Genomic DNA, 284,100 nt, shown 5'->3' on the forward strand with positions numbered 1-284,100 from the left:
ACGCTCCAATGCAGGTTTTCAGTGGCAGCAGTAAAAACGAATGGAATTTTGTAGGTCTGTGTTTTAGGAGTTCCGTCTTAGCGAACACTGGCCTGTTAATCCTTAAAGCAGTAAGATTGCAGCTACAAGTGGGTGGTGCGTTCAGCAGAGCGCATCACTCCAGAACTTCCTGACCTGCAGACCATCTAATACAAGCGGTGGCAGACCAAGGCAAGGAGGATTGTGAAGGACCCCACCCATCCCAACAATAGGCTCTTCTCTCTGTTGAGGTCAGGGAAGCGCTTACGCTCCCTGAAGACCATCACAGAGAGACTGAAGAGGAGCTTCTTCCCGCAGGCCATTTGGGCCCTGAATCAGGGCAACTGATGAACTGTGGGGACAATTCTGTGTACTCTGCGTATGATGTCCACAATAATATCATTAAAAAAACCCATATAAACTAATTTGTAAAAATGGGAAATTGTACATTGTGTATATATACATATTATACATTCCCTCTTCAGCCATCATTACACATTTATCTATTCATCAAACCACATCCATTTCTGTATCTCTCCTCAGCTTGGACAGAGCAGTTACAAAGGCAATTCACTGCCAGTTATACCATGTATGATTATGTAGGTGATAAACTTTGTACAAGTGCTGAAAAAGCTGATAAGCATCACTTGTCTGCTTACAGAGATGCCTTACACACTGCTTAATCAACCTATTTGTCCACCCTAATGATCAACACAATGCCTTTTCTTAACAGTTACCAAGCTATTTAAACCCCATGACAGTACTAGCTGCTTCTGCTGCTGTCTGTGAATTCCTTGACCCTAAAATTGAAAAAAATCAGCAGTTCTCTGGAGCCCTCTGCTCTAATAACTCTTCCTTTTCCTCTCTGGCTTTCCGTTCACCATACAGTAACTTATTTTCTTCTTCTCTTTCTACTTTTCATACTTTGATTTTTCTTTCATTGCTGATGTTCTAATAAAATCTAAAACTACAATCTGCTCACTTGATCTTCTCCATACATCTGTCACTAAAGCCTGTCCATGATCTGGTCCCTCATCTCACATCTCTTATTAATCAATCACTGCTTATAGGACAGGTTCTCACTATCTACAAAATTGCTGCAGTCACTTCTTTACTCATAAAACCTGGTTTGGACCCTTCAGCTCTGGATCACTTCTTTAATCTTTAATCTTCCTTTCCTGGATAAAATTCTTGAACAAACTGTTGCCAGTCAGCTTCAAAGCTATTTGGAATCCCACAATCTGTTTGATGCATTCCAGTCCAGTTTCCATCTGGTCGACAGCACTGAAACTGCCTTAGTAAGCATCACTAATGATCTCCTCATGTCTGTGGATTCCGATGCTCAGTATTCGTTTGCTGCTGGATCAGCGCAGCCTTTCACATGGTAAGCCATTCCATCCTTCCGTCTAGGCTGCGTGAGCTGGACATTGATGGCTCCACCCTGGACTGGTTCACATCACATCTAACTGATAGAAAACAGTGTGTTACCCTCTCTGGCTATACTTCTTCCACTTCTCCTGTTACTCAAGGGGGTCCTCAAGGATCAGTTCTTGAGCCCCTCCTACTAATTGTGTACATGCTTCCTTTAGGACATATTTCAAAGTTCAGAGTTTATTTGTCACGTACATAGTCATACTTGATATAACTGCTTTTTGTAACTGCTCTGTCTGAGCTGAGGGGAGATACAGGGAAATGGATGTGGTTTGATGAATAAATAAATATGTTATGATGGATGAAGAGGGAATGTATAATATGCATATATACAATGTACAATTTCCAGATGTTTTATAATTTACAATTTTTACTTTTTTTTTTTTTTATTATGATGTTAATGTGGACATCATACACATTTTGCATCACTTTAACCTTGATGTCCACTGCTATTCAGATGACATCCAGATTTATTTTAGCACTAAATCCACTAAAAATCCACCTCTAGATCAGTTAGAAACTTGTCTATCAGAAATCAGGAAATGGCTGAAATGCAATTTTCTCATGTTAAATAGTGATAAGACTGAACTCATGCTACTTGCTCTAAATCAGTTCTCAAAAAAGCTGGTTCTCTTTCTCTCTCCCTTGATGATACGGTTGCACCTCCTTCCCCACTGGTTCGAAATCTGGGTGTCATCCCCAATTCCACTCTTTCATTCAGTATCCACATCAGCTCTGTAGTTAAAATGTCTGTTTTCCATTTGTGTAACATTGTCAGGATTAGGCCATCCCCCTCTCAGTCTGCTGCAGAAACTCTCATTCACACCTTCATCTCTAGCCGCCTGGACTCTTGCAGCTCTCTTCTGTTCCACATTAGCTCCTCTGTTCACAGACTTCAGATGGTTCAGAGCTCTGCTGCCTGCCTTCTCACCTGTACACACCCAGACTCGTTCTCACCGTCACATTACACCCATTCTCCAACATCTTCACTGGCTTCCTGTAAAATACTGTATTCACTTTACAATACTTCTACTCATCTACAAAGCTCTAAATGGCCTCGCTCCTTCACACCTGTCTGATCTCTCCTTCCTTACAAGGCTACTCGCACTCTCAGAGCTTCCTCAGCTGGGTTGCTTACTAGTCCTTCCTCCAGACTGCATGGCTGTGGTGATCGTGCTTTTTCTAGATGTGCTCTGGTCCAACAGTCTGCAACTCTCTCTCTATTCAAATCTAACCTTAAAATATATCTTTTCCCCATAATATTTCTCAAACCTAAACTCCTCTCTCTTCAGATCTTGTCCATGTTCTGTAAATGCTATTTGTACACCTTCTGTATACTGTATATGTCCTGTATGTCTATCAATACCTTTTCTTTTGTAGTGACTATGGTAAGCATCTTTAGGTTCTTGAAAAGAACCCTATACATACAATGTATGTTCTCTCCAGGCTTGTTCCACAGGACTCACTTTTAGGCCTGCTTCTCTTTGTATACTCGTTCTCTTGGTGATGTAATATCTTCTCATGGTTTTTCCTACTACTGCTATGCCGATGACAATTATTTCTTTCTTTTCCACCCTCTGACACCCTCTGCGTGTCAGAGGGTGGAAAAACTGAAGACTGAAGACCCATCTATTCGAGGAATATTTAAATGGCAACTGACCCTGCTCCTATATTGACTGACTAAATTAATACTTATTGTAGGGTATTGTTTATTACACTGATGTTGTTAACAAACTCTAGTACTTATTGTTTAAGAGAGACCTTATATATTTTGTACTTCTAGGCAATAGCAATGATCCCTGTATTTCTACAGTATTCTAGATCATTGCTATATTGGACTCTAACCTACTGTGCTGGCTAGGATGCATTCTATGATTCAATGACAAAGCACTTTTGTAAGTTGCTCTGGATAAGAGTGTTTACTAAATGCCATAAATGTAAATGTCATAATAATAATAATAAAAATCTTAAAGATCATGGGACACTGTGTGTTACTAGCTTCAAGCACATGTATATGCTTTATGTAGTCATATTTTCTGAGTGGTCTCCATGATGACAGACATACAGAACCCGAGAGAGAGAAAAGCTGGCATATCTAGGTGTCTCTTTTAGTGATGAAATCACCATAATAATCAGCATTCCCCATCTGACATGCTGTATCATACAGGCCTAGTAGTGGGTTTTTACCCACTGACAGACAGAGAATCTTAATGAATCATGCCTCATCTACGAATGAAGACCAACAGAACAGACCTCTGAAATTAGGCTTGTTTGGTCGATGTTTTACACATGCCTCAAGATGTTTGACTAGTTTTAAGTATTTTTAAGCTTTGAATAGTAGGCTAGGCCAGGACACAGCGTTCTAAAGTTCCTTTACTCGCTCGCTGATAAACTCGGGAGGGTGACGTCATACGAATTCACCAATCGTCGCTCGGTCCGAAGAAACTCCTTCACCGGATTGTGCTGAACCTCTCGCGTCCCTTTCAGCACGGTGTGACGGTTCTTAATAACAGCACAGAACACGACGCCGTCACTGGAACCTATATTTCAAACAGAAGTGATTTTTTTTTTTTTTTTTGAGTTCGTAAAGTCTTGGAAGCCAGTGTCGTTCAAGTTATTTTCATTTGGGTTTTTTGTTTGTTTATTTGTTTGTTTTTAAGTGAAAATTAAGGTGTTCAATTAATCAAAGACGACCTATTTTGATTAAAAGCAGAATACTTTGGAGATAACCTATAGCCTACAATTCAAATTATTCTACGAATTACTGTGGGAGTCACATTCCATCCGCTCCCGGTGCAGAGCAGCAATGGATCTCTCTGGTTTTAGCACGCTGAACTTTTCGTCGGAGGGAAATCGTTCTTACCAGTACACTCTGTACGAAACGCCCGTTTATAAGGAGTATAAACCGCTTCCGCATGACCTCATCCAGCTTCCCACAGCGTTATTATACTTAGTATTAGCGGCTATCGTGGTGGTAGGGGTTGCTTACGCAATCGTGGGGCATTTGATTAAAGACCTTATTCATGACATCTTAGGTAACGTTTCAGTAATTATTTTGTGTAATAATTTATAAGGATTGTTGCAGTGTTATAAACAAAGCACTGTAATTTGTATAGATATCTATCAAAATTCTACATTCAACTTAACATTTATTATAATGTCAAATTCTGGAATTTGCTGACAAGACCTGTTCAAGCATGTGTTGAAGTGCAGTTTTTACACTATTTGTATTTTTAGCCTGTGCATGTTTTGTGTTGTGTGCAAATGTTTTATGCTGCGTGTGTTGTTTTACTGTGTCTTACACTGTCTAAACACTTCTGTGTCATGTATGTGTTGTTTTAGCTTACACCTATAACATATTTTTTTCCCCTGACGTTATCCAGACCTTTCAGAGAAACAAAACTTATTTCTTGCTCTCTCTATTTACAGACTGTACTCTGGGACCATGTGATGAGGACCTGAAGGAGACCAGTGAGATGGGCAGGTTGAGCCCCACCCACATTCCGGTGGCCCTCAGCCTCTCTCACCCAAATGCCTTCCATGTGTGGGACCAGGGTGATGTGGTGATCCTTGCAGGAGAGGCCTCAGGCCAGCCCACTGCTGGCTGGCATACCTTACACCCCACACTTCTTTCCTTCCTCCTGTCACAACAGCCAGCCACCCCACATCCAGTTACCCCACACTCACATCCAGTCACCCCACAGGCAGCCTCCCTACATCCAGTCACCCCACACCTACAGTCAGTCACCCCACAGGCAGCCTCCCCACATCCAGTCACCCCACACCCACAGTCAGTCACCCCACACCCACAGTCAGTCACCCCACAGGCAGCCTCCCCACATCCAGTCACCCCACACCCACAGTCAGTCACCCCACAGTCAGTCACCCCACAGGCAGCCTCCTCACATCCAGTCACCCCACACCCACAGTCAGTCACCCCACAGGCAGCCTCCTCACATCCAGTCACCCCACACCCACAGTCAGTCACCCTGCATCCAGCCTCCCCACTGCCAGTTGCCCCACAGTCACTTGCCCAGATCCAGCTCTCCCACAGCAAGCCCCCAGTCACAAGCCCCACAGAAAGCCTTCTTCTACCCCTGGCTGCCCCTCCCCACAGCCTGGCTCTACCTTTAATTGGCCCATACCCATGACCTGCTTTTACCTTTAACTGCCCCTATCTCTGGCCTAGTTCTACCCTAACTGATCCCTACAGAGTGGTTTAACTCAGCAAGCACTAATTGCATGGTGCTTGAGATAAAAAGCCTGTAAATTGATTGTATTTCTCTTTCTATTCATATGAGGTAATTACAGTTTTATTGCTCACATGACCGTGTTAAAAAAACAGGGTTGTGCTGTATATCGTGAACAGGGCTTAAAATAATACCTGTACAACACAGTGCCATTCTGTGGAGACCATAACAAACCAAACCATCATGTGGATACCATAAAAATGGCGAATCAAACAGCGCTGCTCAATATTCAAGATAAACACTAACATGAACAGGTCCAACTGGCGGACAAACAGAAAAGCGCCTCACTGTAAAACACTGCAAACAATTACAATTTGTTCACTAAATTTACAATAACATACTGATTTCTGAAATTTTTGCTTGAACACTTTTGTTTTAGTTATAATACTACTACTAATACTACTATAATACTATAGTGCATAGTAATTACTGTGTTTTATTTTACATTTTTATTGTTATCACTACTGTGTTACAATGTAAAAAGTAACATACAATGAGGTACTTATAAATTGCTGCCAGTTAATTTCTTACAGTGTGAGGAACTGATTAAATTGTCCTGGTTCATCCCTAGATAGACAATGTTTAATGAATATTTCCTGCAGAAACGATTTTTTATTGTGACCAGCAAAGCCACTCCCATCTCTGTAGTTTATACTGACATTTTTTATACCATGTAAATAATTAATTAACATTACAGGTCTTCTCAAATTTCTTTTCGGACATATGTCCAGAATGATAATAATAATAATAATAATAATAATAATAATAATAATAATAATAATAATTTAAATAATAGATGTGTGGGGAAAAACACACTTATTCAGCTAAAAAGTTCCATTACAGCTAACATTAAAACAGTAATCTTAACTATTTTAATGTTTTTAGTACTTTTTGCTAATTTATACGATTATACTATTACTTATGCTTGCACAGTTCTACCTCATGTGTAAACATATATTTGCACAATAAAGAAAAACAAGATTTGATGTACTTACTCACTGCTGCAGTTGCTTGTCCTCTGGCATTGCCATTCCCACGGTGAAGCCTCGCCATGTGCTCTTTTGTTTTGGTTTCTTGTCTAGCCAGATTCTATGCTTGATGTCTGATCTATTGAATTCTATGTTACAGTGTTCACTGTCTTCATGGGCTTGGAAGCCCTGCCTGCACAGTGGATAGTGGAAAATACAGTGATATGAAATTTAGCTCAAATCACCCACCCCTATTAAAAAACCTGGAAATGATCTGGGAATGATGCATCTGTATATCTGTTTGTAGGTCTACTTGGATGCACTTTCAGACGTCACTGAAATGGATCGTGAGGTGAAGTTATGTCTTCCTCTTCACTTTTAATACGATTGATGAAGGAAGTGACATCTGATGGTGGCGAGTCAGGATGCCAGATTGTTTCATTCCATGCTTTGGCGATTCTGCAGGGCTTGCTAAACTGGGGTTAGTGGCCAGCCAGGTCAAGCAATGTTTCTGAGAGTGGTTTTACAGGCAGCATGGGGACACAGTGGGGGGAAAAAACAATGCCTGAACTGCATTTGTACTAGATGATCTGATCAGCACCTAAAGCCAACAGGCATTTAAATTTTACATTTTGAATAAAGATGGAATAAATGGTGTGATTATTATGCATACATATTTAAGGTTTCCAGATGCAGATTTGCACATTATCAGATGTTCTTAAAGTAGCTCAGAATAAGTGAGGTTTGAGTTAAAACTTTATTGACAAGTTGGTGAACTAATGAGAACCTTTCTCCTTTATTCATTTTGCCTTGTACATGACTCCTCCAGCCCCCCAGACTCATGCCTATTGACTAGGAGAATAGAAGTCACCAGGTCTCTGTGCTATGGACAAGATGACAGAGAATTGCATGTCATCTACTTTTTAAAGAAGCTGAATTTAATTACCGGTCAAGGAAATGTCCGCATTTGTGACTTCCTAAATGAAATAACATACATTATTTGATTAAATAAAGACAAAGAATTTATACTGCATATAAATATTTAGAGGAGAGTCCAGTAAAGGACTGAATTAGCCAGGATGCCAGGTGAGGATAAATTAAGGTAATTATGATAATTAAGGGATCTTAAGGGATCTATTACTGTAGGGTGGATTTACAGAGGTTACTGTGAAGGGGCCACACATATAACAACTATAACATACACACAGGAAATTTATTCTACCTCACACCCCTCATATACAGCTAATTGCTGATGGGACCATGTATGAAACAATTGTGATCTGTGTCATTAAACTGTATGCTGTTTAAGCTCTGGTAAAGATGGATAATGGATAATGCACAGGACAAATTTGTCCTACATGATACAAGACAGTGTGCTCTGAACAGTTGCTCTGATTGGGTTTATTTAGATCGGATGCCCTCTCATTGGTGGTGTCCTGATAGGCTTTGCCTTGCACGTGGTCTTCCACCAATATCAACAAGCAGTAGATGGAGATGCTCCTTCTATGCTTAGTGGTTCATTTACATAGATTATCTCAGGGGAATAATGTCTGGGCATTGTAGTTCCTCTGTTAAACAGGGGCCTATACTTTTTCCATACATATTTTAAATTTGAGTCTATATGTAGGAAAAATATCAAGTCATGAATTTTAGAACATATGTTCAGGTGGTGATAATTTTGCATAGGTTTTCAAATGAAATTTATATTTTCACATTAAACAATTATTTCTTTGGATTGTAAAACTATAGAGGAGTCTGTATTCCAAACACCATCTCATTCTCAGGACACTGAGAGGCTGTAGCACATATCTAAAAAAAAAATAAATAGAAAAATAAATCCTAAAATATTAATTTTGGATCAACATTGTAATAGTTTAGGGTAAATATTGCAAAAAGGTAAATTGCAGTAAATCCAAAAATAAAGATTTCCATCATCAAAATTCTCTACCATGAATTTGTCCGTCAAGTAGTTCATGATGTTAGGCTTTCTGAAAAAATTCATATCACAAGCAAAGGTATTTATAAGCTTTCTTTGTGGAGTGGAGAGAATGTCTCTTCAGTGTAAGGAATCCAATGGACCCTGACAGAAAAATGATGACTGGGAATTCACTGGTAACTTGGCCATATTGTCCCACAGACTACAGAACATGCAAGACAAGACCATCGCCTTGAAGTAGACATGGTAAAAGTTAGGCTTACAATAAAGAGCCAGAAAACCAAATTAAGTATTGACAAAAAACAAGATGATATAACTATAGAAGGGGACCTAGAGATGAACCTGGGTAGTGTGGTCAATGAAAAAGGAAGAGCAGATGAAGACATCCAGAGAAGAATTAAGCACTTACTAAAACCTGCATGGAAATCCACATACATACTTACCAAGACCAAGATAAAACTATTTTACTCCAATTTAAAATTTGTCTTGTTGTATGGATCAGAAACATGGAGACTGTTACAGGCACTAACCCCAATCCCAAATCCTAGGAAGAAAGTGACAACAGCTATACACCAAGTAAAAAAATGAAGGAATTAGACAAGTCCTATAGTGGAATTCCAAAAGGAAAATGTGCCAAGGTCAACCTAAACAGACATGGATATGCTGTACTGTGGAGAATTCCAGCAGAACAGGAAAGAGCTGGGAAGAACTGAAGATGGCCGGAGACTATAAAGGGTGGCATGATTCCACCAAGGGACAGAAAGGAAAAATGCCTAAGCACTTAAAATAGGTCAAGTTAAAAATAAGCGTAGCCCGTGTTAAGACACTTAATCAGCTCTTCACCTGATCCAGTCACACTGACATTAGCCAAACTGCCGGGCAAGACCACAGGAGAAGCCAAGGTGGGGCTATTAATTGCTACCAGACAGCCTGCTCACAGATCTAAAAACTGGCATTTATTCTTAGCAGTCTGCTGTGGGATTAAATAGGTTCCAAGGCATCTTCCAGAAGTCAATAACACTCCAACCACAAACCCACTTTTGTTCAAATGAGACACAGGGAAGAAAAACACTGAAGTAATATTGACTCTTACACAAGTTTAAAGGCATCCATTCTATTACCAGAGCATGAACTGTAGAACCACCCCAAGCAGGAGCCCCCTTAGTCTCAACAGCTGCTGAAGGATTCAACCTATACTGGATGCACCTAGGGGAGCTCAACAGCCACCCTATTCTTATGGAGTGATATGCAACTGTCTGTTCTGAAAGAAAAGATACATACCCAACCCAAAACGTAAAATAAACAAACCACCTCCCCCTAAAAATAAACCTGAACATACAAGAAACTTTTGCTCAATTTGCTCAAATGATTGCTAGATCATTGAAACTGCAAAACAGCAGAGAGCTACTACAGTAAGAGTATTACTGCCATCTAAGGTTAGAAGCCAACGCCATTTTCAAGCTGAACCCAACATATCCATCTTAAAACCAAGGCTGGTCTGAGGTTAATTATCTAGTTAAACATGCATAACCTTTCTACACTAATTAGTATCCATTCCTCAGAACCAAAATACTGAAAGAAAACCATCCATCAATTTACATTGAAAGATCATTTAATCACATTTAAAACATTGGCTTAGAACAAATATAAACTATACGGCTACAAACAATTCAAAGCTGGTTTTAAAATTCTGTACTGTAAAATCACATAAAATCACTTGGGATTGTGCTCACTACAGCTAGATGGCAGCACTAGTCTTGAAAAAGAAAAAAAAAACAAAAAAACAAAAAAACAAAAAAAAATCCCTATTCCCATTCCAGAAAACTAGAGATCCCTCTTGGAGAGCACAGTCTGGTAGAGGGAGGTCCCCCTCGCCTGGAGAAACGTGATGACCAGCTTCTTCTTAGTGACCTCCATGTGCACAAAGCCTCCCAGCGTGGAAGCCTCACCCGTGAAGAACTTCAGGGAGCTTTTAGGAACATCATGGCGATGCTTCACATTTGGATCCATGAAGTTCCCCGCACCACTCACGATGTAGCCAATATCGGACTCCTTAAAGTACTGAACAGGACAGTAGAATTACAACCAATGCATAAGTAAAGAGATACAGAACAAACCACAAACCCAACAGATGAGCTGAAATGCTAACCTGCAAGTTGTGGTCATGGCCACACAAGTAAGCTGTAGCTTCATACTTCACCAGCAGAGGACGCAGTTTCTTGACCAAACAGCTTGTGGGGCCATGCTTAGAGATGGACCAGATGGGGTAGTGTCCCGCCACCAGCAGGAAGTCTGCCTTGGAACTGGCCAAGCGCTGCTGCAGCCACAGCAGCTGCCGATTGGCCTGTGCATTACTTGTGGGACCTTGAGGCTTCTGGTCCTGAAAGTCGTCTGTGTTCCCACACAGCAGTACTGTGTCCAACATCAAGATAGTCAGAGTGCTGTCTGTTTTTGGGATGCGGAAGTTCAGCTCGTAATAGAAGTACGGGAAGTTCCTGCGAATGAGTGCACAGATGAGTGGCAGTACTCCAGCAGTAAGTGCTACTCTCAAGCCTACAGATGATTGACAGCACTGATGGATCACCATGACAACATATGGCCAGCACTAGCATTAACATTTATCCATGTCGAGGGGCAGGAACTCACCATCGCTGGGACAGCTTGCTGTAATGGATCTGGGCAAGCACATTCCCTGCATGGTCGTGGTTGCCCGCAATAACAAACCAGGGAATATTGAGAGATCTCGCAGTGTAGACATTCTCAAACGTTTCCTACAGGAACAAGAAAAAAAAAACCTAAACAAAACCCTGACTATATGCAGATCAGCATGACACAGCAGGCAAGCAGGCAACGCCCCCCCCCCCCCCAACTTGCATTCACTGAACAGATTACATCAACTGATTGTAATCAAGGTGCTGCATTTGGCCTTAAGGTATGAGTGAAATTGACAGCTAGGTGCACTGAACAGACCTGAAAGCGAGGGTCATCCACACTCCGCACTCCTTTGAAGTAAAAATTATCACCAAGGGCTAAAACAAAGTCGGCTCCCAGCTGGTCTGCAGTCCTGCCCATCTCCTGGGCTGTTGCCCACTCTATTTTGGTGGTGAATGGCGCGGTCGGCAAGCCGCCCCAGTCACCAACAACAAGGAACCGGATGGATGATTGATTACCTGGAAACAACACACATTGCAAACCGGTATGTAGGAACGTGTCACAGTGCAGCAAGACCACAGGTTCAAAGACAGAGCAAGAGCATTACTGGCCATTTAACATTGTAAAATAAACAAGTGAATTATTGGCAAGTCCATAACCACAGAGAGGAAAGTGTTTAGTTCAGGTAAAAACACTGAGTTTGTTTACTTACTTCCTTTCGTTTCCAGGTCAACAAAAGAAGGAGAATAGCAGAGGACAGCAGGGAGAATGATGAAGACAAAGAGGAGATGGGAAGCCATCTGCAGAGAGACCAGACAAAACTCAGACACAAAGCATTGAACAAACTGCTATAAGAGACATTATTACTTTAGAAAAGACATGAACTAAAAGGCAAAAAATGCTATGTTAAGAACTGCCTTTACTACGTCTAGATATTAAGAACAAAGTACTTGGGTTATTCCAGTGTCTTACTATTAAATCCCTGGTAGTCCTCTCTCTACTTCTTACAACCTCCTTTTTCACTGGCCCTCTTTTAAATCAGTCCCTGGGAACATCTACCAGCTGACCCCTGAACTCGGCTGAATCCACTTATTCAGCTCATTATCACACACTCGTCAGCAGGAAGACATTACCATCTGTGCCTCTTTTCTCTACTCATCTGGAACCAGATTTCAAACTACTGACCACTCCAGAGAATGGAGTGATGTTTTAGTAAAATTGCATGTCAGCATCCTGCAATCAGATGCTACAGTTAAGCCTGGAGGTTCCAGGTTACAAGAAATGGGATCAAAACAGGATTCTTTCACACAAACCTGAGGTCTGATTGGCAGTGGCAACTAAAATTGTAAGGCTTCCTGAGAGAGTCCCTTATCTTCTTCCTCATGTGACATTTATATAGGGCCCTCTCACAAGGGTCCAGTATGTGTGTGCGTGTGTCCTGAGCATGTCACTACTGACTCACAGTTCCATGTGACAGATGTGATAGCATCCCACAGCAGCACACCAGCAAGGACACCACCCTGATACAACTGCCTTTACGCCTGTGCTACTGAAACACAGGAGTACGTGTGTCTGAGGAACTAAGGGTCTCCGATAGCCCTGAGCACAGACCCTTGCTTGTGATTGTGTAAGACCAGTGATTCTGAGTCATGTGACCCAGCACTGCAAAACTAAAAAACAAACAAAACGTTCTATTTTGTAACAGCAACATAATTAGTGCAAACACAGAAAAAGCCCTCACTCTCCCGTCCACATACCCCAGATAAAGAAATGACAACATTTTGACCACTGTGTGTAAGCTAGACAAGGAACATGTACAACAAGGTTCTGCATTTAGCAGACCTATATTTTACAGAGCTTGACTCACTCAGCTATTATGGGAACAAGAGAGACTTACCGGTTGTAGATGCCTAATTTCCCATTTATTTCCATCGGTTTGTCTGGATTGAGCATAAAAAGAGTAACTTGACTATTGGCTTTTTGCAGCCAGAAGTGTTACTCTGGGGCTCTTACTAAGGTGTTTGTGAAGTAGCTGAAATTACCATCACTAAAAGTGAGAAGCTACAGTTCAAGATCGCACTTATTGTACAATTCCGGACTGTAGCTCCAGACAGTGTGAAATTACAACTATGACAACATCCATAATATATTTCAGTTTTATCTTTTTTAAAAAAACAACTGGTTTACAGTGCTTTACATGTTAAAAATAAAATACATAATAAAAATCAAGTGAAAAGGAGAAATAAAATAAATAAAAGAACAATAAGAAAGTGAATATAAGTGACTTACAATAAAATCTAAAAGGTTTTCAACAGATTTGAATTATCATGCATGGAACCTTAATAACCAAGACGTCAGGCAGGAGCATAGCTAATAACCATATCATTAAGGCAGAAGAGGGTATAACCCTTGAGTTTTTTTAATGACTAATAAAAGGTTACTTAATATTAAATTAAACTCTGACAGATGAGCAGCCACTGGATGATTCTGAAGGTCGGTATAATGTGATCGTTCGTGCTTGCATGAGTGAAGATTTTAGCTGCTGCATTTCATTAAGAATTCTTGTAAGCCCAAGAAGAGTGTTGCATGAGTCTTAAATAAGTGTAATAGCAGCACGCACAAGTTTCTCACAGTTACAAAGGAGAGAATGTCATGGACTTTAAAAATATAACGGAAGTGACATGCTGTTTCTTTTTAGACCTCTCTGATATGGTATTTGAAACTGAGGTCTGTGTTAAAGTCTTACATTTTAGATATACTTTAGGTCTTCACAGACACGGGGTCAGAGCAAACAACTGTATCCTTTCTCAGCTTCAGTTCCAATAACAAGAACTTTTGTCATATTTTATATAAAATGCAGGAAGGACATCCACTAGTTGACATCATCTGTGCAGTCCAGCAAGGATCCTATAGACTTATCATAGAGGCTTCAAGTGGCATATAGGTGTATAGGCATTAGGTGCTAATGTTACTGTTACTGAGCCTTAACCTGTCTCAGTTGCCATGGCTACTCCCACCACCCCCTGATGTCCTCTGCTGTAGCCCACCACACCTCCACCCCAGCCAACTGCTTCTCCGTTGCCCTTGACGTTTGTTCTCTTGTGGGATGGGTTTTGGACATGTGCACACCATTGGGACAAGACGGACAGCTTACGCAAATCGCGATTAAATCTGCGATCACCGAAATCTTGGAGAAGTGCTCTCTAAGTGCTATGCTAGACACGAGGGTAATGCTGTGCACATCCCTGCACGATGGAAGAGTGGTCAAAATATGTGCAGGATTATTTCAAAAGCGTCCTTTTATAGCATTAATTCTGTTAGAAATCAAAGCAGGCATATTGGCATAGAAGAATTCAGTAGGGATGAAAGGGTGGGGTTAATGAATCTACAGTGAAAAAAAATGTGGGTTATCTTTGTGATCTAAAATTTCAGTTTCCTGGTAAGCTTCTTTTCTGCATCAGCTGTTTTAGCTGTTTTTATAAATAGTAGAGTGAAGTGTTTTTGGGCAGACTGCTTTGAGCTTTAAACAGGGACTATGCCTCCATGGGTCTGAAACGCTCTTGGCGTTTCACGAGGCGACACTGCTAACACGTTAAGTAAGTCTAATGTCAAAGTTCTGAAAAGAAAGATTACAGAGAAAGGAGAGGGCCTTGAAAGTCACTGCAGTCAGCAGATAAGATAGTGCCTTGCAAAAGTCTTCTTATCCGTCTGTTTTGATACAGGTTGCAACATGAAAACTCTTTGAGACCATGGTCTCTAAATTGCGTGAGATGACCAGGTGTCAGACCAAGGTTGTGCAGAGGGACTGAGAGATCATCAGCACAGAAAACCTTTAGTCAAGGGATTTGTGGGCAAGCAAATGTGAATGTTAAAATCTTGTGTAATTAAGACAGTTAAGATCCTAGAGAGCAGCAGCCCAAAGTAATCAAGTAATCAAGAAAATGTGATGTCTGGGTGATAAATCTGCTTGTCTAACTTTGAAACACACACTCAAAGTGATCATTCTCTCTGCAGCAGAATGAATGAACGAATGATTTTACTTTGGTTAATAAAACAGAATATGATGATAATTTTGTGTGGTATATTGTGGCATATATGGTAGGATTTCATTGGTATGAAATGATCGTTTCTTGCTCGGCCTTAGTGACGGCCAAAATTAGAAGACAGTTTAGGGGCAGACAAAAGTCCTTGCATTTTGATTGAAGATTATGGAAAAATAACCAATTCTACTAAATAACATTATACTGAAACTGTATACTGTATAAACAGGATCATGAACTAATGGTAAAAAATGTATCCATTTTTGATTTCATATTTCCCTTAATAGACATCTTTAATAAATGGCTGTTTTGGATAGTTTGTGATCAATGTTTACTCTGTGAAGCTACTTTTTGTGCATAATGTGTCCCTACACATTTTACTCTTAATGGGGGGCACCCAAAAATGCTTGTGCCCCAGTGGCCTCGGGGCCCTGACCTGCCCCTGTACTGAGGTCTGTGCTCACTCCCCAGTGGCCTCGGGGCCCTGACCTGCCCCTGTACTGAGGTCTGTGCTCACGCCCCAGTGGCCTCGGGGCCCTGACCTACCCCTGTACTGAGGTCTGTGCTCACGCCCCAGTGGCCTCGGGGCCATGACCCATCCCTGTACTGAGGTCTGTGCTCTGCTGCTGAAGGGGCCAGGTGCTCTCATTAGATTTCTGGGAATTACTTTATACCTTCTATAGATACATACAGAAATAGGATTTCAATGGCTGTCTGGATGCTTTCTTGTCTACTTTAGTGAGCGACAGTTACTCCTTCAGGGTTGAATTAGCAAAAATGGCACTTTGCTTTAAAAATAGAAAACATTTTATTTATATGGTGAGTGACATGACAACTTCAGCCACAGGTCAGTGTTCATTTACTATGCTCTCTATTACTAGCACAGTTTCAGGGCTACAGCCATGGAACTAAAGAATGGAAAAAAAAAACAAAAACAAAAAAACAACACACTCAAAGGAAATAATCCACTTTACAACAGGATCCACAAACTCCCCATGGGTCAACAGGTCAGCAGCTACTTAGACAAGAAATGTTTTTCGGTTCACATTCATTATACTGGCCATCCAGGGAGAAGAAAATGAGAAGGTTGGTCAAAATATTCCTATTTGAAAAAGAGAAGTCCTGAGAGACTTCCTGTCTGGAAAGAAGAGTTTCCAGGGTCACAATGAATCATTTGGATTAAAATAAGAGTCTTATAAAGGCCATGCTAATGGAACTCTGACTGTAATGAAAAGAACACAGGAGACATAAGTGAAGACAACCTAACCCTAAAGATCAGTGTGAAGGGGTAGCTCATAACTGAGCACGTGCTCACTCTGAAAGAGACATCAGTCCTTGGTACTGGGGAAGTTCCAGATGGCACCAGAGAAAGATGTGGAGGCAGGAATCTCCCTGGGCCAGAGCTGTCAGACAAGGCATGTGCTCAGAGTCTATCTGTAACCAAAGCTTACGTTGCTGGTTCCGCTACTATAGCCCCCAAGGTTGGGGTAGGCACTCTGGTGGTACCCATAATTCTGTGGGGTTGGTGGACCAAATGTTGACTGGCTACCATATGCTGTAGAAAGAAGACAAGAACAAAGAGACACAGAAGCTGTGAGAACTGAGGCTCCATTAACCATCATTGGTTCAATCTGGCAAGTGTTTCTGTGTTAGGAGTTCTCACTGTCTCACCTCCGTAACTGTAGTCCTGCCCTCCTATTGTCTGGTTCGGGTAGCCATACCCGTAGTCTGGCCCTACCAGTGGGGAGTTCTGTGTTTGGGTCTGGTTCTGATTCTGGCCACTCTTCTTGAACTGCGAGTAAGCTTGGCTGTACTGGTTGTAGTAGCCAGTAGCTGGTGGAGGCACAGCTTGGTATGTGGCTTTGTTTGTGTCTGCAGAGGCTGACTGACCCTCTGGGGATTCTATAGTTTTAGGCTGGCTGGAGTAGTATGTGGAACTGCCCACACTTGTAGCACTGCTCACAGTTGGAGGGCTCTCTGGCACATCAGCTGCACCTACAGATGGGCACGCACGCACACACACACCATTTTCTTTTTACTATTTTTACTGTCACAGCTGGGGCTGAAACTCAGAAAATGTATCATTATTGAAAACATAACGTTTACAAGGGAGACATGCGTAGTGCACTGCTGTTTAACATGAGATGCCACCAACACTATCAAGTAGTTCTAACGCACAACTTGCCTGTATAAGAGGAACAAACACTGTTGAATCCTCGGCCCCTCCCACGGGTCCTGCCCCGCCCCCTGCTGGATATAGAGTTGAATGGCACACCACCCATAGTTCCGAAGCCCTGTAAACAGAAGCAGACACACGCGCATCCTTCAGTAAACACTACCTGAATGCACACACTCCAAACAGCAGCTTTCCTACACTCTAGCTCTGAGCCAATCACACAGCAGTGCTCCAGCCCTGAGCCAATCACACTGTGAGATGTGCTTTTCAGTGCTTCGTATCTGAACCAGATGCAGTAGTGTGCGGCGTGTAGTGCTAGGAATTACTGTCAGAGGAAATCTCTTCTTCTTCACGCTGTCGGAGCTGGAGTCATAGGGGAAGAGCTTCTCCAGGGCGGCCAGTGCCGCATTGGCCTTTGCTAGTTTCTTATTGGAGCCAGAACCCTGGAATTTCTGCCCATCCACCTCCACCTGAGAGAAAACCCAAGACACACACACGTATGAAGGTTTAGATGCTAGCTGAACTAAATTTCTCTAATCCTTAAACTAAATCCAAACAAAACCGTAGGAAATTCCAAAAATACCAAGTCTGAAATTAAAAGGCATCACTGCCAGTAAGCCATTTTTACTTTATTCAGTGATGCCACTCTCAGAGGAAGCAGACAGTGGCCCTGGATACAGTGAACAAAAGGTCTGAGAGGCTGGGACCACCAGCTCGAGTGAAACTCGCACCTCTATGGTGAAGGTCTTGTCATTGAATCGCCCTTTAACAGATACGACCTCATACTTCAGACTACGCCTCTTCTCATTGAGCTCCATGACTGGGTTCTTCCCATGTTTGGTAAGGATGGGGCCTCCCTGCAGAGTGGCCTTGACAAACACACACACACGCACACGCACACACACACACACACACACACACACACACACACACACACACAGAGTAATTGCACTCAGAATGCGGAGTGGGAACTGAGTTTGTGTACATGCATGTGTGTATGAGTATGTGCATGTGTGAGGATATAAGAACGTGTACCTCTGAACTGTCCTCTCCTGTCGTAGTTGCTCCGTCACTCCCACTACTGCTGGTTGCCATGGCAGTGCCCTCCTGACTCTGGCTCTGACTGGCCGTTTTGCTCTCTGAACCTGTGGCCACGCCCAGAGCCTGTAGGGCCTACGTACGACCAACACATACCCTCAGCACATGTTAACTGTTACCAACCAACTCGCACCACGGAGATGCAGAAGTGTTTCAAAGGTTTACCTGCTGGAATGTTGCGCAACTCTCATGGTTAAGAGTGTCGTTAACTGAATTTTGCCCAGATTGTGTGCGTAGATATTATGTAGGGTCATTTGCTCACCTTCTGGGCCACAAAGAGTTTGGCACTGCGCTTGGAGGGACCCGATGCCTCGTATGTGGTCCCATCCACCTCTATGGCCATGGTGAAATGGGGCGTGTGGTCGGGGCCCGTCTGAGACACCAGCCGGTAGAGGAGACCAGGACGGAGCTGGTGCAGCTTCATTAGAGCATTAGCAGGCTCGGTACGACCCTCTACAGCAGAAACACCACCAACACAGCCAACTTAGCCACAACCAACACACACAAAAACATCTCACCATAGAATTATCCACCACCAACCACTCTACTAACATACAATACATAGCTTTGTACACTTAGCTACAATCAACACACAATACACAGAATACAAAAAAACCCCTCAAAACTAAACAACTAACACCTATAAACAGGGTGACCATGCGTTCTTTTTCTGGACGTGTCCTCTTTTGGGGCTCTAAAAAATGTGTCAGGCCCGAGTCCATCAGAACTACCAGTGTTTAGTGAAGTAGAGGTGTACTGAATGTTTAACTGATTTTCATTTTTTATTTCATGGAGAAAATTTTTTTTTAATATTATATATATAAAATGTATTTATTTTGTAAGGAACAGATGAATGGAGAGTACTAAGATTATCTGGCAATTGTTATTTGTCTGGTAGTGTTAAGTAAGTTTAATAAATAAAAGTCGTTATGTAAACATGTATGTACATGTGTGCTTCCTGAAAACCACAATATGGTCACCCTACCTATAAATGTCTTGCCATAAGAAAGAGACAGAATGGATGATCACTGGACACCAAACCACAGGTCCATACAGCATTCTGCCAAGATGTCTTCACGTTTCTTTTCACCCCTAAAAGGATTTTGGGCTGGGGCTGAATTAGCTAATCAGAAAACTAATCAAATCTCGTGTGTGTGTCTGCAGCTCATCCAGCAGGTTCAACTGTTAAGGTTGCATGTTTTTAGAGCAAGGGACTTTGTAGAAAGGGTTAGAGTATGGGACTGAGGAAAGGGGGAGGAGTCCTTTTTTGAGGGAGTATTAATTTCCAAGAACTTTAAAACTAAAATTGTAAATTTCAGTAGCTATAAAAAAAAATAAAAAATTAAAAAACAAAAATTAAAAAAAGCATCTTGCAGAGAGGTTTACTAAACAAGGCACAGCAATTCTGCATTCAGTTCTGTTGAGAGTAAATACAGCATCGTGAATGTGGAGGAGACTCACACATCCCCTAGGTAAATGCAACTTTGGACCCCTGACCCCAAATGTGATGTTGACCCTAACTGTCATGTTAACCCCAGAGCGGGAGGAAGCTGGAACAGGGGATCCCTGCCTTTCCGTGGGAACTTGGCCTTTCTTTTGCTGGCATCTCCCTCTGCGTGGGCCTCCAGGGTCCTCTTCGGAGTATAAGGAGATGGGATTTGAGCTGTAGCAGGAGAAAGCAGACAAAGCCTTATTCAAACGGAAAGTTAGACTACTGACAAGAATGAAACACAGAGAGGGCGCCATAGACGGAGGTGTGGAGGCTTACGGGGGTACTGAAGGTCACTGTACATGCGGGCAGCTCGGGGCGACAGGCGATCCATTCCCAGCACTTTGTGCATCTGTCCAAACGCCGCCAGCCTCAAGGCAAACTGACAGATAGATAGCAAGCCACAATCTGCATAGTTTCACCAGTTTAGAACAATCAGCTTTTTGCTATACTGGGGCAGACCTCCTTCTGTAGCTGGATTGACGATTAATACCGCTCTGTACCTTTCATACTCCACACTGTAGCATTCATTGCAAAACCTGTGTATTTATTTTTTTTTTTTTTGTAAATACCATCATATTCACACTGGAGTAACACTTGAGTATGGCTATACTCTTACCGCACATTACTGGAGAACCTCTGCTGCTTGTTGAGATTTACCACTTTACTAAACATCTTTAGCACTGCCATCCTTTAATCAGTCAGCCTGTCAGCAGCAGTGGGTAAGTAGCTCCTCTCCCTGACCTACCGGTTTACACCATGCATCACGAATCATCAAAAAGACAATCTCCATACCTGTGCGACAAACCATGTAAACACTGTACCTGTGCACTCTGGGTAATGTCCTCCCTTTGCTGCTGGGTAAGATGGCAGCTAGCGTCCACAGTCTCCCGCTCACACGGGTCTACAATACCAGGACCATCTACACACAGACACAGACACAGACACAGACACACAGACAGACAGACAGACACACAGACAGACAGACAGACAGACACACAGACAGACAGACAGACACACAGACAGACAGACACACACACACACACACACACACACACACAGAAGCATCAGAGGAGCATCCCCACTGTGATATAAGGGAAAGATCCAGTCAGTAGAGCTCTGTGCTGATCTATAGGGACTCCCAGTAAATGAATAAATAATGTAATGAAAAAAATAAAACACACACACAACATAAGCCCTCCAATGCTATTTGGGTATAAATATTTAATTTGTGCTATATGAGCCTTTGGTTAGAGCTAAATTCAATGGAGCCACCCACCCCTGCATGAATCAGCACCCACCCTCCAGCAGAATTCCTGATGCAAGACATTCCAGAACTCTCCGCAGGGCTTCTCCTGCTCCCATTGGTCGGTCACTGGTTGCTATGGCTCTCTCACACAGCAGCTCCAGAACCTGTGGGCCGACAGCAGAACAAGGGCGAAAGTCTATCCAATGCTTCAAGATAGCATAAAAACCAAGATTACTTCAGTCTGGTTGCAGATTATCCACAGAGTGTAGGTTGCTGCTAGCATAATGTACTGGTAGGTGTGGAGCACACTCACCCATCCCTTCAGAGGACTCCAGGCAGGCACACGTGAGCACAGGTCTCTCAGGATCCGGATGACGATCACGCACGACTGCAGACCATTAGCTTTAGCCTGTTGCCAGACAAACATCGATCCCACTAAAACACCACCACACTGCACTTCAACTCAATCTCTTCCAGAAACTTCGAAACAACTGTGCCACTGACAAGACTACAGTAATGGCTTCTGACCAACACGAAGTCAATACACTGATGCCCACCAGGGAAAGATACATAACAGCGGTATTCGAGGTAAACGTTCACAATCGACACGCATTTCAATTAAAGTATTTGTGAACGTTTCAACATTCAAATACTCGCAGACCCTAAGGAGACATTTTGCACCAATCAGGTTAGGGTATGTATCTTGCCCAGGTTCCCACAGAAACGGCAGGAAGGCTCAGCTTAAGCTAGAGGTCGACAGATAAAAACGAGGTGCAAACCTGGAACCACTTGGTGTGGCGGAGAGACGCCAGAGACGCCAGGCATTTGAGCCTGTCCAGGGCCTCCGCGGGCGCGCTGCCCCCGAGCGCTTCTACCAGCGAGTGGGATAAGAAGACAAGGCACAGTTTGACCAAGGGGCACTCTGTCCTCGGGCCAGGGGGTGGAGACAGCACACCCAAGGTGAGGTGGGGAAGAGGGGGTGGGGCCTGGGTGCCGAGGTGCACCCTCACCGAGCACTTCCTACACACACTGTTTAAAAAACAGCTCTTCAGCAGGAACATAAGTCCCTGTTTGCTCCCCCCCCCTTCTGTTGTTTTGGAAAAGATCGACAAGGCTGAATTATTTTGGTGATAAGCTAAAGGCTATACTGTATAAGGCCATATATACAGCATGCATTACGGAGACCACACCCCATTTCCTCCCTCTGAGCTCAGCTGCTCCTCCCCCTGTCAGACCGAGAGCTTCCGGTTGGTCAAAAGTCCAGCGTCCCTAAAAACTGACAGACTAGAAATCTTGGCTGAGAGGGAGCACAATTTTGAAATGACAGGCAACAGCAGCAATAGGTGGATCAGTTCACATTTTCGCTAACAGGGTACGTGCTGCAGCAAAACTGGCCTGATCTAACTGCAAGTTCAACACCAGGCCAATGAAAGGCCACAGGGAAGAACGCATTCACTACAGCTGTACAGCAAACCAGCTGGGTAGACACTCAACGCTTACTATAAAGAGTTAAAAGTTAAACATTCATTTTAATTTAACTGAAGGCTTCACTTTAAATTAACGACTACCATTAGGAAGAAAAAAAAACAAAAAACTAAATAAACAGAACAAATTGACTTCCAAGATTGAAAGGCTTCCTTTTTGCTGCAAAACAAACCCTTCGTAGAGTATACGTACGTACGGCTCTTTCCACTTTTATATTCAATACTGAAACGATGAACAACAGCGCAGAGTCATTAAAACAACCGAGTAAGACGCCCTTCCGCCAGCTTCGTAATGAAAACTGTCTGAGTGTGTGGGCTGTGCGCGTTCGAGCGGGGAACTGGGGACCACGCGGCAAGTGGGTACCTCCGTCAGCCTCTCTCTCTGTATGCTCGCGCACCACGGGAGAAGTCAGGTGCACCCGCAGGGTCAGGACGGGCTCCTTCACGCTCCACACCGTTATGGCCGCATCCGCCGCCAGTGCAGTCACCACATACTCGTCCTCTGCCTGCGTCTGCTTAAGCAACAGCAAGAGTTCAGGTCATGACCCTGCTGCACGTCCTGGTGACTGTGTGTGGGTGAGGTCCAAGCTTTGTTGCAGCATAATTCATCAATTGGCTCAATAACTGAACGGAATTGGTTGTGGATCTAATGAGTCAATAAATTAATGGTTTTATATAAATAAAACACTTACTGAGATGAGTGGTGTATTTGTGAACATCAGTAAGGTAGATGTGTGACAGTAGGGTGTGTGTGTGTGTGGGGGGGCTGCATATGTATATGACCTTTAGGACTTCACTGAGTTTGTCAGAGATGAGCTGCAGCAAGATGGAGGTGGGCATGTCACTACAGAGCAGCACCAACTCCAGGTCCAAGTCCTGTTTGAGTAGCAGACCCTTCGCCACGAGCCCCACCCTCAAAACACCTCGCAGTTTACCCAATGACTCTGCACTGTAAACACAAAAACAAACAAACCAAACATCAACACCAGCTACTTCCTCCAAACACTCCAGAGTTTAAGCACACAACAGAGCACTAGTACAAACCTAACCTTGATCCTGCTGTTCTACACTTCCATTGGTTATATATAATATATAATGGAGCATAGTACGGACTGTTTGTAAGATGGGCCAGCCAAGCAGGGTGTATTCTCTCAAGGTTCTTCCCTTTTTCTGCCCAGGGAGTTTCCCCTTACCACTGTCATTTTCATTAATAATCATTACATACATTTGTAAAGCTGCTTTGCGACATAAAAAAACAACTGTTTTTACTGTGGTGCATAGTCTGTCCATTGTTGGAAGTATGGTGGTGGTAGGTGACCGTGTTATCTTAATAAAAACTTATGATCACTCCTACAGTATGCTCTCAGATGTGAGGTCTGATGTTAATGTTGGAGAACTGATGTAATAAGCTTGTTTTATGTTTTATTCAAATGTAAATGTTTAAAAGTGCATCACTATCTTGCAATGCCACAGACCCACTACATACTCTGTACATATGGCATTTTGTGTCACAACAGCTGACACCTCAGTCTTGACCAATAGAAACATACTGCATACAATTAACTGTTTAAGTGGTAGAATTTGTTCAAACACTTTATTCGTAGCTGCAAACTTCTACCCGATTTTAAGTCCCTCTCACATCTTACCTTTCAGTGTCCCCATTGGCCGTTTCCTGTTCATTCATCCAATCGGCCACAGTCTTCAGGCCCTGTTCCACCTGCGACACCATGTTCTGCACGGCCTGCAGCTCCTCCGGCGTCGGATACACAGACGCGTGTTTGGCCTTCACATGCCGGTCCTCGCTGACAAATGTGCGCTGTGGGGGGAGTTTCACAGCCTGCCGAGGAAACGTGCCGCAGCTTTAATGCTCGTTCACCAGTGCCTTCACTCATCAGCACTTTGACTCATGCCCAGGTTTCTCACTCTCACACACACACACACACACACACACGTGCCTGCACTGTCACATGACAATACTGCACACGCACCTACAGTGCACACACAACCATCTTAAATTGATTCTATAAAATGATTGCGTGGTGTCTTCAGAGCACTTCAGAGCCCAGTGTAACCCAGCAATGGCACGTGCTGCATACACACAGTGCTCAGGCAAAGGCCAGTCAGAGTTCCACGAGACCCAGGACTGATATTTACAAATAAAGTGAGAGATCATGTCATCATGTCAGAGATGGGCCAGTCTAGAAAGTTCCACACCATTCAAATTCAGAAAACAAACAAACAAACAAGACTCCCTTTGTATTTACTTTGTATTGGACAATATATTAGGTTAAGCAGACTTTGGAAGCTTATACTGGTCTGTTCTTTTTAGATATTATCCAACACATTTCTCTTTTAACTGTACATTCCTGCCTCAAACCTCATATCCAGGATGCCTAAAGGAAAGGCATCTTCCCCAGCTACAGTTAGGCTCCAATGTTTTTTTCTTAAATTTCCAAATCATGTGTCAAAAACATGGTTGCTGACGGAGGAGACGGAGACTATTAGGATGTGTTAGGTGTTGAGGTGGCGAGTCCTCACCCCAGCGGGTAACCAGGGTATGAGACACTCGGGTGGAGGAACTATGAACTCACCGCTTCAGGATGGGCAAACTCCGCCTCCCTCTTCTTCCACTCGGCCAAGTATGCGTGGTAGTGACGCAGGTCTTCCTCGTAGCACAGGCAGTCATACCAGTATCGCAGTTCTTCATACCTGAGATGGAGCAGGGCTTCAGTGCATCATCCACACCAAAGACACAGCTATTACTTAGCAACATCACCCAACAGTCAGCAAACTCCAGGACCACCACAAGCAGGTGAAGGGAATGATGTTGGTAAGAAATCTGAAAAGGTTTGCTGTGGTTTGATGTATGACTAAACTTAGTCAACTCCTTAGTTTGACTGCAGAACATGAACTATATTTATTGCATTAAGAAGATATCAGCTTTATTTAAGAGGTTCTCAAATAAGTGTCAATATTCTTAACAGTATATTGAGTGATGCAGCATAGGTGTAGGAGGTTGGCCTACAAACAAGTTATTAAACACTTTATGTCATACTTTTGTGCGGTTTCAAACAGTTATAACAACCATCGGCGGACTACCAAGGATGATTTGAATAGAACTTTGGAAGCTCATGTAGACAACTAAACACCCAACGACTAAATAAGAATCATAGAAAATCAGTGGCCATAGGTGACCGAAGCAGACCCTCTGGTTTAGGCTTTGTGGGCTTATAGATTGCTGCTGAGCAATAATGTGTAACCTTTACCTTTGAAGAACTATGAATATCTATATCATGACTAAACCATTTATTCTAAAATATGCTTCAAAGCAAGCCTAAACAGTACAGAAAGGTACTGAAGTGACATGGTAATGATCAGTTTAATTCACAGTGACAGGAACTGGCGTGCGGTGCCGACAGGGCATGCGGTGCAGCCATGCACATCTGCGCTCAGAGAGGTCACAGCACAGGGGTCGTGCACCGTGAACATCATGGCCCATAGCAGTTCATGTACTTCAGAACCACCACTTTGATACCTGTCTCACTACAAAGTCAGTACATTAAACACAATAAGAGTTAGCATAAGAGACATGCTCACGACAAGAGCAGCAAGGCCACTCATATTTGGAAAGTCTTTCTCCTTTCTGAAGATGTACATTGCACTTGTGTAGAGGACATTCCACAGATCAGAATGGCTGATCCCGTACATGGAAACTGCAAGAATGGATCCAGGTTTTACAGCATGTGCTTAAAGCAGGAGACTCTCTGATAACTGTGTGTGTAGCAAAAAAAATGCAAGCGGGCTGTAACAGACCATTTTATTTGCTGGAGTAGGTTTGTTATTAGCGCTGCACAAACCTGTCGTAGTCGTGGGGATGTAGGCTGTGACCCTCCTGGATGAGGCTGTCCCAATAAAGCAGCTCCTCGTACGCCTGGTGTTCGTCCCAAACAGGGTGCGCCTCGCTCTGCATAGCTATGTCCCCACTCCCCTCAAAAGCTTCTCTTACTAACTTGCCTGAAAATACACCAGCAGTAGCCCTCACAAAATGCACGGTTAGACGCAGCAATCACGTTAGCAAGCTCGCTACAACCTTGGCTATTTAACCAGCAATACAAATATTAAACTTCATCGTGGTGCTGATTAATTAGACACACATTTAGCCAGCCAGCTCTTCAGTCCTTACGTCCCACACGTATTCCAGCACAACTGTTTTGTAAAGTCTCAACTTGGACAGGATGCCTCGGAGACTCCTCACTGCCATCCCTGGCTAACCTAACCTAGCTCACTCCTTCATGGCCATTTAGCTCGCCAGCTAGCGAGTCACTGTTTGTGTAAAGTGCAAGCAGCCAGATAGCTATACAACCGATTTCAGTGTAAACACACATCGTAAAGCTAATCTTCAAATCCCAAAGCAATCTGCCCGTTGCGAGTGGACTAGCTAGCTGGTTATCTTTACTGAGCAGGCTAGAGGAACCGGCTGGGACTCGGGCAGAGAGCGAGGGGACTAAGCTAGCTAACCTAGGCTAGCTAATGTGTGAACAATATAGTCGGTTGAGTCAGTCATATCCTCCCGTGAGAGCTAGTTTACATAGCTTTGTTTTATAACGCACTGTTTTCCTCATGATGTAATAAGCAAACAAAGACGTCCGTAAGAACTCACCACCCAGTAAGGAGGAATAATCTGTTTGAGGTAGTGCCGTTTTCTTCCGGCGGTTTCTGGGCCCTACAGGAACAGTCCACCGGAAATGTCAAACGCACCGCATGTCAGGGAGTTAAATGGCCAATAAAGCCGATAAAGCAAGTAAAGACTCGGCATTGGCATAGGAACAGTGCATATACATTTTTCGGAGGCATTTTGAAAATCCATTTTAAGACTGGAAATTTAGGTAGAAACTCACTAAACTCTTAAGATGCTGCAGAGCAGACTACACTATACACCCGAATCACCCCGTTACTTCTTTACTAGTTGATGAGTTATAAGACTCCACTCACATCACTGCGAGATACAGGTGACGACCTTAGCAAACTGGTCTTACATTTCAACTTTGCATCCAGAATCCGAAATCAGTCTCAAAGCTTACAGTAAATCGAACTATACTATAAATTCCAAAAGTGATTTTTAAAACCTTGCTTTGTATGTGACCTTGGGTATCAGAAAAGTGCTATATAAATAAACGTTATAATGGTGATGACAGTAGAATTTTACTTGTTGTGTGTCAGTGAGGACGCTGACTAGAAATACCGCTGACTTAGTTTAATTACCGTTAAGAAACCAGATGAGTGTAGCCGACCTTTAGAGGATCTTTTTGTTTCTGAGACCGGACAGACTGCTGCACGCTGATAGATTTAATCATAGAACATTTACAGTAGCTCATAGCAGACAAACTGGACAATCAAATGATTTATGATGATGACACTCGGTGTTAAGGAATCGTCTTGTCTTGATTTCACGTGGTAGGCTTAATTCAAAGCAAAATAGACACACAAGAATGGAAAGAAAAAAAAAACTTCCGCAGATTATCTGGTTTATTATTTCCTGGGAAAATAACCATTTACAATAACAAATTAAAATGCTGTCAAAGCTCTGGAGAAATAACAAGGGTAATAAATAGATTTGATTTTTTGCCTGCAATGCCTAATCAGTGATTCCTTTAACATATTTTCAAAGGTTCACTTGAATAAATAATGAACTATATAGTATACATAATAAACACTTGGGGAAAATATGGTCTTCTTTTGCAAGACACATGCCAAGATAGCCTATAGCTTCATTATTAGTGGTTGTATATACAAGGATGTAAAACATTCGATATAATTTAACCCAGTAACATAATAATTGCACTGCATAGTGAAGCCTTGGTCTGTGTTGTAATACACATCAAACACCACTCCTCTCTTTACTATCGTATCTCCATTACCACTACAATTTAGGCAAACACTTTCACTTTTAAGCACACACACACACACACACACACACACACACACACACACACACACACACACACACACTCACACACACACACACACACCACACACATCACACACACACACACACACACACACACACACACACACACACACACACACACACACACACACACACACACACACACACACACACACACACACACACACACACACACACACACACACACACACACACACACACACACACAAAACATGGCCCTTATTCATCAGATTTGTAAGATAAGTGCGCACGAATTTAATCTTTGGTGTATTTGTAAGATCAAACTTATGTTTGGTTGGTGTGTGTGTAAATGTGAGAGGAACCAACTTAGAATTGTATTAGATAATTTAATTGTTATTAATATTATTGCTGATACCAGTTGTGCACTGGTACTTGATTTTAAGCACCTATTTCATCAGTTGCTCTCAAATTCATTTCAACGTTGTGCATTTTCTGAATCGGACCTGGAGGTCTACATCATTCAGTGTAGGCAACATCAATGAATAATGACGATTATTTCTAAGAGGGTTTTCTTTTAAAAAAAAAATCATAATATATTTGGACTTTTTTTTCTTTTAATAGTCCTTTTCCTTTCATTTTCCTTCTCTTTAGTTTTATTTGGTATTTTAAGAAGCATTTTTGCTTTAAATGTCAAAAGGTTTCAAGTATAATTATTAGCATGGAGAGAACCTGCTCCTGGTATGGGGTTAAATGGCGCTCACTGCGAGTGATGAGCTCCCACTGCTGTCTCAGAGGTACTGTTCTCCAATGTGCTGCATGTGCATATAGCTTAGAGGAAGCAATAGCAGTATGTCCTCCATAAACTCCCTCAGTCTGGGCACAACCCCTAGCACTAATTACGCTCTTCACAATAAGAGTATCATTTACTTCAGAAGACACTTGTATAAGATAGCAAACCTTGCCATGCATAAGCTACATTGCTGCCAATTATCTGAATTCTAATACGGTTGTTCTGTAACCTAGCTAACACTCTGCTTAAAGTCTCAGCCATTTATAACATTAATACCTTCATCTGTTAAAAGAGCTATTGTCACTTTAGATTTTTTTCAGATTTATAAGTAATCATGGCTGGGATGCTAGAGAGCATGTCTCCCTGTGATTATACTACCATTGCCAGAAGCTAGAACTCTTTTGCGTCACCCCCTGTGCTCACACCGTGTTAATGGAGGTGCGCACAGAGCTTTGCTCCCACAGCCGCATGCTGTTGCTAGTAGGGTTCGCCTGGCGCTTGGTGATGAGGTAGATCTTGCGGAGGACAGCGCGGCGGAGCAGAATGTAAACCCACGGGTCGAGGATCTGGTTCCACGAGGCCAAGCGGACGCCTGTGACCATCAGGGTCCTGTATTTGTCCAGGCTGCCTCCAATAGAACCCTTATACGAGTGTATTACAGACATGAGTCCAAAGATCTAAGGATGACATAAATGGAGGTGAGTGTTTTTCCTGGAACTATGATTGCTGCAGTACAACTGCAACTAAACTGCACTTGCAAATAACACTCACAAATACTTAACTGTCAGAAAAACAGTGGCCTACAAACATGAGAAACTTCTGAATGCTTGCAACACGCAGACTCACCAGCAGAGGGCTCCAACAGATACAGGATGTGACCATGATGCCCACAAGCTGCACTACCATCTCAATGTCGTGAGACCTGGCAGACTGACGTCTGCAAGACTGCTTGCGCATCCTTCCTAGGAGCAGCGTGAGCCCACTGATGGTGTTACAGAGCAGCGCCACGACCAGCGAGAGAAACCCCAGCCCCGAGAAGAGCAGCACAAAAGCCACATCCGCTGCACCTGTGCCCTCCAGCACGTGGATGAAGCACCAGGTGCCAGGGTACTGATAGCTGTAAGATCCTAGCTGGAAGCAGGGCAGCAGGGCCACACACAGTGCTGCCAGCCAGATGAGGGAGAGTGAGAGTTTAGTCCGTGTGGTGCTGACCAGGGAGGTGTGGAGCAATGGGTTTGTCACGCCCAGACACCTCTCCGCTGCCATAGCACATCCGAGGAAGAGTGGGCAGAGGCCGAAGAACACCATGCTGCCACCCAGGAACTGGCACAGTGCATCAGCCCTGGCATAGTGCGTAGCGGGCACGCCTCCTGACAGGTACAGTTTGAGGACAATTGCGCCAGGGATGACATGACCCAGGAAGTCTGTAAGAACCAGGGAGCTGGCGAAGAGCAGGAAGGTGGCCTTGGAACGGCGTCGTAGGTGAGCGTACGATGTGACCAGGATCAGCAGGGCTACTGTGTTGGACAGAATGCCCAGGGTCATCGAGAACATTGCAGCTATTGGCCCACTCAGAGGCAGTCTACCCAAAGTACCATTGATACTGGCAGCTAGAGTCACCTGCCCCTGGCTAAGATTGGAGAATGGGCCATTTGACACAGCAGCAGTAGTATTGCTGTGGTGTAAGGCTAACTCCATGATGCCTGGAGATGCGGGTTTCCCATGTCTGAGCAAGGAGGCTGTGGAGAGGCACAGCACAATGAAAGATAAACTCAGAGCTTGAACATGTAAATAGGAATCATATATAGGTGATAGGTGTTGTAAACATAACTCCCTCAGTTCCTAAAATGACAAAGCCACCACCTCAACCATCATTGCCTACAGATGTTTATAAAAAAAATGTTTTATAACATATTACTTACAAGGATAAAATTAAAATTTCGTTGTATGCTTAACCTCTAACTTATATACTACAAGACTACTGAACACAGCATTTGTATGTAAATCAAACACAAAAAAATCTAGAACATCTTATCTTGACAGTCACATTTAATTGCTTGTCTTACTTGATCTCAGCTCATGAGAACAGATGACCAATAAATTACGTTATAATGAGCTCAGGGATTGCGAGACACTTTCAGCAGTAGTTTTATTGTAAACGGGATTAGTTCCCTTATGCATTTTTCCACGAAGCTGGCATTTGCGAGTTAATCTGCAAGAACATATCAATAATGTAATGCGTCTCTAGTGCGCAGCGCGGATGGGTGAGGTTTCTGGGCAAGTCCTGACGGCCACAGAACCATTTACACACATTCCGCAAGGTTCATTCACCTGGTTTTAACCCCTGTTTTTGTTTTGTTTTCGTTATTGGTATTAATTCATACGTCGACCAAGCACATTTACTTTAATCTGATAAGAATTTATGGATATTTATAATTACGAAAGATTAACCTGGTATACAGCCAAACAAGAAAACATAAACAGGCGGCAACAACGCTTCTCTACTGGTCTGGTAGGTCATACATGCCACGGCCTCCACAATTTTCAGTGCTTGTCTTTTGTAAAGACAGGAAATGTCTTTTGTAAAAACGGGAAAAATTTCAGCATTGAATAAAGTTTTTAGCACTATAGATTACACACTGTAGAAATTTAATAACATAGACAAAAATTAGCCTAGGTATATAAAAATGTTTAGCCTTATAATTTTTGTATTCGTTCAAAATATAACAAAGTCTGGCATTCTGTGTTATTGAAATGTTCCAAGACAATAACTAAGAGTACAGGCCTATCAAAATTACCATGTTGTAGTCACTGTTATTCCTGAATTGCAAAGCAGGAAAAATATAAATAATCCTCTGAGTCTTCACAGAAGTCCATAATAAGACACGATGGAAAATCCAGTTAAATTTGTGATAATCCGGACCATCTTTTTCAAATTATAACGATAAAACTAAAATGACCCAAATGTATGCTGAAGTTTTACAAACTGAAATCTGGAGACGTTTCTACAGTGCACTACTCTTGCAGACGCAACCAGTCTGCTGCCGTGCCACTGCACCGTGCTGCCTGCAGTATTACTCCTCCTACAATGGTAGAGCGAGTGAGTTAAACTAGCTTCTACTCATTAATAAGTTTAACAGCAGACTTTATGAATTGCCCAGATATCTCGTTTGAGAACTTTGGTAAAAAACGGTTGAGCTTTATCGAAGAATCAGGAACCTGCCGCATTCTCCAAGGACTCCCTGCAGAACCAAAAGCGAAGTGTAGGTGGAGTCGGACTACATCCAACTCCTCCCATTTCGTGTTTTCATTGGTCTAAAAACATCGTGTTTCTATAGATCTGAAATTCGCAAGAGTCGCTCGTTTTGTTTAGTTAAGTTTAATGAATTTATTTATTTTTTGATAACGTCATCACCACTCAAAATTAAAAATTGTAGTGAAGTACACAAGGTTTCCAGACAGGTGTGCTTCACCCCCCCCCCCAAAAAAACCATTTCTGAACTGGTTCCTCCTACTACGAATTCAGAAGAACTTTGTTTGCACAGCTGATGAATGACCTCTGCCCAAAATGTCCTGTTTCTCTAGAAACCTTGTGTACAATTTTGAATTTCTCTCTCCATATATAAATAGAGTTTCAAAATTATAGTGAAGTTTAGTTTCCAGAGAAACAGGATGTTACAGAAGTCCTTCATCAGACCTACTTGTTTGTCATATAACATGGTGGACTTTTTTTCAAAGCTAAGGCCACTTAAGGGTATGTCAAGAAAACATAAAATCTTCAAAAACCAATGATTATTTAAAAGCGGTAACAATAAAACAGTTCTTCTTTCTTCACTCCTAGTCGTATGTGGTTGAACACATGATGTAATTGGTTAGGACATCACACGTCAGGTGTGCAGAACGGACAGTAGCTAACCGACCTAACGTGTCGGTAACGACGTAGTACAGCCTTCAGTTGGAGGAATCTGTCCCATCTTCAAAACCCGTCTATTTGCATCTATGAATAAGAAAATATATAGTTAACATTACATTTTGGTCATCTCATTGTTTATGTTAGTTGGCTAGCGAGAGAATTCGAAACCTATATGGCTAGCTAACTAACACAGCTAACTAACAGTCCTCTTCAAACATAATAGTAACCACACATCTAGTTAGCCTAACTAGGTTAGGCTACTAGCGTTTACTAGTGTTAACTGGCTTCAAGTAAAGTTACCATCCAAAACTACAGTTTGCGTATGCATTTCTTAGAGAGAAAACCATATACATTTCTACGATACAACATTAATTAACCACTTACATCGCAACAACTTGCTTGTTTACTTTTTGCGGCAGTAATAACCTGAAAATAGACGTTTGGTGGGAGGAGTCTGTTTTGGTTAAACCCAATGAAAACACGATGGGGGAGGAGTTAGATTAGATCCAGCTCCACCTAACTTCTGGTTCTATAGCCCGGAACATATTGCTGCATTTGCTAGCTTGCGTATCTCGTAATTAGAGGAGAATTATTCATTATAAATTAATTCAGTTAATGGATATTATTTTGTAGTGTTCTGCATAAGTCACAATTAGTCAAATTTAAGTAAAAATGTATTTAAGTAAAATTTAATTAAACTAATTAGCCAGAGACATGCAACCTTTGGTTAGATTTGGACAAAAATGTGCAAAAACACTGAATACACAGCCCCAACCCAAAAATCCTTTAAGTGATTAAATTCACCCGATTATGAACATTAAAAGCAGGTTCTTGTGTTGTGTAAATCTTGCCAATTTGGCAACTTTGTAGATAGCCGCCCACCCGCTGTCTGGACGAAACTTAGCACATAAGCGCTGCAAACATCTCAGCAGAGACAGAGGACTCAGTGTACGTCAAAAAGACGCACAGGTGCCATAAGGCATTACCATGTGACAAGCGATTCAGTGGTAAAATATAACAAAAGTGCAATCAAAAAACTGCTTCTCTCATGGAAACTACCCAAAAATAATGCTGCAGGTTACTGAATTTAACTGGTTTTGGAATTAATCTAACAATGGAAAATCATCTGAGAAAACATTGAGGCTTTAGTATGGACAGTAGGAGCAGACAAAAAAATCTTGTGTCTTAATTAAGCGATCCTATAATGCATATGCAAAATGGTGGTGGTGCTAATAATACACCACATGCTCCACTCATACATGGCTGCACTGAGGCTGAGGTGCATTTGGTTCAGTTAAAGGCTCAGGCAGATGGACCTACGTGTTCTGAAAGCACATTTTCATTATACATTTACTGTTTTTTTCAGTAGGCTTTTGAAAAGGCCTTCAATTGCCCTGCATTTTATTATGTTCCAGTGCATGAAAAATGGATGAAGCAAGCATGGATTATTTGAGATGTTTTTCCACTTCCCACACCTTTAAAGTAATACAAGGAAACATCTGGTTGTGATGAAATCCAATCAGAAAGTTCCAGATTTAGGCCTTCACTGCAGTAGGACCAGAATGGGCACCAATAGAAGGCAAAGAGAAGGCAATACAGTTTAAGTGTTTACATCTCGCAGACCAACCAGGTCGTTTCCTCAAAACAGACAGCCGAAGCATTGCTTCCATGGATATGATTCCCATTTCCCTAACGCTTCTGTAGGTTGCCTTTCGGATAGAGGAGTCATATTTCAACCGTATTACTGAGCTCAAGCAGGGTCGCTATTGCTACCTCCCAGCCAGCCATTGACTTGCTCAGTGTATTTTGGGGGTGTGTGGGTGGATCTTTCTGTTTTACGGCTGTGGTCTCCAGCCATTGTGTGCGTGAGTTGAGTGCTTGGCTGCAAGGGCGATTTTCCTCTGTCCGTCATCCTGTTTCATTGGATAATCTGTGCTCGTCAGTGTGGCCATCTGGCCCCTGCTGCACCGAGATCGCCAAGAGCATGTCTGAGGACTGCATTCATTCAGGCCTCCACACTCGACCGCAAGGAAACTCTCGCCAGGCCGCCTTTGAAAAGGCCGCAGTGGAGGCGGTCGGGAACCAAGAGCTGGCACGCTCCTCGTTTCGCCGTCTGCTTCCTGTGCTTCTGCTCTGCAGATTATTGAAGGCAGCTGGAGGAAGGTACTGTGAGCATGTTTTGGGTTTTTAAGAACATCTCATTATTAAAACTGCCTGTGGATCCGTGCAATGGTTTATAGGCCACCATACAATACCAGGTGAAGTTTGAGAATGCCTGTTTCAAGTGACATTACTGGGGCTGAAAAGCAGAGAGGGAGATGGTTCTTCATTATTCAGTGAACTACAACAACTCATGTGTGAGTGGAACGTTTGCAGTGAGAGATATCACACCACTCTAACATAGGTTGGGGGGTAGGAGACGTTTCTGTCCGGGATGAGGAGGTACTGCTGCCTGCTGATGAAGAGGTCATTCTGCATTTTTTTCTTAGAAAAGAGGAGTAAATCTGGCACAGGTCTCCTGATTTACTGCCACACAACTGATACATCACTCACTGTATGCTAAGCAGATCTCAGATGTGCAGCTGTTTTCTCCTAGCTTTGAGAATTCAACAGGTATTTATTCTGGAATGAACCTGAATATTCTGCTTAAGGAATTACAGTTTGTCATCACTATGCATTTGTGTGCAAATGATTTAAGTTAGAATATGTGAGTCCAAGTGTTGGTTAACTCTGTAATTGACTCTGCACAAGTACACATGAGACTATATGAGAAATAGTACTCTCTGAATATATGTGAGACATTGGAACAGGCAGATATGTGTTGAAGATATGTATGAATTTCCACAGATCTCACATTGAGCCAGAAACAGCATCTGTTTCATCAAGGAAGTTGTTCATATCCATAATATTCACTTTATTGGCAGCTGGAATAGAAAGGGAGATTCCTGGAAGGGAGTCTTACATGCAGTTTCGTGACTGTAACAGTTTCGTGCCTTCAGGAAGGAAAAGGCTAACACTGGTGTGAGCACTGCTGGTTTTTGTGGGACAGGTTAAAGAGCGGATGCCTGATTGAGCGTTACTGTACTGAGTAGTCATTCCTCTCACCACAAGAGGCTTCTGAATGGAATATCCAAGTAAGTTTGAGTATTCAAGCATCCATCTTGGATCATATGGTAATTTAATTGAATAGGTAATCTGATTTTAAAATATAGTAGTGGAACCTTTGGAGGTGAAAGAAAATGAACATTTGAGCCTCTTAACAATAAGGCTGGAGCTTAAACAAGAAAACTGCCAACAGGCTAGAAAAGGAGATGTTTTATAAGAAGGCCATATATGGTGGTGGAGCAGGGAAAGTTCCAAGGCTGGTGGATGGCTGGGAGGAACAGTATGGGAACAGACGATATCAGTGTGGATGATCAAATGTGAGACCTACAAACAAGGCTTTCATAAATGCAGGAAAAGGTGAGGCAGTTCTGAAGAGAAGCATGATGTGTGTAGTGTGTAAAAACACATGAGGGTTCTGTTCACTAACACTTTATGTCACACATTGAGTGTCATGGGCGCAGTGAAAATCATGTGGCTGGGAGCTGTGAATGGAGCACCACAGTGATGAAACCAGACACTGTCTGAAGAGGACCGGAGTCTTTATGCAATCGTTATCTCAGCTGTCTGGATTTACTAGGTTCAACACAGAATGTGGGGGGTCGGAGTAATTAATAAAAGCCATAAGATAAATCAATTTAGTAAAATTGACAGATGTTGGTAAAATAGGAGAAAAATGACATACTTGAAAACCTACAGAAATGACCTACATGGAAGCATTATATCAGAAATATAAAGAGCAGAAACAATTATTGGTATCAGGGGAAAGAAAGAGAAAGAAGAGAAATCAAACATACTGTGGCTCTTTGTATTTGTCCTTGTAGGCTTTGGTCAGAACTGATCTTCAGGAAACGCAGTCCAGCAGCAACTGTCGGGTTGGTCTCTTGCTTCCCTTCACTGAAACTTGCCTTGCTTGTATCCCTGTGAGATAAACAAAATGTTTTATTAACAGAAATTCTATAAAAATCAGATTTCCCTTGTATTCTCTTAAAAGCAAATTGACCTTATTACACCCAATGTGAGTTGGTGATGAGGAGCCTGGAGGTGTCTTTCCCCACACGCACATCCATCCATAAGAGCCAAACAGATAGAGGGCTTCCAATGATTCAGCTTTTAAAATGTGTTAGAATAACACACTTAATGAATGATGGACTGGTGACATGAAAATTTATTCCACGCATATCTCATGACAGCTTTCCAAATGCAGCTTCACTATATAAACATAGGATTTCTTTAATATTGGTTGAGTGTTCTGATGTCAAAACGAATCATGGTTTCTGTGCAACTTTCTCACCTTTTCTTCACACATGTTCCTTCCCAAAAACCTGTCTAAGTTTTAGCTGTTTCTTGCTCCCCAGACATCTCAGTTAGCAGCAGTAATGCAGGCAACTCTGAGTCAGACCTGGAAATGTCAAAAAGCCTTGGGGATAAGTAAGGAGCCAATTCAGCAAGCTATCCAGCACAGCGAAGGGTGGGGGGTCCTGTTATTTGGAACTTGTTTAAACTGATCATTAACCAATTTAATTTTACTGGTCATTAACTGATGTTAGGAATCATTTTTGAACTGCAAGACAAGCAAGGTAAAGTGGGGAGGGCATTATTTTTATACTGATCGTTGCTGGGGTGCTGTGGGAGCACTGCGTGGCAGGGCGTTCCCGTGCTGCTCAGGAGCACTGGAAACAGAAGGTCAGGCTGGAATTAAAGCAGTGCTTTACCAGAGCAGAGTGATGGCTTGAGCAAGCAATCACACAATCAAACCTTTTTAATCAACTGTTTTCTCTCGACCAATGTAAACACATTGCAATCAGTTTACTCTGTCATGGGTAATTCATTTCCCACACAGTGAGCACCTCCTCATGTCATTGCCCTGTCTATGTGGAGTCTTGGTACAGTCAGAGCTTTCTCTGGGATATCCTGGAGGAGGTTGACTTACCCCTCAACTCCATGAGCTCACTCCTAACATAAACTCTCTACACTTTAGCCCTCACTAACTAAAATACCCCATATTCACTCCTAAAATACATTGTCTATGACTGCATTAGGATTATTAGGGTATTTAATGATATCTTTTACCAAAAGCCCATTTTTCATATTTCAAGAACCAAATGTACTGTTTCATGTTGTCTGAAGGTTCCCACGACTGAATGTGGAATTGCATTCATTGAAAAAAAGAGGTTGGCTTCCACAGACACGTTAATCATTACCTCCCGCGCCAGATGGTGTGAGACGCATCTCCATCCTGAAAAGAGCTGTGACACGCAAAATATGTTATGGATATTTGTTCTGGCCCAACTCTGGCTCATCGTCATACGCAGGATTCTGGGAACCAGTTGGTCCAGACTAACCGGGCCAGTCAGGCCAATGTCAGTTTGGACTGGTACTGTGGTGGGTACTGACTTAACATATAAGATATGTTTGTTATACACCAGCACCGGCTGTTTTTAAATCAAAGTTAAGATCATTCCTATCTGAGGTTTTTGGCTCAGGTTAGAGATTGTTTTTCAGTTCCTCTGGAATTGCACCTCAATTTTAGCATTGTATTCTTTTTACTTTTAATAATTGTGTTATTATTATTATTATTATTATTATTATTATTATTATTAAGTAGTAGTAGTAGTAATAGTAGTAGTATTTCATTTTCTTTATTTCTTAATTCTTTATATATTCCTTATCTTCTGCATTTTTATCTTCTTTTAATTTCTTTTAATCATTTAATTACTTTAAACTGTTTAATATAAAAATATTTATATTATTATGTAACGCTTTTCTATATTTCTTGGCAAAGGCCTTCAAAGGTGATGGATCTCAGGTTGTAATAAGCGTTATCTGATTTAATGTGAAGCTCTTTGAATTGTCATTGTGTATGAAAGATATTAAATAAATAAACTTGCCTTACTTTGCCTTATATTTCTGATTTACAGAAAGATTTTTACAACCAATCTACCACCTCAACTTTCAGCCAGTGTTTCAAACGTTTTATATGCATGTTCTTATTTCAGTTATTCCAGTATAAGAGTAACATGATTGACAGGAAGTGGATTCCTGTGTGTTAATATTGCATCAATGTGAACATGAGAGAAACATATGCTCTTGACTTTCATTTGCAAACATGTTTTTTTTTTTTTTACCAAATCCAGATGTACAAAGGTTCCAGTAAAAGCTGCAGAACAGGATATCTATAATCAGCACCATTTCTTGCTTATTTCCCTTTCCTTTTCTAAAATGTGTCCTGAAAGAGACACTGGGGAGCAAAGCAGTGAGGGTATAGTGATAAAGCCATGGGTTGAATCCCTGTGACCTTCTCCCATCTGGCTGGATATGAGCAGAGAGCAGCTGGACGCTTGGTGAAAAAGAGCGCTCTCTCACAACAACAAGCGCAAAAGTGCGTTCTGGTTCTCCGACACCTGCCGCCATGCATACATACACACTCATATATATATATATATATATATATATATATATATATATATATATATATATATATATATATTACAACATTGCAGTCTTATTTCATAAGTAATATTATTTTGACTTGTTCTTTATATTGCATAACATATACACTACTGTTGAAGATTTGAGTGAAATGAGAAAAACTGAAATTTCTTGCTATGATTTAGCTCATGTACATTTCTGCAGATATTTGAAAATGAAAAAATACAAAATATAAAAGCAATGTTCAAGAAACCTCCATTGAGGGTTAAAGGTCTTGCTCAAGTGCTGAACAGTGGCAGTGCTTGAACCAGGAACAATCCAATTACAAACCAAGTACCTTAACCAGTGAGCTACCACTGCCCATGTTTAGAAATATGCAGATTTTGATAAGAAATGCTAGTAAATAATCACCTACACGAAATATTCTGTAGCAACCCCTGCACACTGCCTGGCTTTGGCTCTTCTGGCCAGGATTATTCATTAGGGTTGTCTTCTCATTTCTTTCTGAGCTCCCACAGAGTTCCCTTTTGCAACTGTCAGGTTCAGGTTTTTCAGGGGGTGTTTGAGAAAACACCCAACTTGCAGCAGTGCTGATGGACTGGCACCACTCTGAAACATACGACAGTAGCCCTCCTGTCTGAGCTTGGCTTTCTAAAATATACACTGTCCAACATATAGGCTTGGAACCACATTTTAGCGCTGGTGTCCAGGGGCTACTTGCTGCTTCCTGGCAACTCTCTCTCCCCTGCTTCGCCTGGGACGGTCAGTGTGCCAGCTGAAGGGAGCCCGGCTTTGCTGTGGCTACCAGAAGTGTGAGAACATTACAATGTCATTAGCGTTGCTTCATCCAAAGTTTACTAGACATTTAAATTAGTTTGTTTCTTTCAGACTGCAGATCTGTGCCTGATGGAATCTAGGCTGAGCTGTATCTGCATTCTTCAATGACAGTCCAAAGAAGGTGAACACGATGGTGTTCTGTTTTCTCTCACTCCATCTTTAATAAATCCCTGTTATACAAGGGGAGTGATCTGTACAGGGAAGGTGGGAGTGTGAGGGAGGGGCCTGTATGGGGAAGGTGGAAGTGTGGGGTAGTGGTCTGTACAGGGAAGGGGCGTGTGGGGGGAGTGGTCTGCACAAAGTGTAACTCCCTCTTGCCCAGCATTATGGGATGATGGAGCTGGTGGTCTACAGTGATGGTCACTGACTTGTGAGTTCCACAGAAGCGGATTCATAAATGACCTCATCAGTGTATGTTGAGTTTACAATACTGGAATTCTGTGGGGGGAAACCAACTCACAATTTACAGTTTGTGAGATTAAACCAACTCACATCTGGTGATGGTAACTCTGGTGCCTTTCATCTTCTCCCTGCTATAAACACTACAGTCATTCGTTTACATCTCTGGTGGTTTAGCAACCACAATGTTCCTCAAAACTCTGTGCAGGCTTGGTTATTCACATTAATAATGGTCAGAAATACACTGCTAAGACATTCGATGGGATTTAAGAAGAATGAGGATGAGAGAACAACACAGAGGTCTACACTATTTAAAACTCAAGTCTTTGTTGTCCTTGTTTAACCTCACAGTGATATCCCTGGTCTTTGTCAAGCTGCGTTTTCACCATAAGGAATGTTCTTAATGCTTTCCAGGGCTATAGGTGATACATTTCAGTAACTTGCTACACAAGTGAAACCACTGCAGCCAATTGGAACACTGTAAGGACGTATTCCAACACACATGGCAAATAATCAAAAAACAAATCTTTATGATATGTTATGACATGTTGTATTGAAGCAGTTCAAGAAACCTGAAAGTTTCAGAAGCCTTGGATTTCATGAACGAGCCACCCATTTTTCATAATAGCTGTTTCAAATATAAAGCATAATATCATAAAGCACATTTATCCCCAACCCTCAAGTAGGGGCTTCAGTTCAGGCCTGCTGAGGGGATACTTTTACCACTCTACAAAAATATCTTCTGCAGAAATAATTAAAGTTGTGCAGAAATAGCTTATGATGATGCTATCTCTCCAGAAGCCAAAACACTGAGGACTTGGATGGGAATATTATATTATCGTAGTGATATCATAGTCATAGATAGGAATATCGCATTATCATGAGATCACACTGAACAGGATAGGTATTCTGTGTCAGATATTTCAGTATCCTTCAGTCCCCACTTTAGGGTGGAGTTCATTAATTTTGTGCTGGATAGAGGGTATTATGTTTTATATAAATAAATATATTCACATAAAAACCTGATCTGTACCTTGGGCCCTTCGAGCTTCAAGTATGGTCTGGTTTGACCCACCATTCTTCAGTATTCATGGAAGACAAGCATCAAGCTTTATCTCCAGTCTATCACTCTGCTGATGGAATGAACTACCACTGGCTGTTCAAACAGCCGAGTCCCTCGCTGTCTTCAAATGCCAAAATAAAACAGTAAAACATACATGAAGCAGACATAAACAAACATAAAAGACTAAAAATGAAAATTTAGAAAAAAATTAAAATAGAAGAAAAACAGGGTGGTGGATAACAATGAAACAATAAAATGAATAAAATATTATTAAACTAGAACATGAGAATGAAAAGAAATATATATCAAAATAATTAGTATAAACAAAAACACATGTACTAAGAAAAACTTAAAAAAAAAATACTACTTCATTCTTGGTATGTTTGATAATACAGCACTTGACTTAAAGCACTTAAAACCAGTGTCGGATTAAACCCTGTGGAGGCCCCTAGGCAGTTGATATATCGAGGTCCAGTTGCAAATGAACTCCTAATACTTAAGTTGACTGGCAGTGGTAGTTTGGCCAGTAAATCCAGTAAACAATGTGTGTAGTCTAGCTGTGAAAGAACAACGTCAGCAAGAGTTTTATTAAACAAAGATTTTCCTAAAATACACATGTAAAAATAAATATTTTAGGAATGCTGTAGTTTTTTGACCTGTGGAATTTAGTGATTTGGAGTTTATGTAGTTAATGTTTTACTATACAATGAAGGACAAAAATAAATCAACAATGTAAAAAAAAATATTTTGAAAGCCATTTTATTAATAGTTATGAATTATACTTTAACAGCATAGGCCAGCAGGCTATATTATGCATTATCTATCTTAAGCAGCTTTTGGGGAAAATCAAAGGCTGACGTGAGCTCGCAGACAGGCAGGTGTGAGAAGGTGTAGAATGTCAACGTGCTTTAGAGGTTAACACTCTACAAGTTAAGAAGGTTGTGAAAGTCCATCACCAATTTCAATTCTAATCTCTAAAAGGAAGTAGTCGTTGAACCCTAACAATACATCCTATAGTACACTATTTAACAATAGAAATTAAGATGGTCTTTCACTAGGCTTCTCATCTCATGCAAGGACTGTGTCAGCTCTGTCACACCTGTGTGTTCCAGTGTCTCCACTCCATAATACCACTCTCACTAGACTTAAGCACAGGCATTCAGTACTTGGCCTGTTTGCACGGTGTCATAACATGGAAACTGCAGAGCTTCACAGTAATGTTGTCACTCAGCCCTAAAGGAAAACTTAAAGTTGATGAAAGGATTAAAGCAAAGTGATAACTGGGTGGAGATCAACACATTCAATCAAATCTTTAGGGTGTATGGAGCTCCACTTACAGCCTAGTCTGACAGGAAAATTTAGTCATCACTTGATCCTGCAGCTGACAGAACATCACAGGGTCAATGAGGTCTCAAGAGTTGGCTCCAGTGGATGGAAGGAATGGGCAGAGCATTCCATCAATATCAAATGGCAGATTCACCCAGATATAGCACAAATGTCATCAGCAGGAATCAAGAACGGTACACAGTCCCCAAGCACCAGAGACAAACAATACAAGCACATAAAAATAAGAAAATCAAATGAACTTAAAATAAGTAAATAAAAATGTCTCATTAGTTGACATCATTAAAAGACAGTATTCTTTGCTTACACTTTATTTGCTGGAAAAATATCGTGTGATTCTGGGGTTTGTAGTGTTAACAGAAACCTCTGACACTCTAGGTAGCTGACAACTGTAAAACACCAAAAAAACAAACAAACAAAAAAACCCCACACCCTTCAACATATAATAAACTACCTTGTTTTCTGCTTATCTTTTCTGTAAAGTGTTTTTCCAAGTGGAAAGAACTCAACCTTATTTAGTTTTGCTTAAAGATTTAACTAAAATATGCAGTTGTGGAAGGTACATATGCAGGATCACCATGGGCAACTGCTTTTATGACTGAACCAAGAAAAATATTTCTATTCCTGTAATAAAACTGAAATATAAGACAAAAAACAGCTGTGTAAAAAAGTCATTTTTTTCAGCACCTAAACAGGTAATGGAGAAATTGGCTTTAAGATTCCAAGTAGCCAAATAAAGTAAAATACACAGCACTCATACTAAATCATCCAGGACTGGTGAAGCCATTGCATAAAGAGAAAGGCTCTCAAAAATGAGCTTTTTATTGTATGGAGGTAATGAGACATTTGGCAAGATTTTTACATTCCTGTGGATTCACAAAAACGTGCAAAACATGATGAAAAATGATTCATTTTTATTCCATACTTTGATGCTGGATATGGTGCAAATTCAATCCACTCAAATTCATAGTCATGTTAGTGCTTGAGCACACGCACACGCGCGCACACACAGACACACACAGACACACACAGACACACACCAAAGTCGCACCTGGTATTTAACGTCTGGTACCCAAACTCTAAAACAGCATGAAAACATGAACACAGTTAAAATATATATATCAAAACTATAGACAACTTAGAAAAAAAATATAAAAGCACCATTTTCAAACAATAAAATACATTCCAAACATCTAAGCAAGAGTGAGGAGGAGGAGCTTTGAGTAAAAGGGGGTGGGGTTACTCAACTGTTCAGTACTCCAGTAGCGTCTTTATATAAGGTAGTTTGCCTAAAACGATTCAAGCACTTAGGTGTTAAACAGCTGGAGTATGCCTGGCCCTATACAGCCTGTGGGCCAATCAACTGCGGTGTGTCCGAGAGGACGAGGGAAGGGATAGATGCGCTCTGGGAGGTGGGGGTGGGGACATGGGCAGAGTCCTGTTTGAGGTTGAGAATGTGTTGCCGAAGGTGTATGAGCCAATCTTCCTGCACAGACAGTGGCCCTCTGAACACTTCTTCACAGAATCTTAAACACAACACACAGAGACAGAGAGAGACTGGACTCAATATACCATCACTGTCCTCAAAAAATAAAATCAGAAGTTATAATCTCACAGTGTATGCCAAATAACTGCTCGTAAAATCAGATGTGACAGAGCAGTTTAATCTCAGGACTCCACAGGTGGAAATGCACATACCAAAGATGAAAAAGGAGATGCACATATAGTAACCACCTGAATGCACCGAGCGCAATCAGAACAGTGAGGGCATGCAAGTTTCCAGCTCACCTGCATTTAAGGGAGTACACTTTCCCCACAAGTTTGACCAGACTGCTCTCAGGAGGGCGGGGCATGAGAGAGGGGGCATTCCCAGCACGTGGGGGCTTCAGAGGCCCAGCCTCCCCAACTCTGCTCTCAATGTGAGAAAGGTGTTTAGAAGGACGTCTCTCACAGCCTGCTCCACACACACACACACACACAGTAATGAAATTCAAACATTTGGTGGAGCTGAAGGTGTTAAGCACTGACACTTATGGCCTTCCGCTGTTAGATACCTCTAGGTAGGCGGGTGGGAACGTTTGAAACGTGTGAGGCAGGACGCTGGCCTGAAGCTTTCCTGTGGGAGGAGGAAAAAGATGGCTGACTTGCTCCTGCTTTGACCTCTCGACCTGCTGCTCTGGAGATCAGCGAAAGGCTCGGGGATAGGCGGCTCACGCTGGGCCGACTCGACTCAGGATCAGAGGCAGGGTATGGGGAAGAAGCAGCCCGCTGTGTGCATGTCAGAGATCAGAGCCATCAGAGACACAGTCAAAGATCTCAGTTCTACACTGAACCGAGAGGTAAGAACATGGACTGCAAGGCTTGCCAGTCCAAACATACGCTCAAGCACACTGGACAGAAAGGAAGCTTTGTGTCTCAAGCACTGGGCTAAAGTTTCAAATTTTTTACCACAGAAACGCCTACTCACATTCGCTCCGTAAAGGTGTGGAGAACATTTTTATATCCGTGCGTGTGTGCGTGTGTATTGTGAGAGTGCTGTGCATCTTGCCTTCTTGACATGGGGCAGATCCCCCTGCATATAGCGTTTATGGAGCTCAGCCACCTTTGCTGGCTCCTGCTGCATCCACATGGATAGGGTCTCTATGGGTGAGCCATTGGTGCGCCAGTCTACCCCCTGCTGGCGGAGATGTGCACGTGCATGGCTTGCCAGCGCCTTCCGATTCTCAAAATCGAAACCGCACAGCTCACATGTAGCCTCACACACTGGTAGAGACATACATTTACACAGAAGTAACCATTAACAGAGCCAACAGAACCCTTCAGAACTGTTTTCATAATGTCTAATTTCGGCACAGTAGAGCAAGAGTCCAATGCAATTTGTTGCTTAAACAACCCTGATTCACCTCATCAGTTAATCACCAGGCCCAGTGTGTTTAAGCATTTAAATAAAGCATTTAAATCACCATAAACTGCAGGACAAATGACCCTCTATGCTGAAGGTTTAAACCGGTCCTACCTGCAGACATGCCATCAGAGGAGTCCGTTTTTTCTCTGACGGAGAAATCAATGGGTGACGGGGTAAATGTGCGGGGTGAAGAGCCTGGTTTTCTCCATGAGCCACCCATCCCTGCTGAGCCCTCAGGCTTGACCTCTGACCCCTGATATGTGCCTTCCCTAAGCATGAGCTCGTACAGGGTGTCAATGGGTGAGGCATTGGGCGACCACTTAACACCCAGCTGGCGTAAGTGGGCACGGGCGTGACAGGATAGAGCTTTGCGGCTATCGAATGTCTCGCTGCAGTAATCGCAGCGCACCATCTGTGTCGCTTCCACCTCAGGCTTCGGCGCTGAGAGAGAACACACGTTTCATACAATTAGATTAGGGTTAAGTTTAGCCAACACATGTCTCAAGCAGCATAGAAATTGTATCAGTATCAAATGCATGTAAGTTTATAATTATCCTGCTGATAAAATATTGACATTTTCAGCGTTAATGGCCTGAAAGGTTGACATGACTTAAAGTCCAATTCTCTGATCAGGACCAACAGCTGGTGAAAGAACCAACAGCTACAGAAGACAGAATGACTTGCCTGTCGTAATCTGGCTGGTGTTGGGCCCTGGCCATGTCTGAAATGGGGACGGGGTGCTCCTTGGTCTGGGACACTCTGTGGTGGACAGCACCACTTCCACAGGCTCCTCCTTTGGTTTAGGCACCACTGTCCGTGAACCCTTCCTGGCTTTAGGCACTCTGGGAGAGGTGGAGACTGGGAACGAAGATGGATTCAGGTGAGCAGGGGACAAAGGGGGCAAAGCTGTAGTGGGTGTTGGGGGTGGCACCGTGGATGGCGGAGGCATGGTATGTGAGATATTTAGCTTGGGTAAGCTATTAGAGCCACGGCGAGCCATGAGTTCTCGGAGGGCTGCCATGGGAGACCCTTGGGCAGTCCACTCAGTGACCCCAAGCTGGCGCAGGTGGGAGCGGGCATGGCTTGCAAGACTCTGGCTCTTCTTAAACTTCTCATGACAAAACTCACAGCTTACAACCTTCAACGAGTCACCTGACCGCAACAGGAGGAAAATATAAAAATAGCTATGAAAACCCAGAAATAGGCCAATTAAGTGGTCTATGCAAATAGATCAAGAAACATATCAGACAAACACTGTTTCGGCTTGAATGCCTCGCATGACCAACTAACTCCTATTAATAATGGATCTGCATAATAATATGGACCGTTACCATGGTGGTGAAAGTGCACTTTGATGCAATTCCCTATTTCCAGTGTTGTCAATTCCTTCTCTCAAAGCTTCCATAAATATATGCCCAGTTTCCCACCAAGTATTTCTTTATAAATCCCAGTTTCTGCTTGAGAGTACACCATTTAGAAATGAGGCACCTAGTATTCTCTCATATTAACCCATCAAAACAATAGAATCACACAAGCCTTTCATATCCCCTAATGATTCAAGTGCCTTAGATTAGATGATCCAGTGTTAGGTTTAAATTAGAGATACAGCAAGCAAACTGTAACAGGTCTTCATCAGCAATGCTTGATGACGCTTCCAATAAACACCACAGTCAAACTGCACTCACCTCGTCCCTGTGCTTTCAGCCCCCCTAATGGCGGCGATGATGATGATGATGATGATGATGACATCTTCACTTTTTTAGAAGGTGGGGGGGTTTCTGGGTCAGCAGGCAGCACGTCAAGTTTGCTAGACGTGGCTGTGGAGGGGGTGGATATGGGGGAGTATCTCCCACAGCCATGCGCCTCATGCAGCTCTGGAGTGCTTGCCTTGCCCTGCAGATCCCCTTTCTGAAGCAGTTCGTGGAGCATTTCGATAGGAGCACCTTTAGAGTCCATCTCCACACCAAACTGCCGCAGGTGTGCTCTAGCATGGCTCGACAGGCCCTTGCGCGTCTCATACCAGGCTCCGCACAACTCACACACGTGAACATCATCTCTCGATGAGGCGTCCATCATTGCTGCTGCCATGAAAAACAAATTAGCATGATGAAACACTGCCTACATACACAGATACACATCACATTTTAACTGTATTTACAAATGGCTCTCTTAAATCATATATAGTACATAATAAATAACATAACAGCAGCATAAAAATGCTTATTCTACTCACTCAGGTTGAGAGGAGCATCTGTTTCCTGTGGAGCCCAAAGGGGTTTGGATGACGGTAGAGAAAGTGATGCTGTCGGACTTCCACTGAGTGATGGCGGGGCAGAAGACACAGAGAGTGGTGAGCAGGACTCTGGAACCTTCTGCAGCTTAGCAGGGACTTTAAGAGGCTTAACATCTGCCAGCAAAGATGAAGAGATACCCGAGGCTGACAATGGTCTCACAGCCACAGGGACTGGAGACTTACTGTATTTTTTTTTCACAAGATTTGATATTTTGATCTTCAGTTTTGTGCCAGAGTCCTTTTTGGGACTGTAGGTTTTGGGTTTGGGGGATCTGGCAACCATAGTGCAGAAAGGGAGCCTGCCATCCCGCTTTTGGATCAGACGGTAGAGGAGGTCTATGGGAGCACCACTGCTTTCGGACACGGCCACTCCCAGCTGCCGGAGGTGTGAGCGGGCGTGGCTGGAGAGCCCTCGCTTCGTCTCAAAACAAGCACCACACACCCCGCATGCATGCACACCTGATGCTGGACCACACAGAGCACAAAGTTAGTATCATATTGCCATTTAATAAAAATGATATGGATCCACAGTTGTGTAATACAATTTTAATATATGAATATGAAATATGAAGTTAGTCATATAATCAGAATGTGAAATTCCACATAAACAACCATAATGCTAATCAAAATAACAGATCTTAGTCTTAAAGGAGCTGCTTTACAGTGCCCAATGAATACAAAAATAATGAACACATTAACATTTCTTGATGAATCCAAAGAGGCCAATGTGTTCTCTAATCATTTTAATATACATCTAACAGAAAAAAACGTCTGTTCCATTGAAACACATGTTTATGTGTACTAGAGGCTACACTAATAAAGTCTATAGTTAAAGACCCTCATCACCATATATATATGCTTGCATACAGCAGTTCCCGCACTCACCATCCGAGTCCTCCGTGACTGGCGAGCGTCCCGCCGTGCTGAGGGAAAAGCTTGCGGCGCTTTTCCGGGCTGTTTCTGAAGCCGCTCTCTCCATGGTCACTTAAATACCGTAGGAAGAGAGAATTAACACATGTGAGTTTCAGAGGGTTACGGTGAGTACCTGATGAACTGAAGACACCCATTTCCACTTGGATTATTTTGTATTTTAATATTTATTACCAGACTTGCTCGCCTGTAGTAAAAGGCAAAGAGAACGGCCTCTAACAAACCTGAGTATTTCATTCATCTCATCCATACAAGTGGTTCCATTTAGCTACATGACGTAATCCAGAGAAAGGCAGTAAAATGTTCAGCGCGCGCGCACACACGCACGCACCGTCACGCTTCAACACATCGCGCTGTCTGTAGTGGCTAGTGCTTGCAATAGCTAATTTAGCTAGCTGGCTAATCTAGCTAGCAGGACGGGTTTGTGCTCTTCCCGGCTTTAACACCCGTCACCACTTGGAGAAAGAGGCTGTATTAAGCTAATTGGTATTTAGAAATCTTAACAAATACTCGACTTGTCACACTGATGCAATGTGATGGACAGCTAGCCTGTTTGTGTTCGCGCGACAGGCGTTAGCTAGCGTAGCTAACTTCCTAGCTAATATAGCTATGCAAGTAACTGAATTAGAAGATGTACCTTATTCACCAAGTCAGAGACTGCGTTGCCATGTGTTTCGCAGCTAATTAGCCTTGAGAAATTTAACAGTTCCCATACAGGTTATGAGCTTTGTTACAATCTACGTCAACAGTAGGTTCCTCTATTGTTTGTAGGAACCTTGGAGGCTCCTCCTCACGGTCGAAATCCGATAACGAGACAAAAGCAATCGATCGCCGCGCTGCACAGATCAGCTAAGGATTAAAACGTCGAGGGGGGTTTAGCCGCGCCGTGGCGCGCGCCTTGCACCCTGAAACAAAAGCAGCAACCAGTTGTGTGGTGTTATGCTGCACTGCTATATCAATATGCAAGACATAAGAATATGCAAAACGGGATTTTATTGAGTATTCGGTCTCCTCGAGTGTCAGGCATATTTAAATATTTTGAATCAAAATGAATTGTGTATGTATTAATGTTTGACTACCAGTGACATTTAACTACGCTAGCAAGTATTGCAACATCTTGGATAGTCAAACTTCTGTTACAGTGTAATGTTTCTCATAAGCCTTTTATTTTATTGAGGAATGTAACTGCAATTATTTTTCCAGTACTTTTAATTTTTTTATTTTGATAATAGCCAGGCTTATATAAAGTACTGTTGCGTAATTTTAAGCCTCATTGAACTAAATGTACATGACAAATGCAGTGTTATGGCTCAGTTGCAGTAACCAGTAGCGATCCATCGAATTGCAAAGTGAGGCGACTGTACAAAGGTATCAGGCAAAGGCCGCCTTGAACGTGAGGGTGTTGTGCGCCTTAGGCTGTCAGTGGTTATAGGAGGCTTATACTAAAGGACGGGAAATGAGAGTACAAACTACATATTCAGCAGAACCTATTTGACCATGTGGGTTGTGATTAGGCTAGGAGGTGCCTAGAGGTAGTCTAAAATGCTCCCAAATTGTACTGGTTTCAGTTAAATATTCAGCATTTGCAGTGGATTCAGAAAGTATTCAGACGTCTTTACTTGGTGCACACTATGTTTTTTGAAATTTGAATTGACAATTGCCAGTTTTACCTTTTTTCAAATCTACACTTAGCCTAATTACCCATAATGCTGAAATTATGTTTTAGAGAATTATAATTAAAAATCAAAAACTGAAATTTCTTATTAACAAAAGTATTCTTACTGTGATGACGAAGACTGCCACTCGGGAAGGTAAATGTGTGTTATGGCTGCTGTACCAGAGATCTGGCTGTTTGGTCTGGTGACCACAGCACAGATTTGCTTCCTGGAAAACCTGTTGTTGTTTTTTTTTGTGATCACTTTTAAAATTTGTTTTATTCTTACATTCTTACAAAATCTAATACAAACAAAGATAAACAAGTGCAGACCACACAAACGCCACGCTCACACTTTCCCCTTGTGGGCTTCTAGTAAATCCGTAGGAGCTGATGCAGTCACATCCCACATCAGTACTGTAGCTGATCTGCCTTTAACGTTACAGCACTGGGCTCAAAGGAAAGAATGTCATAACAGAATAACATTGTGCCAATAGTCATATATCTGGACTGAATTAATGATGTCTGGTTTTTTTAGCAGCGATAAGACCAGCAAATATTAGTTGTTGGAAGACTTGGATTTGAGACTGGGTGTGATTGCCACCCTCAGACTTCGTCACAAATGTGAAAGAACTGGGATGGTATTGTAAGGCCATTGGGAGAGTGTCTATAGTTAAAGAACCCCGCCATACAACCCCCCCCCCCCCCCAGCCCGAAAGCTCTGTGTGAACCCCTGGAGGGAGATGTGTGATGTAATCATGAGAGGTGTGAAGTAAAAGAAGAAGAAAAAGAGCAGTGTAGGAGACTGTCACCCCACCCGAAGGAGAGAGTCAGTGGTGGTTTTAGTCAGTTTCACCTATAGGGTGGCAAAGGGGTGCTATGAGGACTCAATGGAGAGAAGAACACTGATGGACAGACAGACAGGAGCAGTGGGGCCCAAATACATTTTACAAATCCAGCTGGACCTCATGGTACATTAGTTCATTGTTTTAACAAATGTCAGTACAACACTATGGCATTCATGTTCAGATATTGGTTGGTATATATTGGTGGGTTGGTGGTTTCAAGTTTCAAGTTTGGTTTATTTGTCACATACATAGTCATACACAGTATAACTCGCAGTGAAATGGTTGAGAGTGCTCTGTCCAAACTGAGGAAAAAGAAAACAGGTGCATAGAGAAATATATATTCTATATATGTACAAAAATATATTAACAATGTATGTACAATATATGTATATTATGATTATATACACAATGTACAATGTATATGGTTGTGTGTATATGTACACAATGTACAGAATGTACAGATCCACTTTGTAAAATGGCATATTTACAGTTGATTCATGTGCAGCCAGTGAATTTGTATGAATTAGCTCAGCAGCTAAGGTATTAGACTAGTACTCAGGACTTGGCTCAGGCCCCACCACTGCCAAGTGGTGCGCCGACACAAGTGACTGAAGGACTTTGAGGTAGATCAGGTTTTGTCACTGTACCATTTGGTAAAGCAACTCAGCAGCATATTCTCTCGGTGACGTTTGTCAGTTGGAAATACAACCTCAGCTCTTCATAATGTGACAGGACAAGGTTGACAAGCTCACTGATGATAAGCCACCTAGTGTCTGCCACTTCCTGTATTTTCAGAGGATTTTCACCTACATTTGTGGTCTTGTACAATTTTGCATATTTCTGAAGCCTCTGGGTGGCATTTGAAAACCAGCTGTAGGTCTGGGAAACCATATACTCCACATTTCTGGGCGAAACATGCACAGTCTTTGATGCACAGAATGCTGAAGGGAATGCTATACACACTTGATGTAGACAATATAGGGATTACATTCCTGAAATGTCTGTTGCACTGAGTCCACACATTATATTGTCCACACATGTATTATAACCATTGGTCGCAAGATCAATGCAATTCAGTATGTTCAGATTGTTGTCATCTAGGAACTTGAACATAGTGTTTGCTATGATAAGTGAATCACCGGCTAAAAGTGCTTGCTGTAGAATCTGCTGAAAAACACTTTTTTTTTTTTTTTTTGCTTGTGACATTTGTGCTCTCATCGACAGTTAGAGAGTATGGTCCACTCCTGACATCTATCAGAAGATTTTCATGTGCTACGGGCCCCATCACTGAAATAATCAGCACTGTGCATTTGGTTCAATGTAATCTCATCTCTTTCTTGAAAATTTGTTCCATTACACATCTGAAATAATCAACAGTTAAAATGCCTGAATGGCAAGGAACATGAACAGCCATCTTCACTGGAATACTCATTCTAGGAGCTGAACTGCTTGTGTCAGATAAAGTACTAGTGTTTGAGAAAGGAGCAGTATTCCTTTGTGTTTTTCTGTAGCAGCACGGGCAACCAGCTCACATTTTCTCATTTGCAGTACTTGCAAAATACCCTTTTCTCACCATTGGGAACATATTTTATCCAGTCCATCAACCCCTTTTCTCTCTTTTAGTCCTTGAAATACTGTCTACCATATTTCCCCATTTACCTATTATAATAGTGGTTTGCGATAGGCTGCCAGCTAACTTTCTCTTCATCTTCTGTGTGTGTATCTCTCTTTTGCAATCCTTGTCTCCTTCAATCTCACATTCTCCTTTCTTTTTTGTCATGCTTGCATTATGTTGTCCTTTTAAAAATTATTGGAATTCATCTTCTCTAGTGTCGACTTGCACACATTCACCTGCTTTCCAAAGTTAGAATCGTCAGTCAGGACGTGGACATCTATAATGACATGATATCCAATGCACCACCCTCTTTCTCTCTTCTCTCTCTCTCTCTCTCTCTCTCTCTCTCTCTCTCTCAGCTGTGCACCAATTAAAAAAAAAAGCCCTTAATTAAAAAAAGCCCAATTTGGCAGGGAAACCACAAACCTGGCAACTTGGTTGTAGTATGACTTTGTAATTAGACACACCCATTGAAAACCTAAATGTGATTAGTTGATTGTACTGTTACTTCATAATTGTTTTTGGTTAAACAGGGGGCCTCAATTCAGAACTTGAAACCTTAGCAATGGAAAAGCAAGTTTGACTGCATCCACCTAGATACTGAACAAAGAAAGGTTCTGATTGGGTAATTTGTTTTGCTGTTTCAAACATTTAACCCCTTTGTGCCAAGCCAAAGCATAACAATTAGGTTACAAATGAACTATTAGCTACAACAGTTGCAGAGATTATACAATTATATGAAATGAAAATGTACTATAAATTATAACTTTATATATATATATATATATATATATATATATATATATATATATATATATATATATATATATATATATATATATATATATATATATGTGTGTGTGTGTGTGTGTTTTTGTGTGTGTGTGTGTATATATATAATTTTTAATTATGAAAAGGCTAGCTAGCATCTTTTTTCATACCTGACAGTGGGCTCGCCAGCCTCTTTTTTAATCATACACACAAAAAAGCTGGCTAGCTATACAGTATGCAAGCCACTTTTAATCAGTGAGCTACTTTTTAGCATACATGAATGGACTAGATAAACTACAGACTAGCTAGGTTCTTTTTTTAATCATAGATTTCCTGACGTCCATTTTAACATACAGGGCTGCAAACACACAGGGCTGCAAAGTGACTTCTAAAGTTCTGAGTAAAGATGTTTAGCCCATTACAGAAAAATATGAACGTTCACTACCAATATTTTTTTTATTGTCAGCAAATAGGGTGGCAGCTGGAATGGTACGGCCTGTTTCTTTGTGGCAGTTGCTAGCCCTTGCCACCTCACAGAACTGCCCATGGAGAAGATAGTGTGATGTGAGACTCAGATTTGTGTTTTGGGTGCTGTGTCAGGGAGCTGCCTGTTTAGTCTGGTGAACAGGGCACATGCTTTCCACTTGGAAGACCTGGGTTTGAGAGCAGATGTGGTTGCTGCCCTTAGCCTTTGTCATGTACTCTTTATTCAATATTCTGTAAAAGCCCTTTTGATAGCAATTACAACTGATCATGGAAACACTTAAAGCTTTATACATGATATAAATGAACAGACACATGCTTGTTTAAATAGCATTTATTACTTGATTGTTAATTAATTGATAACTTGGAAAGTTCATTAAAGGGAGAAAGGAGTAGCCTTTGCTAAGTTTTTATAGTTGAATTTCCTATGCAAAAAAAGAAGTGACATCACATCACTTCCTGTTTAGCTGTATGTAAGGCCTACTTTTAGTAGAAAGATTCTTAAAAAGAGCTGGATGGAGTATGGTTTGAGTTTGAACATGCTCAAATTGTGACCGATTAGATGAGTATTTTGTGAACTACTATATATTTGTAAATATTCTGTTTCCTTTTAATTTTTTTTTTCAATGAACACATTTTGCAGTGTTAGGAAAAGATGGATACGTGTGTAAGATGTAACGCATCTCCGTATGTCCAGGTTCACTGCCGGGATTTTCCCTGTCTGAATCCCCACACCCCTTCTTGGCGAGGTTTCATGCCAGCCCCTCCGTATATTTAATGGACCCTCCCAGGAGGGAGAAATGGAGCAGAATTGTTTAGGGTTTGGACAGATTACTCTTGTGAGCTTTTGAGTTATATTGTGGCTTTGATACTTGTATGACCTTGTTTTCCCCATTTGGACTTTGAATTTTAGCTTCATCCCTCTTGCTTAGATTGCTGTTATATATTATAAAGATAGTGTAAATATTGTTTTGTGTGTGGTACTTTGGTGTTGGATACTGGTGGTAAGAAGTGGCTGCCATTTTTGTTGGGTGTGGATTTTTGCCTCTGTTTGTGTGTTGGGTAGTGAGGGTAGTCTTTTGTATGTTTATTTTGTAAGGACTGTGTGTATTTCTTTCATTATTGTGGGTCATCAGTATGTTTATTTGTTTGTAATAATAACCTTTTGTATTTTACACCGATATACCAAAGAAAGAGAGTATTTGTGCTTCTGTTTGTTTTATTACCAAGTACTTGTTCCATTATCCATTCTGTTAGCCATTTATCATTCCTCTTCCTTGTTACGGCCTCCAAGCCTAGATGGAGGTTCATAACCGCAGTCTAACCTGAAGCAAATCCACACGTCTTTTCTGCTGGACCATCACGCCTTGTCACAACTTAGTTGAGATCCACAGACAGGTCCTTGAATTTCATGGATTGCTTTTTGTCTTGACAACGCAATGTAAATTGTGGGCCCAGGTGTTTCCCTTTCCAGACTATGTCAAATCAATTCAAATTGCAACAGGTGGACTCCTACTGAGTTCTGCCTCATCTCGAAGTAAACAGGATACACCTGACTACAACTTGGAGGGCCAGAAAAGCGTGTACATTCATGAATAGGAGCTTTCCAAATTTAAACCCATATCACTGTGTGCAGCAATTGAGTCAGAATACTTTCTGACTAGCACATTTACTAGGACTGTGACAGAGGCAGAGCTTTCTCACGTGGATTATAGATAAGGTTCCCTGGCCTGACACTTAATTACTCTTGTAAATAATATTTACTTGCAATTGTTTCCATTTATTTTGTATGCGTTACTCTCTCCAGTGCCACCCAAAGGGTGGATGAGTTCCCTTCTAAGTCTGATCCACCGAAGATTTGTTCCTTCAATCAAGGGAGCTTTCCCTGTCACTCATTAGGCGTCTACATCTGGTTCTTATACAGCTACATTGAGACCATCCCTATTGTTAAAATACTACATAAATAAACATGAATTTAGTTGAAGTAAATAATACATAGCCAGTTACTATCCAACATGTTTAATCTCTCAGTCAATTCTGTTGGCAATATAGCCTAATTTAGCAATACTAAAAATACACAACCAATAGGCTTTCATTAGTTAAATTTATTTTAGTTATTTCAGGTCAAATTTGTTAAATGTTTTATTTGTGAGTGTACTTGTACACATGTCCTTGTCATACTGGAATGGTAAATTTAACTTTAGGAAAGATGCATACTTGTGTTCAGAGCTCCTTTGAATGAACTGTGTAGTAATTCTGTGTAATCGGTGTAATTTTGCGACCAGAATTTCAATATTGTGTGAAAAACACAGGCATGCTCATATATATATATATATTTGCATTGACTAAACTAAAAATATGAGTAATAAAGCTGTTTTTTTCGGTACTTTTGCATCATGCAGAACTGGACGCGGTGTTTCATCCTGCCGTGTTAGGTGCTGATGTATGATGATTTCAAGCTTTCATTAGTGGACTTGTTTAGCCTTTGCATGGTTTCCAACAAGCCAGCAAATTGCTCTTCCTGAAACACATGAAATGGTGCCTTACAGATTAATGCAGAATATCGCACCCGTTTGACATGGTTTGTTTGAAATGGGCAATAACAGAGGCAGCTACCGTCACTTACCAAGACATTCATCCGTTCCGCTGCAACCAAGGCAACACTTAGTTTCCTCTCATCTTCCTCTCGCTCCTCTTCTATGACCCCCAGTCTGTAACAGACATAAAAGATCAGCATTTTGCTCCCCAGCCAAAGTAAAATAGTAACTGACATCTAACTCATGTTTTAGTCATGTCCTAGTATTCTTTACCTGAAGGCTGCACTGACAAGCTGTTCCTCACGCATCGCTAGAACGCCCCGGAGTTCCTGTATCTCTGCCTGCAGCTGAGCGTTTTGTTCCTGGCTCTGGATAATGAAGTCCTCCAGCCGTTTTGCCATTTCCAGCTCACGCTCAGCCACCTGCTCCACTCCCAGGCGTAGCTCAGACAACTCCTGTGCATGCTGTGGAAAGAAAAAACAAACCTCTGTCAAACCGCTGTTTCATAACAGCATCTTCAGTTTCTTCTATTAAGTGAAAATATATCTATAAAAAAAAAAGAAAGAAACAAGTATTAAAATGCTATTAAATACTCATAAAATGGTGATGGTATAGTAACCATTCAAAAAAAGCCATGCCACAAACCTCTTTTTTTGGAGACATTAGTAAAAAAGAAACAAAGCCATTCCAAGGCATTGGCAATTTAGACAGTGTAGTGTAAACTCCAAGGTATAGTGGTGCATTTGCTGATGTAGAGAAGAGGATGTAAGTGAATGCACCTTGTCCAGAAGGCTCGTCTCCTCGTATTCTGTTTTTATCTGATAAGGCTCTTTGTTGATTACTTTAATCCAAGGAACAGGAGCAGGTGGGGCTTTAAAATGTATGCTCTATGTCAACACACATAAGAAATATTGATCGTTACATCACTACACAGGTGCTCGAACCAAAACTATAGAGCCGCATGTTTCATGAGCCTTGGTTAAGGATGATGAGAAACAAAGGCTTACTGGCTGTGGTGGTGATATAGCCATGGGGGTCATTGTGGACAGGTCTTCAGTACTTTTCTGTTTCTTCAGAGACAGGTGATGACGCCGTTCTGATCCAGGAACGCTTTGTGTCCTCTTGACTTGCTTCCTCTGCCTGTCTTTGCCGTGGTTGACTTTTGAATCTGTAGGTAGGTGCTGCAAAGACTTGTTCAGGGGACTGTACTTGCCCAGATCTCGTGGAGGCACATAAGAGGGCTTGGATTCTCCTGCTCTGAAACTTGGGTGCAGATAAATTTTGCAGATAAATGGTGAGAAGAGTTGGCTGTAATCATTTAACTAACCATACTACTGTACTCATACTATGTTCTTGTAACAGAGTGTTGAATTATTTATTAGAAATTAACCAAGGCCAATTCAATGACTAAGACATGAATAGTGTTGATTTTTATATGGCTGTGTAGCAATAAAACCACTTCCTCACTTGCTACAATTGATCCTTGGAGCATCTGGACCGAGATGATCTGTAATTTGATTCAAGATAGATGGAAGGGGCTGCAGGCTGTTTATTGTTTCCTTTGAAAAACAGCAAGGCAACTCTATTAAACATGTAGATTTATGCATCTTTAATGGTAACATAATTTGTAGATTTTTAAAAAGAATTTCAATCCTAGTTAACTGAGGGCTATAATCCAGTAAGTTTTAGAGTCCAGTGACAGGACAGAATCCAGAACAACAACCTTAGCGATTGAGTTTTTAAATGGATTTGTTACACTGCCCACCTGATTCATAGGGGAGATAATATCCACTTGCAGGCTATGGAGGACTGCAAGGCGTAAAGGCAGGTCCACATAGCCATCAAACCGCGCCATGTCCAACTCACTCTCGGGGTTTGACACACGCTGCAGGAAGCCTCTCATAGGCTCCCAGTGCTGCTCCAGGAAGTCATTCATGAAGAGCATGTACTCCTCTTTCTCCCCAAACCTACAACAAAGTCAAATGAGAAGCTGAGATAGATAGATAGATAGATAGATAGATAGATAGATAGATAGATAGATAGATAGATAGATAGATAGATAGATAGATAGATAGATAGATAGATAGATAGATTGATTGATCCCTTGAGAACTTTGTATATCATAAAATAATTTAGCATAATTGACTGAAAGTAAAATTCATAATATCATTTAAGAATGTTTGATCTAATGCAAATATGCAGAAATTGACATGTTGAATTTTACACTATCTAGCAGGGACACTTGCATGCAAATGTTTTGTGCAATTCTCCAATTGCAGATTTACTTACAAGGTGAAGTTGGCAAGGTTCTGTATGACCTTTGCTGTAAGAGTGAGTGTACGCAGAGTGTTTGGTTCAGGGTAAGGCTGGGTAAGTCCGAACAATGAGGGACTGAGTATGGCTGGGCAGAGGAAACGGAGAAAGAGAGATGCTGAAATGAGGCGATGTCCAATTTCTGGTCGTCTACGTTCCTCACAGTCTGACACCCAGCTGGAGAAAATTTCGTTCAGCTCCACGGGGAATGAGCTACAAGCACCAGGAGGCACAATGAATCACAGCAAGTCTGTCTCAAATCGTTAAAACTGGGTTGAGTCATTGCCAAGTTACTAGTATAAAGAGAAAATAGTTATATCTACAAAATGCTCTGTATCACAGAAATTGATTGTTGTTAGTGTTCCCCTTCAGTGTCATTTAAGTGTTTCATTTTCAACAAAATGTTCTCTCCACCAACCTGTGCATCTCAGCGATCTGCTGCACTACTTCAGCACATGTCTCTTTTAGATGATTCTGATTGACAGGGAGGTCTGAGGTGGAGCATTTCCGAGGGTCTACTTCACAGCTTTCTGATGAAGCATACAGTCGAGCAATAAACTTCCCTGTTCATCAGAAAACAAAACAAATGTGAGCCAAGAAAATGTTAAAGAGATGTTCTGACTTGAAAAATAGATTTTGAAAACCCAATTATCACAAGATGTAATGGTCTAAACTTATAGTAGATTCTGATATAAAACCTTCATACCAAGAGTATCAATGAGATACTTCTGCCCAACCAGCTTCATGTATTCATCAATAGCCTTTGTGGCTAGAGTGTTCTCTCTGAAAATCAGGGCCTCGTTCTCCCCCAAGCGCTGGACTTCAGCACTGCCTAGGTCAATCAAGAACTCCTGTATATGCAAAAAATATTGACACCCTTGGCAGGTGCAAGGTACACACTTTCTTTCTCTGCACTGTATGATCACATGTAGCAGATGTCAAAGGTACTTACTTTTGCCTTCCCTATGCTTTGAAGCACATGTACAAGGGCTCCTGCCAGTTCCTCTTTGTCCTTGACATTAAGAAGGGGTTCCAGACTGCTGCACATGCGGCCGTAGCCCACAGTTACGTATTCCGCAAACTCCTTGTACTTCTCGATTGGCAGCACTTTCAAGTTCTGGAATCGGGCCTTTACGCGAAGTGAAGCCTGTGGTCCCAGCTGGTCCTTTGCACTTCCAGTGCCAGGAGGTTTGTAGGGAATGATGGGGTACCATTTCTCCTGAAAAGCCCGTCCTTTTATATCTGATAAATTCAGAGCCACACTGCCCAGTGGATGTAGGATAGACTCATCCTTCGAATGGCGCTTCTTCTTGGGATCATCATCACGGAAGAGGTGCAAAGTGACCTGTGTGACGTGGGGGAGGTTGTCGAGCTCAAATAGCTCTCCCCAAAAGAGGTGGCAGCCTCCTGCAGTTCCACTTCCTCCAAGACCCCCACCTATCGCTCCAGCTCCTCCATCACCTGCCAGGTTTGCTGAGTGGGATGACTTACCCACGGCACGGCTAGTAGTGCGAGCAAATAGCGTGCCGTCAAGGTACAATTCACAGTAGTAGCGCCTCTTTGGAAGAAGGTCTTTGGCTTCATTTACCCACAGACTAAGGGAGTTCTCTGTACGCTCACAGTTGTCCTATGTAGGAAACATTCAAAATTATTGAGTGTTTTACTTAATAAGAGAACATGCAGAGAATGTCTGATGCTTGACATGTTGCTACAATTCACAGCTCATTTGCTACCTTATTCGGTTGGGCAGCACGCCTCAAGTTCTCGATCCATCTGTCTCTCTCTGCAGCTGATTTGCACCCAAAACAGTGGTTGCTCTCTGAGTTTATCACCTCAAAGCAGTACTTCTCCCCAAGAATGGAGCTGTGTACTGGCCTGATGACAGTAGTGCGGTCTGCACTTACATCCAGGCTTTCTGCAGCACTTACAGGAATGGACAGGGATTCTCTTGAGCCAAACATGCTAAAACAGAGATATAGATGACAATCTAATCAGTGAACACCAATGAATCATTGAAGTGCTGCCCCAAAATTATTTGATTGATTGTCATGGCATAGGTGCTGCAGGCTATATACTGTACCCTGGAGCTGCTGATAGTCCAACAGTATGTAGCTGCGTGCTGCTCAATTTTTTCTGAGCGCCACTCTGTAAACGGCGCTTGATCATTGCCTAGTGAGAGAAGAGAAAAGAACACAGTGAGAGAGTGAAACTTGCTAATGTATGAAAGGAATTGGCTGATCTCATGCAACTCATAGGCAGATTATAGCTGGATGGGATGCAGTGAACTGTGGAAGTGCATCAATAGGAACTCACCCTTACTCCTCCATCTTGGCCTTTTGACTTAGGAGCATTGCCAGGGGCCACATGGTCTGGACTGCACTCTGGAGAATATGGAGCAGCTCAGGATTACTTTGGAAATATGAATCCTTGGAGTATTACAGTCCTGTGCATGTTCTGATGTATTTCTAAGGTGATGCAGGGGTGACTAGCATGTCATAACTATAAAACATTTATTTTAACCATTACAGGAAGCATAGTCATTTCCCTTTTGCTTTCTCGCACAGCCATTTTAAAATGAAAATACACTGATCTTGGATATCTGAATGAAATCTACAAGATATAAAACTAATTATTATGTCTTCTGGTTTTACAGATCTCTAATTTGTTAAATCTTTACAAAGCTATACTTAGTAGGAATCATACATATTTATGGTAAAAAACAAGCACAAAACAGGATGTGGTTTCAGGTTGGAGCACTTCAAAATTACAGTTCTCTAGTTCTCAGTTCAGTAGTTACATTGAAGTTTAGTGAATGTTTAGTAAATTTGTTACTGTAGACCACTGCAACCCCGGGCTTAATTATACTCAAATATCGTGGACTCCATTTTATAAACCAAATATCACCATAAAGATTCCTTTCACCCCTAAATCGGTCAGCTCACAGTGATCTTTTGCTTACCAAAAGTCCCCCCGCATATAATCCATCGCCTGAAAACCATGTCCATCTTCCTAATCAGTCTTTTGTTCTTAATATCTAGGACCAACTCTTAAATGCAGTTATATGACCTTCTTCTTTTACATCAGAATAATCCACATACTTGTATGGAGATCAGAAAGCATTTGTCTAAGGGGTTGAAATGCAGTGGTGATGCTATCTCCCAAATTTACAGGAAGCAATTTCACAGCCATACACATGCCTAATCACATCAGCTATTTCCTCTGTAGCAAACTTTTGAACACAAGCCCACCTTAAATTTTATTTTATTTATCATGGCTGTGAAGCTCAGGGCTCTAAACTGGCCAAAGGCGGATAAATAAGATAATATGCCCCTTTGCCTCCAGGGTTTACTGTAAAATCCAATAATGCTTTTGGGACTTCCTTTCAAAGATAAAGGATCACATATGTAAATATGTATGGAGGCAGAAAAACCATACGTGATGTGTAGGGGGTTGTAAGCAAAGCAGGAGTACTAACCCAAATTGATGTGACTCTGATATGGCTCCGCTAAGGCACTGAGATTCTGGAGACTGAGACTGGAGAGGCAGCTACTTGTCCGGTTCCTTGTGCGCAACATAGGCTGAAGGAAAGATCAAGTGCTGATAAACCAAACCTTCTACACAGAACCTGACCTCAGTCAGCTAGAACATATACAGGAAAAAAAGCTAGGGATAGTCAACCTGATATACTACATTGTTCTTTAGAGGTAATAGTGAGATATTCGGTTTGTCCAGGACTTAATCATTAGAAGCAGTTCAGCTTGGTTTTATTGGGGTGAATTTAGTGGGGTGAATGCATTATAAAATAAACAATCTACCTCCCCCTCCCGGGGAATGAGGATCTGTCCATCCTGCAGAATACAGTTGTTGACATCCCATACTGGAATGTCCTGAGGGGGGGCCCAGCACAGCTGCAGTGCCTCTGGGACCACAGGCTCTGGACTGAGGGCTTCTGGTAAGATAACAATAATAAAAAAATCATAGCTAAAGAAGCACTTTCTAAGTTAAATTTAAATATCCAATTAATTTTCTTGTTAATGTTCTTGAACTGAAAACAATTGCTAGAACATCAAAGGAATGTGTTTTGCTCTTTTTTTGGTAATATATTATAGCTTTATATATAATAGATTTAAGTAATATATTTTACACAGATATATACTATATATAAGTTGAAACATCATGCAGTGAGGTTGGTTCTGAGTGTACCAAAGAAGTTGAAATTTTAGCCTGTCTCTCTGGCTGCCTATAGCTTTCATTACTGGCTGTTACAGATCTGAGCTCTCCTCTTTCTTGGCTATACATGTTTGATTATACAGTAGGACCTCTAACCTAAGCCCTCATTGAAAAATGATCTAACTCTAATTGTTTAAAAGTGTTCCATTGAGCAATTCATCAACCTTATAGCTTCTGAATTGTGTACCTTTTAATCCTTTAAATTGTGGCAGTAGTAAAACAGGTCTCACCATGTTCTATAATGGGCGTGCTGTTCCTGGTCTGCAGACGTGGTCTCTTCAGTTTCTGCGAGACTTGGTGCAGGTATTTTCTGATTTTTCCTTTCTGAGGTGCTTCGGTGGTGGCGGCAGAGCCTGATGCCTCAGAGGTTCCAGCAGCCGAGGACGAGGGGGACAGTACAGAGGAGAGCAGCGACCCTGGCGGCTCTGACAGGGCCCTGCGGAAAGGGTTCTTTCTTGTTGGCCTGTCTGCTTTTGTTGAGTTTTCTCCTCCACGAGGTGCTGTTGATGATTTGTCTCCTGTATCTTCACTCAAAGCTTTCCGCCAGCTCTGCATTTTACTCCATTTATTTGCAGCTCCTTTCTCTAGCCTATCAAACGTACCCTGTCCCACCGCCTCGGACTTTGCACCGATATGCCATTGGTAGGTGTTCAGTGGATTTTCATCTTCTGATCGCTCAGCTTCTTTCTCGGTAGGGCAGTTTGTCTCAACAGACTGCACCATTTCTTCCTCTTTATGCTGTGGTGATGATATGGAATCTGACTCTTCTTTTGTGCCCATTTTTGTTTTAGGTCTGTTTACTTCACAAACAATTCTTAAAATGTTTTGGTGTTCTAGTGAAATGCCAAATCTGGGTGAATCCTGCAGCTCTTTTTAACGTACTGACGCATAAATCGTGGTCTACTGTCTTCTCTCCCTCCTTCCAGACATCAATTCAGCAAAACCACTTGCTCATGCTGTGCTTGCCTTGCAGCAGCTACTTCCTGTTGGACAGTCACAGCTATCGAATATCTATCCTTTGCTGCTACAAAAGTTCTTCAGCAGAGTTTTTGTCTCTTTTGAGTCTCCGCGGTGGTTGATGTTGTGCCTCTGACTGTTTTCACTGGTTCACTATGTGAATGTTTGCCTCGTCTCTCACCCATGAGCTGCGGAGCAGAACCCCGAAGAGCTGAACCCAGTAATCCGCATGAGAGATGATGATCCACCAGATTCGTGTGCCGTCTCTTTTGTGTTTGGGGTTTCAGAGTGCTGTTTGCCACACAGGAAGTCTCTCAGGTTGAGCGAGGAAGCCAGGTTGAGATATACATTGTATGTGTAAAAACTGAAAAGCAGTGAGTTTCAGGGCCGGGCTTTTTTCTTCTTTTTTTTCTTGAGAGTGAATTAGAGTCTGTGCTGGGTATCAATTCTACAGATACACTGGCAAATCTAATATTGGTCTGTAATGTGTAATTGCTCTAATAGATACACCCATTCTGATACTCTGTTGCATCACCCTTTCCTATTTGACCAAAGAGCACGCGCAATTTAGGAAAGCACAAAACAACTAACCATCAGACAATTCATGAGTACACAGACCTGACTGAAACTAGCTGCCTGTAGGTACTGCTGTACAATAGCTAAAAAAGTGATCTCTCAGTGATGAATGTAGCTTTTAAATAGTGGAGATATTAATTTGACTTTATAATCCACATTTCTGTAAATTCAGAGCTGGTAGAAAGGAAAGTGTGTATGTGTGTCTGTATTTATTCCTTGTTCATGGTACTTTTAGCGTGTGTAGTGAGCTTGTGTTGTGAGTAACTGAAACTTATTGTAGTTTACTTATTGTAGGGTATTGTTTGTTATTGCACTTATCGTTGTCTCTGCTGGAGCTTATATCTATTTTACACTTCTAGGCATCAGTATTGATCCCTGTATTTCTACAGTATCAATCCCTGCATTTCTACAGTATTCTAGATCATTGGTATGTTGGACTCTAACCTACTGTACTGTACTAGGATGTATTCTATAAGGAAATGACAAATCACTTTTGTAAGTCACTCTGGATAAGAGCTTCTGCCAAATGCTGTAAATGTAAATGTAACTGTAGTGAACATTAATATTTATGTATTTAGTGAACATTAATATCTGTGCATTTATTGCTGGTTCATGGTATTTTTAGCTTGTGTAGTGAACATTAATATTTTATATGAAATAGTTGGTATGGATTAGGTATTCTCCAACTTTTTTTCTGATTCATTTATTGGCAGTTGGCTAATATTTCCTGTCACAGTAGCATTACTTCCTGCTGAGTTGACTTTCATACGTTTCATTCGTGCTACAAAAACCACTTCCTGTGCTGATGTGCTTCAGACTCAAGTTAATGTTATAAACAGTATAGAGGGACATTACAGAAGAGTAAAGAATGCTTTTACTATAATCTAGGACAACAGCCCAAGGTGGCCATCGCTGTGTAGAAAACAACTAAATGAAAATGACACGTTAAACCGATGTGATGCCCAGCAGGTGATATAAGCTGATATATATGCCATTTGAACAAGAAAGTATCTGTGTCTGATAGTATCAAGAAAGGAAAGTGTGTGTGTCTGTGTATTTATTGCAGGTTCATGGTACTGGGATAAGAGCACTCCAACAGAAAGAAATCAGAAGTAGAGGAAGGAGCGCCCTCTTGTGTTGAGATCGATGAAGTATTCAACAAAGATCAAACTAGCAAAACTGCAGGTTCTGCAAATAGTCTTCAGAGGTGTCCTCACTAAAATCGCTGCTTACTGAACTAAGCTGCATAAAGATCTGACCTCACTTTGATACAGACACCCCTCCATATAATGATGTAAAGTTTTTGTAAAGTGTTCAGGAGTCTCAGACTAATTTAATTTAATTTGTTGCCACAAAATCTAATTTTACAATCAATTCTAATTTGATCAATAAATGTGATTTAGATTTGAAAGCAAGACTTTGCAACTCATATACTGACAAAAGCAATCATTCTGTATGTTTATAATGAACAAACAAATCAAACACCATCTTAAAACCCATTAGAGACAATTTTTATTTCACACTTTATTTTAATGTGCAAGTGGTTTCACAAATTCATAGAGTGAAATATAATTTCCAATAAACATTGATTACATTTTGGTGACAAGTGGAGTGGGGTTAGAACAATAGGATCATATCATCGAATACTATCTAGTTCCTTTTACGGGTTAGGAAGGGCCAATAGCTCTATTAACTGATGTAGACATTGAACATTTAACAGTCCATGTCTCCCCCAAAGATCTGTCCAGCTCTGTCTTAATAAGATAACTCATTGGGGCCAAATACACATAGAATATTTCTATTTAAAATGTATAAATATTTTGTGTTTGAGAATAAGATCCCTATACTACTTCTTTTTTGGTTCTCTGAAGTTACAGTAGAATGCAGTCTTCTTATATAAAATACTCTACTGCATAGACTGAAAGTGATCATAAAGTGCTATAAAATTTGTTTCAAAATACCTGATCTTTATTGCTGTTTTTGCTATAGCTCGTCCAAAGCCCTGTTAGAAAGAGGAAAAAAGCATAGAAAATGCTGCATTTAGCCTGGAATTTCCTGTTTTGTTTTGGGAAGTTGCACTCCATCAGAGACTGGAAGTCATCTCCCTGCGCAGGGAGCAAAAATGCCTAGTCCTTGCATCTCCATACTTACAAACTCTTGGTATAACTATCCAGAGAGGCTTTTTAGGAGCAGACAGACTCTCGTGTTATTACTAACATGTTTACATGCTAGTGTTACACCTGTGTGCTGTATCACAACAATGTGGTGCAGGACACTACACATATCATGCAGTGCAGAACTTGGAGATGGAGAAGGAAGACATTCAAAAGAGTTTAAAATTAAAATATAGATGATCTGTTACATATTGCAAAGCAAATTTTAACATAAATGTGCACAGCTTGGCCCAGAAAAATTTTACTGGCATTACTTTAAGCATTATCTCTTCAGTAACCTTAACAAACCTTAACGAGCCATCTTCAAAAAGCTATATTCTCTGTCCTTGGTAAGAGATCAGACAAAAATAATACTGGCAACAACAATATAGCCCAATACTGCAAGGCCAAGGGCTAGCAAAAATTGAGATTGTGTCAATTAAAGAAATTACCACTCATGAGAAGCCTGATTGAACAGCAGTGCTTGATTGTACAACATTTTTTAATTGTGGTTATTTTTCAAGCAGATGAAGTTATGTTTGTGAATGAGGGTGTGGCTGGGCAGGGTGCCATCTCTACTCTCCTGCTTTGGTTCCGTTGTAGTCGCCCTGCATGTCTGCGTCATCCTCAGCAGCATCAGAGCTGTCAATCACCCCTCGACGGCCCGCCCCCGAGCGTCTCGTTGAGCTGCTGAAGGATGGCTCGTTACCTCGTCTGCAACAGCACAGCCACAGCAAAGCAACATCAGAGGAACGCCATGGAAACCTCACACTGCTTTTATATTCATGGTAACCTGGGTCTGAAACCTGCAAGACGTTTTGCCTCATAGGTTTTGGACGTATTTATTTGCCTCATAGGTTTCAGGGGAGAAACTAAAAAGGACAATAATAATAATAATAATAATAATAATAATAATAATAAGTGTAAACAGAAAAGAAAGAGTGACTGAGTCAAACAAAGCCCTTCAGGAAAACTACTTGTTATGCAAGAATGTTGAATGTGTTAAATATTTTACAAACCTAGCAAAGTGTGATGTCTGGTTTCCTTTATTTTAAACTTGAATGGGCAATTAAAGCAATGTTCAGCCTGTAATATGTAATACATGTAGAATACTAGTACTATTTACATTAAGTGCCTAAAATTTGAACCCACCAATCCTGTCATTAGCTTCCATAATAAGTACCATACCATGATGCTTTTGGTCTGTAGGGGTTTGCTTGATGAATGTGGTAAAAGAAATGCAAAGAAACTGCTGTGACTGTATTCCTAAAAGAGTCCTGTTTTCACTTGCCTCTGTGCATGTCTACATACTTTGAATTGCATGAAAACAAGTGTGTTTCCCACCAGAATACAGCCACAGGTGTGTCTTTTAGAGAAGAACATTACACTAAAGGTCAAGAGATTATGGAAGCATTATTGTCTCATTTGAGTCCTGTAAATACAGGCTAAATGAGATGGTTCTGTCAGCCACATATTAGGCAGAGAGGGAAATATGGTCTCAGTCTCATCTAAACCTGCATCACAGCTGCTCGAAGAAAACTGGGTGTGAATGTGTAGAAACCACCATCATGTAAATGTGTGACAGTATATACATGTGTGACTGTATACATGTGAATTCTGTCTGCAGGTGTGTGAGTGTGTGCAGATTCTCAGTTGTGCCTTGGTTTTCCACATAAAAGCATGACGGTATCCTACTCATGAAATAAACCATATTTCACTCAGAAAAAGAAAATTAATAGGCAGCCAGAATAAGGTATTGTGTGTGAAATAAGAAGTATAAAAAGTATTTGTAGCTGCTTCTAAGTACACAGGTACCTGCATGGTCACTGTGTGGGCTCGGGGTTGCCTCTGTAATACAGACACACAGTCTTTGTCTTCCAGTTTAACAGGGCAGTATAAGACCTGAGCTCAACTCACACTACCTCATTAATCTGTTCAAGTTCCACTTAATCCATGCCTGAGTCAATGACTCTTTTTAAACAGATCAACAACAGGCGAACTATTGTCAGAACGTTTGGGTTCATTGATTACAAGGTGTCCGAAACAAATGCTCTGGAATAATCAATGCAGTCGCATGCATTCCCCAGACCAGAATAAACATTACAACATAAATAATTAAAGCTGAAATATGAGCACTGCTAGCTGTGTCTGTGTCAATCTGCCACTTTGTGAGCCATACCTGAGTTTGTTCTTGAGGGCGCTGACCTCACGGCTCATGGCGTCGTTGGCCTCTGTGGCCTCGTCCAGCTCTCTCTGCAGCTTCCTGCGGGCGGCTGTGATGCGCTGAGACTCCTCCTCACTCTCCTCCAGCTGCCTCTTCAGCTGCTTCACACGAGCGTTTGCCTTGTCCGCCTGCGCGCGCGCACACACACACACACACACACACACACACACACACACACACACACACACACACACTTTTCACAGATGTGCTAATAAACATAGTTTTATCAGTCTGTGTGAATGTGAGTGTTGTGTGTGTGGGGCAGGGGGGTTGGAGGTCTGACCTAGGCCTATGATTCATATGCACATTACTGAGCTAACTGGACTGGACTGTTGATTTGACATGATCATGAGAGATTTGGTGCTAACACAAACCTATGCAGAAGCAGGCTTGCTCAGCTCAAACAAGATCAGATCACATATTTAAATGTCTCTTGTAATGGAAGTCTGTCTCACTCATGGCTGCTCCACTCTTTCAGGAGCAACCCAGTGAAATAATGAAATAAATGCAATAATGCAGTCTGTATGTAATGAGATTGCCAAGAGTCTTTTGCCCCCATAGTTAACCTCTTAAAGGAATAGCTGTTTCAGTTAGGATGGAATAGTGTTTGCTTAGAGTCTGTTTAGACCACACACACACACACACACACAATACTCAGCATTCTCCCATGACACTGCAGAAAATGCAATTCTTCATAACTTTGTTTACACAACAGGGATATGATACATTTCATAGTCTACACAGTGCTGTGTGCTGAGCAATCAGAAATGTGAACTTGGCTCTCGGAAAAAGGATATATTAATCTTTCCTGGCCACATTAGGGTAAGCTATATAGAGCGCTTTTGCTCCATCACAGGAAAATTGATCCTTTTACATGAATTTGATATAATACATTTGAACACTGCCAATAATTATTGACTTTTTTTCACCAAGGATTGCCTAATGTCATAGGAGTGTTGAACTGCACACAAATAACCATGAAGGCCCCGTCTGTTAATAAGAAGAGGTTTCATAGCGCAGCTACCATTAAAAGGAACAAAGTCTACAAGGAAACATGTCCTTGTAAGCTACTGTTTGTAGCAGTAGTAGTTGTAATTGCTTTTGCTAGATGGTTATTGTGGTGGTTATCGAAACTTAAAACTCTTTTTAGAACCTTCCTGGAAGCAGCTCTTGTTCTGCCGGTGATAAGGATTGAGCTGTTTCTCCAACCATTCTCCGACGCTAACTAGTCATTGACATATATTGACTTTCACATCAACGCATGAATGTGCAAATTTCCCAGACGACTCAAGCCAGTCACTCTGGTCTCCAGGAGGGAGTGTTGTGAATGCTGTGAGTGCGAGCGATAGGCAGACCTGGTCTTTGTACTGCTCTGCTTGTTTCCTCTCATCTTCCACCTGAATCATCATGTCCTTCAGCTTCTTCTCCTTCTGCCGCACCGTTTTAGCCACTGCCTGCTTGTCCCTAAATTCCCAACCATCACGTGTTACTATCAAACCAGTGTGGCTCAAGCAAGTCTAGTAGCTTAGGTTGGTTCTATAAAAACTTTCTCATGGTCCATGAGATGTAATGTCTTCAAACTCAAGTACCAACAATTACTTTATTATTCCAAGTCTCCTGCTCCCTACCTGTTTTCCTGGTCAAGCTGCTCTTCCAGTTGAGACACTTTCGCTTCCAGGGCGGCAATAGAGGACTTAAACTTGGATTTAACCTGGTTCTCCATCTCTTGCAGTTTGGCCTTCAGATCTTTGTTCTGCCTCTCCAGCTGCTGACGGGCACTCTCGTTCTTCTGAGAGGTGGTGCGTTCTGTCTGTAGCTCATTTGTTAGTTGATCCACCTTTAGAATGGAGAAGGAAGAAAAAGTCAAGAGGAAAATCCCTTTGCTGTCACTGGTCAAATGACATCCTAAATATCTCAGCTGGTCGGATGGAGGGAGCGGGGCAGCGTGCACAGAGCATGCCCTGGATGAGGTCCTGTAGTATGAATATGAGACTGTTGTGGTGGGCGATGGCGGACCACCTGCTGCGAGCTCTTCCGCAGCTTGTCATTGAGCATCTCCATGTTGCCCTGCTCCTCTTCCAGCTCCTCCTCCAGCTGGGAGATCTTTGCCTCCAGACGGCGCTTCTCATCACTCAGCGCAGACCTGCACCATTTCATAACAGTGCGCTTTAGCCAGCTAACCATCTGCATCACAGATACAGATTGTATATCCATATTTTAACATTTAATATTATGTAAGTTTGTTTAATGTGTTTAATAGTATGTTTCCATATCTAGCGGCTACATTATTAAACTATCTGTACTAAACTATTTCAAAAGTCACAAGATTGACATAAATACCCAATGCACAACACAGGATAAGATGTTAATATAAATGTTTCTAACCTTCAAATGGAAACAATAATAGCACCAAACCAATAGCAACAACAGTACCCAGGATTAGATGTTTTTTTGTTCCAACCACTTATCTTTGCTAATTTGCTATTTAGCTCAATTTATTAATTTGTGAAAACAAATGGGTGACACAAATTTATGAACTTTTACAGCTCTGCACGCAGAATGTACATATACACATTTTGCATACTAAAATGTATCTGCATGTGAAATTGGAGCTTTTTCTCAGCTGTAAAGCTATCAACTATATATTAGCCTGCTCCCATAAACTGCAATGCGACAGTGTATGAACAAGCACATACAATCAGATCAGAGCTCAGATTCAAAATGGTTCATATTTCACTTTGGAAACACTTGTTCAATCAAAGTTAACAATTAACTAGCATCTATCTGTTTTCTAACAAGGGTGGTTTGTAAAAAGAAAATTCGTTTTTGTTTTGGCCAATCATTGGCCATTGATGCCCTCTGTTTTATTGATACTGACTTTCCAGATGCGTTGCTGGCAAGCTCATCGGCCAACTCGTCCCGCTCGGTCTCAGCCTGCTTCTTGGCTCTCTCTGCTGCAGCCAAATCCTGCAAGCCAACAGTTTCAGTAAATGCTGAAAAGAACAACGTTGTACTTCATTAACAGTAAACAGACCTCAAGCGCTAGGTCCTATAGACTTTTAGCTTCCCTTTCCATGGGAATTAGATGTGTTGACAAAGAGGTTACGTTAGCTGTTCAATGAGCTACCAGGGATAACAAATCATGAGGTTCGGTTTGAGTAACACTGACATAATGAGATTGACAGGCTTGCTATCTGATCTGCTGCTTTCCAGGAAATAAGTTAGGTGTGGAGTCATTGCACATGTAGATGTATTGATGTTTGTAATAGTGGTCCACCTCCTGTAGCTGCATGAGCTCGGCCTCCAGGTTCTTGGCCTTCTTCTCACTCTCCTTTGCGGTGGACAGCACATCCTCCCTGGCAGCACGTGCATCGTCCAGCTCCCTCTGGAAGTCCTTCATCTGGGCCTGCCAAGTCAAAGATGCCAACAGAAGGGCTGATTGGACAGCAGGGAACCGAGCTGTGCGTTTGCAGGCTGGTTTGTGGACGTGCAGTGCAGCAGAAGCCTGCAGTGGGCACCTGGAGCTTGCGGAGCTGTTTGATGGCTTCGTCCCTGCCCTTGTTAGCTGTGTCAATCTGACCCTCGAGGTCCTTCATGTCTCCTTCCATCTTCTTCTTGGATGCTGACAGTGCAGCTCTCTGCTTGCGCTCATCCTCCAGCTCTGTCTCCAGCTCACGCACCTGTTGAGAAATGGTTTTCATCCTCCATATAAGGGCGCATAGAACACATCCTCTTGGCTTTGGTCATATGTGCCCCTACAATATAGGTGTCATAACTAGTTGCTTTGAGTGCACGCACACACCTGCTTGACCAGCTGCTTCCTCTTCTCCTCTCCCTGCTCGTCTCGGCCCTGCAGGTCACGCTCAAACTGGGCTTTGAGGGCCTGCATGTTCACCTCCAGACGCAGCTTGGCATCCTCTGCTGCCTGCAGCTCGTCCTCCAGCTCCTCCAGCTGGGTCTTCATCTCCTCCACCTGTGCCTCCAGACCACGCTTTGACTTCTCCAGCTCATGCACCTGTAACAGAAAGGTTTGAAATAGAAAAATATAGACACAAAACTCACTCTTTCATTTCATCTGTCTTTAGAAGACCTGGATGAGGTCTGGAACACGGGTTGGAGGTGACACCTGCAGGATCACCGATCATTTTGTGAGTGTTCTGAGTATACATTTAAAATCTGGAAATCAGTTAACTGAAAGTCAAACTCACATTCTTGCCCACATCATCCTTGGAGCTGACTAGGTCCTCCATCTCTGCGCGCAAAGCTTTGTTTGCTCTCTCAAGCTCCTCGCGAGCATCCTGCGCTTCGTCCAGTGCTCGTGCCAGAGACAAAGCCTTTGTTTCCTTCTCTCGAGCCTCTGCCTCTGCACGGTCCCGCTCCTCTGCATACTTACAGGAGATGCTCTTCTCCTCCGCCAGCATCTGAAGGGAGAAAACACAGACAACTTAGCAGACAACTGACTGTGCAAATATAGGTAATGACTCAGAGGGCAAACAACTGTTATGACTCAAGAGGCCATAGGTTGGATCCCAGCAGATGGTTGCTGTTGTAGAAACCTTCAAAATATAATTTTATTGGTTAATGGTTGCTCTGGCCAAAGCTAAGTGCCCAAATAAGCAGCAGTTTTATGCATTCAACAAAACTTCAACATAAAACATTCAAAAGTAACAAAAACAAAGAACTGTCCTAATTTATCAAAAATTAATTAATTAATTGAATTAGAAGTAAACCTGATCAAATTTCTTCTGCTTCTTCTCCAGGTTGGATACAAGCTGTCGCTGGTTGTCCAGGTCCATCAGAATATCCTCCAGCTCCTGCTGCAGCCTGTTCTTGGTCTTCTCCAGCTTCTCGTAGGCGACTGCTTTCTCCTCAAACTGAGTGTTGGATGCCTCCAGGTCTCTCTGCAGACGCTTCTTACCCTCTTCCAGCAACTCCACATTCCCGGACATCTCCTCCAGCTTCTTCTTAAAGTCGGACAGCTGCAAATGTAGCAAACAGTAAGATAAACAGTCAAAGGAGTGGCTATGGGTCCTGCAGTAGTGGAGGCCAAGATAGTAATCTGATTAACAGGTATAATACCTGGATATTGAGAGTGGAGACGTGTCGCTCTACGTTCCTCTTGGCCTCCGTCTCCTCTTCCAACTGCTCCTGCAGGCTGTTGCGTTCATCCTCCATCTGACGCAGCTTGGTGGAGAACTGTAACTTCTGCCTCGTCTCCTCTGCCAAGAGCTCCTACAAACACAGGAGCGCTCACAGGTCAGCATCCAGCCTCCAATACAGGAGCTCACTTTTTACAATCTGGCCTCCAGTAGAGAGGGTCAGAAGTGGCAATGCTAGTTTACACCAGTAGCACATCCATCACCATAGTCATTTTTAGTGGTCTGTGAAAGTCACTGACTATTAATGTCTCTGACCATTAACTGAAAAATAGTAATGTAGTACTATTAAAGTGAGGAATTAAAAAATATCATTCATTAGTGGTAATGAAGCAAAGACAACAGATTTGTAATTGATTTAGAAAGTGTGGTTTCTCAATCCAAAGAGGAAATTAGAAATTTTGGCATAATATTAGATTTAACCTTTTACACTTTTAAATTTCATATTGATGGTGTCACTAAAACAACTTTTTAGTTTAGTTTAGGTAGTTTAGTTTCTCAGACTACAGGATGCTAAGAGGCTAATTCATGCTTTACTTTTTCTCTCGATTAGACTGCTGCTATGAATTATTCACTGGATTAACAAAATGCACAGTTTACAGATAGACAGACTACAATTTGATCAGAATGCTGCAGCCAGAGTAATAACATATACAAAAAGGAAAGAAAATATAACACCTGTTTTAGCTTCATTATACTGGTTGCCTGTCTAATTATAACTGATTTTCACTGTTTTTCAAACCTAATAATGGACAAGCACCAATATACATTTTCGAGTGCCTTACAGAAAACATTAAAAATTGTGCTTTGAGATCATCAAATAAAATATAACTGGATAAAAGTCAAAAAGACACTCTTTTCCAATTCATATTTGTCACTTACTTTTAAAAAGCAGTTCTATTTAGATATGCGTTCTGTTAGGTGATGTTATTATTCTTATTATTCTTGTATTTTTTATTATTCCTGTACATTCTTATTATTCCTGTATTATACTGCTTTCACGGGCTTCATGTTTTATTTAATTTTACTGTGAAGTGCTGCATTTCTATGTATGAAAGGTGCTGTACAAATAGATTCAGGTGGTATTGAAGTGAGTGTCTTGTCACCTGAGTGTCTTGGAACTGAGATGTCAGGCTGGCCACATCCTTATTCAGCTTGATGTTCTTCCCTTCTGCTTCGTTCAGGAGGCTGGTGACGCTCTCTAATTCGACCTGCACGAGGACCCGATGTTATTTCTAAAGCTCTTCTTACTATGCATCTCCCTTACTATATAACAAGCAGTGTCGCCCAGAGAGGCGTTTTTATGGCAAAAGACAATGCAGTTCTGTTGTCGGCCACTCACTGTAATTTTGGATACGCGGTCTCCCAGCTCGGCTTTCTGTTTCTCACTGTCATTGAAGCGAGCCTGCAGGTCTGTCAGCTGTCCCTCCACCTTCTTGCGCTTGTGCTCCACATCCTGCTTGGCCTGAGAGAGTGAGCGGATCTCCACTGTCAGCTCTGATGTCTCCTTTTCCAGAGCCTGCTTGGCCTTCTCCAGGTTGGACCTCACCTAGCAATCACAGGAAACGCATCTGCAAGCGTCAGGACACGGGTGTGCAAAGTCATACTGGTGGCTTCTTGACAGTGGAGTTATTTCGTACCCTCAACATCTTGCATTGTAAGGGTGAGAGGGTTGATGCAGTTAAATAGAAGGTCCATTTATGGCAGAATATGGCAGCATGTTGGTTCTTTTAGCAAAAAGGAAAATGACTAATGTTCATGTATTTCTGAAATTATATTTCAGCATCAGTGCATGCAGTTTTTGACTGATGACCATACTGATTAATCTTACTGCTTTGTATGACTCACTGTTTTGGAAGTTGCACATAGGTGTGTGTGTGAGTGCCACTAACCCTTTTGGCTTGCTCCAGCTGCTCTGTGAGCTCCTCCACGGCCTGTGTGTGTTTCTGTCTCATCTCTTGCACCTGAGCCTCATGGCTGCGACTCTCCTCGTCCATGGCCTTCTTCAGCAGGGTCACTTCCTGCTCCCTCTTTGCCCTGCCGGATCAGGGCATGGGGTTTGCTGGTGCAGTGCTATTTTTTAATGCATTTTGGCTTAAAAATGTGTTTGCACTACCACCTTCTATGACTTCTGTTCGTAACGTTATTTCCGCCACGCTCAAGCGTGCCTGAGCCATGGCTTTATGACTTAGTTCCATAACAGTCGAACCTGTATGTCTGAGTAGTGTGGTGGTGGACCTGCACTAACCGTAGCTCCTGCTGCGCTGCTGTGCTGTCTAGTGTGTCCTCCAACTCAGATTTCAGGGCTTCTAGCTCCTCCCCCAAGTCTCTCTTGGTCTTTTCTGCCTTATTCCGGGCAGCACGCTCTGAATCCAGGTCCTCCTGCAGGTCTGAGATCAGGCCCTCCAGCTCCCGAATCTTCTTCAGGGCATTATTCTTCTGAGCTGTCTCATCCTCCAACCTGGGGAGGAAACAGAAAAGCTCTCACATGTCACCTCACAGATGACTGTCACAGATGTCACTTTTAGGGGAGGTTCATCATGTTCAAGGGATGTACGCTCAATAAATAAGATTTGATAGCACCACTGACGAAGAGAAATACTCTAAGCTGACATGGTTCTCAGCAGCTCATCGTTTTCGAGCACGAGGAGCCATTACCGTCCGAGCGCAGCCTGAAGCTCCTCCTCCTTCTTGGCAAGCTGGGCCTTCAGCTCGGCGATCTGAGCCTGCAGGTCCGCAATCTGCTCCTGCAGGTCATTGGACTCAGCCTCCAGCTTCCTTTTGGCTTTGTCCAGCTCCTGTCGGGTCTTTTCCTCTTTCTTTAAGCGCACTGGAGGTCACAGGGAAACATCATTATAGGACAGTCAGTTAGGGTTCCTATCTACGATGTGGCTTGTTTTGTAAAATATTTTTAACTGATTAAACGTGAAAATGGATGCTAAGTACCCAGTGATGTACAATTTAAAAAGAGGGTATGCCCACCCCCTTAAATGGGACCTTAAATTATTGTTTGGATTCCAAAAATACAATTAAAATTACAGTTAACAAAGCAAAAGTGGCATGTATGCTGCAGGCCAGTTGCTATCCAGGTATACATCTCAAAGTTTGTCTTACCGAAACTAGATGGAATTGGCCAAGCTTAATAAATTGCTGTGAGATTTCATTTGACGGGTAGCATTGAAAAAAGCTTTTCATTTGGGTACGCCACCGCGTCCATCTCTTAGTTTCCATTCTAAGGTAGCTGGCTGAGGTAGTTTGTACATTAAATCAGGCAAATGTTTGTGGTAGACAATGAATATTTTTAAAGCTTAAGACATTAAACCTGTTGTTTAGTATCAACACAAACATAAAATTTAAGTTCATGGACATTTTCGATCTTAGCTTACATTATCCTCTGGGATCTTATGGCAATTACTTAATTTACACAAAAATGCCAAATACCTAATTTGTACAACAATATAAGGTGCAAGGGGCAGGACATTACCCAAACACCTCTTCCAAGGTCACACAACTGCCAATAGGTTGTAACGCTGCAGGCACTGGTCTGCAAGGCCCTCCCTTTCAAAGCAATCACTTCAGTACAGGATATTCATACAGGCCCTGATGGTACGCACCCTCCAGTTCAGATATCATGGATTCATGTTTGTTCTTAAGTTTGGTCAGGTTTTTAGATTTCTCCTCCTCTTCAGCCAAATTGGCACTGAAATCAGCCACTCTCTCCTCCAACAGCTTCCTCTCCTGCACACACGTCAGCATGGCAGCCAGTTAACAGACCTTCACCAGCTATCAGTGGATGCAGCATTACTGCTTCTGCTAAAGTATCACATGACCATCAGATACACGTTTATGTGTGAAGGCAGTTTGGCACCTTCAACAGTTTATTGTTCTGGTCTTCCATCACTAGAACGTCATCCTCCAGCTTCTTAATCTTGCCATCACATGTGACCTTCTCTAGCTGCAGCTTCTGACGAGCATCCTCCTCTTCCTCCAGATGCTCCTCTAGATCCTGGACAGAATGAAGAGAACATTGACCACCTTGTATGGGTGTTCATTCTTGCCCAGTGTTGTTCTTGAAGAGAAAATTTCATTAAAGCCACAGACCAAATGGTAAGATGTCTTTTGGTATACATCTGCTGATCAGTTTCTAGTCACAGCACTACTGCTTACCAAATATTATTTAGGACCACCCTCGACACAGCGTGTATACTGTTTATCAGGAAGAGCAGTATTGCTTGTCAGTAACAGTGATAGACTTGTATTGGTGCATGGTCAGAGTATGCATGAAATGCTAGAGGATGGTGTACATAAACTGTGCACGCCAAAGTATGTGCTATTGCTCCTGGCTGTACATCTGCAAAACATGTCTACCAAGTATTTTTAGGTCAGTGATATTCAAATCTGGGCTTTAAATTGAAATCTGGTCCTGGATTTTGTGATCCCTTGTAGTTGCTTAAATGATTAAATGGTGACATGTAACTGGTGGGTCACTTTGTCATCACACCTGACTTGTAGATAAAGGGAGAATGGATAGCCTGTAGGTCCTGGACCTTGAGGACTGTGGTATGAATACTACTGGTTTAGGAGTTTCTAATAATGTGGCCAGTGAGTGTATGTATTTGTATCTGGAGTTAGCATGTACTTGCATTCCAGTATACAATACCGTCTGCTCAGTGGAACACACCTGCATCTGTTGCTGCATTTTCTTCTTTTCCACCTGCAAGGAGGCACTCCGGTCCTCCTCCTCCTCCAGCCGTGCTTCCATCTCGTGCAAGATCTCCTCCAGCTCCTGCTTCTTGGCCGCCAGACGCGCCCTCATCTCCTCCGCCTCCGCGTACAGCTCCGTCTCCGCCTGCAGCTGCTCTGCCAGGGCATTCCTCTCATCCACCAGCTAAAGGAACACCGCTACATTTACCACAGCATTCAGCTCAGCTTTGCATGACATAAATACCCCCCTCAACTGCAGCTCCATAAGAGCGCTGTCAGTGCAAGTGACGTCGAGCTGAAACGCATCGGTCTGTGTGTGTCACTCAAAGGGTGTTAAGGGTGTTCCTGAAAGCAGCACCTGTGTGTGTTTCAGCATGATATCTTTGAGCTCTGTCTCATATTTCTGCGAAGCCTCTTTCGCTTTCTGGAGTTCCTCCTCCTTTAGGCTCATCTCCTCTTCCTGGCGGGTCACCTGGAGCAGGGGCTTAACCTGCAACAGGTAAGCACACACAGTTTAGCCACGCTCATACACCGCATAAAATACAGCAGGTAAATACACATAGCCAGACGCAGGCCTATTGAATGTTGCTCACCTTGGTGAAGAGCCTCCACCACTGCCAGTTCCTGAGCTTGAGGTAGGCAGCACAGTTCCTCTGGATCACCCTCATAGCCGTCAGCTGCTGCTGGCGTTTGGCAAATGCCCTGCAGGAAGTCAAAATACACAAATATGCTTAGGTGGGTAACGGACTTTGAATTATTATGTTAACCACATTTTACAGGTACCATATGTGAGAATCATTCTCACTTTCTGGCAAGGAATCCTCTGGCTTGGGCCTGGAAGGCGATTATAATAACAGTGATCTTCAGGTCACGTTCCTCTTCCAGCTGAGCTAGAACTCCCGTCCGGAAAAAGATCTTACTCTGACCAATTCGGTACAGGTTAGGGTCCAGGTCCAGGTGCTTAATCTACAAGGTGGAGATTTAGATAGGAAACAAGATGCATTACAGGATGCAGTTTTGTGGGAGCATATACCTCAGTAACTACTGTAATCAGTACTCTAGTCATTACCGCAATAAATACTATAGTCAGTATTGCAATCAGTACCATTATCAGTACTACACTCAGCACTGCAGTCAGTATTGTAGTCAGTACTATAGACATTAGAGTAGTCAGAACAATAGACAGTATAGTAGTAGACATTGTAGTCAGAATTATTTTGAGAATTGTAATTAGTGCTGTAATTCACAGTAGTGTAGTTACCATTAAAATGCAGGCTTGCTTGCCATCCATGAAGCCCTTTGGAATCGCATTGGCTGCCAGTATCTCATATCTGGAAGGCAATTTACAGGAAGAGCACGATGCAACATATAGCTGACATACAGGTAGCAGGTAGCAACATCCAAACCCATAAGACTTCATATGTACAGACCTGTTCAAACGCCAGGAACTACCCATTCATTCATTTAATTTTCTGTCAAAATTGGCATTAAGTGCAAGTTCTTCATGATTCTGGAGATACTGCTTACACAATAATCTAACTGCATAAGGAAAATAAAATTCAATTAATTCATTTTTTCTATTAATTTATTATTTTTTCAAAGGACAGGAGAAAGGGTGATCGCTGACTTTTGTGCAGTACTGCATAATACTATATTTTTGACTGGATATTTGCAAAATATTGGTTTTGGTTTGCACTTAAGGTACTAACCGCTGACGGAACTCCTGGAAGACGATCCTGTTTGGGAATCCCTGCCTGCAGATCCTGATACCTTCCAGTACACCGTTGCACCTGAGCTGTTCCAGAACCAGGTGGGCATCCATCTTCCCTGCCTACAGGTTATACCCACATACACTGAGATTGGCGTAGAAGCAGAAGTTCATATATATCACACACATATATAACATATTTAAAATCTTCTTAAAACAAAAAAGACCTTTTCCACTTATTTATCTAGTCATTGTGATCATAGGGCTGCTATGACGTTTTAGGATGGTTAATTCAGTTTTATGGCAGATGAGTCACTTTCACCCCACACTGCCAGACTGTCAGACACACACCCTTTTTTCATGATTCGGGATAATGCAGCGCACGAAGTTTGGCTGTGTGTTGTGTAGCGTGGTCATCAGCTTGGCCAGGGACTCTTTGTACAGCTGTCCAACAGTACGGAACATCCCCTTTTTCGTCTTGGAGGAGCTTGGCATGGAGCTGTCTGACATCTTGGCGATTGTCTCCAACCCAACAACACGATCCACTATGAGTAGATTTTGAAGCGGATGTAATTTCACGGCAAGCATGTCACTCGTGCCATGTCTTCATTCATGAAGCTCTGAGCTCCTGCCACTTACCATCCTTCCACAGATCCTGCACAAAAGTACTAGATGAGTTGTTCAGCAGTGCTGTGACGTTGTCATTAAGCGGGTCCATGTTCTTGGTTAGCCAGGCTACAGCATTGTAATCCACCTGGTTCACAAGCAAAACAAGCTGGTCATATCAGCACTGCCAAAGAAGTACCTTGATAGTTCACCAAGAACAGGGCTTGCAAGCTGAGTTAAAATTATATTCATAAATACATTCTTACTGTAATCGGCAACCTTTGGAAACTTACCCTCCCAGCATAATGACACACAGAAAATTCAGTTTTGTCCTTCAGCTGTTTTGGTTTGGCAAATTTCATATGATTGACGTGAGTGTTACATAGTTTCTCTACAAAGGAAATGTCTGTGGCCTTGGGGAACCAGCATTCTTCATCCAGCAGGGCCAAGATACCCGGTGGGTTGGTCTGTGTGTGCATGAGTCAAAACAAATGACAGTCAAGTGAAGCCACCTCAAACTGATATAAAATACACAAAGAGAATAACACTTACCGGCCTTTCAATCAGCTCAATGCAGGGCTGCAGGTCTAGGCCGAAGTCAATAAAGTTCCACTCGATGCCCTCGCGCTGGTACTCCTCCTGTTCCAGAATGAACATGGTGTGGTTGAAGAGCTGCTGGAGCTTCTCATTGGTGTAGTTGATGCACAGCTGCTCAAAGGAGTTGTCCTGCAGAAGAATTAGAAACACTTCAGTTGTTGCTCTTTTAAGGAATAACTGTAAAAATACTACTAATATGGAAGCTTTCAAACCTCAAAGATTTCAAAACCAGCAATGTCCAAAATGCCCAGGAAGGAGGCGCCTTGACGTTTTGTTTTGTCCAGGGCTTTGTTGACCCGACCCAGGATCCAACGGAACAAGCGCTCATACGTGGCCTTTGCCAGTGCCTCTATTGCAAAATCAGCCTGGGAAAATGGATCATGTTTAATGTTTCAGAAATATTTCAATGATTCAAATCTAATACACATGTATTTGGAAACTACATCTTAATGGCATCTGGACAGTTTTAGCATGTTACCTGTTCTTTGGTCTGGGCCTTCTGTACGACCTCACGGCCCACTTTGATACGAGGAGTCAGAATAGCTCTGGTGAAGTCTGTCACGTTGATGCCTGAGAGATGGCACACTTTCTGGGCAGCTAAGAGTAACCAAATGAGAGTTCACTTTCAGAACTAATTTTCATTTGGGGGACTTAAAAGACCAATATATAATCAGACATTCCTGCATGAGGCTTCACCTGTGTTGTCTGGCATGGTGGCTTGCTCCTGGTTCCTCTCCTTCTTGAACTCAATGTTTCCAAGCTGCAGCACAGTTGACACAACCTTGAGGATGCCTGAAGAAGAAGTCCAAAATGATGACAATCAGTTCAAATCCTCTTTCATTCAAAGCAATATTCGGTTTTTAGTATGTAACATAAGAGCATGTTCCTTATTCACACAGCAGCACCCAAGTGAGCATGAGTTTATATTGCCCTCCCTCCACTGCAGTATGTTCTGTAGTTTCTTTGCAATAAATCAAGAAATGCAGAATTTTGTGTTCACAAACATGCACAGTTTCTGCATGTTCTTACCTACTCTCTCCTCCTCATTCAAACCCATAATCATCATGGCTTCCATGGTTTCATCATACATCTCATCGTCCTGTGTGCCTGTGATCTGCACATGACCCTCTACGAGGAAGCGGTACTTGTTGAAGTTCTCCAACAACAGCTCCTCTGTTGGGTAAAGGGGTGGACAGTGTGAATGACCAAAAACAGCCTGAATCACTGATGTGAGCACTGAATGGAAATACTACATTCAATAAAACATTCTCTGGCTCTGCTTTTTATTGTTATGGCCTTATTTCCTAAATGTATTGTACTATTTACATCTATATCTATCTATAGTAGCTATTTGGCTAGTATGGTATAACTAAAAACAAGGACAAAAATGACAGAAATTTCCACTGAGTGCTACGTAGGGACACCAGCCAATTGCAGACAATAACTCATCTGTGTGTGCTTAATAATTACAGAGCTTGTACAGACTTGTTTGTATAGTGTTTGTACAGTGTTCAGTAATGTGTCATTAAGCTGATAAAATAATAAACAATGCATTTCCCCTACCCCGTAGTTTCTCCTTTGCTCCCGCCACCATGTAATAGAAGATGTGGAAGGTTCTTTCTGTTTTTGCCTGTCTGATACAGCGTGACTTTTCTAGTAGGTCTGAGAGAGGAGCAGCATTAAGGAAACACTTGATAATAACTCACTGAAGCCAGCAGCTGATTATCAAGCCCTCTATGAGTTCAGTTAGGCGTCCCAGAGGGAGACAGAGAAATGAGCTGTACAAGGCAGGAGGTTTCCAGCATTGGGGAACTCTGGTAATACTCTGCTGGGGTTCTGGCATAGGCATAGAACTATTAAGGACTAGGGCTGGGATTCAGGTGATGTACCCTTAGGGTTAGCGTTAGGAGTTGAAAATATTTAGGTCTGATGCTAAGGAAGCAATGTCACATTCAAAACAACTCTCAGTGAGTAAAGATACAGGTTTCGATGTTGGCTCCAACAATGTAGCCCGTCACATCAAAGTTTATGCGGATAAATTTGCCCTGTGAGAAACAGAGGATTGAAATAATTAACATTCTGTATTCATTTAGGATTTGTGTAAGGTGCAATGTGAGCACTTTTAAACCTTAAACTCACGAAACGTGATGAGTTGTCATTCTTTATAGTCTTCGCATTACCGAAAGCCTCCAGAATGGGGTTGGCTTGCAGCAGCTGCTTCTCTAGCTCCCCCTACAGGCCAGGCCAGACATCATAAATTGCAGTAACACAGATTATCATTTTTCATATGACCTTAGACCCCTATAACCCTAGAAGGTAAGGAATCACTAATATAACAGCAAAGAGGAGATGGAGACGTGCAGGAAACCACAGAGAACAGACATAAAGGAAACTGACTGTCATATAAACTCAGTGGCTAACTGCTCAAACTTAAAAGGGTTTAATATCCAAACATTTGAATTATTATGACACTAGGATATAAAGGTAGAATTGTAAATCTCGTATGTTTATGGCTCTTAACAGGTCTTTCCTGACGTTAGCCTGAAATAGTGAGACACTCTGTAATCCTTGAGATCAAAAGGAGATTAGAGGGAGGTGTAACTGAGCAATTGAATCTTCTGGTCATCCCAGGATTTGTGTAAAATTAACTGAAAGTTATCTGAATCTAACCTCTTTAATTCCATTACAAAACTCTAACTGGACACTCAGAACTGCAGATTTCGCATACATCAGGGCTTCTGATAAACATGCACATCATGGAACTCTTTATGTATTTTAATAAGATAGCTTTCTGTGTAGGTAGTTCTGAGACATTACTTGAACAGTGCTAGACACAGATACGCAGTACTCAACTAGACCTAAACCCAGCGAGAAACTGGGAAAAGGTGGAAAAGGAAAGATATGTACCAGAGACAGATGAGTGTTGGAAGCTGCAGACGCTGACGTACACACACACACACACACACGCAGAGAGAGACAGAATTAAAGGAGAGCCCTGTAATCTCCTGGGGAAGCAAAACGGGGGGGGGGGGGATGAAAGAGAAAGCGAGGAACAAGGACAGGACAGAAATGGTGCAAAAAAAGTTCAGAAAAAGCACTTTGCAGGTTTTGATTGGGAAAAGGATTCAAATATCTTTTGATGTTATCTCCCAGTTCTTCTGTAGCACAGACTACATCATGGCGGGAGGCTGGTCAGCGGATACATGAACCCCTCTGAACTGGTGGGGTATGGGATTTCTCTCTGACTCACTGACATGTACATATCCTTATTTGGGAAAGGCCCAGCAGGAAGGCCAACAAGCTCAACATTCTCAGAGGGTTTGGAACCCTGAACATTAGATATGTTTACTGTTGTGAAAGTGTTATCAGAAGTGGTGCTCAAGTCCAAACTGTGCATAAGGTGTAACACTATTACTACTGCCTTTACAAACCACTACACACACCCTCTATGAAGCTCATAGAAATATCCAGGCAAAACATATTCAGAATCAGATATAACACAAAGATTACAAGGCTTTATCATGAGACATGTTTCAGGTGTATCTGGTTTCATAGTTATTCTGTGCTCAGTTAATCTCTAACCTATCTGGACATGTTGCACATTAAGCGCACGCTTGTAAAAAGTGTTATAATGCATTATGAATTCCTAGTACATAAACATATGAGTTTAACAGAGGGTGTTAACCTGTGGTTGAGTAGGTGAATACAGAAAGATGAGACAGGAAATGAGATCATAAAATCAAAAGGAAATACATTAGCATGCTCACACATTGTGCTCTATGACAGAGTGATGGACTTTTTCAGTGCCAGTCTCCAGCCTCTGGCAAAGAAAGAGTTAACTCAATCTCAGATGGGGGAGTATAATCTCCTACTATGAATTTCCATTTGAGTCTTCTCATTTAGAACATTTTACAGATGATTTTAAAGCATTTATAGTGAGCTCTACTGCATCACCACACACTCTGCTCTTTCTGTGAGTGCCCCTCCATGTAAGACTTTCTCACACTATTTTCACTCTCTGTGAGTTTGGCATGCAGGTCTTGGACCGAATATAACACACATACACACACGCATACACACACGCCCACTGGCCCACTCTCACGCAAACCCACACATAAAGGAACTCCGGGCATTCACTTCTACTCACATAGGCCAACTGTGGTCCTGAATGTTGCTAGTTGGGGGAAAGTGTAGTTAGATCAACCGTTAAACTAAATGTTTTTTGGTTTTTTTTATTGAAGGGATAATTAAATCAGACAAAAAATAACAATGAAGAATGAAGGAGTGCTCTAGTTACCATGACATCATACTAATATTATCTTTCATTCACCATATAAACACTGACTGATTGGACTTTAACAAACCTGTGATTAGTTAGTTTTTTTCCAGACAGATGTGAAACAAACAAAACATTTGTATTACTGTATTATGTCAGAATGTTTAACTCAGGACTTCTATAGTCTTATTACAACTGTGATTTCACACCCCTCTCAATATTATTCTGATATGAGTGTTGTGACTATAATATCAACCCATCAATCTAATAAATGTAGTGTAAAAATAAATTGCAGCTTAACCTAAATATTACAGTATTAACCAATAAAATACAACACTAACCCTTTGACCTGCTGTGGAACCACAGGATCCCATGGAAAAATGACATTTTAATTGACAATAAAAGTGACAATTTAATTGACCCTAAACTTGAATGCATCACACAGGGCTGTACTATGTCCCTTCAGGGTGCCTTGTGATTGGCTGGTGATTCCACCGTGTGGTTGTTCAATACAGAGCAGGACGTGGATACCTACAGCACTCATGTCCTTCTTGCCTTTGTGAGATGAGGCCACAACCGCCAGATACTGGATGACCTTCTTAGTGTTCTCTGTCTTTCCAGCCCCAGACTCACCCCTGAAAACCAGGGCACAAACACATTATAAAATACTGCCCTCACTGGCTAGTTCTGAAGGGGGAAGGAATAACATGAGCGATTTTGGTTAGCATTTTGGATTTAAAAATCACAGGAACACAAAGAAAAATAAATCTCCATGGTACACTCTCCCCACGTCTGGAGAGCTGATTTATCTTATGTATCAGATTTATCCAGTGTATCTAAGTAAACAAATAATCAGTTCCAAATAACAGAGCTGGAGGAGTGTCAGTGTGCAGGGGGATCCTGAAAGGATCTTCTGAAGAGTGCCTGCTGCTCTCTGAGGAACAGCACTGTCTCAGGCTGAATTAGCCTTTGGTCTGTGATATGAGAAAAAGATGACTGATGAGCCCTCTAGCTTTCTCTCTCTTCTCTCTGGATATACACCCACACAGACACTCACACACACATACAGACACATGCACACATACACACGCATAATTCCATATAAGGCAGAATTAGTATGGGATCCTTCACAACTTTGCAGCAGTCTAGGGCCCAGATGCCTGACAGGGTAGAATAGAGATGACCAACTCTTTTCCTTTCAACCTTTCACCCACAAGCTGAAGAGCTCTTTTACAATACTCCTAATATAAGTTTATATAAACCATGTGAATCATTTTGTAGGATTACAGTGATTAGTTTGTCAATTCATAATAACTAACACTGTAAGTAAAACAGTGCTCGTGTATAACTAATGCTACAGTGTGTTATGGACTCATTGTGTTATTAGACCACGATGCAAATGTTCCTGTGTGTCAGTGAATCAGGACTCGGGTGTTGTGTGCATTAGATACACATAGAACAATATGTGTGTCAGCATTACAAGGCCTGAGTGCATGAACACCACCTGGCATCAGTGCTGTTGTGTGTATCAGTGCTGCAGGACACAAGCATTTGTGTTTTTCAAGGCACGAGTGTTCTAGTGTGAATCAGTGCTATGAGCAAGGTTTGTGAGACCTGAGAAGGCGGAGCTACACCACACACGTTCTTCTCAGTAAACTATTTGATTGACACAAAAATGGACAAGGACAAAAATGAATCCCTAATATCCATCATAGGCAACACTTAAGATTATTTAAAATAGAAGTATTACTAGTATTTTTGACAGCACTATTATACAGCAGGAAGTTTACAGGAGTCCCTCCAAACTATCCAAATCAGAATCCTGTGTAAAACATTCCAGAAAACCGACTGATGAAATCAGAGGATTCCAAGCAGTAGGATGGGAGGTTTCCATTTCCTTTACCACTAAACACACAGGCCAGAGAAGATGATGATTCAAATTAAATTACATTACTCAAATTAAATCATGTCATTAGGCAGACTGTCAGTAAAATTATTTGTTAATTCCTCCAAATATAATATAGGCATTTAATGGGAAAAAAAAGCCATATTATCTCTGAGGGTCAAAAAAGACACTCAGTGTCTAGTGAACATAGGCATTAATGACTTAGGACAAAATAAACAAATAAACATTGCAAATAAATGCTAATCACAGGCTAATCTGTATTTCTCATCAGGACATATGGCAGATATCCTGTGAATAGGCTGGCTGGAGGAAGCCTGAGGAGACCCCACCGCTTGGTTCCCACTGCTGAGGGACAATAATAAACCCAAACAGAAGTAACATTTCCTGGGGTCACTCAGCCCTCTGCATGAAAGCACGCAGAAACATGCCCTAACTCGCTGGCTCTTTTTTATCCCCTGCAAGCATAAACAGAATTTAGCCTCAGAAAAAAATAGATGGTAAAATCCAAACTTCAAATTTGTTGTCAATTTAAATGCATAAAGGCACTTTATTAGCTCTATAAAAAAATACAGTAGGGGTCTGGCACTCAGAATAGATGTATATTTGATCTAAACTTGTTACTACGCTTGATCAGTTTAAGCAGTCATCTTCTTGCTTCCTGTGGTCAGGAAAGGAAACACTAGCAGTTATAACCTATGAAATGCATTTCCCTGGAGTATCTGCTACAGGTTAACTTACATATCATGCTTTCTTAAAGAGTAAATTGTGTATGCAGATGAGTATTCACTCACGTGCAGAGAATAGATTGGTCCTCACGATCTGCAGAAAAAGAACAAAAAAGTTATTAAATCAGGTTGTAATTCTTCTAATCAATTCAGCCATTTTAATGAGGAAAATGACTAATAAGCAGAATGGTCTGAGAAAGTCTGAACTGCAAGAAAAGTACAGCATGGTGGAGGCCTGCCACTGATGTTAACAGGAAAATGGAGTCTTCTGGCTGCTTGCCAAGCACAGCCTTGCAAGGCAAGACAAACCTAGTTTGTAGAGACAAAATCCCCCATCCATAACCAAATGACATTCCAAATGCCATTGTTCAAACTTAACCAAAAAATAACCCATCTTTAATCTAGAATTCAATAGCATGTTACATCTTCTGTGAGACAACATAATCTCCATGGATTTCGCAAAAAGGAACAATGAGTTTGCCAATGGCACAATCATACATTCTTCCAAAATTAGGGTTACAAAATCCTTTGAGGCCATCTTGTTTCTATTTAAGCTTATTTTGAAAATCCATTCTTATTGTCTCATGCCTGCAAGGATAAGAATAGAGCAAAAACAGGCCATTATTGAATCATTTATCAACTGAGTTATTTTCATTTTAAGTCAAATGAAACATAAGGTTTTTCAAAAGCAACCATGGCAGAGTTGGAGCCATAGAGACTAATGTCCCATATATCAAGTAATAGTGTCATCCCCTCTCCTGTAGCCAACTCAAGAGCTGCTGGTTGAGAATCTTCAAAAATAAATATGACAGAACTGTACAGAGGGCCAGTCCCTCAGTTTTTGCTGTTCCAGGAAATGAATATTCAAAATGTGGGAAGTTGGATGTAGGTCTTCAGCTATAATCCTGGAAGGTTTTGAGAATTTACTAGTGCATTCAGGCTGATGTGTTAAAGTCCTTTTCAATTTTTATATTCTTGTTGAACATATTTAAAATGATTATACAACTAACAAAATAAAACTAGCTCATGTCCTTTCCTGCCATTCACTGGCTTTGGTTTGGAAGCTCTTCTCTGCAGGACCCTTCTCCGCTTTACGGGACCCGGCTTGGTTGTAAAAGTGTAGCTCAGTATGGCTGTGACTGGAGCTGGGCAAGCATCCACGCACAATATGCAGCTGCTCGCGTCTTACTTCCTAATTAAGGCACAGGCCAGTGCCCCCAGAACTCAGAAAACCTAAATCCAAACATACAGCAGTAAGACTGCAGCTCACTGACGGGACCTCACTACAGCCAACCTAAACACACAGCAATGGAAATGAACTGACAAAACAGGGGGCTTATGAATCTATACAGACACTTTCCGTATTACCGACTGATTCACTAAGCAGGAGTATTAAGAACATACAAAAGGAGATTCAGTAGTGGCAAGGCATACAATGAAGGAATAAAATGTGCCTTAAAAATCACCTTTCATTGTTAACAGCTTTGTTTAACCCACAACTTCAGCCTTCATCCATCAGCATCTCTGCATCAGTAATCCTTTGCAAACACCAGGACACACTGCTGTTCAGTACACTCACACAGACCGAGGACACACTACAGTTCAGTACATACACTCACACAGACCCAGGACTCACTACAGTTCAGTACATACACTCACACACACCCAGGACACACTACAGTTCAGTACATACACTCACACACACCCAGGACACACTACAGTTCAGTACATACACTCACACAGACCCAGGACACACTACAGTTCAGTACACTCACACAGACCCAGGACTCACTACAGTTCAGTACATACACTCACACAGACCCAGGACATACTACAGTTCAGTACACTCACACAGACCCAGGACTCACTACAGTTCAGTACATACACTCACACAGACCCAGGACATACTACAGTTCAGTACACTCACACAGACCCAGGACTCACTACAGTTCAGTACATACACTCACACACACCCAGGACACACTACAGTTCAGTACATACACTCACACAGACCCAGGACACACTACAGTTCAGTACACTCACACAGACCCAGGACTCACTACAGTTCAGTACATACACTCACATAGACCCAGGACATACTACAGTTCAGTACACTCACACAGACCCAGGACTCACTACAGTTCAGTACATACACTCACACAGACCCAGGACACACTACAGTTCAGTACACTCACACAGACCCAGGACTCACTACAGTTCAGTACATACACTCACACACACCCAGGACACACTACAGTTCAGTACATACACTCACACAGACCCAGGACATACTACAGTTCAGTACACTCACACAGACCCAGGACTCACTACAGTTCAGTACATACACTCACACAGACCCAGGACACACTGCAGTTCAGTACATACACTCACACACACCCAGGACATACTACAGTTCAGTACATACACTCACACAGACCCAGGACACACTGCAGCTCAGTACACTCACACAGTCTCGGCCATGATCTCCAGATGGTTTTATTTTATAACAAGTGATGTCTCCTGCCCAGGCAAGCGCACCAGCTCTGCTACACTTCAAAGGCGAGCCAATGTAAGCTCCTTAGCAGGAACGGGATTCTTGTTCACAGCAGAGGGGTGTGAGGCCACCAGTACCACTGGACTTTCAGTGGCCATATTGCCACATTGTTTTCTTACAACTGACTGCAGGGGAATGTAAGCAGCTAGCGTCTTCTAACGGGCGTATACATGGGCTGCACGTTGTGTAATTTGCTATTAAGCAAGACCAAATGGTGACTGTGCATTTCATACTTGTGCAATATCGCTACCTGATCCAAATCGGCACTAATCAACAGAATGATGACAAAGTGATCCCTTCTGAAGTTAAAACAATCAATTGACACTGTTCTGTGCAAGCATATTGCATCCTGATCAAAGGTGTGCAAAATGTTTGCATTTAAGCCATGTCAAACAGCACAGCAGCGCTATCCTCTATCTATGGAGTGCAATCTACCTGATATATCACCTGTGTCTATTTGACAGAACATGTCTACTGCAGCTGTGCCCCCATCTAATGCAGGTAGCATTTGCACCAACACTGTCAATAGATTTATCATTCATAAATAAGCCAATAGCTCTCCAGGTGTGATAACATGGTAATGTACTGAAAATAAGTTAATCATACTCAATTTTAGCTTAAGTGTTTACCTCCCAGCCCCTTTTTATATAATAGTAATATCAGCATTCCCCACTATGGTCAGCATGTTTAATTTCAGGATTTGAGAATATCTTGGCAAATTGTGGACATCTACAGTATATTGTTTGTAAGCCTTTCCAGTGTTAGTTTTGCACTATCAATTATTGCTACACTGAAATACAAACTTATACCTTATAAATACTTTTTTTTTTTTATTCATATACAAACTTAAGCTCAATTTAATCTTTTTGGAGAATAAGATAGGAGGTTTTATTTCAAGATTTTCTGGCACCCCTACAGAAAAACATCCTCCCAAAAATTAAGCTACTACTGCTATTTTAGCAGTGGGTGGGTTTTTATTTGCATCGTACAGCCACTGTTTGCCTAATTTTCTGCAAGCAAGAATGTTTGGTTGACAAGCAAACCACTTGTCTACTTTGGGGATTGCTGGTTAGCCCATGTGCACTTTCTCCTCTTATATTGTCTTCTGAAGCCCATTCAGTCTCACAAGTGGGTTCATAGAATCTTATTTGACTTGTTCAACTAGGGAGCAGTGTGGCTGTAGTTTAAATGTTTTTCTATATGATGAACTACATGGAGCTTTGTCTTGTATTCTTCCTCACAATTATGTCTCAGTATCTTTCTCACTTGTATTGCATGCTCTTTCATTTTCATTTAAAGTCATCTTCCTTGTCAAGTATCTACCAAGACCTTATTAAAGAAATAACAGGAGGTGATCCACTCATTTCTTACAGGGTCACAGTAAATCACCAAATATAATAATTATGACTTTTAAGTTAATGTATTATACCTGGGGAAGTTTGAACGTGAAAGTAAATGTTTCTGCAATATTTTCTAAAATATATTATTTGGAATAAAGCTTTTGAATTTCTGAAATATGTATTTTGTATTTAGAAGGTAGTCAAGATTTTGTGGATCAAATTCTTATTTTTCTCATTTTTATTCTCTGGCAAAAAAAGATTAGGATGTGCTCCATAGAGCTAAGTATAACAGTTTCCCCCTTGAGAGAATATGGCACAATGAATCATCAAATGTTTGTCTGAATCTTGCTCAGTCACTTCCTGCACTAAGCCAGAAGTGAATGACTTTACCATTTGAGCTTAAACTTTGAGAGTTACCACAACTACTTTACTTGCTGTAAAGGCACTTTGTATGCATTACTTTATATAGAGCATGGTAATATATAAATGTGAACTTGTCTAAACTAGAATTCAAGTGCACTCTGTTTACAACTGAAGCATTTAACGCTAACCCTATAGCTATGGGAATTTAGTTTATAGCACTAATGGAGAACTGAAGCATAACCACTTCATTGCTAACCATTAACTTCATCTACTGCTCGTTATCTGTGATTAATTGGAGCATGATTCAGTGGGTGACTTACCTTACTGTTCTGGAAGCCATAAAGGAAAATCCATAGCATACAAGTACAACTCAACCAAAATACTCTCAGCATTACTGTAATAACTTGGGCTGTTCACAAGATTGTTATTCACAAAAGATGTTAAATAGTCTGGTAGCTGCTATCTTCCTCTGTGTCTCAGACACAGCCACAGACACCTTCTATGTTTACCAGCAATTCTCAAAGCAGTCACAGGGCACTTCAATAAGACACTAATCACTTTTAAAAAGCTTTTCCTATTAATGAGAAACAGACACTTGACATGCTTGACATTCAGGTTCTAAAGACTAAGATTCTTGAGACTTTCAGTGAACCAAGAACTTCTATTTCTAACGAAGTTAAGATGCCACACCATTTGTGGAAGCTTCTTGAGTTGTTGCTTCTTTAGCATATACAGTGATGTAAAAAAGTGTTCGCCCCCTTCCTGATATCTTTTTTTTTTGCATGTTTGTCACACTTAAATATTTCAGATCATGAAACAAATGTAAATAATAGACAAAGATAACACAAGTATACACAAAATGCAGTTTTTAAATGAAGGTTTTTATTATTAAGGGAAAAAAATCCAAACCTACATGGCCCTGTGTGAAAAAGTGATTGCCCCCCCATTAAAACATAAATTAACTGTGGTTTATCACATCTTTGGAAAGCTGAGTTCAATTTCTCTAGACACACCCAGGCCTGATTACTGCCACACCTGTTGTCAATCAAGAAATCACTTAAATAGGACCTGCCTGACAACGTGTAATAGACAAAAAGATCCTCAAAAGCTAGACAGCATGCTGTGAGCCAAAGAAATTCAGGAACAAATGAGATACAAAGTATTTGAGATCTATCAGTCTGGAAAGGTTATAAAGCCATTTCTAAAGCTTTAGGACTCCAGGAAACCACAGTGAGAGCCATTATCCACAAATGGTGAAAACATGGAACAGTGGTGAACCTTCTCGGGAGTGGCCGACTGACCAAAATTAGCCCAAGAGCACAGTAACGACTCATCCAAGCTGTCACAAAAAACAACATCCAAAGAGCTGCAGGCCTCACTTGCCTCAGTTAAGGTCAGTGCTCATGACTCCACCATAAGAAAGAGACTGGGCAAAAATGGCCTGCATGGCAGAGTTCCAAGACCAAAACCACTGCTGAGCAAAAAGAACATAAAGGCTCGTCTCAGTTTTGCCAGAAACATCTTGATGATCCCCAAGACTTTTGGGAAAATACTCTGTGGACTGACGAGACAAAAGTAGAACATTTTGGAAGGTGTATGTCCCATTACATCTGGTGTAAAAGTAACGCAGCATTTCAGAAAAGGAACATCATACCAACAGTAAAATATGGTGGTGGTAGTGTGATGATCTGGGGCTGTTTTGCTACTTCAGGACCTGGAAGACTTGCTCTGGTAAATGGAACCATGAATTCTACTGTCTATCAAAAAATTCTGAAGGAGAATGTCTGGCCATCTGTTCGTGACCTCAAGCTGAAGCGCACTTGGGTTTTGCAGCAGGACAATGATCCAAAACACACCAGCAAGTCCACCTCTGAACGGCTTAAGAAATACAAAATGAAGACTTTGGAGTGGCCTAGTCAAAGTCCTGACCTGAATCCGATTGAGATGCTGTGGCATGACCGTAAAAAAGCAGTTCATGCTCGAAAACCCTCCAATGTGGCCGAATTACAACAACTCTGCAAAGATGAGTGGGCTCAAATTCCTCCACAGTGCTCTAAAAGATTCATTGCCAGTTATCGCAAATGCTTGAATGCAGTTGTTGTTGTTGTTGTTGTTGTTGTTGTTGTTGTTGTTGTTGTTTAGGGGGCAATCACTTTTTCACACAGGGCCATGTAGATTTTGATTTTTTTTCCCCTTAATAATAAAAACCTTAATTTAAAAACTGCATTTTGTGTTTACTTGTCTTCTTTGTCTAATATTTTAATTTGTTTGATGATCTGAAACATCTAAGTATGGCAAGCATGCAAAAAAGATAAGATATCTGGAAGGAGGCAAACACTTTTTCACACAACTGCACATGTAACACGTTAACCACTGCATGATGTGCTAGAACAACAGCAAGAAACCCAAACTAAGCAACTCCACTTCAGAAATTCATACACTTCAGCAGTAGCTTTAAGGAAACCCTACACAAATGCGTTTTTTTCCCAGGCCCAGTCTTGGGTCCCACATGTAGGCAAGGTAGATGGCACACAGGAAGGTGAGCTACTTACATCATGACAGGAAAAGCTTGTGTTAGCTCCTCATGTCTTTTAACATGATTAAACAGATGTCTTCAGTTAGTTTGTTTGATATGAGAGGTTGAGCTATGCCATCTTTGCCACGCTCTGAGAGCAGTGTCAATTCTAGATTGTCACAGATGGCAGAGAAATTGAACTTGAGTCCCAGTATTCGATTTCAACAGCTTGGGCCACACAGGGGCCTTACCTTGCATCATGTTCCTGTAGGCATTGTCTGTGATGGAGTAGATGTGTGGTGGAACCTCATGTCGCTTTTTGCCTTTGTACATATCAATGATCTTCTCTGAGTAGATGGGCAACATTTTGTAGGGGTTCACCACCACGCAGAACAGGCCAGAATAAGTCTAAACAAAGGAAATGTTGAAAGATTAGCACAAACTGAATGCATTTCTACTACTGCTTATTAGAATGATACTATTTTATGAGTTACTATTACCCTTTAGGAGAACTAAGGTACTGTGCTAAACTATGTGATAATGACATAACACACACTACTGGAATCAAACATTACGGGATGAATATTCAATGATTTATCCATCTTAATTTACTTTTATATGGAATAGGCATGGCACACCTTATATTGATTTTTTATGGGGTTTCCAGTATACTGTTTGCCTATACACTTGTTGAGGATGCCCAATTTTCTTCCTAAAGCCATTTACATTTAGGTTTGCATTTGTATTATGTATCGGTTTGAGGAATGTAATTATTTGACAACATGTAATGTAGAAATTGAAATGTTTAGCCTGCCATGACAGGTTTTGACACATTTTTTAAATGCTGACTGTAGGCAAGCCACACATTGCCACTTAAACCATGTGGCTCTAGAGTTGTGTAGATATGTTCACAGATCCACAGTACTCATTATGGTGTTAAAAAAACAACAACATTCAAATGCAGCCATGGTAAAAATAATACTATCAGAAAGTGAAAATTCCTACTAAGGCCTCCCAATATTCAAACTAATGATAAAGAACACAATGTGACCCTCTTCTAGGTCTGGTACTTTCTGATATTTGGGCACTTCTGTGGGTTTTACCTCACTTATATTATGGCTATTTGTTAGTGTTTAATAAGTGGAGGCTCTGTTTTGTTTACTCATAATGGAATTATATGAAAACAGTAAAGATATTGTCATTTTAGTTAACTGTTATGGCTATGTTTTCATTGTTTAGTTACATCTTATTCCATTAGAGGTTTCCAAATATTAGAAATTAGCAAACACCTCCGACTCTAGCATAAAAAATTATTTTCTGTGGTCATAATCATAATCAGTGGTACTTATAAAAATTTATTTCTAAACATAATATTTAAAAATTCTGGAAATGAAAATATTCAAGACCAATGCACTAGCACATTTAATTCAAACCCAAACCATATGTGTCATATGGATTACAAATGACACTCTGATGTCAAATGTTATTTGAAAAACATTGACCCTTAAATTTAATTTATTTAAATATTATTCTGGCTACGTTCTTGGAGTGCTGTGGAGGCTAGATGTTTATACAAATGGAAGATATTGCCCTAACAAGAACACAGTTGGACTTTAACTGTGAATCATTTAAAAAGGTCACCTGTTTTGTAAAAAAGAAAACGTTTACAAAAACCTTAATTACACTATCCTTGGTCATACTGTGAGTGCAAAGGACATTAGAGGAAAAAGTTATAGGCATGCACAAGATAGGAAAATGCTTCAAAATAATATACAAGTATATCTGATATCCCAGTGAGCACAGCTGAATCACCCAGGCACTGCCTAGACAAGGCACAGGGCAAGAATAGGATATATAATTGGCCTGTATGGGAAGGTCATTAGAATGAAGCAGTTGCTGAAGAAAAAAGGCATCAATGCAGATCTGGAGTTTGCCAGAAAGCTTCACAGTGACCTGGCTAAAATGTGGGATAAGGTTTTTTGGTCGGATGAGACAAATATTACCACAAAATGATTTTGGCCAAAATTCTAAACACTGTGTGTATCTACATTCTAAACACTTCCCAATCCTTAACAAGCACCATTCCAACACTGAAGCATGGGTGTGGCCATTTCATATTGTGTGGACGCTCTTCCTCAGTGGGGACAAGGCATCTTGGTAAAATGATGTAAAACACAGGGACATACTGCAAGACAACCTGCTTCAGTCTGCTGAAGAACCAAAGGTTGGGAGGAACATTATCTTTTGTAGCACAATAATTCCAAACAACACCATGTCAACACAGGAGTAGTTACACAACAAATGTTCTACAATAGTCAAGCCAAAGTCCAGATCTCAATCAAACTGAGAATCTGTGGTACCATTTGAACGTTCAGGTCCAAGAGGATCAACACACAAACCTTAAATTGTAGGAAATAGGTAAAAATCACTCCCAGTGCGCAAAGCTAGGCAGAAACTTACCTCAGTGGACTTAAAGCTGTTATCACAGCAAATGGAGGTTCTACCAAGTACTAGTCTGAAAGGGTTGAAAACTTATGTTGAGCATTTTAAAATATTTGTTGACAAATAACGGACAGCTCATTCACTTTAAAAGTATACTGGTTTGCAATAAAAATGGACTGGAACTCTGTAAGTGTCATTTGTAATCCAGATGAATCTGATGGCTTTTGTGGGAGTTGCATAATTTTCTAGGACACTGTATATATACAGAATATCAAAATTTCAGACTGGATTGTTAGTAACCTATCTAACTTTCCTGATGGTCTCTCATATGCTATGTAAGGTTTTATTTAAGGTGGTTAAGGTTTTTGTTTTGTTTATAGCTTATTTGTGCAGTTTTATTAGATTTTTTATTTTGCACAAGAACATCCTACTTTGTAATCTTTTTAAAAAATAAAATTTGTTTTTTATTTGTATATGGGTGTATATGATTGTACAAATAATAATACATTGAAAAATAAAATTTAATTTTAACCTTAGAATCAAAACTATTAAATCTGACAATAAGCATTGTGCACTGCCCTGAAGGGGGTAATGAGACTACCGGGCACATTTGACACCTAATGTTCTTAATATGTGGGGTCTACATCTAGAATTTTAAAGGGGAATTTCATTATTTACAAATTTTGCTGAAAGATAATTCAAAAACACTGCACATTTAGTCAATGAAATAGGCAGGGTAATGGTTTGGTTCACTTACCTGTTATAATTTTTAAAAAATGACCAATGTACGTTTCACTTGTTCAGTCTGTGTAACAAAAGGATATGGAGCTAAAAACTGTGGTTACTCACGTAGATGAGGCCGGAGAAGTATCTCTCCCTCAGGTTGTGCAGTACCGAGGCTTCGTTCAGGCAGGTGAGCTCAGCCATGTCCTCCACCTTGCTGAACTTGGGAGGGTTCATCTTCTGGATGTCGTCCTTGTTGACTGTAATCTTCTTCCCATTATCAACCAGCTCCACCAGCACCTCGTCCCCTTTCTCCTCCTTCATGCTGGCCGCCTCAAAGCCGTGCTTCTCCGATGGAACCCACACCAGCTTCTTTGCGGCCCAGTCTGCCTGTGCCACAGGGCTGTTGAAGAAGTCTTTGTCTGCAAAGAGGAACTTCTCATCCTCGTTAAGGGTCTTGTTAGCCATCTTGCTGTTAGTCTTGGACAGCTGAAAAGGACAGAAAAGCAGGTGAATTAAATGAACCCAAACACGTTCTGTGCTTAGAAACTTCCATTAAAATACTATAATGGCATGTCCTAAGCTATGATTTTTAACTAAGGCTGATACCTTAGGATAGTAGCTGACAATGTTTGTAATGTTAAATGTAATAATGAAATGTTAACTGTTTCAGTAAAACTCAGCAGGTGGGGAGTAAAGGGATGATTTATGAGGCATCTTTACATCACACAGAGAGTTGTCCCACTAGGTATCCTTACCTATCAAAATAGCAAATATCTTTCACAAAGATTACTTGCACATGAATAATTCTTCTGGGGAAATGTTCAACGCATACAACAAGATCCCATTTCCACTTCTGCAAAGTTATATACTTAATTGCATAAAATTAAGCGTATTACGCATTAGCTTATGGGAACGTGAGACATCAGTAGTCAGTGTGTTCAAAGGCTAATGAAGCTTATACACAGCAAAAGTCCACTGATGCTATCAACTACTGCCCACTACATATTCCCACAGGTCTTGGCAGAGGCCCAGTTTTAGACCTGAAACAGTGGCTGGGAAACAAGAGCTAAATGTCTGCAGTTTGGCTAAACACTTGCTAGACTCTCAGATAGAGCACAGTAGGTGTCCATACTGACAAACATACAACTACACTGTAACTACCACAGCAATGCGTTATGATTTATCTCTTTCCTTTTGGCTTTTGCAGCTGATCTGTAGTCTCATGTCATGATGCCCATATATGGCAGATTCTCTGGAGTAGACTGGATAGCTAAACAGCAGAGCAAGTGCAGTCCCAAACAAAGACCTTATAGGGAATAGTATGCCTCCAGCAAGACTGGCAGTTTACTCCAAAATGATAACATAGTGCAGGGCTAGAAGGGTGGGGGACAGACGCTCTAGCACTCCTAACCAGCTGATAGGGGATCTACACATAATGTACCACTGCGACAGTTACTGCATGTGTTCTAGTGTAATTACATGTATAATTACATGTGATTCTTATATGTACTTTGCATTAAAATGTTAGATAATAAAATTGCATTATCATTAAGGGGTTTCTAACAGCAAATTCAGTATATTCAAATTACGTTAATGAGATGATGGCAGGTTTTCACTGATCCTAATGATAAAAAAACATTACCCCAGATATAGCAGACAGTGGGAGCAGATGCATAGCACCTACTGAACTGTGAATTACTGCAGTCTGCTGTGAATAGCTAAGGTTTTAAGAGCTACAAACTGTGTTGGTAATGGTGGCAATGGTGCTGTTTGCTCCAGTTAGTTGAGCTGGTGCTGGATGTATTTAGCTGAGCTCATTTCATTTCATTTATGGCATTTAGCTGAGCTGGTCCTGAAATTTTAAATGCTGCTGTTTGCTGTTATTAGCTGAATTAACTGTCTTGGCACTGGTAGTAGTTAGCTGCTGTTGTAGTTAGCTGAGCTGGAACTGTCTGTACTTGGTGCCAGTTGGTGCTGATGATGGTAGATAAATGAGTTGATACTGTCTGTAGTTAGCTGCAGTTTGAAATAGTTAGCTAAGATGCAACTTGCTTATGTTATCTCAGATGGAGTTAACTTTGTTCTATCTTCTTGCTTCCTGAAAAGGTGTCTGAGTGGAACCACAAACACTGATAGTTTGCTTACACATTGTAGAAAATGACAAGACCATCCATCTTAACAAGAAATTCTAAAAATGTCTCCACTTGACAAATTAATCTGTATAAGTAGATTGTCACCTTGATCCTCAAGCACATGCAACACCGAAGACAGCAAATGAATGACACCCAAAGACCTTCCAGCGATTCTGGTACTGGTTCTAATTAAAACTATGGAAAATAAAACTGAAAGAATTAGCCTATTGGATGCTGTGGGGCAGGACAAACTAATCCAGCCTTCAGAGACACTGAGAGGTTTCTGTATTCCCAGGGGCAGAGGGGCAGATTCCCCATTAATCCAAATGGAGATGGAAAAATTTTATTCCAACATCAACATTTTACTCCATTTTATTGTCTTTTGTCAACTATTTACTCATGATGAAACTGATAGCTTGACCCATCTCCATGAATTATGTTTCATTATGGCCTTTCAAGGCTGAAATGAATGAATGAGGCTCCATGGCCTGTGTGCAAATGGGCTGCGCTCCCTGAGATCAGGTGACCTTTGCACTCATGGGGATGGAGTCATATGACCTTTTGTCCTGTGAATCATTTCATCCCTCTTTTTCTCTCATCTTTTCATTCCTTTACTCTTTTTTCATGTCCTCAAAGCAAACTATTTACTCCACATTTCCTTTAACTGCCATTTCATCAGGAATAAAATGCAACCTATTCTCTTACACTTAATTTTATACAACTGTATTTGTGATTTCTCACTATGGATACTGAAGACCAACAATAAACACATTCCCAAAGTAGAAATGTTCTGCTCTTTCTGATTTCCAAATTGCCTGAGTTTTTGTTTTGTTTCCTTTCCATAATTCATTTACCAAATCTAAATCTCCAGACTGTGGACCTGTAAATTCTGGTCTCTCGGTCTTAGGACTTACGTTAAGGTGATGAGAACTTAACGGTTGATGTCGACATGCCGAATCTGTGAGTGTAATGTACTATAGAATAAGTTATACTATCATAGACAGTGGACCAGTTACACTTACAATTCAACCTATCTTCCCATATGTAACGTGCTAATTAAATTAAAAAAAATTTAAATCTATGATCAAAATCATTACTCTTTTGTTTATTTCAGAAAGCACATGTTTGGGTAATTCCACAAGCAAATTCTGCTGAAGGCCGCATATGGTGTATACCACCCCTCTTAAAGCTTAGATGGCCAGCAGAATTAGACAGCCTGCCGGCCATGTGGACATTCTTGAGAATGTGCCCATTAAATCCCTGGATATGTAAGCCCGGAGAAGACCAGAGATTTAGATTAGGAATTAGTTTCCCTTAACTTTAATTTACTTCCCTATTTAATTAGGCATTATTAATTATATTACTATGACTATTAATTTACTGCTAAAAGAGCAGGTGTGGTAACCTATTTTGTAAAGGGTTGTGGTGGCTACAGGTTTTTGTACCAAACAAGCAGAATCACACCTCTGGGACTAATACTTATTTATTAGTTGGTCTCCCTTATCACACAACTATATCAGCTGTGCAAAACTATCAGCACTGCTGGGATGGAAAGAAAACCTTGACTGCAGCTGCACTGGCTAGTTGTAGAACAGGACCCCACCACCTACCTACACAGACCACTGGTGTTGTCTACATTTATATTTATACTTAGGGCATTTAGCAAACACTTTTGTCCAGAGTGACTTAAAAAATGTGCATTGTCATCTACCCAGAGAATGCATCCTAACCACTACAAACAGTTTAGAGTCCATATACCATTGAACTAAGATACTGCTAGATACAAGATAGATAGTAGATAGAACTAAGATACTGCTAGATACAAGATAGATACTGGATAGAACTAAGACACTGCTAGATACAAGATAGATAGTAGATAGAACTAAGATACTGTTAGATAACAAGATAGATAGTAGATAGAACTAAGACACTGCAGAAATCTAGAAAGAAAGGATTACAAAATAAAGATAAGTGCAATGACAAGTGCTGATACCTGGGAAGACGAAACATAGTAGTGAAGCTCAGGATATTTCAAGACAATTCAAGATATTTCAATAAATGCAGGATTATTGGTAATTTAAATACTGTCCATTGAAATGAAATACTTCCATTTTGTCTTCACAGCAAAGAATCACAAATACACAAAACATAATGAAGGTGAGGTAATGCACAACTAAATAACCCAATAACCCAGTGCTTCTTCAGCGCATGTGCCTTTGGCTCCTAACAAAAATTAAAGAAATTGTAAAACTATATCTGATCTGATATGGGTGAGAGATTAACAGGAATTCCATAATCTAACAGTTGACTTGCAGAAAATCTCAAATTACTAAAGTAAGAAAGGCTAGTGTCAACAAACTAAGGGCAGAACACAAACATTCCCTGCTGTGTAATGCACTTATCCAAATATGTTGGAAAAGCCTATGAGAGAATTAAACAGTGAAGTTTTGGAGGTTTTTTTTTTATAGTTTAGTTCTGCTTTATTGCACCACATCATTATTTTAAAGTAAAAGGTAATGCAAAAGTCGCAATGATCAGATCATTGATCAGAACATTCATTACTGTAGCTCTAGAATAAGTCCAGATCACCACGACCCAAGATTCTCTGGTTTAAGTGTACAGTTTCTTCTGTGTGCTGTATCTTCTCGGAGTCAAGGCAACAAATTAATCTGTCACGGGTGAGGAAGCAGAATCTGCGTTTGTGATGTTTACCGCATCGTTCAATGGTAAAGCATTTGATGACCATATTTGGAGAACAGGAAACTCTTTGGTTAAACTCATTTCTTCTATCTCACAATGAAAACTGCTTCCTACACCATTTCCTATGACACTTCACTTGGTTTAAGTTTGTAAAGACTTATAAACTACACTTTTATTGTCCTTGGTCAGTTTTGTACTTTCGTAGTCTAGTTAATCACACTATGACAGACACACACCAAGAAGGTTTTGTCTCTTATAAACTTAAGTTTAAAAAATATAGCAATACTTTGTTTTACTTTTCACTAGCTTCTTCTCTTCGCAAATGTACATATTCCTAGCATATTTGATAATACATTTTATTCTGCAAATACAAAATCATTTTTATATAGCATTAGGGCGTTCCAACTTTCTAAATATATGCAGTTTCGTACTCGACTCGAACGGGAAACAATAATGGGTACTTGACATGTTTAAATATCAATGCAAATAGCTATAATTTTCTCGCACTATGTGCACAATACTACAAATGGAAGTGTACACAAATAGTGATGAAGTTACAGGTTTTGACAGGTGCTAAATCCACGAAAGCAGCGAACACATACTCACCGGTTTAATGGGAGATTGGCACCTAGGGGTTGGGTTTGGAAAGTTAGGATTTGGAGAGTCCTGCGACGGCGAGGTACTCCAAAGTCGAACAGTCCAAATTGCATGAAATGTGTATCAGAACATCATTTAAACCACGCTGCGGATAAAGGCGGCGGAGCGGCATCAGCCTTCTGTCTCATTGGCCGTTTCGTTTGAACGTAAGCCATGACGTGCACGAGGGGAACGTGTGGCATACGTCTACACATTTCGCTGGCTGCAGAGTTTTGTAAATATCTCATCTTGCTCAACATGCTTACGAATAAACCTATGACTTTAGCATATTTTACGGTATAAATGTTTTAAGCTTGTGTTACGGTGCAGGACGAAACAATAGGTAGACTATATGTAAGAGACGTTAACGTGTTCAACATACGGCAAAATTATTTCTGCATTATTGGTATTGTAATACTCTAATAGTTGCGTAATATACAGGCATGCAACTGGTGTGTTACTGGTTACAGGCGTTACTGGTGTGTGTGTGTGTGTATGTATGTATGTATGTATGTATGTATGTATATATATATATATATATATATATATATATATATATATATATATATATATGTATATATACCTAGTCCTTTATGATGATACTATATATATATATATATATATATATATATATATGATACTATATATATATATGTATATATACCTAGTCCTTTATGATGATACTATATATATATATATATATGTATATATATATATATGTATATATATATATATATATATATATATATATATATATATATATATATATATATATATATATATATATATATATAGTATCATCATAAAGGACTAGGTACCATGGTACAAAGTGCACTTAGAAGTGCGCGTACTGCAGCTCTTCTAGTTGTTATAATAAATATATGTGCGTCACCTGTAGATCTGTCAACATTTAACATTCATATTTATTGGATTCTAGGATTAATTCTAAATATTCGTATAGATTTATTGGATAGTCATTGAATTATAATTTAAATTATGAGACTGTTTTAAAGCTTTAATAAATAAGACTATGGAAGCCTATTTGATGACACTGTCTATTTCCCAAAATGGCAAAAAACTCTGCTTGATAAACTGGGAATCCCATATGAAGAGGGAGAGAGTGAGAGGGAGATTCCCTACATTACATACTGTACGTCTGGGTAAAGTTGCTGAAAGCCTTTTTGGGTACCCTATCATTACACGCATCACATTCCACCCCCTCCCCCCACTTTTCCCATCACTTTTGGAACTTCCTATAAAAGGACAACCTCCTATTATGCCCAATAAATCATGCTTGTGATGTCTGATGTTTCCATGAGCCTGGCTTTGGAGCCTGGGTCCCTCAGAGCTGACAAGATATAGGAAAGCCTGCATCTTTTTTGTGTGGTCAACATCAGGCACCGATATTTGAAGAAAACTAGCAAGTGTGAGGACCTTTTAGTTGGATGACGAGGAGAGTAGAGGGGGACAGAGAGAGAGATCTTGGGTGAGCATGCCTTAGAGCAAGTGCACTAGATACAGAATAAAAGAAAGAATGACAAAGACAGAGACATACAGCTGCAAGTTCTCCACTGTGCCATATAAGGCTAGTGGGGTCTGCCTGGAATCTCAGCTGCATTCTGTGTTTAACAGGGAAGACCAAGTGACTAAATATGGTGCAACAGCAATGGCATTGTTACAGCGAACAGCACAACGTCTACTGTTTACTAACCTGGTAAAGCCTCACATACAGCTGCTGGGCAAAATGTCACACCAATTAAGGGATTTGTACTGGTGCACCTGATGTGCTGAGCTGGAGCTGAGAGTGAATGGTTGGTAGTCCAGGCAGTTTTGTAGGGTTGTAAGGAAATCACAATGTCCACTATTTAGAAAAAGCAAAGCAATTATCGAATTGTTCAGCATGAACTTATAGCAACTGAAACTTTAATCACAAATTCCAAATAGTTTTTCCTATCACAAACATCACTGTCTTATCAATTTATAAATAAACCATAAGTTGTTGTTTTATAGATTTTTGTAAACCACAAACTACCAACCTTTCAATTTGAGAAAGTGCATTACATGTTATGCATGTGGTCATCTGTAACAGTGCTGTATTCTTAAGACTCAGATAGGTAACCTGTTTTTCAGGAGTAAGAGAGAATGTACTGGTCAGTGGAAGGTGTGAAGGAACAGTCTGTCCCACAGCACAAACACACACAGCCCTCCCTTTTGCCTTTACAAATATGAGGCTTCATAAGCTTTTGCCCACTTTTATCTTCTGGGCAAAGCTGCAAAGATGCTCCAGCACTAAGACTCTAAAGCAGCCCTGATTCACATGAGAAAGCCCTCAGGAGAATGCTTAACCAAGTCTGATTACAAAATGACTGCTCACTAACAAGCATCATTTCCTGTTTACTCCACCCATCCAAACCTGGAGAAACCAGTAAATAGAAGTACCATAATATAATATACTGGAAATTGCTCTTTATTCTTTAAAAATGTCTGGATGGCCAGACACATCTGTTACCTTTGGACTATAGCTGTTGTTTTCAGGAACACAAAAAGATTAAATAAATCAATAAAAGTGTAATTGATCTGGACCCTGTTTCCCAAAATCATCAGTGTAAGATCATCTTATGAGAGTGTTCAGTGTAATCTTGCTTTGCTATTTCAATGGTCTTTGTGTTAAAATGCTTTTAGGAAACCTTTCCGTAATATTCTATGGATCTGTTGTATGTCACAGATCTGTTCGACTTCAAAAACTCCATTTTGGAGGATGGAATGAACACACAGCTGCTCATCTCCCCTTTGGAGCTCTTGCAGCACACCATGTAAAAAACACTTTTAATCTTTCTTTCTATGGAGTTCAAGGAAACTACAAGTTTTTGGCAACAGAGGACTTTAACACTGTATGTGACCTGTAGAGCTGGCAAGTCAAAGCGATTCAGAATACTGACAGTAATGTCCCAACTATTGAGACCATATTGCTTCATTGTGGCTAGCAGTATGCAATAGTTCAGTGTCACTTTTACAGGTTAAATGTGATTATGTTAAAAAGATTTTTATGGAAAGCTTCTTTCAGAAACTCCAAGACTTCAATTGCTGGCAGCTGTTCTCTTATAAGAAAACTATTCTCCAAAATAAGAGAAAGGTAATGTTTAAAGATAACTTTAATATACAAAATGATGACATTTAAATAGCTGAGTTCAAATTAAAATTTGGCAAATACAGAAATATTTTAATATGTCACAAGTGCAATCTAACATTCCAGTAAGTTAAATATTTGAGATGGATTGAGATGGATCTGCATAAATCATTAAGCCAGTCAACCTGCTAGCTACTGCCACCATGTGGTCATGCACATGCCTTATTATTATGCAGTCATTTTGCATTTGAATGTCTATATATTAAGCATTAAAACAATAAAATAGTTCAAAACTTTATATTTTAATGTGCAAGTAAAAAAAGAAACAGGATTATTCATACCCTGCTGAGCAGGTGAACATAGCCATGACTACAAAGATCTCTAGACTTACCAACTACTGATGATGGATAAAGTGTGGGCAGGACACTGGCTAATTACACAAGTGTCTCCAATGAGACTCCTGAACAAAATGTAAAACTGCTTTTTACCATCAATCAGTGAACCTAATACACAGTAAAATTACAAAAAGAGACAGTAAAACACCAAATGTTCTTTGGCCACTTTAACATGCAAACCACAATTATTTTTCTTGTGCTTTGAGTGCTGGTAGTGCATCCTTCTCCTTAGTGAGGGTTCTTCAAATACCTGCAAAATATTTTTGTTTGTTTGTTTTATTTATCGGTAATATGTTTTCATGATCATGAGTCAAATGAATAGAACCACAAAGTATAACATCAACATAGGTGGTATACATTCAAAACACACAATTTTCCATTGGAATGTTTACGCTTGTCCTTGTGCCAGTATAAGCCCAGAATGTGGAAAAGCAGAATGCTGTTCCTTCTCTTACTATCAGTCAGTGGGGGAGTGGTTTGGAGGAGTCTGGACTGAGAGGTGTGGAAGCAGTCCTGAGGTACAGTTTTCTCTCATCACCACTGCTCAGGAAATGGGAAACCAGGCCATAGAGTAGAGGACTGCCAAACATTATACAACAAAGATATCAGATCTTGTGAAACTGCACCTACAGCCTGAACATTTATGCGAGACATGTATAAATGTACAAGCATAGCTACTGTACCTCATTTCACTAGCAGAAAGATTCTGTATTGTAATAGAAAGGAGAATGACATTTTTAAAAAATGCTTACACTGTCCTAGAAGTAGGGTCTTCTACAACATTCAGTTGACTTGCTAAAAACTGCCGGTCCAGGGGAACTTCTGGTTGGCCTGATTCTGAGACATGTTTAACAAATAGGTTCTTCAGTGGGGCAGTTTTGTATTGGCATCAAGAGTTTAACGAACATGAATGTACTGTATTTATAGAACGCCTCTCAATGAAACGTACAAACATTTTAACATCTGCTAGTAAGCTCACCGGCAGTCAAAACCGACAGTGTGTATCGGTACTTATTGAACTCCAGATACTCGCGTATCAGCTCATTTATTAGCAGATTCTCGTGAGACAGCGGAGGACGCGGTTCGCTTTGGTCGTCTAACGCGGTGAAAACTTCGGCTCGAAGCCGAGCTCTCAGCGCTCCGAGAGCTCCGCGCCGCTCTAGCGCCTCCTTCAGTGCTTTTTGTAGGAGAGAAACAATCACAAACGTTAAAATACAGCGGCCGTGACTGAGACGAAATGTCACCGCAAAGTCCAAGTACCCTAGCCTTCAAATCATTTTCCTGGCAAATAGTTGGCTAACCTAAGTTAACTATCTTAGCTAGCGCATCTCTCAGATAACGTTTGCTAACAATATCAAGCTAGCTTGATAACAATATGCTAAGCTAGCTATCTACCTACATCAGATTTCAAATATATTAAGTAACCTGGTTTAACGACTGAGTTAAACCAAGTTACTTGTTATAAGGAGATGTCTAGTATGAAGTTACACTTATAAAGCGCCTTTCGCATAACCCAAGGACACATTACAATAACGCTTGTGTTAGCTAACCAGCAACTTACCACACTTCAACTCCGCCACGGTTGCCATCGAAACTAACAGCTAACAGCTAATAGCTAGCGCCTGTCAACGGTCTTCTGAAGGCGTTTACCGCAAAGGTCCCTGTCCGACAAGCCTTTCGCCCCGGAAGAAGATTTCTCACTGACGGCTGCTTTACTCCACAACAACTCCAGTGCTTAAAGATCTGACAAACCGAGACGGCTTGCCACAAGCCACTATGGCTGGAACAGCTTTAAAAAGATTAATGGCTGAATACAAACGTAAGTAGCGAAGATCGTTCCTCAGGTAATACGTATTGATGCTTTAGAACATGTCACAATTATGTTTTCTCAGCCAGGTAAATTAGCTAACTACCTAGCTAATACGTAATTGCTAGCTAGCTAGTTTATTTGTTGTAAGGGAAATGAAAAGTTATTTATTGTTAGTGCTACCATTATGCATTGGTGTTGCCCTATTGGTAGAAATCCTGTTGGTCTCAAAATATTAGGTTAGTTAGGTAACTAGTTAGCTAGCTATTTTAAACTTATAAACGTTAGTTATACTGTAGCTGTCTGAGTTAAAGCTCCGAACGATGTTAGCCATCGGCGTTTAGTTTGGGTTATATCCTTTAAGTTATTCGGAAAACAGTTGATTGTGTTACCAAAGTTTAACTTCTCTCTGAAGACTTACCAACTAATGACATGGTTTACTGAGTGTAACCCTAACCTGAGTTGTTAGTGAGTGTTACTGATGATGTGTGTTGCCCACTGCTTGTAGTGTTTACGAATGATTTATTTGTACCTGTTTTTATGTAGAGCTGACTCTGAATCCTCCAGAGGGCATTGTTGCGGGTGAGCTGTGCTGAACCGCTATACACCACACTAGTAAATGTTTTAATTGCTGTGAACTAAAAATAATAAAAAAGGACGTATACTACAACTCGGCTTTTTTTTTCTCATAGGTCCAGTGAATGAAGAAAATTTTTTTGAATGGGAAGCCTTGATCATGTAAGTACTCTTGATTTACATTTATGCCATTTAGCTGATGCTTTTATCCAAAGTGACTTACAATTATGACAAGTGAGGGTCTTGCTCAGGGGCCCCAACAGTGGCAACTTGGCAGTAGTGGGGCTTGAACCAGCAACCTTCTTATTACAAATCAAGCACTGTAACCACTGAGCTACCACTGCCCCACTTTTGATGCTTATATAAGGGATGGAGCTTCTGCGCCATGCTGTCAGTACTCATGCCCGTAATACCCTGCAATCCAAAGATGAATTATTGTGGACACAGCTTTTAAATTCTGAATTATAGATGGGTTTCAGTGGTGGTTCAGTCATGATAGGAAAGCATTACAAAAGCTCAGTAACACTGTTCATTTAGTTTGTGAGGAAAGCATATGGATGAGCTTGTGGGTTGAATGTGAACCTGTGTCTTAAATGCTTCCTGCTGTCCTGCAAGATGGGGCATGAATATGTCCTGCAAGACAGTATAATTGGTTATTTGGTTAATTTGGCTTTTCTCTACTTTCATTATGATTCACAAGAAGTGTGTATTTTATGTTTTGTCAAATGTATTAGTAAGATTTAGGATTTATGGCTGTTCTGCTAGTCCATTTTTTTTTTATCATAGCAGCTGGTGCAATCCTCATACAAATCATCTTATCATGTGATGAATAAGTTGGAATTTGTTAGATGTTACATCCATGACTACTAGCTCTTGTTGTATTTCATGTGTACATGGAACTACTCACTGTCTGTGCTGTGGGAAAGATAACAGGTTTAATTTAGCAGCTGATTTGAGATAAAAAAGCAGTGCCCTGTGGTAAACCAAAGCCATACTTGGACAGTTAGATATTTGTTGAAGTGTTGTTCAGTGCCAAGCCTAACAGGGAAGGACATGGCCCATTAATAGCAGCTGATGGACAGATCTCTGGGAATAAAAACACTAATAATTTGCTTGTTAAATGAGTATTTGAGATGCATATTGTGTGTTTCTGTGCCTTTGATCTAATAAAATCCATTACACAAATTATTCCAGGCTTTAGGATTGTAGAGTAAGGTGTCTGTTTTCCTTTCTCCTTGATTTATTCACTATTACCCCTAAACTGTTTATATCAGGATTTTATGTGCCTTCTCAAGTCTCAGCAGTGGCATTGCATAGTATGGTTGCTGCTGTGAATGCCTGATTAAAAATGTAAAATGATTGGTGCATCCTTCACCATTGCACAAATCAAAATGCAGATTATAGTTTTCAGGGGGCATGTGAACAATGTTAGAAGGTCAGAAAAACACAGCCAAGTAATTTAGTTGCTTATTCAGGTCTTATTCATTGTTTTGAGCTGTTGCTGTTGATTTCCATTAGCTCCCCATTCAGGAGCAGAGGGCTCACTCAAGCATTATTATATAGGAGTCTGTCTCTTTTCTCAGGGGGCCAGAAGACACATGTTTTGAAGGTGGAGTTTTCCCTGCCATTCTGAGTTTTCCCTCAGACTACCCCCTCAGTCCCCCCAAGATGAAGTTCACCTGTGACATGTTCCACCCCAATAGTGAGCTGCTTTCACCTGTATGCATTTTCTTGTCTGTGTCACCTCTCTCTCTCTCAACTTTAGTAAATTAGCATAAGCAACATCCTTGCTATAGACCACATGGAAAGCATAGATTACAACAGGGTAAATTAGATTGTAGTTTGGTAGCTACTGGCAAAAGGGTCCAAGAAGCAATAAGACTTATCCCTCCTGTGTGGGGTTGCTACATTGGATCATATTGAAACCTTGTGCATTCTGTATTACACTGGGGAAAAATATAGTAACTGCGTTTTAAAGGGATATCAATCATGAGAGAAGCCTCGATACCAGGCTGGGGCCTGTAAGAGGCTGGTGGTGTTCTCAACTCTGCCTACTGGACATTCAGAACTATGTCGCTAAGGAACTGTGGCTATTTTACAGAAAATGCATCGGCTAGGCAGTAGATAAAAGGCAGTGGGCTTATCAGGCAAGATGGAGAGATGGCATCAACACAGCTGATCTAATGTACCTCTAATCATGTATGCCTTTGTATGTGACATTCACACAGCCTCTGCCCACACATACACACCTATGTGTGTCCATGTGTTTCTAAGTGTACGTGTGTTTTTGTTTGAGTCAGATTGTGTATAAGGGCACACACTCTTACTCTCAGAGTGTCCACCCAGCTCAGTGTGTCTGAGCTCACCTTCTGGCCTCTCTGCATGTAGTCTAGCATGAGGACTCAAGCATGTGTGTCTGTGTGTAGTGTAGTGTATATGCAAGCTTACTCTTTGTTCTCTGTCTGCAGTTTACCCAGACGGGCGTGTATGCATCTCGATTCTGCATGCCCCAGGTGATGACCCCATGGGGTATGAGAGCAGTGCTGAGAGGTGGAGCCCTGTACAAAGTGTGGAGAAGATACTGCTGTCTGTGGTCAGCATGCTTGCAGGTCCCATAGCTACACACACACACACACACACACACACACACACACACACACACTCACAAACCCTTACACTGGATGTACATACAGAAATACATTTAATCATCATTTAAGGTTCTCTGTGTAGCTTTTGATCATTGGTTAGTTTGATTAGTTCAGTAAAATGGATCTTGCCTCCTGTAATCATGGGAAGTATGTGTTAGAGTACTTAAAGTAATTGGTAGGATTTGTAAAGGGACATAGTTCTGCATGTCCATTGTAAGGGTTTGTAAAGATTTTAAAGTCTTAATGCTCTATAATAAAAATAACTTTTATGTTTTCAAGGCATAAAATGGTGCTTCATTTTGTATAAACTACTGGGAAGTTCATGATAGTTCCATCCCACACAGGTATACAAACAAAATATTTCATAATTACCTAAATTATGTTACCTATGTAATTACCTATGTGTCTGTCCAAACTGCGAACCAACAAAATCAGTCCGAGTTGACTGCAGGTTGGCATTAGCTGGTCTGTTGTGAACCTAGCACTGGACTGAATATTGGCAGATGACAATGCACCACTGTGCCTTATTGCTGATTCAAATTGATTCTTTTTGATCATTGCACCTAACCATCAAATAATCGATAAAGTTACTTTTGAACTATCTAGCTAGCTATCACACTCTCTGCTAATGATGAATTTATGATGATGCACAGGTTGTGCAACTCTTGCTTAGTGGACAGGTGATTTTGGCATCTTTAGAAAGCTAGGTGGCATCTTTGCAATTATATCAAATCAAACATTTTTTTTTTAAAAACTTGATTTGATTATGCTGTGAGGCCTGACACTTCATTGAACTGATCATGCTGTGTTATGACGAGCATCTCTCTCTTGTGCATACACACTCATTCAATTTTTATATTTCAGCAAGATGCAAGGTTTTGACTTCAAGCCATATGAACCTGAATGTTTATATACCTCATACTGTAGAACGTATAAAAGTTGGAAATTTGTAAAAATGTTGGTTTAGTTTTAGATGAGCAGTGTGAGTCATATAGAGACCTCAGATTAAATCGGCTTGCTATGGCCTTGTGTACCTCTCTTGGGCTCTCTTTCCAACATATTGTTTTATACACAAATCCTCTGATAGTCACTCATCACTATGATGTAATTCTGCAGTGCAAAAGCATTTAACTCAATAAAATATTTACAAAGCATTTTTAAGGCACATTTAATTATGAGTGTACCAAATTTCTGTAACTTGCACTGCAATGGCAGCTGAAGTCACTGCTGCCCTCCAGCTGTTCTAAGATGCCACTCTGTGCATCTTCACACATGGGCAATGTCTGAGTGATTTTGAGTAACGGTTGTGCTGTTTTTCCTCTCAGAGCCAAATGATGAGAGTGGAGCCAATGTGGATGCCTCCAAGATGTGGCGGGAGGACAGGGAGCAGTTCTACCGGCTCGCCAAGCAGATCGTCCGCAAATCCCTCAGCCTCTGATCATCTCTCACACACACACACACACACACACACACACACACACACACACACACACACACACACACACACCCACACCCACGGCCAGGTAGATTCAACCATGGACCATGGAAACTATCGCTTTCACATCACCCCCTTTCACTGCCCCACCTGCCCTGTCGTCTACCCCAAAGGATGTGCAAAGAACAGCTACCTAGATCTCCCACCACCACATCTAAACTCCTTTCCCTTCTGCTATCACACTGAGCACTTTATCTGAACCTGTTTTCTGTCCTCTACAGCTGAATCGAAGGATGCATGGCTGTTGAAGAGAGAGACTTCCTCATAAATCAGCTGATTTCCTGCAAAACATTCACTGCACTGGGTCTTAAGACAGTGTTTGAGCTTCTATCTGAATATAATTAAAGGATCTGAGTAGAATTAAAGGAACGGTCCTTTCGTCATTTCCATGGCGGTATAAAACCATGGATATTATTCAGTCAGATATGTTTGTTAATGTTTGATAATATCAAATCTATTCTTTTGAGAAGACAACATGAATAGTGTGACAATTTATCCATGGGTTTATTAATGATTAGTTTGACTGGATTTTAAGTGATTGTTGAATAGATACTCTGGAGTGTAGATATATGCAAATAAAAAATGAACTGCAATTCATATATTTCCTCTGCTGAATGGTGTACGAGTTCACTGATGTGTGGTAAGTTTTGTATGTAAACTAATAAGTGTGAATGGCTTTCTTACTGACTCCACCATTCTTCCCATCTCTGTCTGTCTGTCTCGCGCTCTCCCTCACACACACAAACACATGGCCAGCTAGATCCAACAACGGACCATAGCATTTCCCTTCCACTCATGGAAATTGATACTTTCCCTATTATGTTCAGCTTTTTTTCTGCTTTCCTTACATATACAGGAGGACAAACACCAAGGGCATATCTGAACGTGTTCACTGCTGTGCTGTCTGCCCTACACACCCCCTGTCTATATGTCTGATGAAGTTGCTTACCGCAGGAACATTTATCTCTGATTGTGCCAAGTTTCTTTTCCTGGCCCTGTAATGGCAGCTGAGCTCAGTGCTGTCCCCTAGCTACACTTGAAGCCTCTGCAGAGCAGAGAGAGAGAGAGATCTCTCCTGAGTTCACTGAACCTGTAATGAAACAGCAGTGCAAATGAAGGATCCTCACAGCCTCAGGGACAACAGACCTGCAAAGTTCAAATAACTGCCTGCTGTTCCCATTCTCTCCCTGTCTGGGAATGGCTGTGGTTAAGGGGGTGTATAATGTGGCTGTGTTTCATCTATTTGGTTCAGTTTGGCTCCTTTGTCCTTTGACTGATATGGGTGTGATATGGTGTAGCTGTTGATGGAGTTTTGTTCCACATACACTAACATGTCCTGTCATACCTGAAACTGCAGGAAAGCAAGGTGAGGTTATATAACACCTTTGATACACTAAGGTTATTAAAATGCTTTATGAATGAGAAAACAAAGATAAAATAAGTTTAAAAGGATGTAAGTTAAATGATTAAAACATGATTAAAACAATATGTTTAACAAGAAAAAATAAAAATTAAAATGGAAATAATGTGTAATAAAGTGCCATTGCAGGATAAAAATGCAGTCGAGCTAAAAAAAAAAATGGTGTTTTAAAATAATGCATTTAGTTCAGATTTAAGTACCTCTTGTAATGTTTTTCATCAGGTTTCATCTAAAATCAGCATAGTAGCTAAATGCTTCTCTGCTTTACCTTGGGCAGGACTAAATGTGAGACCTGCTGATCTGAGAATTCTGTTCGGCCTACACTGCTGCTACATATCAGATAAATAAACTGTCCCTACATCACTGAGCAATTTGTAGACTTGTAATACTAGTTCAAAGTCAATTCTATCACATCTTGGTAGGTAGTATAAGGATTTAAGAATGGGGGTAATATGTTTCCTTCTTTTGCTCCTAGTGAGAATTCTGCCAGTTGCTTTGTGAATCAGCTGAAATTGTTTAAATGTCTTTTTGGTAAGTCCAGTTACAGAAATCAGTCTTGCTACAAAAAAGGCATAGAGGAGTTTCTCTAGGCTGCTGTGTAAAAGCTGGACATACATGCCTTACACCATTGACTGCTGATAAGAGAAGCCTAGCAGCTCTGGCTCAGTCATGTTGAGTAGGTAATAATAGTTGGTGCTCAGTCCTTTGTGCCAGTGGAGGGAAGATTGTCAGATGCACTTGGTTTTATAACGCTGCTCCTTTTCTTCCAGCTTTGAAGTGGAAAAAGCTTACAGCTGCTGAGTTGTTAGGTGATGTCATTGCACTTCGTAGTCGCCAGTTTGTTTGTGTAGTGTAAAGGCCAATGGGCTCATGGATGGAAATCTGCTCATCACAGGGTGTGGGTTATGTGTTCTGACTTTAGTTGCCCCTCTGAGAGCTGAAACTACATTACATATTCGACAAACTGGGTTTCTGTAAACAGATCATAAAACACTGAAACCTTTAATATTTATGAGTCTGAGGTTATTAGTCAGGAGTGGTTATTAGTGGATAGTGTAGATGTGCACAGACACAGTAAGCAGGTTGAGCAAGAAGGGTTTGCCCAGCCAGTAGATTTTAGAACTAAAATAGAAGGTTTTAGAACTACTGATTTGATTTTGGTTTATAGTTTGTATGTACAGTGGATTTCTTGAGAAAGCTAGCTTGTGTGGGTGCCCAGTTCTGCACATCAACACTGGGAGCTCATTGGGAAGAGTTTCAAACCTGCACCCAGGGGGCAAAACAGAGGGATGGTTACAGGGGTGAGGTGAGTTCTAAGGAAATCTCAGCAAATTCTCTCTCTCTCTTTATTGCCTCCCTGTCCTCCCTCCACCTCTCTCAAGCCCCTCCTCTTCTAACAAGGGCCGGTGGGTTTAATTTGATCGTCTGTATAAGTGCTGAGCTTTTCCTCTGGCAGTTTAGTTGTAGCTCAGGCATGTGTGAGAGTTTGAACAGGTGATAAGCTCACCTTTACCCCAAAACCCGTGAGCAACTGACACAACCAGTCAACACTGAAGAGGATTCTTCTGGTGATTCTTCTAGAGCTGCACTGGGCAGGTATAATATTCTAGAGTTTAAGCTGGCTTTGTGTGTTTGGAGAAGGGATTAGATTATTTCTCTCCAGTGCTGGGCTATGAGGGCTGATCCTTCTGGCCAACCCAGAGCAGAGCAGAATCTAGAGCAGCACAACACCTGGCAGAGAATCTGGACATCTACCAGTCAAACGGGGAAACGAAGGGTCATGTGATGGTGATGTTGTTGGTGTGGCTGATTCTACTGTTTGTGCTGCCCCTGACAAGAGGCTCGACAATGGCACCATGGCGACCTTGTACAGGTAAGCTAACAGTTCTTACTATTAGTTCATAACTGAATGTAGAGTTTACTGAGATCTTCTCCCTAATACAGATTCTGATACTTCTTCACACAAACCTCAGCAGCACCATATTAATTTTTGAGTTTCCTAACATATTGAGGCCTCTTTAATCACTTTAGAGAAATAAATGAATAAAATTAATTATCAATGAATAAATCACATCCTCTGTTAGAGGGAGAAAGAGAGAGGAGAAATTTTGATTGATACATGAGTGGAGAGACTATTGGGTGATTGCCTGAAACAAAGAAAGAATCCTCAGGTTCAAATTCCCCTTGTTACCATAAAAAGGGTAAAAGAAAAAGTCATGCTGTGTTTGCAAATCAGTGCATTATAAGAATACCTTAGCCATGACAAAACACTTCAGTGACATCGACAAATCAAGGATGCTTGCTTCTAGGGATTCACACACACACACACAAAGAAAGACTGAAGAGAAGCACTTTGCTTGCACAGCTGATGAACTGCCGAAATGTCGTGTACTGTAGTTTTGACAACCTCTATATTTTTAATAGTAGATTCCATGGAGTTACTTGCGGTTTGCAGTGTACTGTTAAAAACGTAGAGGTCATCAAATCTGCAGTAGAGGACATTTCAGCAGTTCATTTCAAATATGTATGTTCAAATATATGTTTTTCAAATATATATGTTCACATAAATATATATATGTGAATCTGTGTTAGTATGCTAGAGATGTGCAAAGAGCCCAGTATTTGTGTTTGTATCTGTATTTGTTGAGACAGTAAAATTACTGTACTTGTATTTGAATAAAAGTGGAAGGGACGAGGGTGTTTTGTTTTGTCAAAGCTTTGGTCATTTTTGAAATTTTGTCAAATTTACACATAATTACACATATAAACATTACATACATGGGAGCAAATTAGATACAAGAAATATTATATACAAGAATCTCTGTGCTGCTTAATTTCTGTGGGGATAGGCTTTGTTAAATTAGACCTATTATCAGTGTGTTATTAAGGTAGGTGTGGGTAGCTTTCAAATTAATATGCTCTGCTGAATGAATAACAAATCGCAAGAACATTATCTAGACTATCAAGATATATAGGTTGGTGTTATAAGTATGGTTTAGCTAAGGTTATTTCTAACTATTTCTAGCTATAAATAAAGAAAAAGCATGAGACTCACATGCACGAGAATACATCTTAATACAACTTGCATTAATTTCCAAATTTGGCTTTGAAAGGTTTTGTATTATTATTGATAGCATCACCTACATCAGTGGTGTTCTGTGAAACATTAGATTACTTATTAATGCAAAATAAATATACTAGTTTCCATCATGGCCAGGGTAAGGTTTCAAACAGTTGGCTTTACCAGACACTGTACCGGGTCACATTTTACAGAACTTTCTTATAGATAACAACATAAAGATAATGGCATTACCTTTTCTTACTGAATGGTATCCTGCCTGTCAGTTTGCACAAAGCGACCTGTTGCAGTGATGCCAACCTGTGTAAATTACAATTCCTGTCAGTGGAAGCGCTAATAATGCAAGGGGCTGTGCTTGTGCACTCCTTCACACACACACTACACTGACCTGCCAAACGTCATGGGACGAGAACTAGTATGGGGTAGGCCCCCGTCTCGCCTGGTGAAGTGCAGCAACTCTATGTGGCATCAATTCCACAAGTGGATGGAAAATGTCTGGAGGGATATTTAGCCATGCCGTCTGGATAACCACCCACAGGGATATGCGCATGGCACCTCGTGCGTTGAATGTGAATGTGAGTTCTGCCAGAGTTGCTTGTCTGTTCGGACAATTCTTGCCAGACCCTGCTGGACATGATTGTGAACTGAGGAATGTTAAATGCTCACACAACTTTGAAAATGGAATATCCCCTCTGTCTGGCACCCACTATCATGCCTTGTTTCAAACTCTCACAATATAAACAGGTGTGGGCGTTCCTAAGGCAGCCCCTAAGGTAACTCCACATAATCAATTTAAATACTGCTATTCCATGACCTTTGGCATGTAAGTGTAAATAACAAGTCTAAACTGAATTAAGTAATTAAGGAGAAGTTGCCAGTCGCTGATTTTTTAAATCCAGTTGTATTTAGCTTCAAATTTAATTTTTTAGCTCTAAAAATCGATCTTCAGTGACCAACAATCATGTTTTGGTTTTAATTACATTTCCGATTTTAGGATATTAAAGTGTTAGTGTTAGTGTTAGTCTTCAATAAACGCAGGTACCTTAACTAGTAGACAAAGGAGCTGTCTGCAAAAAAGAGAGTGAGCTGATAGGCTATGCAAATGTATAAATCCTTGTCAAGAGTAGCTGCAGTTCTAACAATCATCACTTCTACAATGCAACAATATATGCAAAATTACAGAGCTAACAGGCAAATGCCAGCCTAATCTGATCTCGGGTAAACAAGCTCCACTGCATCTGTGTCTTCTGAAACAGTTACACAACAACTTTGCTTGAACACCAGCTGTTTGAAAATATTTGAAAATATTCAAATTTGGCTCCATCACTATTATATAAATACATTATATTACGTATTCATTCATTCTCATCTTCTCATCTCTCTCTCTCTCTATCTCTCTCTCTCACTAAGATCTTCTTCCTCTGGATCTGTTGTCTCAAGTGCTGTTGCATGGAAGAGCTGCCCTGGAAGGTGTGCATGTATTTCAGGATGGGGATGTGCGGGGTGTGCGCTTCTCTAGTCCCTCGCCTGCCCTGAGTTTCCCTGCCTCTGAGCTCTTCATTAATTGCTCCACCTTCCCTGCTGAGTTCTCCATCGTGGCCACGCTCAAGCTTCCACACACTCTGCAGGTACCGACATACTTCGCACAACACCCAGCAAGTACCCACACACAGCACAGTCCAGTGTGAGTGTGACATAACTGCCAGCATCCTGCACGTACTCCCACACTAACCACACAAGGCTCCCAGCAGGTATCAGCTCTCTTATCCCAGACTTTTCTGTGCCTGGGTTACTTTGTGGTTATGATGCTTGGCCTCCATGTTTCAGTCTGAGGTGCACAGTCTGAGTGCGGTAAGTGAAGGGTACTTCTCTGTTTTTGTTCCAGATGAGTGAGTATGTGTTCTCTGTGTTGCGGGAGGAGGGGCATCTACTGCTGGCTCTGCGGGTCTCTGCAGAACGACTGCAATTGCTGGTCGGAGCGCCGGATGCCCGCCAGCAGCTGACCTTCAGAGGAGTTCAGATAGCCGATGGGCGCTGGCACAGCCTGGTGCTCGCTGTGTCTGGTCGTTATGCCGTCCTCACGCTGGACTGTGGAATCCCACTCGAGTTGTATGTGCATAAGCTCAAAACAGTGTTAGATAAGTGGGTTTGAATTTGGGTGTCATTATTAATTCAGTACAAAAATGTGATTAATCCGAGCTGAAACTTCTCAGAATAATAAATCTAGTAATTGTGGTTTTGTTTTCAATTGGATGTGTATGGACCATTATTGGATAGCTTTATGATGGTTGGAATGAGTTTTCAAGAGATTATTCAACTGACTTTATTAGTAGAAAGTGTGTTAAATAGTTAATAGCTTTTATTTGTTGTGCTTTCAGAGAACAAAAGATGCCATTTCCTACTAATCTGAGTACCAAGAGCTCCTGGGTTCATGTGGGGAGTCGCAAGAGATGGAAGGGCCTCTTTTCTGTCAGTCCACCGTCTGTAACTCATTATAAAACTGCTCATTTTCCCTTCACATGCATTGCTCTCTCGTTCTCTTTCATGCAAAAGTTTAATAGCACTGACACTACTCCCTCTCTTTTCAGGGTCTTTTGCGGCAGCTGTCCTTGTTGCCTGGGTCCGATGCCACCTTGCGTGTTTGTCCCGCTGCCAAGCCCTCACTGGCTGAACTTGCGGTCCCTCCAGTTTTATTGGACTTCCCCATCAAACATGTAGACCACCTCAGCCCATATGGTAATCAGTTCTCTTACTGGGCTGCTGTCAGGCTGCAGAATCTCAGTACCTTCAGAACATGGGCTGTTTTAATGAGACTTAAAAGACAGGTTAATTTGTTCTGCTTCAGTATGGTGTTACTCTTATTTGTTGATTATGACTGAAGGTATCCTTCTGATGCTTAAGCTAATTTTTAACATCGGTTTGCATGATCATATGAATGCCTTGCCACTTAAATCATTCCTATAGTCACTGAAAAAAATGCTGACATTTTGATTGAAGATGGTTTTCCATATAGTCCCAAAGCAAACAGCTGACTTGGCTTTCTTGTAGAGAATCACCACAGACTTTGGGGTTTGTGCAGGGGCTAATGAAGGAAAGGGTGGTGTACATTTACTCTGGCAACTGTTACGTTTTGCTGTTAATGATTTATTTTTCTCTATGTTGTTTCAAAATGATCTCATGTTAACAATCATCCAAAACTCACAAGTAGTTATACTTTAATGCATTCCCATTGTGTCACACTCCAGCAGGGAAGACTTGTGACCCCACAGTTCAGGTCTCTGGGTAATATGTCCATCTGTCTGAATAGATGGAGCCTTTAACTGTGTTTGATGAGTTTGCTCTCCACCCGGCTGGTAGAGGCACAGGTGCGGGTGATGCTGGGCCCCACGAAAGTCTGTTCACAGATGGAGCAGGGGCAGCTGTGGTTGGATACACTGAAGAAAGGCCTATTCCTCTGTGATGGGACTCACTGGCTTCCTGTGCTACAGGGTCAGTGTCCTGCATGGACCATTAACATCAGTATTATAATAACATCATTATAATATCAATATCATGTTCATGGTGGTGACTGTAGCACAAAGGTCGGAGAACTTGACTTGTCACCACAGGTCCAGCTGTCATCACTGTACACTTGAGCAAGTCACCTAACCCCAAACTACCTCTTTAGGGTTAACACCCTAAAGGTACATCTAAATAAAACTATTAACATTACACTTTTATCAATATGTAATGGTATATCTCAGATATGTGTCTCTTTTCCAGAGAAGGAGAGGCTGGACTATGTGGATGACTACCAGGACTTGCATACCAGCTCTGAGACATTGGACATTGAGCTGTTCCAGATCCCTGGTGCCGGTTTGTTCGCTGCTATGGCCCATCGGGCTGCCACACCTGGCTCATCCCTGTACCGCTGGAACAATGGGTCATTCCAGCTGTACCAGAATATCAGCATGCTCAGAGCTCACAGCTGGAGACACGTCACCATCGGGCGACAGGTGAGTTGACATGAGGTAGTGAAAGGAAAAGGAATTGTTTGATGAAACCGTCCTCACTGCACATGTGTATGAGTCTGATAAATCACTGTTTGTTTTTTCTTATCTTCACCATAATTGAGCCATAGCAGATTAACTAGGTGGTTTCAATTACATCATAGTAGATAACTAAGATCCATGTAAGTAGTGATGGGAAAGGGTGAATAGTTTTTACCACTTTTAAAATGAGATTTGACTTGTTTTGATTTGTTTGAAGAAACAAGACTCATTTTTCAGCCTCCATACTGGTCAAAACTGCTGCATGATATGCAAATCATGTATAGATAAGCCTGTATTTGTTTATTAGTCTCTGCGTTTTATCTGTGTTAGGTGTTTCTAGCTGTGTCCAATGCCATGCATCCTGCTGAAGGGCAACGAGAGCAGTCGGTGATTTACAAGTGGAGTGTAAGAAAGAGGAAATTTGTCCACTATCAGACTCTCCACACACACAGTGCACGTGACTGGGAGGCCTTTCATATCAGCAATGATACTTTCCTTGCTGTGGCTAATCACAGAACAGGTACCATCTCATTCCAATGATCAATGACCAATCATGTTTCATGGGGAAACAGCAAGGCCATGTCTGATAACCTAACTTTCTGAACTTTGTGCTTCATCTCACACAGAGGCTGGCAATCACAACATTGAGAGTGTTATCTACAAATGGAACCCTAGCACCAGCATTTTTGAGGTGAACCAGACGCTCCCCACATCAGGGGCATATGACTGGGAGTTCTTCACTGTGGGCACCTACCATTTCCTTGCCGTGGCCAATGCATTTGACGGATCCTCCACCTACATTGACTCCTCTATCTATGTCTGGTTCGAAGGGGCCTTCCAGGATTTCCAGACCATCAGGGTGAGATGTGGATGATGCTCAAGCATTTGCTATTTTCATATTTACTGCTGCAGACTTCACAGCTGCTGAAGGACAAATATGACATGGTAGGGTAGATATACTGTATCATTGCTACAGTGGTATGCAAATGTTTGGGCACTACTGGTCAAAATGTATGATACTATGAATATTTAAGTGAGTGGAAGATGAACTGATCTTCAAACAATTTTAGAGTGAAAAAGTAAAAGGAGCACCATGCAAATGTTGCACCACAAGAGATTTGAGCTCTTAGATAACAAAGGTCAGATAACGGAGACCTTTTACAAAGGTCTTAGAACTTAATTAGATTGTTAGGGCTATAACTGCTTCACAGTTGCTACGAGGAAAGGGCAGATGGTGCAAAACTGAAAGCTTTATAAATACTCTTGTCCCAACCATCAGCAGCCGTGTGCTCCTCTAAGCAACTGCCTTACAATCTGAACATTAAAAAAATTGATGCCCATCAAGCAGGAGAAGCCTATAAGAAGAATAGCAATTCAGGCAGCCATTTTATCTTTTTGAAATGTAATTAAGGAATGCCTGTTAACTGGGAAGGTGGAAGTCAAATTGAGGTCTGTAACACCAAGAAAAAAATTTATGGAAAATTGAATTAAAACCTACTTTTGATTGCAAAAGACCTTCAGGAAAAGTTAGCAGACTCTGGAGTGGTGGAGCACTGTTGTAATGTTATCATGCTTTGGGTTTTTTGCAGCCAGTAGCACAGGGAACACTTTTACTCTTAGAGGGGAGAATGGATTCAATTAAACACCAGCAAAGTCTGCAACTATATCACTTCATTAGGGGGAGGGGAGACAGGGTGGGGTAGGGTGGGGGGAGGGCCCGAAGAAGGTGGCTTTTACAACAGGATAATGATCCTAAACACACCACAAAATCAGTGGACTATTTCAAGAGTCACAAACTGAAGCTTTTTTGCCATTCCCCCCACCTAAAAATAATTGAAAATCTGTGGATAGACATTAAAAGAGCACTTTATGCAAGATGGCCCAGGAATCTCACAGAATTAAGGCCTAACCTGTAATACTGAAATAAAGTAATCTTTCTTAATATATTATAGAAATATTTAACCTTTTATGACTTTTGGAAATCGTTTACTATGCATAGTAACAAATCCTGATCAACGGAAATTAATAACAAATTCTGGAGGCCCAATCATTTGTGTGCCACTATATAGATGATCTAGTTGATAACACTGGAAGTGTAGTGCTATGTGTGGTAAATAGAGGAGGCAGGAGTTGGAATACGGTTAATGAGGAAAGCTGTTACACGTGAGTAAAAGAGAAGTAAAAGATGACTGCAAGCCATATGAAGGTATTCTCCACTCTTGTTGCTGGAGGGGGGGGGGGGGGCTGTGGTCAGGTGTTGGTGGGAATTCCCCAGTTGCACAGGTGTCCTTTGCTGCCCAGGAAGAGAGGAGGAGAGCTCCTTTAACACTGAACATTTAGATAAGGCTGCTGAATCCATATAGCCTGTAATTATGAGCAGAAGATCTAAGCAACTCATAAAATCAAAGTAATCCATCATTCTGATGTGGGTGTGAGCAGCTTAATCTCAAAAGAACCAGGACCCCCCCCCCACACACACACACCACTACCACAAGATGGGTTTTATGTTGCTAAGTGTCCTTAACCCACACGCTGCAGTTTAACAGAGAGGTGAGTGGCTGTGATGGGTTTTAGATTTAGCAGTGTCAGTGGTTGTCAAATGTTTGTATATTATAAGGTTTAGGAATATTTACCCTAGCGATTTTGATTTAATTTCACTTCATGATATAGATTTTTAGAGTTTGACTCATACTATACAGGTAAAATGATGATAAATTGAAAAACATTTTCTTTTTAGTCATCACCTGAATCTACTGCATCACTAAGAAATGGAATCATCCTTTAAAATTGACATAAATGATACTGAACATTCAACAACATTTCTCCAAAATACACCAATTTGACTTCTTTAGAAGATCAGATTAAGGATGATTGAACTTAATGGGTTAATGGGTGAGGCTCTGTACAGAAGGGTTTGAGATTGTGAAGCACCAGTGTTTTTAACTCTTCACTGGGAGTCATTACCCAAAATGACCAGTCAACATGTATATGTTTATGAACACACACACACACACACACACACACACACACACACACACATATATAATATATATTCCTCAGATATAGAACACACAGGCAGACTGTGACTGTGAGAGCTATAATCTCAGAGCCTCCCTGCCATTGGTTAAGAAGGAGGCAGAAGACACAACAATGTCATGAAGGATGTACCAGTCAGAATCCAGGCACTTTACTTTTCAGTGAAACTCTCAGAAAACTCAAGAGTACTGGAAGCAATGATATTTCTCTCATTTTGTCCAGACATGTGGTGCAACAGACTGGGAGATGTTTCAGATTGGAAACAGAGTTTTTTTGGCAGTTGCAAATGGTCACATGCTGTATAACCATGGACAGAGTCTCTATGCCATAAACTCCACCATCTATGAGCTTGACATGAGCACCAAGATGTTCCTCAAGTTCCAGGATATCATCACATACAGGTGAGCTGCGATGCAGTGTTGGGGTTAAGAGAGATCTGTTCTGAATTCTAACATACTTCGTGAATGTGTTTGTGTCTTAGTGCAGTTGACTGGGAGTTCTTCACTCTCGGAGATGAGCACTTCCTGGTGGTAGCCAACTCATATGACGGGTCATCCTACTCTTTGAATAGTGTCATATACAGGTGAAAGTAATGTTGAAAATTTAACAAAAGTGACCTATTAATCAGAAATGTTTAAATTACATGACTGTAGTCAGTAACATATCTGAACATAAACTACCATTTCCAACATTATGTCAACAAGCATGTGCATAACTACATTACGCTACTCTTTGATTTTACGAGGGGAGACCTAATGGTTGGTTATGTCTGCCCTGATTGAGTGTGTGCATCCGCCAGGTGGCAGGGCTACGAGGGCTTCGTTCCTGCGCACTGGCTGCCCACTATCGGCTGCAGTGACTGGGAGTTTTTCACTTGTGCTGAGGGATCATACCTCATGTACTCCAGTGCTAAAACGTCCCTGTCCAAAGTATTCAAACTGCGGACTCACTGAGGGAGATCAGCCCATGTGGGTAATGCAGCAAAGGACCAAGACAAGGGACGATGGAAGACACCCCGAGGGTGCCACTTGCTGAGAGCACACTGCTTGTGCTTAAAGTTGGTCGCACCCCTGACATACCAGCAGTGTGACTACAGTAGGGTCCAAGCTTTGTCATTCACAGCAGGTTCCTAATTGAGCCACAACACACATTTAGTGATTTTCGTGAAACACCTTTCTGAGAGCTGTGCCCTGTATTATGTAGTAACTATCTGCTGCTGTATGATCTCTACTGTTATGTATTTACTGAGAAGGGAATGTTTTTTTTGTTCCACAAACTGCACGCGCGCACACACACACACACACACACACACACACACACACACACACACACACGGATGTGTAAACAGTTATACTGTGCAGTACTATGCAAAAGTATTAGGCATGATTTAATCATCTCCTTTTTCTAACATAAATGTCATGTTTCTCTGGAAACCTTGCACCTTGTACTTCACTGCAATTTTTATACCTCTCTTTATATATATATATATATATATATATATATATATATATATATATATATATATATATATATATATATATATATATATATATATATGAAAGGATCATGAAGTATTTTAAGACCCACCCTGTGACAGAAGCTTGGTGTATTTGGTCAGTAAGAACTGTAGATGGTTGCTAAGAACTGTGACATGACAGCAGGCTAAACACCCAGTACAAGATCTTTTGATAACAACCATAAAAGATCTTTTTGAGTGCGCGTACTTGTCTCGGCATTGTAAACTTGACAATTCTTTGTGACAGAATGTAATTTTTCGTAAAGGGGACGTATTCCTCTACTGTATCTTACGTGCAAACCAGCACGGGATTTAATATCGCGAACTTTGCGATGTCTGTGGTAACGTGGAAGTGCGCTACCGTAAAACTACAAGTACCAAAATGCATTGCTTCTTTCAGCAGGACAAAAACATGGCTGCGCTCTGAAGCGCAATGATTTCCTACTTAGATTTAGTTTTTTATCATTTATTGACACCGACAGCTGATAATTATGTTTTTGTCGATCGCTGCTGTTAATACGGTGGTGGTGTAGTACACTGACTCCAAAAGAGCTGTTGACAACATTAATATACAGTGCTTTCAAATCAATCGCTTAACATGAAAGCACGGCAAACACTTTTCCGATTTCAGTCTTTCCTTATTGTAAGGACGGTCAGTGATCTGTAGTTTATTCAGTGGTCTGGCATTACATTAACTTGAGCCGAGCAACTTTGTTCAACTAGTTTCCCGCTAACCATGTTTAGCCCAGTAAAATCAGCTTATTTGAGGGTGAGTCCAACTACTGTTAATCGTGAGCTCGGTAAGACCAAGATGAGATAGCAAGAGGCAAACCTTTATCCTGAAAACGAAAGCGATCACCAAAGAACCTGGCTGTACCAAAAAGGCACACTGTTGAGCAGCACCTTCGCCATGTTTGGAGATCTGTTCGAAGAGGACGGAGACAGATTTTCGTCCCACACTATCGGAGGTAACTCTGTTAAAGGTAAAGACACTGAGCCTCCGCCACCAAGAGCAAATGTCAAGCTCAGCGGAATCAAAAACCAAGGCGGCACATGCTACCTCAACTCCTTGCTGCAGACCCTGCTGTTCACGCCAGAGTTCAGAGGTGAAGGTCTCACTAACACCCAGCCTGCTTTCTCACTTCCACTTTATGCTGTTTTAACCAGCACAACTGTCTGTTCACAGAGGAGCTGTTTAACCTGGGACCAGAAGAACTGGGGAATCTGATGGACAAGGACAAGCCAGAGGCTAAGGTGTGTGAGAGGGGGCATTATTTGTCATGGAGGGAGGGCTTGGTGTGTTTGGATAAGTTACTGTGAAGTTTTTTGTTGGGTATGAGTGTAATGACGTGCCCGTTTGGGCTCAGTGGTTATAAAATGTTCACAGTCCCCTCTATGCATTTCCATATCATATTCCATATTTCTGTATTTTGTTGGCATGAAATAATGACAGTCAATTGAGATTTTTGAAACTCAAATGAAGAAAAAAAAATCTAAATCAGTTACAAATAAACAAAAAAAATATTTATTTTAAATAAATATCACTAGTGTGCTTTGACATAATTAACATTGATGTAATCAGGTATTTTCTTTAAAACACAATAACTGGGTTGGCCCACCTGTGTGAGATTGAGGTGATGAATGTTGTTTCAGAGAATGTACATCTGCTCTAGGGGAGAAAAATCCCAGTCAGGCCATGTATATAAAGTTTTGATTATACTTAAAAGTACAATTAGGTCTGTCATTAAAATGTGGATGAAATGGGGCACAACTGCGAATCTTTTCAAACCAGATGGTCCTCCACAACTGCCCATATGAAGAGCAGTAGGGAGAGTCCACCAAGAAGCCCATGACTGCTCGAAAGATCCAACAGTCCTGCATGACACTCATGGAAGAAATTGGGATTGAAACAATGATAGCATGTATGCATCGTAAATTTCGCTTATACAGAACACTTTGTTGAAAAACCTCGCATCAGATTTTTGGGGGGAATTTGCTCAAAGGCTTGCGAGAGAAACATTCTGTGTTCTGATAAATTAGTTTGAGCATAACAACTAAATATTTTTCCTTTAGAATGGCCAGAGTTGAGCATAATGTTAGTCAATGGTTACAATTGCATCGGCAGTAATTCAGTGAAACGCTGGTTTAAAAAGAAAACTTTTGTCTTTGAATTTGTTTGAGTAATGTTTTGCCATACGTAACATCGGGTGGGCTGTTTCTGATATGGCAGCATCAGATCATCTACTGGCAGCATTGGTTCTGCTACTGGCAGAATTGGTTCATGTACAGCCAGGTCTAGTCCAATATGGGCAATGTCCTATGTTGGCATCATCTCTGCAGTAGCATGTAAATAAAACAGAAAGATTGTGGTTAGATCTGTTTAGATGAACACCACATGAACAGTCCGTATGCAGCAGATGTGCCAGTGATTAGCATTTAATTAATGGAGCAGCATAATTAAATCGAGGGCCAGAGGGCGACCAGAGTCCTGAGGGCTCTCTGGGACATTGCATTCCACCCACATCACCGTGGCAAACTTGAATGAACACATGAAGTGGCTGCAAGACAGCATCTACATCTTGGATTACTCCAGGTTCTGCACCTTACAGATGTACATACACAGAAGGCTAACTAAAATGCTTGAGTAAATCAAATGAGCTAACCTAGCTAACAGCTAGGGTTATTTATTCATTCATCTATTTATTTATTTATTTAATTTTATTTTTTTTAACCACAGTTTTGGTTATTACTTAAAAGCCATTAAGATTTAGTAGAATATTACATAAATTGCTTCTTGCAGCTATATATATATAATATAATATAATATAATCCCATGCTTACAAATAATAGTGCCTAACAGCAGCGCATATATATATATATATATATATATATATATATATATATATATATATATATATATATATATATATATATATATATATATATATATATATATATTAGAATAATATGGGACCCAGTACTAACCCTTGTGGGATTACATATTTTAATTTTGACAGGCCAGAGCATTCATTATGTAAAAGGACAAACAGGACAAATTCATGACAATCTGTCATATGAGATTTTTGCTAGGAGAGTGCTTGTCCTCTAATAGCAAAGAGTGTTTCCAGCCTCTCCATTAAAATGTTGTGGTCAGCGGTGTTGAAAAGTAAGCACCAAGATCTAAAACCTATAATTGGAGCTCATAAGGATTAAGACTAGGTTTTTTCTTAATTGGTGCTTTAATGACTAAATTTTAATGATTTGGTCATATAACCCTGGCCCAGAGGAGAGTTAATTCTAGCAAGCATAGGCTCTATAGCAATAGGCAGTAATTCTGTTAGTAACCCAGGTGGAACTGAATCAAGTCTACAAATTGCAAGAATTTTTCAAAGAAATTAGCTTCTCAAGATTAATCAGGAAAATTCTAAATTGCAGATTAACAGGGTCTGAGGAAGCGCATTAGATTTTTTCCTGATATTTCTGCAAATTCACGTGCCGAAATTGCAAGTCTACTAAAATCAGAGCTCTTTGAACAGGTTATTCAGCCGGTGTTTCACTGAGTGGGCGCAAACCTGTTGGACGTACGAACAGCGTGTCAGTGCTGGAACTGGGGGCTCACTATCTATGCCTGCGCCATTCGTGGCTGCTAGACATGCTGTTACACGCTGCTCTCTCTGCCTTTCTAGTGCCCGAATACACTCTTCTCTGTCAAGCTATTGATTAACCTACACATCTCTCTGATGCATTTATCACCAATAGCGTAGGAAGAGTAGCTAAACAAGCAGCGAGCGATTCGGAAGCCATAGTGAGATTAATATACTAGTAGGATACTTAGCTTCAGTTTGTTGCCAGAAGAAATGTATGTGCGTGTCTAAATATTATGGTTTGCATGTGTGTGAATTAGTATGCTATTGTGGGGGCATCAGCAGGTGCGGGTTATTCCATTGGAGCTGCAGAGGCTATTTGCTCGGCTACTGCTTTTGGAGGAACAGACAGCTTCGACCACTGCGCTGACTGACAGCTTTGGCTGGACCAATCATGAGGTACTGTCCTCTTACACGCAAATTGCTGCATGTCACATGCACATACTACATTGGGGATTTATTTTCTGTGGAGAAATTATGCTCCTCTTCTAGAATAAAACACCTTTTTTCTAGAAGCACTATTATCATTTCTTTAATAATTCCTCTAAAACTTCCTTTTGCCTAATGGTAGTGTGTGCATGTACTTCTAAGCTACAAAGCTCAACTTGTCCCCTTCATTCTCGCTCTTCTCCTTTTTTCTCTTTCTCTCTCTACTTTTTTTCCTCTCTTTCCTGTTTCTTCACTTGTTCCCACTCTTTGCCTCTCATTTTGTCTCTCTATCACTCTGTAGGAGATGAGTCAGCAGGATGTGCAGGAGTTGAACAGAATCTTGTTTAGTGCTCTAGAAAGTTCTCTTGAGGGCACATCTGGCAGCAGTCTGATACAACGACTTTACCATGGAACACTTGTCAACCACATCATCTGCAAGGAGTGTAACAATGTCAGCGAGAGGCAGGTGTGTATGGTTTGTGTGTGTTTTTGCCTGAGTGAGTGTGTAAGTCTTGTATATCTGAACCTCTTGTATCTGTTCTATCAGGAGGATTTCTTGGACCTGACTGTGTGTGTGCGTGGAGTCAGCGGCCTAGAAGAGGTTCTGTGGCACATGTTTGTGGAGGAGGAGTTGTTTGAAGGGAATAATCTATACTGGTGCAGCCACTGTGATGGACTAGTTCATGCTGCCAAGGTCAGGCACTGACAGATTACAGCATATGTTACAGCACAATTACTACAGTACTGCCTTATCGTTAGCTATTTATAACAAAATAGGGATTTAATATTGAGATTTGTCCTGTTTGTGCAGAGGTCAACTAATTTAAGTTAAAAGTTTTAATAAACTTATTTGTGTGCATGTGTGCAGTCTACTAAGTTGAGGAAGCTTCCCCCGTTCCTCACTGTGTCTCTGCTGCGGTTCAGTTATGACTTTGGGAAATGTGAGCGTTTCAAAGAAATGAGCAGATACACCTTTCCTCTCACCATCAACCTGCGGCCCTTCTGCGAACAGGTACATCCACCCAGCCATGCCTCCAATCTCTCCACCCACCCAGCCATGCCTCCAATCTCTCCACCCACCCAGCCATGCCTCCAATCTCTCCACCCACCCAGCCATGCCTCCAATCTCTCTACCCACCCAGCCATGCCTCCAATCTCTCCACCCACCCAGCCATGCCTCCAATCTCTCCACCCACCCAGCCATGCCTCCAATCTCTCCACCCACCCAGCCATGCCTCCAATCTCTCCACCCACCCAGCCATGCCTCCAATCTCTCCACCCACCCAGCCATGCCTCCAATCTCTCCACCCACCCAGCCATGCCTCCAATCTCTCCACCCACCCAGCCATGCCTCCAATCTCTCCACCCACCCAGCCATGCCTCCAATCTCTCCACCCACCCAGCCATGCCTCCAATCTCTCCACCCACCCAGCCATGCCTCCAATCTCTCCACCCACCCAGCCATGCCTCCAATCTCTCCACCCACCCAGCCATGCCTCCAATCTCTCCACCCACCCAGCCATGCCTCCAATCTCTCCACCCACCCAGCCATGCCTCCAATCTCTCCACCCACCCAGCCATGCCTCCAATCTCTCCACCCACCCAGCCATGCCTCCACTGTTGTGCTCTTGTAATGAAGATGTATAACAGTGCCTCCCAGTGTATGTCATAAATTCTGGGTTGTGGAGTGTTAAAGGTGTTAGGCGTGTGTGTGCATGTAAAATTTGTCTGTGTGTATGTTTTGTTTTTGTGCAAATGCTGTTGTATTTATGTGTGACTATAACTTCTGTTGATGGAGAGGGGTGTGTGTAAATTTTGTTGTATTGCAGTCAGAACTTCCAGACTCTGAGTTTTCGTACGAGCTTTTCTCTGTCATCATACACAAGGGCAGCTGTTACGGAGGACATTACCACGTCTACATCAAAGACATTGACCAGCTGGGCCACTGGGAGGCACCGGTGAGTGCGTGTTGGTGTATGTGTGTACAAAAACACACAGTGGTTTTTCATTGCTAGAGTTGCAAAATGCATAATTATCCATGATCATTTTCATTTCTTTGTGTGTCTGTGTGTGTGTGTGTGTGTGTGTGTGTGTGTGTGTGTATGCATGTACCTGTGTGTGTGTGTGTGTGTGTGTGTGTGTGGGGGGGGGGGGGTGTGCATGTCCTGTGGGTGTTTTAGGAGGATGACGTTAAGGAGAAGCATAAAGCTCAGAAAAAGCTTCCAAAAGTGCAGGAGTGTGAAGATACTCTGGACTGGGAGGATCCGCTGGCTGTTGTGACCACTGTTTTGGCTCAGGTAGTCCTGTTCATACTCCTGTGTGTTCTCTCTCTCACTCTCTCTCTCACTCACACACACACACACACACACACACACACACACACACACACACACACACACACAAACACAGAGCAATAATTAGTGACTGACATATAAACTTGCTAACCTCATCTACACAGGCACCCAGTTCTCTCTCTATCTCGGCCAGAACTCCATAAAAGCAAATAATAAAGGCTGGTTTCTCTTTCTCTCTCTCTCTCTGTCCTTCTCAGGAAGCTTCTGGAAGTGTGTTAGTGGACCAGCTTGGTCAGAAAATAATGGACAAAATTGGCTCCTCATGGAATAAGAAGTTCAGGAAGCAGTATGGACCAATTAGCAAGGTGGGCCATCCTCTGTAATGTTTTTGGCTCAGCTACAGCAGGGAGTGTTGGCGGATGTAGGGGGTCCCTTGGACGTCTGTAATTCCATGCATGTGGTAGTGTGACGGTGGCTGAGAGATGGTTGTATATTCTTTCCAATCACACCTTTTCCCCTCTTGTCTGGGTGACCCAGTTCCTGCAGAGCCACACTGATGTGTTTATGTTGGTCTCAAATGGATCCTGTGTGGCTCTGAAAGCCACAACCACTTCAGAACCGGTCGCTCCGTCCCTGCACAGTAACAGACTGGAGCACGCTGAAGCAGAACTACAGGGCTCGGCAGAACTGGACGCGGAGCCTGCAAGTGGCAGTTGCTGGTTCGATCTGAATGACTCTGCTGTGACGCCCATCAGAGAGCAAGCCATCAGCAAGCAGTTTGAGGGGCGAGAGAGTGCCTACATGCTGTTCTACAGGAAGAGCACACTGCAGAGACCACCACAGGGTGCGGGTGGGGAGAAATGGGGGTGTGGGAGGAGTACAGGCAGGTGCAGATGGAGATGTGGGTGAAGCAGAATCACAGATCAGACGAGGAGGCACAGAGAGATGTCACTGTAGCAAAGGCAGGGTGTAGGAGGTGAGGAGAGGGATGTGGGTGTAGCAGAGGCAGGGTGTTGGGTGGAGTGGAGATGTGGGTGTAATGGAGACAGGGTGTGTGGGATGGAGTGGGGATGTAGGTGTAACAGACAAGGACCTGCTAGTCTCATTCTTCACCCTTGTGATTACATACCTTTCATATTACTTTCAAAGTAGTTATGGAATAATATTCCTCAAACCCGATGAGGCATCTATTTAAGAGGTTAACTCGGTGAAATAGCAAATTCAGCAATGTTCTCCTTATAATATAACGCTAGTATATTATTTTATTGACAAATGTAATGATGTGTTGTGCTGTGTTTTATAAATGTAATGTTGCATGTTGTGTTGCACAGCAAAAGGAAACCCTGCTTACAAAGTGCCACTTCACCTACTGGAGATGATACAAGAGGAGAATGCTACACTGCAGCAGAGAAGGTGTGCATACATGCACTCAGGGTGCGATGGCTGTGCTGTGTTCTGCCGGGGTGGGTGCGATGGCTGTGCTGTGTTCTGCCGGGGTGGGTGCGATGGCTGTGCTGTGTTCTGCCGGGGTGGGTGCGATGGCTGTGCTGTGTTCTGCCGGGGTGGGTGCGATGGCTGTGCTGTGTTCTGCCGGGGTGGGTGTGATGGCTGTGCTTTGTTCTGCAGGGCTGACTTTGATGCCAGCAGTAACCGTATTGAGGTTCGACTCCATTTGGCTCCTCATTACCATGTGCAGAATGGAGCGCTGCAGCCCAGCAGTACCAACACCCGTGCTGTCGTCAGCATGATGTTTGACCGCAGGAAAACTGTGGGAGACCTGCGACTGGCTGTCTACCAGGTGGCAACACCTGTGTGACATTGTTATTGTAGCTGTATTTATGTTAGCAAGGTTTTAGTCCCATCTGTTATTTATTTTATTGCCTTTTGTGTGTTTAGATGCAGACTACATGGGAGGGTGACATGGCACTGACTTTAGCAAAGAACCTGCCCGCGGGATTACACCTGTATGACACACTTGATGGTAGGACACACACACATGTGTGACAATGGCATTGGAAAACCATTAGAACCCTTTGAAGATAAGGGTGTGTGCATATGTGTGTCTCGTTACAGATGATGAGAAATCTCTGTACAGTGCTGGACTGTGTAATGGCTCAGACCTGTTTGTGTGGAATGGGAAAGAGGTACCAGTCAGTACTGCTGAACACTACACAGCACCCAGCACTAATACTGCCAAACTTACTGACCAGAACACCCCAACATCCAGTATTGCCCAACACCCCATACTAACAATACTAACAGTACCTAGAATTAAATACTGCCCAACACTACGTCACTCCATCACTGCACAACTATTCAACAGCAACACACATCCAGCATCACTTAGCCATGCAATACTACGTGTGTGTGTGTGTGTGTGTGTGTGTGTGTGTGTGTGTGTGTGTGTTAGGTGAATGGGGTGCAGGTGCAGACGGGAGCTGAGTGGGAGCCGGTATTGCTGACCATTCTGCGGCCGGGTGAGGATGAGCTGGATTCTGGCAGTGCGCCTGGAGTTGGGGCTACCCGCACAGACGGATCAGGAATTGTGCGCTTCACACAGGGTTTCGCCAGCGGGATCACTCTGGGAGGGGTTCGGGAGGTACTGGGGCCACAAGAAGCCCTGGTGTGCCAGGAGGCAAAAGGAGCTCAGCCAGGTGGGGGTGGGGCAAGCGGGTGGAGGCTGTGTCCCCCTGAGGCCATGCGGCAGACGCTAAGAGAACTCACACTCCGGGATGGAGACTCGCTGCTACTGCTACCATCCACACAGCTCACCAACAGGTCAGACACAGGGGTCAAACTCAGTGTCAAGGGGAATCTGCATTAGACTGTGGTGAATTTTATAGCAACAGAAAAAAATCACGGCATAGTTCATTGGTAGTTGAGCTAGGCACAAATTAAAAACAAAGATTGAGGAGATTTGCACTGAATCTGTGGCCAACAATGGCTTATGTGCATGGCCAAGTGTTGTAAATTTTTGTAAGTATTATAAGTAGCTATATAACCCAGAGATGGAGGGTGGAGCCAGGCTCTCCTAAAGCTGTGTCTTTGAAGGATGTTAATATAGGCTGTTTGGGGAGTTGCAGCGCAAATTGAGGAGTTAGGGTTTAGGGAGATTGAGAGTTGGGGGTGTTTTAAACCTTTACCATTTCCTCACAGTATGTTCAGTCTGAGTGGGGACATGGTTACCGTGATGACTCCCTTGGACTGTCGCTGGCTTCAAGTGGAGTATTGGTCTCAAACAGCATCGGAAGAAGAGGAGGGTGGGAGGCAAGAATGCAAGAAGAGGAAGATCCCTGCCTCTGGAGACACGGTGAGACAGGCGAACACGTTTGACAAGACATCTTCGAACAGGGCGTAGCCTGTGGTTGCTATGTGTGAGGTGGAGTTGATCCTAAATTGTTCATTCCAAGTCTTATGTCACATAACTTATAGGTGGGTGTGGTAGGTGGATGACTGTAGAGGGTGGTGTACATTTAGGAAACATTTCTAGCGTGAGCTGAACAAAACCCTATTGAGCTACCTTGGTGATTTTGAATGTATCATGACAACTTGTGCTGGTTCTTGTAGCTTCCAAACAATTCTCACACAATTTGGTCTTTTTACAAACACTCCTAGAACGGTGTAGCTAATAAACTGTCAATTTTGTTTGTGTGTAGCGGTTGGGGGAGGTGAAACAGCGAGCACTGGAGGAGCTGCAGTTACAGGAGTGCTTCAGAGGTGAGCCCTAATCTCCTAAACCCCTGTAAACTTGAATCTTTTAACCCCAAATTTGTAATTCCTAACTCCAAAGCCATTATCATAAAGCCATGCCCACTAACCTCTACCTCTTAATGCATCCCATAACCCTACCCACCTCTACTCCATCATCCATATTTAACTCCCTGATGACATCATTCTCAATTCTTACAAGTCTTAATTCTATACGAACCCTGTACCATTTAGCCTCATGCCTACATCTGTTTAATCCTTAACCCTTAAAATCTGTAATCCAGATCCCTAAAAGTTGAACCTGGTAGTCTTCAGTTCCTGATATCGAATCCACAATATTTTCCTAGATTTTTTAAAATCACTGATAAGTAATTTATATTGTAGGAGATCAATATTGAAATCACCGTCAGAACTGGGTTCTACAAATCTACCTGGGAGGCAAGGGTGACGACACAATAGCCAATCAGTTACGTTAACCATGCAGTTAACTACCAATAATGATCAAATCTTAGACAAGAAAATGATTTTGAGGTCTAGATATGATGATTTCTGTTCTAACTGAAAATTCTGACCTGGAATTTCTAAACATGAATCCCTACTCCTTGAATTTTGAATCAACACATCATCTTTTCTGCCTTTATTCTGCCTAGGAGGTTTCTCCTTGCCACTATCATCTCTGGCTTGCTTTATTATGGACTTGGACCCATACTTTTATAAAGCTGCTTTGTAACAACTTGTGCTGTAAAAAGCTCTATATAAATAAACAATTTGACAATACCATGCTATAGATTCAGTTCTCTCTCTCTCTCTCTCTCTCTCTCTCTCTCTCTCTCTCTCTCTCTCTCTCTCTCCTACCACCCCCCCACCCCCACCCAACACACACTCAGATGAGCCATGCTGTCTAAGGCAGATGGATCGAACAGGAAAACTTTTACCTCCAGGTACTGACATAATGCCTGTAATTACTCTTATGCCACTAACTGCTAATTAAATTGGTCTAAGTTTGTGTGTTTTTGTGCACATTCTGCAGTCTGTGATCACCTAAGTGTGCGTGATGCAGGCATTCGGTTGATGACATCATTGTGTCTGTGTCATGGGTGTGCTCCAAAAGCATCCCAGGTAAAAGTGGATTGTATGGTTATTTTTGTTTCATTTCTGTGACTCTTGAACCACTGTGCCACTGATGTTCTTTCCTGCAGCTTTTCCTGTACTTTAGAGTGGGTGTCGTGCCCTCTGCTGGTCAGGATCGAGAGATCATTGTGGAGGAGAGACTCTCAGTGAAAGAAGTAAGTGCACTGAAAAGTTGCCTGGGCAGTAGGCTGGGTGATGAGAGAATTCATATCACGGTATATTCGAGATGATGCAGGTATGACACAATATACCTAAATATACCTAATATACCTAAAAGGAATTATTATTATTATTATTATTGATATTGCTGTTATTGATATTACTGTTTTATATACCCTTCAAATGTAATAAATCATAATATATCTTAACTTATAAAGACAACACACGAGAGTGAGTAGATTGCAGTAGAAAACCTTTTTTGTTTTTTTTATTGTGCAAATGTATGCTTACAAATGAGTTAGTTAGGGTTTAGTGCCGGCATGAAACATAATGAAATTTGAATTCATCAAATGTTTTACAGAAGTTCAAATACTTGGGAAAATTTAAAATAATTGAATACAAAAAAGTGTTTTTCCCTCAGAATAAATTATTATTCTCATGGGATTAGTTTTTCAGACATATGTCCTTAAAGTAATTTTATAAGACCTCTGTAATGTTTATGACTGATTCACCGTTGGAATAACACAGATGGGGTGGATACTTAATTTACATATTGCCATCCATTGCCATCCAGTATTATGCAGTCCATGCATAATACTACAAAACATTAATTAAACATGATCTATCTAGGGCTCTTCTGAACCAGGAGATATAAATTCCTCACTCACTTGTCTGTAATCCTACACGTCTTCAGTGCAAAATGTTGATATTTAATAAAACTTCTTGTAGTAACAATAACTTGGGCTTGAACATTAGCAGACTACATACATGTACTAGAATTGACCTAAAGCTAGCAAAAATCGGCCATCTGAGAAGGCCTTGGGCAAGTAAATGATAAAGAATATAATATAAGTAATGTGTGCTCCAGCACTTCCAAGCATGATAAAAAGCACAAAAAGGATATGATGGAATGTTTGCTGACATGGCAGTTCACACAGGATTAAAATAACCCAGGGTTATTTCTAGCTGTTTTTTTAGAAGGTAAAAAAAAACCGCACAGGAATATTTAAGTTCGTAGGAATGTGCCATCCGTAGTAATGAGACGTGGCGTATTTGCACGGTACTAAACTTACTGAGGTACGCGGGTAATAAATACATTACCCCACCTCCCCATGTTAAATTAATCCCATCTGAACAGGGCTGGAAACTGTAATTATTTTAGCACTGTGCCAAACATTTTAGGATGAGCACAGATGCTTCCTCATACTCACATATACGCGTGCTACGGACTACTAGTGTCTTTAGTTAACAGTGGGTCGGAAACCAAACATTCCATATGACCAAGGACCGTCCCATTTTGAAACCAGTTCTTTGTTGAGGTCAGCCTCATCATGTCTACCTTTCCCTCCTATTTTTGTGTGTTTTCAAAAATGTTTTGCAATTGACTTAGCAATGGTGGCCAAGTTTCTAGTGTGCTAATACTTGGGTGTGTTTTGTCCAGCGGGGGGTTTAAACAGAAGCAGAGTAACACTGCCTGCACCATCACATTTCACCATAGACTTTAAACATCGTCACGCCGAATATATTGTAACACAAATAAGACAACATCTGGGGAGGTCAGATGACAGCCAGGTGTTTTTCAGTTCAAAACCCAAGTTAACTGTGTTGAATAGAGTTTCTAAAGATTTGCAAAATTTGCTGTAGTTACACAGACTTTTGAAGCTGCTGAACACTGACTCAGAGGGATTCATGAATTGTGGAAGTGGTCTTTTTTGTATCAAAGCAATACAAAAGTATAGACAGTTTAGTTCAGTCTACTGGTAAAGTGAATGTGTTAAATATTTTGAAAATGTGACATGGTATTGAAACAAGTGTGAAGACGACTAAAAAAACTAAAATAAGTATAGCGTGTGTGCATGTGTGTGAAACCGTACCTCCCCTACACTCGTCTGCGCCCAGCTAGCACACTTGTCTCAGTCGTCTGCTTTATCACATCGAGCTCAGTCAGTGGAGGTGAACAAATGGAGGAAGTAATGGCTAAAAAGGAGACGAAAGCAGTACATGCTTTGGTCCAGCGGTCAGAGCACACGCGGCTCACCTCCGAGGCCTGGCTTCCAGACTAGGTGTGCATGCTGATCTTCACTACAAATGCTGTCAGAAGTATCTCATGAAGCTGAAGGTGTGATGGAAACCCTCAGTTCACTGAAGGAGAGGGTGGTGCAGCATCACGCAAATAAAATGAGTGCTCTGGCCGGAGAGCGCGCTCTTTTTTCTGATGCCCATAGCGCGCGTTTATCGTCTGCAAGACCTGGGTGTGACACAGCCTTTAGCCTTAACTACAGATACCTAGTTAGCCAGCTTATCGGGTAACATTAGCCTAATATATAAGGCAGCTGCTAACATTTTAGATAATGGTTACTACTACTGCTACATTGTACACTGTTCTTTATGCACCCCTCTATCAAAATAGCATGATGTTATTAATGTAAATAAAACTAGCTAATAGTACAAAAGAAATTGGATGCATTGAACAGGAAATATGGCAGAGCCTAGTTGAACTAAATGATAAACGAGGGGTTGTTTATTTACATAAGCGGTCGTCAACCTTCCGTGTCTCCCATGCTGATCGTTTTGGCCATGATGACTGCTGCAGCCATTGTATTTCAGATAGCACAGCTGTGTCCGTCTGTATCAGTGCTTATCAGCTAGCTAGGTAAGTAGCATCGGCTCCTATAGCTAACACTATCCTAATTGATGACTTGGACGCTAACCTATTGTACTGGCCAGGATGCATTCTATGAGTAGGTGATAAAGCACTTTTGTATGTCGCTCTGGATTTGAAGTAAAAAATGTAAAAAGTTGTAAATATATAAATGTAAGACTTGCGCGTCTTGGAGTGTGTTTCGAAAACAAGAACTGAGGAGGGGGCGTTGAAAAATTCAAACGTGTGATGTCCTACATCGACAGATTGTAGATTTGAGATGAAAGCTTCGTCGGAAGAAAAATAGCAGATTGCTAGAAAAAGGAGGAAAATGTACTTGAGCTTCTTTTTGTGGTAGACCCCTTATTTCGAGACTTTACAAACAGGAGATCTGTCTCATTTCCTATTTTGTACTTTATTTCTATTTAATAAGGAAAAACGCAAGTGTGTATGACCAGCCCGTCCCTTGAAAACACCCCCCAAGTACATTTTCAGTTGGAGTTTCTATTTTATAAGGAATTCAAGGCTGCAAGGACATGAGCAGGTTTTTTTTAATGTAGTCCAAGTCTAACATTTATGCGGGTAGATCTTTAAATTGTTCAGATTTAAAAACGTGAAATTATTATTCTTATTCTAAGAAAGTTTGGGGTCCACTGAATTAGATGATACCTTGCCATTTCTGTCCCTTAATGGCATACACATACGCATACCTTATAAAAGAGTTAAGTGTGTGTGTGTGTGTGTGTGTGTGTGTGTGTGTGTGTGTGTGTGTGTTGTTCCCCCTGGTCTACAACATGGTTACAGCCTTGGTTCGGTTTCTTTGTGTTTCAGTGTCTCACAAAGATGCTGCAATTGGCTGACCTGGATGGTAATGTCTGAAGCTTATTTAATTATATTATAGCTCCAACATTCAGCTGACTAGGACTTACACACACGCATATGAGTGTTTTGTTTTTTTTGTGTGTGTGCGCGCGTGCATGCAGGAATGTGCTGGCACTTGCGGAGGATGGACTGGTGTGAGGAGGTTGGGGAGCCCCTGATGGATGAGGTACAGTAAGAGCTGGTCATCATGTGGTCAACATTTTAACACAATCATCCTCTAGAGCACTGCTGTGGTTAATGTGCCTTTACCATTAGCATTTGTGTTCTACCGCTGGTTTGCCATTGGATGTGTATGTGTGCACGTGTGTGTATGTGTTAGTGGGTGGCGGGGGGGGTACTGAGACTGTGAGTTTGAGAAACTGTTTTCTACTAGAATGCGTCTTTGCTGGATGTGAAGCTCTGCTCTGGGGACACTTTGGTCATTGCTGAGGGACAGCTCCCCCCAAAGGTAATAACTTCCTCACAGTTTCGTTGCGTGACTAAAAAGTTAGTGTTTTTGAAAATGTTCTGTTGAACTTCACTTTAATTTGACCTCCCCTTCAGGGCTTTCTGAAGCTGTCTGTGAGGTGGTTGGTGGATCGGAGTAGTGACTGTGTGTCCAGTTTTCCAGATCTTAGTCACAAAATAGGTCAGAAACACTGAGCACTGAAGGCGGAGAGGTCATGAGTACTGGTGTTACACTACGTTTATAACATTTTGTGTGTGTCTTTATGTTCAGAGTGGGCAGAAATGGAGATGACATCTGTTGGCTATGTGGAAATCTCGCAAGAGGCATCACTGCATGACCTCAGGTGTCAGGTACCTTTCTCACGACCTGCCACTGTGTATGCTACACACCATTATGCAAAACACTGTATTCTGAACTACACAAGATGTAATGTTTCACACATTGCACATGACACCTAAGGTTGGTCTATTGCACTATATACTATACATGTATAAAGCCTTACGGAGGTTTAAGTCACCCACGACACACAGTGTAGACTAAGCCAAACAGTGCATTATGGGAGAACCCGGAGTGTATTATGAATGTGCTTGGGTGTGGGTGGTTAGGTGCTGACACTGCCTGCGCTGGTGGGTCTGTGTATGCCCACTCCTGAGTTCCTGCGTTTGTGGGTAATGGAAGGGCAAACACCCAGCAGAATCCTCAGAGGAAACCAGCAGACACTCAGGTAGAGAGATCACGTGCGTGCGTGCGTGCGTGCGCGCACACACACACACACACACACACACACACACACAGACATACTTAACTAGAGAGATCATCTCGCATGCTCACACATTTGGGTAGAGAGATCAACCACATACACTTGGGTAGAGTGGTCTCATATGCCCATTCTACATCTTTTTCTCAGGAAGCTAAAGTTGGGGATGGGGTCTGAGGTGTGTGTGCAGAAGCTGCTCTGTGAGGAGGATCTTGGGTGAGTCAGTGTACATCTCAAATCAGTGCAGGGCAGGGGATTCACTATGGTGTGGAACCAGGGTGGTACGGCAGTCCTGCTCCTGAACATAGAAGCTTCTTGATAGTCTGTAACCTGGCTGAAAATGGTCCAACTGCCTGTCAGCTGGAAATATATTCTTCCTGTTTAACTTTTTCTAGCAATGCTATATCTGTTTGCTTTTGTCTGTACTCTCCTCAGACTGAAGGAGGTGTTACTAAGATTGAAAATGGGTGTGCCAGGTGAGAGGGCGTATTACTCTGCCCAGGAGTTTGTGTGGGATGCAGGACGAGATCCATCCCCTAAGGGGTTGTACAACAGCCTGGCCTCCCTCTACAGCACCTCACCTGACAATCTTCTGCTTGCCAAACACCTGCCTGACAAACACACCTGGATGGCCATTCACAATTGGGTGAGGCGAGTGCAAGAAAAGAGTTTGTACGCGTTTTTTTTTTGTTTGTTTTGTTTAGCGGCTCTCTTGAAGGCAAATTGGAATCTTCTAAAATTTGGTGGTGCTCATAAACTAAAAGTCTGGTCACTAATTGGAGTCCAGCTTGATATTGGGTTGTCCCCTGCAGTCAGAAATACTGTAGGGCTGAGTGAACTTTTGTTTTATGGTTAGATCAGCTCTAGATTGAAAGTCCCTGCTTTGCTGGTCTTCTCGCTCCACCAGACTCAGCATGTCTCTAAAAAGAAGAAAAAGAAGAAAGTGGAGAGTCTTCAGGGAACTCCGTACTGTCTCAGAGATGGAGATATTATCGGAGTAAAGGTGAATTGATTTGCTTCAGTTTTATTTCTTTTCATCTGTTAAGGAATGAACCGTTGTAGTGTGGTGGTAGCCTTCTCCAGCACACCTGTCGTGTGTGTGTTTGTGTGGGTGTGTGTGCACGCGTGTGCGCATGTAGAATCTGCTGGTTGACAGTAATCGAGAGTTCAGTACACTGAAGGATGAGCAGGAGCAGCAGAGACTCAGGGAGCAAACAGACATCCACAAGAAAGGGTGAGACCACCTTTTTCTCTACTCACTCCACACACCCATATACACAAACATATTTACTCCTCCCACATCACACTCTCAATGCAGACCATCAATGATGCCTCAAATGTCTGACCATGCTGATCTTCTCTGCCAGACACATACTGTACAAATCAATTCAAATACAGTAGCTCTGAAAGGCAGTACCGAAAACAAAGTGGTAAATTATGTATTTATTTGTGTTGACCACTAGAGGGCAGACTGCCAGTGGAGAGATCACACAGGAGGCGAGGCCTGAGGGAAAAGCCAGAGCAAATAAAAACAGGAAGCCAGAAGTGGCCTTGTCAATCAATGTGGCTGTGTTCAGATAACCCTGACTCATAAAGAAAAGCCACACCCCCTAAGCACCTCACAGCCAACCAGTGCTCAAATACTGAAGTCTGTGCAAATCCATGTCTCACATACCTGTCCTGCCAGTAAAGCAAGAGTTTCAAGGGTTTGCTGCCTCACTATGGAACACTCAAGCAACACAGGCTCATGGGAAATACTGTGGGTATACTGAACAAGTAATGCTTTTATGTTGGAATTAGGACCTTTCAGGAAATGAGAATTTCCCAAGATTCTCTGCTGCGGTTTATGGGGGAAAAAACCTTTTCCTACTAGGAACAGGAATCAGTTTATTCTGCCATCCTTTTGTTGTTGTTGTCCTTTCTGAGTTAGCAGTTTTTGTTAGCACTGTATTTTCTAACACTAACTGCAAGTGTTTGGTTTCCTTTTCAACATCTCATCTTTTCTCACACCTGTTCCTGGCTCAGATTAAGTTCTTTGAATGGCCATGTGTAGTTTAATGCCTTAACACCGGAACCCTCGTCACCCAGACCCCCTCATCCTAGTCCACCAGAGTAGATGAGTATTTATAAGTGAGTGTTTCCCTATAATCCTTCAAGAGAGAAGTTTCCCTGTAAACCGAGGGATTGTTCATTTATAATGTTATTGAGTCTAAAATCATGAGATTTGTATTTGTTTTCGTAGATAAGATTATATGTTTGAGGAACAAGCGTTTGTGTTGATTTTTAATAGAATTTGGATTAATCTCACTCTAATTTGTTTGAGCTCCCAGGGAAGTAGTAATATTGCAGTTATAGAGTAAATACGTGTGTGTGTGTGTGTGTGTGTGTGTGTGTGTGTGTGTGTATATACACATAATTATGTATAATTACATAATTATTTAACTTTTTATTTTTTTTGCCCTTCTGTGTTTTTAAAGCAGCAGAGTAAAAGAGTGAAACTGATCTGTTTCGATAAAACACGAGTTTAGTTTTGTTTTAAACATCCTCCGTTAAGTTTTTTGGGGGGCTGTTAAAGTTTAAATTAAAATGTATAATAAAATTTACTGAATCAGACTGTCTGAGCTATTTTCAAAATGTCATTATTTGTTCAAAATCCAAGGACACATTTACTAAGTCCACGGTCCTGCAGGGGAATTGTGATGTCTGAGTGACAACTGGGTATTCTGAGGGCCTATGAACCACTGCAGAAATAGTCTGGTAATCCAAACAAAAAGGAGTTCTGGCAAAACAAGACTATTCCATTTCTCCCCAAAAAGGGAAGTAGTAAATTATTTTTGTTGAGAGCTAGGGGGCATCATTTTGGGGGTGTGGCTTTCCCGTCATTACATCATTTAGGTGGTGTAACTTGCAGCTTGCTGCAGAGACTGGAGCAGCTAAAACTTCATCTTTTTTGGAATGATTACATTCTATGTGGAAATAGAATTATTCTTTCCACTTGCTTGCACTATGACCAGATGTTTATTCCACAACTCTGTTATTGTTAATGTTTTTTGTAACCAACAATGTTGTGCAATAACTGAAAAAGGATCTGAATGCTTTGGTCATGCTGTACAATTGTGGCCAAAAGTTTTGAGACTAACACACATTTTGGTTTTCACAAAGTTTCCTTCAGTTTTTATGGTGGCAATTTGCATTAACTCTAGATTGTGAAGTCATTCCTTGCCATGAAAATGAAGGTAATCACAAAAATTACTGCATTTCAGCCCTGCCACAAAATAGCCTGCTGAGATCATTTGAGTGATGATCTTGTTAGCTCAGGAGAAAGTGTTAATGAGGACTAGGCAGCTGATTTAATTCAAGCATTTATCGAATCATCAAAAACCTCAAGGAGAGAGGTTCAGTTGCAGTGAAGAAGGCTTCAGGGCGCCCAAGAAAATCAAGTAAGCGCCAGGACCATCTCCTAAAGAGGATGCAGCTATAGGATCGGCTCACCACCAGTGCAGAGCTTGCTCAGGAATGGCAGAAGGCAGCTGTGAGTGCATCTTCACGCACAGTGAGACGAAGGAGGATCACTTGGTGTCAAGACGGGCAGCAAAGAACCAAGGTGAGCACTACCATGAGTCCTGTGTCATGCCAACCTGAGACCATTCGTGTGTGGGGTTGCTTCTCATTCAAGGCAGTGAGTTTGCTCAAAATTTTGTCCAAGAATACTTCCATGAATAAGGAATGGCATCAAAACAACCAAGTGGCTTGGGGAACAAAACATTTAAATTTTGGGTCCATGGCTTCTTAGAAACTCCTTAGATCTCAATCCCATTGAGAACCTGTGGTCAATCTTCAAAAGGAGGGCAGACAAACAAAAACACAGGCACTGATTAGGCAAGAATGGGTTGACATTAGCCAAGATTTTGCCCTTAATCTGATATTCAGCATGCCAAGGTGGATTGCAGGAGATTTAAAAAAGATGGTTCACTGTAAATATTAAATCTTTGCTTAAACTGGATGTATTTGTCAATAAAAATTTCACTATAGTTCACTATACCATATAAACATCTGACAAAATGATCTTTAAAAAAAACCTGAGGCAGTAAACTTTGTGAAAACCAAGATTTGTCAGTCTCAACTTTTGGCCATGATGGTACACACCTGCGTTTGTAATGAAATTAATGTTTTCCAAGAGGAGTTTGTAGAAACAGAACTTTGCTGTCCCTTGCAGTTTAGAATAGCAAAGCAAACGTGTATTAGCTTTAACACTGGAAATGGCTGTGTCTGTCTAGTTGATACTAGAATGGGGTGTGGTCATTGTAAAGCTGGTGAAGTTTGATGAAGGGTGATGCGCAGAAGGCATTTATTTGGGTAGGGTGACGAATTAATTTTCTTCACTACAGCTATATAAAATTATTTCAAAATCATTCTCATACTGAAAACTTAATCAAAAAATGGTTCGATCTTATTTTCTCTTACTAATATTTCATCACTGAAGCCATAACAGGGCGAAAGACCAGGTCCTAATGATCCCCACTCTGACACATTTGCTTTTCCCCTCTCTGTGAGTGAGAGTGAGAGAGAAATAGCAGTTCATCCTTTCCGTCCTGTTCTTAGTTCAGCTTTATTGCAGCAATTTAATAGTCAGAGCTACTTGACTGAATTTCCTCTGTTATTCTTTGAGATTGAAACAATTTTAATACAAATAACGTACTAAACACTGCTTAAAACTGACTGTTTAGTGTCGTTGTGTGAATGTTATTTGCTATTTATGATTCAAAACAGTAGCTGGATTCTGAGTGTTCCAGTCTGAAAGTAGACTATAGACGTAACGCCTCTCATCACTCACCCTGTTCCTTAATATGGGATGTTTATAGGAAAAGGCCCAAACAGCGTAAAGCCATTTCCAGGCGTTTGTGTAGAAGGAACGCGATGGTATAATAAGACTGTTAGAATTGCTAAAATCCAACGTACATATTTGTGAAAAGGAACAACTAGAACTTAAGGCTCTTTTTTCGGATTTGTAAAAATGAGAAATAAATAGATCCTTGGATCCTTTATATAGATTTTAAAATGAATAAATTGTTTATATAAAATATAGTTAAAAAAAAAATCCTACAAGACATACTGGCTTTGATGCAGAAATCTGGTCAAAGAACTAAATATTGCTACCCTGTATAGAGCACCGGCGGTAGATTTTTTGCAACTGCAAAAAAGAGTAGACGGCTTGTGAAAGTGAAAGCGCAGATCAGTTCTTTTTGCGCCTGTGGGTGTAATCGAAGCAACTGTGTTACGTTTTCAGTGCGTGTGAGGATTTTTGTTATTCACAGCTTGTGACAGTGACCCGAACATCGCCGACATGAACAGAGACGTTCTTCTAGAAGCTCTCTCCGCTCTCACGGGCGCTACTGTGAAGCCTCACACCGGATCTGAAGGAATCGACATCGCTGAGCTTACGGTGTACAACTTCGTGTCGTGCGCTCTAGTTCCTCTGATATTATGCAAAGATGAGCCGACCAGCGACGAGACGAATTCAGATACACCGAAGGAGCTACTCGTGAATATGGAGAATTTTGTTGACCCAAGGTACGATTATGATTTCAGGAGCTTATCCGACGAGTCTCCGTGTATGCGCGGTGATGAGCCGTACACACGGCCTTGCGGTTGGTACCGCTTTGCTCTGAAAGTCCTGAATAAATATCCAGATGGCAACGCTTGGCTCGGGCCTCTCGGATGGAGGAATCACTCTGCTGCTGGCGAGTGGCCGGTATCCTACCACGGGACCGGCAGGGCAGGGATCAGCAAGTCAGACCCCCGCCAAGCTCAGGAATTTGGACTCTATTCCACTCCAGACATAAAAACGGCAGAGAACGACGGCGAGATCTACAAGGAGTTCACATCAAAGAACGGAAAGACCTACAGAGTCATAATGCAGAACAGAATCAACCCAGACGAGAGAATTAAGAAAACTGACCAGATTTGGCTCATCAAAGTCCCTCTTGACGTGTACGTCTTAGACGAAGAGACAAGGATAAAAGAGACGCGAAAAATCGTGGATCGCTCAATCCGTCCTTATGGAATTCTCCTTAAAGAAATGTAGAAAGTATTTATTCTTAAAGAAATGTATTTTTCTGAACTGGGGATAGTCGTATGAAGCATACAACCATGTCATATAACGTTTCCTGGATTTGGTCTCTACAAAGTGGTGTACCATTGAACGTAGTTATAGCGAAATAAACTATAAATCATCAGGAGTGGACATCATATTTTAAAAGTAATATGTCAATAAAGGAACGTACGCATTGAGTGTCGTAAACAAACAGAAAAATGATTCCTTCTTGGATGCAGAACTGAAAGCCAAAGTTCCTTTCACATCGATTAGAGTATGGACTCGGACAGTTATTGCTTATTATATGTTAATTAATATTTTACATAGCTATGAATAGAGGAGTCACTCCAAGGCTGGCCACTGCCCTGTTGTGGAGGGGCAGAGGAAGTGATCAAAGAAGCACAGTTACCGCTAGCCACATACGGTAGAGGGTACATGATAAAATTCGTTGTTTTGATCTGATTTTGAAAATATTTAGTTGTCTGTGATTCAGTGGAATTAAAAATGGGAATGTAAGTAAGTTAAAATGTTGAATATAAACCTAAAATAACCTCAGTCTATTTTACATCACTTATCATATTAGAAAAACATTGTATCATTTAAAGGTAAGAGCATTTGGCTTGGCAGGTGTAGCCTATACAAAAACAAACACTATATATTTTTCTGGTGTTCAGACTCAGTAGACATGAAAGGGATGAACAGGGAAGTTAGAGACCCTCTCTGCTTTCACAGGGGCCACTGTGATTCGTCACTCCACGTGTTTGTTCCTTTCATATTTGCCTAATGTAATTTATTATTATTTGGCTAGACTGCAAGGTCAGTGTTGTGTATCTATTAGAGTGTCTATTTTCCAAGTGCACCTAATCATTCCAATTGTTCTTCCTGATTGGTGGGTCCTGCCAATTGGCTGCTTAACACATCCTATGCTTCCTCTAGAAAGATGCACCAAATCCTCTGCCCCACAGACTGCTACTTCTTGCTTCTATGTGATTTTGCTTGTTAATTCTAATTTCTGACCCCTCTGCCTGTTTTGAATTCGTGTTTTGCCTGCCCATTTTGGGTTGTATTACTCGATTGTTGTCACGAGCAATGAACGTGCAGAAAAAAGGAAGATAACAGTGTCTCCAACTCGAGTATTTAATGAAATGAACGAAAACGAAACTGAAAATAAAAGTGCACTTACAAGACCTAAAAGAGCCAACGTAACTGATCGACACATGATCACAACAGTTTTAAACAGGACGCAACTGTTGAAAACACACAGGTGGTGCGGTTAATAAAGTACAGCACGCACCACCTCAAGTTCAAGAGATTTTATCGTCATTTCAGCTATATACAAGTACACAACAAAAACGAGACAATGTTCCTCCAGGACCATGGTGCAACATAACCTGAATGGCAGTGGCACAGAACATGACAAATTATGACAAAATCATGCTGAATTTGCTTGATTCTCAGGTTCCTGATTCAGGGTTTGATGAACTGTATGAGAAGCAAAGTATGATTATGATTTTAAACACACGAATGGACTTTTCTGCATTCATGCGAGCTCATGTGCCATACCTTGGAATTAGTACTGTTTTGTTGCTCTTTCATGTTTATAATGGGGCAAATGGGTGATAGTACAACAAAAGGGCCAAGCTTAGGCTTTCCCACAGAAGCACTACACATCCCCAATTTGTGTGTCCAACAGGTTTGCCCCACTCAGCAAAGCACCTGCTGAGAAGCCTGTTGAAAGAGCTCTGGTTATAGGGGACTCTCTTTTGCTGCACATGAAATGAGCTAGGCCTACGCCCCGCTGCACCTCACCCCCTAGTGGGCCAGCTGGCAGGACCAAATTGGCATACTCAAATAAATTACTTGACAGCATTGAATATTCTTAAAGTACAGTACATTTATCAACATAACATTTCTTAGGACTAATACAAATGCCTGCTTACAGATTTTCAGCTATCTACATGCATCTGTTCGCCAGAAATCCCACACTGAATACCTCATGGTTTTTTTGGTAAATTTCCACAACAATCATGCCTGTCCTTTTAAATGGCCTTTTATAGCATGCTTCTGGTATAGTATAACTTCAGATTTTGTCATAGAAAATTCAATTACCATCAAAGCAACTGTGTGACATGTTTAAAAAGTATACAGAAAGTTAGGTAAGTTCTTTATTTGCTTGCTTACTTCTTTGCACGAAAACACACGTTCCTTTCCTTCATAACCTAACACAAAGTAACTTACTGTGATGTTTTAGTGAAAAGAAACATGCAAACTTGATGTATAGTGACTGATGTCTTTGTATGCATTTGGAGAGGTTTTTGGACACTGTGGAGATGTCTAGGACACCGAGTGTAGCTACTTAGTCATTTCATGTATATGCTCAAAAGCGTTAAAGACCTTGGTGAATCAGGAAATGTAGAATATGAAAATGAAAAATCTCCAGCAACAATAAACACGTTATACACCCCAAAAATCAAAGGTTTTTTTTTTTTTTTTTTTTTTTTTTTTAATAAATACATTTTCTTCTGTGTGAGATGAGCTCTAATGGAACCTAAATGATGTGGAAAAAATAAGCCTGGATGTGAATCGATGCCTTGTCCCAAGTGCCTACTTAAATTTGAATCCTGAATGATCATTGTGCTATGTGTACAATTTTAGATAACTAGTGTTAAAGTGAACAAGTACAAATCATTCAAAAAATAGCTTAAAACTGGAGCTGCATGGACAGGGGACACAACTAGCAGTAATTAGCTATATACCTGGGGCAGGGCACTGGACATTCCAGGTAATCCTAAAGTCTAAGGCAAGCATAGGTTCTCTAAGATAATTATTCATGTAGGAGCTAACGATATACGCCTTTGCCAGTCAGAGATTATTAAAAATAATATTGAAGAGGTGTGTCAGTTAACAAAGGTGATGTCCAGTGCTGTAGTTGCTCTGGTTCCATCCCAATGCAGCATGGCGCTATAATGTACAGCCAGTTATCTTCACTGAACTGCTGGATGTCTAAGTGGTGCTCACAGAACAACGTGGAGTTTATAGATAATTGGAACACATTTGAGGACAAGCCTGGCCTTTTAGGGTGGGATGGTATCCATCCTACCAGGGAGGGAGCTGCTCTCCTTTCCTGTAACATAAGATGATGTAGTCTCATGACAGGCCTAGTTAATCTATGACAATTCAGAGTGGAGGCCAAGCAGCAGACAAAGACGCTAAACTAACCATTTGCTTGCTGCTCCGTGACGTCGCCTGAGGTTCATCATATTGACACTCTGTCTGTTCCCTGAGCTAAGCAGAAATACAGAAAACAAATAAATGCATCTTAACCTAATTGTATTAAAGTAACTGATTCACAGAATACTGCCTGTACCTTTCATCTAAAACTGGGTTTACTAAATGTTAGATACCTAACTGCTAAAGAGCTCATAAGTGAAATCTTAACAGACCATAGATTTAATGCATTGTCTAACAGAAACCTGGATCAAGCCAATTGATTATATAGGTTTAAACAAAGCTTGTCCTTCTGGCTGCAGCTATGTAGACTGCCTTTGTGTAACTGGGTGTGGAGGCTGAATTGCAGTTATTTATACTGACACATTAGGCATAAATCAGAAATCTAGATATGATTGAGTACTTTGAAATTATTTTTACTAACATAAATGATATAGCCAGCAATAAGAAGGCCACCCAGCCTCTTCCACTTATTAGCATCTACAGGCCACCAGGACCCTATTCAGAATTTATTAACAAAGATTTGCAGATTTCCTCTCTAATCTAGTCACTCTAGTAGAAAGAGCCATTATTGTTGGTGATTTCAATATTAACTTTGATAGTACCTTTATTTCTATATTAGAATCAATTGGTTTCACCCAGTGTATAAGAGAACCCACACAATCTGGTGGACATATGCTTGACTTAGTACTGACATATGGTGTAGACACAGAATGTAGTTATACTATCCCAGTCGGATGCCATCTCAGACCATTCCCTAATTTCATTTGACCTACATACAGTATGGGCCACAATACAGTAATCTCTCCTTGTTATCATACCAGACGCATGGTCATGTCAGCCACTGCATCTAGATTTATTGAGACTCTTCCCGAATTATCATTTGTGACTAGGATACCCTCAATTCCCACAGAATGCTTAGACTCAGTATTCCACTGCACACTCAATAATGTTGCTCCACATAAGAATAATAAAAAAAAAGCATAGGGACAAAAAAAAAAAAAAAAATTTGTACCTTGGTATAGTGATCACAGTCGCAATTTAAATCAAAAACACATGAAAAATAGAACATAAATGACACTACACTAACCTTTTAGTCTTCCAGCTTGCATGGAAGGAAATCCTTCTCAAATATAGAAAGGCACTTATTACCTCGAACATCTCATCTATCGACCCTAATAGAAAATAATAAAAATGCTATAACTAAGAAAAAAAAAAATTCTATTTAGTACAATTGCATATCTAACTAGGAATAAAACTGACACCAATGCTCACATTACTTCACACAGTAGTAATGAGTTCATGAACTTCTTTAATGAAAAAATTAGAGCACATTAGAGATAACATTCAGAGTTATCATGACATCAGGCAGCAACATAGAGATCAGAACCACCAAGCAAAAAATAACTCTAGAATCCTTTACACCCATCCAAGAACTTGCATCTCACACTCAAAATCCTCCATTTTCTTACTAAATTTAATAAACTCCTCCTTGAACATTGGCCATGTTCCCAAATCATTCAAATTAGCAGTAATTAGATCACTTATCAAAAAAAAGAAATCTAACCTCAACCCAATTACAGGCCCATGTCAAACCTTCCATTTATTTCGAGATGGACTTAAATGTTGTTGGGATTAGGGGAAATTTTCCTGGTTTAAATCTTATCTAGCTGGTTGCTACCAGTTTAACATAAATGGAGACTTCTCAGCATACAAGGTTAGCTATAGTGTCCCAAAAGGATCTGCTCCAAGGTCCTTGCCTTTTCTTTCTATTTGCTACCTCTAGGTGACTTTATATGTATTCACTGTGCTAGTTTCCACTGCTACATTGATGATATTCAGATATGTCTCAGCCAAACCAGAGGACATCAGCATAGGATTACTGAGGACTGGATTATAGTAGTCCAATCTTGAAGTGATAAATGACTAGCTTTTCTGCATTGTGTGAGGAGAGTATATTCCTAATCTTTGCTCTCTAGTTATTCAGTGAACCTAAATGGTCTCCCAGTCAATTTTTCTCTAACAGTTAAAGGTTTTGGAGTGATTATGGATCCCAGTCTCTTGTTTAAAGCTCATCTAAATAATACTTCTAGGACTGCCTTTCTCCACCTCAGGAACATTTCAAAGATTAGGAACATACTCTCCTCACAGAAAAGCTAGTCCATGCATTTATCACTTCAAGATTGGACTACTGTAATTCTTTACTATCTGGCTGTACCATTAAGTGCCTCAACAAGCTCTAACTTATCCAAGCTACTTTACATTGGCTCCCAGTAAAATTTCCTATTGATTCTAAAATACTTCTAATTGCCTACAAAACATTGACTCATCTTGCCCCACAAAACATTGAATTGTCTTGCACCACAGTACCTCAGAACAAGTGCATTATGATCCACAATATCTGCTTAGATCAAAAGGTGCAGCTCTTTACTAGTACCAAGAATAAGAAAAGCTACCACAGGGGGCAAAGCCTTTTCCTGTAAAGCTCCTACACTATGGAATAACTGTCCTGTAAATGTTTGCGACTCAGACCCAGTCTCAATATTTAAGGCTAGGCTGAAAACTGTAGTCAGGCATTTTTATGAACTACTTCCCATCTTGGGTAATGGTGTGGATCTTGGGGTCCATGGAGAGTTCTGGTAAACTGGGAGGTTTAATGCCCTCACCTCTCTTGTCACTCAGGTTTCTTGACAGAGTGGCAGCGTGCTGATGTTCCAGAGTGCCCTCATGCCTGTGGTTCCTTCTGGCTCTTTCCTTTTAGCTGTACCGCTATATCTAGATCTGCCAGAGTCCATCATTACACATAGTTCCCCAATTCACACACCCTCGTACCTGGACATGCCTAATGATCTAGTCTCTCCTTCTGCTGAGGTTCACCTACTGCTGATGTCATTATGCTACCGAGCCTCAACCTGTCTCAGCTGCCATGGCTCCTCCCACCACCCCTGCTATCCCCTCCTGTAGCACACCACACCTCTACCCTAGCCAACTACTTTCCTGTTGCTCGTGATGGATACCATCGGGACCAGACTAGGACTTGTAGAAAACTTGACTAGATATTAATTGCTTATTTCTTCTAATCGCGTTAGCTTTTTTTTTTTTTGTTCTGACAAACAGCCAAACTAGAATCATTCAAGACTGCAGAGCCAGATGTTAATTAAAAGGGAGAACTAGCCTACAGTAGTTTACAAAAACTATACAACTAACATCTCCATGGGTCAATCCCAATTTACCCATACAACAAATTACCTCACCCTAAAACAGACATTCCTGGAATTATACTATAGTAAAAGCAAAAATTAATTAAAAAAAAAAAGAAAAGAAAAAAAAGCCAAACACCCAGTCTACAAAGACTTCTGTTGCACAAGAACAAAATGTGCTGAAGTTAACAGTATTGGAACAGGCCTTAAGATGGTGTCGGGTTTCCTCTGATGGCGAGGTGAAATGCCATGGCTGCTCCCACCACACCTCCAGCCCAGATAACTACTCCTCTGTTGCCCTTAATGGACGTTCTCTTGCAGGATGGGTCTCAAACGTGCACACCCTCTGGACAAGACTCTAGAAAACCAGACTAGGCATTAATTGCCAATCCCCCCCGTTCTTAAAAAACAAAAAAACCCTTGTTACCATTCTCAGCCCCCCCCTGTCCTGGCACCTCTCAAGGTTTCTTTCTCATGCTCTAGGGAACTTTTCCTTGTCCCCGTCACCCTTGGCTTGGACAGTTGAAAAGCATCTTAGTGACATCTGTTGTAAAAAGCACTATACAAATACATTTGACTTTATTTGATTGTAAGTAATAACATTTTATATAATGAAACCACTTCCTTGGTTAAAGTGACTCAAAAGTAACAAATCTTCCCTATAGACACTTTAAGCAAAATGTAATACAAAAATAATTATTTAATACATTATAGTTATAAAGGAATCTGGGACTCAAGTCAGAAAATCAAACAAAAATGTCATGTTTACCAAATTAATTCATTTTCCTTTCAACTCACTGCACAAAGAGGTATTAAGGAGAGTTGTGAATGGTAAGTGTTCCTTTTAAGAAGTGGATGATTTCACAGTTAAAGCCACCTTTTTTAAAAAATAATATTTAACTCAAACTGTATGAACACCTATAAAAGATCATCTGTGAAGCAGTGGTTTGCAGATTAGAGGGGATAGAAGGGCATTATGAAGGAGGGAAAAAAAGGTTGGGGATAAAAAAAAAAAGAAAAAGACTTTTTAAATTGGACAGTGCTAATTCAGTTTGTATATTTTTCCACATTCAGGGGTGAAGATGTAAAAGAAATTATGGGCAGGTAAATCTGATCAGATATTGCATTTTAAAAAGCAATATCAGTGCAATGCTGAGTCAAACATAGAAGGGGGGGGCAGTTTAGCTTAGTTTTCACTTGCTCTTTAACATTGACTGAATTCAATACAATAAAATTATGCACACATCTGATGTAACCTTATGACTGCTTTTGGCAATAGATGGAGTGATGCCAAATCATCTCTTTAAGGCTCGACGAGGGTCCCGCCCATTACATATTTTGGAGCAGTTTGATCCAGAAGAAAGGTTGTCATGGATATGGTTCAATCTATGGGCTCCTGCAGCAACGGATTCACAAAAGAGGGGCAAGGAGCCACTTGAGGAAAGGGAAGTGGGAGATCCACTGGCTGAGAGTGAGAGTGAGAGAGAGAGATCCCAAACCAAGTCACTTTACTTAGAAGCATATACAAATGTATTTGACATCTATGCATTTTTCAATCTGGCATGATATTGCATCAAGTTCTTGATTTTATATTTGCCATGTGTAATGCAACTGGCCCAAATTTATTTATTTATTTATTTTAAATTCCACCCACATCCAATAAGAGTCACAATTCTGAAACTGTATACCAATCATTTCTGTTTTGCATTTCCTAACAATCTCATTCATATATATAATAAAATATATATAAAATTCTCACTATTACCTAATGAATGTAACCCACATGCTTTTAGATCCTGAATAAAAGTTTCACTCCCGCCCCCCCTGACCTGCAGGTCCTGGTGGAGTTTTCTGAATGGCAGCTGTGTTACTCTGAACATCTGCTTTGACCTGTTGAGATCCAAACCACTGAACACTCACTCAGTTCTTTTCCAATGGATGTGTACATGAATTTAAAATTTTACACACTTTGTAAATAAAATATTGCACTCGCATACAGTCTCACCACCATATGTAAAAAGAGCTCACAGGTTTATTCCCTTGGTTGTTCTGACTGATCTGGGCCAGCACCTCTGGGTTGGGTTCACTGAAGTTTGGAACTTCCGAAAAAACCATGCAAAACCTTCAGAGCAGAGGAACAGATGCATTACAGGCATAAAACACCAGTGAGTTACTGTACACACCATTACAACTCAGTGCTGGTGTCAATATAACTTAACCCTTACTCTCCAACTTTATGGAGCTCCCCCGTCCTCCCAATGTAGAGTGTGAGGCAACCTTTGAAAAGTGATGCATATCTGGAGGTCAAAAAGGTTAGCATCAGTAAATAAGAGACTTTAGCATTCAAACTGCTCCCCATGTGAACAGTGTAACAGCAGTGTTGTAAATGTGTATTTTCTGGGGATAAGGGGCAGGTATGTGCATCTGTTCATACCCACGTGAAAGCCGGATGATGTCTCCAGGCTGTAGGAGACCTCCCACTTCATCCCACACACACAGGGTAATGCTACCTGTCCTGTCAGCCACCATACAGGAGCGCACCTCGTGGCCATCCTTGGTCTTAGTCACACGACCTCATTCACAATTAATCATGAGCAGGTTTATTTGGATCAGGTAAAGGTTCATAGCTTTATGCAGTTCAGTGGTTAAACATTCCAGGTATAAACCAGTTTCAGCTGAATAGCATTAATGCTTAATGTACATGCTGAAGTTACATTTATGGACATGATATCGGAGGTTCTCTGATTGCAACATGGTACTTGCTTACAGGGTTAGCTCACAAATGATAATTTTATAAGTAATACAGATGATTGGCCAGTAGGGGGGTCTCCGGGAAGCGCAAGAGGCTGAATTTGATCAGTAATTGTTCAAAACTCACCATAAATAGTGCGAAATACTTGCAAGACAGCACAAAGCATTTGGCATTTTTTTCGCCTTGCATCCGCCTTTAAAAATGTCCCGTATGTATTAAAGTGAAATTCACTTCTAAAACTAATCAGTGAGAGGGATATGCGCGTTTATAAATGGTAACTTACAGCCACATTCACGCCGTAACACTAAACCACCACCACCATTTGAGCACATTAGTACTTCTGTAAAATGGGGATTGGGGCTATAGGCCTACAAGTCAAATCTCCTGACAAAAAACACTGACCGAAAATCTGGATTTCCATGACCTATAATGGAAAACAAAACAGACCACCTCCGTTTTAAATGGGCACAGAACGAAAAAGTAATAATTAAAAAAATTGCAACCAATTTAAAAGCTCATAATTTCCATGATATTCAATGATTACCCACCTCCCAAAATATCAAATCCCATGACTTCCCATATCTGAAAATTTTAAAGATTTCCTGACCAGTGGGAATCTCGGCACCATTTCAATACCGGTTTTTGCTAGTTTCTCCTTTTTAATCGACTAACATCTGCCTCTGCAGATTCTAGTTTAGCTGTTTGTTAGAGAGAGAGAGAGGAAAAAAAAGAATTAACTCAAGTAGAAGAAAGTTGATTTCATTCAAAATTTTGTCTACGTACCTATTTCCAACACGATGAAAACGACATTAACATTCTTTAATCCATGTTTAAGATCTTTTAACAAACATACATTTTCGATGGAAGCATATGCCATTGTAAGACGAACGTGATATTTTAGCGTTCTGTCTAATAAAACGTTTAACGGAAGTTAATTTATTGGTAATTAAAGTTAATTAATTGTTTACAGGCTTTGGGCATTTATCACGAATTATGTGAAGTTAGCCACCGCTGTTATCAAGAAAGTGCGGTAACTTTACGGTGAAATGAGACTTAAATGGTGGTTAACGCACTTGGCCATAAAACAAACCAATAAATACCCGCAACATATTTATGCATTGCCTTGTTTGACACGGTAAGCATTGCCGCTGAAAATTAAATAACTGGCTTAGGCAGACTGTGAGATTTTCTGGTTGGCCGAGAGAAAGAAAACGACACACCGTCACGAACAGGATTCGAACCTGTGCGGGGAAACCCCATTGGATTTCGAGTCCAACGCCTTAACCTCTCGGCCACCGTGACTACTGTACCGCCCTCATAACACGACACATACACTGAATATTTCACTGAATATTCGTTCTTTGCCGTTACGCCGATTCTGTATGTATAGTGTCAAATAATGAGTTTACGGTTGTTACTGATCGTGAGATTGTATACATAAAGAAAGATAATTAAAAGGCGCCAGGGGGCGACAAATGTACGCTAAAAGTTGCGTTAAGTTCCCCGCTCACAGGCCGCGCAGTGAGGCACTCCGTCTCCAGACCTGCTGAACACTTGGCCAAGCACACTACACCAAGTCATGCAAAACCCGTCGTGTTTCAAAGAGAGATGTGTAATGGATAGAAACTAAAGCTGATGTAAGTGATCTATTTTCAGAACTAAACTGATAGAGATCGTTTATGTACTCGCTCGGAAGGGAAAGAGTTCTTCTTGGTGCTTGTGTTGAGCTTTGTAATCAGCGGGTAACTTTTCAACACTGATGGATAGAGGGTCGAGTACTTCGTAGCTGGGTTCAGAGGAAATTAGCAACAACTTTAAAATGGATTGCGCCAACTTTAACTAACGAGTCCTATTGAAATGAACTGAGTAATATCACCTCAGTGTAATAGAATCTCATAATTACAGACTGAGGCTTGCATATCCCTGGCTTGTGCTATATAAAGCTGTTGCTGCGTATATTTTTCAGGTAAAATGTTCTAAGATTGACAAAGGTATGGTTCTTGTCTTAGCTGTGATGTAGGATTGCAGTCTTGAGTGAAAACGAGCACTAGTGTTTTTACTTTTTGCCTAAAGGAACCAGTGTTTTGCAGTTTTTAGCCAGTTTGGGGTGTTGAATGTTTGAGGAGGAAGATGAAACCCGCATGGGTTAATGTCCTTCAGGAGCAACTAGACCCTCCCAAACAAAGGAAGGAAAAACTGAGCATGCGCAGTTTGACCACCCTGCCTCTGCGTGAGATTGTGAAATGCAGTCATCACAACAAAAATAAGTGAACCAAATCCGCCCTGCTCTGACTGAATTAGGTATTAAGCATATTTCATGATAATGGGGAAAAAACCCATAATATTACCTGAAGATTTGTAAGCTGCAGAGTGAAGCCTACTACAGAAAACAAAAGGAAAAGATGCGTTAGTCGTGGTAAAAAGGGTTTGGGATGTCCGAACTTTGGTGTGCATGGATTCCTAGTTATTGCAAGTTATACTACTTCAAAAGTGTTTTCTACAGAGGAAAAATTCACACCCATGAGGTTCAGAATCTTTTATTGGCATTCTGATAATATTCTAGAAATATGTAATTCAGTAACAGTATAGAAAATGTAAATGAAATTAATTAAAAGCTCCACAAAATATGGTTACAAGTTGTCTTCTATGATCAGTTTCTTTGGCAACAGTGATCTTTTTTTTTTGTAAGTATACTTTAAGTGTGAAAATAGCGATCTTTCTAATATATTACTGAGTCAGTGATGCGGTTATCTTCTTGATGGTTATACAACTGCAGTTCATATATTCTAAGCATAAGCAAGACATTTTAAAGTCAGGAAGCTATCTATAACCCCCTCCTCCCTATTCACACGTGAAGCAGACACCTGGCCTCAGCACAAGTCAATTACACTTTTTACTGTTTTTAAGGGACACTTTTAGTTTAGTTTTTTATTTTGAATTAAAATTTTTCATGATACTGTAGTCTTGCATAACTGCCTGATTATCCTTTGCTTATTGTGCATTTTTAGACATTAGTGGGGATATTTTTTACTTCAACTTTTGTTTAATTATTTTTAAAAAATGAGCAGTGAGCTTTGTTATGTATCTGATATGGTTCAGCCCTTAATGCTGATGGAAATGCCAACCTGTATTCACCAGTCAGATCCATCCCCTGTATCTGGCTTCTTTCTGCACTTTACCATAACCTGTCCTTTTTTGTACAATCTCCTATGTCCCCTAATGGTTCTACACCAGCCCTGCATCCAAAAGCCTTGCCTGCCAGCAGCACACTGGCACTAAAATGCTATCAGTGAGAGGCAGACTTCCAGAATGGAGTCCAGCATTGCTATCTGACCCAGAGGAGGTTCGGTGCTCCGAGATGACTGCATTCTTACTGCGCTCTTACTCCTAAATACAACATTCTAACATTCGATTAGTGGGGATTTTTAAGAACTGAAAAAAATAGATAAAGAAGTTAAGATAATGGATTTTGATCATAGTCATTAAACACAAAATCGACATTGAGAGTAAACCATGATTAAAAAGAAATCATGGCATAGCAGACTGATGACGTAGCAATGTGTAAGTCTAGAAAACAGGATGAAGTCCGGCTTGTTTTAACACTGCACAGAGCAGGGCACTCAAAGGTTGTCACATATTTCTCTGTCTAATCTCTTATAGAATAACCATAAGAAATTCTCAGGGTTTCAAGCAGTGAGAGTCAAATCCAGATATGTGCCTTTAGCTTGCTAGATACAAGGCTGTGGGGCTGCGCTGAAGGCCAGGGTGTCTGGGTGCTGAGGGAGGGCAGGGGCGTGGCAGCAGGTGGCGGGGCCAGGTCAGCCCTGGAAGGAGCAGAGTAACAGAACCTTAAGACAGTTGCTCTACAGCAACATTCTTAGCTTGAACTACAGCAGCCCCCTCTCCCTCCTTCTCCTGCTCTTCGTCCTCTGTATCCCCTCCGCGGAAGGCTCCATGGGACATCTTGATATGGGAGGCATCCTGGGGGAGTGTTGCAGATAGAGCGTATTCCACGCTCACTTCCTCTGTGATGGACAGCTCCGCCTCGGCAGGGTAATTCAGAGCTATCTCCTCTTTCTCCATGGCCTCCACAGCTGCTTTGGCCTCCCCCTGACCTGGTGCCAGCTGTGAATGGACCTCTGTGAAGGACACATCCTGCTCTGGGCTATCGATGGGTGCCAGCTCGATGGCGGCCATGGCACTGGATGAGCTCTCGGCTTCCGCATGCACATTTGTCTCGGCCTCGCCGTGCCGAATTTTCTTGATATTGAAGGTGAGGGGAGACACCTTGAAGGAAGAGCTCTTACCACTTGGATTCTTCTGGTGGGTGGGGGCTAGACTCTTCTTGATCTTCTCACGCTGCTCTGGTGACACAATCTTGGTGCTAATCTTGTTCATCTTTTTCTCTATATTCTGCCGGGAAAATGCTTTCTTCAGACTGTCCACCTTCCTCAGGCTGGAACGCTTGATTTTCTCAGCACGAGATTTCTCCACATGCTCTCCTGCCAGCTCCATCATTCCCAAAGACTCCTCTTCTTCCTCCTCTGGCCCAAACTCCTCATCAGAGGAGAGTTGAATGGTTTGGAGCCCCTCTTCCTCATGCGACCGGTTGGCATCCAGGGCCAGTGATTCGGTCTCGCCTTCTTGAGGCAGCGGTGTCGGCTCCTTCACAAACACACTGGAGGGGATCTCATTCTCCTCCTAAAACACAAAACACACACACAACGCACATGTCACTCTAATGGTACTGTGAGAAAAATGGTCACATTTGTGCTTTCCTTTTTTGTTTAATCATCCCGACACTTCACATGTGAATTGATTAGATTGCATACCAGCTGAAGACAATGTTGCTTATGTTCATTTGTTGCTGTTTTAGCTGCTATACGAAATGCATGTGCAGTCCTTTGCAAATAGCTTCCTGCTCCGTGGCTGTTTGAATTTGGTTGCCTGGACAACCTGTCTGCCGGGGAAAAGTTGGGGAGGATTCCAAATGGAAACTATGTGCAGCCTATTACTTTAAATTTTACAGTACAGTTGAAAAGTCCTTAAAAAGGATCAGCAATGAGTGTAGGGGTTTCCTGCTTGTCTCAATCTGTAGCAGGACAATGGCAGTAGGGATTACTCTATGTGTAGTTGTTTCTACTATAATAGATTATTTGTTTACATATATATCTGTGATTACTATACTAATAATATTCTAAATGGATAATGTTGTTTATGAATCTTCTATGCAGTAATTACTTTTTAGTTCCCAGAGTTTGTTAAATTTATGGTGCACTGCTGAAGATCCACTTATCTTTGTGTTTAGATGTGGCATTGACAAACCAGCCTAAGAGCCCACAAAATGTACAGGATCACAAAAATGTAAGGGATCACAGTCTCACACACACACTCCCAGCCCTGCTGTCTCTTTGTCGCGTGTGCGTACACACACGTGCACACACACACACACACACACACACACACACACACACACACACACACACACACACACACACACGCATGCACACTCACGCATGCACAAACACACACGCACACACACACACCCCTACCCCTCTTTGTTCCTTCTGGAAACAATCACAAAGGCAGAAGAATAAAGAGAGAAAGGAAGGAAGCCAAATGAAAGCCAAGCAGCTCAGCTCAGACTTTCCAAGGTGGGAAGCCATTTGGGGCATAGGACAGGAAGGGTTAGGACTGTTGGCTGTTTGCGGATGCTTTTGGGAAGAGACCTGCACCAGACCCCCATTCCCCACATGTTTACGGGAGTGTTCCAAAGAATTTAAGGAATTCCAGGGCTGGTGGTGGGCTAGTGTTAAAACTCACACGAGAGTCAGAATTTTTGTTCTTAGCGATAAGACACAGAATTCCAATACAGAAGTCACTCTGTTGAGAGAAGTGAGAAGATAAAACTTCTCAGACACACACATATATGCTTCTATGATTGCTTTAGTAAAAGTCTGTTACATAGCCATGCCTTCTTCTAATAGGTCCTATCACAAAATGAACACACAGAACCACACCCAGAGCTAACATTATGTCAGAGAGAATACAGATCTGCAACTGCCAGAATGAGTTTAAACTTATACTGTGTGTGTTTGTGTGTGTGTGTGTGTGTGTGTGTGTGTGTGAGAGAGAGAGAGAGAGAGAGAGAGAGAGAGAGAGAGAAGGAGAAGGAGAATCTAGTTCTGAGCTGTATTTTTAAGGGAAAGCTGAACATTTCAGAATGGACAAGAGAAGAATTTAGATTATCTTAAAAGGACACATATTTTCCTTTTATTTTTCTGGCTTCTTTGGAAGAATGCAAATATATAAATGTTAGCTATTAAAAAGGACAAAGCCTGTTTTGCATTTTGTAGGTTAACACTGTGTTTGACTATGTAATTTTCATAACCCTATAAAATGTCATTTTCTGGGAATAAATTTTATTAATTTTGCTAATGAGAATTGCATTCGTTAGCCACCTCAGTGGGGGAATTTGAAAAGGTTGGCATTGTGCAGTAGTGGAGAGCTTTGCATCATATGCAAATTGAAATGGTAACCATGTGGGAGTGTTGATTCAAGAGGGCCTAGATGTTTGCTTGATTTCATGTCATGTTGACCAGTAAATCCAAATAGCTTGCAGAATCTCTGTAACATATGAAATATAATGATCACACCCATGACATTTTCTCACCTGGCAGATAAAATGACATGTCACACGAGGACTTACAAGGTTTAGTTTACTATGTCTTCTGTAAGTCACTAGCTGGGCAAATTGCTTCCTTCAACAACTGTTAACAGCTTTGGGGGCATGTCAACAATTTAACAGTCCAGAATAAGGGTGTGCAAGCCTGTTCTGGGTCCTGTTAAAATTCTTATGAAAACAGGCTTACTGTTGTAGATTTTGTAGTTCTTTCTTTGCATTCCTGCAAATGATACATTATATTTATGACAGTTAACACTGTTATCCAGAACAACTTGCATATCTATAAGTATGGTGGTACCTGCGTTCCCAAATCAACAACCTGGGCGTTAGTGGCACCGTGCTCTAACTGCTCTACCAGGTGAATGACAGGAGCACATAATTAACATCTCCTGAATGTTCATACTTGTTTTTAGCATGTGGCTTGTCTTTGAGCATGACATGACATGAAATCTTACCACAGCAAATTCAACAATGTGATTTGCTACAGTCCTGCCATAATTCACTTCTTATTTGCATAAAATCAAGAAACCAATTTTTAAAAATCTCTCATAATATGCTGGCGCCACACCTATTCACACAACCCTATTGTGGATATAAAAGCCTACATGCCCCTGTTAAAATGGCAAGTTTTTGTGTTGTAAAAAAATTAAACAAAGATATGTCAGACCTTTTCTACCTTTGTGAAATTGCAACCTATAAATTAATCTTTTTAAAGAAAAAAAGGCCAATAACCTGGTTGCACAAATGTGCGCATTCCTGGGATTTATTGCCTGAGCATGTGAGACAGGAATTGGCCCTAAACTATTTAGTGATTTATAGATGAATATTAGTACACACTGGGTGCAAATGTGTGGGTTTAACAATCAGGGTGATGCATTCTGTTGTTTTGGTCCTAGTATGAACTCTGGCAGCTGGGCTTTGAATCAGCTGAACTTGTTTGACTGTCTCTTTAGGAAGACCACTAGAAGACCATTACGGTAAGTGATCTTACTAGAAATACATGCATGCATGCATTTTCCAAGATCTTGCTTTGACAAATAATCAGTAGTTGTTAATATGGCATTGCACTGGTTCATATAGACTGAATGGCTTAGCACCCATCAACCTACCACTAGAAACCTTCAGAAAAATTCAGCCCCTTCATGATGATTGAATACCTGTGAAGTTTGGAACTGTACTGATCTGTGCAGGTATACTGATCTGCTTTAACTACTGCCAGAACGTCCAAAAGAATAACTTAGAGGCCATCACTGGCGTTAAAATGTCACAACTTTGTATATTTTTGGCTTGATGCTCTCTTAGTGACTCATAAGTCATGACCTTCTAAGTAACCATTAAACCATATACTAGTTGATGACGTTGATCAACTGGTAATGATAACATGAAAAAATTTTGAAACAGGAAGACAGAGTGGTACTTTCTAATGGTCACAATCCTGAGTTAAAAGCATTTTATTTACAACTGTTATCTATTTGCAGGGATTAAATATTTCTGTCAACAATAGTTGTAATCAATTCCAATCTAAGCTTGGTCTATTACACTATAACTACCAACCTAGGAGGGTGAGACGTAATGGAACTTCCGAGACATATGACGCATGAATGAAGGAGAGTATTTACTTACAAGTTATGTACGTGTGATTTAACAGAGGCTTCCAAGTAGAGACACAAGGCTATCCTTTGCACCCAGAGAACAGAACCAATTTTGCTGTCTTGAACTCTGAGCCACAGATAGCTGTGGCACTAGTGGGATACAACTAGCAAGCTCCTGCTGATAAGGAAATACCAACTGTGTCCTTCCAAAGATGTAACACATTTTTCTTACATTTGGAGATAAATGTTCTTCTCACATTCCTGCTTCTCCCCTTACTAAAAATGTTCAGTTGAAGGTTTATGTTTCTACAATGCGAAAAACAGAAAAAAAACGCATTCATATCCTTTTATTGCCAAAACCCCAGGCTGCTTGTTTTTTTACATGTATTTAGACACTACCATTTACTTGTGTGGTGTTTTTTGGGTGATGATTGAATGATGTGCTCATATATGTGAGTCTGGGAATCTTGCCTGAGTCCTTCAGCTCTTACCAACAGTAGTCCGTATGGGGTGGAGAGCATGAGCCATCCTACCCAGCCTGCAAGGCAGGAAACTCTAGCTGCTTACACTGACTGCCAGGTTCATAACACACAACAAAGGGAAGAAACAAAACGGAATGCTTACAACAGAGGAATTTCAGCTGTCCTGTCTGCAGTAATATAGTGCTGTGAGTGAGCGGTGTGTCCTGGCTAAATGTTCTGATGTGTTTTATCTGTTTAACAGTTCTTCTACCCCTCCAGAGTTTGAGTTCATCAGAGTATGAAACTGTGGATTGAGTAATGCTTATTAATATGATCTGTATCTGTATAACAATACCTTGATTTTTCCACCTAGTATTAATGTGCTTTCTAATGTTATGCATAGCGATTGGATCCCACATAACTTTTTTGCAAGGTTCTTCATGGAGCCTTTATTAAATATAATTATTTAGCCAGTTGTGCCATGTCCCTTTTTCCAGGCAGTTGCTATTAAGTCTTTAAGAATTTATTTAAGAAACTCCATCTTGATGCTTTTTCCAATTACTGTCATATATAAAACATACATTTTTTTGTCTAAGAAGTTAAGAAGTTCTTACCAAATAGCTTTGCTCTTATTTAAGTAGGAGCTCAAAATACTTGTACTTAATATAAAATGTATATTCAAAATATATTTAATACTGGCTAAACGGGTCAATAACCTACTGCTTGTCTTGCATAGAAGATACGTTTCCCTTTTGTTCTGTTGGATTTGAGTACAGCATTTGACACAATTTACTATTATGTTTTAATGGAGAAGCTTAAAAACACTAGTCTACATTAGTTTGTACATTGTTTAGATCTTACTTGATAGACCACTACTAATTTTTAGGTGTAGTACAAGGTTCTGCTTTAGCTCTCTTATTCTTTCATGGTGTACAACCACTTGGACATGTAATTCACATAGGTTCATGCTTTTATTCTCAGACTACTGCAATGAGTTGCTAGCTGGTTACCCAGCAGCCTCTTTATTGAATTTTTCTAATTGCATTAATCTTTCTCATCTAGGCACATACTGTATATATAAAATTTGTTTCCTATGAATGTCATTACACAGTACAGAAAAAGACTCATTTTATTTTGCCAGAATTTCTTTCCTGTTTAACATGGATAGTCTTTTCTGGAGTAAAGCATTAGTGGTCAGAGAGCTGGTGATCCTCACACCCACATCTCTTTTCTTATACTTTTAAATTTTAGTGCTGTGTTCAACAACATTGACCACAACGTCTTAATAGATGGGCTGGAAACACCCATTGACATTAGAGGTCAAGCACTATCTTTGTTCAAATCTTGTCTGACAGATCATTATCAATTTGTCCTTGTACTTAATGAATGCCCTGGTCTCACAAAAGTAAAATATGGTGTCCCACAAGGGTCAGTACTGGGGCTCATATTGTCCTCATTATATATATGCTACTTTTAGGCACAATTATTTGTAAGCATGGTATTAGCTTCCACTGCTACATGGACGATACCCAATTGGATATATATTTTCTAATCCTGATGAGGTCCATACTGTTACCAAATTTAAGGACTGTATAAAGGAAATTAAAAAAAAAACTGGATGGCAACTAACTTTCTCCTTCTAAATTGTGAGAAGATCGATATGTTATTTCTGCAGGGTTTCTTGTACTCCCTAAAATTAGTAAGACTTCATCCAGGGGCAGAGCCTTCCCCTATAAAACCTAAATCATTTTGTTTTATTCGTATGCTATTGCATAGACAATACCAACAGTAAACTTGTCATGCTCATTGGTGACAAAATTGGTGACAAAACTCTAGCTGCTTACACTGACTGCCAGGTTCATAACACACAACAAAGGGAAGAAACAAAACAGAATGCTTACAACAGAGGAATTTCAGCTGTCCTGTCTGCAGTAATATAGTGCTGTGAGTGAGCGGTGTGTCCTGGCTAAATGTTCTGATGTGTTTTATCTGTTTAACAGTTCTTCTACCCCTCTATTGCATAGACAATACCAACAGAAAACTTGTCATGCTCATTGGTGACAAAATATCACGAAAATGTTGCGGTTTCGCCAGCCGACACGGCCACACCCCCAATCGACGTGCCCATGCCGCCACCGACCCTAGCCCCACCAGACTAATGGAGGCTCCACATCTACACTGGAGTGTCTACTCAGACTAAAAATATGATAAATATGGACTTGCCCATTAGGGATATAGACTCATATATTTGTAAAGCATGTTTTGTGACAACTTGTGCTGTACAATGCGCTATATAAATAAACGTGACCTCAACCTTACCCTAAGTCTGAAAAAAAAAAAAATCCAAATGTCCAATAGAAGAATTAACTCTTTCGAATTATTTTCTAAGGGCATATATAAAGTTGAGCTGTTGCACAAAAACACTGATTGAAGTGTTTGAACACATGGATCAATAGACCAATTTGGAGAGTATGTCACAGTTATGTCACTGGCAGATGTGAACACATCATGGTGGCAGAAAAACTGCATAAACGGGTGCAGTGGAATGGACAAGAAACACAGAATAACAAGAAGAAATATCTTGTAGAATAGGAATAATCTTAATTTTTATATACCCTCATCGAAGACAGAATGCAGACCTTTATGGTTGCAAACTATTAAATAGACCATTTTACAATATTAGCCCTACATTATGCCTTCCAGCATAAAATAATATTTAGACTTATAACTAGAAACATATTTTTCATACACCTAGATAGTATCAACAGTACGTCTAGTGATTTACATTGTTCTAACATCAGCAAAAATTAAACAATGAAACAATGAAAAAATGTTAGTAATAACTCAGTCATGCAAGTGCAGGTCACTATCAGTATATAGTCTGATTTGTTTAAGCAATACTATAGGCAGTATGTCAGTCTAAGCAGCACATCAGTCCATGATACACAAAAACCATCTGACAAATCTCTGTATTCAAGGTCCTAGATATGATCACAAAGTACAAAACTCTATGTGTGAGGTCTACTCTATGTCTTGAGTTTTCTTATGTATAGATGCTGGGTTTTACCACAAGGTGTACAAAGATATACAACTACTAATTTTGACAATTTAGTTTGACCCTTTGACCTGATAGTGAGCATGGGTCAATTAACCTCATTCTGTTGCTAAGGGTTAGCTTATTAGTGTACAACAACGGTCACCAACCTCATACAGCTCATACGATTGATGTAAGAGATCTGGGAGTAATCCACATGGCTCAAGAAACTGGACCTTTGAAGTTAATTTCAGCTGAGACAGTAGGTTTTGCTTTCTCCCTCCCTTTCACTCACTCACTCACTCACTCACTCACTCACACACACACCTAAACCTTTATGAGGACTGTCTTAATGAATCCTCCTGGACACTAATTAAAACTCATAATCTTTGTGAAACATACACTATACAACTGAAGTGGAATTCTAAGAGAAAATCCACTAGTTCTTTCAGCAGGAAGCTGTTTGATAACTCCTCCTGCCCTCCTCCCCACCCTTCCCGTCCCACTAAGGGTATTCCATAAACAAACTGCCATGTGTAGATTGTAAAGACAAACATTCTTTGGGAGATAAATGAATTGGTGGAATATTTGATTCTATTTGAATTGCATCACCCATTAGCTACAGCAAGCACACATACTTCTATTTAGGGTGTTTTTAATGCCCTATATTTCTAGGTGCTATGACTTGCTACACCCAAACCTCCAGACATACAGAAAAACCAACTACAAAGTTGATCTTAGTTGAGGGAGAAAGGACTCACAAAGGAAGGACTGAATCTGAAAATAAAACACCAGAAACACCAAAAACTATGCAACAATGTTAGCTCCTCCCTAGCTCCTGTGTGTGTGTGTGTGTGTATGTGTGGTATATTTTTTTCATTTTGTTTTGCAAAATATTTGCATCATTTACATGAAATAATTAGCATATAATTTGGTTTGTGTAGCAATCACCTGCAGGGATTCCTTTCAAATGTAAAGGTAAACTGTAGAACACAAACATACACATACTCAAAGTACACCACAAAATAGTTTGTGCTTTACAATGGTTCTGTTGAGGCTCTTGCTGTGTGTGCATGTATGTGTGTGTTTCCAGGTTGCTGCATTGTTTCACATTTTACATAGTGCTCTGGTATGTGACTGAATGCTATTGAATGGGGTCGGACAGCATGAAGGGAGAGTGAATGGCTGGGGTGTAAAGGGCCCATAACCATGCAACCCAAAATAGCTCCAGTAAACCCAGCACAGCTCCACTGAACATAGCAGTTACATTAAACCCTAGCCAGCCTGGCTGAGTCCTTGTACTAAACGAATAATAATAACAAAAAGAACAGCAAGCCCTTGCATTTCAGAGTACAATAACAGTAAAAACATGACAGCCTTAGGTAACCATAGGTTTGGAAAAGAGGCCTGCTACAACTTTTGCAGCAAGCTATACTAATTTTTGCAAGTGGTAATAAAGTGCCCCACCTCTGTTTCATCCTGACCCATCACGCTCTAGCCTCATATTCGTTTTACTTTAGGTAACCAGCAGTTTTAGGCCGTAAAATGCTGCATTTCACTTTCTCTAAGTTCATGCAGTAATTTACGGATCATTTATTATATGTTTATTCTTACACAAACACTTGATGGGGTGTTAGATTGCTTGTGGATGACAGAAAGCAGCCCCCCCTTCTGTCTGCACAGGCACAGATAGCCTTATTAGGTCGGGAGCAAGTAAAAATACACTATCATATGCTTTTAGTTCTGCATGACTGGGGGAAAAAGTGAAGCATGTTGGGCTCCTAGATAATGAGCTCTGTGTTATGAAAACCCAATCTGTATGGGAACTTGTGTTGGTTTAAAATTTCATCATGATGGGGTATTGCAAAAAGAATGTTCTAAAGCTCGCAAAAGTGGGTGTGGATTCTCCTGTACTAGTTTCCAAGGAGAAATGCAGGGTTGTTGCAGCTGTGTGCAAGGGCTCTGCTGGGTTTAGTGGACCTTGATGTGGGGATTCTATGCTGCCCCAAACAGAAAATCTAAAGTATTTGAGGATAAATATCTGTATGATAATATCTGAAGGGACTCCAACTCAGCTGTGTGTGTGTATGTGTGTGGCTGCATAGTGTCAGAGCAAAAGCTCTGGAGTGTGCCAATCCTGAGAGACTAAAACACTCACAGGGAGACAAAAGGAAATATCAAGGACCCAGCGCAGTAAAAAGTGAAGGAAGCATTAGTTCGAGAGGAGAGGAGAAGAGGAGTCTGTATGTGGGGGGGCAGGGTGGTGTGTGTGTGTTTTAGGAATTTGCTCCGTGTCCCACCCATCGTTAGTGGAAATTATGAGGAACAGACTATACACATTTACACGTATAGTCATACACTCTCTCCCTCATATACACTCACAGAAACTCACACTGACACACTCTCAGACACTTCTATACATTTACATGATTACACACACAAACACAAACAAAAAAACTAACACAGACCCACTCATAGACACTTATATGCATTTACGTACTCGCACACACACACACACACACACACACACACACACACACACAAGCGTGTGCATGTATATAACAGAAAACAAACACTACTGAATGCTAAAACAGCACACTCAAGCACAGATGTGCCACACCCAGATCCATATTCACACGCTAGCACCCTGAGATTTTAAGTTATTATAAATCTATGAGAGTGAAAAAACAACAACAAATAGCAGCATTGTATTATTTAGTATACACAAATACTAAATGTTTTAGTACTATAGGACAAAATGTACACCTTGGCAGCACTAATTCTGAACAACATCCCAGCAAGCAGGTTACCTTAGCAATGAGCACAAAGGTCATGGTCATATTTAAAAATGGAAGTACTGTTAGGCTACTCTCATCTTTTAGTCAGTGTTTGCAGACAAGTATAGTCGTTTCTTGCTCTTCACTCTTTGTGGAGTCAGTGAGTAAGCAGTAACATTACAGCTATCTCTACACAACACACTGTATCCCTAAAACAAGAGGAAACAGTGCAGTAGTAGAGCTGTTAAGATCTGGATTGTACTTGGCTGGATCTTTAGACACACCCTGTATTCAGAGCACTTGCTTTTCATGTGTTGCTCTGAGCTGCTTTTCAGTAGTTTGAGCCTGTTACTGCCCAACCAATACTTAATTCTCCCCTTTTCTCCTCTGACCTATGACCTAACACTGATCTGTTCCATAACTGTTACATGATAAGTCTAATGTGTGTTCTGCCACAACCCCACCCTAAACCAGTGCATATGAACACAGCCACACTGCAAATACTAAAGCACAGTGCTTAGCACACACACAGTGAGCCTCACCCTTCCCTAGATCTCACTCTTACAATAGGTTAATATAAGGAACCTAAGCTAAACTAGTTTAAGGAAGTTAACATACCCCCCCCCCCACCCACACACACACCCCATGAACACCTTGCCCCATCGCTCACCTGGAAGATAAGGACTTTGAAGTTGTTTCTGCGGAGTAGGTGGGCATGGTTGACCTCAAGTCTCTTCACCTGGCTGGCCTGCTTGTCCATCTTGTCTTTGACCTCCTTCATGTGAACGCTGACCTTGCGGCTTTTCTCCAGGAGCTTGCTGACCGTGTTGGCCGTGCCGCTGTGGCTTTTGGACAGCTTGGTGACGTCGTTCTGGATGCCCCGCACGGCACTCTCCATTTCAGTCTGCCGCTGCTCCATTTTGTGTTGGTTCTCCTGCACCGTGTCTAACATGTTCACCAGCTTGTCCAGAAGCGTGAGCACCGTGATGGCGTTGACCTGGCTAGCGGGAGAGACCCCGTCCTTGGGAAGCACGCCAGCGGTGTCCTCCACAGATCCAAAGGCCGGAAGAAGGGTGGCCGCGGCTGCTGTTCCCAGCTGCGTGAGGCTGTGTGTTGGCGAGGAGTGTGTGGGACTGGGCACTAGCAGCTCCTGACTCTCATGTCCCATACTGCTCCTCTCCGCCTGCACTGCGTCTTCTCCCATTCTCGCTCCTCTCTGGTCTCACTGCCTACAAGTCGCCCACTTTCCCGTGCCCCTGCACGTGTGCTCGGTACGCGGCTGGCTCCAATGGAGTCTGGTTCACGGCTCAGTACGTGTGTGCGAGTGCGTGCACCGTGTGGTATGTCGCTCAGAGTTGCCTCAGCTTGTTTGCTGCTGGTTGGGAAAGTTTTCTTCTTCTAGGATCAGCAACCCCACCCCCTTTCCCTTTATACAGCCGGCCTCCCTCTGACTCCCCCTCCTTTAACTCCTCGTTTTCTCCATGGAAGAGTAGAGCAGATTTACATGGTTTTTCATCCCCACCCGGGAGGGGCAGAGCTTGGTTACTATGGAAGCTTGTTCACCCAGTTCTGAGAGAGGTATGTGTTTGCCTGTACTACGTGAGGCAGTAAGACAGAGTATGACTGCGTTTGTAGTGAAATGTGAGCAGCACTGTCAACTAATACAAACTCTCTCTCCTTTAATATCTCTTTCTGTTGATTGTATTTGCTTTGGCTGTAGACCTTCATCCCATTTAAGAGAGAGTGATTAAAAGAGAAGGAGAGAGAGTAACAGAGGGAGGGAGAGAGAGAGCGAGAGAGAGAGAGCATGAGTGAGTGAGCTCCATGTTTGAACAATGAGCTCATATTTGCCAGTGGGGACTGTGGTATTTTTGTTGCTCATGAGAGCTTTGTAGCTTTTTGTTTGTAAATGTGTTTTGAGTATGTATCTGTTTACATATTGTTTGGCTCTGTGTGTATGTTTATACAGCTCCTGCATAGAAACCTTTCTGTGGTGTAGTAGCATTATAGATACAACACAATGACTCTGCAAACCTAGTAAACAATGTGCTAACACATGAGATTTGTATAAATAGTATCACATGGGAAACTTGCCTAAATGAAAAGTATGAGAAACAATGCATTAACAGAAAGAACACGTGAATTTGTGATTAATGAATGAAATCATGAATGAATATCAGAACTGAATGCAAACTACCATAAAATGTAATCAAGTCACAACTTTAAAAAAAGAAAGAAAAAAGTGATATTTGTAGAGTGTGCTTGAGTTTGAGAAAGGCGCTGTATAAATGCAACCAATAATAATAATAATAATTATAGTAATAATATACTAACTAAATTGTATTACACTATATGATGCTCTGAATGTGCCAAAACAAAACACCGTACACTTCGCTGCATGTCAGTCAGTGCAGTATTCGTGACACAGTTAAAGGCAATCACTGTCCATTAATGGGACGCTACCAAATTTGAGACGTGGTCCATCATAGGGGGTTGTACAGATGACTACAGACTCCTAATCGAGTCCAGATTACCGAAACCTCTGTTCATACATTCTAACTTTAATTGCAGTGATGTGACCGTTAGAATGTTAGTCCTTCTCCGTCATCACAAATGGTGTCAGAAGTGGGATGGGAACCAATTGGGAGCGTGGAACCCACCCCCTGCCATTAGGGGAAAGATATAAAGCCCAGTGTGGGAACCCTAGTGAGGGACAGGGGCGTGACACCGGACGATGGAGGGCTGGAGCATGAAGGACCTACGGAAGGGGTGAAGCCCAGGTGTATGCTCCCCGAAAGGGGAAGGCAGTGTGGTGACAGAGACTGTCAGCCCGCCAGAAGGAGAGAGAATGACATGATGGGGATCATCACTTCAGGCAGATAGCCTTCGCCACGTCTGTATTTTAGAGAATAGACCCTTCTCTATTTTGCCTTATAGAATAGTCAGAGAAACATCAACGAAAGGCTGGTTGGAAGATTTGTTGTGCGAGGTTCTTAATGGCCTCGAAGAAATGTAAGGCACATCTTCTAATGTTGCTAACCCTGCTTTAGCTGGCCTAGCCCATCATGGAGTTAGCGTCTCGCTGCCAGCCAGCTTTTCTTTGACAACCATGTTATTGTATAAACGTTTAGCAGGCATTGTATGTATGCCATCAATATCACACACAAATGTTACAGGTCATAGTAATCTTTTAAGTGCCGTTAATGCCATTAACAGAAACTGTCATTTTAAAAACGGTAACTAAAAGACAAACAATACTGAACCAAAAATAAATATGGCAGAAGCTCTGAAACTTACAGATGCACTTTAAATAGGCCTGTTGAGATTAACTGCAATTATGACTCACAGCAAGTCACAGAACATCGAGATAATCTGTTCACTGCTGTCATGTAGAAGGTGTAGAATTCTGGGTCAAAGTATTGTTGAGCAGGATATGGCTCTTCAAGGAACAAAAACAGAAAGCAAACATATCCCCCAACCTCTCCATCTCCCCCTGTGCCTTAATAGCACTAATTTCCTCCATGCTGTATTGTTCTGTATAGCTCCATGATGTCATGATCCCTTTTCTTTCCACAGCAGCATTGCACCTGTGGAAACATGAATTTCTGGGAACGGACAGCAGACCATCTCTGTTCCCTTTGACCTACAGCCTCTGACCTCTCCTGTGCTACTGTACACACACCAAGACTGACTACACTTTACACGAGCTGGCCAACACTGGACAATGACAGGCATGTTCTAGGCAGCTGATGGTGCTCTCACTAACAGTTCCTACCGCATATATCACAGAATAAATAACATTAACCAAGTAGTTCAAAAACAGTCTCATTGTTATAGGCTGTTCAAAACCTAAAAAATAACATTTGATAAACGTCTTATTTGTAACGCTGAGCGGTAAGGAGGCGGACGCATGTGCGGAGAAGAGCGAGATTTATTAAGGGCGGAGTCGTGGTCGTAAGGGTAGTCTAGGGTCAAAGAGCCAACACGGAGTGTACGAGGATACATGATAAACTAACAACGGCTAGGATAACTAAGGCTAGGAAACACAAACCAAAAGCAAGGCGAACAGGGGAAGCAGGCTAGAACAAAGACACTAGGAAGAACTCGGAGAAACATACATGCAAACATTCAGGCAGATGCTGGTTTACAGGTTGTCAGACATACATTCCGTACATCCACAAAGAACAGCAAACACACAGGGAGTCAAACAGGGTTTCGATACATGAACTTAACAAGGTGAAACAAGGGATGGAGAAAACGAAACTACGGCATGGAACTAAAATACACAGGACAGGGAAAACATGGAAGCTGGGAGGGATTAACCATGACCTTATTCTTCCCGTTACTCCCAACACTTTTAAAAAAAGAATTCAATTTGTTGTTGACACTATCAGTGAATATGTAGTCTATTATTAGCAGTGTATTATCAAGCTCATTTCCATATTTAATGTAAATGTACTAAGAAATATTTTATATAAAGCCTCGGGAATCTTAGGGATAGACTGTACTGCGAATCAATAATTGCCCGTCTGTGCAGTTTTTACTATTAGCAGTACCATCTGCACAATCACACTTTCATTCTCTGGCTCAAGTCCGTTTTTACTGACACATGAATGTGCTCTGATTCTCTCGTTAGTGTTGCCTTAATTCACACACTCGCTCACTCATTATTTATGGAATGCATTTGCTAATTTAGATGAAGACTGCCATCATGTGGTCACACATTCCAATAGCATAATTTGAAACGTTGTAATTTATAGGTAAAGGACAAACATAATAAAAATCAAACAAAAAAGCTACAAAATTGCTCCCTTATCCAAAATGCTGATTATTAGCTACGAGCAGTTTTGCATCCAAGTCACTGGAACTACTATATTACAGTAACAATTATAAAAATTATGTAGTAGCTATAACAGAATTTTAACCCACTGGTTAACATTCATAAGATGGATTAAACACATATGAAAATATTTAAACTTCCCCTGCTGTAGTTCAAGTGATTAAAAGCACGGTGTGTATATCTATTGTTAATGTGGCAGCTAATGTCTTGTTTTACCCCTGTACCCGGTTAGGCTCTTTGATTTGTGTGCATGTGGTAAGTTTGCCAGCAGCAATTGTGGAAGTTAAGACCATGGCAGTTGCTGACCCTTCCCTAACAGCAGTGCATTCTATGCAGGAGAAAATTAAGGTTGCATATGTAAATGCCTTTTCAGACCAAGAGCAGGATTAGGTAAGAACCCAGCAATGAGGGATAAGATAGGAGTTATATGATCATTTCATTGTTTACCCACTTCCTCCCCAAACCCACATGGTGGTTGTCAACACTTTAAACAGGTGCATGCAGATACTATAAAGAAAAAAAACCAAACAGATTTTGAGTGATTTTTTAAAGTAATTTTTGACCAAATCTACATTTTGATTAGTACTTATACTAGTGCAGTTAAATCATGCGCCATATTAGATTACGTTGTAGTTTCTCTGACAAAAGTTTATTTGTTTTTCCCCCAATAATGTTCGAACCACCATGCTAATAGTGAGTGCATTGCAGCTAGTGAGTTATGGCTGATGGGTTTGGGGTAGGTTGTAACACATCCCTTTGCATGAAACCAGGAACAATTTCTTGATTTTGATTATTTTACAGAATGCCTAGGCAATGGAAGTGAAAGACTGGCAGAGGTGTGCCTGTCAGTGTTCATACAAAAGCATCTGTTGAGGTCACAAAGAAGGGCAAGTCAGGTGTGAAGGCACATGAGATCTGCCATGTAACATTGAGCAAATACTATGTCACCACAAGCGCTGAGATACCAGGGGTCCAATGATCTTCCCAGTGTAAAACATCAGGAGCAAGAATGTTATCCGTGAGGTGCAAGAGGAAGTGTTGGCTGACTGTATGACTCGGGCAGCATGCCTGCTTTATGGACTGACTCCATGTAGGACAGGTTAGCCACTGGAGGCAGAGTAGAACTGAATACTAGTATGGGGGGCTGCTTAAAGTGACATCAGTGACTACTTGCGCACACATATGAAATATTTTCACATAAATAAATTACTACTTACATTTGCATAGGATAACTTACACTTGCATATACATGCACTGGCACATTCATTCGCTGGTGCATAAACAGAGTTTCACTATGCTTGTGTGAATGTTTGTGGCTGGAAGTAATTTCATTGTAACAGGAAGGCAGATATATAACATGCTTATCAATATAAGGTGGAGAGGTCACTAAAAAAAGAAAAAAAACATTGTTATGTCAACATATAATTCTGACAGATTGAAGATCAATGACACTAAGGAAAGAATATTATTGCAGTTCCATTCTTGTGATGTTTCCAAACTAATCAGATGCTTGTGGAGATAAAATATGGTTTTATTTATGGTGAGGTAATCTAGAATCATGGTCGTACTACAAGTGAGGGTCAAAACCATAACGGCAAACAGATCAGGCAGACAAGTCCAAAATGGCAAAAGGCAAAGATAAAGCTAGGAAAGAAAAACAATAACAGCAAGAGGAAACAACTCAGTGTGCACACTAGGATAATGGCAGTATTTTACAAAGGGAAAAAGTCAAACAGACACTTATTAAGAGACAGATAATAATAGGATATATGTGTAGTTAAGAATCTGGTGAACAGGATAGTATGAGGCCATGCTTGGAATTCTGGGAGTTGTAGTTGAATTTGTGATCTCCAGGAGTGGGAGAGACGGGCTGTGTGACACCAGCCTCTTATACATTGTATATTTCTGTCTATGTGAAATAAACTTGAATCCTGAAATCTGGTCATATACGTTCTGAAGGTAATTATTATTGGTCCTGAAAGTATGTATATAAATTTGGTTAAAAATAGGTATGTATACACCCCCCAGTCCTCTTTTTGAAAACCAGAATATGGTCATACATATTCATGCATACCCTCATACATAGTGCTAAATGGTCAGTAGTTAAGTGAGGAATATTAGTTTGATTTTATAGTGGTGAATTAAAAAGCAGAGCATTCCTAAAGGATATCTGTATACAAAATGGATGATGGAATCTGATGGAATCGCCATATCTGTAGCTAGATCTGTAGAGTGTAGGCAACTTGTATTCTTGAAATACAGTGCCAGGTAAAATACCTTGAACATAATCTGGTATTATCCAGTACTCTAAAGATTTGAGGTATGAGGCCAATAACTATGGTATGTTAGGTATAGGGAACATAGGTATTGGTAGCACATAATCTAATGTACACCTCCTGGCTGTGTTGCTGCTAGCTGTGAATGGGACACTCCGTCACGAATGGCCACCCTTCTGGTGTCACTGTTTCTTTACTTTCCCTGTCGTGTCTGTTTTCCTTTACTTCCTTGTTCCGTTCCTTGGTTTTGTTTTCTCCACCCCGCCTGTTCCTCTATTCCACTGCTTGTTTTAGTTTTTGCTGTTCCCATGTTCACCTGTATCTGTTTAGTGCCTGATTGTCTTGCTTATTTAAGCTCTGTGTTTTGTGCCATAGGTTGTTGGTTATTTTGTTTAAGTTACGTTTGTTCTGTTGTGGGACAGTTGTCGCCATTGCGTTTCTGTTTGCTCAGTTTGTGTATTATTTTACCCTCAGTGTTTGCCCCTTGCCTCAGATTTAAGCCTCCGTGTTTGTTTCCCTCGCTTAATAAACCACCTCCTGCATTTGCATTGTGTCTCTCGCCTTGTTCCTTACATCGTTATACATGGCGGGACACAGTGTATTGAAACAGCTTTAAAATAAAAGGTCAACACCAACCTATTCTAATACCTTGCCACCCAAAGAAAGTGCCAGTTATATAAAGAAACTAAATCTGATTGGACTCCCTCGGTGTCCCATTTTCTGTCCAAAATAAGTGTTTAAAATGACCCCACAGATTGGCAATTGTAGTGATTTTAACACTTTAATAAATTTGTCAATCAGAACTGATAAGAATAATTGGGGCACTACCCTGATTAGCAAGGAATATTAATTAATTTTAATTGCTTTATTGATAATGATGATTAATTCAGTCTCAAATCATGAAAGTCAGAAGCTCGACAATGTGATTATTTCTCGTCTACCAAAAATTAGAATACAACTCTTGAATGGCAAGCTTAACTAAGGGTATGTTTATTGAATAAACAAAGATATGAAAACATTCATAAGACCATTGATTATGAGCAAGAGCTGAGGTTGCAATAAAGAGTTCTTTGTTGCCCCTAGTTCCAAGACAGAGTAGCAGTAAGAAAAAAGAAAAGTTAACACACGATGAAGTCAGTGCTGACTTCAGGTTCCTGTTGGCTTAAATAACAAAAGAGGGAAATAAGGATCAGGTGCATTGGGTTAGTAAGTGGGTGACAGAGCATAGCAGGTGTGTGGTGCAGGAATGGGCATGTCTCTCCTGCTGGATGATTGGCCTGCTGTGACAGAACACCCCCTCCTCCCGAAGACCCCACCAACCTCCTAGAGCACGACCGACCCGGCCGACAGTGAGCGGGCTTTAGCGGATGTCCCCTGTGAAAGGAGTTGATGGGGTCGGGGTCCAGTGATGCTCCTCCGGGCCGTACCCCTCCCAGCCAACGAGGCATGGCAGCTGTGCCCCTTACTCGGTAAGCCGGTTCCCCCTCCAGTGATGGAGATGGAGCCTTTAAGTGAGTTCCCGCCTCCGCGAGGAGATCAGGGGTAGAGCTGAGGTTGATGACCTAGCACACATTCAAAATGAGTTAATATAGTTCCGGCACGATGAAGAGAGTTTTGTGCATACACCGCCCGAGAGATGTGCACTGCACGTCTCGGGATGCTGCCTGCGGTACAGGAGTAGGAATTTACCCAGCTCCTGATGGACTCGCTCCACCTGTCCATTAGCCTGAGGGTGGTAGCCAGACGTCAGGCTAAAGGTAATGTTTAGCTTACCTAGCAACTTGTGCCACAATTGCCATGTAAACTGGGTTCCTCGGTCCAAAACAATGCCCTCCGGCAGCTCAAAATGCCTGAAAACGTGGCGGAAGAGCAGTTCCACTGTCTCCCAAGAGGTAGGTAGACCCCTCAAAGGAACGAATCTAACCATCTAACCAGCGATCTGTTATCACAAGTATAACAGTGTTCCCCTAGGAGACCGGTAAGTCCATCACGAAATCTACAGATATGTGGACCCATGGGCGTAGTTGAGTAGGCAGGGGAAGCAGCATACTTCACTATGTTCTTCTGCATGGCGGGCCACCAGTAGCACGTGCTCAACAGTAGTGCCGTGCATGCGGATCCGGGGTGTCCAGTCCCCACCGAGGCATGTGCCCATGTAATTAGGGCTCTGTGGTGTTTGGGCAGTACAGTTGATTAGGAGCGCAGTGAGTATGTGAGTTGACAGCCTCTATGCACTCTAAATCCCATCTTATCGAGGCCAAAAAGCATGAGGGGGAGAGGACTGGCTCCCGATCGGTAGGCTGCACCTCGGTGTTGTATTACCGAGAGAACTCATTCCCCCTCATGTTCTTATCTCCCGGTCTGTAGGTAACATAAAGGTTAAACCTGGAGAAGAAGAGTGACCACCAAGCCTGCCTGGAGTTCAGTCTCTTGATGGTTTGTAGATATTAGAAGTTTTTATGGTCAATACAATAAATTACAATAAAGAGGTGTCGTGCTTCTTCCAGCCAGTGTCTCCATTCCTTGAACGCTAGTTTCATAGCCAGAAGCTCGTGATCTCCAACCCCGTGACCCCCAGTTAAAATAATTAAATAGTGTAGCCATACAAATTATTTGGTAAACAGTAACAAACAGCAGCTGTAGTTTTTAAATTACTTACATGTCATAAATTATCTTTACCATTTTTGCATCTGCTAAACTAAAGTGGAAACTATTCAATATACAGGAATATCTATAAACATCTATAGGTCATTTACAAACAACACACTTTCAAGTAAACTTATCATTCAAGTTTTCTGTTAAGAAATGTATATAATGTATAAAACATGTTGCAGCCCCTTATCTATGGTTGCAAAAAATCTCAATATATAGACATTTACAAAGGTAGGCAAACTTTACCATTACAAGTATTAAGTACTAGCTGGAACACATTTTTTATTTACCTACCTCCATAAAATGACAGCGATAATAAGACTATCTAAAGGATTTAACAAAAATACCAAAAAGATGAGAAAGGAGTGACAATATTTTATTTTGTATAGTACAAGGAACAGAAGTTAGTTACTGTTTAAATCATCACTATTTGCTGTACATTTCAAAAGAGCATGAACATCACCTTGAATTTCACTAAAGTAACACTAATGTACAACCCTGAATTACATGACAATTCACTTTTGTATGAATGACTATTCAAATGTTATAAATAAATTTAAAATGTAATTACATTTTAACTTTATTTGAACATGTCTCACTTAAACACTAAAATATACGCATTAAAAAACAATTAATGTCTTCAGACTAATGTGCTTGTTAATAAATATGAATAGTATGACTTCTTATTCATGGAGTTTTCCAAGATCTTGAATTACTCATCCGAGAGGGCCATTATGGTTTTGGGGGTTTTTTTTTGTGTGTTTTTTTTGCTAGCCATTCATACCATTCTATTACTGTCCAGTGATCCTTTAACAACTCCTGTCTGGTTACCTCTAAGCCTCCAAACAGTTTCCTTGTATGTTCTCCTCTCTATATGTTGGGTGTGAGCCCCTGTATGAGCATCCATGTATGATACACTGTGGTTCACTGTGTAATGTCTGTAGCCAAGATGAGGCAGAGCCTGCCGGTAGGCACGCCACTCCTCACTGAGCATTGTGGATCCCCTCCTTTACATGCTGAATGATAAATGGCACTGGTTCCTTTCTGGACCTTCTCCGAACAGCACTTACACCCGGCATCCAAAAGGCCCATTTCCTGCTCCTCCATGACCCAGCCATCCGCCCTCTTCCATACCGTGTAACATAAAAAGTAAAGCATTATTACATTAATTAAGAACTATTAACAAGATGAAAGAATTAAAGGTATGAAGAATGAAGACTTATGAAGTCCATTACACATTATTAAGACTATAGAAAAATTCTACACCCACATAAAAGATAAACCTGCATTTCTTTTATGCCTGAAGTTTCTCTCATCTATGACAGTGAATTGTCTGCATCCTCCAATATGCTGTCCTTTTCTTCTTCTGAGTTTTTCTGTTGTCACCACACGAGCCTCTCTCACTTTCTCAGACATTTTTGACAGAGTAGCAGAACTCCCAGCTATTTCATCTGCTGTCATGTCAATTTGCCATAAACGCAGACCTTGAGAAAACCTGAAGGGGGATAATAATAGTGCTAAATTGATTAAATAATTGTATTTGACACTTCCTTACTAAGACATTGAATGTACCCATTAAAATTGTAAAGTTAATTTGTTAATTAATTTAATTTGGTCATGTGAACTGTTCTTGTTATGTTGCTTCTTTTAATCAAACTATTTATTTGATTGTTACACATGGATTTTTGAGGTTGCACCATTAAAATATTTTCACAATGCAGAAAGTGTCTAGATGTGCTGAACAAAAATCTGTTTGATTACAGTTCAAATGGCCACTCAGTCCACACTTGTATAAAGTAAGACATATAAGCCTGCGTGTGTTAGCTGCTCTCATCTGTACACAAATGTCATCTATCTAAAGAGAGACACTTTAGAACACTAAACACGGAGTTGTCTGACTGATCTCCTCATCTGCCTCCCCCTGTGCACAGCACATTGACACCTCCTGTATGAAAACAATGACATGTACCAGGATAGCGATCTGTACAGAGAGTCTAACAGTCTAGACCCAACGTTACATGTTCTGCTTATTTAAAACACTGTTAAATTACTAATCGATGTTAGAATGTGCCAAAATCACAGCGAAAAAGGCTTGCAATTAATCTCTGCATTCTTTAAGGGACAAAGTTATTTGATAAGGTCTACGTTAGCTAGATAGTTTAATTTAGGCTAAAGTTACAGTAGAGCATCTAAGTAAACTCGTTAGCCTACCATTCATAGCAGTCCCAGCAGTTGCTGCTGTGTAGTTTCATTTTGTGGTGATAAAGATCACATTTCATCTTTCTTTGTAGTACTTTCTTTTTACAGCCACTTTATTCATTTTAAATGTATTCTTTTTTTTTATTTCTTGCCCTCCATCAGCTTCCTCAATTTCTTCCGCATTTTGGCACAATTAAAACTGGCTGTGTCCCCAGTATTTGTAACTAAGAACTAACATACAGAGGTAAGGAAAAACAAATGGTTAAGACAGACACACGGGCTAACAAACGCAGGCTTCGGAAAACAGACGGGCTTTCTAGCACATTCAAACATCCAAACACACAGGCACAATGAACTGCCAGGCAGGCAATCAGACAGGGTTTAATACATGAACTTAACAAGGTAGAAATGAGACACAGACACAGAGCCTGAATGGGCACAGAAACGGGCACAGGGACAGACAACACAACAGGAGCAAAAACAAAACCAGGCAACGGAGAAGGCAAAAACAGACACAGGAGGTGCGTGGGCAACAGGAGACACAGGCCATGGCGGGACAGGCAGGGAACATGAGGCCTGTGAATCAGGAGGCAGGTCTGCGGACTTGGAGGAGACCGGCAGTGGCAGCCTCTTGGGGCACAGGAGAGCTTCGAGGAGCAACCACTGGCACAAACCAGGCACGAGGCTCAGGGACTTGTGGAGTGGCTTCTTCACTCGAGGAGATCTTAGGCACTAGGGCACCTTCCTGTGCTGGGCTAGTGGGCCTCACAAGCTTCTGAGGAAGAGGCATGGGCTGTTCATGGCCCATGCCTCTTAGTGCCACTTCTTTGTCAGCCTCAATCTGAAGCACCTGCACTCCTGTTTCTTAATTTCTAGCTCCAGATCTTTCAACTTTCAACTTAACCGCTAGTACGGGATCCGCCACAGGGGACTGAGCCGCTATGGAATCCATGTGCAACCTGACCGCCAAGTCATCTCCTGCCCCCACCATCGGCATGCGCGGAGTTGGGCTTACAACAACCCCAGAAGGACTTCCCCTTGCAGGCAGGATTCCGTCTCTATCGAGGCAAGCCTCCAACACCAACTTAATTTCCCTTTTCAGAATGAGCAGAATGAGGCACCACCACATTGAAAAAGTCTGCAGTCATTAACAGGTCCATCTTATGACAATTGTCAAACTGCTCAGGTGTTGGGCAAGTTCAAAGTCAGCCATGATGTATAAACACCACACCACACACACACACACACACACAACATGGCCACCCCACCCACACCCACACTTACAAGAAAAAAAAAGACCAACCAAACAACCAGTGAGAGGAAGAAAGCAAGACACCAGCAACTACATACACACACAAAAAGAAAAACACAAAACCTGAAGGATGAGCCCCACTCGGTTGTGAGACCGTAACAAGGAAACTGAATGATAAATAAAGTGGATAATGTAACTGTTAAAGAATAATAAAAAAATTAACAGAAGTACAAACGGTAGTCTCTTTTTTGGTGTTTTAGTGTATAATACAAAGGTTATTATTTACAAACAAATAAACACACTGGTGCAATTGCTTCAGGAGTGACCCAGGCCAAAACAATAAAAAAGACCCACACTAATAAAAGAAAATACAAAATAATACTAAATAACCCTAACAAACACAGTGACAGAGGCAAAAATCCACACCCAACATAAATGGCAGCCACTACCTATCACCAGTATCCAACACCAAATTACCATACAAAAAAAACAATATTTACACTATCAATACAATATACACAACAGCTACCTAAGCAGGAGGGATGAAGCTATAATTCGAGGTCCAAATGGGGAAAACAAGGTCATACACACAAATTATATAAATACAAACACAAGCCAAAACCAATCTCTGGAACAGCCACCAACAAACTGCCTCGCTGGTGAGGGGCCTTTATATAGCAGGACCAGTGGGCTGGTACAGCTGGAGAGGAATGGAGTGGAGTCAAGGTCAGAGACAGTGGGGAAACTGGCACCGGACCTTGAATCTGAAATACACCTAGGAAAAAGAAACACACAGACAGAACACTCATTATGTATAAATAATTGTATAAAGCAAGTAGTTAGCAGGCAGCATTTGCTCTTTTGGGTGTTCAAGAATTTGTATAAAGTATGAAGAGTAAAAGAATATATATAACAGACCACTCCATTTTTTCTTAAATCAGCATCTCCACATGTACAGCAGCCTTTCCATTCAAGTGTTTGTTGAATTCCTTCACAGACACACCTCATTTTGCTTAATGAGTTGCTGAATAGGTGATCACCTGAACAAAATCCTATCTTCTCTGATGAGTGCAATTTTCAGCTTTGTCCAACAATTGGTCATGTAATGGTTAGACAGAGACCTAGAGGTCTACAAGCCAGAGTGCCTCGCACTCACTGTGAAATTTGGTGAAGGATCGATGATGATCTGGGGGTGTTTCAGCAAGGCTGGAATTGGGCAGATTTGTCTTTGTGAAGGACACAATAATCAAGCCACTTACAAAACTGTGCTGGAAGAAAACTTGCTTCCTTCTGCTCTGACAATGTTCCCCAACTCTGATGATTGTTTTTTCAACAGGATAGTGCTCCATGTCACACAGCCAGGTCAATCAAAGTGTGTATGAGGGACCACCAGATCAAGACCCTATCATGGCCAACCCAATCTCGAGACCTGAAAACCTCTGGAATGTTATCAAGTGGAAGATGGATGGTCACAAGCCATTAAACAAAGTCAAGCTCCTGGAATTTCTGTGCCAGGAGTAGCATAAAGTTACCCAACAACAATGTGAAGGACTGGTGGAAAGCATGCCAAGATGCCTCAAAGCTGTGATTAAAAATCAGGGTTATTCCACCAAGTATTGATTATCTGACTCATCCTAAATTGAAATATTAGCATTGTGATGTTTATAAATGAATATGAGCTTGTTTTCTTTGCATTATTTGTGGTCTGAAATTTCTGTAACTGTTTTTGTTATTTTGACCATTAGTCATTTAATAAAAAACATGCTCTAAAATACAATATTTTTTATCTGGAATTTGAAAGAAATGTTCCCAGTAGTTTATAGAATAAAACAGAACTGCTCTGCCTGGTCAAACACATACCCATCAATTGTAAAACTAGAGAAACTGATAATTTTGTAGTGGTCTCTTTTTTTTTTTTTTCTAGACCCATATATATGTATGGACAAGAAGATTAATTAAATAGGATTATTTTAGAAAGAAAAAAAAAACTTATAATAATTTGATAAAACGATGTAAATTCATAAAATCAAGATAGATTTTGCTAGATCTATTCTATAAGGGTGTCTATGAATGTATGCAATTTTGGGAGTTGTGAATATGAGTTACTGGCTCTGGAAGTTGACGCCTACCGATATTGCATAGTGGGTACCTTGCTCCACGCCAACCAGTGGCGCCAGAGGACGATGTTTCGTTCGAATAGTTCAGCAAAGCAGGATGATTAAGTGAATGCTTCCTATTCTCTGCTAGATTTATCAACAGTAGCTATCTCGAGTATAGGGTTGTTTAGCGTCTGCCTTGGATATCACTTAATACAGAACGTAAACTATACATTTTAAAGCGCTCGTTCAAATCAAATTAGCTTTCTAGCTTGCTAATGAGTTTAATTGGGTAACTATTACATGAATAGCAGATATTTAGTAAGCAAAACCCATCCCGGCATGAGTCCTAACTCAGATTTGACCAATCATGTCTTCAGCTATGAATAGAAAGAGATCATTAATATCAGACACATTCTGCATAAAAAAACGAAAATGTGGGTCTGAGAGTCCTATTGGAAAACCGGGATTTCAAGGTAAGATAACGTTATCTGTACTAGTGAGCTGATGTTAAGATCATGATACATACCTAGCCAATTAAATGCAAATGTTAAGATTTTTCGTTTGTTTTTCAACAGAGGGATCCATTGACGTCAAGGCCGCGTTACAATATCTCATGACACTGTTTCCAAGCAAACTGTTTAATGACAGCCTTCCACCAATTGTGTTCAAACATCAACTGTACAGTTTAAATGATGACAAAACTTTGGTGGATAAGCAAGTGGTAATTTGACGTTTCATCCTTAATTAGGTCCAGAATCTGTGGTCAAAGCAGTTTACCTGTTGGCATTTTAAAGACACTGACATGTCCTTGTAAAGGCATAATGTGAAATCATCTTAAACATCAATGTTTATGTGAAGATAATTTTCCTACAAACCTCTGCTATATCACACATTGGAAATCTGTCTTCTCCTGGGTGTTTCCTATCCACCTGTTCTCTGTCTGTTGGCAGAATGAATTGAGAGAAAATGGAGAAGTGTTCATGTTCCAGCTGGGTTTCCACTCAGATACCTTTGCCTTGGTATTTTCTGTGGACTACAGAGCCAAAGTTCTGGCAGGGGAGGCTGGAAGGAACACACTTGGAACTGTAGAAAAGTTTCTTGATAAAGTTCTACATGCCTGCCCAGACCTAAGTTTCAGCAAAGACAAAATGCTTAAGGAGTTCGTTTTCACAGATTCAGAGATAACGTAAGGAAATTAGAATCACTTTTATGGGCAATACTGTTTGGTTTTTTTTTATTTATATTTTTACAATCACTTAAACAGTTGTTTCATTATGTAAGATATAGACAATATTAGGCACAATTTGGCAAGAATAGTACAGTTGGTTCGTCAGTTTCTTGACGTACTGATGATCCACACCATATAGAGAATATGGAGTATATAGAAATGTTTGTCTGTATATAACATATTACAATAAAATGTCAGTGCTTATCTTCCCACACCACAAAAAGAATTTACATTTGATTCTTGAACATTTCTTGTGCATTTAAAGATCTCTTTTGTCACAGGCAGCTTGTTCAGGCAGGAGTACTGACTGTGCGGGACGCTGGCAGCTGGTGGCTTGCAATTCCAAATTCTGGTCGATTCACCAAGTACTTTATTCAGGGTGGGTAGAACCACAAAACATGCGTTACCTCCAGTATACACTTCCAACTGATTGTTTTCTTTCAGGGCGCAAAGCTGTTCTTGGTATGGTCAAAAAATCAAAATACAGCGAAATCTTGAAGAGCAGGCTGGAGGAGCGCCACTGCACCTCACAGGTTAAATTGCAGATGAAGTACCATGTCCATGATATAATTGGTGCAGAACTGGTAGAATGGTAAGACTGCATAATCAATGGTGTTTAATATCCTCACATTTTCCATGTGCTATTATTGATCTTTTTTTTATTTTGTTTTTAGCATAAACACCACATCAGGAACTTTATTACGATTTATGGACACTTGACCTTCAAGCTTTGGAAATGTTAGCCTTTGGGATTTTACATTGTTCTGAAGTGTCCTTCCAGTCTACTTTAAGGCAGTACATAACTAACTGCATGCAGTGTTTCAAGATGATCATCTGGGACTTGCAAAAATATGGACCTCACCAGCATCCCATTAGTATGCCACTCATACACTGGTAATAGATATTAAAAGTAATTGCTACAAGCACTGGAGTTTCTCTTTGCCTTATACTCAATGGCTTTTTGTATTTTATTACAAAAATGTTCTTTGCTGTCTCTTGAAATAAATATGGTTAGTGAACTTTTCAGTTTTTAGGGAGAAATGTAGCATGGTTAAGAAATTTTAATTGGATATCATTTCCCTATGGAGATACTGCCATTATCAACTACAGGAAAAAAAAAAGGATGAAGTCACTTTTAACTTTGATTTATTTCTCTTAAACAAGTGATTGGAATACTCCCTAAAAACAGGGTTACAATGTTGGCTATTTTTGTGCAGACAAACCTGTGATGTGGAATGTGCACTGGCCATCACACTTGGGAGAGTGGTTTAAGGAAATATGCTAAACAAGCTTTAAATGTCACTATACATGGCATGTGTATGCTCTCTGAATCAACTACTAATTACTATCCAAAGACAGATTTAAGCAATAACTATGCTTATAGGACATATTTGATTGTTAAAGGTTAGAGTACAAAGAATTTTAGTAAAAATATTGTTTAGGATGAAAAAACTACTTCATAAATGACGTAGCATAGGTTTGACAGTAGGCTGTTGCTTTTTCAGTTTGCCATTTCTAGAAAAAAAACCCAAAATTTTTTACTGGATGCGTCATTAAAACACACAGCTGTTTTAAAGGTTTATTGTAAATGCATTAAAACACTTAAGGATTCTAATAGTATGATGTAGTGTCCTTTCATATACATGCCTCAGCACATAACCTTTATTTTTTGTATTTAGGGAAGTTTATGTAGAGTAGGTTGTACACACCCAGTCGAGCCCAACCCTGGGGTGAACAGGAGGTATATCTGTGCTTCTTTTCCAACATCTCTGAAGCTGTGTTATTTAGGGCCAACTGTTTTACAGTGTGAAGTAAACAATGTACAGCAAACAGTTATAAAGAAGTAATTCAAACATTGCCAGTAATGTCCTGTATCCATGACTACAGCCAGATTTTTTTAAGGTGACAGAACAAACCCCATCAATAGTTAATGAATATGTTAAAACTGGCATTCTGTCTTGCCTACCTTATTCATTAGCTCTTGTTCAATCATTTTTCAAGTCAGAAGAAAATACAACAATTATAGTGTTTGTAATGCAGTTATAGTGTTTGTAATGCAGATACTACATAATGTAGTGCTATTTGGCAAGACCTTCATGCTAATCCAACATAAACTGTAAACAAGCTCTTAAAAGAACGTGAACCGTTATAGGACAACTTCACAAATCTGTGTTCAAAGGCCGCAGGAATATTCTAATGTTCAGCATGTTTCTGTCTAAGCAAAGATGAATTTCTGGTCAATCTGTCCCATTCCTACATCTAGAGATTATCAGTTTTGTGAAGATAAAACTTGTACTGGTCGCCACAAAGAAGAGGGAAGCAGAATGAACATGCCACCTCATTCGTCTCTCTCTAAATACAGCTGGGATCACAGTGCCTACAGGAGGGAACATTTCCTCTTCCTCTTCTTCACTGGAGGGGGGCAAAGCACGGCTCGGATGGCCTCGTCGAACACCGTCTTAAGGCCACGCTGCGTCAGTGCTGAGCATTCCAGATATTTAACAGCTCCTAGGGGACAAACGTATCCCGCATGAATATCCTGCAATTTTTATTTTTGTCATGATCTTTTGAGGAATCAGTTTACACACACACACACACACACACACACACACCAATCTCCTTAGCCATGGCCAGGCCTTGAGGGTAGGTTATGGGAGTGAGCTTCTTCTCCTTGAGCTTCTCAATGGTGTCCTTGTCATCCCTCAGATCGAGCTTGGTTCCCACAAGGATAATTGGTGTGTTGGGACAATGGTGTCTTACTTCTGGATACCACTGCAGTGGGTCAAGATATGCATGAAATATGTTTGAGTATTTAAAGTGGACATCCGAACAGGACCAATTAAATCATTAGCTGGGCTTACCTTGGCACGGACGTTTTCAAAAGAGGCAGGACTTACGAGGGAGAAGCAGATGAGAAACACATCCTACACACAACAGATTGTCATCATGAAATCTACTGGGCTCTTTGTAATAAGATAACAATAATTGTTGGAATTTCCCCTACAGTATACATGAAAAGACTTGTCCCTTAAGATGAACTGAAAACAGGTTTTTAGCTGAGCCAGTCGCCTTACTGTCTGAGGGTAGGAGAGAGGGCGGAGCCTATCATAGTCTTCCTGTCCGGCTGTGTCCCACAGACCCAGATTGACTGGTTTGCCATCCACCATAACATTTGCAGAGTAATTATCAAATCTGCCAAAACCAAATGCCAAGTGAAATCAAATGAAAAGCTCAACTGGAAATGCATACATGTCTGAAATATGTTCAACTATGTCAGAGTAACAAGCAATGTGATTATTACAGTAAAAGCCTTAATGATCAATTTTCCTTGGTAGAACTGACTGACAATGGCATCAGCAAATAACTGATTAAGTATATCTATATGGGCTTAATATTGACATTTATTTGCATGACCATGTTAGACCACATCCCATCTAAGCAAGTAAGTGTAATGAGAATGCAGTGAATTTTCTATTAAATGTCTTTCATAAGAAAGCTAGGTTACCATTCTTGTGTCATTTGACAGATTTTAGTTTATTGTGCATCTCTAAATGTAACAATTTAAAATTAGGCAAAGTATACCCCTGTGGCACATGGCTGCATGGATACTTACACTGTGGGGATATACTCTCCAGGGAATGCATTGGTTGTGTAGCTGATCAGTAGGCATGTCTTACCAACCGCCCTAGAATAAAGCAGAACAGAATTATATTACAGATTATATTACAGTATCTGTAAGAACAACCTGAACTCCTCGTGGGCTGCAAATCCTGTGGTCACTACTTTTATTTACGCGAATGCATATTTGATCTGGCTAATAAGATCCTGTGTATGTACAATGCTGACAGGTGACTTTGCTAGTGAGGTGTGACTCGTTCTGGAAGAAATCCTTTTTGAGATTGCAACACAGCAAGCAGGAAATTAGTTGAGAGCAATAGGAGAGAGTAAACAACCTTTTCATTTTGTTCAGACTAGACTTGAGATAATGGCAGCTTTAGCAACACCTGAACTCGCAGACAAAGAGGCAGCACAAAGTGAAATGGAGATATTTTATCTTAAAAGTGAACAAAAAGGCCTGTAAACACCACACCATTTCTATACAAGTGCTGCTGTAAAAAGTGTCTCGCAAACAGAGGCAACATAAAACCTGACCCAACATTTGTTGGACAAAAATCACAGCCTTTTCAAGGATTTCAAAGAGCAACAGGTTGCAGTTAGCTAGTTCACATCCCTGTTATGTCCATGCAAGAAATACAGAGTGATCGCGAAGCCTCTCAGCAGAAGTAATACACATTCATGTATATTGTAGGAGTAATACAATCCTTTGTGTGTTACAGAAACATGGTTGGACACTATAAAAACATTTAAATAGGGAATAAAAATTACATAACTGCATGTAGAGACAAATTGAAAGGTTGGAGGAGTATGTATTTATATCATCATCACAGAATTACATCTTAGAGAGGATTTAAATCATGATCAAATTGAAGCGGTATGAGGGGGTATTATTTTATCAAAATGTAAGCCGATCTTAAATTGGTGCATGTTACACGGCTCCTTATCCAAGTAATTTATATGAATTACTGAATGAAGCATGCATCAAGAGTGAAGATTTTGTTAAAACAGAAGTGGTTATTGTTGGGGATTTTAATACTGATATTTGGAAAATGGATCTATGTATATAAGGCACCGACTGATTTACATCAATTGATTAAGGAACCACCAACAGTCTGTTCATCTACAAAGACCAATTGACCTTGTCTTAGTTTCAGATAAGACAAGGATAGTAATGTTTTTACATGAATATATATTGTTATATTGTGTTATATATTGAGGAATGTGTGGAGTTTTTTGTACTAGAAAGATTAAAAAAAATTTGCTTAATATGCATAATACTAACTATTTGAACAGAAAAACTAGATGCTCAAAATCTTATTTATGAATTTCAGTCTGGATTTATTAAGTCTCACTCTACTGAACAAGCTTACTTAAATCATTTTATCAGGTGTGAGCTATATAAAGGGAATTTATGTGGTATGGTAATGTTAGATTTGCAGATGGCTTTCATAGCCTGTCCCAACAGCCCACTTTTCTGTGATTTTATTTCTAATCAAATCAGTTCAGTGTTTTTCCTCCCTTCAGAAAATTACATTCCAAATTACGTACAGTTTTCACCCAACTCAACAGTCATCTGAATTTTAGCCATGTCTGGATACAAATGTCTGTGGTTTCACTTTGGAAAAAAAAAAAAAAACCTGACAGCTATTACTAGCAGTATTCAGTCTCCTTGCGCACATCCAGAGACCTTTGTGAAGCGCAAAACAAACAAAAATGGATGCTTGTGAAATGCCACTCAACCATTTGCTTGGTCTAGATGGTAAACCTTGCACCCCATTTGCTACTTGGGAGACATTATCTGGAGAGGAAGCCATCAATGAGAAAAGAAAGATCCCACAGGCTTATTAAAGGGGCGATTATTTAAACTCAGTGACTGGTATAAATCTTTACTTACTAGTTGCATCACTGTGAATTCCTTAATGTTCCAACAATAAATGCTGTTAAACTACTAACTGTCAACAAAGTTTTAAATTCAAACTGGCACGAACATCCAGGTTCAGAGAAAAAGCAACACATTTGAAACTCGCTAGTCTTAAAGCTTAGTCACCCAGATGTATAAGTTTCAGCACTGTAGAGATGTGCAATATATTTAATCACAAACATCCCCATTAAACTAATTCAGTCCAAACAGGGTTCACAATGTTGTATGCAGATAACTGTGTTGCTGTGACTGAAAAAACTCTCCGCAGTTACGTAACAATCTTGCATTTTTCAATCTTACACTGATTAGGCCATTTTACATTCAATACCTCTGCTTCATTTTATTTTATGTATTGCTCTCGTTGTACTTTGTGTTTTGACTAAAACATGGTTTATAATAAAGAATAATAAATGACATTTGACAATGTTTAGGAGATGTATGGAAATTCATGACATGGTTTCAATATCAAAACAAATTTAGGTATACTATACATTTTAAAACCACCTATAAATTAATGTGTAGGATTAACTAATGAGGAAAACAGTTTAAGTAAATTGACACTGGAAAAGGTGCTTGAGGTCATTTCAAGACTAGGCTCCGCATAACAGTTAGCAATTGCCTGACGCCAGGATTTTGTTGGCACTCGTTCATTTTTATACATATACAGGGCCTAATCCACACAAGATGCTTGAGATTGCTTAATAACTTGACATCCTTTGAGACTGACAAAGCCAAATGTATGATATTTTTTGGCTTGTAGTTTTAATTATATTAAGTCGTATGCATATGTATACAACTTAATATAATGCATAACGTAGCTTGTATACACACACACACACACATATATATTATATATATATATATCAATAAAAAATGTAACTTGTTTGCTTCAGTTTTACCCTGGAGGTTCGAGGCTCCAAACTGAACAGTACTACGGTTCTGATGGTGAAAGAATTGTGGTTTTTCCCCTAGCATGGAGATGAAAGCTCAGACTATCCTTGAAAATAAACCTAAAACCCAAACAAAACTGGACAAAAAGGCAGAGGCAAACTTTAGTGCCCCTTGTCTGTGTGTTTCCGCAAGGAATAGCAACCCACTCCTTTACATTCTGGGTGTGCTGGCACTCACCAAGTCGCAAACTACAGTACTGCTTGAGGAGCACACCATACATCACAGAAAGGTGAAAATGCCACACACACACACACACACACACACACACACACACACACACACACACACACACACAGTGCTCTAATGAACCTAAATGCTCTATGTCAGAGTGCTTTATTGCCCAAGGAAGACTGCAAATTTTTCTTTGATGTAAACTGACACTAATTAAAAAAACAAACAAAAAAAAACAACTAGATGTGGTCCAAATAATCGGAATAACATTTAAAACGTATTACAATCAATTCTGTCAGATTGTAGGGAACTTCAACATGCAACTGGTTAAACCCCCTATATAGAACAGGACAAATACTGGCTATAGTGAGCTAATGATGCGTCAAACACCCCTTAAGGTACTGGTTTTCAGCTCGCGTGCCATTCCAGTGGATTTAATTGGGCTTTCTATCGATCGTCTTGGCAATAGGGGCTACTTTCATTACCACGATAAACTGAACCGCACCCACTTCTGAACTTTACAATTGCGTACCTAGAACAACCCACACGAAAAAAACGCCTTTGTAACAAAGACTGGACACAGGTGAAATGCCCTAACAGACAATGAGTAGCATTGCCCAGGTTTAATCTGTTCACTTCGCCCACTGCTAAACTTTCAGTACACAGACACACCTAACGAGTATCATGTTCAGTCTACAGCTTTAAAGCGTCAGTTTCAGGCAGTGAGTGGGGAAACATCAATGTAATTGATGTTGTGAATATTTGTACATGTTTACATAATTTTGAACCGTTGTAACCACACACAATTTGCATACGAGGCTGCCACCTCGTTAGTTAACGACATGCTAGGATAGCTACTCGTGTTCCTAAAGTATTTTTAATTAAGCCATGTACAGGATGTTTTCATAGTCCACTTTAACACATCTGACATATTCACTCGAAAAATAAATCGTCGTCTACAGTTTAGCTAATAAAAGCAAAAGTTTATTATAGGAGGTACTATCCCAACACTTATCGTCGCAAAACTTGCCCACCTCAGCTAACCGCCACCGAAATTGTCCATCCAAACATAGCTAAGCTAGCTACCTAGTTAGCGAAAAAATGTCTAAGGAATGAACTTAACGTCGAGCTCTGCTAGCCTGCTAAACCTAGCTAAGTCACGGACGAAGAGGTTTTTGCTCAAAACAGCAGATTACATTAATACGAAAAGCCGCTTACCCGTCCCCCACAACGACGCACTTTATGGCCTGCATTGGTCTGTGATATCTGGAAGCGTTTTCCTTCGGCTTGTGTGCCTTTACAAGTTAGCTAACCTAACTAGTTGTTAGCTAATGTGCGACTTGCTAACAAGTGCCCAGACCTAGCCTTCACTAGATTCCTAAAATATTTAGCAAAGTTTCTATTCACTATGCCGAATCAGTCGAACTTGAAATCTACTGAAAATTTCAACTTTTAACTTCACCTAAATTTTAACTTCCCTCTAACATTCCAACGTTGAGCTAACCGGATTCAACTAACAGAAAAGTTTATAGCCACCACCCAATAAAGGAACAAGCTTCGCAAAGTTACAAGTTCTTTTCCGGTTTAGACTTTTTCAGTAAAAAAGTCTGTTCTTCAAAGTATCTAATTAAATTGTTCTTGGAGACTTTTAAGTTGACTTCAGCAACGTTTGGCCCCAAGCCGGTCCAACTACAAATAAATATACAATTTAAATACAAATGATAGCTACCATATCAACCCAATTAGGCCAATTAAAAAATATTAACAATATTTGTGTTTGTGTTTTCTTTAAATACATTTATATAATGCCCAATGTAGTGGAAACATACAATCAAAGCGATACATTATATATTTTGAATAATACATCAAACAAACAATCGCTTATAAACATTTGAATTGAACAGAAGTCTAAAATGAATACTTGAAGCTCAGATATGCCGTAATGTGAGCGTTACAGGAAGTTGACTTGACATCCTTGCGTCTCACCATTTTTCCACCATTTTTGCACCAGTAGTGCAAGGTACAAGGGTGGAGCATGACTTCACCTATCTTGGAATATCCTTTTAAGATTAAAACGAGTATAAAATCATGCTCACCTAATACAGGATAATACGCTTTTGACCGAGGATTGTACGCCAAACAGCATCAGATGGCGGGACTGTCGTATCTGGTACTCCGATTTTCGGGATCCGCTGGTCGGACTTACGGGGTCTTTTCTAAGGGACTAACGAGGACTTTGTTGATATTTTTTGATCTTGCATGGAGACTCCGAATCAGATTCCCATATCTCTACCTCATTGCCTCGATGATGTTTAATGTGCGCTTACAGGTAAAAGTTTGACTGTCAGGTGCTAAGGCCGATTTTTAAAGCTCAGATAAGAACCTGGCATGACAATCCTGTCCTAAAAAAGAGCCAACAGTCCTCGAGTACACGACTGAGTGATACGTTCTAGACTAACGTTATGAATTGAATACGAATGTAGCTTCGAGCAAAACGACACATTACTCCAGGGACGGAACGATTAATTATCAGACCTTGTGTTTATGAATGGGATTAGCCTATCTTACGAGTGTAGTAAAATAGAGGCGTAACCCAAAAATGAAGCTATTATGGGGAGCTTGATAATGAGCCACAAATGTAGTTAATATTAAGTTATTTTAACGTCAGTTATTAGGTATGGTCTTAAGTGTTGGTAACTGCAGATCGTCATGTACAACATGACACCAAAGAATTAAGTGCAACGGTGCATTTGTACCTTACCTCTTTTTCTTGTGTGCAGGTTCACATTGAGATACATTAAGATACACCCATGAGTTCCCATCTGCTGAAAGCCCATCCCCCCCAGGGAGGAAGGCCTGATTCCTGCAGCTTTGGAAGCCAACCAAGGTCAAAGGTTCACCTGTACTGGGAGAAGTATGGACATACATGCTGGGGGAATGTGCGGCTGGACCTGCTGCTCAGCACCCCTCTTGCAGCCTGGCACTGCTCCACACATTTTCAAAGGCAAAGTTTTGCTGTGTGGTAGGCGGTGTGTGATGGAAGGAAATTTCAGGGTGTTCCTTTTTTTAAAACAAATAAATGCGTAGAACCATTTGGAACATCTGGTCATTTGTAACATCACTGAAGTGACCAACTAGAGCCTGGATATGTATGGAATGGGGATGGGGTTCATAGGTGGATTTAATTGGTCCATTACAGCATGGAGCTGTGATTGGTTCTAGAGGTGGTTTGTTTAGTGTTCCCAGATGCCTACACATGTGCATGCTCAGTTTGTTCCGAGGAGTATCAATTTGGCCATGTACCACTTGCCTGATCTCACTGCATGTCACCTAACATGCACTGATGAAGTCTGACTGTGGTCTATTTCTTAATCACTTTTACTATGGATCCTGTCTTGGAATGTTTTTATTTATTTTGTGCCTCCCACTCACATCTTTACACACTGCTCTGGGTGTAATACATCAAGTTGGCTTCACATCCTTCCCCAAGGATCTTAGCAAACATTAAGTCTGTTTTGAATATTTGCACCCAAACATAATTTTAATTGTTCAATTTGGAGAAGTTTCTGTCTATTTGATCAAAGTCTTGTGCTCAAAATAAAATAAGGGTGTGGTGACAAACAAAAAATGTATTTCTCCACCCATCCACTCCTCACTAACTTTATCCACTGCTTAGATCTGTTTTGGAAGATACTGTAATATTTATTTTGAATTTATTTTTTTGTTGTCTGATTGTTCAGTATATATTATTTAAATTGCATCCCACCTGCAAGTGTCAACTAGGTGATTCTTATATGCAACAAAATGAACGATGTTACTTAAAAAATATTTTTCACTGAAATGACATGTATGATTTGAATTTACTTGTTTGTTTGTTTTTTGTCAGTAATGAATTTGTGCATTATATGTGCAATTTATTTGAACATAGCTTAAGTAATGTTATAGCTATGATTTGAAGTTTGAAACAATAAATTATGGGAGAAAATTATGTTTATTCTATTTTAAACTTATAATGCAAATTTGTTTTTACATGTACACTACTTAGCAGATGCTGTTATCCAGAGCGATGAACAATAGTGCTTAGATGCCCCCCAAAAATGCCTGAGGCTAAGGATACCATTGACTGAGAACACTGTTAGAGAAAAAATACAAAGGTAGTACAGTACTTTTTAATATGTAAAGAAGATTCAGTATCCAAATACAATAGGCTGTGCTGTGTGTCCATGAAGACAGTGTATTTTCAGGAGCGCTCCATAAAGATTAATGATTCCTTTGTTGTAAAACGTCATAGCGGACGAACGTCTGCTTTTGGCCACAGAGTGGCAGTGTGGACCCACTATACGAGGAGGTGCAACGTATGCTTAAGAAGTACGATCAAAATAGAATTCATCGTTAGAGTTGAGAGAAATAAGAACGTGTGGAGGGATTAAGAATTAGTACTCTTACAATATTTGCTAGTATTGGTCTTTGTTTTCTAAATCTTCCTTTGAACCCTTTCATTGTATTCAGGATAGACGTGTTTGTCAAATGCAGACCTGTTTGTCAATCATAAGTCTAGATTAATTCTCATTAATGGGTAAGCTTCATAAAAGTTCATCTTATAGCTCCTGAATAGTTATTTTTCTTGTTCTTCTCATAATGTTTGCAGTTTGAATTAGTGATCCGAAAAGCAATGAAGTGCAAGGATGTTTGTATTATGCCAAGGAGCTTATAGTAACTGTTCCTCATGCGTTCCATTCAGTTAGTCACATCAGCCTGTTTGGGTGAAGTATTTAAAAATTATCATTTGATGTGGTTGAGTAGGATATGTGCAAACATCCTCCTCCTGAGTTTAGTTTTTATCTGCAGTGTTCTATGCAGCAACTCTGGAATGGGTTATCTAATAGCAAGCTACTGTTAAATATGTGTTGCCAAGGCAACTGCTGAAATCTTTGTGTGGCATCCCCCTCTGCACATAAACTACACATTTTCCCTCCGCTCCTGTGCAAAGAGGATTTACAGATGAAGAGGATTTGCCCAAATGAAATTGGTTTTGTATGGTTAACAATGGACTGGTCAGAACAGAGTGCATTGAATTGTGGATGAAAACTTTTTGTCTTCTTTGCATGTCAAAAAATTGTTTAAACTCATACTTTAGATTATTCTTAGACAACTACAGTGCAGTGTAGTTGTCAGTTTATGTGTTTTTCTGTGTTTGTGCTATGTCAATATGAGGCTGTGTTTATAGATGGGTGTGTGCAGTGTCTTACTTCAGGTGTATCCTGTGTGCGAGGTCATCCCACCACCCCCTTTTCTATCCATGTGCAACTCCACTGTTTATGCATGTGTGATAATTGACCTTTTTGTGAAAACCAAAACAGTCGCAATGAGTCACTTGAAATCTTTAATGGGAAATTATCTACATAAGTGAATGTAGCCTATGAACCCTTATGTTAATACACATGTGAATCTTCTGTACCAATGTTTTTGAATATTTGCTCCCCATACAAATAGTACCCTGTACTGCAATCAAAGGTTTCTTTTGATTTATTTAATATTACAGCACACAATGCTGTAATGTGCAGCATTAAAGTGCCATAATCAGAACTCATTCCATTAACAGAGTTGTGTACTTTCAACCTCTTTTTGATCCAGTTAAGATATAACTCACCTTACCTGTATAGGAAAACTCCAATCAAATCTATTGATCCTATTTTGTTGAATTTATTCGAACGGTTATTTGAAAAGGTCAGTCCAGTCTAGCTGGGATCCTGCACCAAGTGAAGATGTTTTTAATCTAATAAGCTTCCATCAAGCCAGGTAAGCAAGGGCCATAAATATCTTAAACAAATGTGGTTCAGCTATGTTGGGGACCAGCAACAAAAATAAATATAATAAGAAACATGTCTATAGACTCAACTGGTACAATATATACATGTAAATTAACTTAGATTAAGTCACATTGTTCAAAGCAACCAATTTCCATGAACTCAGCAAATTAGTTATTACAGTAAGGTTCATACTGAATTGACTTATATACCTATACTTCTGTAATGTCACAAAAAGCTTTCAGAAAAAAATTGAAATGAAGTTTGTGATGAAAGCTCTGGGTAGAACTTTTTATTCTGACCCAGGAACCATTTCTCCTTACTTGAATTCTATTCTCAAAATGAGATACAGGGTAGAACTGGAATTAGAACAAATTAGGAATTTTCCCCATCATCATAATATAAATGCACATTCAAAATCAATACAGATAAAATATCCATTTACAGACACACACACACACACACACAAATCATGTCCATTAATTTAAAAGCTTTGTGTTTGTAGTATCTTGAAGCACAACTATGTCCATTGGTTTCACAAAAGCGCCATTCCTTTGGAACCAGACAGAAGCCCCTGTTCTCTCCGTTTGGTGTGCTTACCCAGAGAGTGCGCTGGTGAGGTAAGCAGCAGGCGAGTCCATGGTGGATGGCCGGATACCCAGTGTTTCCTCTCTCCCTGCCCTCCACCTGGCCTTCACTCCACCCCCACCACAGGATACCCCTTTCAATGCCTCTTCCCCCAGCCTTTGGGAACTGAACTGGGGCCTTGTGGTTCAGATGCTACCCTTCTGGTCCACCAAGGTTTTGGACTTCATATCCTAATAAACATTATCATCACAGTGATAGTTGTACCCAATCCTAGTGTATGCTTCTTTGACCTGCTATTGCTAGAGTTTGCCAGTTGAAGAGTAGTCATGTATCCTTACAGTCATGCTCATCCTGATCACAAGGATTAGTATTAATGTCACATATTCAAATACATTACTGTATAAACTTTAACTGTGAATAATATGCTACTCAAATTATTTTAAAGGCAACAACATTCAGCATTCCTATGGGGGATGGGGTTCAGTTCATTCTTCTTAAGTGAGTTTGGAATTATGTCTGCGAATTACATCCAGGTGTTATGTCTGGGTGTGGATGGTCTTAAGTTAGTTAGGAGTTATGTCTCTGGGGTGGGGTGGGGAGGGTGGCCTTAAGCGAGTTTGGAGTTATATTTTGGGGGTGTATGGATGGGTTTAGAAGGGTTGAGGTTGCCTGACTGTGGTGTACTGGAGTTGGGTAATGGGATAACCCACTCTCTGGCAGGCAACTGGTGCTTAGGAAACAGCCTGTCTGCTCATTCAGGTCACAGCCAGCCAGCCAGCATCGGTCATTGCCTGCATCTTCACTGAATGACACTCTATTTGGCCAATATCATGCTGCTCTGGAGGATCCCACCCATGATGGGAGACTAAGTGCATTCTGGGAAAGTCATGCTGTACAGTAAACACAGGTATGCTCACTAAATCCTGCTTTGGTGAATGCAGACAGCCTCAGGGGGTGTGTGGAATGGGTTGTGCAGAATATTAGAGTACAGCATATGACCGAGCTTTTGCATGACCTGTCGCCAGTAATAAGTTCCAGATGAGAAATGCTAGCAGCCTGAGTTCATACCAGAGTGGGTCAGTATATGTGAATTATTTACCTGTGTGGTCTTTCATTTACAGTCTTGGTTGGTATAGTTTAGTGGATAACAATTCTGCCTCTTCTTTGGGGGACTGGGGTTCAACCAGCTCTCTTCTCTCTTCTAGGGTTCTTCCAACTTGTTCTGGGGTTCAACCACCTCTCTTCTCTGGGGAACTGGGGTTCAATCAGCTCTCCTCTCTGGGGGAATCAGGGTTCACACCTCTCTTCTCTAGTGGACCAGTGTTCAATCACATCTCTTCGCTGGGGGACTGTTCAATCACCACTAGCCCACCGATGGCCCAGATTCCTAATGCTACACTTCCCTACATCTGTAATATGATTGAAATTCTAAGTTGGTTCAGATAAGAGCATCTTCAAATGTCTGTTTCACAGTACCAATGGTTCGATTGGTTTTCAGTGAAATGTTTATCACTAGTCCCATTTAATTGCATTTTCATTTAACAGAAATTGCACTGAGACAAATAAAGAGACATAGAAAGAGGTGCACATTTTCTCTTCACCAAAGCAGCACATTAACCAATGGGAGAAATACACATGTTCTCTATGCACATGCTGGCCCCTATCTGGACATCTGATATTATTCATGTGTTATGCATATGGTCTGTTTTTCTACCTGAAGCTATGACATTTGCAAACCAAAAACTTGTGGTCACTTTTCCCTGGCTAAGTCTTTTTCCCCCTCAGGTTGAATCTGCCTTTTTGGAAGTGTCTCCAGCCAACTAATGTGAAAGAAGAGAAAACTAAGAAAACAGAGAGTTTCCTGGACAGTGTCAAACATCTGCTCTCAACAGGAAATACTCCCCCAAACTAGAGCCCCCCCCAATTCCCCAAGACCACCTCGCTCGCTTTCTCTCTCTCTCCAATACACATATTTCCACACTCAGAGATAGAACTTGGAACCCCTTTTCATGATTTTTTTATCTGACATGATCTAGCAAAAAATAAATAAAATTATATCTCTATAGACTCACATTTAATTCAGTCTAAGCAGATTTTGTTTGGCAGCACTTTGTGAAATTTTGTGTACTGACAAAAGGAGGACGAAGTATTCATCATTCACCACGAGCAGATAACAAACTTTATACCTCATAATGGCACGTTTTAACATCAGATTCAGTCTAGCTCAATTCACTCATACCAGAGTAACAAAAACATGTGCTCTTCCAGGCTGTCATCACCGGTCATAAATCTCGATCTGCTTCAAGCATATCTACTGTAAAGTGTGCCAGTCCCACTCCATATTCAACATGATGCACATTTCCTTATCCGAACGTTTGTACGAAAATTGTGGATTCCAAATATAGCCAGAAAAAAAAAATATCAGCGCCACATTAAATCAGAAACTTCTGTCCTGACTGGCGTAGTAGTCTGCTGTGTGTGTGTGTGTGTGTGTGTGTGTGTGTGTGTGGGGGGGGGGTGTCTATAGACCCTTTTCCGTCTGAGACTCTGGAATGCTATAATTGAATCCGTGTGTGGGCGAAAAACAGTGAAATAGTATTATGCCCCTCAGTGTCTACCCTCCCAGTTTATGCCAGGAATTCACTGCTGGGCTTTTACACTTCCATTATGTGGCAACGTTATTAATATTTCAAAGTAAGCAAAAAGCTCTAGGCTTCGGGGTTTCAGACCTCATAGCAAAAATGAGTCACGTTGGTATTAGGTTTTGGTGGCTCGCTTGCAAAAAAGGATCAGGCGTCTGGAAAGCCTAAAATAGTATCTTATACTTAGCTTTCTGTTATGTTTGTAATTGATATTTAGTGCGTTTAGGTAGCGCCTATTAATATTCAACCTATCACACGTTCCTATTCATAAACTGCATTTACCTAAGATAACGGAGGGTAGATTTGTATTTCTTTATCGTAAATGGTGCAATGTTTGCCTACTCCACCTCAGTCACAAGGAAAACGCTCCTAGCTCACCGTCATCCCAATAGTAGCCTAGTCCACAAGGCGATGAGTCACGTGCACACAGGTTTGTAGTGGTAGCCTCGGTAAGGGCGGGACAGAGTGTGATGACGTGTGGTGGAAGCTGTCTCGAGGAGCCGTGGAGCACGGATGCCACTGTCGGGAGGCTAGATGAACAGGACGCGTTATTTAGCTGGATAGCTGGATGGTCGCCTATTGCCCAGTGCAAGCGAACAGCGGCGAGGCGGTGTTTTCGTGCACCCAGGAACAGCCTACAGGGATTCTGGATTAAGGCGAAGATTGTGCGTGACACAGAATATACATTTATGGTCAGAATCCAGCACAAGCCACAACGTGTCTGTCTGAGCGGATCTGTCTTTAAATGTAGTCTTTAACGTAAAATCGATATTGCAATATATAACATCTGATCTGGAACATTTCATTGATCCTTGCTGATAGTGGGCCGTCTCAACGCTATTTCACTGAGCATCAAGTATGGATGAGGACAATCAAGGTATGACCATCTGATTTTTCTCATTTTTGTTCTGTTAGGGCAATCGACTATTTGCACATATTCAAGATCATATGAACTAAACAATAAATAAAATTGTTACATCTGTAATTACGTTCCGTAAACATATTCAAAGCACAACTATAATAAATTATTTCCATTTTATTAGTGCTGTTTAAAAAATACTTTAAGCTTGGTTTGGTCTTGTTTCATTCTGTATTGTTGACTGTCGTTACTAATATGGTGACACAACTGAGGGTCAGTGCGAGTAGTCGCCTTGAGTTTTTCCTTCCTCAGGGCTAAGTGATGGAGCTGTCGTTTGAGACCAGTGTTAACCAGAGTTTTGATAATGTGGTGCAACCTATATATCCTTTGGTGTCATAAGGTGTGAAAATGCAACGTAAAGCTGCGGGTGTAAAGTCAGTAGCGTAAGAAAAGTTTAGTTGTTTGAAGCACATTTTCCTGGGGACATCAACTAACACTATCAAACATCCTCATCCTGGCTCTGCCTTCAGGTGAGAGTCCTTTATGGGAACCGTCACTGGCATGGTGCAAGTGATCAGAATGTTATTACCTAAATTCCAGGTCAGTACTGATCTGTATTGACTGGTAGTGTACTTTAATTCCAGTGGTGTCTCAGCACTGGATTTGGAGTAGGATATTCTTAATGTAAGGCAGGGAGAGTGTTTTCTCCCAGAGTTGACAGAAGCCGAGCAAATCTATTCATATGAGTGGGGTTAAAAAATGATTTTTATATGTCAGCAATCACCTCCCCATAACCATGCCACTCTCTCTTTTTTCCCTTACACACACACACACACACAGATTTTTTTTTCTCCACATTTTCACAGCACTGGATTTTAGAGGTCTCTGTTTCCATCCTCGGTTCTGCATATGGTTAGGAATATAAAAAGTAAATCAAAGAAAACAGGAGTATGAAGTGTGCAGTGTGTTCCCGTTCGCTGGCATGCTCCGCTGGCTGCTCTAGTGGAATATGCACAGTGGCTTCATTGAGTAAGGGAGAAGCTTCTCTGTTTATGTGACTGAAACACTGAGGACAGACAGTCATATGTCTCCTGTGATGTCTACCAGACAAACGTAACCGTTTCCCTTCTGCCCACAGGGCTGCTAAAGAGTTTAGTGGATACTGTTGCTGTGGCGACAGGATGGGACAAATGTCTACAGTTTGAAAGAATGTATACTAACATGATCTCTTCTGCATGATCATTGTACTTAATGGGTCTGTTATCACACCCCTGCTTGTTTTTGGCCATCTGTCTGGGTCTAATCCAAAGTGCTAGCTACTGACCAGACATTTGGAGTGATTTGGTTGTTGAACCTATATTAGTGGAAATTGATACTGGCTTCCCAAACGTGGAGCACAGGGCAGGCTGGATGAGATTCCCACTCTAAGAGAGGAGCCAGCCTATGCCATGCTGTGTGTGATGAGCCGCCCTGCTGGGGAATAGTAATCAATGCTGCCACCCACTGGTAGGGTATGTTAGATGACAGACAGAATTAAGACATCAAAGCTGTAGCACTTTCTCTTTTTTTCCCTGTTCTTGGATTGTGTGTGTATGTATTTTGTGTGCATGTATGTTTATCTATGAGTTGTGGTTATTTAATGTATGGAACTAAAGGCAAGCTAAAACATGAATGCTTCTAAAATGTTCTAGAATAGCGGTGTGATGGAAGCTGCATATTACAGTATGGCTGGAGTAAATCATGATCTGGTGTAGACCTGAGACAGACATCACAATGTTGAGCCCTCATAGATAAATGTTTTTTCCTCATGAATGGAAAAAACTTTGCCTATAAATGGAAGAAGCGTTTAGTGACTGCTTTATTTTAATTAAGGGACAAATGTCACACCAGGTTTGATATATGGGACAAATAAATGTCACATATATGTTTTTTCTTTGAATCTGAAGCATATCATCAGGTCTGCAGGTCTGCAGGATCAAAAGAACCTGCAGAAAAGTTTCTTTCCCCACATCATCATACTTATGAACAAGCACAGCTTATAAGCTTTAATCAGGTTACCTGAGACAGTTCTGTACCTAACCCTCCACCCTGCAGATTCTACTGTATTCTGTTTAAATTTATTCTATTTGTATTGTATTCTATTGTATTGCCTCCTCCCACCTTGTGGTGGGAAGTTACACCCCTCACACCTAAATTTTATATATATATATATATATATATATATATATAATATGTATGCAATGTATGTCTGTATGTGTGTGTGTGTGTGTGTAGGAATGAACATGTGAGTGTATATGTATGTGTATCTGTGGTAGAACTCAAGTATGGGTGTCTGTTACTGCACTAGTGTACATTTTATTGTCAGCTACTGTATACTGTATACTATGAGCTATTGTGAGATCAAGGACAAATAGCTTGTATGTGTTTTCCAGTAAATCCTATTTTTAATTCTGAACTGGCTGATTAGACTGTTTCTACCCACTCATCTTGGAGAAGGTTGTGCAGCGTATGACGTTATGTGCAGATGCCTGCAGAAGAAACAAACCTCACTGTACTTATATACTCTCTCCCTGTGTTCTGTACTGTGGGTACCTAGCACGGTGTCTTTCACATGCTTTCATATCCAGGAATCCCAGAATATGAATCAGGAATATGAACATAGCTATACAAAACAGGGATTTGTCAGAAGATTCTCTTGGTTTGAGACTTACAATGGGAGAAAATAAATTAATATTTATATTTATTATTAGATTTATACATAATTTTACACTAAAGACTCAGAAGTAGTACTTGTACCAGACTCAAGTCTCAATGAGCAACACGAAGTGAGCATATCTCCCAGTAATGTTATTCTGATTTGTCTCATTATTATTGACCTCCCTCTATGGTCTTACTGCAGTTCTGACAATGAAGATTTATTTCAAACTCAAGGTTATGCATTTGTCTTTTTTATATTGTGATCTATTGTGAAATGGAATAAACAGTTAGAAAAAATAGAAAATCTATAGAAATAGAATTTGTTTGTTTGTTTACTTTATGGACTTGGACCATCTAAAGTTTCTTTGGCCGCCACATTTTCAAATTCCCAGAATTGTCACTGCTTTGCAGACAGGTTAAAACTGCTAGCATATATCAGCACTATTATCATTAATGGAAGCTAAAATTAAAAACCAGCAGTGAAAAATGTACTCATAAACTGAAATAAAAATAAATACAAATTAAAATATGAAAACTACATAAAACTATAATGTTCACTACAGCACAAAAACGATGATATAGAATTACATTAAAAAAACATAGTTTTTAAAATATTTTGGCAAAGGAATTTATAATGGCTTATATAAAATGTCAAAAATGAAAATATCCAGTTTGCGATGTCGGTATGTATCCAATAAAGGATATGCATTGATGTCACCTTTGTCAGAATATCTCTCCTCAATTGAGCTGAGTGGCAAAACATTATGCAACATTGCAGAATGGGAAACTGAAACCAGGAATGAAAATCTCTTAAATGAAACAAGCACTTAGCTGCTTAAATTAAAGCCAGTTGGACATGTCAGACATCTATCCAAATTACCAAAGGACCAATGGGTCATGGACATCAACATGTGGACAAACAAGTCGACGTGAATCGGGTTTCATTTATATGTAGCTGGCCAGTTTCAGTTACTCAAACGAATGAGTACTTTGCCAGTGCAGTTGGTCTGCTGTCTGGGGAAGAGCTGGCTGAAAGGTTCATAGATGATGGCCTTTACCATCTCAGACCAATGCTAATCTTATGCAGATGACTTGTATTTTGCTGTGGTAAATAAAATGCAGTCTATAAAATGCAAAAGAATATGTCAGTCATGCTGTGTTAATGGTCTATTTTTAGAGCGGTTTGTGATGTTGAATCATTTTGCACGTGACTGCCTGTCTCCTTTGAGAAAAGCAAAAGGGCGAAGTGACTCTGAACCAGTGGGTGGACATTAGAAACTAGAGCAGGAACTCAAAAGCCTCCCGATGTTACAGTTTATGGCTGAGTCTGTCTCACCTTGTTTCACATTGAGACCACACTGGAGTCAGCTGCCATCAGGAAACCCCCGCAACTCTAGACTACAGGGCATGACTAAAGGACCCCATGTGTCTAACTGGCCAATTATTGTAGACTTATATTTAGACTTATATTCAAACACAGTTTAAGCTAGGTCTTGGACAGAGTTACAGACCAATGGGGATTGTTTCTTACTCTCTTATTTGACTGTAGCTTGGCTTAATTTGCTTAATTTGCTCCAGTCAACTTTCTATATTTATGAAAGTGAAAGTAAATGAACAATACAGTGAGTCATTGTTTTGGTAGTTGCTGCTGTAAGTTCCATGCACATATATGAGGAGGAGCAAGTGAAGGGTCTGACTTCTTCATGTAGGTGGATGACCACTCTCTAGAACATGCAAGAGCGAGACCACAGAGCTGAAGGGGCCACAGAGCTGAAGGGACCACAGAGCTGAAAGGACCACAGAGCTGAAGGGGCCACAGAGCTGAAGGGACCACAGAACTGACAGAACAAAAATGCTGTCGGAATGCAGAGCTGCAGGAATGCAGAGCTGTTGGCCCTGTGCTGAACCATCTGCTTTGCACGCCAGCCCAGTATTCCATTCTCTTGCAGTTACAGCCGGAATACCATTATGCAATGGGGGCAACTTTTTGAGAGAGATTTCCTTCAGTACTCCAGCATGGATGACAAGTTCATTGTTGACATCTGTTGTTTATGAGCAACAGCCAAGAGATGGATGCTTCTCTACATACAGCACTGAATACAAATTTACTTCAAATATATTATTTCAATATGTATCTGAAATGTGTGGATCTGATACCGCACCTCATAATCTTTGAAGAGGTACCCAGTAAATGGGGCACTGTGTGTCTGAAGCTTTCACCTTTGACACAGTTTAGCAGCAACACTGTATAACATAGGTTCCCCTAAACAAGCCCACAAAGTAAGTCCACACTATAAATGAGCCCTGTGTTCTTCAATGTACACCCACACAAAATACCACTTGTTTTTTTACCATCACTTTTTAAAGGCCTTTTCCTTGTGCTTTGAAGTATCGTCCCTGCTACTCCATTTGAGATTGTAATTAGGTTCCTTATTCTTCTGGCTAATAATACTAACATATGGTTAAGGGATAAAATTCCTCAAAAAGCTAAATTAGAAAACACACTCAGACAGACAGTATAGCAGTATTGGGGGAGATTAGGAGGGTGCTAGGCTGACAGCGATTTATAAGGTTTGCACGAAAGAAAGCTAGACATGTTGATCTTGGGAGCACTGCACCAGGCAGTGCAAAAAAACACCCCCACTTTTCTCTGTGTTTGCAACGCGTTCTTTTCATGAGCTGAGGGATTTTTCCTTCTTAAGTGTTTTTTCTGAATGTAGACAGTCGTTGGGTGTGGGTGGGTAGACTTGGGGCCAGGACAGTTATGTAACTAATCCCAAACTGCTAAATCTCCTGAAGATTAAGGAAAAAGGTGCATCCTTTATGCTTAAATGTTATTCCATGCTTGGGCCTGACTCAAGCACATTGCATATTTGTACTCTTACCTAAGTTTCTTGTATATTTTTCATAAAATTCATGTGACAGATTTAACAAGTGCTCATAACTTAAGAAGGGTCTATCATCTTGCAGACTCCTTACAAAATATGCCCACCCACTATATTCCCCTCCCATACTACAAGACATTCACTCGAATAGAAGTTTCTGGAGAAAAGTGTATGCCTGCTTATTTAATGTTAGGAGAGGAACAAGTGTGAATAAATGAGTTTTGTGAGGAAAATCATGTGTTTAATCAGGTTTCCACTTTAATCAGGTTTATTATTTATTATTTATCACTAGTTTGCAGGTAACATTAGTCATGCCAATATGAGCTTCCACTGATCATTTTCAGATGGCTAGCTAACATTTGCTAATGACTAGTAATGGTTAGCAATGTATATTATTGTTTTTGTAATTACTATTGCATGTGATTACAAAAAGAGATTGAAGCAACATTATGCAAGCAAGGCTAGTGTACTCTAATAAATGTAGTAAAGGGTTTCAGAATATGAGGTTTCTAACTCCTAGAGCTGGTAAAGAATTTGAAAAAAGACACATGTTGTCACACTGCAACTCATCATCCATAAAATAAAACTATAAATAAAAGCCACAGGGAGGCAGTCGGTGAAGTGGAGGCACAGACGTCATGTAACTCACATGGCGTTTTACAGTACCGTGGGCTGTGGTGATTTACAGTACCGTGGGGTGTGGTGGTTTACAGTACCGTGGGGTGTGGTGGTTTACAGTACTGTAAGGTGTGGTGATTTACTGTATCGTGGTGTGAGGTGATTTATAGTACTGTAAGGTGAGGTGATTTACTGTATCGTGGTGTGAGGTGATTTATAGTACCGTGGGGTGTGGTGATTTACAGTAATGTGGGGTGTGGTGATTTACAGTACTGTAAAGTGTAGTGATTTACTGTATCGTGGTGTGAGGTGATTTACAGTACCATGGGGTGTAGTGATTTACAGTATCGTGTTGTATGGTGATTTAAAATACCACAGGTTGTGGTGATTAACAGTAGAATGTTACTACTTCTTACTGAATGTGTTCATATAATAAATATTGTATGAGGTCTTTGAAAATGACAAGCTTCCTGTGTGTTCTGTTGTGAGTTGAATGCAGCCTTAATAAGTTGTAAAAGACCTCAAGATCTCAAGATCAGGGCAGTAGTAGCTCTTTGGTTAAGGTGCTTGACTTGTAATTGGAAGGTTGCTGGTTCAAGCCCCACCGTTGGGCCCTGATCAAGGCTCTTAACCCTCAAGTTGTACTCATAATTGACTAATTGTAAGTTGCTTGGAATAAAAGTGTTAGGTAAATGTCAAGATAATCTTAAATTGCTGGATGTAAACATTCAAAGATGCAATCACCCCTCCCTCCCATTATAGTAGACCAGATAATCAACACTGAGATTTGAGCATTCCCACATCTGTTCAACAAAAACTGAATGTTCTTGTTTAAAAAAAAAACCATTGTGACATAGATACTCTTACTTTTCATTAAAGAAATGTTCAGGTTCAGGTTGAACCATTCCTTGATGGTTAGAGTAAACCTAGTGGTTCTCTGCATTGCAGAGTTTTGAGTTTTCACTTCTGTCTCTCACCTGAGTTAACCTCTAACCTGAGTCAACCTCTCACCCGACTTTAGCTCTTTAAGAGTTGAAGAAGGTATACTGGGGCAAGGAAAATAAAAAAAAAATGAGGACAGATTGTTACTGATGACAGTGGGTGTAATGACTCTAAAATGGTTTCAGTAAAGGTACAAGTTGGGGGATAGGCTTAGTGAAAACTGCTGGCACTGAACCAAAATGGAGCATTTTCTTTTAAAAGTATAGTGTTTTCATCTTTAAACAGAGTAACAAAATTATGATAAGCTTTTATTTGAACTATCATTTTTCATTTGAAATATAAATAATTTACAAATTTACTATTAAAAGCCCACCAGATGCATTTTTATAAGAAGTGTATAAAAATGTCTACAGTGTACAGTAATTTCTGGGGTTTTGTAATTAGATCGATCATGAGCAATCAACTCACTATTCAAATTACACTACTGGGTTTTTCATTATTGATAATCAATGGCTAATCATGGCCTTTGACTGAGTACTGCTCTGTGCCTACTTCATTTACTGACTTGACCTTTCTGTTACAATGGGCTTTTTTGATGCATTATCATTCAAAATTCATTCTATGAAAAGTCCAGATCCATGGGCACGCACTCGTTGTGTTGCACAATCGCTTCAGTGGACTTCCATGTTTATAGTGGCATGTCTCTGTCTGCCAGGAAATCATTCCTCAGTCTACTGTATGTTGGCCATTTAACAAGCATCCCCATATGAACTGCTATATGTGTATTTGTGTGTGTGTGTGTGTGTGTGTGTGTGTGTGTGTGTGTGATACAAGTTCAGCAGATGTTGTATACTGTAACCAATAAAGTAGATGTTGGGGACTCCAGACCAGCTGTGTGTATCTTGCATTCTTCCTGTCTGATATCCCAGGCTGAGATGCTGCTCAATCAGTGAGAGTTTAGGATTACCAGCTGCTGGGACATGGGTGTAAGCCTCTGCTTAGTTGGGTGAGATAGAATCAGGGATGGATATTGGATTATAGGATTCTATCTCTCTCTCTTTCTCTCTCTCTCTCTCTCTCTCTTTCTCTGACTAAATGCTTTCCGTCAACTGCTTTATTCATGCTTAAAAAACATGCCTTTGTTTCTTCTTCTGTATCCTGTTTGCTCTGGTACCAGCTAACATGTAAAGCATAGAGATATCCTTACCAGTCAGTCCACAGTTCGAGTTCTTTACTTGGTAACAATCATAACTGATTGTTGCAGTGTGTCAAAATGGGCATAGCTAACGCTGCCAGCCCCCAAACTGAGATGCTGTACATCAGTGTCAGTGTTCACACAGCTAGTGATTTCTTAGGACTGATAATGGACGAAGAACGTAGGTTACAGAATTATCCAAGCAGGCGTGTTTAGGCCTGCCTCTGCACATGGGCATTAATGACAGGCTTCACCTGTGCCATGCTGCATATCATCATGTTGCACATGTCAACTCAAGGGTACCACAAACACTTGATTATGGGGAGCAGTTTTGCATTGTAAAAATGAGTATGATTATCTGTAGTAGTTCCAGTGCTTGATGGTCCCTGTGCAAATGTTGAGCATGGGCCATTTACTATTTAAAAGCATCTTAAAAAATACAGCCACTCGGCTGCCTTTGATCACTGGCAGTGCTGCATGCACAGACTTGGTGATGCACAAGTGCCTGTTTATTCCAAAAATAACCAAAAGGGGGAGAAACAGAGCTTCCACTTATCTGATGCTTTTATCTAAAGCAATTGTGACTGAGTACAACTTAAGGGCCTTGCTCAGGGGCAACTTGGCACTGGTGGGTCTTGAACCAGCAACCTTCCAATTATAAGACAAGTACCTTAACCACTGAGCTACCACTGCCTGTTTCACTTCCTGGCCCATTACCCAGAAATTGAGTAAATTGAGAAATTGAGTTCTGGGTTCTGATATTACAGATGAAGTGTAGATGAAGTGTAAATCCACAGGGCCACATCACCTACTGTTCGATGGAAAGATTGAAATGAATCAGCCTGTACCCTGGTAAGCCTCACATGTTTCTGGGCCTTCTTGGGGGCAAGGGGAAATGAAACAGCCTTTGATTATTTAAACAAATGTAGTGCATGTCCTTCCAGTGCTGAGGGTTCCTTGACCTCATATAATAGTCTGAACATTCACTCCTCTTCTCCCTCAGATTAATCTGCCATCGCTTGGCCAAAGAGAAAACCAGTGTCTGTTCTTCTCCCTGGTGTAATAGTAATGGTAAAACAATGCAGTGGGGTTTGGCTCATAAATATTGGGTTACAAAGAAAGGCAAAACCTAGTTCTGAAAGCAACAATAACATTTATCACTAATGTAGCATTTGTCAGCAATTTTTAATGGATAATTATTAATTATTCATTTTTCCAAACTACTGTATGTCATAGATGCCATGCTACACTTCAGAGGCAACTAATGAATTAAACTATATCCCATAATATCAATGGATGTGGAAATGCATGAGGTTTATGGTCTATGGCTGTATATGAAGTATAAACTGAGATTACTCGTCATTCATTTAAAATGAAAAAATAACAACCCTGGATGCCTTAACCATAATCTAGTATACATAAACCACAGTGTTACCACTTGTCTCATTTCTGCTTTCCTTTTTATTTATATAGCCATAACAATTTTCATGTAAAATAGCTTTAAAAAATTGTATATTACCCTTGTTTTTCCCAAAAGCTACCATGTTCAGAACATGTCTGACCTGTCAGTACTGAGTATTTTTCAGTTCTACAAGTCCCTGAGGCATGCATATGAAATAATGTGTGTTATGTTATAATTAAATTATTATCAACATGTCCAAACACTACACTTGATAGCACATTTACATTTTCTATCCAGAGCAACTTTCATATTTATCAGTGTGACAATATGTGCTCCCTGGGAATGGAACCCATGACCTTGACATTGCTAGTGCCATGCTCTACCTGGTGAGAGAGGTACACTGAGCCAATGCCGAAAGATGAGGCTGATTTTATACCATTTCCTTTACTGTAGACGACGGAAGTGTCATAGTAGGAAAATAGTGGCCTGTTCCAGATGAGACACATCATAGTAATAACTCGAAGCAAAGCTCAACAACACTTTCATTCAGAGTTCTCACAGCATCCCTTCCTTTAGTCCTCACAGCTGGATCTGTAATCGCAATTCAGCACTGCACCTAAAGACCCCGGGACATTTCTGGAGAAATCTGAAATGAGAAATGAGAGTATAATTAAAAAAATAAAACAATATCTTATGAACTCCTAATGAGAAATGGGCCTGGATGCTTGATCTGCATCGCCCACGTTTCTGCCATAACAAAACAGTCACAACTGGCAGACAGATACATACACATACTCATACAGACACACACGCACAAAAACAACAGTGTGGAGTAGGATTTAGCAAAAGCAGGCTCGTCTTTCTCTCTCTCTCCTCTCCCTCTCTCTCTATTACTCTCTCCTTCTTTCTCATTTTCTTTCTCTCCTCTCCCTCTCTCTCTTTTTCTCCCCCTTCTTTCATTTCCAGATGTGATGTCTGGCCAGTCTGAGCCAATATAAACAGTCCTGTCAGAGCTGTGGTAGAACTGTTTGCCTCACACATGCCTCTCTATCAGACGGCTGGAATCAGACACTAAACTCATTTCCTGAGCATGTCGCTCGATGAATGATGGGGGAGTAAACAGAAGAGCTCTTTCACTGTCCTTTTAGCAAGGGGGACCTTGCAGGCGTAGGTCTGTGGACTGCTGTTCATACCCTGGAGCTGATACTATCAGTTCTGTGGTCAAGGGTGCTTAAGCTCTTCCGTGACACTCGGACATATGCTAGCGTATCTTATGTACAAATTTTCAGGTTGGTTTACAACCGTTCACTGCAGAGAACTGAAGCTGTTTCTTTAGCAGGGTGATTACGTGTTTACCATGAAAACGGTGTGTTTATTCACATGACGCCATGTTCAGTGCAAATATGGCGTGTTTATTGAGAAGACGATGTGTTTGCACACTTGCCCTCATGCAAAAGTTCCAGAATAGAATTCATATAGATAGCTGGTGTGATCTGACATTAGTTGTACGGAGGGATAACCACAGGAATCAGAAGAGCATGTGATAGTGAGCCAAGCAGTGAGGAACTCCAGTAACAGCAATCACGTCAGTTAATGCTACTAACATTTGAATGAGAGGGAAGTAAACAGGAGAAATGTCTCTCTGTCACAAAAAGATGAGGAATGCTAATCTAATTTGTCAAGAGAGAATGAGACATGATTTATTATAATTAGACCAGGAAGAGATAAAGACAAGAGGAAGCACTAATTTTTAATGATATATATATATTTATTTTTTTTAAAAATTTATTTTATTTATTTATTTATTTTTTCAGAATTGACCATGTGCTAGGCTGAAATACAGAGATGGGCTCGGTACCTGCAAAGGCAAGATTGAGTTGAGTATTGTAGCAGCAGACAGTAACAGATGGAGAACATTCTTAGAGCTTAACTAAGCATCCTGCTTTGCACAGTGCCAACCCCAGTAGAACCGTGGTGATGTGACTGAGTGACCTCTAAATATCCAACAAACCAAGCAGAACCTAAATGGCTGATCCCATTCACAGGTTCTGTTTAAGCCATATACAATCCTCAGAACTGTTTATTACTATTTTTTAAAATTAATATTATAGTCCCTTTTATATACAGGATCATATATATATTTTTCCTGTCACACATATAAAGTTTTGCCATGTACAGATCTACATTAATGTGTTTTCAATATGACGTAGCAGAATGTTAAAGAGTTGTTATAAATGTAGTAAAAAAGTACATTCTACTTTACACTATGCTTTTGTTTATTTTTTTTGAATGCCAGATACATAGTTCTTTAGGGTTCTGATGTGTAAGTTTTTTTACAGACCTGTAGCACATTGGCTCTCTTGGTCACAAGGTGGACTTGTAGCTGACATTTACTCGGGGCTGAGATAAATGGACTGGTTTTACTTGACTGTCTGGTTATAATAGGTATGCAAACTATGCCCTCTGAGTCTCAAGATTTACCGATAAGAGGTGACAGACAGTCAGTCAGGTGATTCTTGTGAGGAAGGTATGAAACAGAAACTTTAACAGAGTGCATATCCATTCAGCAACAGGAGTCTGCTAGGCTTGCCAGGGTTGAGCCACATTCACGGAACACCTCACATCTGTTTCTGTCTCCAGCTTTGCTGCATGGATTACCTGCCATGGAGAATGGTGACATCAAGACACAACTAAGAGACCTTGGTATGTAGTTTATAGTATCTTAAAGAAGCTGAAGAAAAATGTAAGATGTGGTGCTGCAGAGCTGCTAGAGGTCCGGTACAGCTTGACTAGGAGGGGTCAAAGTGTTGCATTAGTGGGACTAGCTTAGCCTAAAGCCCCGCTCAGCATGGCCTGCATTTGTTTGGTTGCCACTGTTACTGGGACTGAGCAGCGTTAATCCGCACAGAGAAGACATCCTCTCCATTGTTACGGGAACTGAGCAGTGTTAATCAGCACAGAGAAGACATCCTCTCCATTGTTACGGGAACTGAGCAGTGTTAATCTGCACAGAGAAGACATCCTCTCCATTGTTATGGGAACTGAGCAGTGTTAATCAGCACAGAGAAGACATCCTCTCCATTGTTACAGGAACTGAGCAGTGTTAGTCAGCACAGAGAAGACATCCTCTCCATTGTTATGAGAACTGAGCAGTGTTAATCAGCACAGAGAAGACATCCTCTCCATTGTTACAGGAACTGAGCAGTGTTAGTCAGCACAGAGAAGACATCCTCTCCATTGTTTAAAAGCAGGCCTGGAGAATCTCAGGATATCCATCACCAGGTCTTTGCTTGTTTGTTTGCATCTCCTTTGTAGCTACTGATCTAGGCATGCAGCTCTGTCCTATTAACTTTAGTCCTGTCTAAATCTCACAGCTGGTATACCTGCCCTAGTACCCTGCTTACAAAAAGGTGAAAAACAAAATGCACCAAGCCGATGTTACAGGAATTAATGCTTTGTTGGTGCTTTCCAGACTTTATAGCTTGTGGCCATGTGTGTTTTGGGATGACATGCCTATGCTAGAATTTAAAAAGCTATACTTATTATAGGCTCCCTCCTTTATGCAAGCTTTAAGCAGGTTTAGCAGTCACATGACATGGTTCACGGTTCAGAGCTTCTTAGCCTGCAGAGCTCATAATGCTGATTCTGTATATTTAAGTATGAGTTAAGGGCTAGATCCTTGGATCTAGTTTGTTTGGGTGTGAACAGTCTGGTTTTACTGAAAAAAGCTAGCGGACAGTGCCAAGGATTGTTTCTGGCTTTTACATTTAGCTTGATCTGCACTGTGCCCACACTGTGTACAGCCTCTGTTACTGTGTCAGTGGTTGCGCCAGTGCTCTTACACTGACGCACTGGGCAACACGATCAGTACGTAACCGAGCAGATCTCCTCGAGAAGCTATTGGACTCCACCTGCTCTCTGATGCACATGGAGACCTGGGGGTGGTGTCATGTAGATGTGGTGTCATCAGGGCACTGCATGTGTGCTGTGGCCCCACAATGTCAGTGCCAGAACCACAACTGTGAGAAACCTACACTGTCTACCAGCCAGCCCCCATTCATCCCCCCCTGGCCTCACTAACCCCAGCACCACTCCCTCCATGCAAACAAGGGATGACACTGAGCTTAGTGGCCCAACTGTTGGGTGACATTCACATCATTCTCAGCAGTGTAGGAAGGCTGGCTCTCTCCTCTGCCTGTAAACAGCCATAGGTCACCCGCGGGGTGGGACACCACTTCACAATTGATGTTTTATGTGTAGCTGTAAAACAAAGATACCCAGAATGGGCTTTGGTAATGTCAGGCTGGCGTGAAGACCTAACCTGTCTTATTTCCCCTCTCCATAATTGTGCTGAGCTCATAAAGTGGTTTGGGGTTTGACTGTGGGCCTTGCATGCTCATGCGATGCCCTGCTGATCATCTGTCCAGAGCTCAACAGCAGGGCTGTCACTCTGGGCCTTCGGAGAGCTCGCCATCTTGGAATTAATGGTCTGTTCTCGGTCATTGCATTTTGCCTAATGCAGCGCTCTTGTTACTGATGATGGACGTTTGGAGGGGGAGGGGGTGAGAGTGGGGAGTGGTTTGGCTGTGGCTTGTACTCAAAGGCAGAAGAAGATGCTGATGGAGTGAGTGACAGTGCATATACGTTTACGTTTACATTTACATATACAATATATACGTTTGCATATACAACAGCCATTGAACTATTACAGGCTTCTTCAAGAGAGACCTCAGCCCTCATTCATGATGCTTCACATATAATGTGTTTCCAATGTCCTGTGATACAAAAAGGACCTGTCCGTTAGTCTGTGTCTTTGGAATAAAGAAATGTCCCAGACCAGGAAATACCATTCATTTTACCAGATGATATATACAGAATCTTGTTTGATGATATTTATGGAGAGGCTTACTTTCTAATTAAATCTCCTCCAGAGTGCTACTGAGCCCAGTCCTAAGAAATTATGCCCAGAGCTAGATAGCGGTGAGTGTGGGGGTGGGGGACAGTGTATGAGGCTGAAATCTTTGACCCTTTGTCTGCTGATTTAAAGTGCCAAGCTGAGGATTCTTTCTGAAGGTCAGCAGAAATTCAACAGGGTTTTGGTCATGATGTCTCTACCTGCGTGGTCTTTTCTAGTACCTGAGGACCTGTCAATGGAAGAGAGGGAAGAGCTGTTAAACATACGTCGCAGAAAGAAAGAGTTGTTGGATGACATTGAGGTGAGTGTCAAAGTAAACAAACAAACATGACACTATACATGCATATATACATGTATAACTGTAGTGTACTGCGGAAATATTCAAAACTGTAGTGAAGCACACAAAGTTTCCAGAGAAACAGCACATTTCAGGGACACACACATACACTACTGATGAAGGACCTCTGTCTTGACATTTTGTGTACATCACTACAATTTTGAATTGTACACTACAATTTTGAATATCTCTACATGTTTTATTGCAGTACACTGCAGTACCTGGAATCTTCACTGGATATATTAACACTAGTTCTCTTGCTTTGTCTTCCTTTTACTTGTTTATCACGTGCATAGTTCATGACCTCTTTGCACAGTTTCTTACATTTCATAGGGAAAGCAAATTAATTTAATTTTATTGATTTGCATTTTATTACCACATAGTTAAGAGCTATGTCAAGAAGCATATGCTATTTCGGGAGACCTAAATGAGTTCACAGCACAGTGGAATTTGGAGCGAGACACACACAAGAGCTGGGAGTGTTGCACTGCCCAGATCTTTTCGAGAGGGATACGCAGAGCTGGGAGCGTAGCTCTGCACTGATCATTTCCGTCTTTCCATTGTGAGCCATCACTGCTTTCAACCACTGTCTCATGGAGGTGAATTACATGCCTTTCTGTGTGGGCAGCTAACTCTCTGACCTTCCTTGGCAGCGACTGAAGTTTGAGATCGCGGAGGTTATGACGGAAATCGAGCAGCTCACCTGTGTGGGCGAGAGGTGAGTTTTGGCCCTTGATATCAACGGCATCCTTGTTCTGCACTAGGGGACAAACAAGAGATGTGGCACACAGAGTGTAAAGGTGCTGACTGCTTGTTCCTTTAGCATGACAGAGCTGTTGAAATGGGTATTATCACTCTCAGCCATCATCTGGCCATGGCGCTAATCGCTGTTGTCTGTAGAGTGTTTGTTTCTCCTGTCTCATGATCTCATGTACGCGTGCGCTGAGTCCCCTCTATTCAGGAACCGTCACCTGCCCCAGTGCTACAGAGAAGGGGAACGTGTGGGATAGCAGGGCAGCTGCAGCTTGTTTATTATGGTCTATGTGGAAAGCCACAAAGTTGAATTAAACGAGATAAAAAACAGTCTGTTACATTGTGTCGCCTTTCAAAGGGCCAACAGCTGCCATGTCTCGCTGTAGTATTTGATGTCATATTTATTGGTAAGGGTGTAGTGAGAAGGGGCTGTGTATGGAGTGTGTATGGCATGAGGAGTTCGTCCTTTACCCATCCAAAACTCCTAGCTAGGCTATCAGCCTAGCAGTGGTCAATGGGTCACAGTTTGTGAGGTATTGCATTTTACACAAAAATTGCTGAAATTAGACAGATAACAAATACAGATGTATTAACATATATCGTAATTCCCCTAAGAAGCTTTTTAGTTGTTTTAAAACATTAGTTAAAAGGTTATGGTTATGTATGTTAGGTTATGTTAAGTTAGTCAGCAGTTTGAAAAACCTTCATAAACTGCTGACAACATTAATATTATGTGTCAACAGGTAGCTGTGTAATTGGAAAATGGCTTTTTGGCTCTTTCTGAAGGCATCATCTGTGTGTGCATGTATACACTGTGTATATGAATATACTATGTGTATGTAAATGATCTGTCATGTCCGAATCATTGTTTTTCCAAATTGCAGCAAAACCACACAGAGAAACAAACAGATCGCCATGGGAAGGAAGAAATTCAATATGGATCCAAAAAAGGCAAGTCAATAATCTCACCCTTACATGTTTGGAATATTCCATTAAGATTCTTTGTAATTTCCAGGAAAAATGCAAATACCTGCACTAAAAATTGAGTTTCACCTCAGTATCCAAAATGACTAGCAAACCCCTCTACATATAAACCCTGTTCAACTTTTAGGGCATCCAGTTTCTGCTGGAGAATGACCTCCTTCAGCACACTCCCGAAGACATAGCCCAGTTCCTCTATAAGGGTGAAGGATTAAACAAAACTGTCATTGGAGATTACTTAGGGGAAAGGTAAGCACTTTGCTCCCCAGGACCTTCATGCCAATTTCATTTATTGCCATCAGTTGGTGAACCATGGTCCCAGTGAACATAAGCATGGCACAGATCTCCTGGAAACTGATCGCCTGGGCCACAGAATGACCATAGTCTTGCTGAATAAGGGCCCAAATGTGTCTCTGGCCTCCTCTCTGGAATGTCACTGTCTGAACAATGAGCATTGATGGTGCATAACAGATGTGCAAGGAGCCAGATTACTTTGTTGTTTTCTCTGCGCTGGTTTGTCTCTGAGCCTATGTAGATCCAGATAAAACAATGACTTCTATTGTGGAGAGGAAGTGCTCAAGGGATCTTGGTGTTGATCATTTTTGTGTTTGAGTCTTGGCCCTGCTGTGAACATGAAATACAGGGTGATATGTGAGATCATTCTCTTGCAGGGACGACTTCAACATCAAAGTGCTTCAGGCCTTCGTTGAGCTCCATGAATTTGCAGACCTCAATCTGGTCCAGGCGTTGAGGTGTGTTAGTAATGCTCATGCTACTCCAATTTAGAGAGACACTTTTATTTTCTTCTGGGTCATCTTTTAACCCATCTCTTAGATGTCTTTGCACCATCATAAGTTGCGTTTTTTTCTTCTGTCCACCCCTTTAGTTTTTCCGTGCAAGGAGTTTGTGGAGTCTGTGGACACACACACACACACATACACACACACACACACACATTGATTGATGATGTGATGTGTGTGTAGGCAGTTTCTGTGGAGCTTCAGGCTTCCAGGCGAAGCACAGAAGATCGATAGGATGATGGAGGCTTTCGCGTCCCGATACTGCCAGTGCAACCCGGGAGTCTTCCAATCCACAGGTCAGACATGGGGATTGGGCACACTGTGGGTGTTTGTACCAGTAAGTGTTGATAAGAGTTATTTCAACTCTTTCCCATCATCATGGCTCCATCACCAGATCTTGCTACATTATGCTCTGATTGTCTTGAATTAGAGTGCCAAATGGATGCCATAGTTCCATGAGTTTCTATGATTTATCCAGGACCAAGTCTTCATCTGCAGGTCATCTGTTTAACCATAAGTCTTTTCGGCTGATAAATTAACCTATACAGTCTGTGATAATGAAATCGATCTCTAGTCATTAGCGCGGGCTCAGTGTGCGAAAGACCTTCATTGGGCCAGTCCCTTGCTGGTTTGACACTCCTAGGAAGACATGTGACGTTTGGCAAGGCTGATGGTGCGTGCAAGCAGCATGGCAGTCCTCCGGCTGAGCGAAATGCTGCTTCCTGCTGGGTTCTATCCAGATTGGTATGGGGTTAAATGGGTAACAAGTAGGCTGTGTTGAGGTAACGACTCAGAGTGGAGCCACAGAGTGGAAGAGCCAGGAGGGTGGGGTGGGATGGGCTTGGAGGTAGGACAGATGTGTGCTTTGTGAACATGGTGGGGCAGAGTGTTGGCTACAAGCACAACAATGATTTATTTACTATGCCTGCTGGGACTGAGTCATGTCTAAACCATTAAAAACAGCACGTTGCTGTTGTTTTATCTCCACTCTAGGGCCTCTGCGCCCACTCTCACACTGGAGGAGGAAGCTGACAGCGTTGTAATGTTACACGCAACATGGAGCAGGTAGCGATATGGGCCAATTCCTTCTTTGACTGCGCACTGTATCTCGTTTCTCTGCAGACACGTGCTATGTCCTGTCCTTCGCCATCATTATGCTGAACACCAGCCTCCACAACCCCAACGTGAGGGACAAGCCTGCAGTGGAGCGCTTCATCTCCATGAACCGGGGCATCAACGATGGTGGAGACCTCCCCGAGGAGCTGCTCCGGGTACTGCTAGTCACTGACCCTAGCTGGACGGGCTGCTAACAATGCTAACAGGAGAGCCAGGGATAACTACCACTGGTGCTGCAACAGTGAAGATGGATAATATGGACTATATTGCTGCTAAGGTTAGCAGCATACTTCCTCTAGCAAAGCTGACAGCAGGAACTATACAAAGAACCTGACAACAGGGCCGCCAAAAGACCTGACAATAGAGCCTAGACCGTCCACCCACATAGAATGCCAGCAACTTTCTCAGTATTTTCAGCAGCTAATGACATTAGCAGCATGCTAGCTAATCATTTGCTGGTAACCATAGCTGCCTTATGGTCCATATTATTTTTCTTGAATATTTCTTGTGCTTGATAATTGTTAATTAAAAGCCTACAAGCCTAGAGGGTGTAAAGGTACAGAGTCTGTAAAGTTACATGGAGTTTTGGGACTGATTTATTAGTCTTGCTGAGGCTCCATCCAAATGAACCCATTATTATTAAGAGAGATGAATATTTAAATATTTGTACTTATTTGCATGTGAGACAAGTGCTAATGTTCAGTATTTTTGCATCTCCTTCTTTCTCTCTTCCGAGCAGAACCTCTATGAGAGCATTAAAAGTGAACCCTTTAAGATCCCTGAGGATGATGGCAATGACCTCACACACACATTCTTCAACCCCGACAGAGAGGGTTGGCTGCTCAAGCTTGGTAAGCGCCATTGCTGAAGGGCTCCTGTGCATATTCCTGGTCATTTCAGTAACTCAGCTCAGTCCCTTAGTGTTACTTTGCTGTCCTCATTCCATTGCCTCTGTCACTCCAGAGATAGAGTGCTGCCACAGTCCCAGGATACTAGAGAAAAGTTGTGTGTAGTATCAGTGAAGGCTGTGTGAATATCACCCTTCAACGGCTCATTAAATGTGTTCATAGCCCTTTTTAAGAAATTGAGCAACATTTCAGTTTTAGTGTGACTAACAGGTTGACAGACGTGGACTCCAATCAACTTGGTTTGAGTTTACACTGAAAGGTGTTATTATGAGAAATGGTCAGAATATGAACAGCATGTGTTTATGAAGATTTGCTAACAGTGCCATTACATCTGTCACAGCTCTCTTTTAATGCTGACACTTGACCATCAGGGGTTTCTGGGAGATTCCCCAAAGCACAGTTTGACAGTTATTTCCATGGTGCTATTTTTACTTTCCCAGGCTTTACTACAAAGGAAGTGATGCATTTGTCTGGTGCCTCATGTAGTGTTTACTTACATGTGTTTTCAATATTCTCCACATTTCTCTTCCTCCCAAAGTGTCTGTTCAATTTTGGTTCTAAATCTGGTACGTGTGTACATGTGTGTTTGTGTTTGTTTGTGCGAGTGTGTGGGTGCGTTTGTCCATGTTTGCTTGTTCGCGTTCCTTCATGTTTTTCTTTTTTCCCTCTAATACCCCCCATCCTTCTGTTGTGTGTCTGCCCGTCTCTTCTCGCATGCACACTAAGGAGGTAGGTAACCTAGGTGACCTTGCTCAGCTTTGTCCCACCCTCCCTGTTCCTCTCCTCCCTCCTCCTCCCAACTTACCCATCTCTACCCCCTCTGCACCTCTCTGAGTCCATCTGAACCCAGTAACTATTCTCCAGTTGGCTGCTAAGGACTTCTGGGGTCAGGGGTCACCTTGCTGCATGTAGGCCTGGTTGAGCTTATCACCTTTGTATTATTGCCTGGCTGGGTGTTGACACATTCCCCCAGCAATATGTAAGACTCATACATATGCCAGCAGCTCTGGTATACAAAGTCGTTACACTATGAACCCCCCCCCAACCCCCCCCCCCCCCTCTCCCATCTATATTGAAGTTTTAATTTAACTACAGATAGCCTGTGGGGGATGTGAGGGTTCTCGTACTTGGGTAACAGAATTTGTATGAAATAAATATGAACGCTTCTGAAAATAGGTAGTGCCTAAATGAGAAACTTCCTGAGAGGAATGCTGTTAAATGAAGATTTCTGTGAATGCTTCATTTATCTTAATAAGACTTAATATACCCACGTTCACTCCTTAGCCGTGGACCTGAAGATTAGATTAAATGAACACTTCAGCAAAAATGCTAATGTTAAAATTGCTAAAACAAAAAATGCTGTAATTAAAATGCTTTTGGGGTGCTTGATATCATTTGTCTAATGCTAACTACTGTTAGCTTTTACTGCTAGCATTTTCCACTAAATCTTTTCCTTACATGAAGCCATTAACCAAAATCACAACACACTTACATATTCAACAGTAATGCTAATATTATGCAAGTTAGGTACTTTGTTAGTACACTAGCATTGTACACTGTAGCAAAATACTATGTGAAATATCCATTTTCACTCCTCATATACTTACATATGTTGTTTTTATTAATGATGCTTGTTAGTAGTGCTATTTGTACAAGTAGTACTGCTAATTAACTATTTTCCATGAGACGTCCATGATTACAGCAATAAAGAAATTAGGAAACTCCCTCTAATACGTATGTATATATTTCAATGACACATGGGAAAGCATCGGCACTTGGTGTGTAGTGAGGAAGACCTCACAGACGGGAAACGCTCTAACCTCATGTGTTCTTTGCCTTCAAATGCAGAGGCCTAACCAAGCCTTTTCTGTGCCCTGTGGGTATATCAACCAACAGAACCCAACAGCAAGGGTTGCCTAACGTTAACTGTGGGATTCCTGATGTATGTCATACCAGCCTGCCCCTCAGTCAGTTTTCCCTCCCTGGGCTCTGTGACAGGAAGCCTCACCTTCATGGCAAGGTTCAGTCTTTTTGTATTACAGGAATACTTCTTCCAGAAGTGCTAACCTTGCTAATAGTGAATGAATGTCGGGGTGCATTTATGAGAACACACAGAAGATCAGGCTTCCTGCTCCCCATTCGCCTTCATTCATCTTTAGTGAGTTGGTGTCACAGTGTTTTCTTTTAATGTTGAGCCATTCTGAAATTCCATTATTAGTTGCCATTATTAGTTACTGTGTGCTTTGCTTCTGCAGGACTTACCTTAGTGGCCTGAAGGATAATGACTGCAGCAGCATTTTACCAATGACCAACCTGTGTGTGGAAAACAGGGGTTAGATGTACCAGGGGTGAGACGTACCATAGTGGGATATACCAGTGGTGAGATGAACCAGGGTGGGATGCATTGGGGGTGAGACATACCAGGGCAGGACATACTGAGGGTAGTGCAAAATAAATAATGGGACTGTGCTTGCAGTTCCTCTCTATATGTGTGGGGCACCTGCACATGGACAGGTAGACTGGTTCAGGTGCTGGGGGAAGCAGCCAGGAGGTACGAGGGCCAGGTTTGCAGGGCTAGTCTACATGGCTGATGCCCAAGCCCCCAGCAGCCTCGAGAAGACCATAACGGAGAAACCCACCTCTGATCTGAAGGTCTCTACTGCATAGATACACTCCCAAATGATGCCATGGGCATACTACACGACGTCGTCAGACCGCTTTACTGTTCACACTACACAATTTTGCATTTGAGTACATGAGTGCGTGTTTTGGTGCAGAACAAAGGAGGCGATATTAAGGCTTTGTTTGCTAAAATGGCAGTCTGCAGTGTTTGTGTGAAATCCTCACTCTTTTGAGCCCTTCCCTCAGGCTCTCACCCGGCTCCACGTGCCCCGTACCCGCAGCTCCCAGGCAGAACCAGTCCGTTCTACTTTGCCATTCTGCTGCTCTCTGACACCGCTCAAAGAATGCCACAGGCCACGTCATGCAGAAGCTCTGCTCTGAGCTATTCTGAGCTCTGCTTATGCAGCGAGGATTTTACATCACCCAAATGCAGTTGGAATTTTCAAAAGCAGCACAAAGCACTGTAGCACTGCACAGCATGCAATGGAAGCACATTAAGTGCATTTAGAATCTTTAGCTTTTATAATGCTAGATGGGTGTGGTAGAGCAGCCATCCTCAGCTACCATATCAACATAATTTTTCCAGCAGGCGCCAACAGCCCCTAAAACACTTGTTACAATTAGTCAGACTGGTCAGTAGATGCTATCACCAGCCTCTTTGTTGTTGTTGTTGTTGTTGTTGTTGTTTTCTAGGGGCTATGTGACAAAGATAAAACAGAATTACATTAGATTGCTCTCAACTATGTAAATAGATTTTTATAGGAGGATATCACTTTGGAAAGGTTCATGTATAATGATGGCGATAGGTAATATTTGCCTTGTTATGTAAATGGATGCAGGTCATCTGTGGTTTTTTTATCATCTCAGACCAGGTGCATACATTTGACTCTGGTTAGTCATCTCACTGTGTTATTCTTTTTGTTGCAGGAGGAAGAGTGAAAACCTGGAAGAGGCGATGGTTCATTTTAACCGACAACTGCTTGTACTACTTTGAATACACAACGGTCAGTAAGCTGGACATATATGTTCCTTTGTTCAAGCGCAAAAGGCAGATAGTTATATGCAGAGTTTAGCTGACCTTGCAACTGCTACCATTTCATGCTGTTCTTATATGGAGCAACCCCTCTAAGAAATTCTAGCCCATTGTCCTGATTTTGATCTCCACCTTTGCTGAAAGCATAGATTTTTTCAGTCAGCACTTCTGATAGGCACAGTGGCAGACATTGTCAGTAGTAAGAAGTCAGAGTGCAGCTTCTCTTCCAGTGTTGCGTGTGGTGACCTGTCATGTGTCACAGGACAAGGAGCCACGGGGCATTATCCCTCTGGAGAACCTCAGCATCCGAGAAGTGGAGGAACCAAGGAAGCCCGTGAGTGTATTGCCATCTTGAAGCTCAGATGTGGCAGGTCCATTTCACTCTAACTGATGTTCTTTATCCCTGTGCCACTTCATTTCGTTACCTCTGCATCAACACGAGAAGTGCTCTTCCAGTTGGCTGGAGAGCACTATAATTTGATCCAGAAATGCGTGGGGTACAAGAATGCATGATTTGAACCAGGATTGGATTTCCTAAGATAGGGGCTTAGTCAAGATTTTGTGATGAACTGTATTGTAGGTTGCAAAGATTTTACATTTTCCATGAAATGTTTGGGACCAAGACAGAACCTACAACCCTCAATCACCAAGATAAACTCTAATTAGAATGAAACTGAAATCTGTATTTTTGCCATTTCTCTTGAAGTGCATTACACTTGACACAGAGTTATCTGCTGTCACACAGCATGCTGTTCTGAGATTTTCAACCCTTTCATGAACACTTCTTCTTAGCAACAAACCTGTGTCGGTGTTGGAATCCACAACTCTTTCGCCTCTCATGGACTGTTCTTTTGCCCAATCAGAACTGTTTTGAGCTCTACAACCCAAACCACAAGGGCCAGGTGATCAAGGCATGCAAGACAGAAGCAGATGGGCGAGTGGTGGAGGGCAACCATGTGGTCTATAGGATATCAGCCCCCACCCCAGAGGAGAAGGAGGAGTGGATCAAATCCATCAAGTAAGACTCAATTGATATATACAGCCACCATCACTTAGACAAGATGAATGAGTTTCTTCACTATCCCAGTTATGGGTGGATAAGGAGCCTTTACAGAATGGCAAAAGGATAGTTTATAGTAATCCAAAATAGCTTAATGGTGAGTGGAATTTGGGACAGGGATGTTGCAAGCAGTAGTAATGGGAATGCTAGGCCAACCAACAACTCCAGTGCAGCATGTAAATCAGAAGGCTCACATAAGTCTGCTCTGCTGATCCCGTCACTGTTGTTAGCTGGGCTGGCCATAAGTATTGTCTTCTTCCAAGAAGAGGTGGATTAAAGCAGTTGAAAGCAGGCTTGAAAAGAACTCCAAATCCACCGTCTGCTCACTGAGGCTGTCCAGGTCATCACCTGCTGGCACTCATGATTCTTACACCATGTGTAGTAAATGAGAAGTGCTTTTTTTCCTTTTATTCTTTTGGAAGTAGTGAGCAAAAATTGTTGCTTTGATCTCAATGAGAGTTAAGAGTTGTGACACCCCCATCACTGTGGCTGAAGGCCAGTCGTAGGGTTTGGAGTGACATGCTTTCCTTTCATCCCAGCAGCTTCTGTCCTAAGCACACATGATGATCTGTGGCACATACACAGCGTGGATCTTTCTGCCTCACTTCCTTCCCCTCCCTCTTCATCCCAAAGAGCCAAGCATGAGCTCAAGCAGTATTTTCCCCAAAGAGTTTTAGGAAACAGGGGGAGATGCTGTCAGCTCATGGGGGAAGGGGGGGGGGTTTACCTTTAACAGGATTTTGTCTGTGAAAACCAGAGCCTCTGTGCCTTTGAAGAGCTTCAGTCTGTCAGGGAGGATTGAGAAGCAGGCTACAGTGCTGCAGCAGTGCGACGGTAGCTAGACACTTGCCAGTTTGGGCTAGGACCCACACACAAGAGCACCAGCAGTGGACAGGAGCTCATATTGCAGAGGGTCATGCTGGTATCGCAGAGGGTCACGCTAGTTCAGATTTTGAGACAGGGTTGGCTTTGGAAACCATGAAAACCAAACTAGGTCACCTAACAAACTTCTCTCCTTTCTATTTGAGCTGGTTAAGGCAGGGGTTTGAAGATGTGTTTGCATTTGCATATGAAAGTTGCCCCTGCTCCTCTCCCGGTGCCCTGCCACTGTCCCTCGTGAAAACACATAATTTATTCATTCCCTGTTCACTGGTTTCCTCAGAGCCAGCATCAGCAGGGACCCTTTCTACGACATGCTGGCCACCCGGAAACGCCGCATTGCCAACAAGAAGTGACATCATCGCTCGACTCCCAACAGAGCAGCACTCTCCCCCTCCCCGAACACCTCCAGACCATCTAGAGCAGCTTCCACCATCACATGTGGGCCCTTCCACCATTACACCTGGGCCCTTCCCAGGGGTCTGGGCCAAGTGGGACACCACCACCTCTCCACTGCTGCTTGCCCACCTCCCATTCTGTATGCTTCCCTTCGTCCTGTGTGTCAGAGGGTGGAGCAGTTCTCTTCAAACTTGCATGGATGTCAGTGGGTGTAACTCGGAGACTTGTGAGAGTCCTGTGGGATGTGAACTGGGACTCTTCCACATCAGACCTTAACATCAGACCTCCAAAGCCCATTGTAATCAGACATGAAAACCCGCTGCATTCAAACTAACCTCATCAAATAAAACACCTCCAAGCATACTAACATGATAAATAATAAATGAAAGCCAAATAGCTTTTTTTATTATTAGACACGTTATTGTTTATGTTTGCATTATGTATTCTTGACCCAGACTATTATCTCATCATGGTGCTGATTACCACATCTCTGCCTGTGCCATTTGTTCAAGTAAAACTGCATAAAAAAATGTAAAAATCAAACAAAAACAAAACAAACAAAAATGCTTGATTCTAATATAAATCTTGGAATGCTATTTAAACACTATGTGGCAGTCGAGTCAGCTGGACTGATTTTTTAAAATTTTCAGACAGAATAGTAGAGGAAATGTATGCCATGCATCCTTTTGTCTTCTGTTGTGAAACGGCAGGTACCAGTCATTTTAAGCTTTATGTTTAGTCCTTTGAACTGAGGGCTCAAATATGTGTCGCACTTTTCAGGAGTGCTGAACTTGGATCAGTTTATACCATTGTTATTAGATATAATTATATGGACAACGGGCAAGCACTCGTTGTATTTCCCCTGAAATTAGTGACACATGAGTCTCTGTAAAGAAGGCACCATCTTCAGTGGGTCGATGTAGTGATGTGATAGGAGTGAATTTTGCTTTTATATTTCAGTTAGATAAAAGCTTGCTTGCTTGCTTTTACATTTTCTTTACAAATCTAAGTGAATACCTTTTTTATATTTATTTTCTTTGTGAAACTGTTAGTTTACCTGTAAGTGTATAAACCATAGACTTAAGTTATGTGTAAATAATGTACAATTGTTGTCTACTTTATTGTGTTTTTTATTTTATTTTTTTTGCATATGACTGCTGATTCCATCACGCCTCAGCTGTGGACTGAGGCTGTCTCACTGGTGGCCTTATGTGGTAGCCTGACTATTGCAATCCTGTTAGGGTAAATTAATGTCCAGAACACACTCTGATGATAGTGATGCGATTCAGAATTATTATTATTATTATTATTATTATTATTATTATTATTATTATATTTTTCATGCTTATCTGGTAGTGATTTATATGTAAAATAAGAGCTCTGGCCCAGGGTAGAATATTATCTTCAAATTGCCCTGTGAGGCTACACATTAATTTTTATATGTATGTAAAAGTTATTGGTCATGAAGTATAACATAAAGCTTTCATAAGCCTGACTTCCAGCAACATCTCTGTCATCTTGCACCATGATAAGACATGATATGTATCCCTTTATACTCCTACGATCTACTAATCCTACTACCCATGAAGCACTAGGGTATTATTTGATGTTTTTTTTTTAATGAAGAAGCGCCCCCTAGTGCCAAACTGAATTATTTACACATCTATTTATCTTGTTAGACACCGACCCCTAGTGTTCACCATCAAAGACCACAATTTTACTGTCAACAACAAACACAAAAAAATCCATAGTCATCACATACAGTGTGTGTTAATCTATTTTCTTGGTTATCATAAAGGTCCATCCCTAGTAAATGATCATCCAGAAATATTAACAGTCTGATGGAACTCTGAAGCAAAGGCAAGTTTGCATAGCACTATTCAAACACTTCGTTCAAGTTTTGTAGCTGGTACAGTATTAGATTTCCACAATTCCACGTTTTTTTGTTTTGTTTTTTTTACTCAAAATCCAACTACATTTTACACATTACATTCCACAGTACCTAGTAAAAGACACCGCAAAACTTTTAACCATACAAGGCTTAGAGATCACATACTATCACATATATAATACACATGTATCAGCTATTCAACACAGTAAAAATAACCATTATTGCTAGGCTCTGTAGGAGCCTTTTAACACTGGTGATGGAACTTGTGTGCTTTGATTCATGTTTACCCGGTTGGTGGCAAAATGGACAGGGCTGTAACAGTCCTAAGAGGTGTGTGTGTGTGGCATGTGTAAAATAGCCAAGGATGAGACCAACACCAGTAACCTCTGCGTTTATCAATTTACTTGTACCAATAAAATCAGCGACGAGAGCACATAGTAGTGCAGAGCATAAGAACAATTCTAGTGCCCATAAAGTACGGGTGGACGTCGTGGACGGTGTCAAAGAAATGAAAATAATAAACCAGCTTCCCTGCCTACCACATACCTTTCCTGATCAACAGTGGCACCTGCCCATAATCTACCACCTCTATACATCGAAATCACCTGTAACCAGTCTCATTCAGAAATACCCCACGTTATTTTCAGATATTCCCACTCATACTACTATCCTTCGGCATGACATCGATGTTGGTTCTCATTCACCCAATAGACAACACCCATATCGTACCAACCTACATTTCTAAATCACGAAACCAAGTATTTGTTAGAAAACCACCTTGCGATTCCTAGTGTCAGTTCCTGTTGTTCCCTATGCATTCTGGTGCCAAAACCAGATGGTACATACTGCTTCTGCACTGACTGCACAAAAATAAATGCAGTTACTGTTTCCTTCCCAATGCCTAGAATGGAAGATTGCGTGGATAAGATTGAGCTAGATTTGAAGGTAAGCTTGATTTACTTAAGGGATACTGGCAAGTTCCATTAACCTCTCGTGCATCTGACATTTCGGCATCTGCTACCTGACTGTTTCCTACAATATACAGTAATGCCTTTCAGTCTTAAAAATGCCCCTTTCAGCATTTGGTGACTATGGTTTTAGGTGACGTGCCTAACTGTGAAGTCTATTTGGATGATGTGGTTGTATATACCAGCACTTGGGAACAACATGTACAGCTGCTTGATCTTGTTTTTAAGAAGCTACTGGATGCCTCCCTTGTTCTCAATCTAGAAAAATATAATTTTGCTAAGAGTGAGGTTTCCTACTTGGGGAAACTGGTGGGTTGTGGTACAGTGCATCCCTTTGATGCCAAAGTACAAGCAATCAAGTCTTTTCCTCCCCAGAGAAGAAATGACAACTCCGACACTTTTTGTGCATGACAGGTTTTTATTGTTGTTTTCGTAGGAATTTCTCTGATGTTGTTTTACCCCTTACAAATTTATTTTGCGACACAACCCCTTTTGAGTGGTCACAACCCTTGATGCAACCATCAAGATGCATTTGACTCAGTGAAAGCTGATTCAGCACTCCTGTTCTAGCAACCCCTGATTTTATTCGTCCTTTTACACTCGAGGTAGATGCCAGTGGTAGTGGAGCTGGTGCTGTCCTCCTGCAAGAGGACCCACAAGGCCTAGATCACCCTATTTGTTATTTCTCTAGAAAGTTTGTGAAACACTAGCTGGCCTACAGCACTAACATAAAAATGATTTAGAAAATGTCATGGAAGATGCTCCTTCCAGATGTTGATGATTTTGGCTTGTTTTGTTATTTTGTTTGCTAGAACCTATTGGTGGGGGGGGGGGCTTTTGCAGAAAGATGGGTGTGTATCTGTGTGTTCCAGGTTCACTGCCAGGATGACCCCCCCCCCCCCCCCAATTTGAGACTCTCCCCCATTCCTCATGAGGAAGAGAAGAGAAACTGTTTTGTTAGTTGGAGTTCGTTTGGCTTGTGATTTGAAATTTATGTGTATGACCTTTTATCCCCCAGTTTTGGACTTCGTTCTTTGGCTTTGCCCATCCTGCTTCGGTAGCTTGTGTGTGTGTGTGTGTGTGTGTGTGTGTGTGTGTGTGTGTGTGTGTGTGTGTGTGTGTGTGTGTGTGTGTGTGTGTATGTACTTATAGATATTGTATAGAGTGTGTAAATATTGTTTTGTTTGTTACTTTGGTGTTGGTAGGGAGTGACTGCCACTTTTGTTGGGTGCGGGTTTTTGCCTCTGTTTGTGTCAGGTAGTTAGGAAAGTCTGTTGTATGTTTCTTTTCTTGTTTGGAGTAGTTAGTGTGTAGTTTTATTTCATTAGTGTGGGTTTTGTTTATTATTTTGGCCTGGGTCCCTCCTGAAGACATTTGCACCAGTATGATTGTTTATGAATCATAACTTCTGTACAATACACCAAAAAAAAAAACCCTTCCATTTGTGATTGTTTGTTTTACTGCTATTTTATTGTGACCAATACAAAACACAAACGTGCACACCTGGCACGTAACATGTAACGTTTTACTAATCAAAGCTGGCATTATTTATAATTTATTGTATATTGAAATATTTATACCACATTCACTTTAAACAATCATACTGGACATCTTTAACTCTAAGAGTAGTATTTCTGCTCCCTCCAGAGGACTACGTACAAACCTGCCTTTGCCAACTACTGCATTCAACATATATATTAATATATTAATCTATTCATCCATCCATGCATCCCTTCATCCATCCATTCACCTGTCCTTCTACATGTTCCACTCTCTGTTCTGCCTCAACAGGGTGAAGAGAACATGTGCTTGTAGCCGGGACACTTGAGCAAGGCTGGGTAGATGGTCTTCAGGGCCAGCAAGGCCTCAATGGAGAGCTGGGATGGGCTGTGGGGGTCCCTGGTCTCAGGTTGCAGGCACTGGGATGGGCTGTGGTGGTCCCAGTTCTCAGGTTGCAGGCACTGGGATGGGCTGTGGGGGTCCCTGGTCTCAGGTTGCAGGCACTGGGATGTGCTGTGGGGGAGGGTCCAGGCCTTAGGGTCCAGGCAGTAGGAGGGGCTGTTGTGGAGGGCCCAGGCCTCGGGGTGAAGGCATCCAAATGCCATCCAATTAACTGATCTCGTCTGATGACTGATGGGCAGGACAGTGTGTCCCCAGCCTAAGAACTGTTGTATTCAGAACCATTAGTAGGTAGCATGTTTGACATCCCTGCTGTACAGTGTCAGTTGTGTAGTAATTTTATGTTGTTTGGTAAAATCTAATTTGGCTCATCTCCTACCTTCAATAGAGTAGAGTTTAAATTATGCAATTCCCCTCAGTTGTATGGGTCCACAGGCTGATGTTTCAGTACTTTCACCCTCATTGTGGAACTATCAATGGAAGTCTTTGCTATTTCCAGCTAACGGAAGCAGCACAGATAAAAGTTTCATATGGTTTCATATGGTTACATATGGCGATGGTGGCAAAAGTAAAGGACCAGCCATACTTATAGCTGAAGTAGACACGGCGGCTTTTAGTCCTGTTCACTATCTCATCATTGATATTGGTGATGCAAAGAGCCAATCACCAGAGAAAGACCAGTGAGAGAGAGAGAGAGCAAGAAAGAAAGATGTAGAGAAGGAAAGCAAAAATGCAAGCAAGCAAGAAAGAAAGAGTGAATGGTTTGGGAGGACAGTAATGAGAAGATGAACTCTGTGATGGGGGTGTGGAGAATACCTGACAGGACTAGAAGTTTCCGGAAAGGAAGGGCAGTGTGGAGTGGTGCGGGTGTTCAAAGTTCTTGAGCACAAATTCAAAAACCATGAAAAATAGACTGACCAGGGGAAAGAGAGAAGCTAATCATGTCTGTTAAAGAAACAACACAAAGCATCCAAGTACAGAGTGATAAATATGTCACAGGCAGACGGATTCACTCAGGGCACTGACTGGAAAGCTGCTGGTCTGCTGCACACTCGTGGGCAGCACCTATTCTAGAGAGATGCATCAACCCATCTCGTCTCCTGAGAGCTAGCTAGCTAGCTAGATAATTTTGACATCAACTGACCTCTTGACAGTAAAACATTCAATATGCAACAAAACATACAATGTTGAACAACACACACACACACACACACACACACACACACACACACACACACACACACACACACACACACACATGCTGGATGTATGTTTAAACAATCCAGTGTATTCTTCTACCCTTCTGAACACAGCCACTGCTGGTCTCCACCAGCACTAGACAGTGTGACTTCCAACCAAACCAGGTCCAATTGCTCACCCACATAAACACATCTATGAACACCTCACAGTAGCGTATGCCACAGTGGAGCAACGTGTGGATGCCTGTGTGTGTAGCACTGCATAATTAAATGATCACCATCCGTCTTTGCACACATGGATAGCTTTAATGCACATTCATGTCTGAAAAAAACTCCTTTCCCTGCACAGCACCAACAGACAGCCCATCATCATGGATCTTCTTCAGACAGATTTAAATCCCGCTCTCCATGACAACTATTACCATGGCAATGTCAAGGGAAGATGATTAGATCAAAGAGTTAGTAGTACAGCTCTAGCCTCAAGTAGCAGGAGAGCCGCTGGACAGACAAACACTGACATAATAAACACCACTTCCTATGAAATGAACACCACTTCATGCTCTCTCTTGATTCCTTTTCCTTTCAGCCTAATTTGGAAGCATTTTTTAGAATTATTTGTTAGCTACTATCTGAAGAGCTATAGGGGAAGAGAGAGAAAGAGTGAGAGGGAGGAAGGTAGAGAGAGAGAATCTGAGAGCAACTTGAATCTTTAATTTTTAAAATTTCAAATGATCAAAGAATCTTTTTGTACAGAATTACTAACAACATCCCCGCCTTCCCCATGACGCACACAAACACATACACATACACTCACCAGCCAGGGAGCAGGCACTCTAGAGGCCAGAGTGCAGAGTGCAGAGTGCAGGAGCGTTGTGGGCGGTGGTGTGGTTGAGGGACAGGTAGAGCCAGTAGTCTGTGCAGGCAATGACCCCTAACAATGCCAGTTCACACATCATGAACACACTGCTCAGCACATTCAGGGGCTTTCTGCTACACATGTTCTTACTACCTGGCTTCCAGTAGAGGTGAACTCACGGCACAGCCAGAATCTGGAGGACAGGGAATAAAGTTTGCTGCTACAACAATTCAGCATGGTTAAACATCACTGACGGGTGCATCAGGCAAACAGTACAATATGTGTGTTTTCTGTTCTAAGAGCTGATGGGTCAACGCGAGGGCTTCAACAGACATGACGTCTGGAAGAGAAACTCACAAAGGGAATTGATCTGTGTGGAAGGGCATGCTGCTTACAGAGGTGCAGCACACACACACACAGAGGTGCAGTGTTGTAAAATATCCTCTCATATGTGGCTAAAAGCTGCAGAAGTTACAACTCTACAGTATGCTTAAGAGCTCTAATTCTGTGGCTGTGCTGGGTGTTAAAGCTGCCTAAGCAAGCATTCAAATGTTATTTTTAAATGTGCGATATGGGAAGCTGAACACCTGTAACGTGAGGAGGCTTTAGCAGGATGCGGGGACGAGGCACGATGAAACAAACGTTTATTTAACGTGTAACACTTAACATACATGACATAGCACAAAGGCTATATTCTCATCAAACATCGACAAACGTACGAAAACACACGAGACATAAATATATATATATATATATATATATATATATATATATATATATATATATATATATATATATATATATATATATATATATATATATTTACACTCAAGACGACTACACACAACAAGGAACAGGTGGACGACACGAGAGGGCGTGGCATTACAGACGAACAAACCAATACACACACGCACACACACACACACACACACAGACGTTTGAGGAGGAGGGAGGGGCCCTATCGTGATAGAGCCCGCCCCCAAGGGCGCGACTCCCGGTGCACCAGCCTATCGGGCCAAATGGCGTGGCAATAGGACCAGACAATCTGCCACAGGCCAGCACCAGCAGGACAACGAGGGAAAGGACCGGGACCAGGACGATGACAGACACAGGAATGCACAGAGGGGAATAAAGTGATTGGTATATTCAGGGTAACGGGGACAGGCACATGAACACCACACATATTCCATAGTCCGGGAAAGGGAGAAGGCTCCCCAGTCAGTCCCCAGTCATCAGCTTATTGGAGGCTGACCAGCCTGGGGAGGACTATCCTTTGCTGGCGTGGGTAGCGGTGACTGTCCCGATTTTGGCGCATGAGTGCTGGGAAGCGCACCAGCCATGTTGCCCGGTTCAGGCGCAGGCGCTGGTGTCGCTGCCTTTCTTCCTCCTTAAGGCTTAGGTGTAGGCACATGCACTTTGGGGTCTCTCGCTTTAGGGACGTTGCCTCCCTGCTAGCCAACCAGGGCAGCTTGCTTGCTCTGGGGTGGTGTACTCTGGGCGGAGCCTTAGGTGGAGCCTTGGGTGCTGGGTGCTCCTCGTCTTTGGGGCCTGTAACATCGCTCTGAGAGGGAGGATCCCCATGAGGGACCTCCTCCACCTCCATCGAAGGGTCCTCCTCATGATCGGACCCCATGTCTGACCGCAGACCAATGTCACTGTACTCCCCTCTCTCTCAATACTCAGTGTAGCCCTCTGGATAGTCCATGTAAGGGTCATAGGACCCAGTGGAGTCCATCTCAGATTGCTGGTTATCGTAGGTTGGTCTGTGCAGGACTCAGCTGTGTCCGACCCCGGACTATATACAGGGCACCCCTAAAATCCTCCAGTGGATTCCTCCCCCGTTGTGGATCCCTGGAGTGAGGCCAGGATGAGTGAAGGTCTCACCACGGAGTCGGACTCCGAGGACTGGAAATCGTTATACCAATCCTGGTAGCCAGACATGGTTTCACAGGACTGCCCCGCTTCCGCACTTGGACCGCACACACCTGGACCTCTCTCCCCTGCTGTGGGAGTCAGGAGGTGCCCAAGAACACGGGAGGGGGCTTCCTTACAAGGGCTGTAGGAGGGCATTTACCTCCCTTCTTTCCCTTCCTCTTATTGCCTTTCCCAGGCATCCTTGGTCGGTCGGTGTTTCTGTAATGTGAGGAGGCTTTAGCAGGATGCGGGGATGAGGCACAATAAAACAGACGTTTATGTAGCATGTAACAATTAACACACATGACGTAGCACGTAAGCTATATTCTCATCCAACACACGAGACATATATATACTCAAGACGATTACACACAACAAGCAACCGGTGGACAGCACGAAAGGGTGTGGCACTACAGACGAACGAACACACACACACACAAAAACACACACACACACACAGAGACACTTGAGTGTCACGGGACGCTCCCCTCCATGAGTCACGTGGTAAGGCCTGCTGTGTTCAGGGGGGTTCACCCATGTTTGTAGCCACACCCTTGTGAAGGCACGCACCTGTACGGGGTTACGTGTTAATGTGTGTCTGTCTATTTAAACCCCCGTCAGTGGGTGCCTCACTGTTGGTCATTCTTTGCTTGTTAGTGTCTGAAGTTGTATGTTTGCATACAGGTTTGTGTAGCCATTGTGTATGTTTGTCTAGCCTACGTTAATCATTTATATAACTCATTATAAATCGTTCACTATAACTGCTACATGTGAGTGCCACCATTGTCTATATGTTTGTGTTATTACATGTTTCACCACGTCGAGAGAGTCTGTGCGTCCTGCTCCACGCCCTGCAGCACTCGGGCAACCTTACATTGAGGAGGAAGGAGGGGCTGTATCGTGACAACACCTCAATAGCTGATCGAAACTGAGCTACTCAGAAGAACCATACAGCACAGTGTGGATCAAATACCAAAATAACTGGATCAAATATCCAAATATCTGGCTCCCACTGGGTCTAGGGGGCAAACAATTGTATAGTGCAGTGTGGATCAATCGACATGCACAACTCACTGGACAATGTAGTGTGGGCCAGTTTGAACCTCCAAGTGTGGAGCCAACCAGTTTCAGTACTTACAGCCATACACAAAGGCCTACAGCCAAAATGACCTGAATATGAATACACTAAGTTTCCATTGTCTGATCTGTTCTTTTTAGTTAAGGAAATTCCAGTGTTGTTCACATTTATGTTGAAGAACTACACATATGTTTATTAGCAACAGAAAGAGCTGTTCAGATTATGATAATCTTTGTTTCAAGTGTTTTACAGCTTAGGTGTTTGAAAACAGCCTAAAGTGGCTTTCTCTCCATGTTGGAGGAGTAGATATCCTCAGTACTAAATTTGTCAGGGATGGTTGATGTAGAGCACAAGTACACAAGAGCACAAGACCTTTTGAGATTGGCCTTTAGTTCTAGATTAGAATCAATTGGTTTCATCCAATATATAAGAGAACCCACACACTCTGGTGGACATATGGTTGAATTAGTGCTGACATACCGTGTAGACATAGAGAACATAGTCATACTACCCCAGTCTGATGCCATCTCAGACCATTCCCTCATTTCATTTGAACTACATATGAGCCACTATATAGTAACTTCACCTTGCTATCATACCAGATGCACGATCATGTCTCAAACCCCACAGAACTTGATTGAATAACTGAATGCTTCGAATCAGTGTTCTGGTGCACACCCAATGATATTGCTCCATTTAAGAATAAAAATGTGGGACAAAAAATTCGTACCTTGGTATAATGATCACACTCGCAGTTTAAAAAACACTTGAAAAATAGAATGGAAGTGGATCCACACTAAACTTGTAGTTTTCCAGCTTGCATGGAAGGAGAGCCTTCTCAAGTATAGAAAGGGACTTATTATTAAAGGCACTTGAACATCTTATCTTTTGACCCTAACAGAAAATAATAAAAAATAATCCTAGATTTCTGTTCAGTACAGTTGAACATCTAATAAAGGAATAAAACTAACACCAATGCTTTGATTACAACATTACATAGTAGTAATGAGTTCATGAATTTCTTTAATGAGAAAATTAAGCACAATAGAGATAACATTCAGAGTATTAATGTGACATCAGGCAGCTACATATAGATCAGAACAACCAAGCCAAAAAGGACTCTAGAATCCTTTACACCTATCCAAGAACTTACATCTCTGATCTCACACTCAAAATCCTCCACTTGCTTACTAGATTCACTACCCTCACACTTTTTTAAGGAAATCCTACCTGAAGTAATTGAACCTTTACTAAATTTAATAAACTCCTTGAACCTTGGCTATATTCCTAAATCATTCAAATTAGCAATAATCAGACCACTTATCAAAAAAATCTAACTTTGGCCCATGGCATCTGTCTACAGGCCAATATCAAACCTTCAATTTATTTCCAAGATCCTAGAAAAAGCTGTAGCTCAGCAATTAAGCTCATACCTGAGTCAGTACCAGATACAGGAAGTCTTTCATTCAGGGTTTAGGCCTAATCATGGGACAAAGACAACATTAATTAAAATAAGTAATGATCTGTTGTTGGCTTCTGACCAGGGTTATGTCTCTTTGCTTATATTAGTTGACCTGAATGCAGCATTTGACACTATAAATCACAATATGTTACTAGATAGACTCGAAAATGTTGTTGGGATCAGGGGAACAGCCCTTTCCTGGTTTAAAATCTAATCTAGCTGGTCGCTACCAGTTTGTCAACATAAATGGAGACTTCTCAGCATACAACAAGGTTAGCTATGGTGTCCCACAAGGATCTGTTCTAGGGCTGTTTTTCTTTATATATGCTACCTCTAGGTGACATTATATGTAAACTCTGTGTTAGTTTCCACTGCTACACTGATGATACTCAGCTGTATGTCTCAGCCAGACCGGAGGACATATATCAGCTTAGTATTATTGACGATGCACAAAGGATGTCAGACACTGAATGTTGAGGAAATTTATCTCACATAATCCTTCATGTGCCAAAGGTGCTTCTTTTAGGCCCAGAGACAGCTAGGTCCTCGCTCTCTAATTACTCAATGAACCTCAAAGGTCTCCCAGTCACATCTTCTCTAACAGTTAAAGATCTTGGAGTTATTATGGATCCCAGTCTCTTGTTCGAAGCTCATGTAAGTAATATTTAGAGAAGTACTTAGAGAATACTTAGAGAACTCCTGGTGCATTACGATCCATCACGTCTGCTTAGATCAAAAGGTGCAGGCTCTTTTCTAGTACCAACAATAAGAAAATCTACTGCAGGGAGCAGAACCTTTTCCTATAAAGCTCTACTTACCTTCCTGTAAATGTCTCAATATTTAAGGATAGGCTGAAAATCTGTGAAGTCAATCATTTTATTAACTACTTCCCATCTTAGGTAAAGGCTGTCTGGGCGTTGAGAACTATGGTCAAAAGGAATGTTATGATGCTGTCACTTCACCTCTCTTTTGGCAATCAAGTTTGTTGACTGAGAGCGGCAGAGTGCTGATGTTCCAGGGTGACCTCATGCCTGTAGTTCCTTCTAGCTCTTTCCTTTGTCCATCATTACACACTATAGTTCCCTAATTAACACACTCTCATACCTGGACATGCCTTAATAATCTATTCTCTCTTTCTGCCGAGGTTCACCTACCCCTGATGTCATGATGTTACTGAGCCTCAGCCCGTCTCTCCCCGCACCCCCTGATGCTGATGTCCCCTGCTGTAGCCACCACACCTCCAGCCCAGCCCACTACTTCCCAATTGCACTTAATTTTTTCATTATTATTTATTTATTCTTCACTTAAAATTGTTACTAATGTAGTGATTGTTGTCACCAAGAGGAGGATGCCCCCCCCCCCCCCCCCTTTGAGTCTTGGTTCCTCTCCAGGTTTCTTCCTCATACTCTAGAGAGCTTTTCCTTGCCACTGTCGCCCTTGGCTTGCTCACTGGGGGCTTGGACTTGGACATTTGTAAAGCTGTTTTGTCCAAAGCAACACTGATAAAACATCACCATTTTATAATGAGGATGAATTAAGAGTTCACTGGATTATAATAATATTCAGTAAATGGTCTCTTATTGTCAGAAAATGTGACTTCTTTTTGAGGATAAGGCTAAGGTAGTCAAAAATTTTGTTTTGTTTAACAATCTATTGAATATTAATATTATAACAACAACAACAACAACAACAACAACAACAACAATAATAATAACATTGGTCTCATGACAGATTTGAATAATGAATTCCTTTAGTCTTTGAAAAGACAACAAATTGAATAGGTGTTAAAAACATTAACATATATGACATAATTGTTTTGGAAAGTAGGCATGTTAATGGTGCTATTGTTTAACATTGACCTTAAATATATAGTGAACACACAAACAAGATATTTGCTTCAGTTATTCAACATAAAACTTTTATTAAATTACTAACATTTTATATTATATGCTGTGTACGTTTAAATATGATATAGTATATAATGTGTACCTTTTTTGGCGTTCATCTCATATCGCACAAAAGGGCTCAATTTAAAATAATAAATTATTCAACTTTACTATCCAGAAAGTAATGTTATTTTTCGACAAAGCACTATGAAAGACAACTGCTTGAAAACAAAGACAACGTTACCTTAAAATGGTCAGCGATGTTAACTCCGTATCGTGCTTTTGTAGATATGTGCCCCGTAGTATTTGATGAAATAAACTAATAGTGATTCTTAAATTATTCCGGGAGGTTGTACAATGTGGACTACAATCCATAGGGAATTTCGATCGGTTACGAATAATCCTGTAAGAAAATGAACTGAACGTCGAGGTAACCCTCGAGGTGTGTAAGCGAGTTTCGTGTTTCTCGACTGTCACCGCGTTCATGTGAAGCTTCATGTGAGTCAAACTCGCCTTTGCTACCGGAGCGACCTCCCCGTAGATGCCATGTGAGTCAAACTCGCCTTTGCTACCGGAGCGACCTCCCCCTAGATGCATCTCTCTCTCTCTCTCTCTCTCTCTCTCTCTCTCTCTCTCTCTCTCTCTCTCTCTCTCTCTCTCTCTCTCTCTCTCTCTCTCTCTCTCTCTCTCTCTCCAGAGAGAGACACAGATACGCAGTCTTGGATGGTTAAGGTACTGGTCGTTCCTTATAGTGTGGTATTGGAGGTATTGTTTATATAGGCTCACAAATTTAATAATGTAAACCTACACTTTGACCACTCAGGTCAGGGTCAGAGTAAAAAATAGCAGAACAAATTTCTCTTTGACATTTATTTATACACAGTATCCTTCACGTTGAACACAGGGACAAACCTTTGCAAAAACTTGATAAAGAAAAATAAGACAGAAAAACATTTTATTTTTATTTTCAAATGAAAACACTGTCCCAGATTCATTGACTTAGCGATAATCAGTGCAATAATGCTTTTTAGGTCAAATTTGTAATGATTAACCATAACTTGAAGTGATCTCAATTGTGCATCTAAGCATTTAAGATATCTTTGAAGTGACCTGACAATATATTTAAAGTTTAAAAGTAATGTTAAAGTAGTTAAAGTATGTTAAAGTATATTATAATCGGTTATGAAGAGAGAGAGAGAGAGAGAGAGAGAGAGAGAGAGAGAGAGAGAGAGAGAGAGAGAGAGAGAGAGAGAGATTCAAAATTGTAGTAAAGTACACAGAGTTTCCAGAGAAACAGAACGTTTTAGACAGAGGTCCTTCATCAGCTGAGTTATATATATGTATGCTATATATAAATACATACATACATATATATATATATATATATATATATATATATATATATATATATATATATATATATATATATAAAGTAAAGCTCTTTGCTTGCACAGCTGTTGTATATAGAATCATAGCATATTATAATTTATTTATTTTTTATTTATTTTTTTTTCCCACTGAGCCAGGGTTACTTTAATTCCTCAAACTCTCAATGTGAGACACAGAGTAGCTCTTTGTAGATGATATGGAGCAACTGCACTGATGCTGACAAACTCAACCATTTCATCCAAATAATAAATCTAATTACCTTGGAATGAACAAGAGTGCAACTTCATGTGGTCCAACAAAAGAGAAAATATGAACCAATTGTTTCGGTTCGAACTCAATAACCACATTAGACTAAATTAGGCCAGACTATAGTAATATATGGAGAGTTTTGGCAAATGAATAGGAAGCCAAATCCAAAGGTTGTATGCAGGAAGAACATTTCTGTGGGTGGAGGATTTCTAAGGGAGAAACATTTCTTAAGATGAATATTTCTGATGGTTCATTGTTTCTAAGTGTGGAATGTTTCTGAAGGAGGAATGTTTTTGCAGAACGCATGTCTCTTCTGGACTTGTGATGGGGTGAAGTAAAGTGAAGCGTCTGAGGGGTCATGTTCAACAGCTCTTTAGCTAGTGCCCATTTTCACATTGACATGAATGTGCTGGTATTTTTATTTTTGGCACCAGTGAGTGTAGATAAAAATGGACAAAAATAGGAAATTTAGAGTCCATGTGCGGCAATTCAAAAGCTTGAATAAACTACATACGATCCACTCTGCTCATTATGCTTCTCTGTCCAGTAGGCGACTTTGTGTTCACCATGACACAAGTACACCCTCCCCTTTTTTCTGTTCTCTTTAATTTCATGCGACACATACTCTGATTTAGCCACACCCTTGCATGCACACAGTGAAAGCAAACATGACTAGTACTGCAAAAGCGCTGGTGTCAATGACACAGCGACACGTTCACACCCTCACACAGGCAGTTCATCCCCACATACCGCTTCTTCTCTTAGAAGGTCCAATTAAACACAGGGAATAAGAGTTAGCCAGTACCGAAGCTATCAAAGATTTTGTCAAACTAACAGATCATCTAAAACATATGGAAATATTGGACCTATCTAAGTTAATAGAAGCACATTCATTTCTTGGTATAAAATCTACAGTTAACATGATCTCTCTTTTGAAACAACCTTATTATTTACAAAAGGTTCATATAGTGTTCCTTTAATGTAACAGTAAACCTCTTGATATGAAAGTATTCACAGAGAAAAAATGCAGAAATAAATGTAAAAATGTAAAATAAGAAATAATATATATGTATGCATAATGAAAGCCTTTAAAGACAACCTTCGAGCATATAGTAGAGCACAGAATTCATCACCAGAATTTACAGAAACACTTGTTCTCACAATATCAGAGAAGCAGGTAGGTATTGCTGATTGCTGCTTTCTGACTGGTTTCTCTACAAGACTTTATAAACAGAGAACTAAGCATGCATCACAAAACTGCACTGTGCATTTCAGAACAGCAGACATCCCAAGTGCTGGGGTCTTTCCATTCACTGCCATGTAGACGCAGTCATTTCAATGTTGGGCCTTAGACAGCTGCTTGGCTGGTTGGTTACTGTGCATATGCCCGGGATGTACCCTATCCTTTTCAATGTTGTTGTATTAAGGAGTCTTAACTAATCAAATGTATTAGATTCTAAAGTTTCTTTCATAAATGTAATGGATTTGATTGGATTTAAGGGTACAAGTGTCCAAACGTCTTCTGTTCACCACTATGGCAGAATTATCAGGACCAATCTGGACACAAAGATGCACTTTAAGTTTGTGCAATAAAAAAATACCTTTGCAAAGAAGGAAATAAATCCTCATAATGCATCTTCACAGCACATATGAATCAGACAAGCAACCACTGTCATAAGAGTAAGCATTAACACAAGCCAACTTTCCTGATACTCTATCTCCTTGCTGGCGAAGCCTAATTCCTTATGTCTCTCTGTGACTGTTATCATTATTATGTCTGTCTTGAAGGTACAGTACAGAGAATGCTGGCTGATGTAACAAATATTTCCTAATATGTCAACAAAGGTCATCATGAATCAAATCAAAGGTGAGCTCAAGGACTGACATGCTTAAACAGGGAACAGTGAATCTGAGTCTGAGTCAGGACAAATCACACCCATAAGACCTTCACTAGGAACTCTATATATGCATATAATAAGAGTTATAAAATCTTTAGATGCACTTATGCTTTGGCACTCCTATAACAAAAGATCTTCCTTTTTTAAGAGTTACAAATATATACTTCAAGACATTTAGAAATGGCAGTAGATAAGAAGGTAAGGATAACTCTAAGACACAAAAACCTGTTTTATGTCAACATGCTGCAGACACTGAAAGGTGAGGTTATGGATGCAGGGGGGCAGGGGTGTCCAAACATGACAGACTAACAGCATTTTCACATTACCTACTGGTCATGCGACTGTATTCCACCACTGACCATTACACCAATTTCAGCTGATGCACTGCAGACTAGAAAACCTAACCATCAACCAAACTTTACCGGGAGGCATGCCACAAAATATTTCATAGATGCTAAACTAACATATATCTAACCAGATACCCAACCATTTGCTTGTGACTGTATCATTATTCTAAGGCTTTTGACCATTTTTGGACTTTAGAACCAATGCCATGTGTTTACTATATTGTGCTTTTGTGATCTCCTTCTGGTGGGACTGAGTCATGACCCCCCCCCCCCCCCGATCAGCCTGTGGTCTTGTAAAGGGTCATTAACAGTAAAAATAGGTTTATTCAGTTTGTAAAGCCATGGAGGCCGTCGCATGCATCGTAGTCGGGTCGTCTTGGGGTCGCAGGCCTGCCAGGTTGTGCCCTTGTTCTGCCTCATACCACACTGCCATGTAGAGAAGGGTGGATGAACTGTGGGTTCATGTAGGAGAAGCCAGCGAACTCGTTCTGGTCGATGTTGGCAATGACCAGCTGGTCAGGGGGGGTCAGCATGGGCTGGGTGCGTGTGAAGAACTTGTCAAAGTTTTCTGCCCCTTTGCCACACTGGAATGAGTGAGAGAGAAAAAAATGTGTAAGAAGGAGGGCGATTCTGACAAAGAGAGACATAGAGACAGAACACGACATATGATACTTTGCCTAATGGAAAATTACATTCAGGCCTTTTTCAGTTCCTTTACCACTTTATAGGCAGTTGTCTTCAAGTTATCTTCTATTGCTGTCCTCCAGTGGACGGATGAAGGGTGTTATGGTCATTATTGATTTTATAGGTAATTAAATATCAAGGTGTGTGGCATTGATTCATAAGCTTTCCTGTAATAAATCAAGGTAATGTTTAGGTTGCTCTGTCTGGTCTTGAAATCCTGGTGGATAGCACTGTTGGTAGCAATACCAGAGATGGTGCTTTGACCCTTCTGAGCAGTGCTCATGTACTTGAACACATCTTAATTCAGCTTGGTAGCTAGTATTCCTGGCAGGAACTTCCATGTTGTGGAAAGGCAGATTGTTAATCTGTAGTTGGATGGTGTTTGGCCATTGTTGGATTCATGACCAGTACTGCCCAGCCTTCTGTTAGCCAGCCTAAGAACATGGGAGCCGGTATTTAGCAGCTGGTTCAGTGGTTCTGCTAGTTGACCATGCAGAACTGTTAGTTTCATTAACCAGTAGGCATGGATCATGTCAGGGCCAGACGCTTCCCAGGTTTTCATGTTTCTGACCCACTCTTGGACATCCGCTGTTGTATTGCTGACTGGTTCCCCAGGTTTTCATGTTTCTGACCCACTCTTGGACATCCGCTGTTGTATTGCTGACTGGTTCCCCAGGTTTTCATGTTTCTAACCCACACTTAGACTTTGCTTTTGTACTGCTGACTGGCTCCTTCTCTGGGAGATTGTGATGCTCTGCTTTGAGATTTCCTAAGCACTGAGCAATGGAGTGCGATTATTAACTCTTCCATATGCTCTTCCAGTACTGTTCTGTTTTAGTTCTTGGTGGATCCACAGTCAGGATTCTGCTGCACTGTAATATACCAAACACTACTGGGACAAGCCAAGCTCCATATTCTATTACTTCTTTCAATTCATGGTATTTTTCCAACTTCTCATATTCCTTTCTTTGGATGTTCCCATCACTTTGGACTGACACATCTATTATTACTGCTGTTTTCTGCATCTTATCTACTGTCACAATTTCTGGTTGGTTTGCCATTACTTAGTTTGATTTGTTTGGAACTGTAGATTCTATATCATCTTTAGTTTTAGTTTAGTTTAGTTTTCTCAGTGGTCCAAGCCTTGAGTTATGAGCTATGTCACCTAATATAACTGATGATTCAAAAGATTTTTTGAGTGGGATATATGATTACTTGCTCAGTAGAAATATTGGTCCTAATTAGGGGACTTTAATTTTGCTGTTCACTGGATTGGGTGTGGTAAACGCTAAGAGACTTTCTTTTTGCCTGAGTCTGGTGAGGTAAAGGCTATACACTGACCTCCCAGTGTTCCCTCGGGAGCAGCAGAATAATAAAACCACAGACAACTTCAGAAGAGACAGACAAAGTCTCAAAATGGAAATCACCTCTTTTTGGGAGACATTTACAGAAAATGACTCATGACATATACATCCATTTATAGATATCAGCATGGTTTTCTTTCATCCCCAAGCACAAACATAAACAAATATGCAGATACACTCATGTATGCACACACACACAAACACATACACACAAAAACACACATTGTCACATGGACACACAGACACTCACCACTTTGGGTTTAAATGGAGGCTGAACCTCTTTGTTGGCCAGGCGGTCCCAGTCAATGCGGCGAAAGAATGCCTGCTCTTTGAGATCCCTCTCCCCCTCTGAACCGCAGCCCAGCCGCTTGGAGGGGTGCTTGGTCATCAGCTGTGTGTGGAGAGGACATGCATAGACAGAAAAAGAGACTTCTTTTCATAAATATTCCATCTTTTGCATCACCCACTTGAGAGATAGAATATGATTTTTGAAAGTAATGACAGGAGACAAAAAAAGATATATATATATATCATGTATACCATGAATGATGGTCAAATTTGAGTTACCTGAACTGAGTGTTAGCAAAAATGTGTTATCAGTTGATATTGACCCAGAAATTAAGTTCTGTCTTAAAATGGCCACTTACACATCAGTTCCTCAGAGAACAAGATGAGAGAAAGTTCCTACAAACCTCTCCACTCCACTGTTCCTCTTATAATGGTTCAGATCAGACTTTAGAAAGGAGCATTGATCCTGCATCCACCTTGGGCTACAGCACTCACCCCCTTGCAGATGGACACAGCTTCTTTGGACAAGGACTTGGGATAGGAGACATTGTGCTCCATAATGGACTGGAACAGCTCATCCTCGTCCTCACCATCAAACGGGGGCTGTAGGAAACACACGGACCTTTCTCAGGCTGTCAGTATATAGCACACTGCCTTCATGCTTGGAGAATGAACCACTGAATAAGCGCTAAGTGTTCCACCAAGGGGGTGTCAGACATGAAGCCAGAGCAAAGATGCTGTGAATTACATAGAGTCTTACTGGTTTCCAGGTAGCTGGTATCTAGGGAAATGAACTGGGTACCTTGGAAACAGAGCTTTATTTTTAAAGGCGTTTAATATCAATTGTTTTTAGCATGTAGGCAGCACCTTCAGAGCACTGTTAGGGGTGAAGGAAGCAGAGAAATGTTGAAAGCTGAGAATTAGAGCATTAGAGCACTCTAATCTACACCCAAGAGGCAGAAGCTCACAAAGATTTTTGCAGTCAGCAGATATGAGTACAGGAGTGTGTGTGTGTTTGTGTGTGTGTGTGTGTGTGTTTGTGTGTGTATGAACCACATACACAAATATATAAAGGACATACAAACAGCAATACAAACTAGTAACATAGTAAAGTTATACTATAAAATATAGAATAATCAGAAAATGCAATAATAAAATCAAGGAAAGGCCTAATTTAATGAAACAAAAAAATCTCTGTACATCTCTTGCAGGCTGACCGAATATGTCCCACGCTAGTAATATGTCCCATGCTAGTAGTCTAGCATTTGCTAGACTACTAAAGGTATCAAGAACAAGAGGTTTGTCTTTACTTCACAACCTTCACTGTTTATACCAAAGAACATCATAATGTCTGCACAAAACAACGCACCAACAAAGACCTTCAGATTTCTTCTCTAATCTAGTCACTCTCTTGGAAATAGCAATTATTGTTGATGAGTTCAATATACTCTTTGATAGTGCCCAAGACCCTCTGAGATCGGCCTTTAGTGTTATTTTAGAATCAGTTGGTTTCACTCAATGTATAAGAGAACCCACCCACTCTGTTGGACATATGTTTCACTTAGTAGTGAAATACAGTGTAGACATAGAGAACATAGTCATACTACCCCAGTCTGATACCATCTCATTTCATTTGAACTACATATGAGCCACAATATAGTAACTTTGCCTCGCTATCATACCAGATGCATGATTGCACTACTGTAATGCCTTACTATCTGGTTGTACCATTAAGTGCCTAAACAAGCTCCAGCTAAAATGCAAAATGCAGCAGTCAGAGTTTTTACTAGAACTAGAAAATTTGATCACATCACTCTTATACTAGCTACTTTGCATTGACTCCCAGTAAAATTTCGTATTGATTATAAAATACTTCAAATGACCTACAAACCACTGAATGGTTTTGCCCCACAGTACCTTAGAGAACTCTTAGTGCATTATGATCCACCACATCTGCTTAGATCAAAAGGTGCAGGCTCTTTACTAGTACCAAGAATAAGAAAATCTACTGCAGGGGACAAAACCTTTTCCTGTAAAGCTCCACACTATAAAATAACCTTCCTATAAATGCCAAGGTACACCTACCCCTGATGTCATGATGTTGCTGAGCCTTAACCTGTCTCAGCTGATGTCCCCTGTTGTAGCCCACCACACTTTTTGTGCATTCTATTCTTCTACTTCTTATTATTACTTACTTACATCTATATAGCATTTTTCTCAAACCCAAGGATGCTTTACAGACAGAACTCAGCTTTACAATCAAGTCACACACACACAGATGGAATCTGTAATGTATGTAAACAGTCTGCAAATTTACAAAGCACACACCAGAGAGATCAACTCTCTCCCAAAGAAACCAATTTTCTCAGCTGCCTGGGTTTGCAATGCTTAAAGTAAATAAGGGAGCTACTGTGAGTGTTCAAGTGTGGAATTGTTGGTTTGTTGGCCAACAAGACTAACTTAACAACTTACTAGTGGTTAGTGGTTAACTTTTTTATAGGTGCCTGTAGTGGTTAGTACTTTTGTGAATGTCTATAATGATAGTGGCTAGTCCTCCTCATTTTCTACTTTTCCTAACTGGGTTGGGGCTAATCAGCATGCAACAGATGTGATAGAGAGGGTGACAAAAATGATCACAGAGACAGAGAGCTAAAAGCACAGCAACAGCAAGAAAAGTCATGTGTCTACAACCATGTGCTTGGGCTCCTCTCCATGACATCCAAACTCAACTCAAATGCAGACAATGTAAAATCAAACTGCAGCATCTGAATCCAAACCCTTTTTGATCAGTTTATAATGACCATATACTACCAGCCCACTAGACCACTAGACTATATGTTCTTTAAAGTTTGTGAGTACGGTGCTCTAACACTGGCCCAAGAGCTATACACTCTAACTGTTTGAAGATGGCTGGTTGCCCACTTCATGATGAGAAAACAGAACTATTCAGCCCAACAGAACAAGTCTCCTGTTTCCATGTTGTCAGGAGGAAATTAAACACATTTTGGACTGCCTTTTGACCGAGAGAGAGTCAGACGTACCTGACCTGCCAGCATCTCATAGAGGAGGACACCGTAGGCCCACCAGTCCACCGACTTGCCATATGGCTGATAGGCAATGATCTGCAGGGAGACACAGTAGAACAGCAGACGACAGATTAGTGCAGATGCAAAGCAGAGACAGTTTTGTACCAGCACCTGGAGAAGTACATCTGATACATCCTGTAAATTAAACTAAATGTACATACCACTGATGAAATTAAACAAAATTTACATACCCCTGATGAAATGTGTCATTTATCATTTATCATTTTTTAAAGAAAATGCACTTTGCAAATGCACTTGCTGTTAATTAACTATAATGGCAGAAAAGTTGGTACAAAAAACTAGTCTGGCAATCATTGTGATGTTAATCTCTGTAGTACAATATCAAAGGAGAGGACATACAAATGAGCTCCTTATTGATAAAAAACATTCTTAGCCAAACTTACTGACCAGTATAAGATGTTCCTGGGGAGTTTCTTGATTGTGATATATGCTTTGATTTATGTAATAGAAAAAATCTATTATCCATGTCACACAGTATGATGTGTTCATTGATGTGTTTGTCTAACAGTATATAACATGCCAGTGGGACAGTTTTAAGCATGCAATACTGGAGAGCATAGAAATACACCTGGAACTAATAGTTCTGTGATACTGCATTTATATGGTATATTAGACTTACTGTACTGGCTAGGATGTGTTCTCTGAGAAAATGACAAAGCACTGTTGTGAGGCACTCTGGATAAGAGCATCTGCTAAATGGCACAAATGTAAAATGTAAATCTGGGAGAGCGTGATTTATGCTGTCAGCACATTACCATGCGGCTGTCATGCTAACAAGCAGAAAAACACCCTGCAAAAGCACCGCCCAAGTTCCCATCAATACCACCCATTCAGCAGCAGATCAACACCGCCCATTCAGTCGCAGATCCACAGAACAGTAAGTACTGAATTAGCGCTCTCACATAATATGTATAACACATTAGGATATTACAATTATAGTCTCAATAGTGGAAGCAACTAATTCTCAAGAATATATTTTCTACTGAAGAAATAGTCAAAAGAAAAAAAAGTAGTCCAAACCATTAATCGGCTTTTATGCAAAGGCAATTATTTTGACTCTGAAGAGAACCAAGATTAACCCCATTACTTCTTTAATTAGCATTTAAGGCTTGATATTTAAATGACATCTAAGGGTTGACATTTATGCAAAGGCTGGTAAGAGCCTGTCAAGTTGGACTTCTGTGATTTAAAAAACATGAACAGACAGATTTTAAAGCAGTGATTTCTAAGGCATTTTCTGAAACCCAACAGTCTGCAAATACCTTTGCTTGGTCTAGTCACTAAAGGGAATGAACAAACTGTGCCAGAATGAAGGATGTTCACATGTTTCCAAAAAATAAAATGCCATTTGGATCATTGGCAGAAATATACATTTGCTTGTGTGTATTTACAGTGTACCTGTGTGTGTGTGTGCATCTGTCTGTGTGTATTTACAGTGTACCTGTGTGTGTGTGTGTGTGTGTGTGCATCTGTCTGTGTGTATTTACAGTATATCTATGTGTGTGCGTGTGTGTGTGTGTGTGTGTGTGTGTGTGTGTATTTACAGTATACCTGTATGTGTATTCGTGGGTGTATATTTATGATATACTTGTATGTGTGTGTGTTTGTGTGTGTATTTACTATTGAAGAAGGCAAGTTCAAAGCACAAGACAAACAGTTCTATACCAGGTGGCTTGGTGAGTCTCTTTTTTTTCTTTTTTTTTTCTTTTTTAATGGCAGTTGTTGGTGCTGATCTTACACAACAGGCACGCTACCCAGTTCTGGCCTTTACACACACTCCTAGCATCTCCCGTATTGCTGTGCGTTCCAGCACACCTGTGAGGGAACGCCCACATGCTTCTTTATGGTCCTATAGGACTTTTGATGAACATCTAAGGATACGACCAGTTAAATGTTTATTTCGTTTGAATCAAACAATATACATGAGGTAGATTTATTATCAAGGCCAACCATTTAGTTTGACAAACCAACAAACCAAAAGCATGTGACTGGTGGAGCTCGTGCACCTGCGTTATGGAATTCTATGTATTGCACGAATTCCAAGATGTACCAGTAAATTTGCCTGACAGGGCGCATGCCTGATGAGTAAAGGGTAATGATGACAGGAAGTGGACCTGGCAAGGCTGCCTGGTGCCCTCAGCACAAGTTCCTCTACTGAGCTTGTGCAGACAGGTGGCACTGATCCCCTCAGCATGACCTTCTCCACTGAGTCCAAGCAGGCAGGTGGCACTGATCCCCTCAGCATGACCTTCTCCACTGAGTCCAAGCAGGCAGGTGGCACTGATCCCCTCAGCATGACCTTCTCCACTGAGTCCAAGCAGGCAGGTGGCACTGATCCCCTCAGCATGACCTCCTCCACTGAGTCCAAGCAGGCAGGTGGCACTGATCCCCTCAGCATGACCTCCTCCACTGAGTCCAAGCAGGCAGGTGGCACTGATCCCCTCAGCATGACCTTCTCCACTGAGTCCAAGCAGACAGGTGGCACTGATCCCCTCAGCATGACCTCCTCCACTGAGTCCAAGCAGACAGGTGGCACTGATCCCCTCAGCATGACCTTCTCCACTGAGTCCAAGCAGGCAGGTGGCACTGATCCCCTCAGCATGACCTTCTCCACTGAGTCCAAGCAGACAGGTGGCACTGATCCCCTCAGCATGACCTTCTCCACTGAGTCCAAGCAGGCAGGTGGCACTGATCCCCTCAGCATGATCTTCTCCACTGAGTCCAAGCAGGCAGGTGGCACTGGAGGCCTTTGCCCAATGAAACCAGCCGAAGCTGCTGAGTGTCTCATGCATGCAATCTCAAGCCTAATGACCACGAAAAGGTTAACCATAATTTCAGGCCTGTGTTAGATATATAATTCAGAGGGCTGGTCTCTGAAATCTACATTTTGATTATAAAGCTACTCAAGGTTCTAACTACTCATACAGCATAAGCAGGTGAACATTCAAAGACACTGCACACCACAGTCACCGTGGTGCATTTCACACCTGTGAAAAGAGGCAACTTCAGAAATTTCCATTAGATAGGAGACATAGTAGAAAAGAGAAACACTGTGTTAAGTAACAGCCACGGTGGATGAGCCTAGCTGGTCAAAAATTAACTTGATAAGGGTTCACTACTGTGCATCAATAATGTGACTATGGTTCAACCACTGTGGGACTTTCAGTGGCCCATGCCAATGCTAATATTTAGAGATCAGGGACACTGATAGCTGGTATATAGTGTGTGTATGCGTGTGTATGTGTGTGTGTGTGTGTGTGTGTGTGTGTGTAATGCAGATATCATGTTCTTGGAGCATGTTATAAAGTTCAACAATTTAATATTAATAACAAATGAGATGCAAAATTTCTGAACTTTAACATTTATTTAATACTGCTATTGTGTACATTCTCTCTGGATCTGTAAAATATTATTATTATCATTTTTATTATTAATAATAGTAATAATAATAATAATAATAATTTATATAACGCCTTTCTCAAACTCAAGGTCACTTTACAATAACAGTACAGATGGAAAAAAAACACAGGTGCACAGGTAAATCAAAAAACTAAACTAAACAACTTTAGTTTTGTGAAAAAAAAATCAGCTGCCTATTATCTCAAAATGGCATTTAATAGACCAATTAATTGGTCGACTACTAAAAGTGACGTGCTCTACCACTATATGTGCTTTATGATGTTTATTATGCTAGTTCATTGTCAAAATGTGGTTAAACTGAAACACTGGGGTTGTTCATTTGAATTATTTGAGCTCTGGTTCCAGTTATGGTTATGGTTACAGGGAAACAGATGACCTGATAATGATACATTTGACTCTTTTTTTTGTAGAAGCTTTATCAAGGTCTCTTGATCTGTAAACCCAGAACTGCTGGCAGGCAATAGGTTATCATTTACATCTGTACCTGCCCAAGTACACCACAGGGACATTTCACACAACAATTCCATTATGGCTCATAAGGACTGAAAGTGGTGCCAGTTAACATGAAGTCACATGGCACTAAATAGACCCTGCTAAGTTTTGCTCACTGTTACCAAGGCCAGCAGTTCTGGGTGAAGGATTTCATAGATAAATGATGGGTTCTGGTGTAGTGGAGGTATTTTTGGAGTGTGGGTGTGTGCATGTGTGAGTGTGTGTGTGCGTGTGTGTGTGTGTGTGTGTGTGTGTGTATGATTGTGTGTATGTGATGGAAAGTATGCAGCTCTGTATCTAAAGGAACAGGTCCCAACATCTGCCCCCTGCACAAAGGCCACATACCCCTGCCTTTTTCTCCAAGGCCCCTCCTACCCGGCTCACCTCTGGGGCGATGTAGTCTGGAGTGCCACAGAAGGTGCGTGTTGTCATGCATTCATACATGTTCTCCTTGCACATGCCAAAGTCTGCAATTTTAATGTGTCCTTCTGAGTCCAGCATCACATTATCCAGTTTCAGATCTCTGAAATAAAATGCAGAATCAAGAGCACACTTCTCAATATGACGGTATATGTGCTCACTGGAAATTGAACCAATGACCTTGGTGTTACTATCACATTGCCCTACCTGCTCTATCAGATATGCTACAAAAGAAGATCAAATATGAGAGTCAGCCAATCCTCACATGCGATGACATACTGATTAACTATTATAACCTCCAATTATTACACATAATGCTATTATAACTCAGGGCAGAGTGTCATATCTGGGTAGAGTAGATTGGCAATATTAGAGTGTCACTCTCAGTTAAACACTGACATCTATCTTCAGTGTTCCATTTCTGTAATCCTAGTCCTGTCCTGAATTGTAATCATATGGGCTATGTAAGTGTGAGTAGATAACTAGCATGAGAGACAATACTTTGTAGAGGCCCAGTGAGTGTGTTCGTTTGTTTGTGTTTGTTTGTGTGTGTGTGTGTATGTGACAGAGCAAGAATGAAAAAGACAGCAAAATGACCTCAGCCACGCTTCAGCTCTATTACTGATGAGCATGAATAATAGAAGATGAATGTTTCTGCCCTGGTGGGGGGTTGATGGGGCACAGAATGCAAAGGTAGGGGCTGAATAGCGAGAACTCTGCTGACCAACACGCTTTCTTCTTTCTCTCTCTATCCCTCCACCGAGCAGGGTATACGTCATAAGTGCCACATGACCTGTTCCTCACTGGTAGAATCTTAATCTGCGTGCTCTGTCCTACTGACACTCAAGACACAATGAAGTTCAATTCCAAAATGTTCATGGATGAGGAATTAAGCTCAGTAAATTGCAGGAATAGTGTTAAAATGATGGCACGGAGATGTTGCAATTAGATCAACACTGCAGCCAAGTTGCAGTTAGACCAACACTGGCATTACAGCATGACTCACACATAGATGCAAACATATATCTGCTGGATACAAATATAATCATATGTCTAAAAAGCCTGCAATCAATCATTATTTTACCTAAAGTGGCATTCTAGAAGATACAATACTGAATATCACATCTTCCCAATCCCAGGAAGTCCAAGTTCAAGTCCACTGTGCTGTTTTTTTCTGTCCTAACATACCTAATTTAATTCATCAGCTGATTAACAAGACCTGGCTTGGCCACATTGGGGCAGTGTATGAGTATCAAGGCAGAATCTTTGACAGGTTAAAAGATGCCAATTTTTTTGTATGTTTTAGCATGGGCTGACTTACTACATATCTGAAGTTGTTTAGATTAATAAGGTGACTCATAATTTATATGTCATATTCAAAAGACTCTTGAAGCTATCAGCAAGTCTTATTAAAATGAGTGAATCTTCAAACTTTTCCCTCAAGGAAACAGGTTAGCACTTCCTCCATCACTGTGATTGTGGTCTAAACTCACACTCACCTGTAGATGATTCCTTTCCTGTGTAGGAAAAACAAACCTACAGCAATCTCAGCCGCGTAGAACCTGCAGATACAAATTGATGAAAGATCAGCTCAGACCACCAAAGATCAGCTCAAACCACCAAAGATCAACCCTGTGCTCCAAATACATTAACCCTGTAAGCCAAGGGAAACAGTGGAATGGAAAAACTACCTGGGTGGAATTAAGGAAGAAACCAAGATGGAACCCATCCTTCTTGGTTACCCATTTAATAAGAAGCCCATTTTTTATTTCATTATGTTTAGTCCAAGCAGCAACTTCATATACAAAAGAGATTAGAAAGTGATTTTACATTTTCAACTCCATTGTAAATGAAACATATAGCTTGTATTTGTCTAATATTATGCAACATATTTTACCACTGAGACTTCTGTGCAGAAAACTCTCTCCTCTAAAGCCATAACATGGTTTATGTGTACAGCCATAACTTCAGCCTTAACTTCAGACATAACCCATGCACATCTGGGAAATGCAGTAAATCAACCTGAGTTCTTTGTGAGCACATACAAAGCAGCATGTATTACTGTAATGATGAAGCTACACAATAACAGGTTATTGTGAAGAGAAATACCATGTCTGAAACTCTTGTCCCTACTTGCTATCCTTCCTTATTTCAGCCCAACCCTTCCTACTCTCATTTCAGCCCAACACCACAGACACATGAGCCTTTGTATAATAAGACTACCTTCTGCTGGACGATAATCTCTAACTGGTCTAGCTGTTTCTAAGAAATAAATCTCTTAAGAGATGTGTCTGACCAGCAGCTGTGAGTGACTGCATCAAGCACATGGCCTGGTCTCTTACACAGCCTGAGGCTCCTTGAATTTGCCCACTTGCTGGATGTGATACATCAGATCCCCCCCGTTAATGTACTCCATCACAAAGTAAAGTCGGTCCTGCAACAGAGGGAGAAGATGTTTCTTCATTTTTGCATTCATATTTTCATTACTTGTCAGACATTCTTAACAAGAGTGACTGATATTTATCAGTATGACAGTACCATGACCCTAGTGTGTCTATCAACAGGCTACCAACATGTACATGTTCACGAATGTGCAAAATGCAGTGTAACAGCCCTGTCTGGGGTTGGCTTGTCTGCTAGGCCAAGCCCTTCCTCCATAGTGAGAAACGGAGCTTCCATTCAGTAGTAAACAAGGGCAATCTACATCCCCTGCGCTTGGCATTAATGGGAGCTGTCTATCAACTCAGTGCTCAGTCTTGTTGTAATAGGGGGCTTCACCAAGGTGGGTTCAAGTCTTGGCTAAGGTCCAACCCTCTCTCCATCCACTTCCAATTCCCCCACTCACCACAGTCTGGAAGCAGGAGTGGAGCTGTGTGAGGAAGGGAGGCTTGTCCCTCAGGGCCAGCACCCGTTTCTCCACCATGGTGCACTCCACATCGTCGTCCTGGATCACCACGTCCTTCTTCAGGATCTTGATGGCGTACAGCTCCTCCGTGGACTTCATCTCTGCCAGCATCACCTGAGGAAGAGCGCTGTGTGCATGACTCCTCCCACAGTGAGACCAATGGCTCAGAAAGGGAGTAATGACCCAAGATCAGCATATCCATATCCGCAAAATTGTAATGATAATATACCAGTGCCGAGGCTATGAAGGAAAACATTAGTGCTATGAACTACTAGCCACAGGCTGCCCAGGCCAAGGTTAATAAACCAAGTAACAGTGGGAGGTTATTGTGGCCTTCTTTACATACCATTAACTGCCCTCTCCTTCAGTTAAGCATTCATAATTAGCTAGTTAGCATATTGAGGGATGACAGATGAAAAGTCAATCTAACATATGCAACAAGAACGTGAGCCCCAGGTTATGGAGCATCATGTCTGACCTTGCCAAAGCTGCCCTTGCCCAGGAGCGCTAAGAAGTGAAAGTCATTGAGCCGGACCCTGTCCATATGTCCCGAGGGCAGGCTGAAGCGCCGATGGTCTGACGGGGTGATCATTTTCTTCCCTGGACCCAGCTTTGCCTTCTACAAAAGCACAAGACTGTGGTGGGTGTGTGCAGAGAGGAAACACACACACCTACACACACACACACACACACACACACTGACATACACACACTGACATACACACACACACACACACACACTCATAAATAAACCCATTGAAACACTCACATACATACACACACACACACACACACACACATACACACACACACACACACACACATAAATAAACCCATTGAAACACACATACATACACACACACACACACACACACACATAAATAAACCCATTGAAACACACGTACATACACACACACACACATAAACAGACACATTGAAACACTCACACATATACACACCCACACCCACACACACACCCCTTCATGCGCGCACACATACACAAAAATACACATGCACATACTCAAACAAACACACACACACACACGCATGGTATCGGTTTGTTGTGATTAATAATCACTGATGGTTTCACTAAAAAAAATTCTTTAGAACATTTGCCTGAGGCAGTAACACTGATACAGACTACTCCCAGAGAATACTTATGTCCTCAAAGATTCATATTTACCATTCCAGTCAGGCATTTAGTCTGTAGAATTGTTACCTATATGATATATAATAAGTTTACGTCATTATAGTCAATGTGCTGATCCGTGTACTGGAGATTGTATATGTCAAGGGCATTATTTTAATAACCCTCCTGTTAAACAGCATTAAACCCACCTGCTAAACAACATTCTTCCCCACCTCTGCTAAACAACATTCTTCCCCACCTCTGTTAAACAACACTGAACCACACCTCTGTTGAACAACATTAAACCCCACCTCTATTAAACAGTGATACAAGAAGTGGTTCTGTACAGCATGATTCTGAAGAGGCCAGCCTTTCTTTCCACAGACACTGTGCCAGTGTGACTTCAGCAACAGAGTGACCATGAACGCAGAGGTCGTGGGGGGAGTGGGCGTGATTGCAGGAGGCGTTGGGGGGGGGGCACCACGTGAGGTGACATGGTGACAGCAGTCTACGTGTGTTTTCTGGTGTGAGCTTGAAGACTGGTCCAAAGCGATAACAAGGAGCTGCCACGGTCTCCTCAAAGCATCCAATTACAGCACCTGACTCCCTGAACATGCACACTCTCTCTATCTCGCTCTCTCCTTCTCTGCCTCTCTCTCTCTCTCTCTCTCTCTCTCTCTCTCTCTCTCTTCTTTTCCCACTGAGTTCTGCTTGGTTTTCATGGAAGAGACCAGTTAATGCATCCCAGAGCTTCTCAACACCGACTCCACAGAAGCTTTCATGTAGAGGGGCTCTCATTGGACACAGGGAATACAGAGGCTTAACATGAATAAACCAGCAAATGTAGAGGGGTTAGCAGACACAGGGAATACAGAGGCTTAACATGAATAAACCAGCAAATGTAGAGGGGTTAGCAGACACAGGGGCTACAGAGGCTTAACATGAATAAACCAGCCCATGTAGCAGGGCTATCAGACCCAGGGAATACAGAGGCTTAACATGAATAAATCAGCCTATGTAGCAGGGCTATCAGACCCAGGGAATACAGAGGCTTAACATGAATAAATCAGCCTATGTAGAGGGGTTAACATCAGACACAGGGGATACAGAGGGTCAACGTGAATAAACCAGCCACTGTAGAGGGGTTAACATCACACACTGTAACGAAATGTAAGAACTCAGGTAGGTGCGGATCGAAATGGGAGAGTTTATTGAAATATAGGCAGGAAGGAATTACGAGGTGGGTTGGTAGGGCAGTTGTTAGCAGTTGGAATTGTGAAGAGGAAAGACGAGGGTACAGTCCAACGTCAAAACCAGCAGGCAAAATCTGAAGTAAGGCATCGGAGGCTTGGAAATCCCTGATGAGTGAGGATGTTACCCGGTGGCTCCCACGACTGTTCCTCTGGCCCATACCCCTCCCAATCAATGAGGTACTGTAACCGATCCTGACGTCTGACGTCTCACGTACCAAAAATTGAGCAGTGCCTGACCCTCGACATCCAGAGGGGCCAGAGGGGTAATAGGGCAGAGCTTGAAGAGAAGGGGCTATAGTGTACTGGCTTCAGTAAGAAGACATGGAATGTAGGGTTAATGCAGTAGGTAGAAGGGAGCTGCACTCAATAAGAAACCGGGTTGACTTTCTTGAGCTCCTTGAAGGGGCCGATGTAGCGAGGACTCAACTTCTGGCAAGAGGACCCCAATCTCATGTTCCATGTGGACACCCACATCTTCTAACCAGGACAGAACATCGGTATGGGAAGACAGTGGTGATTTGCAAACCTCCGTTGTGATAGGACGGCACAGTGTAGCTGAATGTCTGCCTCCTCCCAGGTCTTGGCACTGTTGCTAAACCAGTGATCCAGTGCAGGAAGGTCTGTGGGAGCATTGTCCAAGGGGAAGAAGGCTGGCTGGAAACCTAAGACACACTGAAAAGGAGTCAGTTGTGTAGATGAGTGTTTTTGAGGGAATTGCATGCATACCAGTCAGAGCATGTAGTGCAATACTGCCTGAGGAATCTTACTAACTCCTGGTTAATCCTCTCTGCCTCCCCGTTAGACAGTGGGTGATGGCCTGAGGAGAGGTTGGTAATGATGTTGAGCTTCTAGCAGAATTGTCTCCAATACTGAGAGGTAAACTGAGAACCTTGGTCGGATACTACTTCCTCCAGCAAACTGAAAATTCGGAACAGAAAAGTAAATACAGCATCTGCGGTCTCCTTAGCTGTAGGCAGAGAGAGTAATGGAATCAGTTGGCACATCTTGGAAAATCTATCTGCTACTGCCATGATCATGGTATTTCCTTCTGAAACAGATGATCTGTGACGAAGTCCATGGACAAATGAGACCGGGGTGCTTGGGAATGGGCAAGGGATGCAGTTCGCCAGTGGGGAGAGTTCGTGGAGTGCGAGAATGAGCACATGTTGGACACGACATAACATAATCCAATACGTCATCAGCCATGGATAACCACCAATACTTCCTGGACAACAAGGAGGTAGTCTGCATAATCCCTGGGTGCCCTGTACACAGAGACATATGGGCTCATCTCAACAGGTCACACCTCAGACTCATGGGTACGTATTATCTCTCGGGAGGACATTCCACTGGGCCTCCTCTAATTCCTGTTGAAAAGCCCATAGATTCAGAGCCAGGAACTAGTGTTCAGAGAGGATGCTCTCTGTACTCTCAGGCTTTTCCTCTTTTTCATGTATGCGGGATAGTGCATCTGCCTTCTTGTTCTTAGAGCCTGGGATACAGGAGACCTAAAATCGAAATCGCAAAAAGAAGAGGGCCCATCTTGCTTGTCAGGAAGTCAGTCTCTTGGCTGTCAAATACTCCAGGTTCTTATGATCTGTGAGCACAATGAAAAGATGAAGGGATGTTGTGCTCCCTCTAGCCAGTGTCTCCACTGCTCAATAGATTTATAGCCAGCAATTCAACACTTCCCACATCACAATTTCTCTTTGCGGGTTGGAGCGTCCTGAAAAAAAAGCACAAGGATATAATTGGCTGGTGAGCCCTGTCTCTTGGAAAGCACCATGCCCACTCCTACCTCAGATGCAGCCACCTCCACTAGGAAGGGGAGTGACGGGTCTTATTGGTGCAGTACCAGAGCAGATGTGAATGCCCTCTTCAGTCTCTGGAGTTCATCGTAATCTCCTTCGAGCCTGCCCCTTGAGAAGACTAGTCAACGGCAAAGCTATGCTGCCAAAGTTCCTAATGAACCTCCTATAAAAATTAGCAAAGTAAGCTTCTCCAGATTCATGGAGATCTTGCCAGGGGAGATAGCACTGCCCAAGAAGGTCAGGGATGTCTGATGGAATTCACACTTCTCAGCCTTAACACAGAGATGGAGTTGCTGGAGCAGGGCCAAAACAGCAGCAATGTGTTGGAGATGCTCTGATAGAGACTGGGAGTAAATCAAAATGTCATTGATTGTATACGATAAGGAACCTGTCTACCTGTCTATATCCTAGAATATCTCATCTGTGAATGCTTGGAATACTGGGGGACTGTTGGCCAAACCATAGGGCATAACCAGATACTCGTAATGCCCCAGAGCTGTTATGAATGTAGTCTTCCATTCATCCCCCTCCCTTATGCAAATCAAATTGTATGCACTCCTCAAGTCCAACTTTGTGAAAATAGCCTCTTCCTGCAATCTCTCTTGGGTGATGGAGATCAAGGGTAAACAGTAAGAATAGCGTAAACAGTGAAGTGTGATAAGTAAAGTACATGGAGCACCGCATTAAGAAGTTCTTACAACGGTCGGGCGAGCCGTCTTATCGTTCGGGAAAGGCGACAGGCACCACAGCTGGATTGAGCACAGCAACTCCTGGAAAACCTGCTTTGGCAGAGGTAGATGGTTGAACACTAGTAAGCCTCTGAAGGGTTCTCCATAAGTCAGCGATAATGCCTTCTTGTTCAGTGAGCTTGGCTTGTAACTCTGCTGGATCCATAGTATTAGGCGAAGTATTCTGCAACGAAATGTCAGGACACAGGTAGGTGTGGATACAAATGCGAGAGTTTATTGAAATGCAGGCAGGAAGGAGCTACGAGGTGGGTTGGTAGGGCAGTTGTTAGCAAAAGTGGAATTGCGAAGAGTAGAGTCCAGGGTACAGTCCAACGTCAAAACCAGCAGGCAGAAGCTGAAGTAATCCAAAGGGCTAGGAGTGAGGCATCGTCTAGGGAGGAGGCAGAGGTCAATATCCAGGAGAAGCAACAAGAACAAGGAACACTTGGTATGCACAAGAATAATACAATATTTTGTGTGTAGGATAGGAAAACTGGGAGATTTTAAAGGAAACTGAAACGAGAGACAGGTGTAGCCTATCAGTACTCAGGCGAGGGTGATCTACATCTAGGTGGGGAAAGGCTAATGGGTTGGACCGAAACTGTCACAGACACAGGGGATACAGAGACTCAACGTGAATAAACCAGCCCATGTAGAGCGGTTAACATTAGACGCAGGAGATATAGAGGTTCAACGTAAAAAAATCAGCCCATGTAGAGGGGTCATTATCAGACACAGGGGATACAGAGGGTCAATGTAAATAAATTAGCCCATGTAGAGGGGGCATTATCAGACACAGGGGATACAGAGGGTCAATGTAAATAAATTAGCCTATGTAGAGGGGGCATTATCAGACACAAGGGATACAGAGGCTTAATGTGAATAAACCAACCCATGTAGAGGGGTCATTTTCAGACACAAGGAATGCAGAGGCTCAGATAAAAATTAATATATTATATTAATATAATAATCTGTCAATAGGCAGTCGGTTTAGAACACTGGCGCTCACAAGATCTGCAACGCGTTGGATCTGATGTTGTACTCAATAAGGATTTGTTTACATGGACTGTCATGATTGTCTTATCAATGCTAAAATATTAAACCGATGCAACATTGTATTCTCTAGGGTTACTGAATGTTTGCCAGGAACCATCTCACTTTGTTGGCTGGCCTTTATTGAGTAGATGGGACTGTGCAAAATCTCTTGGGCAGAGAAAGACTTGAAGGATCAAAGAGACATCTAGTGACTCACTGCAGAATTACAAGACAGTTCCATGTCTCCATAAGAAGACGTGATTACAACATACTATTTGCCCTCTGGTGGTGTTGTAACAGAAGTGCAACCATGCAAACGTCAAAAAAAATTAAATGCAGTGACCAGTTCTTGATGCATTAGATTATCAGTTCAGAACCATTATAATACATTATTCAACAGGAAGACAATTGTGTTTATAATGCAGGGCTAAAGTGTCTAGGTGTTTTTAATACATGACATAGTACATCTTTTTTTAGTACAAAGGGCAGGGCTGTATTGTGTCGTTAGCTATGGACACACATGCATGCTTTATCTCAGTGCCATGTGTAATGAGTCTTCCTTCTGTAGAGAACATGCTGGACAAAACATCCACGTGCAGTATTGTTTTGTCTCCTGTGGTCTACCATTTACTAACAATTGCATGTTTGTGTGTGTGTGTGTGTGTGTGTGTGTGTGTGTGTGTGTGTGTGTGTGTGTTTGACTAGCAGTGATATATGGCAACCCTGTAAAAAATATGACTGCATCATTGTTAGTAAATCTGATTTCTCTGTAGTGGCCAGAGTCACAAACAGAAAAATCATAGTGAGAGAGGCAAATAGTATGAGAAGGAGAGAGAAAAAGAGAGAGAGAGTGAGAGAGAGAAAGAGATAGAAAGAGGGATAGAGAGGGAGATAGAGGGATTGAGATTGCAGGAGGGAAGCAAGCAGAGGACAGAAATACCTTTAGGAAGTGGATATTAAGTTGACAGGCCTATAAGAGAGGACAAAAAACTGCAATGTTAGTTGAATAGACTTGTGGTCTTGTGTGTGTGTGTGTGTGTGTGTGTGTGTGTGTGTGAGTGTGTGCACTTGTGTGTGAGAATGTGTGCGTGTGCATGCGTGTGTGGTTGCGCATGTGTGTGTGGTTGTGGTTGTGCATGTTGCATGTGCGTGTGTGTGTGTGTGTGTGTGTGTGTGTGTGTGTGTGTGTGTGGAGGCTAGGATAGCTGGCCACTCATTGGCCATAAAGCACAAGTAGGTATAATTTACCTCAGCAGGACAGGGGCAGTGGGATGATAGCAAACATCATTAGAAGGACAATCAAAAAGGATGAGCAAGTATCATTGTAACTATGTGCAGGAAGCTTCATCCTCAAAAGCACAAAGAGCTTCCCAGACAGTGGTAAAAATAACACCTCTTATGCAGCAATGGTGTACACAGCATTATGCACATAAACATGTCATTGTGAATACATAGAGTGTGGTCACCATTAAACCCCCAGCTGACGTGCTCTCAGAGCAGGTGTGGTGTGGGGTGGGGTGCAGGTTAACACAGGTGGCCCTTCCTCACAAACAATTTAAGGTGGACATGAAGACCAGAACTACAATCTATGGACACCCTAGGACTATGGGAAACAGCTTTAGATAAGTTAATTTCATTGGCAAGATTTCATGAATTCCTGAGACCCACAGACACATTAAAATATCCTGCCCTTGTTCTAGTGACACTTCACATGTGTTATCATATTACTGCACTATTGTGTTGTGCAGAAGTGATGCAATGTAACATTTTTTTTCTCTGTTTGGGAAGATCCTGCCCCATCAGTGCAGTGAGTTTGTATGCCAGGCCTTGTTTCCATGGCAATGCAAGTGCTCTCGTGGATGTGCCAGGCGCCTTGCGGGACGTCAAGGCCGCATTCAGCATGGAGGAGTGTGAATTAAACCAGAGTGCAGGCGTCTGGAGTGGCACAGACATTGCGCTCTTTCCTGTGGAGCAGAGAAGAACCCGTCCAGGAAAGAACGTGTCCTCAGACACTGGAGTAACCCAGAATGACTCTCTGTCTGTTTAACCAAGAGTATCCTCTATTGTATGATCAATACAAGGCTCATCATTTTAATGTAAATCATTCAAAACAGATTACTGTGTTCTCAATATGTTACTTGGAAAGCTGGAAGTCCCATGTCTTTCTCTAATTAATAGCCATGACTAAAATCAGTAAGAAATGAATAAGTTACAATGGTCCCTGTAATCTATTTGTATAATCACTAATCCAAAACCATCTTCACTGCAAAAAAAACCAAAAACAAAACACTTTTCAGTGATTGGTTCATTTTCATTGACTGATTTTCATCATACTTTCACACTGAGGACTGTTTGACAGTTGACAGGATTACTCTTTCAAATACCAACCAAACAACTTAGAAAATCAAACAAGCTGAAGAAAAAAGTAAAAGTTAAAAGAGAGAAAATGAGAGAGAGCGAGCGCTAACGAGAGTGGCATCACTGCCACATGATGGACAAATCCAAGCATCGGCCATTCTGGCCTTGAACAGAATCCAGGCCCTGCAGGGCAACCCACCAGGTGCTGACCCACACATCACCACCCATGTCTCCCCACCTTCCCCAGTGAGAGAGAGAAAGAGGGCAAAACCGAGACCCAGAGGGAAAGAGGGAGAGACAGGGAGAGAGACAGAGAAAGAAAGCTAGAGAGGCAGCCAGGAGGTTCTGTAAAACCACTCTGGACACTCCTAAGCATGCATTAACCACCTGTCAATTCCCAAAGATGACCATACTGAATCGACAGTGAGACAAGCTGAGAGGACTTCACTCGGTCCTGGAACAGCATCGATACCGAGCGGCCTGATTGCTGGAGAGGACAAGCGGCCGTAACCACGGCAAGCATGTGGCTGGAGCATAGATGGTGAAGGACCTCACCTCGAACTTTTGCCTGAGCTCCAGGTTGATGTGCTCCACTTCCGGGATGGGAACATTGTAATATTCACCCTCCTCCTGGTTCAGCATCTTATACCTGAAGAAACAAAACGTTACCATCCAGAAAACACATTTAACACATGTGGAGTGCCTGAGGACAGAAGGGTTAGGCAGTGAATCAATGTGCTTTTCAGATATTAATTTTCATATTTGGTCTATCACATATTCACTTGATTCTAGGGCAACAGTGGCAAGGAAAAACTACCTGTGAAAAACTACAGTGTGAAAGGCTACAGTCAGTGAGAACACTCCCCTGGGCTGAGGAGAAACATATCAGACACATTGCTGACTTCAGGAGACAATGCTTGAGGTTCCTCTCTCTCAGTGTTATGTGTACACACACAAATACTTGTAGAGACCTCTAACCATACACATCTTCTTGGCTTGCCACACACACACACACACACTCACACACACACACACACACACACACACACACACACGCACACACACACATGTGTATGGTGCAGATACCCACTCAAGCACGAACACAGATTTCCAAACACCCACCCATGTGTACACTTTCTCTCTTTATTAGAGTACACTGCAGTCTGAAGTGTTCTCTTGGATGCGAGCTCATTACTACATCGTTAGGGTCGTTAAAGCAGACAGGCACATTCAGGCCGGCACTGATCTTTACGCACTAATTTACTGGAGCCTTCCAGGAAACGCTGGCCACATGTGGTGTTAAGCTGTCAGCTACAGTGAGATAAAGAGAGGCAGCAGCAGGCTGCTAATGGAGCAACAACATCCAACAGCCTTGCTTGCACTAGAGCAGGACGTGTGATAAGGTGTAATGTCATTTCTTCACATATACAAGACTATCTGGGAGAGCCTGTTTGATGCTATGAAAAATAACTATGATGTTGTGAACCAGCATGGTCAATAGTTTTGGCTGTTACGTGCTGACTGTTTCAGTATAGGTAAGGACCAGGGCTATTACATACTGATTGTGCTGGTATAGTTAAGGACCAAGGTTGTTACATACTGATTGTGTTTTTATAGGTAAGGATCAGGGCTGTTACATACTGACTGTGTTAGGACCAGAGCACTCACCATCCACAGACAGGTGCTTTGATCAGCTCTGACACGCCAAATGACATGGAGCCCATGAAGTCATTCCGTGTGGTTCTGTCCCAGTCCCACACCTCTACAGACAGCCGGCGGTCTTTATCCGAGGGCTTCAGCTTGCTGCACGTGTACATGTACACAAACAATCAAAGTCAGAGTGTTACTGAACATGTCACAACAGTAAAACCCCTCTGCTAGCAACGCAGAGTACAGCTATCACACTCACAAGTTGAAGGACTCATTCCAGGTGGGATTGAGGGAAGAGCGGATTGTCCTGGTCTTCTGTTTGGTCTCATTCTTGGGGTCTGGGATCAGCTTCAGTTTGACATATGGATCTGACAGCCCGTTGGGGTCCATGGGAATCAGATTCCTCGCCTCACCGACTGTGTGCAAATAAAGCAGACACACAGGAACACAATCTTATCAAAAACAGTGCTCAACTTTCAAAATTCTTAAAAGGGAGAAACAGAAAGATCTAACATCCCTATCATGTTTTGCACTCAGGCTCTTTTACTTGACCCACACAAAAAACCAAGCATATTTGTCCAGTTGAAATCTCTTATCAAAAGGCTCAGCTCAACAGGAGACAGACTGGAAAGACAGAATGAAAAATATACAAAAACTTCCCAATGAAAATCCATAGTCAAATACCCTATCTCCTTATTCTATGTCAAACTGAACAGCACCATAGACTGATACAGCCATCTCAGGTAGAGGCAACATGGTGGGGGTGGGGCTTGAACCAGCAACCTTCCAATTATTATTCAAGAAACTTAACCACTGAGCTACCAATTACAGTGTACTTGTGGTTTCCCTCACCAATTCACTTACATGAAAGTGCAATCCTGCACAGGCTTTTACTGCAACAACATTTGGTATTTCTGTTCATGAAGATATCTGATAACAGCAGTGTCATGACAGAGCTGGTTGCCGGTTCAAGCCCCACCACCACCAAGTTGCCACTATTGGGCTCCTGAGCAAGACCCATAACCCACAATTGCTCAAACTGTATTCAGTCATAATTGTAAGCCATTTTAGACAAAAGCCTCAACTAAATGCCATTATATATAATTTCCACCTGCTCTGGCTACTGCTGGCCAGCAAGGAGGTGCTGCTCTAGGTGGAAATGTGTGTGGAGCTGGGCTGAACCTGAGATGGCTGTGCCAGCCTCTCACTGAACTGGTTAATGAGGCAGTTGGAGAGCATGTGGATGCTCAGAGGTGCAGGCTTATGGGAGGCATTGCAACCTTCAGTGCCTGCATGTTATTCTCCTGAGGAGAGAAAATTATGCTTTTATTATGCCAAATTATGCTTTTGTGATTAATATGGTACTTGTCAGAATCAGTTCTGTTCTTCCATTTAAAAAAAAAAAGCCTAGTGTAAAATCCTATATATTCATTTAAAGATATGAAGAGCCCCAATGTTATCGAGCGACAGGAAGCTTCTGCTGGGTGTTATGCATCCCAATTGATTAGTTCACTGGGAGGTTGGTGATACCACTGAGAGGAGGAAACAAGTCACTCCAGCACATCACTGGGACTGGTGTCAGAGCTAGGCCATCTACTCCTAAACTCAGCTACGCTTGAGACCTCAGGGGACTAATGACGTGGTATGAAATCAGGAAAAATTAAAAAGTCTCATGCAATAACAAAATGATAAATGTATAAGATCAAATGAGAGCATGCACAAATTTTTTGCAATGATCTTTGAAGCCAAAAGGGGGAGACCAACATCTTTCTTTCAGCTAAATATGACATTGGAAATAATTGATCAAAAACACATGCTCCACAAGCACTAGTGTTGGAAAATAAACTGATTCCATTTCAATAAAAGAAACTGATTGCTTGTCATTAAGTAAGTTGTCTTGCAGAAAACAAGTGTATTCTTGATTTGTTTCTTGCCATAGATTTTGCTGGTCCGTGTTAATCGTAAGAAGTAGGAAAGTTCTTAAGAAGGAATGGTCTGGGGATCCCAAAGAAGGAATGGTCTGGGGGACTCCTAAGAAGGAATGGTCTGGGGATTAGTTCAGCTTGACAACGCCTGTGGAATCACTCTGCTGCAGACGCCCTGTGATCCACAGCAGGAGAAACATCACAAGGGACCTGAGGACCTCATTGTCTTTTGTGCTTGGCTATGACATCCAAAACAGCCACCATTAGCCTCTTTCTGCCCCCTTTCCTACCTGTCCTCTTTTCATCTTATTCTCTCCTTCTCTCTCTCCCTCACTTGCCGTCTCTCTCTCTGATCCCTCAAGCTCCTTCCCGCTCACCACCCCTGCTTCCTCTCTCCCTCTCTTCCCTTCTCTCTCTCTGATCCCTCAGGCTCCTTCCCGCTCACCACCCCTGCTTCCTCTCTCCCTCTCTTCCCTTCTCTCTCTCTGATCCCTCAGGCTCCTTCCCGCTCACCACCCCTGCTTCCTCTCTCCCTCTCTTCCCTTCTCTCTCTCTGATCCCTCAGGCTCCTTCCCGCTCACCACCCCTGCTTCCTCTCTTCCTCTCTTCCCTTCTCTCTCTCTGATCCCTCAGGCTCCTTCCCGCTCACCACCCCTGCTTCCTCTCTTCCTCTCTTCCCTTCTCTCTCTCTGATCCCTCAGGCTCCTTCCCGCTCACCACCCCTGCTTCCTCTCTCCCTCTCTTCCCTTCTCTCTCTCTGATCCCTCAAGCTCCTTCCCGCTCACCACCCCTGCTTCCTCTCTCCCTCTCTTCCCTTCTCTCTCTCTGATCCCTCAGGCTCCTTCCCGCTCACCACCCCTGCTTCCTCTCTCCCTCTCTTCCCTTCTCTCTCTCTGATCCCTCAGGCTCCTTCCCGCTCACCACCCCTGCTTCCTCTCTCCCTCTCTTCCCTTCTCTCTCTCTCATCCCTCAAGCTCCTTCCCGCTCACCACCCCTGCTTCCTCTCTCCCTCTCTTCCCTTCTCTCTCTCTGATCCCTCAAGCTCCTTCCCGCTCACCACCCCTGCTTCCTCTCTCCCTCTCTTCCCTTCTCTCTCTCTGATCCCTCAAGCTCCTTCCCGCTCACCACCCCTGCTTCCTCTCTCCCTCTCTTCCCTTCTCTCTCTCATCCCTCAGGCTCCTTCCCGCTCACCACCCCTGCTTCCTCTCTCCCTCTCTTCCCTTCTCTCTCTCTGATCCCTCAGGCTCCTTCCCGCTCACCACCCCTGCTTCCTCTCTCCCTCTCTTCCCTTCTCTCTCTCTGATCCCTCAGGCTCCTTCCCGCTCACCACCCCTGCTTCCTCTCTCCCTCTCTTCCCTTCTCTTCATCTTTCTCTTTCTCCCTCACTCTCCCCTCTCCCAGGCATAAAGCTCACCTTGCCGCTGCCATGTATCAGTAAGGTCTTAGAACATATGACTCAAATGTCAGAGATCACTATCATTAACACACAAAACCAAGGTTGTGTTGCATATTACTTTAGACCAGCTATTACCTCACTGAATGAATGATGATGACTAAATCATGTGCGGCAAATCAGGGAGTGTCAGCAAAACACAGTTAGCTAACTAAGCACCCTATTTACCACACGGTCAATTAGGCACTTAATAGGCTTGGATAGGGATAGCATCTTTGCAATATTCCTTAATAACTGAGTCATGACATCATTGCAGCCCACTTTGGTATAGAAATAATGTATAGTAATATTTGTTTATTATAGAATTATACTGTACAGTAATGTTTATTATAGAAATAATACTGTACAGAAATGTCTGTTTATTACATAAATAATACTGTATAGTAATGTTTGTTTATTAGTAGTTATAAGTGATATAAGAGTATTATAAGAGTATTTTGGTTTGGGCTTTACTAGAATAGATTATCTGCTTAAATCTTCCAAAAACACATTGTTTTTCTCATACATCTCCATAAACCCTCTGTCTGAAACACACCTTGAAGAACCCACTATCCTTTGATTGGTCAGTTTTCCCACCTCTGTTCTAGCCAAGCTTGCTGGTAGGCAGGCATTAAGCAATCTGGTACAAGATTACATCATCTTGTAACAAAGAAAATGGCTGGAATTTCAACAAGGTACTTTGAATTTTGTAATTTTGCAAATGTTGACATACACTAAAGCTATATAATACACTAAAGGAAAGGGAGAAAAAGGGACTACCAGTCCCCTATAGAAACTCCTTAAGTAAGTATTTATTTATAAAGTATACATTGAAAACCAACATACTGTGCAAGGACTGCACAAAGCTGTGCTTTTACTGCACTGACACTCATGGTTCCCCACACAAAAAAAACCCCTCAACCTATGCTTTCTGGTTGATTCTGGTTTGTTGGAGTAGGAATATGCTAAAATGCAAAGCTGTTTTCTTCAGCCTTGGACATACGCAGAAGCACACTGCTATCACTGTGTTGATTTCAGTGTGGTTGGACATCATCGGAAAAAGCACAGTCAAATTGTCTTAGGGCTACTTCTTTGTGTTTGTGCATGTAGGCATGTGTTTGAGCAGGGGTCCATGACAGCACAGGAATGCCACAAGCAGAAGGAGTGCTGAGGAAAAGGAATGTTTTTTACACTTCCCTTTCCAGAGCTGTCCAAGACTGGTTCCTCACGAATGGATAGTGATATGGATGAAGTTGCAGCAGGAGATCCAAACTGGAGCCTGTTGAGCTCACTGAGACTTGATGTGGTGAAGGTGTAGTGTGGTGCACTGCACTCTGCATGTGTGTCTTTTTACTTTAGAGGAGCAAATGTCGAATAAATTAAGGTTAATTGATTTACATTCTGTACTGGTGTCATGGAGGCTTCACATGCTGCATCTCATTTGCCAAAAATGGATTAAAAGCAAGATAGCATTTTTTTGTGTGTGTTTCAGAGACATGACTGGATGACTCTGTATATGATTATGAACTTGAAATATAAATCGAGGCTATTTGGGTGGACATGGTAAAAACTTTATAAAATTCGAAGTTAGTATACTTAGAGATTTGAAGACAGATATGCTGAAAATGGAAACGTATTTACAAGGCATATAGTAGTCTCTCATTACTTTGGATGATAGGGCCAGTTAATAATGAAGCCAACTGGGATAACTCCCACTTCTTAAATTGTTATCAATGTGAGTGCACTATCTATTCAAAGGAATATTGGAAGAAGTGGTGTGATTGAATGTCATTTTATTGATCGTTATGTGATACGTTCCCAGAAAACGTCAGAGAGTGTGCCATTAAAACATTATAAAAATGAGGTTGCTGATAAATGACGACATATCTGCTATTAATGATTTGCCAAGTCAAGTTAGCTGATCAGTTGTAATAGGTTGTGTTGACGTTGGCATTGCTTGGAGAATCTTTAGATCACATTTTACACCAGTAGTGAATATCCATTAGAATTAAACAGGACTGGACCATAGATGATGGAAGATATCTTAAAGGAAATAAAGATGCAGATGTCTTGTTAAAGCTTAAGATCATCAGGGATGATTCTAGTTATGCAGAATATTAGAAACCACAAAATAAAACAAAGAGGATGCTTTGATGTGAATGTAAAAATGAGCCTCAAAAGCTATGCAAGACACTAAAGGGATTTGGATGCATAACATTCGACACGTAACTTATACTTACTCCACATTACTATATATTAGGATTACTTTTGATAAAAAAATTGATTGCTGAATATTCAAATATCTATTTTTTAAAAATATCTTGCTACCGATTTAGAAAAACACCTTCCCAGACATTCAGGTGTAGAGGTCTCCCACAGACTCCGTTATACAGTGGTGTTTTTGTACATGGCATTTGTTTATGTTCCGTCTTGTGTTGAACATGTTCTTTGTTTTGATTTCTCTGCACACCTCAGAGATATAACATCTTATAAAGAGCACAACAAAGAGATATAAACCCCCCAGGTGTTGTGTGTTGCGCCTCATTTGTCACGCCACCTCTGTGTATCTCTGTGATTCTCTGTGTTATGCTCATAAACCGTTTTTCAGTCTTTAATGAATGTTAGGTTGGCTTTTTTCTTCCTGATAACGCACTATGTTCAGTTTCTTTTTTATTTGTTTCATTAAATTCTTCAGCTGGAGACTTGCATTTGCTTTCTCCTTTTTCCTTCAAGTTATACGCCCATGACATCAGATATAATGATATTCCTGCCAGGTTTCTAAGGGACTCTGCAAAAGTCATTGCCCCCTGTGTTAGCCATATTAATTTGTTCACTGCGAAAGGAAAGGTTGCAGAGGAGTTTAAGATTGCATAAAGTGTTTCTCTCTTTAAGGGTAAATTAGCAAAATCGCATGCAGGGATTTTTTGCACCATTTTGGATGCATGATAATTAGGCAAGTAAAATATTTTTTCCACTTTTATTCTTCAGTCTTAAAGTATTATTTACCAAATAACTAACAAAATTAACATTAAAAATTAATGTCCCTTCAACTATTCAGAGATGAACATGGCTATCCTTGTGTTCAGTAATGGTCATAAGCCTTCCATCCATTGAATCTGTCGGTTTCTTGATCTGTTCATGATCAGCCACCGCAGCCTCCCAAACGCTGTTCAGAGAGGGGAAATGTCTTCACTGTAAATCTCACACTTGTGAATGGTTCAAGAGTTCTCAGCAGGATTTGTCAGGTGAGGAAGCGGAGGCTTGGTCATCATCCCGTCATCTGTGATACCTTTACTGTCTGGCCAAGCAGTGGCATGCTGACTGATGTATATACTGCTGTATGTACTGGAGCACTGTCCTGCATGAAGTTCATTGCCTTTTAGAAAACTGTTGACTTCATCCTGTTCCACTGCTTAAAGTGCCTTGTAGGAACTTGCAGTAGCTTTGGGAGTTGAATTTCAGTCCATTTTTAACCCAAAAAGATCCGACTAGCTCAATCATTCATGATGTCAGGTCACAGCACCCCTCCCCCACTTCGCTGGTGCCTCGTTTGATCTGGTAGTCGGTGTCCAGTAGTGGTCTAATCACAGAACCACCCATCTGGCCCAACTAGAGCAACTCATAATCAAATTGTCCATAAAACCTTTGAGAAATCAATCTTGAGGTATTTCTTGGTCCAGTTATGATGCTTCAGCTTGTGAGTCTTAGTGATGGTGGTGTTTTATCCTTCCTTACCTCTGTCAGGTCTCTGAGCATTCGTCACCTGTACTTCTGGACACTCCTGATAGGTTGCAGTTCTGAAACATGGTGGCACTAAAGGCTAATGGGTTCCTGGTAACATCAAATTTTATTTTTGTTCAGTCTTTTGCAGTGAACTTACTTTTCTTCTGCACATGTTTTTTTATCACCCTGGTGAAATGCTTTCATAAAGCATTTGATCATCCGGTGGTCACTGTCACGATTGGCCACCCTCCTGGCGTCCCTGTTTCCATGGTTTCCCTGTTGTGTTGTTTTCCTTTGCATCCTGGTTGAGCCATTCCTTGGTTTCTGCCCCCCCCCCGTCTGTTTTTCCACATAATAACAGCATTATTATAACTGTTTATTATATTATATTATAATAACAGGTTATTACTTTCACCTGTGTCTGGATTTGTATTAATTAGTTCATACATTTAAACCCTGTCTGGTGTCCTGTGTCTCTGCTATTCATTGAATGTATGTCAGACTATCTGTAAACCTGTATCTGCCTGAATGTACATATGCATCTATGTTTCTCCGAGTTCTTCCTAGCATCTTTGTTCTAGCCTGCTTCCCCTGTTGGCTCTTAGACCCCGGACTACCCCGACGACTACGACTCTGGATTTGCCCTCAACAAATCTCTCTCTTCTCCGCACATGCATTCGCCTCCTTACCCCTCACCGTTAGAGTTATGCTTCAGTAGTTGTGCAGCCTGCAGTGTACTGCGTCCCTCTGATAGGCAATTGATACAGTGTTTGACTTTCCAGTTATACCTCTTTTCTGGCCCATTTTCTGAGCTAGAGAAGCTGCCTAATAATTATGTATGCCCTATGTAGGGTCCTAATAACTTTAGGCCACACCTCCTATTGTAAGTTTAAGCAATTAAACTTCACCCGAACATAATTATACCCAGATAGCAATCAGATTTATATGGCTAAGAGTTGGGTATTGTGCATAGAAATGATGATCAGATAATAAATCTGACTGCCTAATAACTGCACACAGTGACAGCTTTAAAAATTATGGAAGGTGCATTAATTCAAGGACATTTTTAATTATGAAGCTACAAACTGGTATAGCAGCTCTACTCAGTCTATTAAGAACAGATGTCAGACAGCTCAGATCAAATTGATTAGGATTGTACAGAAAATACCTCTACGGTGGCATTTGAAAGAACATTTTCAAAAAACCTAACTATTTTTTGGTAGAAAAGGGAGTAAATCAAATGAAGTTGAGACTTACCCACAAAATTCTATATAAACTAGTCTCAAACTACCAGCACAATTACTTTAATTTAGTAAAAGATTTTCACAATTATGCTAATAAAGGGACTGTGACAAACCTTTTAGTATTTTGATTTAAGAGTTTAATGGGCAAAAACATGGTTTTATATGCTGCAACTGTTATATGTATAAATTTAATTATTGTTGTTGTCACGGAACACTCGCCTCCCGCGAGTCACGTGGTTGGGCCAGCCACGTGCAGGGGGAGGCTCTGTTTGTGGCCACGCCTGCACCCACCTGCACTTTGTTTGTTTGTGTGTACTTAAACCCATGTCGAAGTGTGCAGAGTGTTGGTCATTGTTGATATAACGTGTTTTTTCATTGTGAAAGCGTATGCGTGCTCATTGTGTTTGTTTAAATGCCAATCGTTTCATGTTCATGTTTATTGTTTGTAATAAGTGTGAGTGCCGTTGTCGTTTATGTTAATAAATGGTCGTCTATGTCACGGGAGTCTGTGCGTCCTGCCCCTCGCCCTGCGGCACTCGGGCCACCGCCCCTTACAATTAAACATTTCCAGGTTTTCTTAAGCAGTTACAAATTGAGAATAAATATCCATTTTGTAGAATTGGCTACAAAAACTTATTTAATATAATATTTAAAGTTTTCACTTACAGTTATTTGCATGACTATCATCTTTTATTTATTTTGTTTATTTTTATGCATTATTATGCTTATGAATGCAGTTTTATATATATTCAGTATGACTGTTACATAAATCTATCTATATCTATCTATCTCTGCACCACAGCTAGTAGCCCCAGCTTGTCTTAACCTGTACATGACTCTAGTCCCTCAGTGTTAGCAAACAGGCTGGGCAAACACCCCATATCAGCCAAACTCCAGTCTCTGGGCTCTCTCTCTCTGCAATTGTGTTAGGACAGAGGCTCTTTCTCTGTATGTGTTCGGGCAGTGGGGTCCTAGCAGCTACAGCAGGGTGCAGGATGCCAGTCTAGATGTGTGCCATGACCAGACCTGGCACTGACCAATCAGCAGCAGTCTGCCAAGGCAGAGGTGGCCAGGAGCCTGACGCACATCTGGCATTCAAATAATGGAGCAGGGGGCAGGCAAAGTGAGGTAGAAAGAATTAATGTGTGGGTTTGTAAGAGGCATAGATGTACTATAGATAGGGGTGATTCATCTGAATACAAATATGTGTGCATGCATGTTAATTCAACAAAGATGCAGATATAATTTGCTGAAAAGTAATTTTAGGTATTTTAGTTTAAGTTAATTTATCAAAAATGAATACAATTTAAAGGCATTCCTTCACATTAGCTGTTTGAATATATATATATTCATCAACATTATGGCTGAAGAGCGCAAATTCTGATTTCTTTTTACAAACTTTAGGAAACAATGATCCTGTTATATTATGTAATAATATATATTATATAATAACAATATCCACCTTTGTGTAATATATGTACCATGATCTATTTTTCCTTATTACCAGAAAGAAATCTTCATTTCCAGTCTCTGGGATATATATTACAATGTGGAAGCCTAAATGCCAGAACAGGCAAAGAACCTGAATACATAAGCACAGAGGAAATCATCCCCTATTCTCTCCTATACTGAGCCACCTGCTCAGAGACAGAATCAAGCTTCTGAAACTGAGCAGAAGTCTTTGTCTTTACTTGTAAATGGAAGGAAACAAGGTGATTCTTAGAGGAATGTTCAATACTGTTCCACACTGGGCAGAAGCACTGTGGACTACGTCATATCAGACATCGAACCAGAACATATTAATGCCTTTTTAGTAAAACCCCAACTACCCCTGTCAGATCACTGTCCTATAACACTGGATCTACAACCTCAACTACCCCTGTCAGATCACTGTCCTATAACACTGGATCTACAACCCCAACTACCCCTGTCAGATCACTGTCCTATAACACTGGATCTACAACCCCAACTACCCCTGTCAGATCACTGTCCTATAACACTGGATCTACAGTGATATTGTATCTATATTGATACATAATATGAAAAAATATTGATATGACAATCCAAATTGAACAAATTGAATAATAAACTCCTTGCAAATATTTCTGATGTCAAAAAGAATAGCAAAAAATGCAAATTCTTATGATAGTAACAAAGAAAAATGATTTGACAAAAATGACCTTAAAAAACATTCAAACCAGAAGCCAGAAATTATAGACAAAAAACTATATCTAAACTATTTATTGGCACTGAAGCAATGTGATAAACTACTTCAAGACATTAAGACCCAATGGATGTCCTCTGCATTATCAGACACTGAAAAAGCAATTAATGAAAATTCATTGAATCATTATATAAAACAAAAGGGAAAGAATGCATGGCAATCCAAAATGGAAATATCTGGAAAAGATATTTAGAATTTTGTAGTGAGCTTTTAACACTTTCAACTTGGTTGTATTATAAGTAGTTTCTTTCATGGTATTCTAAGCAATACCATCTTGTTTGGTTCTCAACTTAGACTAACTAAATTTTTGGATTTTATAGTTAATGTATTTTGTAGTGAATTAAATTTTTAATAAATCTCCAAATAAATACACTGCAACGCATACACACAATTATTTAAACTCTTTCTAATCGAATGTCCAAACTATCATATGGTTTCCTTCATTACCTTTAGTATTTTCTTCATTGTATTTTATTTTGGTACGATATTGATAAGCCGATTGCTATCAGACAGGCATCCACCTGGCGGGAGGGGGGCATTGTGGAGGTGCAGATGCAGGTGCGTGGGGCGACTGCGGTCTGCTTACCTGTCACATGGAGTCTGTCTCCACTGACGTCAATCTTGAGGAAGAGGCGTCCTCTCCGCTCGGTGTGGTCCGTGCCACACAGGCTTGGCACATTCATCACACATTGCTTATGTACATTCATATCACAGGCTGAGAATCGACAGAGAGAAAAAGAAAGAGAGAGAGAGATTTGGTAAGCATCTTTTGCATAGCACAAGGACAGAGACTGGTATTGACAGCTGACTGAAACTGCCTGGCATGGGGATATCACCAAAATTTGCACAAGCACATGCACATACATGAACACACCCACAACACATACACACACGCATGTAGGTGGCCTCTTTTCAGAGAGGTATTATAATGCTTTTTTGCTTCCAGCCTGAGTGGTAATCGGACAGAGCCGCAAGCCTCTGAGCAGTAATGAATGCGTCTGTGTGT

The 284,100-nt window shown here is 41.3% G+C and overlaps 19 protein-coding genes, 4 long non-coding RNA genes, 1 other non-coding gene and 1 pseudogene across 47 annotated transcripts in view; 11 read left to right on the forward strand and 14 right to left on the reverse strand.

Moving 5' to 3' along the window:
• The first annotated feature begins 3,722 nt into the window (after positions 1–3,722).
• On the forward strand, positions 3,723–8,477 carry LOC113588801 (uncharacterized). Of its 2 annotated transcripts, XR_014122671.1 has the most exons (3): positions 3,723–4,484; positions 4,879–7,148; positions 7,497–8,477. XR_014122671.1 is itself a non-coding variant. In XM_027028163.3 (2 exons), the coding sequence occupies exons 1-2, from the start codon at positions 4,256–4,258 to the stop codon at positions 5,598–5,600; spliced, it is 951 nt and encodes a 316-aa protein (XP_026883964.3). In that variant the 5' UTR covers positions 3,723–4,255; the 3' UTR covers positions 5,601–8,477. The 2 variants fall into 2 exon arrangements, 1 of the variants encoding a protein (XP_026883964.3); XM_027028163.3 differs by having other exon boundaries at positions 4,879–8,477.
• Positions 8,478–10,154: 1,677 nt separating this feature from the next.
• Positions 10,155–13,295, reverse strand: acp5a (acid phosphatase 5a, tartrate resistant). Of its 2 annotated transcripts, none has more exons than XM_027028162.3 (6): positions 13,153–13,295; positions 11,968–12,055; positions 11,574–11,773; positions 11,250–11,374; positions 10,753–11,098; positions 10,155–10,664 (listed from the first exon to the last, which is right to left on the reverse strand). In XM_027028162.3, the coding sequence occupies exons 2-6, from the start codon at positions 12,053–12,055 to the stop codon at positions 10,428–10,430; spliced, it is 996 nt and encodes a 331-aa protein (XP_026883963.1). In that variant the 5' UTR covers positions 13,153–13,295; the 3' UTR covers positions 10,155–10,427. The 2 variants fall into 2 exon arrangements, with proteins under 2 accessions (XP_026883963.1, XP_026883962.1); XM_027028161.3 differs by lacking the exon at positions 13,153–13,295 and adding an exon at positions 12,569–12,603.
• A 2,784-nt stretch (positions 13,296–16,079) lies between these two features.
• ilf3a (interleukin enhancer binding factor 3a) lies at positions 16,080–27,691 on the reverse strand. 2 transcript variants are annotated; one of them, XM_027028153.3, is made up of 19 exons: positions 27,452–27,691; positions 26,649–26,805; positions 25,383–25,500; positions 24,438–24,628; positions 23,575–23,740; positions 23,156–23,303; positions 22,087–22,178; positions 21,621–21,716; positions 21,360–21,471; positions 20,883–20,980; positions 20,338–20,440; positions 20,140–20,232; positions 18,832–19,022; positions 18,507–18,644; positions 18,203–18,328; positions 17,798–17,941; positions 17,481–17,589; positions 16,967–17,290; positions 16,080–16,850 (listed from the first exon to the last, which is right to left on the reverse strand). In XM_027028153.3, exons 2-19 carry the CDS (start codon positions 26,759–26,761, stop codon positions 16,726–16,728), a joined length of 2,487 nt encoding a protein of 828 aa, XP_026883954.1. In that variant the 5' UTR covers positions 26,762–26,805; positions 27,452–27,691; the 3' UTR covers positions 16,080–16,725. The 2 variants fall into 2 exon arrangements, with proteins under 2 accessions (XP_026883954.1, XP_026883953.1); XM_027028152.3 differs by having other exon boundaries at positions 18,203–18,340; positions 27,452–27,687.
• Positions 27,692–28,871: 1,180 nt separating this feature from the next.
• On the reverse strand, positions 28,872–32,763 carry ptger1a (prostaglandin E receptor 1a (subtype EP1)). Its single transcript, XM_027028154.3, has 3 exons — positions 32,309–32,763; positions 30,357–31,249; positions 28,872–30,187 (listed from the first exon to the last, which is right to left on the reverse strand). Exons 2-3 carry the CDS (start codon positions 31,206–31,208, stop codon positions 29,930–29,932), a joined length of 1,110 nt encoding a protein of 369 aa, XP_026883955.1. The 5' UTR covers positions 31,209–31,249; positions 32,309–32,763; the 3' UTR covers positions 28,872–29,929.
• Positions 32,764–34,698: 1,935 nt separating this feature from the next.
• Positions 34,699–39,409, forward strand: LOC145656961 (uncharacterized). Its single transcript, XR_014122672.1, has 3 exons — positions 34,699–35,586; positions 37,350–37,400; positions 38,656–39,409. It is a non-coding gene; the product is annotated as an uncharacterized LOC145656961 (long non-coding RNA).
• A 4,981-nt stretch (positions 39,410–44,390) lies between these two features.
• On the reverse strand, positions 44,391–50,540 carry wiza (WIZ zinc finger a). Of its 5 annotated transcripts, none has more exons than XM_027028157.3 (10): positions 50,366–50,540; positions 49,684–49,782; positions 48,739–49,263; positions 48,191–48,586; positions 47,190–47,657; positions 46,617–46,946; positions 46,149–46,363; positions 45,655–45,868; positions 45,389–45,554; positions 44,391–45,126 (listed from the first exon to the last, which is right to left on the reverse strand). In XM_027028157.3, exons 2-10 carry the CDS (start codon positions 49,775–49,777, stop codon positions 44,940–44,942), a joined length of 2,595 nt encoding a protein of 864 aa, XP_026883958.2. In that variant the 5' UTR covers positions 49,778–49,782; positions 50,366–50,540; the 3' UTR covers positions 44,391–44,939. The 5 variants fall into 5 exon arrangements, 4 of the variants coding, with proteins under 4 accessions (XP_026883958.2, XP_026883957.2, XP_026883959.2 ...); XM_027028156.3 differs by lacking the exon at positions 50,366–50,540 and adding an exon at positions 49,953–50,336 and having other exon boundaries at positions 48,191–48,583; XM_027028158.3 differs by lacking the exon at positions 50,366–50,540 and adding an exon at positions 49,953–50,336 and having other exon boundaries at positions 47,190–47,363.
• A 6,562-nt stretch (positions 50,541–57,102) lies between these two features.
• On the reverse strand, positions 57,103–65,491 carry rasal3 (RAS protein activator like 3). 4 transcript variants are annotated; one of them, XM_027028138.3, is made up of 17 exons: positions 64,410–65,466; positions 63,765–63,895; positions 63,425–63,527; positions 62,263–62,330; positions 62,030–62,118; positions 61,683–61,911; positions 60,902–61,576; positions 60,656–60,800; positions 60,368–60,512; positions 59,926–60,162; positions 59,402–59,603; positions 59,104–59,195; positions 58,644–58,899; positions 58,416–58,523; positions 57,910–58,100; positions 57,726–57,810; positions 57,103–57,620 (listed from the first exon to the last, which is right to left on the reverse strand). In XM_027028138.3, the coding sequence occupies exons 1-17, from the start codon at positions 64,957–64,959 to the stop codon at positions 57,531–57,533; spliced, it is 3,396 nt and encodes a 1,131-aa protein (XP_026883939.2). In that variant the 5' UTR covers positions 64,960–65,466; the 3' UTR covers positions 57,103–57,530. The 4 variants fall into 4 exon arrangements, with proteins under 4 accessions (XP_026883939.2, XP_026883938.2, XP_081566841.1 ...); XM_027028137.3 differs by having other exon boundaries at positions 63,765–63,898; positions 64,410–65,462; XM_081710715.1 differs by lacking the exons at positions 63,425–63,527; positions 63,765–63,895; positions 64,410–65,466 and adding an exon at positions 62,909–63,076.
• Positions 65,492–65,683: 192 nt separating this feature from the next.
• On the forward strand, positions 65,684–67,062 carry LOC113588788 (uncharacterized). 2 transcript variants are annotated; one of them, XR_014122676.1, is made up of 4 exons: positions 65,684–65,774; positions 66,072–66,139; positions 66,601–66,681; positions 66,779–67,062. It is a non-coding gene; the product is annotated as an uncharacterized LOC113588788 (long non-coding RNA). The 2 variants fall into 2 exon arrangements; XR_003411882.3 differs by having other exon boundaries at positions 65,684–66,139.
• A 139-nt stretch (positions 67,063–67,201) lies between these two features.
• Positions 67,202–105,301, reverse strand: myh11a (myosin, heavy chain 11a, smooth muscle). 3 transcript variants are annotated; one of them, XM_081710712.1, is made up of 42 exons: positions 105,146–105,301; positions 99,831–100,193; positions 96,791–96,947; positions 89,834–89,861; positions 87,672–87,771; positions 85,000–85,092; positions 84,842–84,905; positions 84,424–84,522; positions 83,890–84,033; positions 83,557–83,652; positions 83,339–83,457; positions 83,073–83,225; positions 82,816–82,989; positions 82,557–82,730; positions 82,297–82,411; positions 82,009–82,202; positions 81,659–81,780; positions 81,211–81,280; positions 80,755–80,915; positions 80,543–80,651; positions 80,308–80,439; positions 79,927–80,133; positions 79,114–79,251; positions 78,860–78,983; positions 77,904–78,075; positions 77,494–77,706; positions 77,138–77,282; positions 76,588–76,794; positions 76,352–76,456; positions 75,169–75,321; positions 74,820–75,068; positions 74,298–74,510; positions 73,892–74,104; positions 73,608–73,769; positions 73,367–73,495; positions 72,968–73,056; positions 72,109–72,232; positions 71,718–71,926; positions 71,445–71,553; positions 70,045–70,217; positions 69,681–69,713; positions 68,446–68,579 (listed from the first exon to the last, which is right to left on the reverse strand). In XM_081710712.1, the coding sequence occupies exons 2-41, from the start codon at positions 100,170–100,172 to the stop codon at positions 69,689–69,691; spliced, it is 5,805 nt and encodes a 1,934-aa protein (XP_081566838.1). In that variant the 5' UTR covers positions 100,173–100,193; positions 105,146–105,301; the 3' UTR covers positions 68,446–68,579; positions 69,681–69,688. The 3 variants fall into 3 exon arrangements, with proteins under 3 accessions (XP_035386357.1, XP_081566839.1, XP_081566838.1); XM_035530464.2 differs by lacking the exon at positions 69,681–69,713 and having other exon boundaries at positions 67,202–68,579; XM_081710713.1 differs by lacking the exons at positions 69,681–69,713; positions 99,831–100,193; positions 105,146–105,301 and adding an exon at positions 91,234–91,305 and having other exon boundaries at positions 67,202–68,579; positions 96,791–96,836.
• A 3,008-nt stretch (positions 105,302–108,309) lies between these two features.
• Positions 108,310–110,384, reverse strand: cep20 (centrosomal protein 20). Its single transcript, XM_027006767.3, has 5 exons — positions 110,259–110,384; positions 109,677–109,874; positions 109,450–109,534; positions 109,153–109,276; positions 108,310–108,947 (listed from the first exon to the last, which is right to left on the reverse strand). Exons 1-4 carry the CDS (start codon positions 110,284–110,286, stop codon positions 109,159–109,161), a joined length of 429 nt encoding a protein of 142 aa, XP_026862568.2. The 5' UTR covers positions 110,287–110,384; the 3' UTR covers positions 108,310–108,947; positions 109,153–109,158.
• ube2g2 (ubiquitin-conjugating enzyme E2G 2 (UBC7 homolog, yeast)) lies at positions 110,366–115,820 on the forward strand. Its single transcript, XM_027006757.3, has 6 exons — positions 110,366–110,516; positions 111,051–111,086; positions 111,197–111,242; positions 112,664–112,782; positions 113,549–113,689; positions 115,054–115,820. Exons 1-6 carry the CDS (start codon positions 110,474–110,476, stop codon positions 115,164–115,166), a joined length of 498 nt encoding a protein of 165 aa, XP_026862558.1. The 5' UTR covers positions 110,366–110,473; the 3' UTR covers positions 115,167–115,820.
• A 135-nt stretch (positions 115,821–115,955) lies between these two features.
• Positions 115,956–128,117, forward strand: tspeara (thrombospondin-type laminin G domain and EAR repeats a). The gene is made up of 13 exons (XM_027006780.3): positions 115,956–116,589; positions 116,921–118,516; positions 121,133–121,350; positions 121,608–121,831; positions 122,101–122,191; positions 122,311–122,458; positions 123,080–123,211; positions 123,485–123,717; positions 124,084–124,273; positions 124,380–124,612; positions 127,012–127,190; positions 127,271–127,372; positions 127,589–128,117. Exons 2-13 carry the CDS (start codon positions 118,429–118,431, stop codon positions 127,740–127,742), a joined length of 1,992 nt encoding a protein of 663 aa, XP_026862581.3. The 5' UTR covers positions 115,956–116,589; positions 116,921–118,428; the 3' UTR covers positions 127,743–128,117.
• Positions 128,118–128,696: 579 nt separating this feature from the next.
• usp40 (ubiquitin specific peptidase 40) lies at positions 128,697–147,001 on the forward strand. Of its 3 annotated transcripts, XM_035532182.2 has the most exons (31): positions 128,698–129,411; positions 129,492–129,559; positions 132,232–132,348; positions 132,680–132,844; positions 132,926–133,072; positions 133,247–133,390; positions 134,208–134,336; positions 134,559–134,675; positions 134,930–135,037; positions 135,210–135,516; positions 136,004–136,085; positions 136,299–136,470; positions 136,569–136,653; positions 136,746–136,816; positions 137,083–137,450; positions 137,829–137,982; positions 138,329–138,389; positions 139,268–139,321; positions 139,411–139,499; positions 139,580–139,666; positions 143,143–143,179; positions 143,295–143,359; positions 143,567–143,641; positions 143,737–143,821; positions 143,912–143,991; positions 144,247–144,365; positions 144,549–144,614; positions 144,834–145,044; positions 145,306–145,401; positions 145,538–145,632; positions 145,862–147,001. In XM_035532182.2, the coding sequence occupies exons 1-31, from the start codon at positions 129,216–129,218 to the stop codon at positions 145,977–145,979; spliced, it is 3,768 nt and encodes a 1,255-aa protein (XP_035388075.1). In that variant the 5' UTR covers positions 128,698–129,215; the 3' UTR covers positions 145,980–147,001. The 3 variants fall into 3 exon arrangements, with proteins under 3 accessions (XP_081566843.1, XP_081566842.1, XP_035388075.1); XM_081710717.1 differs by lacking the exons at positions 144,247–144,365; positions 145,306–145,401; positions 145,538–145,632; positions 145,862–147,001 and having other exon boundaries at positions 128,697–129,411; positions 144,834–144,973; XM_081710716.1 differs by lacking the exons at positions 144,247–144,365; positions 144,549–144,614; positions 145,306–145,401; positions 145,538–145,632; positions 145,862–147,001 and having other exon boundaries at positions 128,697–129,411; positions 144,834–145,022.
• A 2,596-nt stretch (positions 147,002–149,597) lies between these two features.
• On the forward strand, positions 149,598–150,634 carry LOC145656962 (uncharacterized). Its single transcript, XM_081710718.1, has one exon. It carries the CDS (start codon positions 149,743–149,745, stop codon positions 150,481–150,483), a length of 741 nt encoding a protein of 246 aa, XP_081566844.1. The 5' UTR covers positions 149,598–149,742; the 3' UTR covers positions 150,484–150,634.
• Positions 150,635–158,434: 7,800 nt separating this feature from the next.
• nabp1b (nucleic acid binding protein 1b) lies at positions 158,435–160,549 on the reverse strand. Its single transcript, XM_081707648.1, has 4 exons — positions 160,456–160,549; positions 159,355–159,493; positions 159,146–159,217; positions 158,435–159,042 (listed from the first exon to the last, which is right to left on the reverse strand). The coding sequence occupies exons 1-4, from the start codon at positions 160,547–160,549 to the stop codon at positions 158,922–158,924; spliced, it is 426 nt and encodes a 141-aa protein (XP_081563774.1). The 3' UTR covers positions 158,435–158,921.
• A 343-nt stretch (positions 160,550–160,892) lies between these two features.
• On the reverse strand, positions 160,893–160,974 carry trnas-cga (transfer RNA serine (anticodon CGA)). The gene has a single exon. It is a non-coding gene; the product is annotated as a tRNA-Ser (tRNA).
• A 15-nt stretch (positions 160,975–160,989) lies between these two features.
• Positions 160,990–170,728, forward strand: LOC113575313 (uncharacterized). 2 transcript variants are annotated; one of them, XR_014122677.1, is made up of 4 exons: positions 160,990–161,309; positions 164,981–165,036; positions 167,254–167,334; positions 170,435–170,728. It is a non-coding gene; the product is annotated as an uncharacterized LOC113575313 (long non-coding RNA). The 2 variants fall into 2 exon arrangements; XR_003410404.3 differs by lacking the exon at positions 164,981–165,036 and having other exon boundaries at positions 161,000–161,309.
• Positions 162,194–175,588, reverse strand: cavin2b (caveolae associated protein 2b). The gene is made up of 2 exons (XM_035527019.2): positions 174,892–175,588; positions 162,194–164,373 (listed from the first exon to the last, which is right to left on the reverse strand). The coding sequence occupies exons 1-2, from the start codon at positions 175,423–175,425 to the stop codon at positions 163,522–163,524; spliced, it is 1,386 nt and encodes a 461-aa protein (XP_035382912.1). The 5' UTR covers positions 175,426–175,588; the 3' UTR covers positions 162,194–163,521.
• An 8,380-nt stretch (positions 175,589–183,968) lies between these two features.
• On the reverse strand, positions 183,969–186,996 carry LOC145653775 (uncharacterized; annotated as a pseudogene).
• Positions 186,997–189,651: 2,655 nt separating this feature from the next.
• On the forward strand, positions 189,652–191,900 carry LOC113575308 (winged helix repair factor 1). The gene is made up of 6 exons (XM_027006750.3): positions 189,652–190,012; positions 190,115–190,260; positions 190,490–190,725; positions 191,049–191,146; positions 191,212–191,359; positions 191,442–191,900. Exons 1-6 carry the CDS (start codon positions 189,907–189,909, stop codon positions 191,485–191,487), a joined length of 780 nt encoding a protein of 259 aa, XP_026862551.2. The 5' UTR covers positions 189,652–189,906; the 3' UTR covers positions 191,488–191,900.
• Positions 191,901–192,332: 432 nt separating this feature from the next.
• rac1b (Rac family small GTPase 1b) lies at positions 192,333–198,986 on the reverse strand. Its single transcript, XM_027006751.3, has 6 exons — positions 198,647–198,986; positions 194,381–194,452; positions 193,842–193,959; positions 193,629–193,691; positions 193,380–193,539; positions 192,333–193,275 (listed from the first exon to the last, which is right to left on the reverse strand). The coding sequence occupies exons 1-6, from the start codon at positions 198,679–198,681 to the stop codon at positions 193,145–193,147; spliced, it is 579 nt and encodes a 192-aa protein (XP_026862552.1). The 5' UTR covers positions 198,682–198,986; the 3' UTR covers positions 192,333–193,144.
• Positions 198,987–199,440: 454 nt separating this feature from the next.
• Positions 199,441–200,631, forward strand: smim10l3 (small integral membrane protein 10 like 3). Its single transcript, XM_027006746.3, has 2 exons — positions 199,441–199,757; positions 200,209–200,631. The coding sequence occupies exons 1-2, from the start codon at positions 199,578–199,580 to the stop codon at positions 200,227–200,229; spliced, it is 201 nt and encodes a 66-aa protein (XP_026862547.2). The 5' UTR covers positions 199,441–199,577; the 3' UTR covers positions 200,230–200,631.
• A 6,275-nt stretch (positions 200,632–206,906) lies between these two features.
• Positions 206,907–234,241, forward strand: cyth3b (cytohesin 3b). 5 transcript variants are annotated; one of them, XM_027006772.3, is made up of 15 exons: positions 206,907–207,157; positions 207,288–207,342; positions 219,704–219,766; positions 222,197–222,279; positions 222,969–223,033; positions 223,953–224,019; positions 224,180–224,298; positions 224,721–224,801; positions 225,033–225,145; positions 225,972–226,120; positions 226,705–226,816; positions 230,423–230,499; positions 230,791–230,862; positions 231,392–231,546; positions 232,751–234,241. In XM_027006772.3, the coding sequence occupies exons 2-15, from the start codon at positions 207,324–207,326 to the stop codon at positions 232,821–232,823; spliced, it is 1,248 nt and encodes a 415-aa protein (XP_026862573.1). In that variant the 5' UTR covers positions 206,907–207,157; positions 207,288–207,323; the 3' UTR covers positions 232,824–234,241. The 5 variants fall into 5 exon arrangements, with proteins under 5 accessions (XP_026862573.1, XP_026862575.1, XP_035386786.1 ...); XM_027006774.3 differs by lacking the exon at positions 219,704–219,766 and having other exon boundaries at positions 206,908–207,157; XM_035530893.2 differs by lacking the exon at positions 219,704–219,766 and having other exon boundaries at positions 206,909–207,342.
• A 2,862-nt stretch (positions 234,242–237,103) lies between these two features.
• On the reverse strand, positions 237,104–246,705 carry LOC145656963 (uncharacterized). Of its 2 annotated transcripts, none has more exons than XR_014122679.1 (3): positions 246,264–246,705; positions 238,004–239,872; positions 237,104–237,890 (listed from the first exon to the last, which is right to left on the reverse strand). It is a non-coding gene; the product is annotated as an uncharacterized LOC145656963 (long non-coding RNA). The 2 variants fall into 2 exon arrangements; XR_014122680.1 differs by having other exon boundaries at positions 237,104–238,123; positions 239,638–239,872; positions 246,264–246,703.
• A 494-nt stretch (positions 246,706–247,199) lies between these two features.
• prkcab (protein kinase C, alpha, b) overlaps positions 247,200–284,100 on the reverse strand; it is a 118,125-nt gene continuing 81,224 nt past the window's right edge. For 2 of the 3 annotated variants that reach the window (XM_035527522.2, XM_081710721.1), the window contains 14 exons: positions 283,681–283,809; positions 272,806–272,962; positions 272,565–272,699; positions 271,452–271,545; positions 269,479–269,508; positions 263,061–263,201; positions 262,523–262,696; positions 262,020–262,111; positions 261,177–261,239; positions 259,642–259,780; positions 255,280–255,360; positions 252,734–252,841; positions 252,201–252,341; positions 247,200–250,486 (listed from right to left, as the gene is read on the reverse strand). In XM_035527522.2, the coding sequence (XP_035383415.1) occupies positions 250,319–250,486; positions 252,201–252,341; positions 252,734–252,841; positions 255,280–255,360; positions 259,642–259,780; positions 261,177–261,239; positions 262,020–262,111; positions 262,523–262,696; positions 263,061–263,201; positions 269,479–269,508; positions 271,452–271,545; positions 272,565–272,699; positions 272,806–272,962; positions 283,681–283,809 (1,652 nt within the window). In that variant the 3' untranslated portion in view covers positions 247,200–250,318. The remainder of the gene's footprint in view (positions 250,487–252,200; positions 252,342–252,733; positions 252,842–255,279; positions 255,361–259,641; positions 259,781–261,176; positions 261,240–262,019; positions 262,112–262,522; positions 262,697–263,060; positions 263,202–269,478; positions 269,509–271,451; positions 271,546–272,564; positions 272,700–272,805; positions 272,963–283,680; positions 283,810–284,100) is intronic. The other variant, XM_035527525.2, reaches the window with a different exon arrangement.

This window comes from Electrophorus electricus, chromosome 3 (genome assembly GCF_041902795.1).
Source record: "Electrophorus electricus isolate QZ-2024a chromosome 3, ASM4190279v1, whole genome shotgun sequence".
In the NCBI taxonomy this organism is placed as follows: Eukaryota; Metazoa; Chordata; class Actinopteri; order Gymnotiformes; family Gymnotidae; genus Electrophorus; species Electrophorus electricus.

What these genes read in the sequence shown, in the direction of transcription:
- LOC113588801 (XM_027028163.3), top strand. Translation starts at nt 4,256, where the DNA reads ATGGATCTCTCTGGTTTTAGCACGCTGAACTTTTCGTCGGAGGGAAAT. An exon ending in CCTTATTCATGACATCTTAG is followed by an intron (nt 4,485 to 4,878) that starts GTAACGTTTCAG and finishes CTCTATTTACAG; the next exon opens with ACTGTACTCTGGGACCATGT.
- acp5a (XM_027028162.3), bottom strand. Translation starts at nt 12,055, where the DNA reads ATGGCTTCCCATCTCCTCTTTGTCTTCATCATTCTCCCTGCTGTCCTC. An exon ending in TGACCTGGAAACGAAAGGAA is followed by an intron (nt 11,774 to 11,967) that starts GTAAGTAAACAA and finishes TGTTGTTTCCAG; the next exon opens with GTAATCAATCATCCATCCGG. An exon ending in GCCATGACCACAACTTGCAG is followed by an intron (nt 10,665 to 10,752) that starts GTTAGCATTTCA and finishes TGTCCTGTTCAG; the next exon opens with TACTTTAAGGAGTCCGATAT.
- ilf3a (XM_027028152.3), bottom strand. Translation starts at nt 26,761, where the DNA reads ATGCAGAGCGAGGCGCACCCTGTTTGGGACGAACACCAGGCGTACGAG. An exon ending in CATCCCCACGACTACGACAG is followed by an intron (nt 25,501 to 26,648) that starts GTTTGTGCAGCG and finishes GCTCCATCTCAG; the next exon opens with GTATGAAGAACTGCGATACT. An exon ending in TGTTTGTTCCTCTTATACAG is followed by an intron (nt 17,291 to 17,480) that starts GCAAGTTGTGCG and finishes GCCCATCTGTAG; the next exon opens with GTGCAGCTGATGTGCCAGAG.
- ptger1a (XM_027028154.3), bottom strand. Translation starts at nt 31,208, where the DNA reads ATGGAGTTAGCCTTACACCACAGCAATACTACTGCTGCTGTGTCAAAT. An exon ending in TCTGTTGGAGCCCTCTGCTG is followed by an intron (nt 30,188 to 30,356) that starts GTGAGTCTGCGT and finishes TGTCATCCTTAG; the next exon opens with ATCTTTGGACTCATGTCTGT.
- wiza (XM_027028155.3), bottom strand. An exon ending in AGATGCTCCTCTCAACCTGA is followed by an intron (nt 48,587 to 48,738) that starts GTGAGTAGAATA and finishes TTTTCATGGCAG; the next exon opens with CAGCAATGATGGACGCCTCA. An exon ending in CTCTGATGGCATGTCTGCAG is followed by an intron (nt 46,364 to 46,616) that starts GTAGGACCGGTT and finishes TGTCTCTACCAG; the next exon opens with TGTGTGAGGCTACATGTGAG.
- rasal3 (XM_027028137.3), bottom strand. Translation starts at nt 64,959, where the DNA reads ATGGGCACAAAAGAAGAGTCAGATTCCATATCATCACCACAGCATAAA. An exon ending in AACCTTGCCAACTTCACCTT is followed by an intron (nt 59,604 to 59,925) that starts GTAAGTAAATCT and finishes ACTTTGTTGTAG; the next exon opens with GTTTGGGGAGAAAGAGGAGT. An exon ending in CTTGTCAGTGCAGCCTTCAG is followed by an intron (nt 57,811 to 57,909) that starts GTAAAGAATACT and finishes TGTCTGTTACAG; the next exon opens with ACTGGGGGTCATAGAAGAGG.
- myh11a (XM_035530464.2), bottom strand. Translation starts at nt 100,172, where the DNA reads ATGGCTAACAAGACCCTTAACGAGGATGAGAAGTTCCTCTTTGCAGAC. An exon ending in AGCAAGCCTGCATTTTAATG is followed by an intron (nt 80,916 to 81,210) that starts GTAACTACACTA and finishes TCCACCTTGTAG; the next exon opens with ATTAAGCACCTGGACCTGGA. An exon ending in TCTCCACTCTCAATATCCAG is followed by an intron (nt 75,069 to 75,168) that starts GTATTATACCTG and finishes CTACATTTGCAG; the next exon opens with CTGTCCGACTTTAAGAAGAA.
- cep20 (XM_027006767.3), bottom strand. Translation starts at nt 110,286, where the DNA reads ATGGCAACCGTGGCGGAGTTGAAGTGTG. An exon ending in CGTGGCGGAGTTGAAGTGTG is followed by an intron (nt 109,875 to 110,258) that starts GTAAGTTGCTGG and finishes TCCTACAAAAAG; the next exon opens with CACTGAAGGAGGCGCTAGAG. An exon ending in ACTGTCGGTTTTGACTGCCG is followed by an intron (nt 109,535 to 109,676) that starts GTGAGCTTACTA and finishes AACATGTCTCAG; the next exon opens with AATCAGGCCAACCAGAAGTT.
- ube2g2 (XM_027006757.3), top strand. Translation starts at nt 110,474, where the DNA reads ATGGCTGGAACAGCTTTAAAAAGATTAATGGCTGAATACAAAC. An exon ending in TGACATGTTCCACCCCAATA is followed by an intron (nt 112,783 to 113,548) that starts GTGAGCTGCTTT and finishes CTCTGTCTGCAG; the next exon opens with TTTACCCAGACGGGCGTGTA. An exon ending in TGTGGTCAGCATGCTTGCAG is followed by an intron (nt 113,690 to 115,053) that starts GTCCCATAGCTA and finishes TTTTCCTCTCAG; the next exon opens with AGCCAAATGATGAGAGTGGA.
- tspeara (XM_027006780.3), top strand. Translation starts at nt 118,429, where the DNA reads ATGGTGATGTTGTTGGTGTGGCTGATTCTACTGTTTGTGCTGCCCCTG. An exon ending in ACCATGGCGACCTTGTACAG is followed by an intron (nt 118,517 to 121,132) that starts GTAAGCTAACAG and finishes TCTCTCACTAAG; the next exon opens with ATCTTCTTCCTCTGGATCTG. An exon ending in AGACCACCTCAGCCCATATG is followed by an intron (nt 122,459 to 123,079) that starts GTAATCAGTTCT and finishes CCCGGCTGGTAG; the next exon opens with AGGCACAGGTGCGGGTGATG.
- usp40 (XM_035532182.2), top strand. Translation starts at nt 129,216, where the DNA reads ATGTTTGGAGATCTGTTCGAAGAGGACGGAGACAGATTTTCGTCCCAC. An exon ending in TCCCTGCCTCTGGAGACACG is followed by an intron (nt 137,983 to 138,328) that starts GTGAGACAGGCG and finishes GTTTGTGTGTAG; the next exon opens with CGGTTGGGGGAGGTGAAACA. An exon ending in GGATGGCCATTCACAATTGG is followed by an intron (nt 145,045 to 145,305) that starts GTGAGGCGAGTG and finishes TCGCTCCACCAG; the next exon opens with ACTCAGCATGTCTCTAAAAA.
- LOC145656962 (XM_081710718.1), top strand. Translation starts at nt 149,743, where the DNA reads ATGAACAGAGACGTTCTTCTAGAAGCTCTCTCCGCTCTCACGGGCGCT.
- nabp1b (XM_081707648.1), bottom strand. Translation starts at nt 160,549, where the DNA reads ATGGCATATGCTTCCATCGAAAATGTATGTTTGTTAAAAGATCTTAAA. An exon ending in TTTCATCGTGTTGGAAATAG is followed by an intron (nt 159,494 to 160,455) that starts GTACGTAGACAA and finishes ATTGTGAATGAG; the next exon opens with GTCGTGTGACTAAGACCAAG. An exon ending in GAGCTCCATAAAGTTGGAGA is followed by an intron (nt 159,043 to 159,145) that starts GTAAGGGTTAAG and finishes TCTGCTCTGAAG; the next exon opens with GTTTTGCATGGTTTTTTCGG.
- cavin2b (XM_035527019.2), bottom strand. Translation starts at nt 175,425, where the DNA reads ATGGGAGAAGACGCAGTGCAGGCGGAGAGGAGCAGTATGGGACATGAG. An exon ending in TCAAAGTCCTTATCTTCCAG is followed by an intron (nt 164,374 to 174,891) that starts GTGAGCGATGGG and finishes TTTGTGTTTTAG; the next exon opens with GAGGAGAATGAGATCCCCTC.
- LOC113575308 (XM_027006750.3), top strand. Translation starts at nt 189,907, where the DNA reads ATGTCTTCAGCTATGAATAGAAAGAGATCATTAATATCAGACACATTC. An exon ending in TTCACAGATTCAGAGATAAC is followed by an intron (nt 190,726 to 191,048) that starts GTAAGGAAATTA and finishes CTTTTGTCACAG; the next exon opens with GCAGCTTGTTCAGGCAGGAG. An exon ending in CACCAAGTACTTTATTCAGG is followed by an intron (nt 191,147 to 191,211) that starts GTGGGTAGAACC and finishes GTTTTCTTTCAG; the next exon opens with GGCGCAAAGCTGTTCTTGGT.
- rac1b (XM_027006751.3), bottom strand. Translation starts at nt 198,681, where the DNA reads ATGCAGGCCATAAAGTGCGTCGTTGTGGGGGACGG. An exon ending in CTCTCTCCTACCCTCAGACA is followed by an intron (nt 193,692 to 193,841) that starts GTAAGGCGACTG and finishes TGTTGTGTGTAG; the next exon opens with GATGTGTTTCTCATCTGCTT. An exon ending in GGCCATGGCTAAGGAGATTG is followed by an intron (nt 193,276 to 193,379) that starts GTGTGTGTGTGT and finishes TTTGTCCCCTAG; the next exon opens with GAGCTGTTAAATATCTGGAA.
- smim10l3 (XM_027006746.3), top strand. Translation starts at nt 199,578, where the DNA reads ATGGCGGGACTGTCGTATCTGGTACTCCGATTTTCGGGATCCGCTGGT. An exon ending in TGTTTAATGTGCGCTTACAG is followed by an intron (nt 199,758 to 200,208) that starts GTAAAAGTTTGA and finishes TCTTGTGTGCAG; the next exon opens with GTTCACATTGAGATACATTA.
- cyth3b (XM_027006772.3), top strand. An exon ending in AATCTGGTCCAGGCGTTGAG is followed by an intron (nt 224,802 to 225,032) that starts GTGTGTTAGTAA and finishes ATGTGTGTGTAG; the next exon opens with GCAGTTTCTGTGGAGCTTCA. An exon ending in ACTACTTTGAATACACAACG is followed by an intron (nt 230,500 to 230,790) that starts GTCAGTAAGCTG and finishes CATGTGTCACAG; the next exon opens with GACAAGGAGCCACGGGGCAT.